Genomic DNA, 235356 nt, shown 5'->3' with positions numbered 1-235356 from the left:
TTTAGATAATGACACCTCTCAGTTTAGCGACTCTTCCTCTGCCTCTCGCGCTCAGACAGCAGGTGATGTTGCATAACAGCCCTCAGCCTCAAATTTACTATTCTGCTTCAAGCACCTGCTGCAGCTTTTGTCACAACATCAGCCGGGTTTTTTCATGATCGATTGGCTTTTGGTTTGGTTCAATAAACTTCATGCAGCGCAGATATAAAACGCCACCGGTTTCAGCACATGACTGTCAGAGGACAGTTCATACACGACGTCTCTCCCTGTCAACAAATAGTGCCATTGTTACTGTAATAAATATAACAACCCTGTCTTTCACTGTTGAAGTGCAACTTCTTTTTGTACTGACATTTAAAGTAATAATTTATGTATTCTTTTAACAAGCACGGTTAGCCAATAATATGCATTCAGGTTATACATTTGATCAGTATGCTTGGGATCGAACCCATGACTTTTGCATTGCTAACACAATGCTCTTTCATGTGATGATGTGAGCTATTGGACCACTTTTGTAGTTCACTTCGGTTTAGGTGCATAACTGTGACAACATGCATGCATCCGATAAAACCATCTAAATGCAGTCTTTTCAGTGGTTGTGCAAGTTTTAAAATATGTATTTTTTATTATAACGACAAAATGTTCCTGCATAATAATGTGTACTGATCAATCATGCAATTAAACCAGAAATGTGCATTATAAAAATGCAAAGATCTTTTATTGGTACTACAGCAAAAAAACAAGTATTTAATGGCCATAGAGAAAATACAGCATGCCCTGGAGGTCTGGTTTGGACTGCAAATTGTTCTCACAACCAAGGGTGAACACCTGTTCATGACAGAGTTTGATGGTAATTATCTCGATTAGCATTCAAGACGATGAAACATGAATAATTAGTGACGTACCAGACGAGGAGTTAAAATAAACCCATATTATGTCTGCTAAATCTGACGCAATATTAGGACATTGTGCAAATAAATAACGTTGAAGCTGTCAAAAAGGCAAACATCCAGCAAAAAAATGTACAGATGCAGTCAGAAAGTGTCAACCAAAGTCCTGTCATCAACGATTCCTATGGGCATAAACAGGTGGGGCAGCATGTCATGCGGCTCATAATAGATCATGGGTTCATTGGGATTCAAGACAGAAAATAAATCCCACACTTCTGTAATGAAGCTCTTGTCGGCTGCATTTCTATTTTAACAAGCTTCATCATTATACCGCAGTGCATGTACAGTATCTCTATGGGCAGAAAGCAAGATCAAGCTTTATACCCTTACAATACAATAAGAGCTGCCACTGTTTACACCTATTACTTTTACTTCTATTTCGTCAACCAAATTGCATGCATGTTTCTAAATAACCGCTTACCGTGTCACAAATGACCCGTAACTTTTGTATGTTCAGTCTGCCTTCAGCTTAGAAAGGAACGTAGTATCTTAATTCATTGATTCACTATAGGTTTGTTTTAGCCTGAAATGCAACAAGAATTGATTTTACTTTAGTTGAAGAGCTTGAATTGTTGATAAGCACTGCTAACTTGTCACTCTCACATGCCCACTGTCGGCCAAACACAATCGATTGAACCTAAGAGTGCTGATGAGCTCAAATGATGTCAACTAGTGATTTTCTTTCAGTTTCACAACACACAATTACTGTATAAGCAAATACGCTTAGGAAGAGGACATCAATTTACTGCTTTAATGCAGTTTGTCGACAATATTACTCTATAAAAACCCTACCTCAAACCCTAAAATCAGAGGGAAATGTTATTTTATGCATTCTGACTTATAAACACAGTTTAAGAATTAAAAATCATCATGCTAAACATACAGGGCTCTATCATACACCTGGCGCAATGACGCAAGCGTCTTTTGCTAGTTTCAAGACGACGCAATGATCATTTTCACATTTAGCGCCACGTTGTTTAAATAGCAAATGCATTTGCGCTCAATTTTGCGCCCATGGGCGTTCTGGTCTGAAAACGAGGTGTGTTCAGGCGCATTGTTGGCGCGTTGTTATTTTGAAGCAAATAAATAGACTACGCAAATTGGCCATCTAAAACCTGGTCTAAAGTCTAAAGTCAATGACGCAATATTGTTTTTGTCATTTAATGTGCGCGTTAGTAATATGAGCCTATAAATGGGACGACAACGCGGGTTTGCTTATCACATACATGAATGCACAGCAGCACACAAACGCATTTAAATATGAAAGATTAAAGGATTAAAATGTAAAAGATTATTATTGAGTCTCTTGGACATAAATGAGGACCAATTATGAGACGTTAAAAGACGCAAAGAGCTGCTTCACCTTTAGCCTGGTAAGTAAATAAATGCTTTAAAACAATGCATCTATTTTTAAATATTTTTTAATGCTACCCCACGGATTTATTGTATATGATAACTTTGTACCTGTGGATAATCGTTTTTAAGTAATGCTTTTCAAAGCACTCACGGCACTGTCCGAGTACTGAACGGCTCTCTGCATTTTTGTAAATTCTTTATCTCTTGTTTGTTACAAAGTATTTTTAGAGTACAAACTTTTTCTTGCATATTTGCAAATTATTTTATGAGATTACAATGATTATGTAGGATATCAATACATTTACAGCAATTAAAAGCTTGCTATTTTTATATCTATGACTGAAAATAACAATTTCAATAAAAATGAAAACAACACATTTTTTTAACATATACTCCGCAAGGGGTGTGAAGTAGCGTTAAACTGTGATTTTTATGGATCCGGTGTTCTGTAGAAGTCTGTTTCCCCTATATTTCTCTTAAGTGTAATGTTTCTTATAACGCTTTCACCAAGTTACATTTTTTTAAAATAAATTAAAAGTTTAAATGGCTTGGCTACTGATATGTGTGCATGTAATGTATATGTATTGTTCTTTATTGGTAAATCAATTACTGAAGTAATGGGGCTAGGCTAAATGCCTAAAAAGGTGGTGTTTTCCTTTAATGTTTAAAAAGAACACAAGGTTGAAGCGATGCATGGGTTGTGTTGTTTATGCCCAGTTCAGATCCGACCATCTGCAAGTCACAGCAGAAATCAAGATTCATACGAGCAGGCAACATTTCCCTTTATTTTAGTTTGGATGAGTCTGACTACTGCAGCTTTATATTTCTGGGACCTGATGTTACCATCTGCTGTGACCACCCACCTTCAGGCTGAATGTGTCCTCAGAGATGCTCATCTGGAAACCACAGCTGAAATAGTATTCATGGTCAATTTACGCCAGTTACTATTCTCTTCCTGACAGCATCTTCACATACGTCTATATTTAAAGGTATTGCGGAGGATTTTCTATTTCCGGGTGGATCATCAACACTATTGGTCCTCCTAGTGGTCAATCAGGAGTGTTGTGCAATTGCATTTTTTAAAAACGTTGAGATGGCGGTTCTTTTCTAAAATTCGAGAAAATCCTCCGCTATAACTTTAAGGTTTTATGTCCACATAACTGCTGTGCTGCTCACTGGATTGTTTTCAAAACTAAAAAAGCATTTGCAATTAACACAGAAATGTATTTTTTATTTTGTTTGCTGGAAAACATGAAAATATGTACACTGTAAAAAAAAATCCGTAGAAATTACAATGTTATTGCAGCTGGGTTGCCGGTAATTTACCGTAGATTTACATTTATGTTATTTACTGGCAAGAAGTTAAATACATTTTTAATATTAACAAGTATTTGTCTTTACAGAGTAAAACTATACAATAACAGCCTCATGCAAAGCATTCTGGGGACCAGAATTCATAATCAACCTTTTTCTGTTTTTTGCTTCAGATTTTGTTTAACATTATGTTTTGCTTGATACTGTTTTTTGAGTTGTGCTCTATAAAGACGAAGACTTGTAAATGTTTCATGTTCATTTAACTTTGAAGAAAATGTTGCCAGTTAAGAACATGATATTGAATCTGCGGTGGATTGCTGGCAACCCAGCTGCAATTTCTACGGAATTTTTTTTACAGTGTAGCTTCTAAATACATTACTAAAATTACAAAAATCTTTAAACAAAATACCAACAATTTACTCTGTTCTCTCTGTTCATCTGTTACATACCCTTAGCTTCTTGCAAACCAGTGAATTTTTGTAATTTGCTTTGCAATTCTCAGATGTCTTCAGTGTTAAAGCACAAGTTCGGTATTTTACACTTAAAGCCCTGTTTTCAGATTGTTTATGATGAAATTTGGACATATGCGGCTGCCCCGAGAATTTTCGGGTGTCTGTGTTTCACCTCCCACCTCTACAATGGGTGTATAGGTGCACTGGAACAATCCTTCCTTAAATGCATTAAACTTTCGTTTACAAAGACGTGAAACTCATCGAGTGGTCAGGGGTGTTCACTGATATGCCCACACAAAAACCGCTGCAAAAGATGCTTTCCAACTGGTGTCTTAGCATTCGTTGTAAACTTGTGAACCTATTTTTCCAAACGCCTCACACCCGTACATTCTTTCGTTGAGAGCTTGAATAATAAACACTCCAGCCCAGGTGGTGGCGATAATCCACCTTTGCCAATTGCAAGAATACAAACAAAGTTCCCGGCACGGAGTAATCATAGATATGTATATAAAGGCTAGATGGCTCGTCCGCGCTGCTGGCCAATTGAGTGCAACGTCCGCATTTTGGCGGCCATCTTACGACAGGGCGCTCGCTCACTCGTAGCATTGAGTTTTAATGATGCAGGTACTTTTAAATGACCATAACTTGCTTAATGTTTTACAGATTTTCAAACGGTTTGGTTTGTTATAAAAGTCTTTCTCTGAGCTACCTTCATGCCTCCGAAGTCATTTCCTCATGAGGCAACGAGTCACTGCCTTGAGTTTTCGGACGCAGCACATATCTCACAGCACATCTAATACAAGTCAATGGAGTTGGACAAAAACTACCATAAAACCTGTTGGAAAGCATCTTTTGCAGTGATTTTTGTATGAGCATATCAGTGAACACCCCTGACCACTCGGTGAGTTTCACGTCTTTGTAAACGAAAGTTTAATGCATTTTAGGAAGGATTGTTCCAGTGCACCATACAGTCATTGTAGAGGTGGGAGGTGAAACACAAACACCCGAAAATTCTCGGGGCAGCCGCATATGTCCAAATTTCAGTCAAAACCGTTCTATTTCATCATAAACAATCTGAAAACAGGGCTTTAAGTGTAAAATACCGAACTTGTCCTTTAAAAGATGAATCTCACCTTCATTCAGTCATTGTTGGAAATTTGCAGAAGATGCAAAGAATGGACCGATCCTTTCTTATTTAGGATCGAAGTTTCTGAAAAACAGTAGACAAAAACTTTAAAACAATTGCTGATCACCAGTTAACATTGTACAGTATTAAAGGGGTCATATTATGAGATATATTTTATGATGTAAAATAAGTATTTGGTGTCCCCAGAGCACATATGTAAAGTTTTAGCTCAAAATACACACAGATCATTTATTATAGCATCATGTTAAAATTGCCACTTTGTAGGGGTGAGCAAAAATGCGCTGTTTTTGGGTGTTTCCTTTTAAATGCAAATGACTGTATGAAATGCAAACACGGATCACCATAATGGTGGTTTGTTGCAATTAAAAAAATATTTTTCTCTCTTTCCCACTGCACTAAATGCCAGTGCCGTGATTGGACAGTTCAGATTAAGAGGCAGTATTATTGTAATTGGCCTTTGCTACCTCACAAAACAAGCAAAATCTGAACTACCTAATTTTTTACATGCTTGCAAAGAATAGCTTACCCAAACTAAGTTACTGGGTTGATCTTTTTCTCGTTTTCTAGGTTGAAAAACAAGGAAAAGTCAGATTTTCACGCTATGACCCCTGTAAAGCAATAGTTCGCCCAAAAATAAGATTTTTGCTTTTGAGTTTCTTTATTTTGTTGAATACAAAATTAGATATTTTGATAAATCATATTAAGCACAGTTGATGGTACCTATTGACTACCATAGTACTTGTTTTTCCTACTATGGAAGTCAGTGGGTATCGTCAGTTGTGTGGTTATCATCATTTATCAAAATATATTTTGGATTCAACAGAATTAAAGCAACACCAAAGAGTTTTTTTTACCTTAAAATAACGTTTCATTTGTTCACCCACTCGAAACTTTCACTTGCACTTTCACATTCGCTTTGCAGCCCTCTATCGGCCAAAACCGCACTAAAGAAGTTTCCAACCGTCCTGTAGTTCGAGTGGAAACTACAAAAACTTGCTTTAAGGCAGACCTACAATCCAGTCAGAGCCAGCTATGCTGCAGTAGGCTAAATTATTTAGGACAGTGGTAATGGACACTTCCGCTTCCAACCTGTAGGGGGAGCAAAGAGAAAAAACTATTTAGTGTTGCTTTAAAGGTGCAGTGTGTAATTTTTAGAAGGATCTCTTGACAGAAATGCTAAATAATACACAAAACTATATTATCAGGGGTGTGAAAAGAGCTTTAATAATAAACCGTTATGTTTTTATTACCTTAGAATGAGACGTTTTTATCTACATACTGAGGGTCCCATTACATAGAAGTCGCCATTTTGTGCCACCATGTTCCTACAGAAGCCCTTAACGGACAAACCTTTTTTAATAAGTTGTCTCCGAAGGTGACATGTTTGTCCGGTGGTGGCTACCGTAGCTTCTCTATGCGTTTCAAAAGCGAGGGGTGAGCAGTGAACTGAGCCATTGGTTGCAATTCGCAACCTCACCACTAGAGGCCGCTAAAATTTACACACTGCAACTTTAAGAAACTCATTCAGCCAGGTTTTGAAAAACTGCAATTTTATGATCCTTTCTATTATTTTTTTAGTTTGCAGATTCACAGAGATTGATCTAAACTTATGAGCTCACACTCTCAAACAAAAAGGTACAAAAGTTGTCACTGGGACAGTACCTTTGATAAAGGTCTTCCTAATATGTACCAGTATGAACCTTTTATTCACAAAAGTTTACTTTTTAATAAGGTAACACCCCAGTGAAAACTTTTGTACCTTCTACTAGCACATTTTCTTTCTGATAGTGCAGCTATATATCAGACATCAATAATCGCAAAAACATTTCCTCAGGTGTTGGTAAACAGCTACACCTTAACCATAAGGAATGTGTACTATTTTTTTTTTCATTTAATGTGTACTTTTATCACTTACACTACAAAATCATGACTCAAAATTATTGTATTTTTAACACTTTGCAGCTCCTGTGGCCTCATGCATGAGAGTAAAGCATCAATAAGAGCATAATAAAATCAGTAGACGATCTAGGTATTTTTTGGCATACAGTTTTATTGAAAATGTAGGATTCAGACGCACACTAGTCAAGCATTACAATTTCGATATCAGAGAATATGTGCGGTGTTCTGGGTCAACAACATTAGTGAAATGAATAACCACAAATCTTGAGTCACAGACATACAACTAAAACAAAACGTAACTGAATATTTAAATCACCTAAAAGAGATTTACAGACACAACACCAAACAATGAAATCCAAAACTTTATATTTTCAGATAAGTATTACAATCTAAATAATTAGAATTGATACTAAAAATACTGAACCCAGTTAAACCTGCATTTACATGGATTACTGTGAATGCTCCTTTCGTGCAAAACAACAGCACATCATCCCACAGAAAATGCATTGGTCACACATCAAACAACAAACCAATTAACACTTCACAGCTGGACAAGACAGTTTGCCTGACAAATAGAGCTTTGGTTGAAAGAAATGAAGAAAGAAACGAGCTTTTCTGGAGGTGCCTGTTTTTTAGATAATCAAAGTGTTCAAGTCAAGCCTGAGGAAAAAGCGGAGTCTGCCGATCAAAACAAAACCCATAGGGACTGTAAAACCCTGCTTGTTTGTAGCAAAGGTTACCAGTAACCACAGAAATACAGTATCCACCTAAATATTTATCACATGCCAGTCTTTTCCTAACACGTACTCAAAACCACTATTTCTTTCTTCAGCCTCCCACTCGGAAAGAACCGACTGTATAAAATATTTGATGTTTTGTGAAATTGAAGGGCTCGGCAGGCTTCTAGAAGACAGGAGACGTCTAATCCACATCCGCGGTAATCACCCAGCACCATGGTCGATTCCCCTGACTTATGACATTTTCTCAAACACAAACACCAGGTATAGGCCTGAAAAAGAAAAACAGAAGACAGACAATGAGACATAGACATATTATTGCTAGTTAGTTATTAGATATTTCAAACTAGACCGTCAATGCAATACAATCTAGTCTGCACATAAAAGAAGTGCATAAGAAAACGACAAGCTTGTGATGTGCTTTCACACCAACAGTTATTTCTGTATAAACCCAGACAAACAGTCTCTTGTTTTCTGTAGCATTAGTGTGCACATTACCCAAGACATCGTATGCTAGGTGCGTCAACTATAACATCATTCTCTTCCCAGAGTCCCGACTGACGCTACAATCCTGAAAAACTCGACATCTGACACAAAGAAAGGCCTTGTTGCTATCTTTGCACTGGTTTGCAGTGTGCTTAAGAAGATGTGAGGACAATTTGATTATATTTATTCATTTTCGAACCTCCCTCCAATGCATCACTTTAATTCTTGCTTCACTGTCTCTTCAGAGAGTACATATTTCTGACATCTAAAACAGACTTCCATCTACTTATTTTTATGCAAATTTTGGGATGAAAACTAAGATGCGAACAAAATGTGCATAAAAACCTCATCATCATCTTGCGTGAGGTGGACACAAAGAAGATTTGAACAAATTCTGAATAATTCACATCTTATATGAAGTTCACTCGCACAAATATGAAGCTCAAGAGCATTTTCTCTGCATGCCCCAAGCAATTTATTACATAAAAAGCATGCCGGTTTCTCAAGCGGCTACAAACATTGCTATTTCGTGCCAGTTTCCCTGAGGAAATTTTGTTATCTTGAGCAAATAGGATGGAAATGCTGCTTTGGTTTTATCATATTTATTGTGTAAATGACATTTGCTGCTTCAATTGAAACGTATGGGCTAATGTTAAGTATCTCCTTTAACCATAAAACAAATAGTAATCTGGAGTTTTATCACAAACTTGATTGTCATGAAATCTAATGTAGGATCAAAAACAGAAATAAATTCAAAATAAGCTTGGTGCTTAGCTCTCACTGTCGTGTCTGGGACTCTACTGATACAAAAGCTGTACCTCACCCACACATGTATTATTAAATATTAAATATAGCTCCAAAAAAGAAAATATGTAAAACAGGTCTAGATTTACTAAAAAAAAATAATCGCCAGTAATCTCTCAGTGTTTAAAGGACAAGTTCGGTATTTTACACTTAAAGCCCTGTTTTCAGATGTTTATGATGAAATAGAACGGTTTTGACTGAAATTTGGACATATGCGGCTGCCCCGAGAATTTTCGGGTGTTTGTTGTTTCACCTCCCACCTCTATAATGGCTTTATAGGTGCACAGGAACAATCCTTCCAAAAATGCATTAAACTTTCGTTTACAAAGACGTGAAACTCACCGAGTGGTCAGGGGTGTTCACTGATATGCTCACACAAAAATCACTGTAAAAGATGCTTTCCAACAGATTTTATTGTAGTTTCGGCCAACTCCATTGAAAGTTTAATGCATTTTAGGAAGGATTGTTCCTGTGCACCCATACACCCACCGTAGAGGCGGGAGGTGAAACAGCAAACACCCGAAAACTCTCGGGGCAGCCGCACACGTCGAAACTTCAGTCAAAACCGTTCTATTTAATCATAAACAATCTGAAAACAGAGCTCCAAGTGCAAAACACCGAACTTGTCCCCTAACGTGGGCAAGACGTGCACAAGAGAGACTTAATTGTTTAAAAAGGACACAAACTTATCAGTTATTTCTTTGAAATTTAACAGTATGCTGAATATTTTCTTTGAATATAAATATTAATTTCAATTATTACCTTATGTAAATATACAATTGTCCATAAGAATTCATTTAATGTCATATTAATACATATAAATTCATTATAATATTAATGTCAGCAATTAAAGTGTATGCTGTATTCTCCATTCTAAAAATCTCATTTTTTCACATTGTGGGGAACGGTGCATAGCGCAAATCTAATTAAAACTTGCTTTGCAGTCATATTGATTTGCTCTCACTGGCTACAATGACTGTTAAATGACTTAGCGGCTCCAATTTAATCTGTATGCTCTCCCGTATTTTGCCAAAGTTTAAATTAAAGGGATAGTTCACCCAAAACTTCATCATTTACTCACTCTTATGTTGTTTCAAACCTGTATGAATTTCTTTTTCTAATGAAAATGAATCAGAAACAACATTGACTTCCATAGTAGGAATAAAGAATACTATGAAAGTCAATGGGGCCTTACAACATGAGAGTGAGTAAATGATGACAAAAAGTTCATTTTTGCATGATCTATCTACTTAAGGGAAATCCCACAAAAACAAACATAACACAACCATTAATAATCTGCATTATTAAATAAGCGTAGACCTTTTGAGCAGGTGATCAAGACTATACTTTTATACATATACTGTTAGTGTGAAACATAAAGACCAGAAAACTGTCAGGTGGTGAATAAGACAACTTAAGTGGAAGTATTGCATCATTTGCAGTTATTTTTCAATCCGGTTTTTGCTGCTTGTCAAAAGAAAGCTAAAACTTTTGAAGATTTAAATTTGGTGTAACAGTAATACCTTAGATTTGGAAAAGTATAAGCTCACTGTTGTTTACTGAGTAAGTTGAGCTGATTTTTGTCCATATTTATGGTACTACAGTGTTATAATAGGTAGATATTATTTGTGACATACACTCACCTAAAGGATTATTAGGAACACCATACTAATACTGTGTTTGACCCCCTTTCACCTGCAGAACTGCCTTAATTCTACGTGGCATTGATTCAACGAGGTGCTGAAAGCATTCTTTAGAAATGTTGGCTCATATTGATAGGATAGCATCTTGCAGTTGATGGAGATTTGTGGGATGCACATCAAAGGCACAAAGCTCCCGTTCCACCACATCCCAAAGATGCTCTATTGGGTTGAGATCTGGTGACTGTGTACAGTGAATTCATTGTCATGTTCAAGAAACCAATTTGAAATGATTCGAGCTTTGTGACATGGTGCATTATCCTGCTGGAAGTAGCCATCAGAGGATGGGTACATGGTGGTCCTAAACGGATGGACATGTTCAGAAACAATGCTCAGGTAGGCTGTGGCATTTAAACGATGCCCAATCGGCCTAAAATGTGCCAAGAAAACATCCCACACACCATTACACCACCACCAGCAGCCAGCACAGTGGTAACAAGGCATGATGGATCCATGTTCTCATTCTGTTTACGCCAAATTCTGACTCTACCATCTGAACAGAAAGCGAGACTCATCAGACCAGGCAACATTTTTCCACTATTCAACTGTCCAATTTTGGTGAGCTCGTGCAAATTGTAGCCTCTTTTTCCTATTTGTAGTGGAGATGAGTGGTATCCGGTGGGATCTTCTGCTGTTGTAGCCCATCCGCCTCAAGGTTGTGTGTGTTGTGGCTTCACAAATGCTTTGCTGCATACCTCGGTTGTAACGAGTGGTTATTTCAGTCAAAGTTGCTCTTCTATCAGCTTGAATCAGTCGGCTCATTCTCCTCTGACCTCTAGCATCAACAAGGCATTTTCGCACACAGGACTGCTGCATACTGGATGTTTTTCACTTTTCACACCATTCTTTGTAAACCTTAGAAATGGTTGTGCGTGAAAATCCCAGCAACTGAGCAGATTGTGAAATACACAGCCATGCTCAAAATTGCTTAAATCACCTTTCTTTCCCATTCTGACATTCAGTTTGGAGTTCAGGAGATTGTCTTGACCAGGACCACATCCCTAAATGCATTGAAGCAACTGCCATGTGATTGGTTGATTAGATAATTGCATTAATGAGAAATTGAACAGGTGTTCCTAATAATCCTTTAGGTGAGTGAAAAAGACAACCCATATAAACTGAAATGCATAATTTTGATACATGGATATTCTGTTGTTAGTATTAGTCAGAATGTTCATTAACTTGACATAATAGATTATCTGGTGCAATCTGGCTAATTATCTGGCTTTTGAGAACTCTACTTTAAATGTCCCTTATGAAAATGAACCATGTTTTTTGTGGTAAAAGTATATTAACCATGTTTTGGTTTATTGATTACTATTAACAAAACCATGATTTTACTATAACCATGGTTTAACTATGGTTTTCAAACCCATGGTTATTTTGTGGTTACCATGGTTTTACTACAGCAACCATGTTTCTTTTTAACTGTATTAAACCAATGGTTAATTTTCTTAATGTTACTGTAATATACATAATAATTTCCCAATAATTATACCATTAAATAACTACAGTGCATGACTGAATGTTTGGAACTATAAAGTTTCGGTTAGTAAGGAGCAAAGTTTAAGTAACCCCCTTAAACTTATTTTAAGTGCCAAAAAAATTACATTTAGATGAAAAGAACCACATGGTTTGCCACAGTAGAGGGGTTCATCCAAATGATAAAATATGTATTTTAAAAAGAGAGTTCCCACAGAGCGGCTGTGGCCTTTTATGGCTTGGGTGTGAGCTGAGATACCTTTCAATACAGACCAGCTCTTTTAAAAATTTAGTAACCCTCACTGCTTTCAATATGTATATGCTCTTTCTTCCTTCAGTTAAACCATAAATAATAATAAAGAAATCATAATTAAAATGGCATCATCACTGCTAATAGATATTATCTCTCACAAAAGTAGTGTTTTGCTTCAAAAGACTTCTTAACACAAGAAATGGCTTACTGTAATAATAAATGTATGTGCTTTTTGGCTTTAACATACTACAAAATACTACATTTTAATATATTTGTTTGTTTGTGACTGAAGAGAGGGATTCAAATACATCTGGGATGGCATAAGGGTAAATAATTGTTTTTTTTTCTTACTTTCTTTTTAACAGCTTCTTGTAACAGTTTCTACCATTGCCGTGTTTGGTACAATAGCTAAGAAAATGAGCTGACGTGGTATTTGAGTAACATAAAGCATCCGTTTGTCACAACGTGAGATTTCAAAAGACACTCATAATAAGACAATCTGATTTAAACAGGAAGTGCACATCACTACATACTTGTAGCCTCCCACTCAGACTTGCTCAAGGTTCCCTGTGGAGAAAAAGAGCTTACTATTAAAACAGCATAATTAAAGGGGAATAAAATGATTTCACTGGATGAAAAATGATGTTTAATGCTCACCAGTGGAAGTCTAACAGCAGGATTTTCAGATAATGTCTTGGCATGGTCATACTCTCCCGGTGAATCGGACGCCAGCCGGCCTCTCTCATCCGGAGGGTATTGCTATGACAACAAGAAGAAAGAAAACTGTTTGATTCTGCTGAAGTAAAGATAAGACGGGGCAGATAAACAGACATCATTATCCACAGATAGATCGGACTCACGGAGGCAGCCCGAGGATGAAATGTGCCGTAACATCCAGTCTAATGAAGCAAATATCTTCACATTGCTACCTGAGAAGCTAAAAGGATTACAAAGGCATTTCTCGAAGTGCCAAAAGGCCTGGAGTACGGCCGTGTGATATTGACAGAAAATGCAATATATGATAGCATGCTAAATAATGTGCTATTCGCTAATCTATACCATATTTCCTTTTCCAAAATCAAAATGAAATTATATAACCAACATATTTTTTATATTCCACCATCAAAACAACTTCTGAAAGTGAACAGCCATGTTTTATTTTTGCATAAAACAAATCAGATATTTCAATAACGTAAACAAACAAACAATAAATAAAATAAATATTACCATCATGCACAGTATCGCACACGCACACATATCCCAACTAACATCCACATGCCTGAAAATATATTATCCCTATCTACCTTAAACTTTGACCATATGTTACTTTTTAAAGTATTAAAATGAAATCTTTAATTTATTACAAACCATTGCGATATGCATATCGCTGTGTGCAAATGCACAATATTTCTACTATTTCGGTATATTGCGCAGCCCTCGCCTGGAGTGTGTAAATTCAATGTTAATGTACTTTTACTGTGTTTGATTGACTAATTACAGAAAGCCAAACTTTACTCTTGAAGCCAAATACATATAGTGCTACATCAACAAATACATAGAAATCTGATTAGCTAGACAACCACTGCCAACTGTAATATTATTAATTTATTAGAGAGGACATATCACGAAAATCTGACTTTTTCCATATTTAAGTGCTATAATTGGGTCCCCGGTGCTTGTACACACCTAGAAAATGTGAAAAAGATCAACCCAGTAGCTCTTTGTTTTGGTAAACCATTCTCTGCAAGCATGTGAAAAAATAGGTCACTGAAATTTGGCTCCTTTTGTGATGTCAGAAGGTGATAATACCGCCCCTTTGCACTTTCTAACCACAGCACTGCTATTTAGTGCAGAGATCAGCTCATTCGCATTTTAAAGGACACACCCAAAACGGCACATTTTTGCTCACACCTACAAAGTGGCATTTTTAACATGCTATATAAATTATCTATATGGTATTTTAAGCTAAAACTTCACATATGTACTCTGGGGACACCAAAGACTTATTTGACATCTTAAATATGTCTTGTAAAATGTCCCCTTTAAGGGGGTGTGCACACCAAAGCTTTTATGCCCGTGGCCGGCGCATGTTTTCAGTTGTTTTCAATGGAAGCTCGACATTTAAAAAAAAAAAAAAGCCAGCAGGTAGTGGTTTTCTTCTGCACTGAAAGCCAGCGCGGTTGAAAGAGATTCAACTTTGGGTTAAAAGCCCCTCTCGTCAATGTCAAGTTCTTACACAGCCGTCCAATCACAGTGGAGAAAGGGTGGGACAAATATCACAACAACCAACCACCTCACCTCTCAAGTATCACACCGACTGAAAAAACAGCTGGCATTCTGTGTCCTCCAGGCTATTTCAGCCACGTTTAAAAGTTTTGGTGTGCACGCCCCCTAAGTGTTAAACATACTTCTACTAAATAATAGGCATATTTGGTAAAATTACAGTCACCAAATCGTTACGGTGTCTACGTGGCGATCCTAATTTCCTAACAAAATCATTTGAGACATATGTAGAAATGTTCAATACAACACCAAGCCCAGTATGTGTCGTAAAAACTGACATTTTATATTAATATTCCCATCTGTAATATTTTCATTTAGTGCAGTGTTTCTCTATCCCCCTATGTCTCCCTTAATAAAACACATGATTCACCTTATCATCCCTCTCCCATGAAAGGCTTGCTTCACTTCATGTGGTACTGCGAGAGTGCGACTTGCCAATTTTACAGATATTTTCAGGGACCAAAGTGCCGTGTGAATGAGGTTATACGGAGAAATCTCAAGCATTTTTGGAGGGAAAGGTTCAAGAGCTGGAATTAGTAAGCACTGATTTAAAGGGACATTCCTCTTTTTTGAAAATATGCTCATTTTCCAGCTCCCCTTGAGTTAAATATTTGATTTTTACCATTTTGGAATGCATTCAGCTGATCTCCGGGTCTGGCGATACCACTTTTATCAAGCTTAGCACAAACCATTGAATCTGATTAGACCATCAGCATCACGCCAAAAAAAATAACCAAAGAGTTTGGACAGTTTTCCCATCTAAAACATGACTCCTCCGTAGCCACATCGTGCACCAAGACCGACAGAAAACCAAAAGCTGCGATTTTCTAGGTGGATATGTCCAGGAACTATACTCTCAAACTGGCGTAATAATCAAGGACTTTGCTGATGTAACATGGCTGTAGGAGGCGTAGTGATATTATGCACTGCCTAAAAATAGTCCCCTGCAATTGAAAGTAACCAAGGGGACTATTTTCGGGCAGTGCTTGGTATCATTGCGCCTCCTGCAGCCATGTTACATCAGCAAAGTTCTGAATGATTACGCCAGAATGAGATTATAGTCTGAGCCATAGCAGCTTAGAAAATCACTTTTAATTTTTTGTCGGTCTTAGTACACGATGTAACTACAGAAGAGTCAAGTTTTAAATAGGAAAAATATCAAAACTCTTTGGTTATTTTTTTGGCGTGATGCTAATGGTCTAATCCGATTCAATGGATTGTGCTAAGCTATGCTAAAAGTGGTACCGCCAGACCCGGAGATCAGCTGAATGGCTTCCAAAACGGTAAAAATTAAACTCTAGTGGAGCTAGAGAATGAGCATATTTTCAAAAAAAGTGGAGTGTCACTTTAAATGTAAAAAAGAAACAAAGCACACAAACCTCTAGTGCCTGCATCCACTGCATGAGAACTTTGTTTTTCTCATCTTTCACTTTCTCCTCAAAGAACTCTTTGAACGTTTTCTTATAAACCAGACGCATGTTGTACTTTTTTGCCATTCTGGATAAAATAAAGAAAAAAGAATGTAAATTTTTTAGCACAAACCAATAACCATAAAAAAATGAATAAATTAACAGAGTGATTATTAGAGGAATACTTCACACAAAAAAGTCTACCATAATTTACTCACCCTCATGCCATACCAGATCTAAAAGACTTCCTTTCCTCAGATGAACACAAATAAAATAATTTGGGCACATGGTCAAATGTACATACACAGGTCCTAAAAAGTTAAAAATATCTATCCGTCATAAATGTCATCATTAAAGGAATCCAGAAGTCTCCAGTGAGTTAATAAATGCATTCTGAAGCAAACTCAGGACTCAACACAAAGGACTGCCCGATGGCCCGGGGCCAGCGTGAGAGAAGCTCAGGCCAGTAAACAGTATCGTCACTGGCCAGAGATTCGCCCCAGTCACAAATAAATTCTCTGCCTGTGGCCATTTTTTTTATGTATTCTTATGCAATGTTACCATCTAGACACATTTTAGGCGTCACAAATGTTAACTTCTCAGCAATGTCGTGAGGTTTCTCCTACCTTATAGGTTGTTGGGGAAACTGTTGCATATGTTGCGTGTTATGTCAGCTGGTACAGCAAAGAGATTTTAAGATGGCGGCAGCGCCCTTTAATTATGAGGCCAAATGAAAACGTAATAATTTAACATCTTGGACGCAGACATTTACTGTATTTTCCGGACTATAAGTCACACTTTTTTCATAGTTTGGCAGGTCCTGCGACTTCTAGTCAGGTGTGACTTGTATGTCAAAATGATTTCATATGAACCAAGAGAAACCACTACCATCTACAGCCGCGAGAGTCCGCTCTATGCTGCTCCTGTATTTATGTAATTCAATGGATTAAGTGATGCGGAATGACTTCAGGACCTTTTTGAACTTGATTTGGCTTGTTATTTTAGCCTGTTTAGCCTCCCAGGTATGTTCTGTTCTTGGGCTTGGATTTTGTGAAATCATTTTTTATATAAACGCGACATATAGTCCAGTGCAACTTATAGACCATTTCAAAAGAAGTAAACAACACTGGTCCAAAAGCACTTCCTGTTTCAGTTTTTTAACACTAGATAAACGTTGGGATAAAATACAACCAACAGAACATATACAACTGAATCAAAAAGTTAAACAAACATCTTACAGATAATGATATATGTGAAATAATAAAAAAAAAACAGTCACAAACTGAAACAGGAAGTGTTTCTGGACCAGTAGTGTTTACATCTTTTGAAATGGTCTATATGTTTTTTCCTCTTCAAAACGCATTTTTGACTGATGCGACTTATACTCCGGAGCAACTTATAGTCCGAAAAATATGGTACTTGGGTAAAACACAACAAACGAAACAATGCAGTGACTGATTTGCAGTCAGTTTTTTATTTTTTAATTATCATTTTAAATATGTGACAATGAAATATTTTTTGGTGGGGCCAGTAAAAAATTTGAAAACCTGAACCATTAATACAAATTCTTTGTGTTGAGCCATGAAACTTTCTCTCTCTTCAGTTTGTATTTCTATTAATAAATTGAGTTTGTGTTCAACTGAAGAAAGTGATGTACATCTGTGATGGCATGAGGCCGGGTAAATTATGAGAGAATCTTAAAGGAATAGTCTACTCATTTTCAATATTAAAATATGTTATTACCTTAACTAAGAATAGTTGATACATCCCTCTATCATTTGTGTGCGTGCACGTAAGCGCTGGAGCGCGCTGCAACGCTTCGATAGCATTTAGCTTAGTCCCATTCATTCAATGGTACCAATCAGAGATAAAGTTAGAAGTGACCAAACACATCAACGTTTTTCCTATTTAAGACGAGTAGTTATACGAGCAAGTTTGGTGATACAAAACAAAACGAATCGCTTCTCCAAGCGGACTTAAAAGAGGAACCACAATCTACGGCGCAATAGCACCTTCGGGAGCACCTCGACTCGGCGCAGTAACACCCTCCCTCTCCCATTATGAGAAGGAGAAGGGGAGCGGACTTTTCAGGCGAGTCGAAGTACTCCCAAAAGTGCTATTACGCCATAAAATATAGTTCCTCTTTTAAATCCGCTTAGAAAAGCGCTACGTTTTATTTTGTACCACCAAACTTGCTCGTATAACTACTCGTCTTAAATAGGAAAAACGTTGATGTGTTTGGTCACTTCTAACTTTATCTCTAAATGGTACAATTGAATGAATGGGGCAAAGCTAAATGCTATCGAAGTGTCGCAGCGCGCTCCAGCACCCACGCGCACGCACACAGACGATAGAGGGATGCACCAACAATTCTTAGTTATGGTAATAACATTTTAATATTGAAAATGAGTAGATTATACCTTTAATTTTAAGGTGAAATATTCCTTTAAACACAGTTGCTGTATTTTCAATCTAATCAAAAAGAGCAGGTTTTAAATGATTTTTAACTATCCCAGAATCAATAATATAAACGTGTTATTCAATTCATCTAACCTATGTCAAAAAATTTTCTAGAGGCAGACAATCACATGAAAGTATGACATCATTAGTATTTCAGAAACTACAGATGTTTAACAGGAGATTTATGAGTCGCCGGTGCCCTCTGTTGGCAAATCATGATATTACCACTGCAACAAAAAAAAAACTAAAATAATAATATGCAATACTTACTCCTCAAACAGGGGAAAATACACCAGAAACTCTGGGACATTTACAACTCCCTCCAGGCTGAAATCATACTGACAGCCGAAAAGAGGATAGTCCCCTTTCTTCTGGAAATTTACAGAGTAAACTTCATTTCCAAAGCTGTTGGAGTCAGACTCCTCCAAGCGCTTCCTGTGGACCAAGACCAAAAATATTAAAATACAAACTGAATGAGAAAACAGCTTAGTAATGAAAGTAAAATGTAAAGTGAAAGTATTTGATGAACGTATAATATGCATTCAGTTAATATCATCATTTCATTTTTGACGAATGTGGTGTTTATCACTTTTTGCATCTCAAATAAAGCACCACGTTTAGTAATACAAAATAACATTTTAATAAACATTTGTGGCCTTCTATTTATGAATTTATGATTATGAATGCTGAAAAAAACATTGTGCCCAATAATACCTCCCAATCAAGACTGTATAATACTTCACAGCTTCTCATATCTTATTGCTTGAATAGACATAAGTATGACAATAAGTGTGTGTGTGCTTCACCAGCTCATATGCATCTGGAGTTGTCCCAATAAAGAATCCTCCAGGTCGCAGTCTGTCACAGGCGTTTCTCAACATGGTGTCAGCCTGCTGTTCGCTCTCAAAGGAGTAATGATACACAAACTGACAGCTGCACACGTCAAACTGCATCTCAGGATCTCGCAACTTCTCAGTCAGCAATGCCTGAAACAGAAAGAAAGAGAGCATGTGACACTGTACTGTCATGCGTTGATGCTCAAAGACTTTATTTTATGCTTCTTCCTTAAAACTGAAAACCCCTAAAGATTTTAACATGAAGATATACGTAGCACAAATGAAACCAGCTTTTAAAAAGTGAAGTGTTTAACTTCCATACACCTGAAAAAAAAATGAACCAGTTAGCTGAAATATCTGAATAGGTTTTCCTGCCAAACTCAAAAAATTTACCCTGCTGCAATCTGCAGTGATAAACTCGGCCGAGTATGTGCGATCATTTGGGTGTCCTCTCCGTCTCATGTCATTATAACGCTGCTGACACTGTTCAATGGACACCGCTGCAATATCTATAACATACAAATAGCAATACAGTCAAGCACTAACAAAACTTATGCAATACCATAAGGATGAGTGAAATGAGCTTTAACACTTTTTTGGCTTAAGTTGTTCTGTAGTTAGAGGAATTGTTCACCCAAATAATGAAAACTCATCCTCATTTTATCCCAGATATACATGACTTCTTTCAACTGGTTTGTATTTGATTTTTGGAGCTTCTACAATTTGAACCCAATATAAATAGTTAACATGATGGCATATTAATATAAATAAAAATGTGTTTAATTAACTAAAGAAACTGAAAGACTCTTGATGTTTCTTGCATATAAGAAAAAAAGTCATAAACATCTGGGATGGCATGAGGGTGAGTAAATTATGAGAGATTTTTCATATTTGTGACCCTGGACCAAAAAAACTGTTATAAGGGTCAATTTTTAAAATTGAGATTTATACATGAGAAATAAATATATGATATAATTTCTAAAATAAAAAATAAGCTTTCCATTGACGCATAGTTTGTCAGGATAGGATATTTGGCCAAGATACAACCATTTAAAAATCTGGAATCTCAGATTTCAAATAAAATCTAAAAGTTGAAAAAATATTTATCAATTTATTACAAAATATTATCCTATCCTGACAAACTATGCGTCAATAGAAAGCTGTTTTCATAAATATTTTATTATAAATTATATTATTTATTTATTTATTATGTATAAATCTCAATTTTGAGATTGACCATTATGACTGGTTTTCAGTGGCGGCTCGTGACTCCTCATCCGAGGGGCGCCAATTCAAAATATGTGTTTGGAGTATCATGTGTATGGTTCCCTTTTCCAAAATATGTGTCCTGCGTGTCGAGAGATCCTGTGTGCATCAAGTGTTTTGTCAAAATAAGTGCCTGCTGCACATGCGTCAAAACCGTTTACGATAAAAGAGACGCTCATGTTCACAAAATACACACTAGACACTTCCTTGATAGTAAACTCTGATTACACATAAGATTATGCGAGTATCTGGCAAACGCGAGCGTCTCTTTTATTATAAACACTTTAGACACGTCTGCAGCAGGCACTTATTTTGGCATGACACGTTATGCACACACGATCTCTCAAAGCACAGAACACATATTTTGAAATTACAAACCACACACATGACGTGCTACATACATGTTGTGACGAACTTCGCATCGTGCGCCCTCAAAAAAAGAAGTCACCAGCCGCCACTGCTGGTTTTGTGGTCCAGAATCACAAATATAATTTACTTACCCTCGTGCCATCCCGTGACAGCTTCCTTTCTTATATGCAAGACACATCAATAGTCTTTCAAGTAGAGGTTTTTAAGTCCCAACTGAAAACATATTTCTTCAGTCTGGCCTTTGAGGCGGAGACAGTTTGATGTGGGGATCTTTTATTATGTGGCTTTTGTGTACACTTGTTTTATGTATTTTTATTTTCAGTTTATGTGTACCATATTTCTGTACCTCTACAGGATTTTAATTTGTGAAGCACTTTGGGCAACATAGTTGCACTTAAATGTGCTATATAAATAAATGAAGTTGAAATTTGGACCCATTCAACGCATTGTTGGCTATTGCTACAAATATACCCGTGCTACTTATGCGCTGTTTTGTGGTCCAGGATCATATTTGTAGAAATGTGACTGATGATGAATATATATATATATATATCAACTTTATATTTCAGGACGTCTGCAATAAATTATGATATGATGAAAGAGTCTAGAGCCCTGCCCTACTGAAAATACAGCCAAGACCAGGTAAAGCACCAGCTAAAACCAGTTTGACCAGGCTGAAAACTTGTCCAGCTTCGCTAAGCTGGTTTGCTGGTCTTCGCTGGACGTAGAAGGTTTAAAGCTGGTCTTTGATTTAATTTCTGAATTTCATTAAAAAAAAAATTCCCTAACTTTGTAGAATTTGGCTGTACGGTCTATAGAGTGTAATGGAAATTTATTCTTTATGCATTTATATTATTTTTGTATTCTTCATTGTATGATTTATGTCAGTCATGACATTTTAATCTGCGTGGGGTGAAGTCTAGGACAGGAAGTCTAGCTCGATAGAGCTCGGGATAGGAAGTATGGCAAGGTGCAAGTGTGGTTTTTGTTTGTATGATGATGTGCTTAAAGAACATATGTATCGTCTGCCTGGATACAAGTAGAGTAAATATAACCACCCAGAAGTGTCTAAACTACACCTAATAAGGAGTTGTTTTGATCGAATAGCATGTGGGGGGGTGGTACAAACTCAATGTCAGTATATAATGAAGGAAGGATTTGAGATTCTTCACTTCTTCACATATCGTTTCACTGTCGTTATGTGTTGAGTCCTTGTACAAGTAAATAAATCATCTCTGACGGACAGATCCTATGTATTAGTATTATTTTTCCACGACAATTTGGCGACGAGGATGGCATCCCAATAACCCGAGGAAAGGGTCAACGGTTTGATCAACTCACCATAGATAGGAGAGGTGACCCAAACCCCCAGCTGAAGGGACGTGGGCGTTGACTCTGATCCAAAGGTGACGGGATCCAGACGAACCAGTGGAGATAATACGGTAAATAATAATAAAATAAAAAATATGTTATCTAGAAAGGGGTCTGAGTGATATTGTAATCACTGGAAAGCTGGACTTTCCTGAACTTACTGGAGGAATTGTACCCGCCTGTAGATAACGAAAAAAAAAAAAAAAGAATTATCTAGAAAGGGGTCTGGGTGAAATTGTAATCACTGGAAAGTGTGTTTTTCCTAAACTTACTGAGGAATTGTACCCGCCTGTAGAGGATACGTAACTCTAGAAAGGGGTCTGTGTGATAGTAATCACTGGAAAACACTTTCCTAAACTTACTGAGAGGAATTGTACCCGCCTGTAGATAATGGAAAACACGGGAAGTAGCGCTCCCCGTCCTAAATGGAACACGGAAAGTGGATTGTCTGTCAGAGATGAAACCGGTTTAATAAGAACTTATGGGAGAGGATGGATAGAAATCATACCTCTGATACAAAAATATGGGGAAATAAGTTTCAGTGTAACTAAAAATAAAGAGCTCAGAGCCAAAATAATACAGAAAGATCATTCTAAGAATAAAGGTAGATTGTTAACAGTAATGGATATGTTCATTAGAGAATCTGAAGAAAGATTGAATAAGCAGTATTTTAAAATAATGCCTTATAGTGATTCTTCTTCTTCTTCCTCCTGTGATGTATGTGACCTGAGTGGACCTGGCAATGTGGGTCGCACTTCCAGTCTCCTGTACACCCAAACCCTCTCCGAAAACAATCAATTACCTCCGAAGCCGGCATCACCCCCATACGATGAACAGCAAAATGGAGCAGTCGGAGGAGCCCCGTGCTACCAACTACACCGATACCCCCTGCCGATCTCTATGTCAACGCTGTGGCTGCACGGGACTCCTACGTGAAAACAACAAGATGGAGAGACCGTGAGTAATTTCCTGGCAAGATTAGAAAAAGACTTTGAGAGACATTCTGGCATAACTGCAAAAATGCCCAATAATGAACCCCACCCGGCGTACAGTATGCACTTACCAATGTACTTCATGAGAAATCTAGATATTGAACTGTCTGAACCTATCAAAGCTACCCTGGACGGGGGGAAAACGGCCACATTGGAGGAAGTGGTGAGACATGCGGAACACCACGAGAAGAGACTTAAACAAGAACGCCTCATAAAGAACAGGAGGCACAAGATATGAATTTCACCATGATGCAATGTACCCTTAACGATCCACAACAACAGGATCGTAACTCCGGTTTTCCAACACTTAACCCGCAGGGGAGAGGTGGCCACAGAGGAAGGGGCAGGGGTAAAGGTAGAGGACGGGGACGAGGGAACGGCCGGTGGAATTAACGCGGATGTTTCAACTGTGATTCAATGGATCGTTGGAAAGATCAATGCCCCGAACTAAAAGTTCAAAAACCTCATGCAGACTGAAATGTGCTAAATAGCGGGGAGGGGGCCGGTGGAGAGGAGACTGAAGTAGGTTCTTTTATGCTCTGTCGCAATGAAGAATGCTTGGCCGGGGTAAGAAGTATTTTTCCTACTTTACTCTGTGATACTAAATAATCTTTTGCAAGAAAACCATTTGAAAGGTTACAATATGTTTTATTGTCTATCTCAGGCAAAAAGATTCTTTTTATTGTAGATTCAGGGGCCCCCACTTCAATATTGCTGATTATATGCCCAAATCTGTACAGATGATAAAAAAAAAAAAAAGAAAATTAAAAATGAAAAATGTTCCCTCAGTGCCACAGGGCATGTTGTTAAAGAAACTTTTTCTTAACCTTTACAATGTATATATGAACATAATCAAACTTCTTTTTTTACCTCTTTTCTAATTAGCAGAACTTGCCCATATAACTTGCTCGGTAGAGACATCATGTGTAAACTGCACATGACGGTATGGTGTGATGAAGTGACTGGGTTGAATGTGACTCTGTGTAAGGAAGTGTGCCTCAGTGTGTTTGTGGGGGAGAGGCCTGAGAGTGATGCTGGTTTGAAAACACACTAATGTACACGCCCATCCTCAGATTTTATGTCACCAGAAGATTTGCACTGCACAGCTCATGTCACCTGGGAAATCGAAGCAGATTACCAAGCGGCGTGGGCACAGCAGTCTGGTGATCAGTTGACCACAAATTGGTTGTACTGGAATGGGGCCTGGGCTGCATTGAGTGTGATGCTTCCTAAATGTGCTTCTATGTTGTATGATGTTGCAAATGCTGGTCCTTACATATCACTGGCCAAAGCTACTGATATGAAAGGGAGTATGTGGGCCCTATAGTAAGTGCATGCACAAATGCCACAAATTGGCATATGTAAAATGATGACATGTCTTATTTTCCATCCTTAGGTGTGCGGAGAACCGCACACCAGAGCTATTCTCTGCGAAAGCGCAGGGAATAGCAGCGCAGCGACAGTTGGCAGCACACATGGGGTGGATCGGTCCACGATGCCACTCCATCTGTGGGCCACAGATAAGTATAATGTGGGTCTCATTAAATCATGTGCGTCCGTAAAGATCACACCAAAGAGTGATTTTCGCCAGTGAAAACCATAAGATCCTCTCAAAAGGAAAAAAAAAAGAAGCAGAGGACTGTATCAAACCTGTTTTTGATTCGTTGTTCGCAAAAGGAATTATTATTCCATGCTCGTAGTAACCAGAAAGTACACCAATATTTCCGGTAAAGAAAATTAGAGGAAAAGTTGAGCCCACTGAGTGGAGATTTGTACAGGATCTACAGGCAGTAAATGCGGCTGTAGAAGCAAGGGCTCCGAACGTGCCCAACCCTTATACCATCCTGTTACAAATACCACTGAACACCGCATTTTACATGACCGTGGACATTTCCAATGTGTTTTATTCAGTGCCAGTACATCTGGACAGCCAGTTTTGGGTTGCGTTTATGTTCGCCAGCCGCAGATTCATGTTCACTCACCTTTGCCGGGGCTATCGTGAGTACTATAATATACCACTAAGCCCTGGCAAAAAGCCCGTCCACCCTAATCCTCCCAGATGGGTTGACTTTGCTACAATATGTTGGTAAAGGTAAAGCTCAGAACACAATCTGTAAAATCAAAAAGTATACCTTACTATGAAAATGCTGTTTACTTATTTTTAATTAAAATGTTGAGTTTGCTTAAAATAGCTACTTGTTGTTTATAAGTTAAAACGTAAAGTTCACACAACTGAACCAATTTAAGTAAAATGACACAAAATATCCAAAATGTTCTATTGAGCATGCGCATTCGAGGGTAATTCCCTTCCTGTTTCTAATTTTTTGATTTCGATGAGCTTTTTCCTGGAGGGCGTGGTACTGTTACAATATGTAGATCATCCTTTCAATTCCATGTTAAAAAAGTGGTTTGGTAAATGGAGTGGGTAGATTTCATCTGTGTTGTTCTTAATAGGTGTAATGATTGCTATTTTGAAGTGGTGTGGATGTTGTTGCATACCATTTATTAAGAGGTCTCATCGAGAAAACAATTGATAAAGGTATGACTAAAATGATGTACCAACGGGTCGAACAGGAGGAAATTGAGAATAAAATTGAGGAGCAAAATGAGGATGATAGTTGTGGGAGGGCTCTGCAAATGAGGAGGTGCTAGTGGAACCTCGCCCCTCACACGACCCTCTACGGCTAAAGCGGGCAGCCTGGGCTGAAGAGGATCTGCATACCTACACAATTTTACACATACACATATACCTGTAGGAATGTAAGTAACTATGTTTAGCTTACTAGTGAGTTGCATAACCTCGTCACAGTGAGATTTCACAAATGCTGATTCATGATACAGAAATGTTTATACTGGTCAGCCGGTAAGCTTTGGTGTTTCGAGGTTTCATTTTATCTTTAAGGATGTTCTTTAGGAAATCTGTGTTTTTGGATGGGAGGTTTGTCACTTGTATTATTGCATTAATAATGTGTTGAAAACCTAAGGCAAGCTTACAAGGGATGAGTAAATTGCTACATTAAAAATGATGTTTTAAAGTGCATTAACAATCTAATAACAACCAAGGTGATCGCTTTTCATGGTAATTATGACTATAAATTAGAGGAAGAGGATCAAATGGGGAAGGATAATTTTGAACTGGTTGAGTTCCTTAAAGTATTACAATCAATGTTTAAACGAAGGGCTTCTGAGAGCAGCGTAAAAGCCTGCAGGGAAGTCTGGATAAAAATGTCATTTGGACATTGGGGTGGAATTGTAATGGAAATTTATTCTTTATGCATTTATATTATTTTTGTATTCTTCATTGTATGATTTATGTCAGTCATGACATTTTAATCTGCGTGGGGTGAAGTCTAGGACAGGAAGTCTAGCTCGATAGAGCTCGGGATAGGAAGTATGGCAAGGTGCAAGTGTGGTTTTTGTTTGTGTGATGATGTGCTTAAAAAACATATGTATCGTCTGCCTGGATACAAGTAGAGTAAATATAACCACCCAGAAGTGTCTAAACTACACCTAATAAGGAGTTGTTTTGATCGAATAGCATGTGGGGGGGTGGTACAAACTCAATGTCAGTATATAATGAAGGAAGGATTTGAGATTCTTCACTTCTTCACATATCGTTTCACTGTCGTTATGTGTTGAGTCCTTGTACAAGTAAATAAATCATCTCTGACGGACAGATCCTATGTATTAGTATTATTTTTCCACGACAAGAGTATACCAGATTTACATTTAACTATAGATTGTTTATGCATATCTATGTATTTGTCACATAAAATTCTTAATTATACGACTCTGGACAAACATGAAAGAAAATTGTGTGGTGGTTACCTGCACAGACCAGTTTGTCAATCCGTCCTTTTTTCCATTTGAGAAGATCTCCTCCTTTCCCACAGCCCAGATCTAACACGGCAACATCTCTCTTCCTCTTCCTCACGTTATCCAAGATCTCAGCTAAGAAGAGCAACATACTGACCTCAAAACAGTTTCTAATTACTTAGCCAATAAATTAGAGTAATGATATTTAAATCACTGAGATTAAAAAGCCACTAACATCGACAAGATCAAATGAGATTTAAAAAGAACACAAGTGCAAACTACTACTAAAGGGATCTAAAGTTTGAATGCAACAACACAACCACATAAAACCAGCTTGTTTGAGGGAGAAGACTAAGAGGTGCAATGTTTCTTACCAATGAGCACACTCTTCAACCAGTTGTTGAAGTTGCGCAAGTGGACAATCCTGCTTTTATTGCGCTCTGCCAGTCCACACTCCTGAAGTTTGTTATAATGTGTGGCCACTTTTTGACTGTGAAGTGATTCCTCCGTGACCTGAAAAGCACACAAAAGTTGAGTTATGCCACACACATCACAACCAACTAAAATTCTTTTACATACACTATACATCTTTTAAATTAAGGCATGCATAATTCTGCAAAAAATGAAATTATACTGCAGAGCTTGAATAGTTAAAAGCTATCATAAAATCCACAGTAGCAAGACAGACATGGTTATTAGATGTATATAACACCTTCTTAATAACCCTGGCTGAGCATTGAGGTCTACCAAGGGTTCTAGGACCCCACTTTGGGAACCCCTGTCCTACAAGACAAGCAGATATTAATTCCTGTAGCTCCACTGGCAGAGCATTGTGTTTGCAATGCAGAGGTTGTGAAGGTTCAATTCCCAGGGGACACACATTTTAAAAAAAATGTCTTCCCTGACTGAACTGTATAAAAGCATCTGCCAAATGCATAAATCTAAAGCTAAGGTATGTGCCTAAAGACATGTTAAGAAATACTCAGAAAATATGTAACTGACATAAGTTAATCATTGAGTATGAGAATTTCTCACCAGCTTCTTTTTGGGAGATTCATCTTCATCATCCTTATCCGCATCTCTTGGTCTCTTCAGAAATGAAGATGAAGTCTGTGCAGTATCTATCCTACACTCGACCTCTGGATCGGTGTATTTACTGTCTGTCTCTAACATTCCTGTCAACAAACAGTGTATTAGTGTATATATGTTTTAGGGAGATCAGATGCATATTATACAAACATCCGAAATGCTAACAGGTTTATACTGACAGTAACATTGTATATTCATTCGTAATGCACTGTGTTGTTTTAAATATTAAAAGATGAACGCAACTTCCATGTCAAGCACGTGTTTCGTGTGTAACGTACAGAAACAGATCGATGCTTTTGCAGTAATGAAACCTTACAAAACATATTTAGATTCTAATAGTGAACAGCGGCATTAAAGTTGACTGCTGAGGACTGAATGAATGTTGCTATATACTCACTTGAGTTTTGCGCCATCATGTATCCAGCACCAACAGTGTTCACGATCGTTCACTGGAGTAATATTGTGTGCAGAGCAGAAGCTTAGCGCCACCTACAGGACTGGCGTGCACAAAACTTTTGTACGCCACGACGAAAATTATTATCCAAAGTTAATTTGTTTGTTTGTTTGTTTGTTTTTTGTATTATTTATTTAAGGAATATTCTAAAAGGCTCATGTAATGTTTGCTAAAATATACGATTATTACACACTCTTTGACTTCCTGTATACATTTCCTGAATAAATACTTTTTAATAATACATCCTATATAATATTAAATAACATTAATTTTCTCCTTTTGAAAGACATTGAAACATTGAGATATTTATACTTCAATAAAGCTGACTTGAAACGAAATGTAGTTTATGTTAATCAACGTATTCACTGTATTTTTATTTTATTTAATCAGTTTCATATTTTAACACTTTTAGGAGCTTTTCGGAGCTGTATTGTAAATAAATCTTAACAAAATGCTGTACATAAATGTACATAAAATCAAGCAATAGAGTGCCGAAGTCCTTGCGATGCATTGTGGGAAATGTAGTTTAAAAGCGTCTCTGCTCCGCGCCTCTCCGCCTCTGGGTCCGGACTTCACTACAATTCCCATCGTCCATTGCGGCTGTGTTCATCATGTGCAATGTCGGTGCTGTCTCACGCTAAATGACAGAAGAGACGTGAAATAAATAAAATGTGGTTTCCGTGGAAAAATGGCATCATCCCCGTTATAGCCATCTATGTATGTAGCCCGATAATCGTTTTACAACAGTATGAGGGAAATTTGGTTTAGTTTAACAGGTCAAATATTAGATATTTGCTAACATTATGCTAGCGAACTTGCACGTTTGATAACTGTAATAAAATACTCATGTTTGTTGAAATAAGTTTATTATCATAACAAGATTTGTTTTTATTTCATGTTGATGTGAGTGTGATGTTATAATGTTGTTTTTTGTATGCTTTCAGCCGTGTAACCACAATCACTATTAAAAGGATAAAGGTAGGGACATTTTCTTATATAAAATGCCTTTTTTTCCCGTCCTTATTATTCTGGTTTTTGTTGACACTTAAATGAGTGCACTCCCCCATGTATACATTTTAAAATATTTTCATGTAATGGATGTAAACTTTTACTGTTTACAAGTAAGCATATGCTTAATGTAACAGTTATTTCATGTTTATGTTATACTTATTAATGTTGAAAACTTGGAATAAAGTTCAGTCTTTGAACTGTTTGTGTTAGCATTTAACATTTGAACACCGGAAAGAAAAGTGCATCCATCGAGCCATTTTAATAGCAAATATATGCACACACAGTCTAACTGTCTGCTGGTTTTTGTGTGGACAGATTGGAAGACAAAGCTTGTGTGAGATGCAGAGATTTCTTTGCATTCGAGTCTTCAGGCAGACTGATGCTCTGCTGCAGATCAGACCTCCATCTTCTTTAAATTGCACTACACAGACACCGGTACCCACAGACCACAGATGGTGGAAACACCTGAGCTCCAGGCCACGATGGCTCAGCACATCTACTGTGTCTTTCTCTCCGTCTCCTCAGAGTAACTCCACCAGAGATCGTCCAGTCAGTGCAGTACCAGGACATGATGAGTCCGACCCGCTGCAGGACCAATCGATGGGCCTCATGCAGAGATTCAAAAGGACCTTTAAACAGTATGGGAAAGTCATGATCCCTGTGCACTTGGTGACGTCCACGGTGTGGTTCGGCACCTTTTATTATGCTGCAATGAAGTAAGTAGTACGTAAGTGATTATTATAATTATTAGGGATGCGACGGTAAATGCCGATATAAGTTACACTAATATTAACTGGAAGATAACTATTCTGAATCGGACAGTCGATATTATTATCACAGCTATTTCATGTACTACAGCATTTGATCAGTAAGTCCTTATTAATCTAAAACCAAGCAAACAACCTTGCAACCAAGGACTGAGTCCTTCATTCGAAAAATACCCATATACAGGAAAGGATGCATATGTGTATCCTTCGCACTTTCAAATCACCCACAATCCTATGCGTGCAGCGTCGAAAGCACACCTTTTCACTGACGTAATAAAAAAGTTATATTTTGGTCTCATCTGACCACATGACTTTCTCCCATGACTCCTCTGGATCATCCAAATGGTCATTGGCAAACTTAAGACGGGCCTGGAAATGTGCTGGTTTAAGCAGGGGAACCTTCCGTCCCATGCATGATTTCAAACCATGACGTCTTAGTGTATTACCAGCAGTAACCTTGGAAACGGGGGTCCCAGCTCTTTTCAGGTCATTGACCAGCTCCTCCCGTGTAGTTCTGAGCTGATTTCTCACCTTTCTTAGGATCATTGAGACCCCACGAGGTGAGATCTTGGAGCACCAGTCTGAGGAAGACTGACAGTCATGTTTAGCTACTTTCATTTTCTAATGATTGCTCAAACAGTGGACCTTTTTTCACCAAGCTGCTTGGCAATTTCCCCGTAGCCCTTTCCAGACTTGTGGAGGTGTGCAATTTTGTCTCTAGTGTATTTGGACAACTCTTTGGTCTTGGCCATGTTAGTAGTTGGATTCATACTGATTGTATGGGGTGGACAGGTGTCTTTATGCAGCTAAACGACCTCAAACAGGTGCATCTAATTTAGGATAATAAATGGAGTGGAGGTGGACATTTTAAAGGCAGACTAACAGGTCTTTGAGAGTCAGAATTCTAGCTGATAAGACAGGTGTTCAAATACTTATTTGCAGCTGTATCATACAAATAAATAGTAAAAAAATCATACATTGTGATTTCTGGATTTTTTTTAGATTTTGTCTCTCACAGTGGACATGCACCTACGATGACAATTTCAGGTCCATCCATGATTTCTAAGTGGGAGAACCCGCAAAATAGCAGGGTGTTCAAACACGTATTTTCCTCACTGTACCTAGATTAGCCTTGTAGTCAAGTCATATTTCCTACTGGTTTATTTCAGTCATAGAGGCGTCATTTATTACCATTACTATTGTAGATTTAACCAAATAAAAAAGGAATGTTGTAGTTGAAGTGCACATGCATTACAAGAGTCAGGTGCTCAGGTGGTAATCTGTTAACAAAGTGCTTGTATATTGGTAGGTGCGTTACAATGACCAAGCAAAAAGTCTATTTATGGCTGGTGGTGAATCGAGGTAAATGGCACGCTGGAATGTTTACTCTGCAATATATCTGGCTGAATGTGGGTCACCACTGTCTAGACGTTTCAGAAATGTGGGAAGTGGTAATGGATGCTCAAAAATGGGCTGTTTCATTCGCCATGACCTCACTTGTCCCAAATGTCTGAGTTATCAGATTATTTGCCTCACCAGATGCCCACAGCTACAGTTTATAGCTAAAATTTAACATGGAATTTGTTCCAGTCATTTCGCTTCCATTGCATTCTTCTTTACACTGTCTGCGAGTCCTAAAATGTCTTGCATTGAATAATTTAATAAGTCGATATGAAAATATTGACAAACACACTGAAATTCTTCATTCTTTCTCATAGAGGAGTGAATCTTGTGCCATTTCTTGAATATGTTGGATTTCCTGATAAGGTTGTTAAACTCTTGGAGAACTCTCAGAGTGGCTATGCACTAACAGCATATGCCATGTACAAGGTATGACTTCATGTACCCACTAATGTGTTTCATTAATTTAAATAATAATAATTAGTAGCACGGTATATACTTATAATACCTTGCGAGTGTTGTGCACTATGTAAGCAAACTTATTTTACATAATTTTCTCCCAATTTTCTGAAGATCGCCACACCTGCAAGGTACACGGTCACTTTAGGAGGAACATCACTGTCTGTGAAGTACCTGAGGAGGCACGGCTACATGTCCACTCCTCCACCTGTAAAGGAATATCTACAGGAAAAAATGGAGGAGACCAAAGGGAGAATCTCTGGAAAAATGGAAGAGACCAAGGATCGTTTATCCGGGAGAATGGAGGAAACGAAAGACAAATTCAGTGAAAAACTTCAAGAAACTAAAGACAAAGTGTCTTTCAGAAAGAAAAAGGAGTAGGTTTATAATGGGTCATGAAGGGAGTTTGTAGGTGTAGATTTATGTGTCTACAGTATGTGAACATGGGCTAAAGCTTTGATCTGATGTCTCCCAATAATGGTATAATAATTCACTTGATGTTATTTGACAAAATAATAGAGTTAAAGGAAAAACACATCAACTCAAAAGCATATGCAAAATCTATACTTATTGTTCACACAGTATGCTAAGCTATTGCAAAATAATAAAGATGTAGTTCATTAATATTAAAATATTATTGCAAGTCAAGAAAATGGTCATATGAAGTATATTTTACAAAAATATGTACATGTTTTGTTTTTTTCTAAAAAGAACTAGAAGTATAGTCCATTGTTATGTGTCCACATGTAAGTTCTGTGTAATACTCCATAATGCTGCCCCAGTCCTTTCTATTAATAATTATACTATTAAGTTAATAAACAGCACAGAGTTGTCATACGTTTAGCTTACGGAAGATGAAATGGAAACACCTACATCCTTTAAATTCCCTATACTGTACACTGAATTTGTGATTTCATGTTTTTATCATTGTGCGAGCTCATTTTAACTTAGTTTTCTTTCTTTACGGTATGTGCACTCTCACACATTGAGTCATATTTTATTTTTTGCAACATAGATTTTTTAATCAGCGAATGTTTCTGCTTGTCAAGCACTTTTTTGGAGACACCTACATCATGATGTGATGACACCTGGCTGTTCATACTTACAATAAAACATTTACACAGCATTCTGTTGTTTTATTTAGGGCAGGCCCCTAGCATTTTTATGGGTCTCTGCTTATGGGTCCCATAACCACCCCCATCATGGACACAGAGTGCGCGTCTACGGCAGATTACTGTATTACTAGTAGTGATGTGTCGGTGGGCTTTGTGCCCAGCTGCACTACTTCCTGATCTTCAGCCAGCTCCTTGTTTCCTGTCTGCCATTATTGGACAAACTGATTAATCCAGGTGTGCCTGACCTCAATAGTCACAACAACATAATCAGACAGACCTGAATTAATCAGTTTGTCCAATAATGGCAGACAGGGAACAAGGAGCTGGCTGAAGTTCAGGAAGTAGTGCAGCTGGGCATAAAACCTATTGACATTATTGTGCTTGACTACATATTATACACTACATAATACTATACATATTATAATTAAAATGCATTTAAACAATATTTGGTTACACTATTTTATGCTCTCCTTGTTACAGTAATTATTAATTTAAGAATGGAGTAATAAGGATTAAAACGTACTTGTGTATGTGGTTGGGGTTAAGGTTTGGTTTAGGGTCAGTTGCACATAATTATACATAATTTACTGTTATTACTATAATCATAACATGTAACAAAGACACGGAAAAATAAAGTGTGGCCTGATATTTGAATAACAATTTGCATGTATGTAATTACAAACACACTCAGCAACAAAGCTGTGCATATAAGATTTATTCGGTAATACTTTACAAGTCTTGTTCATTAACTAATTCATTGGCTAACATTGATATACACTGGTCAACATTTGAAGTGGATCAAAAAGTTAATCAAAGTTGTCCTAAGACAAGAACAGGTATTGTTCAAAATGTTAACACAACTTTTATAAAAGGTTTTGATCCACTTAAAATGTTGACTAGTATAGTTTATCAGCATTGATTAATTCATTATTATTAGTTATTAGTTAATACTAATCAATTTTTCATTGATCGTTTAATTTGTGCAATACCTACTAACACAACCTCAGAGAGGTGCAGCTGTCCCTTTTTCTTGGTGGTTGGGTGTTATGGGAAAAATAATAATAATAATAGTAAACATGGTTGGATGGTTTTTAATAAGTGCTTTAATTTCCCAGTATCTCCCATTGACCCTAATTTGGGGACCCTATTACATTTATACTATACACAGCATTATAGTGTTCCATACAGCAAAACATTGTTTAAATACATTTCAAAATATACAAAAAATGGCCAAAATATATATTTGCTGAAATATATGTTGCAATATGTTAACAAAAATATATTTTCACTAATATATTTGTAGGCAAATTTTAAAGCATTAAAAATATTTAGCCTACTACTTTATTTATTTTACGAACTTGTAAACATAACCAATTTAAAAATATTAAAATTAAATATATTTTCAACTTATAAATATACTTTATAAATCTAACTTGAATTAAGCATATATTTTAAATATATTTTGGCAAAGAATACTTTTTTTGTCATATGGGATGTAAAATTAGTGGTTGGGTGTTATGGAAATAAATATAGTAAACGAGGTTGGATGGTTTTTAATAAGTGCTTTAATTTGTGTCTTTCAAGTTGTTTTCTCTGCAAGGTTAACTAATGGTGATAAGAGTTGAATTTCCCAGAACTGGATGTTTCAAGAATTAGTGTGATTTGTTTTTATGTTTGACCAAAGTTTTTCAGACCTTGTGCAGGAGGTCAGACGACCTTCTTGCAAACATCATCTTATCAAAATACAGGCTGATGGTCGACCTGCTGGGCATTGCTGCCTGACGCACCTCCACCGGTGCCTTTGTGCAGTTGTGCTGCCCCTCTCTGCCTCCTCTGCCAGTTCTTTAATGGCTTTTCGACACCCTGCTCCTGTACATCCCATCTCGTGGAGCAGGCGAACCATTGAAGACCCTATCCCACTTAATACAAGTCTCTGTTAATTTTCACTTCAGCCTCACATGATATTTAAATCTAGTTTTTTTACAACATGAGGCAAACCATTTTGGCTATTAGGGGGAAGGTAAAATAACCTTTTGTATGTGTGTATGTATGCACGCGTGCCGAGATGCTTCTTTAATGCTGTTAATAGAGTGCAGCATATTGTGAATGTCATGTATTTATAAGGTATTAACTTTATTTCTCTGGAGATCAATCATATGTTTGACATTTTAAAGATCCATTTGCTGGGACCCCCTGCAATATAGGACCTGTCAATTACTGACATTGGCCTAGGTCATTTAAGCCAGTTTATATATAGAACCTTGGGGGAAAGAGGAGTGGGCATGCTTTTGAAAGTTTGCTTGGTTTTGTTGACTGAACCAATGGGTTTCTTTATTAAAGTGGAGACAAAATGCCTCAAAGTACCATTTTCTTTTTGTTAGGTTAGTTTTGTTTATCTTTGCACCTTTAAGTATTTGCATTCCACCTCTTCCCTGGGAGCAAATAAACACTTTTTGGAAAGAAATCTCCCATTGACACTAATTTGGGGACCCTACGACATTAATACACAGCATTATATAGTGTCCATATAACTTTTAAATATATTTCAAAATATACAAAAAATTGCCAAAAAATATATATTTTCTGAAATATGTTTACAAAAATGTATTTTTCCACTAATATATTTTTTGACAAATTTTAAAGCATTCAAAATATATCTACTTTCTTTATGTTACGAACCTGTAAACATAACTGTTTTAAAAAGATTAAGATTATATATATTTTTAAACTTATAAATATACTTTAATTGAACTTGAATTTAGCATATATTTTAAATATCATATGGCAAAGAATACTTTTTTTGCCATATGATATGTAAAATTAGAATTGTATTTGCTTGCCCTTGAAATACATTTTAAAATATATATTGATATATGAAGGTTAAAACTAAATATATTTCCAAATTCAAAAATATATTCAATTGAGCATAACATTCTACAAAATACATTTCGCATATATTTAAAATATATTTCTGGCCAGAGAAATGTATTTATGGCCGTATGGGGTATACTACACTGCAGAATAAATAGTCAAATAATGGTCCCTAGCTGTCACTGGGGCATTACCCTTTCGAAGAGTTCATATTAGTACCTCAGATGTACACATTGGTACAAAATGTTTGGCTATACCTAATGGTAGTAAGACCTTTTCAAAAAGTCCCAGCTTGGGACCATTTTGCTTCTGGCAGTGTACAGTAATTCACTATACTACAGTATTTTATAATTTTATAAGTGTAAGAGGAAAAATTTGATAGTCAAACTCTTACAGTGCTTCTTTAATTCCTCTTACATTCCATTTTTTCTGCAATAGATGTGAGATGTGTCTTCATGCTTAAACATATGCCCAAAAATCACTTCAGATGTTTGTTACTGTGTAATATAGTTTGTTTAATATGTTTGAAAATAATGTTTGAAAATAAATATAGTCTATATTTATTTTTAAACATTATTTTCAAACATAAATCATTGCTATACCTAAATGATTTATTTTCTGTTTATATGTGTATAATGTATAGTATTTTTCTATCTTTGTGTATTTTCCTATTTTGTAAGCTTTTCTTTTTAATACTATGGACCAGGATTCTGTGTCCTTAATAAAGATTAATAATAATAATAAAAATAATAATAATGTTTTAAGCTTGGCAGATAGATAGATTAGATAGATAGATACATAGATAGATAGATAGATAGATAATTGATCCCACAAGGGAAATTGAGGAAAAATTATTTGGGTGGTGTACCTTTGTCCCTAAAGAGTGCATATTAGTACCTCAGAGATGGTAGCTCAAGGATACATAAATGATAAGTTAAATAGTAGGACCTTTTTAAAGAGTACCCTTACGATTTATTTACATTTTTCTGTCATTGTGGTATGATGGTATACTGTTATCATATTAGTAGTAATTTTCCTAGAAACTATTTTTCCTGGAAAAAAACTTCATGATACTTTACAGGAGACGTGTGATTTGTTTTTGGTTGAGTTCAATTGAAAGAGAATAACAGGATGACAGAGGCACAAATAAGACTCTACAGTAAGTTTTTCCTCAACTTTAATTGCTCTCTCTGGCCATTAAATGACAGTGAAAGAACAAGCGTGGAATTGTTTCATGATGGACTACAACAGTATCTTTAAGCAATAGTTTTATTCTTTTTTAATATTTATTGTTTTTATCATTTTTAAGATCGTTTTTAGTCACTTTTTCCTGTAAAAGTATTGCAATTAACAGACCTCAAACTGAAAACCGCTGACATCACAATGACTTAAATAGAAGAATAAAAATAAAAAGGCGCAAGGACACCAGCGTTCCTCACTCATGTAACTGTTAAAAAAAATATGCAAAAAAAAAGTTTGTAGTCCACAACAGGTCAAACGGTCCTGTGATGTGATCTCGCTCAAGGCCAGTGACGAACATTGCTGTGGATTTCTGAGTAATCGAAATTCCAGATCCATGGAACAAGATGAACTGACCCACACAATTTATCAGTCATTCACTCGTTTATTCGTTCAAGCACGTACAGTGAACACACAGCGTGTTTCTGGAGAGGAACCTTTCGGTGCCGAGACCGCCATGCCGAGAAAAACAACAAAATGAACATGCAGTAACAATCAGCTATGGGCTGGATTTCCTCGTGTGCATCCCACACACTTGACTGTGTATAAAATGTTATCCAAAATGCATCCCATTGTTGTCAGGTATAAAACCAACACAATACAGCCTCAACCCGAGCGGCTTTCACTCAAGTAAACCTTCTGTGTTTATTTTCGTTAACTACGATACAATTATGTTATGTCAGGTTATTTCTGGCGATCGACTGAGCATGGTTATTATTATTACAAGTCCAAAGAGCTAGCAGTCACAAAATCAAATAAATAAAAACGACAAGCGCTGGCGTTTATAATCCGTTCTCTGGAAGCTACAAAAGCAGCAGCTAGTTATCCTGTATATAACCCAGAATATTCGTGTTTCATCACATAACAGATTTGCATTTACTGTATAGGAAAAAAATAGAAGAAGTATTTTCGTATTTATATGGCCATACTGTAGCATTTCTCTTTGCAAACTTTACTCTGTTTTACAAAAAAGACAAAGCACAATTGAAGGCATTCACAAAACTCGATGCCACCTTGTTAAATTTCTCTTTTTAATATTATCTATACATTATATTACAGTATTAACAATGCTTTCTTGTGGTTGTCTACCCATTGGGTAGGATATGTGCATAATATATTCAAGTTATATACAGCACCGTACAAATAAACAGAGTTCGACTACTGAAAGAAGCACCATAGGAAGTGAGGCACAACAAAGGTGGGGACTTTTGAGTGCAAGTGGGTTTCTATGTCTGCTTAAACATCACCGTCAGGCACCGAATTTGCTCGTGTAAAGAAAAAACATGCTGCCAACGGAAATAATAATAATAATACATTTGGATTCCTAGTGTGAATATGACAGCAGAAAGTTACGATTGTTAACAAACTAAAAAAAAACAAAAAAATTATTATGTCACGGTTTGTAAGCAAATATAAAGGAGAAGCAAACATACAGAAAAAACAAACAGCAGCAGCAGAAATAGCAGCGCGTAGCAGCAGCAGCAGCAGCAGCAGTACAGTACAAACTCAAATGAGTGATGGGAAGCAGAGCCAATGACAAGAGCCCGTTTCAAAGCCAAAGCAGGATGACATTTTCAATAATGTTTGAAACATGTAACGTTCTTGCATTTTAAAGGAGGGTGGTGATAACTTTAATAAATAGCTAGTTGATAAATAAATAGCCTCAGCCCTGATAGGTTTTCTATGGGACTTTTTGGATGAATGAAAATCAGCGTGCCTGAAATGTGTAATGATCAAACCAAAATTGGCGCGTACAGGGTGGACATTCGGAAATGAGCAAAGAATAAATACTGGTGATGGATAAACTAACAAAAAAAAAAAACTGTGTTCCTGTGCCATGGAATAAAATGGCAAAGGAGAATAAGAGATAAAATATGACATCTGTATATGATTGTCAACTAAAGTATATTATGGATAACTGGAAAACTATATGCATGCTTTTTAGATGAAAATGGTAAACATATAGCATGAGATATGACACGCTCATTCAAAAGAGGATGTGCATAAGACTAGAGTTCCCATGATTCCCTTGCACTTGGACCCCATGACAATGCTGAAGTGACGTAAGTTTAAAGTGCTACTCGACAGGATGAAAGCGGCGTATGTGGCGTTACTTCCATCCGCAGATATCCGTGCCAATATCTCTCGCTTGGTCAGTGGAAAATGATCTGGAATTCAAACAGTTTTTAAACCCCCTTTTTTTTTAGATAAGTGCCACGATGCAGTTTCTTCGTAGAGGTTTTAGGCTGGATCAGAGTCTCCGAAAAACGATTTTAACGAAAAACATCGAAATGAAGATTTCCAGGTACCGTCAAAGACAGCATACCTGTGCATATAAAAAATAACTAAGGGTTGCCATATATATATATACTGGTTAAAGAATAAGTGCAACGTAAAAGACGTTTAAGATTTCGTCATGGCACTCGATTTGGGTTTCAGTTGTGCACAGGTCCTGGAAATGCACAAACAAACTGTAAATTTCTCAATCCTATGACCGGTGTGGTCTCTCACGCAAACGATCTGTGCCGACGCGCTTTTCTTAAAATACAGGAAAGCGTACAAAACTGAAGATGGAGGCACGAACATCCATACAAGGCCCCAAAGTTCTAGCAAAAACGAAAGTGTAAAAAAAATAATAAACTTTGTAAGCTTGGTTCCTTAATTTTCTATTTAAATTGTGCAAGGGGAGTGTGCCACCAGTCACGCCACTACCCCTTTGAGATCCAGGAGGCGGTACCGGGCGACATATCGGGTGCCCCGAGTCTTCTAGTCACACGGGCTTGTCACGCCGGCCTTCCTTGACCTTGACGAACGGGGTTGTGCTTGCGCCAGGTTGGGTGGAGCGGCCGGCTGTCCTCTGATTGGAGGGTGGTGCGTTATTGCTGTGCTGGTGCATAAAGGAGGCGGAGCCCGGATACGTCTGACCCATCACCTCGCTGTAGGTGGGTGGCGGTCCCTCCACGTGCGAGTTCGAGGCACTCTTGCCAGAGTTGCTGCTTGGGGGCCGCGGCCCGCCTCCGTGCACGTAAACGTCTATCAGGTCGCTGTCGAAAATGGTCCGGTTGGGGGGCGCGCGCACGGACGCGCGGCTAAGCTCGAGCTGTTGCTCGGGGTCTCTGAGCTGCAGCGTACAGGGGCCCTTGTAGGGCGGCAGCTCCTCTCCATCTGATAGACAGATGGTGGGTGGCAAGTGGATGTCCTGCTGCAGGTACGGGTAGGTGGGCTGGAAGCGGCTGAATCGGTCCCTTTGCATAAATGACGGTGCGTTGAAGCGCTCTCCGCCTCGTGGCCCATACATAACCTCAGTATGAAGAAGATGAAGAGGAAATCTTAAGCCAAATTTTTTTTACATTTTGACTTAATATTAGTTAAACACTGAATACTGTCTTAAAGTACACAATTTGATCTATTTTAACCAGCAAGTATATTTAGCAGTGCGGTTAAGTAACAGGTCATGTCAGTTGACTCAACTAACCTCAGTGGCTCCTTGTTGCGTCACCAAACTATCTGTTGGCCATGCACAGCCATCCTAAAGACAAGATAGAAAGAAGTTTGAGTCAATAAATGAATATCATGCATCTTTAAGTCAGCTGGTAAGTCTCGCCAATGCCGTTTGAAATTTATGAGCTTGTACAACATTATCCCATCATTTTACGACTCGCAGTGAGGTGAAATGGACGCCAGTCTAGACGAGCGAGCGAGTCTCAGCACTCCAAACTACAGGATGTAAATCAGACACGAGGAAGTGTAACACGCAGGCGTGGGTTAACCAGCACTGCCGCAAAGACCCAGAAGTGGGCGCACACGAGTCTCGCGTGAACACGGTCAAAAGTCACACATGTGGCGATCAAGCGACACAACAGGAACTCGACACCCACTCGCCTTCAGACAGTACACAGATGGTGACTCCATAAACAGATACAAACAAATGTAAGGTGGTGGCGCTCACACGTAAGCTTGCGCTCGACAACATCTGGATGGATGCACTTACCGGTTGCATGCCCTCTTCTCTGCGACGTGCCTGGCTGTGGCGTGTGAGGAAGGCCCAGGCCGACAGACGATAGTGGTTTAGCAAACAGATGATCACAACTACCATTACAGTCATCACCACAATTATGATTATTATCTGAACAAACTCCAGTTCAGCTGAAAGACAAGAAAACAGAGAGAAAACCATTATTTTCATTATTAAGACATTGTTAAAGTGAGTTTTTAGAGCATTGTGATCTATATTTTTAGATATGTCTGAGGTTCCTCCTTCAATATAAGTCTATGGGAAACTGTTTTGTTTATTTTTAAAAATCCACCATGTGAAAATGTCACATCACTTGGTAAAGGAATAAAGCTTTATAGTCATATGAATGTGCAAGTAATGTCACAAGATGTTCTTCATTTTTTACCAGGAGGGGGCAGTAAATATGACAAATCTGTAGGTTTTGAGACTGGGTGTGGAGCACTCAGTCAGACTAAAGAAAGCAACATAACAAAACTGTGATTTTCTGTTCTAGATGGCTTCATATTTGCAAATTAAATTAGGAATTTTTCTATTTTCATCAGATATTTAAAGGGACACTCCACTTTTTTTGAAAATATGCTAATTTTCCAGCTCTCCTAGAGTTAAACATTTGATTTTTACCGTTTTGGAATCCATTCAGCCGATCTTGGGGTCTGGCGCTAGCACTTTTAGCATAGCTTAGCATAATCCATTGAATCTGATTAGACCATTAGCATCGCGCAAAAAAATAACCAAAGAGTTTCGATATTTTTCCTATTTAAAACTTGACACTTCTGTAGTTACATCGTGTACTAAGACCGACGAAAAATTTAAAGTTGCAATTTTCTAGACAGATATGGCTAGGACTATACTCTCATTCTGGCGTAATAATCAAGGACTTTGCTGCTGTAACATGGCTGCAGCAGGCGCAATGATATTACACACTCCACGAAAATAGTCCCCTGCTATTGAAAGTAACCAAGGGGACTATTTTTAGGTGCTGCGTAACATCACTACGCCTGCTGCAGCCATTTTACAGCAGCAAAGTCCTTGATTATTACACCAGAATGAGAGTATAGTTCCTAGCCATATCTGCCTAGAAAATCATTACTTTTAATTTTCCGTCGGTCTTAGTACACGATGTAACTACAGAAGAGTCAAGTTTTAAATAGGAAAAATATCGAAACTGGTTAATTTTTTAGCACGATGCTAATGGTCTAATCAGTTTCAATGGATTGTGCTAAGCTATGCTAAAAGTGCCACCGCCAGACCCGGAGATCAGCCGAATGGATTTCCAAACGGCAAAAACCAAACGTTTAACTCCAGGGGAGCCGGAAAATGAGCACACCTTCAAAAGAAGTGGAGTGTCAGTTATAGGGAGGTATGATGTGAGCTGGATTCAAAATCACATTGCCAAGATGAACTATAGACCTCAATTGGTGACAACTTCAACAGGGTAATCACTCTTTTACCCCACACTTGAATAGTTTCATGTCCATCATAGGTAGATCTTTCCCAATCGAATGAAGGAGAGGATTGTTTCCCAATCTAGCCATTCATCTCTTTCTTAAGAGCAGGAAGGTGTGAATGAGCAAGAAGCTTGACTCTTTATTTCCCATTTTGGTTCACTTCTCCGGCAATCTAAAAAAGCCACTGAATAGGTTGCGTTTTATCCAGGCCCTTGTTGCATACACTCTACCCTTCCCAACACGCCATCGCTCAAAGACAGGCCCAAGTCAATAGGCTCTTGTTTCCAAGTCAAATAGAAATGTGCCACACATACATTCAGAGAAATCTCAGGAACGTTCACAATTTCACTCAACACACTAAAGTTTATGAGACAATGGAAAATCTGCTGCTAAGCTGTTAAAGTAAACCCAGCTGTTTTAACACAATCTACACTGCCGTAAAGCGTGTACATTACATCAGCAACACACTGGATTTTAGGACCACAGTCTGGCTCTATATCCTTTAAAGTGTGAATCTACAATAAATGTTATGGTTATGAAGCTAAAGATGTGCAAACCTACACATTTCCAAAATCGTATTTGTGGTGGGTTGTTTAAAATACTTTTATATGACCTTTTTAAAACCAGACCCTATTTATGCCAAATCACGGTCAACTACACTACTACAACAATACAGCAGTAACATTTCTCTTTGCAAAAACAACTGTTTAAAGAAACTAAAGTTCTAATCCAAGTTTACTAAAGGATCAACAAGGTATAAATATAAAATAAATGCACTTTTTTAAAATATCTGCAGAAATTAGGGATTGTTTAGAAATAAAATTGTAGCCTAAATGTGAAAACCAGACCTAAATCCTTCAGTATGTTCAGGCGTTTTTCTAATGTTTTGTTGTATTTGATTATAGTTAAGTACACAGTCATAAGCCTCTTTCACACAGTCATTCCAGTAAATTACCATGAATTTACCAGAATGAATTTACCAGTAAATGTTCACACACGCAGTGACGTTCCGTCTTTTTACCAGTAAAACATCATTCACACATCAGTATCAAAATACTGGTAAATTCGGTGAGAAAGCGGAAGTTACCTGTGGCGCGCAGCGAGCTCAGTGCTGTATTTGTAAACAATCAACGTCGTTCATATCCACGGTCCGTATTTTGTTGTTTTCACGTCTGTGGTAAACGCTGACAGTCGCGAAGTTGCTCGTGACCAAACAACATTGCATTAGGCGACGTCAAATCGAAAATGCGTCTTAAACAACAGTACTGTGTGCACATTAGGCTTCACAGAGGGCGTGTTATGGACGTCGGAAATTTGGCAAGTAGATGGTAAGCTTTAAACAACTTTGGTGAAGAAATGTGGATGTAAAGTTTAGGTGTGCTCACGTGTGTGGAAAAGTCTGTAACCAGTGTGGGGCTAAACGCGTCATCTGTATTAAAACGTTATGATTGGCCCGAAGCTGTCAGCGCGGTCTGACGTCGTCCGTTCTAAATGCCGGTAATCTATATTTTTGTGTTCACACATAGCGCTTACCAGTAAATTACTGGTAATCTTACAACCTCTCTTTCTGGTAAATTGACAGCACTGATTTACCGGAAAGGTTCTGTTCACACATGACCTGTTACCTCCAATTTACCAGTAAATAACCAGTAAAGACTGTATGTGTGAAAGGGACTACAATCTCACATCACATGTTAAATGCAGCAATTCAACTATTATTTCTCTTTTTCCTATTCATAACATTCTCCTATGATTTGCTTAAATTATTTGATTAGATTTCTTATTAATTTGTCAATAATTTGGATAATGTATGTTGTATGTTGCTTAAAAATAAAATTGATCATGTCCAGGTGTTGATTGTATCGCAGACATTTGAAGACATTTCAGTGTTGCAATGGCAATGTTTCGCGTTAGCAACCCGTTGTTTCTTAATATGAGCCATCTCATTCTTGCGAATGTTTCTGACCTTCCCATCATGGCCACTTTCTCACTTACAGAACATACCCAGAATGCAGCTGGGCTGCGTAGTGACATCATTAAAAATGGCACTGTGCCATGGCTCCATTGGAGAGAGTGCTTGCGAGACAAGGCCCCATCTGCTGAGGGCTTGGAGGAAAGGACCAGAGACCAGACGTATCACAGGAGTTAACCCAGCACAGGAGATAAAACGGCTTAAATCTGCCACCCCTAACCGGATTATAGCCTGGACCAGCTCAACTCAGACAACTGGCGGTAGATTGTGGAGGGGAGAGGGGCAAAGAAGTCTCAACCTCGGAGACTCTATGGTTCTGTTTTCAACTAATCTGGAAGCTCCTCATCCAGGACCATCCACAGCAGTTGTAACATGCTGTAACAGTTTCCTGTTAGTGGCCAGGAAAACTAATCTCATCAAGTAGCCTCACCCTGTCCTGCTTCAGAATGGTTCTGACCTACACAATATACTAAACAAGAGAGGCTTGAGTTTATTGTGAACATTAGCCAAGGGTGGACATTCTGCTCAATGAGGCTACGAGTGACAAATGTATTATCCATTTGTTAGGTTTACCTGTCATAATGTCTTAAGTAACATAAAATTCTAACAGGAAGTTCTTTGTTTACTGCATTTTCTGAAAGCGTAAATTTTTTATTGTTGGTGGCCAGAATGGTTGACACCAAGGAATAGAACAGTATGATTCATTACTAACTACTTCTATCCTTTAACTGTAGGTTGGAGCCACTGGTATAGTGGGCAGTGCTCTGACACGTAGCTCCGACACGCTTCCGGTGACTCAAGTTAAAGTTCCGACTCAGGATCTTTTGCCAATCCTGTTCCCCTCTCTACACCATGTGCTTTCCTGTCTCCTTACAATACTATCTGTAAGTTAAATACAAAAATGCTCCTCAAAAATTATATCAAAAAAGTAGAAAATGAGTATTCTGTTTTTGGTTCGTTAGAGTTAAGAAAAAACGAGTCAACCTGACCGCTTAGTCTGGACTTTACAATGTGGTTCATGCCACAGGCTTGGGTGAATCCCCGCTGGTCAATTTTTATCCAGTGTCACAGGAAAGACAGCGAGAGACTTCATCCGGAATAGCTGATTCACTCCTGGGCTTTATCAGTCCTCACTTGGATACAAAGTTGGGCGCCAGACTTAAAACGAATTTATTAGCCTTATTTCATTTTATTGCTTACATAAGTTACATAAACTCATAATCCTTACATAAAATCATATTTATCAAAACCATGTTTAACCTATCTGGGGCTAATCGGAGGACTCAAGTCCTCAAGTCAGACGTGAGGGCATCTCAGTAGATCTGTTAATGTGTTATGAATACCGGCGTAAACCTCAGACAGAGCAGACACAACAAACCGTCGTCAGCCTGTTTGCAATGGGCCAGAAATGTAAACAGACTGCGATAATGTAGCGACAACTGCACAACATCGAGCCTTAGAGCGAAGGAGAGAGGCAGCTGGGCTAATTCGGGTTAGCCTCATGTGGACTTCTTGAGATCAGACAGCTCAATCCTCTTACCGCCATGTATGCTGCTCCATTGTGTCGTTAGCTAAGATATATGTGCCAACACCTGTCACCAAGCCTATAACAGGCTCTTAGCTAAACTGTTCAAACTCCGCAAGTAACCCTCACCACATCTCTAAATTCAAAAAGTCTTTGCTGTGCAGACGCGTTGTAGAAACGGCAGGTCTGTTGTCTTTTGTAGAGGCCATTCTGTTTCTGAGCAAGGAAAGGGAGGAGGCATTACATAAGCCTATCCAAAACTTTTTCCCCTCTTGCTTGCTTGCTTCCCTTTTTTATAACATGCTCAAAAGCTGCAGAGACAACCGAGTCTGGCCACCAGATTTATATTTCATGAAGCCATTTCCTGTTTCCTCTTCTCCGCAGTTTCATAACAGAAGGAAAACAGCTGTGCTCTCACGATCTAGGAAGAAAGAAAAGGAGAGGGTGGAGGAGGTGGGGGAAAGGCTGGAGAATGGGGAGCCATCTGTGCTCCATCTCCAAATGTCTTCCCAGTACAGTACAATTCTCATGGAGTCGGGCACAAGACATGGATACGTCATGCCAGATTCAACAGTAGAGCTCACGGTCACAAGGAAAACTCCTTAGACTGGGCTTTGACTTCATACCAAAGCACACATTACACAACAGATTTCCACAGCAAAGAGCTTTGTGTGTATGTGTGTGGGGTGAATAACTAGTTTCCAAGTGACTTCATCGGCATGGCAAGACAGTGAGGACCAGAGAAAAACAATGAATTTTTTTGCATCCACCCATTGAAACAACATTTGAAAATGAGTATCTCCAATCAGGCTGATCAAAAGCCATTCATGTGGGTCCTCTTTACAGTTGGGTTGTAAGAAGAACCAGAGAAAAATCCAGTGACGGCGGCACAGTTTAATCGAGCACAAGCCGAAATCTAGTTAAGCATCCTTTCACCCACGTCAGACCAAACACCAGACAACAAAGGCATTATGGGAACTTGAGAGGGGAGGCATTGCCCCCCTTCTTTGGTGTTATCTGAGTTGTCCCATCAGAATGCCAGACAAAAGGGATAGGGCCATGCCAGACGCCCATGTGGGCTGGAGACTTGAAAGAAAGACACAATGATAAGGCAGAACAGAATTGTATCTCACTGCTGCAGTAAATGCCCCTTTCTAGAACATTCCCTAGCAACATGCTATGAGTCACTTTATGAGAGGCTGTGGAAGGGGCAAAGAAAGGAAAGCATGCAAAAACACGAATAAAAGAAAAACACATTCACGCATTGTGTAATTGCTCTGTTTTTGGGAAAATGAGGAAAAGACTTGCCACACCGAGTCTCTCACCAACAGCAGCTCTTTCCTGGTGTGACAGACATTTTCCATTCACGCACAAGGTGTATGAAAAAATGCAAGTGCAAGAGAGAGAAAATGTGAGAGACAGAGAGAAGAAAAGAAAAGACAGTCCAATAAACTGACTCTCATGGAACAAATGAGATCAGTGAACAACCCAAAAAAGGACCAACACCATGGACTTGATGCACACCACATTCAATAACACTAAAAAGCTTCATAAAAACGAAGGCTGCCATTGAACCCACAGCTTTTCAAAATGGTAGAGATGGCAGGAAGTGCAGTTCGAGAACTAGGGCGCGTTTAATCGTGCTAGGAGCAGAAGCAATTCATCTGTGCTTCGCTGGCAAAAGCGGCACTGTCACCTAAGCAGGGCGCAAGCCACTGACCTCGCTCTCTAATCTGAGATAAAGTGCTCGTATTAAAAAGAAGCCCCATACGGGCGACAGACACGTCTAGACTCCCCATGCCATAACACCCACTTTTCTTTAATTATTTAAAACCTCCTGGTAAGACTGTAATGGTTAAGCTTTGCCTGGGCCTAGACACCACCTGCTATAGAGTCCCCCTACGTCCACCCCCTACTACCTACAGCTCATCACGTCCCACTGGTGACACCAACTTACCACGAATATTGTCTTACACCCCTCTGCATCCCTCCTCCACCTCTCAATCCAGGCAGATTGAGTCATATCCCCTTGAAACAGGACCCAGCCCAAGGTTTAGTTCTTCATCATGCAGCGTTTGGTACATTATGTTCTCTCAGTAGTTCGGACAGCATAGCATAGCATAACAGCGCAGCTCTCAGGCACTTTGCAACGAGCATGTGTGCTGACACAATATATATCTCGTATGCTTGGTATGCATGCTCAAACATACAAAGATCATTTCATCAAAGCTTTAGATCCATCATAATCCCGTTTTCATCCCCATAATCAATGTTATTTTATAGTCAAGCAGTTTCTCACTGGTGGTCTCTTGTCCACAGGGAGACCCTTGAAGGCATGTGGGGACCTCACAGCGAGGCATGCTGGGATACCACATCTCAAAACAACTCATCTCAACCCATATCCTGAGGGGATGAGGAGAGGAGCATCTCACACGGTTGCCACTGAGCACATCAGAGCTTCACTACTGTTCATCCGCATTATTATTATAACTTACAAACAACCATAAAAACAGACAAAAGCTTGATTCTAAAGTCATGCCTTGCTTTCTAAAGTCTACATAGGCATCTGCATTATGAAATTACATATAACTTGTATTTGTACATTAGTACATTACCCCCTTTTTGTAGGGGCAACTGAATACCATTTCATTTTCTTTTTGTTACACACCGTAAACAAGACCCTATGTTCTTGTTTGCAATGTATGGTTATGCAACTTACTAAGTTTTAGGAAAGAGTTAAGAAAATACACACTTTCAATTACAAATTATTCACACATCCATTGTCAAAGCTACTGGCAAAAAGTGACAAAATCATGCAAAACTAATATGGAAATTGGTTGACATGTTGTGTCTCTCTAGAGAAAAAAAAACAGAGACTCAAATAAGTAATTCAACCAAAGAGCAGGACAACATCAGCCCAAACGATCAATTCTGGATTTAAAAAAATCAAGTCTAGTCACCCCCTTTTCTTAAAGCTCAATTTTCTTCCATTTTGTGCTTCTGCTCTATGATCCAAACAACATGAACGGTTGTTTCAGCGGCTTTTACAACAGACGCAAGTGACGCAGAGCAAATAGCTCTCAAACACGCGTCAACCCGCCAAACCCACCAGACAATCTCTACATTTCCAAAGAGATAATGGAAATTATCACAAAGGGGAAACCATAAAGAAAGAGTGGTTAGTCTTGCTAGCTTTGGCTTAGAAAGAAGAAACATCTAAACATAGTGCTGGGATAACAGAGAACATCATGTCAACATCACTATGATTATGCCTATGATTTCAGCATGAGGCCTCAGTGATTGCAGTACATGTGAGGATAAAGGTATCCTATGAAAACTGACTCACTAAATTGACACACACAAAAAAACTCGCCCTGAGGAACACACAACCTCGTGCATCATCTACACAAATGACACAGTGCCGTACATGTAAGTGGTTAATACATGGAACAAAAAAAGAAAACAAGAACAGAAAAAAGACAGGACAAACCGTGCTAGTGGTTTCAGTACCAACACACACACGCGCACACACACGTAGTACTATAAATATATACAGTAGTGTCCAAAAGTCTTAGGCCACCATGCAACCATTAGATTTGAATTTAAAACTTTGCTAAAATAACAAAGCTGGTGGTGGTGGCCTAATGGTGCATATTCACACCAGACGCGGTAGAGGCAGCAAAAATGCACTATTCGCACGTAGTTGGACGCTTAAACATTTGAGTTTACTCGCTTCATTTGCACGTGAAATTCTAGTCATTCGAGACATTCATGCGGAAATCCGCATCATGGGAGGGGCTTCTGCGACTCCGCTGAGACTCCGCTCACTTCCTGTAATCACGTCACTACTACCGCAAGGTCCTGATTGGTTTTCCGCGCGTTCCGCTCCGCAGGATCGCGTCTTTGCATTGACTTAACATGTAAATCACTCGCGCTTGCCGTCTCTACCACGTCTGGTGTGAACCCTGCATTAGACTTCTGCAGAGTATATTATAAGGTTGAAAATGTATTATTGGGTCGATTACCGGTTTCACGGTTAACCACGATAAAATGTCCTGACAGTTACTATGCACACATGCAACATAGTTTTTTGCACAAGAAGGCATTTAAGGGATAATGTATTGGATTCATTCACAGTAAACTTATTAGATAGATTTTTTTAACCACAGAAATAATTTCAGGGACATGAAATATTACATTGTGATTTTCAAAAATAGAACTTGTTCAAATGTTTTCAGTGTGTGTTTCAGTTCTTTTTGAACATTTCCATCCAATTTTAACATGATAATATTGATAACCATCATAACTTTGGTCACTATAATCATAAATGTAAAAATTTCATACCGTCCCATCCCTAATATTATATAATTGTATTTGGTACTACAGTTGCTCCTGTGAGCATTGTGCATAACATTGCTTTGAAGCATTCACTATATTCACAATATAGTCTTTACATAAAACATGATACATTTTCATGAGCAAGAGATGTTTTTTTAATAGACTGTATCACTTTGAACTGAACTGTGTACATGACATTAGGGTGCATTACTAACATTAGGGCCAGACCATTGCTCTTATGATCGACATATGTACTAAAGGCAAGCTTTACTTATATTTTCAATTGCAGAGTGTTTACTTTGGACACAGCTTATAGATAAATGTAACATCTATTATAAAACAACCAGCACCACATATAATACAGTCTCTTGCAACTGAGGTGTCTGCAATGCAGCAAGCACAAATTTTATTTCTACCTCTAAAAACAGACTTAACACATGCATGTTTCAAACAATTGGTAACTTTATTTACATGCGTAATATCTTCAAACAGACCAGCTGCTGTCTACATACTAATAAAACAATCCTCCCCCATTCTCTCTGTTTGGGGTCAGGTGCAAAAAGGGGCGACCAACATAATCTGGTCTCACTTTGACAGACTTTTAAATCAGGGTCAAGCCACATCCCTCCCCCAATATCAAACACCAGCCACACAACAACAAAGCTTGTTATGAGATAAAATGAAAATGCTAATTTAAGTTCTTAGTTTGTACCAACATCTAAAACAGTTCCTACAGAAGGAGATTTGGTTTTAAAATGAAGGAACATCATGAATAACAAAATGATTTTAATGGACTTTTTAATTTGGCCATTAATTATCCAAACATCTAGTTGTACTTGTTCGCGACTTAAATTAGCAAGAGAGCAAACGTCTCTGGTTTAAACTACAGAGTTGTTAAGTTTGATTCATTACATTAATCAGTTCAAACTGTACTGTTCATTTCAGTAAATTAGTTTAAAACTTTGCATTATGCATCATAATCCAAAAAAGTTTCCTAAAGTTCCTGCATGGCTGTTTATTTACATGCTTAAAAATTTATGTTTTTTCTTTTTAAGAAATTGTACGTTTTCATTTATTTATTACTATGTAATTATGTTGTTATAATGGTGCATATGAATGATTTCAGGGCTCCAGACTAACTTTTTTCACTAGGAGCACAGTGGCCCTCAACTGGAAATTTTAGGGGCGCAACCAGAAAATTTAGGGGCACATACCGTAAATTAACACGCTAACCAAATATTCACATTTCTACTAATTAACACTGTATTACTAATAAATACTTTGATGATAGATGCAGAAAGTACAATGTGCTGTATTTTAAATTCAGTGTCACATCACAAAAAAAAGGTCAAATTTACTGGTCGCACCAGTGCGACTGGATGTAAAATTCAGTGGCACACTCTAAAATTTTGGTGGCAGTCTGGAGCCCAGAATTTTGTTTCTAGGTCTGAGAGGTATATAGAGTATTGGTAATATATCAGTATTTTTTTTCCATTTGGATATGGGATGAGACAATACAGTCTATATCAGTATGGTCTATTATGATCTTCCTCCTTTACAACAGAAGCTCTGCCAGAAATGTAGACTGAGGTCAGACGTAAGCTTTCCAACCAGATCGTATGTTGTGCAGCTGTGTATTTTTCAAACAAGCTGTGTATAGCACGTTCTCTCTCTGCACTTCCTCTTCACTCATTGAACACATGTATTACTGAAATTAAAAGCTGGTTGCACAACAATTCCTTAAAATTGAATACTGATAAAACGTAGGTTATAGTAGTTAGTTCATCACCCATTTTAAAAAGCCCCTTACAAAATGTATTCATTAATTGGGTCATGCTAACTCAAACACGTCATATAAATGTTCTGGGATCGCGCCCATAAAGAGGACCTATGGGCAGTAGATCATTTAAAATCTGGCACTGAAACTTTGGAATTCCCTCCCACTAACCATTTGCACTGTGTATTATCGCTTACGTCTACCAATGTATATTCATGTTTGCTCCGTGTTGATCTGTACTACGTCTGTGGTGTATTCCATATCAGCGAAACTCTAACTTCCGGTTGATTAACCTAAACCCTGCTTACACTAATCATATCAGTTCTAGGGGCACCTGATAGAAGTTAAGGGCTCATTATAGTTGTGTGTACGTCCTACACCGTAGCCGCAATGGTGTAGGATACGTGTCGGTTTTCATATAAACTTTTGAGTTATAGTCCGCGTTGATGTGCAAACACCCATGGGTGATTCTCGTGAAATTAGACTTATGAGGTGTCATGAAACATTTTGATAAAAAAGTCAATGCAAAGTAAGAGTATCAAAATAAGAAACATATAGTTACTATACTATTTTGCGCATGATTTCAAATTATATCATACAAACCAATTTCGTTTTTTTCTCACATTTAAGGGGAACATTTTCATTACCGCAATGTGTCCATGACTGGATTTTGGTTCTTTGACATGGAAATATTTATAATAAAAAAAAATCTTTCAGTGCATGTTATACAATAAACATTTACAGTAAAGAAACATGTGGTATTTGGGGATCATTGGTAAATGTAGAGACAATAATAAGGAATATAAATGTGTCCAAGAAAATTTTTCTCATCCTACGCAACAATTTTCAATCATTGTTTAAGCCCTCCATGAACTAACATTTTCAAAAAGAATTGTTGGAAGGGACATAATTGACTGTGACACTCAAGATGGCTGCCAGGTAAGCAGTTCTTATTTTTTCTCTCCAGATAAAAGTTAAAAATTTTGTCACAGTACCTAGACAAATTTTGTGTTCTCATTACCGAAACATGAGTTTTTTAAATATTTAATGTAATATCATGTTACGGTAATGGACACTGGACACCTTTTAAGTCTGGATATCGTGAAAATCACCCACATGCAGACCGCTGGTAGGCAGTATCCACGCATGTAACCACAGTAGCAACGCGACCGTCAATGAAGAAGCAGCATGGCTAGTTTAACTCACAAACGAAGAAGAAACAGCAACTTGTTGTGTATGTATTGAGAAGACCAGCAGTTATGGAAGTAAATAAACAGCAACTTAGACCTATGACGCTGTTTTTTTACCTGACGGGAGGGGTTCTAGTGGACCAATCACAGCGCTTGCAGTCAGCTTAGAACTGCCGCACTGTTAAAAATTTGTAGAGGTGCACGTAAGGCTACGGATAACCTACGGCATAGCTACGGCGTAGACCTTACGCACGACTATAAATTGGACTTTAGTTCAACCTCCAACTGGTAACCTGGAGTAACTGCACGCACATGGAGAATACATAAAGACATTTTCAATTTCAAACATACTCGGTATGTCACATAACCAGCTTTCTAGAATACCCCCCTGCTCTTTTTGATACCTGACTATGTCCTGATGATATCCTGATGCTATTATGTTTGTTTATCCCCCTTAAGTGTGTTGATCCCCTCGTGCTTTGCTTACGTACAGCGACACTTTATAAATAAACATATTAATATTAAACAGGAAGGAATTTCATTTTCATCATACGCTGTAACAATAAGGTGATTGTGACATGATGCTTTGACTCGCATGCAAACATTTATTCCACTTATACAGGGATATTTATCGTGTATAGTCATTCATCGCAAAACTATAGAGATATGAACTTTGGTCAGTATCGCCCAGCCCTAAATGTTTCAATTTTTGTGACTTACTTTTGTTTCTATTTTTCAATCTGACTTAAAGTATAAAATAATATGCATACATCAATACATACATATATACATATAAACAATTTTAAGATAGTAATGTTAGGCTCCCATGAGTCAAAACAATACTTTTTATTGTGCACTGTGTAATATATACCCCACATATTTAAAATTATTTAAATATTTCTTTGTGTTGACGCTATAAATTACATCGGAGTCCCAGCTGAAAAGCAAGGTTTCTTCTAAGTAAAAAGCCAGAACAAAGAAGATTGTTTTTATATTTAAATCAGGCAGACTGCAGTCCACATGGACAGACACAATGAATAAGAGCGGGGCTAAGGGTTACCGCGACGACTTTCTGACCTTTGAACCCCGAGAGAATAAAGCAGGGGGCAGGAGGGGTGATGTCTGGGAGCAGAACCCAGCGCATACACGCCTGATGAGAGGGGATGGGTGTGAGACGCACAGTCTGATAACATCACGTCTGATCTGACTCTGTTGCGTCTGCTGTCTGCTCGACCGTCTCTCTCGCTCAGAGCACCAATGCACCATTTTGCAACAACAACAAAAACAGCGGAAGGGAGGCCAGACATTGTGTGTTATACAGAAAAATCGTTTACATTCCTGGGTAAAAACTAAACAGTGACACTGCCGTAGATATGTCTGCAATCTGCTGAGACTGTTTTGAAAACCACACGGAGGATTTTTAGACGTCCATGTCTATGTTTTTTTCTCTATAAACTTCATGACAAGCCAGACAACGCTATTGGCATACATTTGTTGTTTTGTTGTGTGACAAATTTTCATGCATCAGCACTGAATTGTAATGTTTGATCATTATTGATCACCGAGTTGTGTGCCGTACTACAAGAAACAACCATTAAAAACAAAACCTGACATTAGACACAAGCCTGGTTCTCTTGTTTCACAAAAGCCAAACACAGACGAGAGACATCCCCATCTGATGGCATAAATACATACATAAGTTTGTCTAGATACGACTTGGCCAGACCCATACAAACACACAACACCCCACCTCCCCGCAGGGCACGCAACCTTCCGACGTGACTACCGATCTCCTCTGAGATGGGTCCCTGGGGATCATTGGCGAATCCCAGAGAGAGGGTGGGGGGCCCAGACACAAAGGAACGGACCATGGCCAATGTCAAGGCTGGCTGACTGCTGCGGGGTGAGGCTCAGCTGCTGATGTCAGAGGGCAAAGCTTATCGCTGGCAGGGGTAAAGGGTGGCACTCCACCCCACAGGCTGCTCCCTTCTTTCTGGCTTCCAAAGACACCCAAGAATACCATGGTGAAACAACCCAACACCACTAAAACAAACCAAGGTTGGGTTCTTGGCTATCCAGTCATTGTTGGGGAGTAAACGTAGCTAAAAGTAGCAATGATATAGTGACAGTACATTAGATGTTTTCAAAACAATTTGGCTTAACAATTACCTTTATTTCAGCAGGTAGCATTTTATGGCAACAAAAGGATACATTACAGTGCCCGGCTAAAGCACTGTAAAATGCTGTTATTTTAATTCATGTTCACATTAAAGAAATGATTAACTGATTTATTTGTCTCCTTAGTAGTTTAGTTTTTAGACAAACGTTTTAGATAAAGTACAAGTATAGTCCCGTTTTACGCATTCACGAGGGTCCACATACAGTGCGCGTGACGCAAATTTCGTCATCAGACTAGTAGCACAGCAGATGCACTGCATTTTCTCGTAAAGCTCATGCGTCAAACGTCGGTGTACACGTACGAGGCAAATATACTAAGCTTAAGGCTGTACGTACGTTCTAGATGTTGCCTTGGGGTTCTAAGCATGCCTCAAAACCGCCGCCATCTTGGAACAGGAGTCTTGTCATAGGAAGTAGCTTAGGTAACGCTGCTATCTCTGCCTGTACTTCGAATTCATGGACGATGCCGGACTTTTGCGCTGCGTATGGATGTTAGGCCTACTAGCACTATGCATTATAGTAAGAAAAATTTGATTTTCATAATATCAAAACTTTTTTTCTGGACTCAATGCTAAATACATGTCTGACTGTTGGAACGAACCAAAACAAAACCTAGAAAATCGCATGCATGACGATTTAGGGTGATTTTATTTCCGTTACACCATTGCCTACAATGACGCTGATGCAGGGCTCTCATGTTTTAAGATGGCGCCTCTATTTGATGCATTCGTTCCAATGAACTGCCGTAGCCATGTGACATCTAGTGTACATATCTATGCAGTGTAGCTAGCTACTTTTTGTTGATAGCTTCTAGTCTTGCTAACTACTTTTTGGTAGCTTCTCTGTAGTTTAAAAACAAGTAGCTTATAACCCAACATCGGCATTCGCAGAGACAGACATTTTAAGTGGACAGATTTCATTAACACAAAGTCATTACCTTGGTGAAGTGGATCTTTGAGACCTTTAATGATTGGACGCAAATGGAATGGTGCATATTAGTGCGTTTCATTTTAGTAGCATTGTAAATGATAAATCTGGTTACCCTTCCGCAGGCTGACCTCCCCCCATGAGTCTTAAAACCCCTTTGACTTTACACCCAGCGCACACACCCCCTATTCGGTGTGGGAGCAGGCCGTACGAAAATTAGCAGGGGGGGTGACAGCTGACCTCCGGCGTGACCTCATCACACTCGCTCGCAGACGTGCACACCAATCCCCCACCCCGTGAGCTCATATATTTGGTGCATTTCATTATTGGAAGGAGCTCGGTTATGGCCGGGGTGGGCCTGTAAAGTCCAACTTTGATTGTCTTGCCCGGGGTTACAGGGGCAGGAGAGTGACCTTGAGGCAACCCTGGAGCAGTGCGTGAGAGGAAGAGTCGAGCAGTGCATGCAAATTGCATTGGATCGAGTGCTAGGACCCAAAGGGCTGTTTGACTGACACCTCTCTAACAAGGCAATTACGGATGCCTCCTATGCGTTCGCGCACTTCACAAAGTGCTCGTCGCACAAACACTTATCCACAACAATGTGAACCAATACCGCATTTCCAGCAATGTCACTTATTCAATAACTGACTGTAATAGTAAATGTACGAAAATAAATGCAAGCCTACGTTATCAGCATTAGTCAGACACAATACTATCTGGTGGTCAAACGGTACTCTTTCTATAGCTACCATAGTTGTCTAGCTTCTCCACACCACTTTATACTATTCGTACATAAAACATAACAAACTGGAAACTGACTGTTCCAACCCCTACAAAAACAAAGAATAAAGATTTTCAAAAATAACATCCTCCCATGCTAAAAACTTTATATACCAAGTTTATAAAGGCGTTATTTGCAATAAATAGTTAACCACACAGACAGGACCTCTGGCCTCCGACAATAAACACTCGACTCCTGTGTCCCGTCTCAGGCCTCACCCTGCAGCCCGTGCCAAGCTTCGGGCCGCCAGTGGAAAATAAAAAAGGTGCCAAATTGATGCAGAGATCAGATATTGACGAGGATGGTGTTTTTGTCCCTCGCGTATTTGTTACATCTGGTGAGCTGAATGCCAGTGTAATATCCTGTTTCCCCATTCTGGTGCTTGACTTTGGCCGCTGCCCCATTGGAAATGGATTACACTAACCCAGTGTGCAGACCGAAGATGCAATAGTCGTCTTCTTGCATGCAGCACAGTAAGCCATGGTGCTGTTCCACACGGCACTCTAATAATAGCCAAGATCTGTTTTTATTTGAAATACCCGTATGCGTTGAAGCCGATAAGATAAGCAAACCTCAGATGTAGAGCGTGTGCCTAAAACACCAGACAGGACGATGGCTAACGTGAGGCTAGATCTGGAAAAGGGGAACAATGGAGGAGACCTAACATGCACACTCATGAAACTGCAAGATAATGTGTCCATTTGAGGTAAGCCAATGCTGATGCTTATACGACGCTGATTATGCTGGTGGGTTTTGGAAGATTTGTGTCCTTTGTGAGTGTCTGCTGTGTCACCGACTCCACCAGTTTCTAATCCTTGCTGGATCACGGGCCCTGAACACAGCCAGCACTGCAGTAAAATGTGAGTGCCAAGTCACTAGGCATTCCACTGTCTGCACGTCCCGTCCTGAACACCACGGAACAGACACAAAAACCCCCAAACTCACACACATCCATCGAAAGCACGTCGACGTCAAATTTCATCCAAAAATCAAAGTAAGACATTATTTTTCTGCTTACTTTGCTTTGCAACAACATAATTTTCATGAGAATTAAATGATATTCAATTACAATAATATTTATAGAGGTAGGTATACTGTCCTATGCTTGTTTTCATTAATTGGTACTTTTTACTGCATTGTAGTAATAATGACAACAATCACTGTTGAAAAAAACTGGAATTTAAATTTACTTCTTACAAAAAATTTTACTAATACTTAAATACAAATCAGTAACACTTTACAGTAAGATTGTATTTGTTAACATTACTAAATGCATTAGCTAACATGAAGTAACAATAAGCAATAACATTTTTCAACATTTAATCTTTGTTAATGTTTGTTAATACCAATACAATTATTCATGTTAGTTAATTGTGCATTAACTAATGTTACAACTTTTGATTTTAAAAATGTATTAGTAAATGCTGACAATAACATGACCGAAGAATAATAAATGTTAGCTAATGCATTTATCACTGTTAACAAATACAACCTTACCAAATATGCTTACCGGTAAGTGACTCAAAATCCCCCCCACTAAAATCAAAATGATCTAATTTGTCTTTTTCTTATACAGAAAAATATGATTTGCTTGTTTTGTATGATTTTGAGCTAAAATGTGACCTGAACATGTTTTCATGAGACTTCTGCATCTACACACAACCCATTTAATATCTATTTCACATTTAACTCTTTTCTCCAGTTCTCATTTATGTAGGATTCACTAGCTACACAACCTAGCATATGCATTACACGTCATACAATACAAAAAGCAATTCAAGTTCATGGGCATAGGAAAAGTTTCTGGGCCAGGACATCAGCATCGACTACCAGGGGCCTTTCAGAAAAGAGGTCGGCTCTTGGTATAAAGGGTTTACTTTAAATAATTCATCCCATTTGGGGCAGAAATAGCCTGGTGCTTATTATGACAGGCCCTTTTGTCCTCTACAGATTCAGACAGCTCCAGGTCTCGGCTGGACTTGAGTAAGACAGTCTGATGTGAGGGAAGGGTTGACTGACTGGCTGCCTGTACTCCAGACTGCAGTAGACCCATTTCCAGCAAGACATAGCTATATAGAGCTTTGAGATCTTCGGTTACAGTTCAGTCTAACAACAATACGTAATCGCAAGCAGGTCCAAAGTAAGGGCGCATTAAGTCTAGTTCTCATGTAACATGACACTAATGTAAAATGTGATCAAATTGTACTTTAACGGTGGGAATGAGTGCATCTGATCAACTATAGAGGTGTGTTTGTCTGGGAATGCAGCAGAAAAGGCAGAGTTGAGGAAAAATGTGCGCAGCCCCCACAACCACCAGCAAAATTCAACTAATGCATAGAGTTGTGTTTCAAAGCCATCATAAACATTCACGCGCATATGTTTAATCAATAAAGGCTTTTAAATACAGCGCGAACGCGGGGGTTTTAACCAAATATATCACATTTTGGAGGAGCAGGACGAATACTTTCATACGCCACAGCTAAATTGGGTGATGTGCGAGGGAAATACTAACAAATAACGGTCAGATATTTTAATAATTCAGCCTAGGAATGTTATAGGCATACATGTAGACGTCTCGTTTGTCATAAAAAGCATAACGACTTCAAAACAGGAATATGATCAAAACGCGTTGGAAATAAAACGAAACGCTTTAATTAATCTATTCGCGGGCACGCGCGAACCAAACGCGACTGTTTCAACGATCAGTTTCATTCGCGCTCGTGCAATACCGCTTCAAATTAGTCGCGAATTCGAAAACGTTTAGGAAAAATCCCATCAAACCCGCCCTACTTACATATATCCATTCCCTGTGGCTGGGATAGGGTGCAGTTGCAGGAGCATGTGTCATTGGAGTTGGCGTTGTTGTTGCTGGAGCTGCTGTCCGGTACCGTGATGTTTCGCATGGAGGCTCGGGAAAGTGACGGGACGGGGGGCAAGAGAGCCGCCGCCGGCTGCGGCCCTCACGCGCACTGACGGACACTTTCACAGCAGCGGCCCGCTGGCAGTGTCGGCCTCTCGGTTCGCGCGCGTTTCATGCCATCGCCCCTCGGTTTTCCGACACGTTTAGCGCTGTTGGACTACGGTAAATACGTTCCCGGCATCTTGACGGTGTTTTCCGCTCGCTTTCATTCAGAAGAATGGCTTTCTGTGACTGTGACGGTCTCAGGCTCACACCCCACCTCCTCCCGCGCCTGCCTCCTCCTCCGAGGGGGGAGCAGATCCAGACAGACAGACAGGAGCTGTGGGAGGGGAGACTGGCGCTGACAATGGCAGTGGTGTGTGCGTGAGAGAGAGAGAGAGAGAGAGAGAAACATGCGCGTGTGCGCGCGGTTAGAATTACACACACACACGCACGCACACACTCATTAGTGCCAGCCACGAGCAATCAAGGCAGGCATTGAAGAGGCTTTAACCTTGGGCTGACCCCACAGTCTAGCAGATATTCAGCAGATGTGTCAGACACCCCCCTTCTTTCCCAAACTGTCTGCGGTCTATAAATATATCCGGGACGGTTTGGTGTGGGGAATGTCCGGCTGAGTGGCCAAAGTGAAGTAAACTCAGTTTGTGCAAACACTGCAGCTACAGTTGACATTTGAGTCAGATTTAAAATGTGTAAGTGTAATAGTTTTATAAATCGAAAAGTCTAATCATGGTCATACAGTAACAATAGTTAATGCATTAGCAAACATGAACTAATTGCGTTGACATTAACTAAGCATTACCTAATATTGCTGACGAACTATATTGCTCATTGTTAGTTCATGTAAGCTAAAGCATTTATTCATGTTAACAAATGCAATTTTATCGTAAAGTGTTACAGGGTCATGCAAATTGGCTTTATTAAGTGATTTTTCTAAACAGTATATTTACTTTTTAGAATTAGAAACATTTTGTTAAATGTTTTCCGAGGTATATTTGTGCTGTCTTTCCCAGAAATACATAACATTTGGTAAAATTCTTCTTAACTAATGCAATAGACATTTTAAGTGTGGTTTGAGTGCATAATGCATCCCATATTTCTAAGAAAGAAATACTACATTTACTTTGCTTCAAAAATAAATTATAATTTAATTTAAAATATAAAGTAAATTTCTCAGATCATACTTCATATTTTTAAGGATGCACAAACATTGTATTAGTTTTTATTTATTATAGAAACATAGTAAATTTACTGTGAATACATACACTGTAAATAATACTTTGCTGCCTTAAAATTTTTTGTTGAATCAACTCGGATTTACAAGTAATTTCAATTTACTATTATTTATCTTGACTAGAGATGAGTTGGTATAACTACATGTGAGTTGTTATAACTAATAAAATTAAGACTTTTCTCAACTATATTTTATAAGTTGTGACAACTCATTTCTGTTGACATGACTTGTAAATCTAAGTTGATTTAACAAAAAATTTTAAGGCAGCAAAGTTTTTTTTTACAGTGTATGTAAAAAAAATCTGGATGGGTTTTGTGATATTTAACCAAAGATCACTGGTTAATGGTCTAACCTAAAACAGTAATATAACCTAGTGTATACTATCTACTAGAATAGACAAAACAAAACAAAATGTTTACGTTTTAAAAATAAAAACAGAAAAAAATCTCAATTCTGTAATGTTTATGATTAATAAATGTATGCACTATTAAACTCTTGCATTTGCGCCCTCCAGTGGCGTCTGGTGTCATGGCACCACTGCATTGCTTTGAATGTGGACATACTAGTGACCTGTGTTTGTGTTCTACTTTCTCCTGTGACCTCTCACTGATGGTGTGATAGTTTAAAGTGTTCCAGACGGAGTTAAAAGCACAGGAGTGAGGACAACGAGACGAAATCCGCAATGAGACTAGTTTTCTCCCACAAGCCGGTCATGATAAGGTCAGAGAGATAAGTTTATACTTTTAAACAGCCTTTGCATTTAAAGAGGACTAAAAGAAAAGGAAATGTACTACAATATGTATAAAACACCATTTCAATTACATATCCACATAAAAATACTGCATTTGTACATCAAACATGTTGCTATAGCTCAGTGGTACACCATTGCAGCACAAAAAGTCATGGGTTCGAACCCATTGATTTAAGTCGTCCAGTTTGATCAAGATGGCCAAAACAATAAACCAGACAGATTTACTGGTCCCAAGATAAGTGTAACAAATTTGCACAGTGTGACAGACCAAACCCAAATGTAAAGTCTGTAAATAGCAAACAGCTCTGTAATAAGTCACATGATTTGAGATATCATTCATGTTAATAAACATAAATGCACCAAAGAAAGAGGTCTAAATCGTTTACCCACCATACAACCAACGGTAATGACATTTGCCTTAGCAAACAACACAAAGTCAGTCAAAGACTAAAATGAAAATGCAAGGAAATCTGAAATAACATGCTACAGATTTTAGAGTTATCGAATATCTAGTATCAAGCCTTCTTAAAACATCTTCTCACACCACAAACTCATTTAATTCTTCTCCAGTGTCTTTTGGAATGAGTCACAGCGTCTGTTCTCAGAAGCGAAACTCCTAACGGCAGAAACGCAGACACATCAGTCTGGCTCTGTTACACCACCTGTGATTGCTCAGGTGCAAGTCTAAATCACACTCCCATCAGCCACCACATCAGCAGAGATCAACATCACCCTGGATACACTGACAGACCAGCACTGCACTGTCTGGACAATAAGACAAGAATAAGAAAATGTAACCAGCTCAGGCAGGACCACAACATGCACATACATTTAGGCTACATCCACATTCATCTGGATACATCTGAAATAATCCTGCAGTTTAAATCAAATCCAGCTCCTATACACCTGCCTGTGATTTTCAAGTGATCCCTCGGCTGGGTCCGAAGTAGCCCCCTATACCCTCATTAACTATTCCCTACATTAGTCCACTAATATAGTTCACTCAAAGGATTACTCGTTAATCCACTCATTATTGCGGTGCATTGTGGAGTTGATTGTGTGCACTCAATGATGTCCACTATGATTTCAAACACCACTAAAAATGGATGTTCCCTCAAATAGTGCACTATTTAAGGGTATGGGGGCTATTTCGTATACAGCCCTTGATTTAGATGGTTGAGTGGAGTTAGGGTAGGGAGCATAGACTGTTAAAAAAAAGAAGGACGTAGTGTCCGTGACGTCTCCCATAGGTTTCTGAAGATTGTTTTTGAAGCTTAAAGTAGGCGGTGCCTGTTGTCGCCATCTTGGCCGCACGTCACCGCGCATTACTCGCAGAAATCCGAAAATTCGTAAAGAGGCGGGACGTGGGTGAAGCTGAGGTCACTAGTTGCTGAAACCATGCCCGCCTAGCTCGACTCTTTCAGCCGATTTTCGGGTCTGGCGCTAGCACTTTTAGCATAGCTTAGCACAATCCATTGAATCTGATTAGACCATTAGCATTGCGCAAAAAAATAACCAAAAGTTGAAAACCAAAAATTTAAAACTTGACTCTTCTGTAGTTTCTTCGTGTACTTAGACCGACGGAAAATTAAAAGCTGCGATTTTCTAGACAGATATGGCTAGGAACTAAACTCTCATTCTGCCGTAATAATCAATTACTTTGCTGCTGTAACATGGCTGCAGCAGGCGTAGTGATATTATGCACTGCCGGAAAATAGTCCCCATGGTTACTTTCAATAGCTATATCTATTGAACTATATCTCAAACAAAAGACATTCATGAACAACAAAAATTAAAAATTGCTGACAAAAATGGACAACGTTTAGCACAATTTCTATGACTATGCATCCTATTTGCAAAGATACAGACTTCACAGTAATCTTCTTTACATTCCTGACGTGTCAAACACATGTAAAACAGCAGATTAGTGTAAATTACAGGACTCACTGCATCATCAAAACACAATGCCGCATATGTCTGAACTTCACAAAAGACCACCTGGATACGCCACATCAATACTGGCAAAACATTCTGTGCTGATGAAACCAAATTTGACTTGCTTGGAAAAAACACACAATGCTGTTTGTGGGTATGGAAACGCTATGGAAAGGCACAGTACAACAACATCAAACGTGGTTCATGGTTGTCATGGTTTAGGGCTGTTTTGTCTCAAGGACAGCTTGCAATCACTGATGAAAAGGTGAATTGTTACGTTTTTCAGAAATATTTGCAGGAGAATGTAAGACAACGTGTCCACCAACTGAAGCTCAGCAGTAGTTCGGTGAGCTTCAGTGAGTAAATAAACAGCAGAATGGCTTCAACAAAAGAAAAATCTGTGTTCCGACTGATACGGTGAATGTGCCTGATGGCCTCAAGAGAGCGTTTCACACCAGACATCTCAAGAATATTGCTGATCTGCAACATTTTTCTACAGAGGAACAGTGGAAAATCTCTGTGGATTGATGTACAGGTCTGATCTACAATTACAGGAAGCATTCGGCAAGAGACAAAGCAGGTCGATTTTGGGAGGTTTTACTGTACATTGTAAAAAATGATTTGGGGCTTAGTAAATTTAACTAAATAAAATGGAGTAAATTCTATAAAAAATTATATTCTTATTTTTTAACCAAATTTTAGTAAAAAAATAACACAAAAAGGTTAGTAATTTTAAATGAACACATTATTTAGTAAATTCAACTAAATTTTCTCATGTAAAATTTGTATGAAGGAAATTAAATTTATAATTTAACTAATTTAATTATTTTGGTAAATATAACTAGGCAGTGGACTTTAAGTAATAGGCTGTATTTACTTAAAAATATAGTGCATCATTTTTGCATCCACTTTTTAAGTAAATTGGAATTTGGAATTTGTAAATGGAAATTAAAGCATTTGCTTAAATTGCTTAACCCTTTAACTGGCGCAGCCCTTTTTGAGTGGGGGGTTGGTGAAAAGGTGATATACACCTTTAAATTAATATAACTCTGGAATTTTTTTGTTTGTTTAGAAGCCTAATTTTGGTTTTAATTTTGGTAATTTTTGGTTTTAAAGAAGACACTTTAACGTTTTTTAGGGAAGTGTCTGGAGGTGAAAATATTATTTTTTAAAAGCAGTTTACATTTATTTGTAATAAATAAAAATGCAATATAGTATAATTTTTAATACATAAAATTGTCAAAAAACAGAGGTTTGTGCTGGTTTGCTTTGAGGTTTGCTGCATACTTATGTCACAAATGAATAAATTACAGTTACTGCATTATTATTACTGCTAAAAGGTTTTGAAATATGAAAACTACATTCTTAGACCTTTCCAACAATATATAGTTTGTCGTGATAGATTAACATTTACATAGAAAATATTGAAATAAACGTAGGTGTCCCGCTCACGGGACAGCACCAATTAACGGGTTAAAATTCCATGTAAAACTTACTTAAAAAATTGCAATTGCTTAAATTGTAAAAAATTCCTTACTTAAAAAGTGGATGCAAAAGTGATGCACTGTATTTTAATTTTTTTTAGTAAATCCAGCATATTATTTTTTTCAGTGTAGTTATGAAGCTGTTTTGAGAAATTTGGCCCCCGAAGTCTAGCGAAACATAACAATCGCAGACAATTTCCGTAAAATTGGCAGAAAGTCTTCTGTGTGAACAGAAATATGTTCTGGGATCGCTCCCATAAAGAGGACCTATAACATTGACGTAACATCCAGGAAAAGCATTCTGTGTGAACAAGACTCCGAAACAATGCCGTAAGGGGCCTGCCGTAGTAAGGACGCCAGTGTCATCGCAACCAGAAGTTATAGTTCAGCTCTTTGACACAGGGATTTAAACTCCGAGATCATTCACCAGCATGACAGAACAGCGCATCACGCACTCCTTGTCCTAAACTGAAATGCACGGTGGAGGTTTCTCAAGAGAGAAATCACGGATAATTAGCAAACGGTGTGGAAAAAATACGTCACGTGTCTTTACAAGATCTTAACGGTTTGTTAAGTTTCTTAACGGTGTGTGAATGCACGCACATTTTCCGAAAAATCATTGGCAGTGTGAAGCAACCAAAAATCAAACGATCTCGGAAAAAACCTGGATGCATTTTCCGTGGATTTTCCGTAATCTCTGTGTAAAAGGGCTAATAATGTTAGAGCCCTAAACTGACGCCCACAAACTGACCACAGTTTATTCAATGACCCAAAAATGTTTAATTTGATTAAATTTGATTTCCACAAAATTGAGGAGTCGTGAACAGTACCCAAACTAAATGTGTATATTCTGATATGTCTTAGAGTTGTCTGTAAAAATATGAATTTTAAACCTTACACAGATTTCCATTAAAACCTATGGTGTTTTCTGTACAAACAGTCAACAGGTGATACTGTTTTTTTGATATTACATGAACAAATGCAACCTTGCCTGTGAAATCCAGGCTAAAGTCTTAAAATCTAATGATGAGATTAGGAGCATAAAGTTGGATTTCAATTATTGATTTCACATTGATTTTAATCTTTGACATTCAATGTTAGATATATCAAGGTTATATTTTCCCAGAATATTCTTTAGATTATGTAGGATGATTTTTTAAACAGTATGACTTTATCTAGATTTTCAGACTTTTGTGGTATAAACTTATCAACAATTAGATAAACCCTTAATGTAGAAAAAACAGCTGTGGTTGGTTACTTTCATGTCAGATGGTGTCTTCTCATCTAAGTGGGTGGTTCTCGGTCAAAATAAGATCCAAGGTCGTTCCATCAAAAGTCTGGCTATGCAAAACTAAGTCAAACAAGTCCCAAAGCAGTTATCTAAAGACAAATAGGAAACAGTTGTGATTAGGTTTGATTAGAGGAGCTTCAGTGTAATCCTCATTAGCCAACTCCCTCTCTCTCTAATAGGACTATGACTAATACTACAATAGACACAAGGTATTGAAGAAAAGCAATTCCAGACAAATTTAAGTTTTGTGTGTGTTTAGCTGAGGATGGGAGATATTGATAGGCTGTAAAGTCATGGGCGGTGAGTGTCCGTGCCCCTGGGAGCTATGCAGTCTCTTACTCCTGCTGTGATGAAGTGTTTACATGAAGGGATCGCCCTGAGGGGCCGGTATTCATTAACCAGACTTACAGACTCAGACTATTGACTTCACGCGCCAGACTGAACCTCTCACGCACACACAGTTACCTTTAGCACACTTTTTAAAACTTCTCGTTGAGCTTATGCTCTTAAACTTATGTTTCTAATACCATTTCAAAAGGAATTAAAATAGAGCGTCTCATTTTGTTCGGTAATGAACATTGCAGGCCAGCTCTAAACTACAGCTCTAGGGAGTCTTTAATACAAGAACATTAAGAATTAAAATTAGATTTTTACATTTTCTGAGTCTATGCAACTATTCAAAATAGAGTCATAAAGTCTACAAACTTTTCTGGTCCCAAAGTATGTCCCAGTTCCCATTTCACGCCCCTTTTATCACCTTCCAGGTGAAAACAATAAGTCTGATAACTTCACAATAAGGTACAAGATTTGAATCACTGTTGATCCATACAGTAGCACAAACAGTGTAATCCTAAAGTATCCTAAAGTAAGGGGGGGTCTAAAGGTATTACATGCATTCTGACTTCTTAACACTGTTAAAGAGTTGAATTCCTCATGCTAAACATAGACAAAGTGTCAAAAAAAAACAGTTGGACGTATAGCAGTTGGAGTATTTCTGTGCCGAATGCACTTCGCCAGGGTTCGTACAAATTTCGGAAAGTTTTTTTTCGAACATGAAAGACACATACGTAACAATTTTGCTTTATTTCTTTTATGGGCAATTTCAGTGCATGAAGTACTGTGGATGTCCTTATATGGGCACTTTAACTGGAATAGTTAGTCTGGTTTGCCGCTTAAACATCTTGAGTTTACTTGCTTCATTTGCCCGTAAAAAGCCGTGCGTAAAATTCTAGATATCGAGACATTCACGTGGAAATTCGCATCATGGGATGGTCTTCCATAGGCTTCTACGACTCCGCTCGCTTCCTGTAATCACGTCACTACTAGAGCAAGCACCTGATTGGTTAACACGGCGTGATTTTCCGGCAAAGTTCAAATTTTTCAACTCGCGTGTTTCAAATTTGATGCCTCTTTCGCACCAGCAATGCTCAATTCGTGCGGATGAGACGGAATTGGGTCTTACGCGCTAAACGCCTCATCCGCGCCGCGAAACCTACAGACGCGCGTCAACGCGTCTTTACATTGACTTAACATTGAAATCACTTGCGCTTGATGCCTCTACAACGGCTGGTCTGAAAGCAGCATTATGTGGATTTTGTCCCAACTGTAAGTGCATGTAATGTAAACGAAACGAACATTTAGTAAATCATAAGTTATTCAGAGATAGTGGGATAATGTTTTGTGTGTTTTGCTTGCTTGTGACTCGCTCCACCCCCGGTACACCTCCAGGAGCTCGGGTTTATTCTGAAAGAATCGGTAAAGCTGATCTGTCTTTTATAAATATGATCAAACTAAAGACTCTTTGGATATATGAAGGATGTAATACTACTCTATAGGTACTTAAAATTAAAGAGCACCTATCTTCCGATTCACAATTTTACATTTCCGTTAGTGTGTAAGTGTGTATTAGTACATGCTAACAATATGGAAAAGATACAAACCCCAAAGTAAAAGATGACGCGAGCTATCGTTTCCAACATAAATCTTTTTTCTTTGACTACAACAAACACATGGATTGTAAGCAACAGTTTACTTCCTGGGCCTGTTGACAAAGACAAGACCGACATTATCATAATTCCTCCCACTTTGGACCCACAGCCTGGAAGTTAACTCCTGTCAGCATTGCATTGTGACCAAATCTTCCAAACATGTTAAGGAGCATCACATTTCCGGCTGACATCAGAAGTATTCATGCCAATCACAACGTACAGATTAGCTGGCCAAACAGGGACACAACGCTTTTCAGATCGATAAGCTTTGTACAAAATCAGAACATTTGAGAAAGGTAGGGATATCTGGATCACCGAAAGTGTACTGTATGTGGTAAATAAAGTTATTGAACCATAAACCACACAAACACATTGTATTATACCAAATACACAAAATAACGTTGTTTTTTTAGAAATAGGTGCCCTTTAACATTAGATTATGTTATGTGAGCTATAAGCATGACTAAAATGATAGTGAGCCCTAGTAAACTTCACTAATTCACCATCTATATCTGGCTAAATATGTGGCACATTTAATTTTGTTTTCCTTTTCTCATGAAAAAAACAGACACAAAATGAGACACAATATGACACAACTTCCTATAAAAGCAAAAGCTAAACAGACAGAGGGAAACCACAGGCCTGAACATATATACATGCTGGATGTATATATACAGCCTATGCAGTTTTGAGAAGGCAGAAAACAGCATCGCATAAACCACACTTTAACAAGTTCTTAGAAGAAAATTCAGTGTTGCGTCTGTGCAATTTCCTCCCGCTTCATGCCTAGTGCAAGACAGTTGCGGTAACATAAAAAAGCATCGCTATCCACCGAGGGAAAACACACACACTTTGGTTTGTCCTTACTGACTTTCTTTCATAGCTTTTAGCAGCCTTTAGAGGCTCTGCCGCATGATTTTGAGTAAACCTCAGCTTAAGCAGCCTGATCTCATGGGAATTCCTACATATGAATTTGTAAGTATATTATTGTTATAATAATTGTTGATATATTAGTTCAATATTTCAGAAAGCTCAGTACAAAAAAACCCAAATAAAAATAATTTTACTGAATTAACAAAAACTGTTTCAAAGTCACAGAACAAGTAAACATTTTTCGGGATGTTTAATACGAATTCGTGGCAGATGTAAGACAACAAAGCATCCTATATTCCACTTTTAAGAAGAAATGTTTTTTTTTTAATTTAGGGACATTCCGGTTTACTTAAGAGAGTGTGATTTTATTCGAAGACAGGCATTTTAAGAAAGCAAATCTACTCACTGGTCCAAAAAGGGTTGCATGTCTTTTCACTATTCTGTCAGGACCACAGGCTCCAGAACATCTCTGAAATGCATGTGCAACATGCAGTTTTTATGCACCAGTTTCTACAATTATACTGTATATCCACCTTATTTTCAATGTACAATGGGAAAGTCAGTCGAGTGTTTGTACATGGAATATACCCAGAAATCTGTGTTTTTAACCTTTTCAGGTGATGGTTTAAAATCTCACTGTCCCTCTGGTGTGAGTTTTTTTAACTGCAATTTTTACTCGACTTTGAGTTTTTATGGCGACACATCAAGCTTCACGCGGTCTGACAGTCAGCCGCATCTTTCTCATTCAACACATTTTAAGTTATTTGAACAAACCATAATAAACATATTAAACTAGAAAAGACTTTCATTAGCTGTAGTGGCTCATCCACTTGATTTACACAAAGGAGCTCAAAGGTGGCGCCCACATTAAGTCAAAAATAAGGTGGAAAGATGGAGCAGACGATTTACTGATCAATGTCACATTTCTTCGAAACAAAATGTAGCACTTATGCGACTTATGCAGTCTGCTATAAACACTTCTGCGTGTTAACAGATCATGCCAATTTTATATAGGCATGACTGCTGCAAGTGCAAACATACAGTATACACTACACTGTAAAATATTTTGCAGCTGTTTGCCAGTAACTTACTGTAGATTTAAATGTACAGTGTAAAAAATTAGCCGTAATTATGCAGCTGGTTGCCAGTAACTTACTGTAAAAGATAAAGCCTGAAAATGTTTCATGTTCATTTAACTTTGAACAAACTATTGCCAGTAAATAACAGAAATGTAAAATCTACAGTAAGTTACTGGCAGCAAGTTGCCAGTAATACCCAGTTATACTGTAATTTTTTACAGAAAGTCTTTACAGTGGTTATTTACTGGCAACAATTTGTTCATAGTTAAATGAACATGAAACATTAACATGTCTTTATCTTTAGGCCGTATAAATAAACAGCCTCATGCAAAGCATTCTGGGAACTCATCAACCTTTTTCTGCTTTTTTCCTTCAGATTTTGGTTCCCAGAATGCTTTGCATGAGGCTGTTATTTTAGTCTGTAAAGATAAAGACTTTTTAAATTTTTTAATTTTAATCTGTAAAGATAAAGACTTGTTAATTTTCATTTAACTTTGAACAAAGAGTTGCCACAAAATAACATTAATTTAAATCTACAGTAAGTTACTGGCAAACAGCTTCCAGCAAGGCTTTGTACCGGTTCACGGAAGGAAAGAATATGTTCCGGAAGAGAATTGTTTATTTAAAATAATGGTAACCGGTTAATGCCGTTATTTTTTTCGTTCTTTGACAAGATTTCTGTGCAATACTCGATGAAGTTCACTTCCAGTCGTTGTTGACTTGTCAGAGAAATGAGAAGCTTCAAGCTTGCCACCAGCAAGTAGCCTTTACTGAAGCCCAAGTCTCTAATGCTCAATAAGAGCTAAATATTGTAGGCTACAAAGTCTCTTAAAATGTTTGTTTTTTAATACTAATTAGTAGTGTAACAGATCGCAGTTGATCCGTGATCCGTACAGATCACGACCAACGGTTCGGCTCGCGTGTGATTCGCGGATTATTACGCAAATTTAAACAGGGTGAAAGTTTATCATTTGCACGTTTTTCAAAGGCTTGCAAATACACTTAACACTTAAGTGATTTTAAACAATTTAACCACAAGAAGGAGCTAAAGTGAGCAATTTTCTATACGCACAGACGCCCATGCATTTGAATGTGTCCGGTCCAACTCCAATCAAACATGATTATCCCTATGCCCTTCAAAGATCAGAACTCTTGATGTATAAACATGAGAGAGAGTTGCGCTGCTGTATCTCATACTGTAGTCCATTAAAATACATTTTGGCGAATAAAGCACTGAAAAACGACGTAATTTTCACTTTATGTGAAGCTACTGTTATGCTGCATCTTCTTCCTGAAGCGCCATTTGGAATTCATCCTCCGTCTGTGTGTGTGCGCATGTTTAAGTGCACTCCACAAATGTAGGCATGTCAGAATTATAGTTATGCCTTTTTTAATGTTTGATGACAAGATAGAGACTTAAGGAAAATTACGTAGACTAATAATTTAAGTTTAGTGTCCTAATGATCAGCCTACTTATTTGTATGTCCCACATCTCTGACATGGAACGTTTTTAACCGGTTCGGGAACTTTATTTTTTGTTCTAACCGGTTCAGGAACGTCAATTTTAGGGTTGAACCGAAAACCGGAAACGTTAAAATATTGTTTCTGTTCGGAACGAACCAATTGGGAAAAAATCTGGTTCAAAGCCCTGGCTGCCAGTAATACTAAATACAGAAAACTGTTAGCCTGGTTAGCCAGACCTACATCAAGATGTAAGGTCTGGCAACTCTTCACACAAACGGCTCAATGCAAGGGGCGGGATATAAGGTTGTCCCTCAAAATGCCTCTGTACGCAATAGGATAGCGCTATGACCAATCAGAGCAACGAAGAAGGTGACGTATGAGTCCCATGCGTTTCCCCACCAGTGGAGCGAATTGGTATATCAAACTTTTACCGTAACCAGTCGGCAAAACTCCAAACAAATCTTTCTTGCTTAAAAAGGACTTCAGTAGGGTTATTTGCTCTTCTCTCAAAGAAAAACATAAGTCTAAGTCCTCCAGAGTCGCGGCCAAAGCCGCTTCATAAGAAAGCTGTTCGCCAGCAGCAGCAGCCATTCTTTGTTTTCAAGTAGGAACCGTCGCAAGCAGCTCTGTCGTCATCATGTTAAGCCCGCCCCACAGACGCTACACACGATGTGATTGGCCTGACCAAATTTTGGTTTTTGGAGCTGTTAAGTGTATTGTGAGTGCCTAGACTAAACCCTGGCAGCAAATATATTTTGCGGCCGCTAGGGTGCGTCTAGATTTCTAGGCTAGAAAACTGTAATATCTACAGAAATTTTTAACAGTGTACATTTTTAAAGCTGAGAACAAATGCGACCTGTTATTTGCGCATTAAATTAGAGACACAACACATCCGAGTGTATATTTTATAGACTGCAATATGAGGTTTCAAAGCGATGTATATATTTGTGTATTTTATTGAGTGCAAATGTCGACTGTCTTGTGCAATTGAGACGCTGCGGTAAGAATGAGTATAAGCTGAAACGTTAAACTACATAAACATAAAATTTCAACAAAGCGAAATAAGGAAATGCAACTATTTGTTTAACATGAAGCCTGTTGAGAATTAAGTTTGAAGACAATGAGATCCCTGATTTGTGGGCGAACAAAGCCTCAAGTAACTCAAGACCACCTTGTCTTTTCATTTATGTGAGCGGTATCTCTGTCTTTCTTCATTACTTGCAGAATGATACATAATACAATACATAAGCAATGACCTCATGCGTCTCACATTTTAACTCAGTTCAGTTTAAATTGATGATAAGTTCAGTTTACAAATAAATCGTGCGGCTTAATATAAAATCAGTGTCATTCGGGCAGAATCTAGCTTTAAAATCAGATATCTGCAGTCTTCCCCCCCTGTTGCTGATGCAGAGCCCCTGTCTGTTTTGGAGATTGCTGCAGAGAGAGAGACCTGAACATATGAATACTCTCTGCGCACAACTGCCAGAGGGAGGGAGCGAGCACAAAAATATTTAAGGGCCGACTCCACTGGACTGACAAACAGCAGATCGACATCTTGAAGGCCAGCGACGGTAACTAAAGCACACTGTTAGCATTTCACAACCTCTTACTGCATTCAGAAAATACAGAGAGTTGTTTTAAAAGCACAAAGACAGCTGATGGTTTTGTGTTTGTCTTAAATCCATCTATGCATTTTTGAATTATTCTTTTGAAAACTGAAAATCCTCTCTTCAGGCAGCACAGGTCAGGATGTCGGTGTTTGTTTGTGCATGGCAGACAGACAGAAACGGCTGAATATAACCACCGTGCTTTTCAATGCGCTCCAATTACATCCCACAGATTTTTTTCTTTTGTGTTTTCACCTCTTAAAGTTCCCTGTGGAAAAATACAGTAAAGACCACAAGATCATACATCTTCAAATTTGTGGACAATCAGCCATAGATGCTTTCCTTTATACTTCCATACTAAGGGGCTGTGCTGTTTTCAATTGTTGCTCTTCAAACACATCCACCAGACAGACATCACTGCAGTAAAATCATTTTTAAGTGCACCTTTTTTATTCCTAAAAACATTATTTTGTGTATTTGGTATAATACAATCTGTTTGCGTGGTTTATGGTTAAAAACACATTATTTTCCACATAACGTACATTTTTGTAGCTTCACATATACTGGATATGATCTCTAAATGATCTCTGAAATCACCTAAACAAACACGCCCCTACCCCAATACAATCTGGACCTTCTTTTGATAGACCGGCCCCACACACAGGGTTCCCACCCCTTAGTTAACTTCAAATTCAAGGACCTTTCAAGGACTTTCCAGGTCCAATAACCCTAAAATTCAAGGACTAATTGTGGGGACACATTTCAAGTGAGATCTAGGTTTTCGAGGGAACTCGCACTGCGGTGACACTTTGGGGACGCCTCCAGGGGTAAGTGCATCTGAATGTGTATTTCAATTTCAACCAATGGTGAGGCTTAACGACAAAGACAGGGTGACGCGGGAGCCAGGAAGTATATCGCTATCTGAAATATTGCCAAAGACGGCGTTACAAGGACTCAGGAAGTATGCCAAAGGAGACGCAACGTCTCGTTCCCTTCTCAGAGAACAACAGTTACATTAGCACTTTTGGGAGTACTTCGACTCGCCTGAAAAGTCCGCTCCCCTTCTCACTCTCATAATGGGAGAGGGAGGGTGTTACTGCGCCGAGTCGAAGTACTCCCATAAGTGCTATTACGCCATAAAATTTAGTTCCTCTTTTAAATCCGCTTAGAAAAGCGCTACGTTTTATTTTGTACCACCAAACTTGCTCGTATAACTACTCGTCTTAAATAGGAAAAACGTTGATGTGTTTGGTCACTTCTAACTTTATCTCTAAATGGTACCATTGAATGAATGGGGCTAAGCTAAATGCTATCGAAGCGTCGCAGTGCGCTCCAGCGCTTACGTGCACGCACACAGATGATAGAGGGATGTATCAACAATTCTTAGTTAAGATAATAACATATTTTAATATTGAAAATGAGTAGACTATTCCTTTAATAGTGATTGAATAAGGTAATGACAAAGATTGAAATTAATGGCTAAAATCAGACTTTGATTTTCATAATCTCTGAATTTAATTTGAGACTTTAGTATGGCTTTTACAGACTGGGTCACATATAAAAATGTTTTTGTCATAATTGTGCTGCGTTTTCTCACACGTTTACACATTTGTATCCATTTATAATTGAACTATGGTTGGATGAGGAATGAATAGTGTAGATACCTATTTATTATATACAGATATAAATATCCACTTCAAGAATAGACAAAATAGTAATAAAATAATTTGCCTGCAAACTTAATTTTTAGCAATTGTTAAAACTAACCCCCTGCCTGTTACAATTAACCCCACCTATGGGGTAAGTTGTACCATTTGCACTTCTGTGATGTTTGGTGTAATTGTCCAAGAATGGTAAGAAATATAAACAAATGTTCAAATGTTCCATTTGTAGCAGAGATGTGTGTGTTGCTTGTGTACAAATATAATAAATCAAACTCAAATATTTTTTGAATGATTGAGCCAAAACCAAAAAGCATTAGGTTGTGCCCCGCTCGCCCCTACTATTATAAACTTTTTTAAAGGTACAGCCCCAATGACACTGGGATACAAATTTCGACAGTGTAATAAAAAATGTAACTATTTATTGAACTATACTGGCTTCTGTTGCCATTCATTGATCAGAGCAAACAGCCACTGTAGTTACAGTGATTTAACCATGGTTGGAGGTTTTTGCATTGTGCAAAGCATGTTGGTAATAATAGCTGTAAATGCATACATGGATGAACCCTCAGTATTTGATCCAGTCACACTTATAAATATAAGTACAATGCTCATTTTATAGCTCAATGGTAGAGCATTGTATTAGCAGCACAAAAAGTGATGTGTTCAAACCCACATACTGATAAAAATGTATAGCTCCACTCCATCTTTTTCTCTCATCTCATGAGCTATGAAGGGAAGTCACTGCAAAGCAGGAGAAGGACCTGGATATGTTAAGATGTTTAAGCAGTTATAAGTATCTAAAGGCTTTTTTCACACACTTTGGCCTACAGGATGTCTTTTGTTAGTCAACGAGGAACTGGTATAACTGTATATCTCATTTTATATATAACATGAGTTTCTAATATAAAGTTCTTCCTGTCATGTAAGCGTGTCTGTGTGTTTACTCAGAATGTCTAGACTAAGAGACTGAGAGCTCTGAGGTAATGAGGGCAACCACTCCTGTTTATTCAGGTCAGATAAAGCAAAGCATGTGAACATTTGTAAGCGTGTGTACAGTACGAGTCCAGATATGAGTGCACATCAGCAGTGAATTCTTCATGATGACCCTATGATTTCATGTCAGGTGTCAAAGGACTCATAACATAAATGATTGTAATGTTCACCTAAAGTTACACGGGAAAAGTTTTTAGTTTAAGGGGACATTAAGATGTAAAACAAATCTTTGGTGTCCCCAGAGTGCATATGTGAAGTTCTAGCTTAAAATATTATATAGATAATTTGTTATGGCATTTTAAAATTGTCACTTTGTGGGTGTGAGCAAAAATGTGTTGTTTATGGGTGTGTCCTTAAATGCAAATGAGCTGATCTCTGCACTAAATGGCAGTGTCGTGGTTGGGTACTGCAGATTAAGAGGCAATATTATCCTCTTCTGACATCACAAGGGGAGCCAAGTTTCAATGACCTATTTTTCACATGCTTGCAGAGAATGATTAACCAAAGTTAATGATGTTTTTCACATTTTCTAGGTTGATAGAAGCACTGGGGACCCAATTCTAGCACTTAAACATGGAAAAAGTCTGGTTTCCATGATATGTCCCCTTTAAACAAAAATTTTACGTTTAAGCATTTAACGGAAGCTTTTATTCAAAGCGACCTACAGTGTTTTAAGTATTTGTGTTCCCTGGGAATTAAACCCACAACCCTTTGAGCTGCTAACGAAATGCTCTACCAGTTGAGCTATAGCAAAACATCCATTTCTAGACTCAGACTGTAAAAATAATAACAGTAAGTGTCATAATAGCAGATTTACATTTAGACAACAGAAGGGTCATACAATCTATACATTTGTGAATTTAAAGGTCCACTGTGTAGATTTTTCGCGACATTTAGAGGTAAGATTGTAAACTGCAAACAACGGCTCAGTCCACGGCTCACTCCTCTCTTTCGAAACGCATGGAGAAGCTACGGTGCTGTCACAAGACAAACACGTCATCGTCTGAAACGACATAGGGACAAAACGGGCTGTTATGCTGCGTTTACACCAGCCGCGGTAGAGGCGGCAAAAAAGCGCTATTCGCGCGTAGCTGGACGCTTGAACATTTGAGTTTACTCTCTTCATTCACGCATGAAAGCCGAGCGTGAAATTCTAGACATTCATGGGAGGGGCTTCTGCGACTCTGCTGAGACTCCGCTCGCTTCCTGTAATCACGTCACTACTACAGCAAGGTCCTGATTGGTTAATGCGGTGCGGAAATCCGCCAAAGTTCAGATTTTTCAACTCGCGCTGAATGCGCAGCGCATTCCGCGCCATTCACGCCGCGCCTACCGCGCGAACCGCGCCGCAGGATGCTTAATCGCGTCTTTGCATTGACTTAACATGTAAATCAACCACGCTTGCCGCCTCTACCGCGGCTGGTGTAAACACAGCATTAGGAGCAGTTTGTCAGTTTAGGACTACTGTAGAAACATGACGGCGACATCCATGTATGTAGATAAAAACGGCTCTTTCTAAGGTAATAAAAACAATACAGTTTATTATGTAAGGTCTTACACCACTGATAATATAGTTGTGTATATTATATTGTATTTCTGCCAAGAGATCCTTCTAAAAGTTACAAAATGTACCTTTAAGTGTATAAACTTATTTTTATTGAACAGCACTTTCTCTTGACGAAGTTTTGCGTTATTCTTTTAATCAACTTTTAAATATATAAATCTAAAACTTGGGTAATCATGACAATGCATACATACAAATGCCAACAGTATGTGACACAGGGCCTATGGTATTAAAGGGATAGTTCACCCAAAAATAAAAATTCTGTCTTCGTTTACTCACCCTTAAGTTGTTTCAAACCTGTATAAATGTCTTTGTTTTGCTGAGTAAAAAAAGGATTATATATGTAATCAAACAGGAGCACCATTGACTTCAATAGTAGGAAAGAAAAATACTATGGAAGTCAATGGTGCTCCAAAAAGTTTTTACTCAAAGTATCTTTCTTTGTGTTAAGCAGAACAAAGAAATTTGGTTTGGAGCAATTTGAGGTTGAGCCCCTTTAAGATTCAATTTAATACAATTTTCATTAAATTGTTTTCAGGGTTTGCTCAAGCAGTTATTTTTCAATTCATGTTTAACATCAATTTAACGCTACCTACTCCCACCTTTTTCTTTATTATCTAATAAAGACCTCTGTGATGTAGAGATCAGCCTATTTAACATGTCTGTGTAATGAGCACATAATAACAAATATTTATTTGTAATGTTTTCAGTATCTCTATTCACTGTGTAAATATGTGTGTGTGTGTGTGTGTGTGTGTGTGTGTGTGTGTGTGTGTGTGTGTGTGTGTGTGTGTGTCTGTGTGTGTGTGTGTGTGTGTGTGTGTGTGTGTGTGTGTGTGTGTGTGTGTGTCATGGGGGTTGGGTGGTGCGAAGACCCCTCTCTCTCATATACAGAGCCCCCCTGACTCACCCAGACACACAGCGTCTAGACCATATTCATGATCCATCTGTCTGAGACAGCGCTACGCTACGGCCGTGACCATTAGAATTGAAATATTTTTGCCTCGTCCACCCTCCCCCCCGTCTCTCGTCTGTACGTCTCTCGTTTTACCTCCTCTGCGCTCTTGTCTTTTTCTCGACGCGAAATCAGCACTCCTGAAAATTCAATCACGGCGCACACAGGTGTCTCTAAAATAGCAGCCAGCCGCAGACGCTTTCATTAACATGCGGCCCAGACTGCTAAATATTTTAAGTGCAGAGCTTGGACTTGTGCCATCATTAAAGAGTGGCCCTTGTTCGGCAGACAGCAGGGGGAAAATAGAAAGAAAATGCATGTTAAATAAAGTACACAAAACCAAGCGTTCCCAACTCGATCTGAGAGAAAGAGAGGGGGAAGTAACAGAAAAGGGAAGGAAACATATAACCCATAAAAGCAGAGTTAAAAATGTTGTCTTGCGGGTAGAAAACTTGAAACTGTGAAAGGCTCTTGTAAGTCATCTTCCACCTTTTCACACGATCAAGCATCTGTTTTGCCTTTTTTACAGAATGGTACTGGGAGTCGAAGCTGGTGTTTGGATGGGGAATCAGATTTGGTCCACATTTCCACTGACTTCAAAATCCAACTAGGATGTAACTGACAACTGCTACATTATTACATTGTGTACTTGCAAACATAGTATACCATGGCTAGAGTTTAAATATGAATTCAATGTTGATTTCAATATCGATAGGAGATATCTATTATGAAAAATGTACTTGTATTTATTACATGCTAACCTACCTTCCTACATCTTCTTTGACCTCAGTAGCAGCAAATGTGACCCTGGTCATATGTCACACAGATATATTTGTAGCAAAGGCCAACAATACATTGTAAGAGTCAAAATTATTGATTTTTTATTCTAAATATCATTAGGATATTAAGTAAAGATCATGTTCCATTTTATACATTTCTTACTACAGTATAAATACATATAGACACAAACTTAGAAAATCCCGCACACTATCTTCTTGCAAAAACTTATTAAAATCTCTTTATTAATAGGGTAATAAAAATTTTAATAACGAGATTTTGATACATTTTGTGTAGGATTTTCTGACTTTGTGTCTATATTTGGACTTCATTGTCTTCTACGCCATTTCCGATTACCTACAGGTGTGCGACATTGACTTGTAACTACTATAAATACATAAAAAAAAAAGATTGATCATTAGTAATATGTGTTGCTAAAGACTTTTTTTGGACAACTTTAAATGTGATTTTCTCAAAAATGTTGATTTTTTTGCACCCTCAGATTCCAAATCCAGATTTTCAAAAAGCTGTATCTCCTATCCTACATCAATAGAATACGTATTAAAGTTTTCAGGTTATCTACATTTTTTTTTAAATGATTTTTTTTGTGAATGTGAAATGTGAATCTCACAGGAGTCATCTTGTGGAAAAGCTGTACAGTTACCAATGTTAAAGGAATATTCCATTTTCTTAAAAGAAAAATCCAGATAATTTACTCACCACAATGTCATCCAAAATGTTGATGTCTTTCTTTGTTCAGTCGAGAAGAAATTATGTTTTTTGAGGAAAACAATGCAGGATTTTTCTCATTTTAATGGACTTTAATAGACACCAACAATTAATACTTAACTCAACACTTAACAGTTTTTTTCAACGGAGTTTCAAAGGACTATAAACAATCCCAAATGAGGCATAAGGGTCTTATCTAGCAAAACGATTATCATTTTTGACAATAAAAATAACAAATATCCACTTTTAAAGCACAACTTCTCGTTTAGATCCGGTCGTGAAGCGCAAGCGTGACCCGACGCAATACGTCATCACGTCAAGAGGTCACAGAGGGCGAATGCGAAACTCCGCCCCAGTGTTTACATGTGTGGTGAAAGAGGACCGTTCCTACGTTGTTGTATGTCAACTAATACTAATTAATGTCTTTGTGTCAGGTTATGGTTTAAAATGGTCCACAAATGTGCGTTTTATATATGTAACACGTGACCTCCCTACGTCACGCATTTACGTTAGGTTGCGCTGGACCGGACCTAGACGAAAAGTTGTGCTTTAAAAGTGGATATTTGTTATTTTTATTGTCAAAAATGACAATCGTTTTGCTAGATAAGACCCTTAAGCATCGTTTGGGATTGTTTATAGACCTTTGAAACTCCGTTGAAAAAAACTGTTAAGTGTTGAGTTAAGTATTAATTGTTGGTGTCTTTTAAAATCCTGCAATGTTTTCCTCAAAAAACATAATTTCTTCTCGACTGAACAAAGAAAGACATCAACATTTTGGATGACATTGTGGTGAGTAAATTATCTAGATTTTTCTTTAAGAAAATGGAATATTCCTTTAATTTGGGATTTTAATCTTTGTTGATCCAGATTGTTGTTTCAAAAAATGTTTTTGGTTTTGTGGCTCCTGTGCAGGTTGTCAATTCAGCAGGAAAGTTTGTTTGCCACTGTTTACAGAGCGGACATGAACGCTCTGATGACGTATGATGCCTGCGTGAACAGGATGCGCAGTGGCATGCAAAACACGTTCACAGAAGAGGAGAAAAAAAATCACATACGTCCATTTATTGCATTCAGTCTGAGTTCAATGATTTGTTGAACATTTTTTGGTCTTACGCCTTTCACAGATGACATATATTTATAAAATAACATTTAAACACTTTAGCATAGTGATTGCTATCAGGATGTGAGGAGAATTTTAACCAGCATAACTAAAAATGTTTCTAGATCATATCAGATTCCTTGCCTTTAAACAAACACACACACATGTACACACAGACTACTAAGAAATGGAGATTTCCCAAAAAATTGTAACCTTCAAAGTTCAACAACACCCTAGGCATTACTGATGCAGACAAAGCCAATTACAGTAAAGAGATGTAGACTATTTCTGAAATCTAATCGGTTGAGTCATGGTCGAAGCCATAGTAAAACAGTTGGTGTATTAATTCTGTATAAATGGCAAATAAAACTTTAATAAAATTCCAGTGTACCGTGGGAGGGTACTGAATTATTTGACCGAAAACTTCATCAAATACAACAACTCAAAAACAAAAAGCTAAACAATGTAATGGAAATTCTTGTGATTCAAAAGATGTAAACTGTTTTTAAGATACAATCAACACAGCAGGTACAATTTGTACAAAAGGCATTTAGACTTTTTCAGGAACGCTAAGGGGTTTTAAACATCAGATTTGACACTATGTGAAATACACATATACAACAGCTTTGCAAAGCATTGGCTGAGAATTTGCATTCAAGTATGTGGTCAAATCGGTGTAACAAACTGTGTCTCTCACAGCTTACTTTACTATACATCAATGGAAACAACAAACTATACCACTTTTAAATAGCGCTGGAAAGTTAGCTGGTGGGTTCGTCTGATGACCCGGTTTGAAAAATGATTCACCAATTCATTTGAATGACTCCTCGAGTTCTGTTCCTGGAACTCTTTAACACATTCAGAATAGCTTTCCCAACACCGATACAATATCAGCAGTCACAGAGGTATGTGTGGTGTTAAGACACTTACACTGGATGGTGTCTGGAGGAGGAGGTACAGCGGCGGGACAGTGTTCCTCATCACTGTTGTCTCCACATTCATTCAGATGATTACAAATCAGCGAGAGAAGTTTCAAACATCTGCCATTGGTGCAGCGGAACTTGCACTCTGTAGTCAGACAGAAAGAGATATGAGTCTTTAAGAGTACATGGATGAGATTGTTATGACAAAGATATCACTGTGATAAGACTTGAGGCGTTACATACCAGACAGATTGGACAATTAATCAGAAGCAGGTGGTTGCAATGCACCACGTGCAGGAAAAATAACAATTACGACTTTGGGTGGAGCGTTTGGATCAACAAATATTTCAAAACCGTGCAAAGAGTTATTCTTAAATTAGGCTCGGCCTCAGACGACACACCCGCTGACTGTTCGCAGACTGTCTCGTGGATATTGCACACGGTGCTAAAAGAGCAAGCTCCAAACTGATTGGCTGGCCTTTGTTTAATATGCTTTTCTGTTTTCTGAATTATGTCTTGGGAGCAAAATCATTTCTATTACCTTCACAATTAATATGGTAACTAATGATTTAGTTTCAAACAAAGAACAATTAGCAAACTCAAATTCAATTTGATTCGATTCACAATGAATTATGAATTCACTTTAACATTTCAATTCAACGATCAAAAGAATCTACTGGCCTTAACTCTTTCCCTGCCACTGACTATTTATCTTGTCAACTAAAAGAAAACATTTGCATGAAAGTGTTCCTGATGAGGTTTATGTTAATTTGTAATACCGTGATTATCCATCCAATTTATTAAAAACTAAAGCAAAAAATTACTTTAATTTACTAATTTTAAACTCTGAATCTGATCTCTAACAAAATTCCTTCACAAAAATGCAAAAAAGTATTTTTTAAGAAAAATACCCATATTTTAAAGTTTACAAATAGAGAAAAAAATATAGAAAGGATGAAACATTTCTTTTCCAGTTTTGTTTGTTTGTTTATTGTTTGTTTGAAAGCAGAGGGTATGTTCTTCTATTTGATATATTTGTATGTTTATATATTTATAGAAGAAAATATTCCTGGAAGGCATTTTGTGAAACTTTTGTGAAAATCACAAAAAATGCTGGTGGCAGGGCCGGGAGTGGGGCCACTTTTCTGCCCGGGTGTTTCAGGCCCAAGACCGGCCAACTTTTTCCATTGTGGAATTCCAAATTTTCCAAATTGGAAAAAAGAAGCAACAGTTCAGCTCTTACTATTGTGTAGCTTTATTTTTAATACCATGGTTCAACAAATAATGTAAAGGTTAAATAATAATTCACTTATTCACTACAAAAAATAATAAGTAATTAAAATAAAATAATAATAAAAAGTAGCCTAATTTTACTGCAAACACAGACAAAGCTTGACTTTTGTTATCAATATTAAACTGCATACTATTTGCAAAATCTATGAATCGCCATGTATTGGGTGATACACAAAAGGCTAATATTTTGATAAAATTTAATATTTTGCTTGTGAATAGGTTGACAACGGTATTACCTGAATAATTACGTTGCTAAGGCTAATCCTTACTAGGCCTATCTCTCTTTACCAAGTCCTTCCAGAAAAACGCGTATGAAAAAATCCTTGATCTTGTGGCATGCTTTCTTAAAAAATGCGATGAAATATGCGGGATATTTTATGCGATGAAATTGCTGGAACTTGCAAAAATTGCGGTAACTTGCAAAAACTGCAGTTTTTCAATGATGTTCACGTCACATAATCACATCACTTCATAGCGTTCCCATGGCAACAGGGGACATGGCTGCGCTTGTTTGAGGTAAATGCAACATTTTTTCAACTTTCTGCTAAGATATATGTGATTTTTGCTAAGAAAATGCAGGGACTATGAAATCATGCAAGCCCCGCATATCTTGCGCACATAAATCTGCAATTTATGCTGAGAAAGTGTGGCGTATTTGAAAAAATGCGTCTCCCGCATAAATATGCGGACTTTGGCTGATTTAAACTATGGGTTAAATCATGCGATCGCATAATTGCGTTTTTCTGGAGGGACTGTTTACCTGTTGCCACTTGTGTTTGTACTCTTGAAAATAAATTGCAATAAGCTTGGCACATTTGACAGCATCCTCCTCAAATGCCTTTCTTTTCTTCAACCTGGCTTTTTCGACTGTCCCAAAAGTGAAGCAGCCCACCGGGAATTCTCCCGGTTCTCCCGATTACCCACCCCGGGCCTGGCTGGCGGGAAACTTTTCAAAAAATGTGACCTGGACCACAAAACCAGTTATAAGCGACATGGGTATATTTGTAGCAATAGCCAAAATACTTTGTATGGGTAATTTTTATGCATATTTAAAGTTCCATGAAGATATTTAGTAAATTCCCCAGCGTAAATATATTAAAAAAGTTAGTCTAAGTAAGTTTCATAAGTAATATGTTTGCTAAGGACTTCATTTGGACAACTTTAAAGGCAATTTTCTCAACATTTCGATTTTTTGCACACTCATACCCCAAATTTTCAAATAGTTCTTGACCAAATATTTTCCTATCCCAACAAACTACCGGTATAAATCAAATAGAAAGCTTATTTATTTAGCATAGATCTCACTTGAAAATTGTTCTTTATAACTGTTTTCGTGGTCCAGCCATTTTGACTATTATTAACAGTGAATGAGGAGAGGAAAGTACAGGGAGAAGAGAGCGGTTTGGGATCGGCAAATGACCACGAGCCGGGAATCGAACTCGGGTCTGCGAAAGTGCGAAAGCACCACATGTCGGAGCACCACACCATCGGCTCCAACAGATTCTTTTGTCTTTAAATGATTAACAAAAACAATCAATTTCCAATAAAATCAAATGCATCGATTTTGTAAAAAACTCATCGATCTGAGAAGCTCTGTCTCCCTGATTGGCCAGCTAATGTGTACATTTTGATTGGCCTGAATACCCCATACGTCAGCTGGAAATGTGACGCTCCTTACCATGTTTGAAAGATTCGCTCACAATGCAATGCTTACAGGAGTTAACTTACAGGCTGTGAGTCCAAAGTGGGAGGAATTATGATAATGTCGGTCTTTACTACATCATCAATCCCAGGAAGTAAACTGTTGCCTACAATCCGTGTGTTTATTGTAGTCCAAGAAAAGAGAAAAGTTGGAGACGATAACTCGCGTCATTATTTACTTTGGGGTATATACCTTTTGCATATCGTTAACATGTACTAATACACACTTACACACCAAGGAAATGTAAAATCGTGAATCGGACCATAGTTGCGCTTTAAATTTAGCCACATTCCTTCAACATCTTGCATAAAAGTAGACCAAGTGATTGGTTGCTTCACATGTTCTTCACATGATGCAAAGTGGCCAATCTACTAAACACATCTTGGTAATCTTCTTTGCTTCCTGCCATTTTTACTGATAGAAACAGTAGAGAGAAAACCGAAAATGCAGGCCAGATATGAACTAGAACTGCCAGCATAAACACAACATCTCAATGTGTCGGAGCATGTCAGCTAACACATTAGACCATAGCTAAGACAAATGAATAATGAATAAAAAGGTACAGCTTGTATGCCACAATCCACGTCTTCTAAAACCAACTAAGGGTGAGCACATGATGACAGAATTTAAATTTTTGGTATTCCTTTAAGACTACATCAACACCACTGTATTAAAATCCAAATGTTCTTGCATTAGAGTCATCCCAGAGACTCTCTCCAAAAATAACAAGAAAAAAAGAGTATTTTATAACATAAAAAATTATTTAGGATGGGAACAAGGCACTTATTCAAAAAGGCTGCTATGACTATAAAAATTCTGAAATGTTTTGACAGTGTTTTTGTATCCTGATGACCAATAACAATCCATCATAAAACATTCACTTTATAACAGGGGGCAGGATTCGGCAGCTCGTGTCAGGCCGTTTGCCGGCCGCTGTCTGGTCTGTGGCGGTTATCGCAGATTTGATCACTAGCAGGGGAAATGAGACACCATGTTTGAGACACCAGTCTCCACACACCAGCCAAACAAACCCGAACACACTCCAACGTCTGGTTGGGGACAAACAACTATCTGTCTGTCCTGAGCAGACAGCCGTGTCATTTAATTCAGATCAGGGAAAACAGGGCACATTCTGAACCATGCAGAAAGAAAAGCCACACAATGTTGCCCTTATCTTTTTGAATTGTAATGTATAAACTCATTTTTACATTTCATAAAGATATTTCGACTGGTGCGTCCCAAGGAAAACGTTCACATAATTTAATATATCATTTATGTCTGTAAAACAAACGGCGGCACAGGAGGTTAAGTGCCAGATTTAACCACTAAAGGTCGCTACCCCAAGTATAAGAGTTGTAGTAATAGTGAGGCTTGTCTTTGCTAACATGATGACCACCACTCTCTCTCTTTCCCCACAGTGGTGAGCTAAGCTGATGTTCTCCGTGTCATCGGCCACCCATGGCACAACCCATGTGACACGTCCGGCTCTGATAAGACTTTAAACCACCCTGCATGTTTGGGTTCTCTTGGGTTTCTCTCAGGGTTCTCGGCTGATATCACCTGCCCTCTGCTCACTTTTAGCAGTCAGAAAAGGCCATCTAAGCAGCTGGGCAACATTATGGGATGGATGGGAATGAGAGTAGCTTCAGTGTCTAAATTTATTCAGTATTTAGAGTCACCAGTAAGATACGGGTGAGTGTGACAGCTGTTCATAACTGTGGTTTGTTAACTTTTGCACCTTAATTTTACCCCAAAGGTCATCATTAACTGGAGATGGTTGAAGTTTATTTTTATTTGACCTTTTTTTGAGTTTGGGTTTGTTTGAATAGATACTGTGTGTTGACTAATGCAGTATGTTTCGTCTTCTCAATTTCTTGCTTAGAATTTTGGTAAATTTTTCTTAAAGGAAAACACCACCGTTTTTCAATATTTTACTATGTTCTTACCTCAACTTAGACAAATTAATACATACCCTCTTTTTTCAATGCATGCACTTAATCTTTGTATAGCATGTTGTGAATGTGTTAGCATTTAGCCTAGCCCCATTCATACCTTAGGATCCAAACAGGGATGAATTTAAAAGCCAACAAACACTGACTGCAAAGTCACAGTATATGTGATATATAAGAACATGCATATGTTGTATTTCAATGTTTCCCAATCCTGGTCCTGCCAGAATGTTTTAGATGTCTCCTCAATTAAAGGTGGGGTGCATGATTTTTGAAAAACACTTTGGAAAAGGGAGTCGGGTCGAGTACCAAAACACACTTGTAGCCAATCACCAGTAAGGGGTATGACATCGTTGCCTGGGATTGCGTATGTGTGGCGGGTCTATCAAAAGAAGGTCCAGATTCTATTGGGGTAGGGGCGTGTTTGGTTAGGTGATTTCAAATATCAACATTGGCTTTCAGAGATCATGCACCCCGCCTTTAACACACCTGATTTAACTCATTAGCTTGTTAGGTAGACATGTTAAACATTATGGAAGGACGCTGATGAGTTGGATCAGGTGTTTTAAATAAGGAGACATCTAAAACTTTCTGGGAGGGGGTACTCGAGGACCAGGATTGGGAAGCCCTGTCGTATTGTTACTTCCCTGTTTAGTTTAGGATACGTTGTGTTGAGATCTGTGGAAATGTCCAAGGCTACGAAATGAGTTTTGTTCTTAATACCTTTAATCTTATTTGGACCTCGTCACCCACACATCGCGCTATCTTTTGTCACTTTCAACACTTCCCTCCCTGTCTTTCCCCTTCAGTCTCTGTCTGTCGCCGCCTCCAGGTCTTGGCTCCTTTATTAAGAAGAGAAAATAAGCCTGCGAAATTTTCAGCGCCAAATTCCCCAGCACGTTGAGGGGGAGCGATGTGTGTCGTGGTGAGAAGAGAATGACCTCCGCCGGCTGAGCTCAGATAATTAAGAGTGTGTGCATCGCAGAACCGAGTCAAGAAGTGCGAGACGGAGCAGCCGTCGCAATATGTTCTCACTTTATTAACATTTCTTAGTAAAATGCAAACCAGACGAGGGCTAGACGTCATACTGAATATAGCCGGTGTGATCCGCTTTATTTAAACTGTGAAAAAAAATTCCCTTGCTGTAACCTTTGAAAACTATTAAGCTAATTTCGTCAAGCCTTCGCATGTGTCAGGTAGGTATGGTTTAAACGGGTCGGCCAGGTTCAAACTTACAAACAATCATGATTTAACCTTGCGGATATCGATTGTTATTCTCTCCCTTGACCTGCTTGTTTCGTAGTGTTATATTCCCCGTCATTCAGCCCACAGTAAACTCCCCTGACCTTTCCAAACCTCCCTACGCAAACCTGTGTGCCGTGGGCTCACAGAATGACGGCAATCGATTTGGAAGCTGTCCACACTCCAAACGCCTCTGCCGTGAAACACCAACACGATTCCCACTCCACGAAGAATATGTGTGTGTGTGTTTAAGTAAAGTGTGTGAGAAAACACAAGCTTCAACACTGAGTAGCTTCGGTCTGTTGCTAGGCGAAATCATGAGCAAATTAAATCATATCGACAGAAAAATCTGTGGTGGTATGAATGTCTTAAATTAAGATTAAATTAATAGAAATTTATATTAAATAAGGAGTGGGCTGACTGAACAATGCCTGAGATATAAACAATCAAATTATAAGATCTTTAAATATATCTGTAGTTATACAACTACTGTCAAAGTACTCACTGGCTATGCTTTATATTTTCATTTCTCTTTTCCAAACATTGCAAAGCAGTAATTTTATAACAAGTTAAAGAATTATCTATAAATTAAAATTTAAAGAGTTTAGATGCAAAACCTTCTAAGTGCATCTGACATGTTTTCTTGTAAATTAGCATTTTGTTCAGGCTCTTATGTTTAGGTTTAGTAATTTCACTTTAATGGCAATGAAAAGCTTTTTATTCAGTAATTAAAATGCCTTTTTTTACTTTTTTTTACAAATGTCACAAATTTGACTGTCTTTCGCTGCAAACCCCTCTAAGTACATGCAAGCTTTTATTGGCAAAAACCTCCACACAAAAAAATCCACTTTTTTGGACAAGACATAGTTAACAATTACAATATTACTAAAGATAAGGGATGTAAATTGGACAGCTCATTGCAATACGACACAATATTGATTAAAGAGGGGGGGGGGGGGGTCAACGGTATTTCATGCATTCTGACTTATTAACACAGTTATAGAGTTGTTTCTTCATGCTAAACATAGGCAAAGTGTCAAAAAAGCATTTGGGTGTGTTACAGAGTATTTTTGTGCCGAATGCACTTCGCCAGGGTTCGTACAAGTTTCGGAAAGTTTTTTTCGATTACAGGTCCAGCTGACGCTTCAGGGGTTTTCTATACGTATCACTTCTTTATATCGGCACTTCCCCTGGAAAACCCCGCCCACCCGTCAATCAGCGGGAGACGCTACAACTTGCAAACATCACATCATGCGACACAGCTTTGTTTAATATCAAAACTCAACAATGGCATGTATGAAGAAATGTGTTTTTGGATGTAAGGAGAAGAAAGCCAGCCTTATGAAAACAATGGATATAGTTTATTGTCCGGGGTAGCTGCAGAGTTTTGCGTGTGTGTTTGATGCGCTGGATTTTCCCAACCGGGACATGAGTTGCATGCGGTAAGTAAGACTTTTGATGGAAATAGGTGCGTGCATATTATATAAATGACACAAACATGTAGTGAATTATAAGTTAAACAGTGTTGTATAGTGTTGCATGACTCGTACTCGCTCCTCCCGTGTTATAACTCCTCCTTCTTCATTTTTTCGTACGTTATCGGAAAGATTCGGTAAACCTAATCTTCTTTTATAAATCTGATTAAACTAAAGACTTTTCAGAGATATAAAGAATGTCATACTACTCTATAGGTACTCCAGATTAATGCTGAAACAGCGTGTGTTACATGAGCTTTAACTCCGACAGTAATGTTTGCCGATACATCAAACCTTTCTTCAATGAAAATACGATTTGATTCAATTAATTATTGATACTTTAATATTATGAGCCTACTTAAGCAGTTACATTTTTAATAACTTAGGAATGCAACCAAAATAACATGAGCTTTTAATTAAACTCTAAAAAAGGCACAATTTCTGTCCTAATTGGGACATTTACAACAACAATATAAGAAAAAATACCCTTTTTTTAAATAAAGAAAAATAAATAATAAGGAAAAAAAGATATAAAATCAAGCTTATGATGGCAACAGTCAAAGTCTTTAGCATTTCAGCTAATGCTGGTTAATGTTTTCTGTCTAATCCATTTTCCAAATGCAAAATATTTCCAAACCCACGATTTTCATCCAATAACAGCCACAACGTCTTCTGCCTCTTTCGCTGTGTTTTCGCTGCTACAACCACTTTGTTGCTGCATTGCATTCACTTGCTGAGACTATCGAAAATGCATGGATGGACGTTACTCCAAGGAACAAGGATGCGGGAGTGTCAAAATAAAGGTAAGTCATATCGATATTTTATGTGGCATCAATGCATCGTATCTTTAGAAATTTAATGCATCGATCAATATGGATGTAATGTAACACCTCTACTAAAGATGCAACTAGAAACAAATAATGAATCAGAATGTATAAATGAAGAAACTGAACCACATCCATGTGGCGGCCAAATTCACATTGTATTCAGGTTCAAGTACACACAAGGGACAGCATTTCGCATTTAGAGGACTTTGCTGAAAAAATCATGTAGCGCATTCTGCCAACAAAGCAGTATTTCTAAAAGTCTGGGATTAAGTGTATTTGAAGCAAAATTATTTGATGAAAGTATAATAATATGAGCAGAGAGAGCATTCGGTTAATATTATTATCTCATATGGTGGTGGCATTTAGCGGCTCTTGCACCAGAGTACTGAAAAAAATGATTCATTCAATGTACTCCATTTTTTTTTAAGGTAAGTGGTTGCAATCAATTTATTTAAGCTACATTTAAACAAAAGTTTTTTGTTTTGTTTTTCTATTTTTTTTATTTTTTGTTTAAATGTAGCTTAAATAAATTGATTGTGACCACTTACCTAAAAAATTGAGTAAATTGAATGAATCATTTTTTTCACTGAGCTCCTCGTCTGGTAATTTTTTACTTTTTAACATTTACTTCAACATTATTATTCCTACTGTACTCAATTCATTCAATCCCATGACTTTTTGTATTGAACACAAGGGAATGTTTTAAAGAACATCCAAGCTGCACTTTTCCATTTGACAAAACAAGTAATAAATAAGGTTGTCAAGTTTAAAAAATGAAAAAGTGGAGCATACATACCAACATGGTAGTCTCTTAAAATAAATGAGCTAAAAAGGGTTTACAGCAATGGCACAGAAGAAACATTTCTGGTTCTCTAAATAACCTTTTTTTTCTTTCTTTCTTTCCTTTTAAACGCCATGTCAGCATATATTCATGCCGAGAATAAAGTGTAATTAAATACAGTAAGACTAGAAAACTTAAATTCTTTCCCATGCGTTTTCATAGTCTTTTAAACATTTTTCCACTACAAAGAATCTATTGATAAACAGATGTTTATGTAACCATACAGCCTGACAAAGAACCTTCAAGGGAAATGTTCTGATTATTTACTCATCCTCATATTGTCCTAAACCTGTACGAGTTTCTTTATTTTGATAAATACAAAATAAGATACTTTTTACAAATGATTGTAAACACACATTGACTTTCATGGTATTTGTTTATCCTACATAGAGGTTTAGAACAACATCAGGTGAGTAAATGATAACAGAGTTTTCATTTCTAGGTGAACTATCTCTTTAAGGAAGCTTGAAAGAAGCTGAATGTTCAGTATTATAATGGATAAGTCATATGGGCTACTTTCATAGTGCTTTTACATGGTGTTCTTGTCCATTTTGGAGTTGTCCAATCAATACATAATCATTGTATGAGGAAGAGCACCTATAATGAGATTCAGATGAAATACTTTTATGTTCCACATAAGAGAGTCAAACTGCTTTGGAACAATAAGAGGGTTCTCACACCTAAGTTAACTTTGAATTCAAGACCTTTCAAGGACTTTCCAGGTCCAATACCCTTAAATTCAAGAACTAAATGTGGCGACACGTTTCAAGTGAGAGCAAGGTTACCTTTTAAGATACATTGTTACAGTTCCCTTTCGAGGGAACTCGCGCTGCATCACTGCAGTGACACTTTGGGGACGCTTTCAGGGGTAAGTGCGTCTGAATGTGTATATCAAATTCAACCAATAATAAGGCTTAACGACAAAGACAGGGTGACATGGAGAACCAGGAAGTATATCGCTATCTGAAATATTGGCAAAGACGGCATTACAGGGACTCAGGAAGTATGGCAAGGAAGACGCAGCGTATCGTTCCCTTCTCAGGGAACAACAGTTACATACGTAACCCAAGACGTTTTCATGTGTCAAACACAACTGTACAAAAAAGCATTTTGGTATGAATCAACATCCGCATACAGAAGATATAAGCATTTAAAGCGAACAGTTTAGCATGTGTGCTTAAAAAGTCTAGAATGTTTATGATATTATCCTACACTACACAGGGAATAATATGAATTTTTTCCAGAAAACTTCTTGCATAAAATAGATTCAAGCACTTTCAATGACCTGTATCTATGTATTTATTTTCAAAAACTTCCCAGGGCCTTGAATTTTTTCCCCCAGATTCACAAACTTTCAAGGATTTCAAGGACCTGTGGGAACCCTGGAGTGGATATGAAACCATTGTAGCGTTTTTATTGTTTATCAGAGTTTGCTAGTTTAGAGCATTTATTTTTATCCTGATTTCTTTGATTGACAGGTTGCTTTGGATCATGGGCCAGCGCTCTTTCCCCTCAGCTGGACGACCGGTCACATGTTTTTGAACAGAATGTTCTGGTTTTTCATTTCTCTCCGTGATGAATAAAAAAGCAGAACATTGTGACCCCATCTCTGCTTGGGGGCCATCCAGTTGTTAAAACAATATCCTCTACCTCAGGTCTCTCAGGAATTTGTGGATGTGTGGGTCCAAATTCCACTCCAAGTTCAAATTCCACATCTGATATTAAAAACCTGGATGTTGGAGTATTTTCAGAGTCAGCATTTGGCTGGTCCTTGCACAAAAGTACAAATTTCACTTCATGAAAATATCTTTTTTATGATAAAACATGTGTTGATAAAGATATAAATGCTGTCAATGGGACAGTATCTTTAAAAAGGTTCTAATATGTAACATTTTGGTACAGATATGTACTTTTCAGGTACATGTATGTACCTCTACAGTGCCAATGTGTATGTTAGACGTACCAATATGCACCTTTTAAGTACAAATGTAGAATCTGGAGGTGGTTCTTCTTCCCTTCAAACAAGTCTAAGCTTAAGATTTCAAGTGTAATGTTTTTCATGTAAGATGATTTGTTACAAAGCTCATCTATCTGAAAAGTATTGTGTCCCCAATTGGCCAGCTTATCAGTTTGTTGTGATTGGGCTGAATACATCTGACGTCAGCCGGAAATGTGACGCTCCTTACCATGTTTGAAAGATTAGCTCACAATGTAGTGCTGACAGGAGTTAATATCGTCTTTACTACCTCATTAATACGAGTCGAATCTGACATAAAAGGTTGGTAAGGTAAGGATACTTAAACATTAAAACCATGTCTGCATTTGTGATCGTAGAAACGACAAACAACAAGCGCTACCTTGCACTGCACAAAACTTGTGTTTAAATCATGGTTTAGTCAGTAGTAAATTCTTTATATATGAAAACATAGACAGGCTGTGAGTCAGAAGTGGAAGGAATTATGATAAGGAATGTCGTGTCCACGTCAACAGCGAGAGGCAACCTTACGCCCTCTCTGAAGAAGCCAATACAAAAGTGACTTAAACTGCAATTCATCAACTGGCCGCTAGAGGCAGGCTCCAAAAGGGAGTCAACTCCCATAGACCTCCATGTTAAAATGCCCAACTTTAAAGTAGAAAATAATATGTTTACAGCCTGGTACAAAAAGTGTTTTTGGTCTATATAGCTAATTTTGCCCTTAATGACTGGTCAACTGTGATCGTGGGTTCACACCAGCCGCGTTTGAGGCGTCAAAATCGCGTCTACCGCGTCTAGTTTGCCGCGTGAAAGCCGCATGTGAAATTCTAGTCATCGAGACATTCATGCGGAAATTCGCATCATGGGAGGGGCTTCTGCGACTCCGCTCGCTTTCTGTAATCACGTCACTACTAAAGCAAGCTCCTGATTGGTTAACGCGGCGCGTTTTTCCGCCAAAGTTAAAATTTTTCAACTTGCGCGTTTGCCGCAGAAACGCTCAATTCGCAACATTCGCTCAAACTAGATGCAAATGAGGCGGCATCGTGTCAACCGCGCAGCACTTAACGCCTCATTCGCGCCGCGAGACCTCCAGACGCGCGCCAACGCGTTTTCACATTGAGTTAAAGGCGGAGTCCACGATGTTTGAAAGCCAATGTTGATATTTGAAATCACCTAAACAAACACGCCCCTACCCCAATAGAATCTGGACCTTCTGTTAATAGACCCGACCCACACATACGCAACCCGGCAAGGATGTCAGTTAGTAGACACGCTCCTTACTGCTATAAGTGTGTTTTGGTAGTCGGCCCGTCTCCTTTTCCAAAGCGTTTTTCAAACATCGTGGACTCCGCCTTTAACATTGAAATCCCTCGCGCTTGAGGGCTCTACCACGGCTGGTCTGAACGCAGCATGAGGGTGGTCAATTTTTTGTAACTCATCCATTTAAATTATATTAAGCCTTAACGTTCTGCATAATAAAGGGCGTGGCCACTTGAGTGGCGAATGCCACTGCTGTCACTAGAATTGAGCTAGGCGGGCGTGGTTTTAGCAACCAGCCACCTGAGCTTCACCCATGTCCCGCATCTTTACCCATTTTCGGTTATCCTCGAGTGATGCGCAGTGAAGCACAGCCAAGATGGCGACGGCAGGCACCGTCTACTTTAAGCTTCAAAAAAGCTCTTCAAAGACCTATGGGTGACGTCACATCCATATTTTTTTAAAGTCTATGGTCAATACATGTGACCGTAGACTGTAAATCCATGTGTTTGTTGTTGTCCAAGAAAAGAGATTTACACGTCATTGTTTACTTTGGGATTTGTACCTTTTGCATAGTGTTAACATGTACTAATACACACTTACACACACCAACGAAAATGTAAAATCGTGAATCGGATAATAGTTGTTCTTTAATATCCCTTAGAAATTAGTTATTATTACCATGTGCAATTGAGTTAAATGGAAAAGGGCAAAACACTTTGATAGCTTTTTGTTTCGCAGGAAAAGTCATATCAGTTTGGGTTGGAAATCGATTAGATTAGACAGAATTAAAAACTGTTAAGCGTCGCCGTCCCGAATACGGGACACCTAAGTTTGCATTAATATTGTTGATGTAAATTTTAATCCATCACTACAAACTATATATCGTTGGAAAGGTCTAGGCCTCCAGAATAGACATTTCAACAGTGTTTTATAAAATAAATTATGTAGGGAGAGTAATTGATTCATTTATGAAGAGAGTGTGCCTCAAAACATTTATTTTCTGCTAAATGTCACTGTCCCACCAGCAGGACGCCTACATTTACTTAAATGTTTGCATATGAATTCTTATCTAATCATGACAAACTGTATATAGCTTGAAAGCTCCAAGAGTGTAGATTTAACTCAATAGGGTGGGGTGACACTTAAAAGGTTAAGACATGGCTGATTTCTGTCACAGAAAAAAGAAAACATTTTACTTTTTTTTAAAGTGAGGAAGAAGCTCATTCAATTTGAATGAGCATTATACTTCTGCCAAAGATGGATTAAACAATACACTATTTGCGGAAAAACATAGTTATGTCTCGTATGACATATCAATACACTGTGCATTACTACACACTATGTACTCTACCATCTAGTGTATGAATTTTAGAAGTGTAGTATAGTTACGGATGGAACACCAATGTTTTTTTATCTGGAAATATAAGCGGAAGTATACGTTTGCCAGATAAAGACAAATAACATCAAACACATAGCACAATGTCTGTCAATATGAAAGTTAATTTTTACATTGCACTTTTGATGGCAGCGTCTGTTCGCCCAACATGACCTCAGCCGCCGTCAGACAGGAACAGAATCGCCTCCGCAGATGAACTTTGCTCACACATAATATAGTAAGTTATGTTTGTGACTACGGCTTGTGGTTATCCTCTCTTCTGCTACATAAGCAAAACTGTGAAGCATTGAGAGTCCATTATCCGGGTACTTGAAGCGCGGCTCTTGTTGAAATTTTTAATGTGAACACACTACTCGTACTCATACTATTTATACTACAAAATGTTGAAGAAATGTATACAATTTGGGACGGTCACGCACCTCACGTGTGATATTAGCCTGGTGGGCCACATGAGTTCCCACCTTACTGTATGAAGAAAAAAACAGCTTTTCTTACTGTAGGCCCATGTAGGGGCTTTTTTCATTAGGTGTAAAACATTTAAACAATAGGCTTTATGCCCAGCTGCACTACTTTCTGAACTTCAGCCAGCTCTTTGTTTCCTGTCTGCCATTATTGGACAAACTGATAAATCCAGGTGTGCCTGACCTCAGTAATCACAACAAAAATAATCAGACCCACCTGGATTAATCAGTAAGAGATTAATAAAAGAGATTCATACCTGTGTTATTATTTGTGGCTGGGTAGTCAGCAGCCTGCATACTGCCCTTGCAGTAATGCCTTTGACTGCAGTTTTAACCAGTCCAGCAGAAATAGCGTGCCTGTGCAACCTCCATTTTTATCCTCTGGTTTCTCCTTCAACCTCCACGGTCCACAAAAGTGCTTGACTTATCTTAAAGACCAGTTTACACACTTACTTTGGTAAAAATGTGTGTTAAACACAAGACCCTATCCTCCGAGCCATGGAAATGCAGCCATGGCCAACGATTAAAACTTTCACTTTAGCGCTTGGAAGTTTACAAGTCGTCTGCTATGATTTTCTTTAATCCCACCGCTCAGGCTTGATATATGAGTGACACTGATGCCCATGGGCACCGTCCTATCCAGTGTGCCAGGGTTACCATCCTTCTTCAGGGGCGCTGGGGTTTCATCTTATGAAAACTGTGGAGAAATAAAAAAGAGAAAGAGAGAAATCTGGTTAACATGATTATATTTGAACAAGTGATCCCCGTTCCCCACGGCTGGCTCATTTCGGAATAGAGCCATATGGAAGGCTACACCGAAGAAACAACCTTCTTTATTTGCTCAGATGCAAAAACGCAGCGGGTTGGCACTTTGAAGTCTGAAGATAAATATAACTGGGGGTGGCGTGTACACCTCTGAAAGTAAAATCAGCTTCACTTCAAACGCTACAGGGAGAATGAGAAGCTCAACAAGAGAAGGCAAATGAAACATTGTTAGCAGAAAGTACAAGTGTGGATAAAAGACAAAGCATATAATCTGGATGGATGCTCTGGAAATAGTGTGTGCCTTTGACTGATCCCATTTATCAATATACCGTTTTGGGACGCAGGCCATTAGATACACAAAAGAATAGAATTACAGTAAAATAACCCATAGCAAAAATGCCACCAAAAGTGACACAAATACCCCAGACATAGGGGAGAAATGTGCCTTGAAATGAGTTACTCAATTCAGTTTTTGTTCTTAAAAGGGGACATTTCCCAAGAATTTTTTAAGATCTAAGAGTACGTATGTGAAGTTCTAGCTCAAAATATCATATGGATAATTTATTAACATGTTAAAATTGACACTTTGTAGGAATAAGCAAAAATCTGCCATTTTGGGTGTGTCCTTTAAAATGCAAATGAGCTGATCTCTGCACTAAATGACAGTGCCGTGTTTGGATAGTGCAGATTAAGGGGCGGTATTATCCCCTTCTGACATTACAAGGGGAGCCAAGTTTTAATGACCTATTTTTTCACATGCTTGCAGAGAATGGTTTACCAAAACGAAGTTACTGGGTTGTTGGTGTTTTTTACAATTTCTAGGTTGATAGAAGCACTGGGGAGCCAATTATAGCACTTAAACATGGAAAAAGTCAGATTTTCATGATATGTCCTCTTTAAATTTTCATCCTATACAATGCGTTCTGTTGTATTCTAGCTTTGGACAATCATGGTGTTATGATGCTTTTGCAGACATTCAGTAGCTGTCAGATATCTTTATTCACTGTCTCAGTGCCAGGTGTTGTTGAATGTGTAGCTAAAATAAAGTGGTGTCAAAATAATACTTTTTGCTCTTAAAGGGGACATATCATGAACATTGAGTTTTTCCACGTTTAAGTGCTATAATTGGGTCCCCAGTGCTTCTATCATCCTAGAAAATGTGAAAATAAATAACCCAGTAACTTAGTTTTGGTAAACCATTCTCTGCAAGCAGGTGAAAAAATTATTGAAATTTGACTCCCCTTATGATGTCAGAAGGGGATCTTATTATAATAATACTGCCCCTTAATCTGCTCGATCCAACCATGGCACTGGCATTAAGTGCAGAGATAGAGAGAGAGACAATACAAAGTGGCAATTTTAACATGTTATAATAAATTATCTATATGGTATATTGAGCTAAAACTTCACATACGTACTCTGGGGACACCAAAGATTTATTTGACATCAGGGTTTCCCGCAGCACATTTCAGTTCAGGCGGCCCGCCTAAGCTTGGAAACCCTACCGCCTTAACTACGTCGTCCAAAAAAAAAGCTGCACAAAAGGCCGTCAAGTGCATCTCGGAAAATAGCGCGTACGCACTTCACACCGCGAGCAGGGATGCGCCCCAACACAGCCGAAATGAGAAAGACGTGATCCGGACAGTCTGGAGGATAATTAGGCAGTTGATAAAACATCTCGGAGAATAGCGCGGACGCGCTTCACACCGTGGGCGTGCACGTGCACCACATGGCCGAAATGAGATAAAGACGTGGTCCGTCATGTCTGGAGGATAGCCAGTTGATAAAACGCGTGACTGTGAAAACTGTAAGTGGACTTATGTTTTGGATTTATTTAAGCCTGTTATTGTATTCGTCTATAGTTCTTGCAAATTTAAAGAAAGTTAGCTGGTGATTTTGTTGTTTGAGCAACCTGCTAGCTAGGTTTCACGTGCCTGTTGATTAGATATAATTGTTGATAGCTCTTGCTCACTTTATTTATGTGCATTATTTACATGCTACAGTAGTTACACTCCTTTAAGATAATGTTATTAATAGTAGGAAATAATCATTTGTGTTATTAACCCTTTAGTTTCACTTCATCACGCAGCTATTTTCGTTAGAGGTATCTGTTAAAACATTTAATTCATTAGTAATCTAGTATGTGTTCATTTTCTGTCATAGTTACTTCAAAAATAAGTTTTATTTGAGTGTTTTAAATAATAATATTTAAATTTTCATCATGACGCATACGCCCCACCCCTTTGATTGCCACACCCTCTGTCCTGCCCACTCGCCAACCCTACCATCTTAACTAACACCTTTTTTGCGGGAAACCCTGGACATCTTAAAAAAGTCTTGTGAAATGTACTCTTTAAAAGTTTTTTGAAGAATTTGGCTATTGGTTAAAGCCATTGAGAACTCTTATGAAGAATTTTTGTAAATAGATTGCATTGTGTTTCATGTGTCTAGAAAAAACACCCCCAGAAAATCAATTGCGTAATCAATTTCACTTAATTAAACATTTCTCACGAAGCCGTACTGTCGATATTTTGAAACTGTAAAGGCCCTTTCACATCGTTCACATCAGCGTACCCCAGTGCATTCCAAAGGGCGATACCTTGTGTAGCACAGCAGGCAGATCAAATAAAGTTCAAACAATGTCAACTTTTGTAGTGGAGCAAATTATTGGATCATTTGCATGATAAATCATTGGGAAGGGGGGGACCAGCACAAAAATATCAAAGAAGAAAGAGTACCTGACCATGCGCAGTCCTAGAAACATAGAGTTGTGTGATATTATTAAAAGCATATTTCATGTATACACTTCCCTAACTAGCATCCTCTGATATTAAACCCCAGCACATGAATAAAATCCAAATCTGTTTTTAAAGGGCACATAGTATGCACATTTTTACAATATGTAATATGAGTCTCAGGTGTGCCTAGAATGTGTCTGTGAAGTTTTAGCTCAAAATACCCCACAGATCATTTGTTATAGCATGTCCAGAATTTGGGTGGGAGCTAAAAAGCACTGTTAAATGCAAATGAGCTACTGCCCTCACTCCCTTACCAACAAACAGTGAGCGCTTTCGGTTAAAAATAGATCTGATTCCTTTGAATACAGTCGGAGACAATAGTATCTTTAGCTAAAATGTGCACAATTAGAAAAGTTTTGAGGTAAAATTAAGCAGTCAGTCAGTGGCTGTGGGCGGAGCTTTATCAGTGTGACATCAGATTAACAAGAGAATAAAAACAGCATGTCTAATAAAACTGCTTTTGTTTTATGGGGATTAAAAAAGAAGTAGAGGGTGTTTTGTATTGTAGGGTGGTTGTGTTCACACACTGCCAACACACATTTATGTCCGAACATATTTTGCATAATATGTGCCCTTTAAATCACATCCAATTTGAACAACAGCTGAATTGATTTATAGAGATAAAGATGTGGGAGGAAGTTTGGAAGGAGTATGAGTGAAGTTTTTCTTTTTGTCCCCAGGACACAGTTTCAGGTTTTTTTTTTTTTTTTTGACTGACAGCTCCGATATCAGCCAGAACGCAAACAGTCAAGATGCTCCCTCGCTTCAATCCTCTTTTTTCTGGAGACGGCTCCTTCTTGTGTCAGCAGTCTATGCTCTGAATATCTGTTTTTGGAGATCGGCCAGCACGCCGCAGCTCGCTGTGACCGACTGAAAATGTAAGATAGAGCCTCAATGCAACAACTGCAGCAGATGAACAATGTAAAAGACTGATCTGCGTTATTTCAGCAGTCTTCTTAAACTTCAAGTGTGTTTACCAATTATCTTTCGTGCCTAGTGCTGTCAAAGTGCTAAATGTAAATGACTGATGTTCTTTTTAATGTGATATGCGGCTTTCACATAGGACACGATTTGCGCTGTGCTGGCCAGACCAAAGTAGGCAGGGTTTTCAATAAGTGAATACAGTGTTTATACTTGGGTTAAATAGTGGATGAGGAATACAGCGACTGATGTTGCCCATCTCTATTTTACGTAACTTTAAGCTGCCTACCTACAACAAGCTACCTGACTTAAAACACACCTAACATGCCAACTTGAATTGCTATGTGTTTCCATGACACAGCTTTCCTTCCGATGTCTCTGTAGGGGCGTAAACTTGTATTATAAAGCTCCGTGAATTTCGAAACACAGTATAAGCTTTTGGTCCATTTTCATTTTGGCGCTTGTTTGGATGCCCCGTTTCTATTGGCCGCACGAGTAATCATCACAGAGCGCAGCACAAAAGTTAAACTATTTTTAACTTTAACCACGCCGTGGGCGCAAGCTGTGCTCACGCTTTGCTCGACGCAACAACAAACCGCCCTTGCGCGGCGCAAGCCATTGAAATGAATGGGTTTCACAGCGCACACCGCGTCCTATGTGAAAGCCGCATTATGCGTTACTGTTTTTCTTATTTGTTGATGTGTTTATGAAGCCAGAGACAAATTTCCACAACGTGGATAATAAAGCAAAGTAAAGAGTACTTTCTTAAACTTTTAAAACTTCTGACAATATCCAGATGCCCTGGATGGCTGCTATTTTATATATATATTTTGAAATGTTCCATGTATGCATTATTTTTCGATAAACACACAACTGACCTGTCAAATGTAAAATAACCACCAGAGCAATGTTTGTGGTATGAAGGAAATAATTGACTCCGGTCCTTTGAGTTATTTATAATTAATTAAAATAATAATGAAAATAACGCTTCACATCGTGCCACATTACCAATAATCCAACGGTCTGTCGTCAATTATTTTGTACATATTCCTATATAGCTAATCTTTGTTTCCTGGTTCAGAGGAAGTCACATTGTGATCTTGGTATAATGTAAACAGATTCCTCCATCCATCGCATTTACAGAATGATGTCACACAAAACCCCGCCATTAATTTTACCCTCCTCTTCCCGTATGCTCCCACAAAATCTTAATTTTTGTGTATTATTAATTCCAACCTTCTCATCATCCTCATATGACTTTGCACTGTTGGTCATTTTTCCACAGCAAACTATATTATTATTATAAATATTAAACAGTATGCCGATATCCGATCAGAATTATATATAGAACCAACATGATTCTGACAAGTGTAAATGTGCTGTGTCCTGATTGGTTGATGATCCAATCTGATTAACTAGATTACAGTGATCACATGTTAATATCAAAAACACAGCCTATGGACGCCCCATGTGAGTCAGTTTATTGCATATTAAACACCGCATTCAAATGAGTAGGCCTACATCTGATCATAGATGAGAAGATCAAGTCTTGCTCTTCAAAACTAAGACATATGAGAATGAGGTTATAAGTAAATGGTTTTTCGTCATGCCCAAATGCTAAACAAAAGGCTGCATGAGACAAGAATCCTGTTGCCCTGCTTTGACATAATACACCAACTAATCCTTGCATTTGCCCGTCAATGGCTGCCTATACCGTACGTTTTTGACACAGTCACGTGGCATCACTCTGAAACAAGAAACACTGGAGGTCATGTTGCTATTTTGACATTGATTAATGAACTAACAACTTCATACCAGATCAAGGCAGTTGGAGGAAACACAAGCACACAAACATATAATGAAGATGAAGGTGAAATCTCCACCAACAGACTAGCAGTGTTCTGATCCACTTCCAGCCATGATGTGCAGCCCCAACATTTATATTATGAGAAAGTTACATTTTGCATGAATTTCTTACCCTAATTGACTTGCAATGTTTCTGGAAGTTTCTAGGACATTTTAGTAGTCTAGACAGTTTAGTATGTCACCGCTAAAAATAATGTACAAGTTAAAGCCAACTCTGTAAGGTTCCATCACTAAGTTTTCCCACGGATGCCCACGTGCTTTATAGAGTCTAGATTGTACGGCTTAAAAACTCAACTTATGATATGCAAAAACTTTCCTATACCTTAAGTCTCAAAAGCTAATAACAACCAATAGAAAACAAAACGATCAGATTAGCTTATATAAAAGCAGTAGCAGTAGCAATGTTAGCTTGGTGGACCAATGAAAGAGTGCTTATGGGTTGTGGCAGTAAATAGCTATATACTGTCTGTAGCTACCACCCAGTATATCCGCAACACCCTAGCGTAATAGTGTAATAATGACCCAGAACAGTTCTCACGAAACACATATAAGCAAAGCATTAACAACCAACAACTCTTTAGCATCATGCATTAAAACATACACTAGAACAGGCAAACAATGAATTGGTAATCATGTTACTGAGAGCCACTGGAAAGATCTGCACAGGGGCGTTAAATACAGGTCAAGTGCCTATAGTCTGAAAGCACTCAAGGGGGCTTGAGGAAGAGACAAGTAGACCAGCTAGACGTCAGTTGTATTAGTCTGTCAATGAAATAACTACTGCCGAGCCGAACAGATCAGTAGCAAAGAAAAGAGCACGGTTTTTTCTATGTTGTGGACCATAATGCATCAGGAAAAAGGGTGGGTTTTTTACAATGAGGTCAGCAAAATAGTGCTGGATGTGTATGCGACTCCTACTGTTTATAAGAACCTGGGGGAGATGTTAACTGTTAGCCATTAGTCAACTTAGATTTGGTTCAGGAGGATTTGCTGTCCTGTCTGAGCTCAGTTTTGTCAAGATTACTGCTGCATTTCATTAAACGTCATTTTAAGTTGCACAAAAATCAAAACTAAAATACTTAAATGAGTCTAACTCCCTACATTACATAAGGAAATCTGTACAACCTAGCACATATACAACCATAAATAATTCTCTGTGTTAATAATGGTACACCTGCAACACAAATGCTATCAGCGCATTGCGTAATTTATCCACCACAATTTGATCTTTGTTTACACCTGCAATCAAACACCTGCAAAGCAAACAGCAGCATTGTCATTTTGCTCTGAAGTGATGGGCAATGGAACGCCTTTATGGTGTCACGAATATCCCACATTTGACTATAAATGGTTGATAAGTAGGCATCCATTTTTATGTTACAGAGGCATGTCAAGATCTCCTCTGAAATAACAGGTGTAGAGACAATTAGGGGAAAATAAAATGTCTCTACAAAGCAGTACCGAGGATAACATGCTGACTAAAATACAGATCTATGTGTAAATGGAGAAACTTATAAGACCAAGTACCGAACCCTGTGGTACTCCAGTGATGAGGGTTCAGGAACAGTATGATATGGAAGACCAAAACAGTCAATGCCAAAAGACAGATCACCTTAATAAAAAAAACACCTGCACCTGCTTCAAAGGACATCACACCCCATACAAATTCTCCTAGACTATCACATAAAACCAACTTCTTTCAATATTTTATGTCATTAAATAAAAAGCTTTTTGGAGCATTACATTAGCAGCCTACCACACACACCCTATCACCACAAACAAGGTGTTGATAGATTGTATTATTAATGGGAATATTAACTGATTATCAGTCTAGTTTAGTTTTTTAAGCTCCACGGACTTAAAAATGAAGAATTATGATGCACTACTACAAGGTCAGTGTGCTGTAAGGCACTTTACTGGTAATAAGGAGCTTTCCAGGATTTAAGGACTTATTTGCCAACAACTGATATTTCGGTTTAACATGCCCCAACTCCCCATAATAGAGTCGACTGAGAATTCCTAACCAGCCAATGGTTGGGTGCTTCAAGAGGGTGCCCTCGGAGGTGTTCGTTTTGCCAATAGTGATGAAGGAAAGTGTCCTAACTAGTGTTGTAGTTCTCGAGACCGGTCTCAGTCTCAAGACCGGTTTCAAGACCACTTTTTAAAGGTCTTGGTCTCATCTTGGAATCGACCGCATTTTTACTCGGCCTCGTCTTGGTCTCAGAAGCGCACACACACAGACAAGAAGTGCCTAATCATATATTCCACATTTTATCATAAGTGTTTTAATGCAGTGACTTGCACTGGTCTTGGTCTTGACTTGGTCTCGGCCTGTCTTGGTCTTGACTTGGTCTTGACCCTTTAAAGTCTTGGTCTTGTCTCGGCCTCGGCCTGTCTTGGTCTTGGTCATGACTTGGTCTCAGTTTAGGGGGTCTTGACTAAAACACTAGTCCTCTTACTTACCAACAAGTAAGAGAAAAGTGACAAATTGCTTGCAAATTAATGGGCAATTGGTTGACCACGAAAAAGGGGGTAAGCCCTCAGACCCACTAGTTAGGCAATGTCAATTTATTTGAATGGGCATTTTCCCACGAACCCACAAAATTTGTGACGCTAATCTTAGATTTGTCTCTGGCCACACCAAAGTTTTTTACGTCGGCGTATTTTTTCAATTGTTTCCAATGAAAGAGCAGGGTTTTTTTAATAAGTCGACAGCTGGCTGTTTTTTTGCATTGAAAGTCAGCGCTCTGTGGTTTTTCCGTGCTCAGTCAGCTCTCACACGACCGTCCAATCACAGTGGAGGAGGGGCAGGACAAATATCACAACGACCAACCGGCGCATCGTACAATGACTGATAAACAAAGCAGAAGTATCACAGCAACTAAAGCGCTCAGCTGAAGAAAGATGGCCATTCGGCTCAAATAAAGCTGTCCGCCGTGTGTTTTCAGCCACGTAAAAAAGCTTTGGTGTGCACGCCCCCTTAGTATAACCTCACAGTCCCAACACGTCATTTCTTATGTAATCTGGCATACTAAACAGCAAGTGTGAATTTTACTTGTATTATATGATTTTCAGACCTTTTTTGAAAGAATTTCTATTGATGCAATCTATTGAGGTTCGCCCTAAACCCAGTTATCCAATCTTAAATAGTGCTCTTAAATGAAGCAGTTACTTGTCATAGGCCTAAATAACAACAACTGTACTTATTTTTGTAAATATCCTGTTTAATACTGATCCTAATGAAAAGCACCACTGTTGCTATGGTTACCTTCTCAGCCAAACACTTTAACAAGTGTCTATTTGATGGTATGTCTTCTGAATAACTTGAAGCCAAACTTACTGTTTACCAAACTGCTGTTAAAAAAGATTTCTTATGTAATATGTTGCCAAAAACCGATTAGGTCCAGTGTTTTGTAGACCACCTTTAAAAAAAAAGATCCCTTCCACCCCCGTCCGGTTGCTGTCAGTATCAAAAACAGTACAGACCTGTTTATAAGAATTTATGTTGTGCAGACAGTAATAGTTTATGTCTCTTTGGTGTAGGTGTGCACATGAAATAATCCAGCAGGACTATCCAATAAATCTTTAATCTTGTGTAAGATCCCAAAACCTATCACCGTTTCCGCATTTGCTCTCCCATGAAGGATTTCCATCTCGCTTCCTTTTCATTCTGTTGTTCTTTATTACAAGAAGCTGTGAATCAGCCCGGATGTGCAAAGCTTGGGTTTCATCCACTCAAAACATTGCTCAAACACAAGCAGATACAAATACACACACCTGCAGATAACGTCCTGCTATTTACAGAGCATCCACCCACACTCTAACCTTCATTTTTCACATTTATTATTTTATTTTTTACCAATTGTCCATCCCAGACTGGGCAGGCACACGTACACACCTGTTGTCTTTAGCCACTACTGATTCATTACAGTCCTGCCATGCACCCAGTGTGACACAAGCTTGTTGCCTTCTCCATTAGATGAGTCACAGCTCAATTAAACCTCCCCAGGCAGACACACACACACATATGAAGCAGACAGAGAGTTCACAACGACAGCCCTGACTGTAGTGGGCTTCAGGCAAACATCTCATCCAGACTTTTGACCATTGTCACAAGTCTGGCCCACTTTGCAGTCCGTTCTGGCCAAGAACCACCCACTCAGATGGGAAGACACTGTCTGACCAATACATAAATCAACTAAGTACAGTTCATTTGTTATTTCATTTAAGGAAAAATACTGAATTACTTCTGTTCAACCAAACTCAGATGTCAAAACAAGCTAAGAATATCAAGTCTGTTTAATTGTCAATTCTGCCACATGTCCAGCACATACAGAGAATTGAGTTACTCTTATGCCTTAGGTGTACAAAGATAACTTTAAACAATACACAGTAAAAATTATAACATTAAACGGGAAAGTTTTAAACTAATTACAAGTGTTTATGCTATTTTTTTAATATACTATTAAAACACATGGCACATTTCAGATACAGTGCCTATAAGTAACAGTGCAAATATATGATACAGAGACTAAATTTACAATTTTAAAAGACAAAGCCAAAGTGCAGTAGATGAAAGGAGAAACAAGCCAGTAAATCATTACAATGTCACAATCAGTGTTGGGGAAAGTTACTTTTAAAAGTAATGCATTACAATATGAAGTTACTCCTAAAAAGTAACTAATTGCGTTACGTAGTTACTTTTCATAGAAAGTAATGCTTACTTTTAGTTACTTTTCTGTTACTTTGTCTTGGCTGAGGTTTGATCTCTTTCAGACCTTGCAGGGGTAATTTATGACTGAAAAGTTCTGCATTCAGAAATTGCTTATTTCATCACAAAAATGTCGAACTCTGGCCTGCCATCTCAGTTTCTGACTCAAACTGTTCCCACACAGGTGCACACCTTACCATGGGTTCACACCTGCTGCGTTTGAGGCGTCAAAATCTAGTTGTAAAAAAACTAGTTTGCCGCTTGAACAGTTTGAGTTTAATCGTTTAATTTGCGAGTGAAAGACGTGCGTGAAATTCTAGTCATCGAAACATTCACACGGAGATTCGCATCATGGGAGGGGCTTCTGCGACTCTGTTCGCTTTCTGTAATCATGTCACTACTAGAGAAAGTTCCTGACTGGTTTACGCGCGATTTTCCGCCAAAGTTAAAATTTTTCAACTTGCGCAATGTGGCGGAATTGTTATCTACCGCGCCCCGCCAAACGCGTCATTCGCGCCGCGAGATCTCCAGACACCCGTCAACGCATCTACACATTGACTTAACATTGAAATCACTCGCGCTTGTCGTCTCTACACCGGCTGGTGTACTGTAAAAAAAGATGAACGTAGTGTCCGTGACATCACTCATAGGTTTCTGAAGATCGTTTTTGAAGCTTAAAGTAGGCGGTGCCTGCCGTCATCATCTTGGCCGCGCGTCACCGCGCATTACTCACGGATATCCGAAAATGGGTGAAGAGGCGGGACGCGGGTGAAGCTGAGGTGTCTGGTTGCTGAAACCACGCCCGCCTAGCTCGACTCTAGTGACGGCAGTGGTTGTTCCGTCACTCACCGTCACTCAAGTAGCCACGCCCTTAATTATGCAGAACTTTAAAGGAATACTCTATCGTTTTGTCATATTAAACTATGTTTTTACCTTAACTTAGAACAGTTGATACATCCCTCTATTATCTTAGTGCGTGCACTTAAGCCCTGTGGTGCGCCGCGACACTTTGGTAGCATTTAGCTTAGCCCAGTTCATTCAATGGTACCAAACAGAGATGAAGTTAGAAATGACCAAACACATCAACGTTTTTCCTATTTAATATGAGTAGTTATACGATCAAATATGGTGGCACAAAATAAAATGTGGCGCTTTTAAAAGCGGGTTAAAAAGGTAACTATAATTTATGGCGGAATAGCACTTTTGGGAGTACTTCGACTCGCCTGAAAAATCCGCTCCCCTTCTCCCTCTCATAATGAACTATTTAAGTAACTTGCATTACTTTTTAAAAAAGTAACTCAAATATTAATGTGTACATTTAAAAAGTAATGCGTTACTTTACTCGTTACTTCAGAACAGTAATATTATTACGTAATGCACGTTACTTGTAATGCGTTACCCCAAACACTGGTCACAATTTTGGATAAATATACACTAACCATTAGGCATTGTAAAAATATTGCATAGGAATTCAAATGTTGCTATACTGAAGTCCAATAATAATGCATTTGTATACAAATCTAACTTCCATAATAACCTAAACAACTTGAGCAGCAATACCTGCAGGAAGCTATAAAGAAAATAATGAAGTATATTTCTGTCTGCCTAAAAATAATAAGTTCTTATTATTTTACATTGAATTCACAATTTTATTCAGCCTGTCAGGTGCCTTTGTTTGTGCTGGTATGTTTTATTTAGCCTTAATTCAAAGAGCTAAAATCAGATCATTCTGCTTTACTTATAAATCTTAAAGTTGTAGAAAAATTGTAATCATATTATATATGTTTGTAAAAAAAATCTAATTTAAAACAAAACAATCATGTTGTTGATAATTGTGCTGAAAATCCAGTAAAACAAAATCCAGCGAAAATTATTTTAATATTATTATTTTAATTTATTTGTTTATATATATATATATATATATATATATATATATATATATATATATATATTAGGGCTGTCAATAGATTAAAAAAATTAATCTAGATTAATCGCATGATTTCATGAGTTAACTGCGATTAATCGCAAATTAATCGCACATTTTTATCCATTCTAAATTTACCCTAATTTAACACTTTTCAGGTTTTTAATATTCTAATCATATATACATATAGATGCTTTATGCAAATGTATGTTAACAACAGCCTGTTTACATTTTAACAGAATCACCAGCCATTGTTTTGTATATGAATTTTCCTTTCAGAAGATTTTTCTTTCTCCATTTTTGTTTGCTGCTGCATCATTTGTGACCTGTGCTGGCAAGTTGAGTCGGAATTAGCACATTTTTAAAAAATAGTTGTTCATATTTTGACATTCTCTATTAAAACATAGAACAATGCATGATTTGTTAACAAAATATGACAGAACTACACGTGTTTGAAGTTGAAAGAGTCAAATTACCACAAACATTTCCACATCAATACATTATATTACCACATCAATACCTTAAAATCACTGGTAAAACTAATAGATTTAGCACACACAAAGCAAAAACATCATCAATGTATGTTCAACTTTTTTTCCTTTTGTTTGATTGACATTGACAGACTGCTTAAAATCTAAGTGATCTAATATAATGTTACATCAGATATTTTTACCCAGCAGTTAACCAAACATTTACTTAAAACATAACAGATGATAGAGCCTACCTGCGTGAATTCTTATCAAAACAGATATTTGTAAAACTGTAATTTTGTGTAGATGTCTATATATCCGGGTCGCGCACGCGCTTCAGATATCAGTCAGTCAGCGTGAGGGGATCGCTTTTGAGTCTTGTCGCTCTTAATAACTCTTTAACATTAATCAGGTACCGAACTTTATCTCTCTTAATGACTCTTTTAAAATCAAGCAAGTCCTGCAGTCTATTTTCTAAGTCATGCATAAAAGCGAAACCAAAATGAATTGAGACGCATCTTTGTATTAGATTAAGCATTAGGAGGACGGTAACGTTACACCTCTCAGACGTATAAATAAAGATCATATCAGATGTCCAACGAGCATTTAGAGCATTGGATTTGGTAGACAATTTGCTTAATGTTCTTATTTCTATGAAAACCTTTTACTCATTTAGAGAGAGTCACATTTGTCTGCGTCTCTGTTCATTCAACTATGGGCTGGACCAAGGGTCAAACAGAAATTGCGCGTTGCGTTAATCTCCGTTAATAAAATTAGTGGCGTTAAAATGAATTTGCGTTAACGCGTTATTAACGCGTTAATTTTGACAGCCCTAATATATATATATATATATATATATTTTTTTTTTTTGTTTTTTTTTTTTTTATTTAAATTTTTTGACTGAAAAAAGTAAAACATAATTTACCAGAGAATAGTTTTATTAACAATATTGAACCATCTGTTTATATTTTTAGTCCAGACACCAGACCACTCTAATGGATGTGCTTTCTGTTTTAGATTAGGGAAATGTGTTATTTATATGAAAAAAACTGCATTATGGATGTGACATTTCTGAAATCTTTGCTTATCTAACTTAAAAGTAATGTAAACATTTAAAAAAAAAATTAAAAAGAGACCTCGGATGGATATATAAGCCACCAAATATTAACATCTGAGATTTCAGTAATGTATGGATAAAAACATTTGGTTAAAACTTGAAAAATGACTTTATCATGGTAAAGTTGACAGTTGCATGGAATTGTTTAGCTGTTGTCTAATATCAATATGTCACAGGTAACTACAAATTTTTTTTTAAGGTCAGTTTGACCTGTTAACAAACAAATAAACATCTTGTTGATTTACTCTTACATTCTTTCTTGTCTATTACTTAAAGAAATATATCAAAAATCTGTATCAGCCCATTTGCTTGTATAAAAATCAGCAGTTGAAAGCGCCATGATCAGTACATCAATCGTACAAAGGTTTAATACTGTTAACCTGGTTAATCCAGTGATTATTTATTTTCTAAGAGTGTTCATTGTATCAACCCGTTACCTAAACCCAATTCTTACCAGGTAGACCTGTGTACCCTGTTTGCAGAAGTTGCATAAATCCAACCAATCGGGGGCTTGAGATTTTGGCACGTACCTGCCATTTTTGTGTGCAATCCATATCAAATGGTATGTACAGAATCATTAGAAATGCACAAATACCAATAAAACAATACAAAACTTTACCACTAAAAGAATGTCACAATAGTGACCAAAAAGCGATAATGAAAGTAAACAACACGATGTGTAAATGTCTAGAACTGTGGTGTCTGAGTGTATATACTATCTGCATTTGTCTTACAACTAAAATATGTGTATCATTGTGTCGTGCTGAGGCTTCTCAGTCTCATTATTGTCTAGGTTTGTGTGTGCCCAGGGGTTTGGGGCTGAATGGTGCCAGTCTGCGAATGTCTCTGTGGTGCCTGCCGCGTCTGCCAGTCTAAAGATTGATTTATCAAGACGCACAGAGTGAGACAACACCCCCTTACGCCATCTCTGTCTCTCTCCTGAAAACACAAAGTGAGACAGCCCACCCCTAAAAACACCCCCGCCACGGTCGTGTTTTCCCCAAAGACAGTCTCACACAGTCTCAGGCGGAGCGGGAGGCCGCTGGGGTGGGGGCTGTCACTGAGCTTTATGGTAGTCGGAGGTAAACAGCACCGTTTTCTCTGTTATTTTGTTTACGACACAATAAAATATGGAAATCAAAAGCGTGGGTGGATGTTCTTCCCCCTCCCTGCGCAAAAACTTCTTTCGCCTGCATCATTATCCGTCTGTGTCTCTCTCGATCGGCTGGCGCGACGGGAGAGCTCACGGGGGGGAAGAAAAGCCAGCAGAACATTTTTAATCTCTGCTGTGTTCGCGACAAGAAAAAGGACAAAAAGCAAGAATGATAAAGCTGGGGATGAGAGGAAAGTGAAGCACTGTGTGAGTTATGACACAGGCTCTTTCCAATAAAAATAGTGTTGTGGGAGTATCACAGTATAATGATGATATCTATCGTAATAATATCTTAGCATTTTGATATATACTTGTAGAATTATTACCAATTAATTTGTCAATTTTATAGTATATAAATTAACTTCATTAATTTCTTCTTGAACCAAAAAATTATAATAATCACAAGCAGCCTCAATTAATTTGCTTTTTAAGGTTTTTTATTTGGGTTATTATTGTCTTTATTGACAGACAGTATATAAGTAGAGAACAGCGATTACATGGTGGAGAGAGGGGAAAAAGATCAGCAAAGCAACTTGAACCAGGAATTGAACCTGGATATGTTGTAGTACACCATTGGTTCCAACAATTTGTTTGCTTTTAAAGGTGCCATAGAATGTAAAACTGTATTTATCTTGGTGAATAAAAAGAGTTCTTTACATGGTAATGACATATCGTGAGACTCAAACACTATTGTTTCCTGCTTCTTATTTAAAGGGATACTGATGACTGTCCGCTTGGTAACTTTCAATAGCTGGGGACTATTTTCGGGCACTGCATAATATCATTACGCCTGCTGCACCCATGGTACGGCAGCAAAGTCCTTGATTATTACGATGGATTGAGAGTATAGTTCCTTTCATGGATCATACGCATTTGTGCGACAAAAATGGTCATTGGATGTATTCTATTAGATGGTTTTCATGGGTTATTCACACATCTGAAACAGACTGGATTCGACTCGCAATCGTTATATCAACACAAAGGTAAGAAGTCCCGTTTATATTTTGCATGTTGTCATCTGGACTTCTATCACAAAATACTATATTTATGATGCTAGAGCATCTGTATCTCAAAACAGAGACCATACACTGATGCTAAACCCGTAGACCTTTTAAACGATGTATAGTAATGTTAATATTATTAATGTTGGTAGACAGTAGGCTATATATATATTGTTAGCAGCGTTAAAAAAAACTGACGTCATCCCGCCCACGAATTAGTCCGCATCAAGAGGTTAAACCTCATGCATGCAAACACCAATGTACGCCCCAACATTAAATTAATTTACAATGTTGTTACAATGCTAAAAACAAAGTTGTGACTTCTGAAGTTATGGGTTAACATGCAAGGTTAATGCTATATGCTAATGCTAGTAACTTGTTAAGGGCTCGTTATAGTTGTTCGTAGGTCCTACGGCGTAGGTTCCGCGTCGGTTTTCATTTATACTTTTGCGTCGTCGTCCGCGTCGACGTGCAAACACGCACACAGACCGCTTGTAGGTAGTATCCACGCATGTAACCACAGTAGCAGGGCGATCATCAAAGAAGAAGCTTGGCAAGTTAACCCACAAACGAAGAAGAAACAGCAACTTGCGATGTATGATTTGAGAAGACCAACAATGATGGAAGTAAATAAACAGTGACTTTTGTTGCAGTTTGAGTTAAATCACTCCTCAACTTGGCCATTCTTTGTTTTCACCGTCACAAACGGAAATACCTATGACGCAGTTTTTTTACCTGATGAGAGGGGTTCTGGTGGACCAATCACAGCGCTTGCGGTCCGCGTAGAACTGACGCACAGTTCAATTTTTTGCGAGGTGCACGTCAGGCTACGCAGAGCTACGCACAGGCTACGGATACGCACGACTATAAATCAGGCTCTTCTATTGACGTTTCAGGTATGTTTTGCAGGGCCATACAAAAAAAACACAAACTTACCACTCAAAAACATATTTCCAATATCCGAACAATTGATTGTTCCTCAAAATCGGTATCATTGTCTGATATAGGCTCAAACATAAGGTCTGTTTGCACACACACAGAGCTAGTGAAATGAGCAGCTCAACATTATTATTCATGACTCTTTCAAATAATGTAATAATAGACCATTTTATAAAATCCTAGAATTGTAATTGGACATAAAAAACAGTTTCTGGATACTTTTTGCACGTAATACAGCCACATACCTTCTATGCAGATATCAGAGAACAATGTAATATATTATTACAATGCATTCTTTGGCACCTTTAATGTATTATGCGTTTAATGTGTTTATTGTAGCAGCTATTAGCAAAGTTCTACTTTAGATATCAGCAGAATTAAAAATTGACCATTGGGGAAAATGAGTGGAGGTGATATCAAATCTAGATACCAATACAATACTATTTTTATTCCTTATTAGTGTACAGAAATATCTTGGATATGCAACAATAATTTTGTCGTTTACCTAATATATACCAAGATATGTGTAAATGTAATTAAGGAGAATATCAATATTTTAAATTACCTAAATTTAAATAAAAAGCCAGCAGAACAATAATTTAAATTAAGAACAGGTGCAAAATGTTAAAGACCATCAAGACAAACCATCCAACATTGCAGACTTTTCCATTGTACGCTGAGGATTCCCAAAGTTTTCCTGTTAATTTGATAAGTTTTTGCTAACACAGCATACAGTATTACTCACATTAGACCACAACAATCCGGAACAATGTCAAAAAATATGGTAAAACCACACTGCTTATTTGTCAGTGTCCTCTGAGGGTGAGAGGCCTGTGGAGGGACACACATCCTAAATCTCTTCCACACCGCAAGTAAGACAAAAGACACAATGTTCCAGACTGTTAAAATATCATGTTTTATGTCTCCAGAAGACTTTAATCTCAAAGCGATGTGAGTGATACGAGTATATCAGGAGCTGAGATGAGAGAATCAGATACTTGCTCTGATAAATGCTGTTTCAGCCTGATACCTTATCAAAGATTATATCCATGCACTTGCGCCTTTTAAAAAAAATTTGAAGCCGACACAAAGCGTCTGGTACAGCCAGACAACACGGTCTTATGTATCTGCAGCAGAAACTTTCACAGCTCATTGGATGGCGTTATTGGCTGGAGGAGTGCAGACGTGGGCTTCATTTCGTCCTTTCTAATTGACCTTCTAATTCTTGCTGACGGGGTTATTCATGAGTTTCTGTCTTAAAGGAATAGTTAACCAATAAATTCTGCCATCTTTCACTAACCCTCATGTTGTTTCATAGCTTTGTTTCCCCACTGCACACAAAAGATGTTTAACATAGTGTTTGATCGGCTCTTTTCTATGCAAAAATCACAGATGGTGACTATTAGCCTGACAAAGTTAATAACATAATGGTTTGTTAATTAAAGGAACAGTATGTAAGAAATTTATATCAATGAATCATAAAATGGCCCTGATATGTCACTAGACATTAAGAAATCATTTTAATTTCAAAGACTTATATCACTGACAACAGTGGTCTGGCCAGGATATTGTCATTTAAAAAGTGCAGTTGCAGCCCCCTCAACTGATGTTTATGTTGTCATTTTGTGTATTGGCCACCAGTTGTGTGATTGCAATACCAGTTTTGGCCACAATCCTACATACTGTTCCTTTAAGTACATAAGATTATGGCCAATATCGTGCCCAGAGACTGTAAAACAAAGATATTATCGCATATTCTCACTTACACGTACAAAACAGACTCTGGGCTGGGACACTCCAATGATATTACACAGCGCCTGATAGCGGTGGACTATTTGCATAATATCATTGCGCCTCCTGCAGCCATGTTACAGCAGCAAAGTCCTTGATTATTATGCCAGAATGAGAGTATAGTTCCTAGCCAATATCTGCCTAGAAAATCACAACTTTTAATTTTCCGTCGGTCTTAGTAGACCATGTAACTACAGAAGAGTCAAGTTTTAAATAGGAAAAATATCAAAACTTATTTTTAGCGCAATGCTAATGGTCTAATAAGATTCAATAGATTATGCTAAGCTATGCTAGAAATGGTACCGCCAGACCCGGAGATCAGCTAAATGGATTCCAAAACAGTAAAAATCAAATGTTTAAATGTTTAGGGGAGCTGGAAAATGAGCATATTTTCAAAAAAAGTGGAGTGTCCTTTTAAGTTTCTGAAGGCATGTGATAGCTTGGTGTGACGAACACAACAAAATGTAAAAACCCTGCTCTGAAATATCATCGCTCGCTCGCACATACGCGCAATACAGACAAATTAATTTTCATTTGTGAGACATGCAAGAACCAGTGCTGTTTGATCTCATTAATGTCAAATCTAAATGTGATGTGTTTTGATGTGCAAAGCTTGAAGAGCTCCGAGCCAGACTGAGATTTGAAAGGTACAGCAGAGAGACAGATATTAAGTGAATAATAACTTAAACTTCATCTGTTCTCACACAAAGCAATCGTGTGCCTTCAAAAGGCATGAAAAAAGTAATATGGACCATATTTAAGATACTTTAATGTCATTCTAAAGGTGGATTGGATATAGAAAATGTAACCACACTATCAAAAAAAATGGTCAAAAATTGTCCGTAGCTGTCATTGGGGCGGTACCCTTTTAAAAAGTACATCATTGCACCCAAAGAGCTCATATTAGTACCTCAGAGGTACATATTGTTGCATATAAATAACTCAAAGGTACATACTAGGGGTGTGACGAGATCTCGTGCGACGAGATCTCGCAAGATTAAATGTGTCTCGCAAGATTGCTTGTGGAGGTGAAATGCTGGCCGTTTCTCAAATAAAAGACTGCATCCTTCAGAGGTCGCATTTTTAAACTGCATTTACTTCATAAAGACTGTCGTCTTAGAGACTATTAACAATTATAAAGTTTACTAATTATTTAGTTCATCGCAAATTGTTGTAATATGCTACGACTTGCAAATGTAATGCTCAGTTAATGATCTGAAATAAACCTTGATGACGTATGCAGCCTGCGTATGCGACCTCCGGAGGATGCAGCTTTCTGTTTAAACCTTTTACAGTGCATGCATTATATTTGTCTTTTACTGCGTTTGCTTTTTTGTTTGGGTTTCCAATAATGTTCGTTTGAGACGCGTCGTGTTTATCTGTTGATCAGTGTCAAAAGTGAAGTCTCAGCAGATTAAACACTAACACGGAGTTTACATGATTTTAATGTCTGCATGTTCTTGCTAAAAAATTACAGTGGTTGTATCATTTCTAGTGTAAAGAAATGGACATATATTAAATATTAATATGGATTTAAACTTTTAAAAATAACATGATTTCAGTTTCTAATTCATTTATTTAATCATTGAGGATTTCTTAAAAATATTGTCTCGTCTCGTTCTCGTGAACCCAATTTCGTGTCTCGTCTCGTCTCGTGGATTAAGTGTCTCGTCACACCCCTAGTACATACAATTAGCAAATGTGTAAAAAACTATACCTAAAAGATACTGCTCTAGTGACAGCTGGGGACCATTTTTGATCACAATTTAGTTACTTGTACATTCTGGTTTATTCTATTAGTTTATATTTCTCTTACTCATAAGGAAGATATAAGGGTTAAAGTCACAATATGTAATATTTGCTGCTAGAGGTCACAAAACAACAACAAAGTATATTTTAAGAAAAAAAACACCACCGTTTTTCAACATTTTGCTATGTTCTTGCCTCGGCTTGGATGAATGGATACATGCCTGTCTATTGTCAATGCGTGCACTTGATCTTTGTGCAGTGCGTTGTGGATGTGTTGGCATTTGGCCTGGCCCCGTTCTACCTTAGGATCCAAACAGGGATGAATTTAGAAGCCACCAAACACTTCCATGTTTTCCCTGTTTAAAGACTGTTACACGAGTAGTTACACGAGGAAGTATGGTGGCACGAAATAAAACGTGGATAAGAAATTAGAACTATATTGTATGGAGGAAGAGCACTTAGTTTTTATTTGAAAGTGTATAACTCTGGCCCTGGGTGCTCCAGCTACCTGCAGAAAGTTTTGTTTGATTCCAGCAATTGTCAGCTTACAGAGGAAAATTTAATTTTTCTCTATCATAATGTATGCAAATTGCAAAAGTTATTTTACTCCAACTGAAGGGAGGAATAATACCCTTTTTGTATACAATTTCTGCCTAAAAACATTTGAAGTGTCCCCATAACCACATACAGAATAAATGCAATATCTTTATATCATTTTAAAGAAAACCCTTTGAAGTTACATAAAAAGCTGCTGTTTGTGACAAATTTTGTTATTTATGTTGTTTTTCATACGATGAAACACCAAATTTTATTTTTTATGTTGTAAACACTGTCTTTGATAGTGAATAACTCTGGTTCTGTGTGTTCTAGCAGACTGCAGACAGTTCTGGTTGTTAGCAGCAGCAGACAGTAAACACCCAAAAAAAGAATGATCTCTTAAGCATGTCTAATTCAAAAGTTATTCTTATTTTACTGAAGGGTGTGAAAATACATTTTTCATATAAATATAAATTTTTTGTTTTGCACATATAATAAATAGTAAGAGATTATTCATGCACACAACCAAAGAAAACGCTGTGAATGGACTCATTTTTTGAGTAGGACCTAAGATAAAAGATGGTGTATCATTTGTGGCTATCTGTACTATCTGAGGCAGTTCACACTCAAGTTTCACATATGTTTATAAAAGACCATTTTTTACCTTATTATTCATTCAACGACTGTTGGATATGTGTTGATAATAGAACAAAAATAACAATGTAGCCTTATTCCTGAGAGTGAGAGCTTTCATTTGATATAAGACTTGCGTGTAAATAACTTTCTTACAGTAAAAGATATGTCAAAGTGATGCATATCTGCAGAAAGTAGAGACTCTAAGCTTTCAAACAGTATCTCATATGTGTTACTGGGGTCCATGACAGACCATTAAAAATTAAAAGAATATTTTATATTGCGTCAAAATAAGAAATTTTGGACCCGGGACAAGGTCCTAGGGTTGAAGAGGTTAATAGGCCACACCCAATGCTTCCCATTGTTTTAAATATTAATTTAGTCCATAAACGATGACAGATTTTTACTTTTTTAGGTGAACTATTTCTAACTTAAAGCAAGCAGAGGTAAATCAATACACACTAAACAACAACAGCAGTACGGATATGAGATAAAATAGGAGTCACGATGAAAAATGAATATGTTGTGTTTATGTCTGGTACATGAAGACGTGAGGTGTCTCTGACCTTCCTACGGCCCCTCAGGTGTCAGCTAAGTGTCCAACTTTGGGGCCTGCGGGAGGACAAAAAAGAGACAGAAAGAGTGCATGGAAAGGACACAAGCACATCAGCGTCTTGCTTGGTACCGGGGGTGCCAGACAATAATGAACAGAGAAGGCGATGTAAAAAAGGAGTGAAAGAGAGGTGTGAGGATGCCAAGCGTCAGGAGAGAGACAGAGAGAGACGCAGTGGTGATAAAACATGATTAAGTCAAGGGGTAGATTCAGAATGTCTGGTATTTTGTGTACTGCATACTGCATGATATATACTGCATGCTGCCTACTTTTTGTAAAGTAGGGAAACAGTATGAAATGAAAAATATGTTTAATTGAGTGATGTTGCGTCAAAACAAACAAGTGATTTTGCATTTAATTTTGCTTGGATAATCACAGAAAGAGTCACAACAAGATTGATTGGTATCACTGCCGGTTTATGTATCATACTGCATTGTGGGATAAAATAGTGTATGCTTTCTAGTTTTATACCTCACATTTTGGCAAATGTAATCAATACACTAACTGCATACATACTTCAAAACTAGACAGTATGATAAGGCTAAGAACACTAGTGTACAGCTTACTGCGTACTACATTGCTATTTTTGTGATACTAGTACTTAAACAGTATGATACACTGCTGTTACGTGATCTCGTTGACTGTTTCTAAATTCAAAGAACGCAAAGAACGGAGTTGCGTTTTCGTGGAGATCAGTCTTGCCAGGTGACCCTGGAAGAACAAACTCAGGTGGTCTTGAGAACAGAGAACGCACTAGTTAGATTTGAGATGTGTGAGATCTTCCTGTTGGTCACCTGACCTTCGCCATTGTTTTGCCGCAAAGGCTTCTGGGGCGTAAAGCGATTTCAGCGCAAGTCTGCACTCGATGCATCCTCAATATCAAGAACGCATCCAGGTGATTCTCGCGAAATTAGACTTATGAGGTGTCATGGAACATTTTGATAAAAAAGTAAAAGTAAAGTCAGAGTATCAAAATAAGAAGCATACAGTTATAAACATCTCTTCACGTACTATTTTGCACATGATTTCAAATGACATCATACAAACCAATTTTGTTTTTTTTTTCACATTTAAGGGGAAATTTTTCATTACCGCAACGTGTCCATGACTGGATTTGGGTTATTTGACATTTATAATAAAAAAATCTAAAAAATAAAAAGCTTCAGTGCATGTTATACTATAAACATTTACAGTAAAGAAACATGTGCTATTTGGTGATCATTGGTAATAATAAAGAATATAAATGTCCAAGAAATTTTTTCTCATCCTCCGCAACAATTTTCAATCATTTTTGAAGCCCTCAATGAACTAACATTTTCAAAAAAAATTTGTTGGAAGGGACATAATTGACTGTGACACTCAAGATGGCTACCAGGTAAAGTTGAAATTTTGTTTATCATAGTACCTAAACAACTTTTTAGTTCTCATTACTGAAACATGAGTTTGTAAATGCATATATTTAATGTAATATCATGTTGCGGTAATGATAATTTTTGATAATCTAAAAAATGTAAATAATTCCATAGGAATTTTTTTTTAAATCCTCTAAAAATAATGGTTATAGTAAGTTCAGACCTTTATCTTATATGTGCAAAAAAAAATATTGGCTTCAAGGGCTTTTTAAACAATTTAGATGCTGGACACGGATTTCGTGAGATTTCGTGAGAATCACCCATCCGCGTATTTCAAGCATCCTCTGTACTTGCGTTGTTGAGAATTGGAATTAAACTTCAAAGGTTAATGGTGACGTAGAGCGAGAACACAAGGACGCAAGATCGCTGAAGAACGCACATTGAGAAACAGCCATTATGTTGCATGCTTTATTCAGAGATTGACAGTGATTTAAGTTAAATATTTATTTCTCACTTTATGACATTTACATCCTACTGCCAACTATTATTTATTTAAAAAAAAAGGTCAAACCAGTGTTCATTAGACCGGTTTGTAAAGATTTGATAAAGATCACCTAGGGAACATCCCGGCATGTCCTAAAGCAGGAGTCTCCAACCTTTTTGTAAGCAAGGGCTACCACAATGGAAAAAACAATCTGGAAGACTACTTTTTGTTTTACTTCATTTTATTTTATTTTACTTGTTGATATGTTTTATCATTGTTTAAAATGTTAACATACTTAATAGAAGACAAGCTAATAAAAAATATGTAATAAATAAATGTTAAAAATGAGGCTATTAATAAAATGTGCTTTGGCGGGCACCTCCAGACTTTTTGCGGGCAACCTGGTGCCCGCAGGCACCATGTTGGAAACCACTGTCCTAAAGTTATGTGTGTGTGTACTGTATGTGTGGAGGTGTGGACAGCAAAACGGCCCTGACATTAATGCCTGGGGGCAGTTTCCATACACTCGGTCAGTAACACACATACTCTCTCTCTCTCTCTCTCCCTGAGCGATGGTGGAAGTGTCAGCTTGCACCCAATCAATGACTTTTACGGTAGTGCTAACAGCGTCTAGACGACGGGGTCATTGACTGCTCTTCAGAAGTTTATGTGTGTGTGTGTGTCTTGGTACAGAGGTCAGACAGAGGGTATGTGCTCTACAGCGGGACAGACGAAGCATTGCATAGACTGTGTATGTGTGTGTGTGTGTGTGTGTGTGTGTGTGTGTGTGTGTGTGTGTGTGTGTGTGTGGGAGATCCTTATCTCGTCCTCACATACCTCAACACACACACAGTCTATTGGTAGACTAAACATTTCACTTCAAAGGCCACGAGTTGAATTAAAACATGCCTGTTCGGTCTGCGGCTCTGATGTATGAGGACACTAGAAAAACGAAACTAAAATATAAACAGCGAGTGTCGTAAAGACCCAAGTTTAGACACGAAGAAGTGTGTGCTTGACAATCAGGGTTGGGCAAAATCCACAATTTAAGCACTGGCTCGCATTCAATTCAAAGAATCGGAATGACAGGAAGTATTTAGTGAACTATTAAAAGAAACTATTAGCACAGTTACTCAAAAGTTTTGGACAAATCCATAAACATTTTGCTATGTAAACAAAAATAAACAATAAAAAGGAGTACTCCACTTGCATAAAAATAAAATCCCGATAATTTACTCACCGCCATGTCATCCAAGTTGTTTATGTCTTTATTTCTTTAGTCGAGAAGAAATTACGTTTTTTGAGGAAAACATTCCAGGTTTTTTCTCAATTTAATAGACTTTATTGGACCCCAACAGTTTACAGTTTCAATGCAGTTTAAAAGGCTCTAAACGACACCAAACGAGGCATAAAGGTCTTATCTAGCGAAACAATGGTCATTTTCAACAAAAATATATATATATATATATAAAAAGCCCTTTTAAACCACAACTTATCATTTTGCACTAGCCGTGTGATGCACCAGCGTTACCTTACGTATTTGCATAAGCACGTTGAAAGGTCACGCGTCACATATGTGAAATGCACATTTGTGGACCATTTTAAACAGTAAACTGACACAAAGACATTTATTAGTATCATTCGACATACAACAACGTTTGAACAGTCCTTTTTCTCTACACTCGTAGTTTCGCATAAATCATGCGTGACTTTCAACGTGCTTACGCAATACGTGAGGTCGCGCTAACGCATCACGGCGCGGCAAGTGCAAGACGAGAAGTTGTGATTTAAAAGTACATCTTTTTTATTTGTCTTGCACAAAATGACAATTGTTTTGCTAGATAAGATCCTTATGCCTCATTTGGGATCCTTTAGGCCCATTTGAAGCTGCATTGAACCTGTAAACTGTTGAGGTCCAATAAAGTCTATTAAATTGAGAGAAATCCTGGAATGTTTTGCACAAAAAAACAAATTTCTTCTCAACTGAACAAAGAAAGACAACAACATTTTGGATGACATGGGGGTGAGAAAATTATCAAAATTTTTATGAAAGTGGAGTAATCCTTTAATTTTGCCATTTAGCACAAAAAAAGAATATATATATATATATATATATATATATATATATATATATATATATATATATATATATATATATATATATATATATATATATATATATATATATAAATGACAAATTTGGGTAAATAGCCCAGCTCACCTGAATCAAATAGAATAATAATAATAATAATAATAATAATAATAATAATAATAATAATAGGTATAAGAAATATGATTAATAATAATAAAATTTATAAATGTAAAATGTATATTGTATTCATATATTTTATAATAATAACTTACTATTTCTATTTATAATATTATAACATTTTTGTCACCGAGCTAGAAGTGCATGTCTTCTAAAAGTAGCGAACCCAGGGCTTGCAAAATCGCTAGCCCGACATCTAGGGGCTATTGTGCCTTGTCGAGCTACCAAAATCTATCTCTGCCCTGCCCGTCAGGCTATCTTAGGGATGGAAAAAATAGTTGAATGCTTTTGCATTCTCTCACAGATTTGGTTCTGTAATTATGTTTTATGCAAAATGTGCATCGTGTATTGAAATTAAGTTTGAATGCACGCTTATTAAAATGCTCGCTTATTAGTTTTACTTTCCATTCGCGATCGCTCAAACTGTAACGGCAACGTGCAGTACTGATTTGTCATTGATGCTCTGGATCTGTTGCGCACAAATTCCTCCAACATCGTCTTGTCATTCATTACTATTCTCACGTAGGAAGTGAAATCTCCCACAGCAAGCTTAAATGTGATATAAATTGCATAAAAGTTACTCGCAAGCTACGTAGAGAAGCACTACTCGCATACAGGGAGTTACTTTTCCGACAACGCGCACACTTGCTCTCTCTTATGTCTTTACTGGACAAATACACACAAAACAATCTCGGCATACATTCTAGTAAAAAACTATTATTTATGTCTTGAAGTAAATGTAATTCAGATTCGTGAAATTATTTCATGTGGCTCCCTGCAGGACTTGCTCTTAAAGCGACAGTAGCCCCTATTTTTCTGATGTAAAAATGATCCAGTTTGTGACTAGAAAAACATTATATGATTCAAACTGTGAGTTTTGTGGCCCATTGAAACCACTATTACATGGTGAGTAGATCCAATGTGGAGAATAGCAAGGAACAGTTGGCTTGCATTTTAATTCAGAATTTTACGCAATAAAAAACAACTACAAGAATAGCAGAGCAAATAGTGTGGTCAGTAGCCCTTGGCTTTGTAATGTTGGCAAAATTTGGCTCGTGGGGAAAACTAATTGAGGAATCCTGTGCTACTGCATGCCCTCAACATCAAGTGGCATTTTCTTATCTATGAATCTGATATTATAGAAATATTTAGTTCAGTAATTGTTTATTGTTCATTGTAATCTGACTATTATTTGTGTTTTGATAGATGTTTTGTCTCAATATTCTACATCAAAAATAATGACTTTTTTATTCAGGCTACTTGCATTCATTTCGGGCTACCAAAAACTGAAGATTGCCTGCCCAAAGGGCCACCAGGGAGCCCTGGAACCCAAAACAGATGTTTATATTAATTTATTTAGGCATAAAAAACCTTCATCTGTACATTTTGACTTTTAAAACTGCAAGGTTCTTTCAGCTGAAGTCTTTGTCAGATCAGGCTGTTGTTGTGTCACATTTTCTTGAAAGCATCTGATTGTATTCACAATGTTCCAGAATGCCGAGCCGCTTTCTAAAGACGCTTTGTGTGTTAACAGATGACAAGACACACACGACACAGCTGTACACACGGTACAATCTGAAGAACGAGGACTTGTACGGTTCTGTTCTGTTCTGTTCTGTACGCTCACACATACACACACAAATCCTGACTGAAACCATGCCAACTGCAGACCGAGTCTGCCACAGCACCAGAAAACATTTATAGCCCAGTTTTCACACAGAAAAAGTGAGGTGTGTGCGTGAGAGAGAGAGACACGCAGGGTGCATAAATGTGCGTTTGCATTTATGCATTACTATTTAAAGATTTTGCAACAATTTTCACCCAGATGCCTCTCAGTAACCGTCTGGCGAACGGTTTAGAGGTCACCCCTCGCTCCGAGGAAAAGTCTTACTTGACTCATTGTGCAGTTTATTGGTGTTTCTTCAACTATTTTTATGTCCCAGAATTTGATATCTATAAAAGTAAAGTCAACTTTTTTGTTTTTGTTATATAAAGGTCACAATAAAACTGAAATGTGTTTTAGTCTAAGGACTAGCCTTAAAGGAAAACACCACTGTTTATCAATATTTTACTATGTTTTTACCTCAACTTAGATGAATTAATACATCCCTATCTTTTTTCAATGCATGCACTTTTAATCTTTGTACAGCGCTTCGTGAATGTGTTAGCATTTAGCCTAACCCCATTCATTCCTATGGCTCCAAACAAAAGTTTTATTTTGTGCCACCATACTTACTTGTGTAACTACTCGTGTAACCGTCTTTAAATAGGGAAAACATTGAAGTGTTTGGTGGCTTCTAAATTCATCCCTGTTTGGATCCTAAGGAATGAATGGGGGTAGGATAAATGCTAACACATTCACGCTTGTACAAAGATTAAGTGCAAGCATTGAATAAAGATAGGTATGTATTAATTTGTCTAAGTTGAGAACATAGTAAAATATTGAAAAAATGTGGTGTTTTCCTTGTCTGTAAAACCAGGGGTTAACATTTAAACGCCTTTATCTGTAGATTTTATTGTTTTATGTTTGCTTGTGCTCTTATAAAAAATTATTACATTTGATTTCTTAAGCATTGACATTCTCTTGCACTACAAACAAAAATGTTTTTATTTTAGTCAAAGTTTAAAGGAACACGCTGACGTTTTGGGACTTTAGCTTATTCACCGTATCCCCCAGAGTTAGATAAGTCCATACATACCTTTTTCACCTCCGTGCGTGCAGGACGTGCTGTCTGTAAGTGCTGTCTGACGCACTCACCACTAGCCTAGCTTAGCACAAAGACTGGAAGTAAATGGCTCCAGCTAGCATACTGCTCCCAATAAGTTACAAAATAATGCCAACATTTTCCGATGTATATGTTGTGATAGTTACAGCGTGTACAAATAACGAGGTCATATGAGACAGCCATCTTTTAACCGTGTACATACTGGGAACTATATTCTCAGAAGGCGAAGCACTGATCCGGCCAAGTAGTTCTTCACTTTCTGAGAAAATAGTTCCCAGTAAGTATACGGTTAAAATATGGCTGTGTCTCATATGACCTTGTTATGTGTACACTGTGTGACTATACAAATCAAAACATATAAACAGGAAAATTTTGGCTTTATTTTGTCACTTATTGGGAGTAGTATGTTAGCTGGAGCCATTTACTTCCAGTCTTTGTGCTAAGCTAGGCTAGCAGTGGGTGCATCAGACAGAGTTACGGCACGCACTGAGATGAAAAGGGTATGTGTGGTCTTGTCCAACTTTGGGGGATATGGCGAATAATCTAAAGTCCCAAAAAGTGGACGTAAAGTTTTAATGTAATTTAAATGTTATTTTAGTAAATGTCCTGGCTCTTCCAAGCTTTAAAATGGTAATAAAACACAATCCATTTTTATGAGTAAATCATAGGCTAATTTTTGCTTTAACTATCCCTTTAAAAGAAAACAGTAAGAGTCTGAAATTGTTTATTTTGTAGTCCACACGGCCAAAAGTGCCATTTGCTTAAGATACACTGTACGACTGCATCCTCAGGGAAGGAATATCGCCTGGGTCACAGGCTAAGCCCCAGGAGGGGATTAAAAAACCACTATTGAGGCCTAAAGCATCTCCATCTGGACCTTGTATTAGAACTTCTTTCCCACAGGCACTAACTTGGGGTTATGTCCATGCAATATGTTCCACAAAAGCTAGCCAGAGCTTGGCAGGAACAGCAGAAGACTGAAAATGCTACAGAAAGACAAAGGCCTTCATTTGTGGTATGAGGCACAATGCTCGTCTGTGCTATAATGATGGATAACCAACAATACTGTAAGCATGTTGTAAGGCCAAGCACTTCAGTACTCATTTAAAGCGTGAATCTGACCACTAAAAATAAGCAACATGGTAAGAGAGACGGTGCTGTTTTGTGTATAGTAACAGCTGAAGTGTGTTGCTAGACAACTCCTTTTGTCAAGACTATATCCTGAATATACAGCAATATAAAAAGTGCCTTCATAAAAAAAGTGTCTTATTGCTTGTATAGAACAGTTTTATATTGTATATAAAAAAAAATATATATATATATTTTTGCTTTTTGGGTTGCACGATATATTCAAATGCCTTGGGGAGGGGAATAATTGCGATTGTTTGCAAACAAAAACGAATGATGTTAAAGGATAATTCTGGTATTTAACACATTGAGTCTCATTTCTGGTTTGTTTTTCGATGAACTACAGTGATGGACACTGAAATTTTGACAATGGGTCGTGTCTTGACTTTTTGACTCGTTTAGAAGCGTCTCTTGACTGTTATGGAAGTCAAGGGCCATTCACAAACATGTCATTAAAACAACACTTAACGTTCATTTTCAAAACTGTACTACTTACCGAGTGGTTTGTGGTGTTTGTTGATGATTTAAAACAAATATATCGGCGCAATGTATGATTTCAATCCGTGTTCTTTGCTATAGTGGAACTATTTTTTCAGATACCTCACAACCGCGTATATACTTCCGCTCTATATTTGAGTCTTACAAAATCTCAAATAAAACCCGACAGAAACGGTATTTCGCTACACTACTTGTTTTTAATCATCAACGAACACCACAAACCACTCGGTAAGTAGCACAGTTTTAAAAATAAAGGTTAAGTGTTGTTTTAATGACATGTTTGTGCATGGCCATTGACTTCCATTCTGAAGCAGTCAAGAGACGCTTCTAAACGAGTCAAAAAGTCAAGACACGACCCATTCTCAAAATTTCAGTGTCCATCACTGTAGTCATCCAAAACAAACCAGAAATGAGACTCAAATACCGGAATTATCCTTTAATACTTTAAAAACTTATGTTTAGTCAAAGTTTTAGGTTGATGCAGATTGCAATGCCAAGACCAAGAAAGTGATGATTTCATTTCCCAGAAATAATGTAAAAATGTATGTTTGTTATATAATTTATAGACCGGAGGAGATAGACGAGAAGTTGTGGATTAAAAGTGCATTTTTTTTTCTTGTCAAAAATGACAATCGTTTCGCTAGATAAGACCCTTAAGCCTCCTTTGGGATTGTTTAGAGTCCTTTGAAACTCTGTTGAAACTGCATTAAAACTGTTACGTGTTGGGGTCCATTAAAGTCCATTAAAATGAGAAAAATCCTGGAATGTTTTCCTCAAAAAAACATAATTTTTTCTCCACTAAACAAAGAAAGACAAACATTTTGGATGACATGGTGGTGAGTAAATTATCTGGATATTTTTTTTTAAGAAAATAGACTAATCCTTTAACAAAAAACATTGTCTGTATTCAAATAAATAAAGTAAAACATTTTTTTTAAAGGTTATGAGTAACGTCTGGTTTATTAAAATATTCTGCGGTCTCTGTTCTTTATAGTTTTGCTTTCCCTCCTCTGCACCATTTGGTCAGATTTGATCACTAAGCAATGAATGTAGTACATTATGTCACTACTACAAAACCCATCCCTCTGTTAACGCTATCTACAGTTCGTATTACACATACACTACTACCGGTTTCTTGTGATAGAAGTTGCAAATAACAGTGATCAGTTTAACATGTTGTTAATGACAATCAAACTAAACACACTGAAGCTAAATATAGAGACTCCGTGTTAAATCAGGACGTCTAGCTGCACTGGCTATTCAAGACCTAATTTTCGGTAACGAAAATATAAGATACATTTGCCATGAATGTACGTTTTTTAACACTGACTGAAAAACAGTTCAATTACACAAAAATCAACACTTAAAAACTTAAATGCTTTAACATTTAAGTGTCCGTCACCTCTTTTATGTATTGTGGTTCATTATCACAACTGCAATGTATTTTAATTATGTACGATGGGACCACTTGCTTGCAACATGTCAGTCCAAGTATTCACATCTGCAATCTTTGCAAGAGTGTCCGCATAACACGTACAAAAACATTAATTGTTAATTGGTACCAAAACAAATTCATGGTTGATGAATCAAAAATCTGCCTTAATACCCTTGACTGTGAGACCTCTCCCCTCCAGGCCAACAAAGTTGGCCAAATACAAGCCGTGGCGAGAGCGCTGGCCAGAGAGCAGTTTGACCAAGCGGTCGGGGAGGGACGTCACGCATTCCCCGCCTGTGTCAGGAAGCTTTCCCGCTATGCTGCAGGAATGCAGGCTTCTCTTGGATCTCTCTCCTCGTGCCAGGAAGGGAAGAGGGGGAGGGAGGCAGAGAGAAAGAGAGACAGGGAGACGTGGGCAGGCTGCAGGCGAGAAGCTGTCTGCCTCTCCACTTATGGGCATGTTAGGTGGCAGCAGCAGAAATGACCATACATGAGTCTGAAGCCAGTGGAAGAAACCGATCACGAAGACTGATTGTGTCAATGCCGTTTTGTGATGCCAGGCTTCAACATCAACCAATCAAACACAATGTATAAGGCGCTTCCCACTAACAGGACACAAAATAGGTCCAGAAAAAGACTTGCTATTTTTTAGCAAATGATCAGTGAGAGGAGGCACTTCATTTTTTGAAAATATTATGCGTCAGTGGTCAAAGTATCACGAGCTGCTTTATTCTCTTACTTTCTTTGTACCAAAAATGTCCATAAACGGTTTTAAACCAGTACGTGTTGAAACTGACATGAGATTCAAAATAAAAAACAAGAATAGGTAACAGGGATGCAACAAGGTTGCAAATTTTTGCCCAAAGAAAGGTATCTTACTGTGGGGTTACTTTGCAGTTGCTCATAAACGTATTATTTTCCATTAATTAAAGAAAATAGTTGAATTGTCATGCAATATCTTGGGTAAACAGGGCTGAAGGTTAAAGGAATAGTCCATTTTCTTAAAAGAAAAATCCAGATAATTTACTCACCACCATGTCATCCAAAATGTTGATGTCTTTCTTTGTTCAGTAGAGAAGAAATTATGTTTTTTGAGGAAAACATTGCAGGATTTTTCTCATTTTAATGGACCCCAACAGAGCCCAACATTTAATACTTAACACTTAACAGTTTTTTTAGCGAAGTTTTAAAGGACTATAAACGATCCCAAACGAGGCATAAGGGTCTTATCTAGCGAAACGATTGTCATTTTTGACAAGAAAAATAAAAAATATCCACTTCTAAAGCACAACTTCTCGTCTAGATCCGGTCATGATGCAATAGCGTGACCCCACGCAATAAGTCATGACGTCAAGAGGTCACAGAGGACGACCGCGAAACTCCGCCCCAGTGTTTACAAGTGTTGAGAAAGAGGACCGTTCCGACGTTGTTGGTTGTCGAATGATATTAATTAATGTCTTTGTGTCAGTTTATTGTTTAGAATGGTCCGCAAATGTGCATTTTATATATGTTACAGGTGACCTCCCTACGTCACTACGCATTTACGTTAGGGCGCGCTGGACCGGACCTAGACGAAAAGTTGTGGTTTAGAAGAGCATATTTTTTATTTTTCTTGTCAAAAATCACAATCGTTTCGCTAGATAAGACCCTTAAGCCTCGTTTGGGATCGTTTATAGGCCTTTGAAACTCTGTTGAAAAAAACTGTTAAGTGTTGAGTATTAAATGTTGGGCTCTATTAAAGTCCATTAAAATGAGAAAAATCCTGGAATGTTTTCCTCAAAAAACATAATTTCTTCTCGACTGAACAAAGAAAGACATCAACATTTTGGATGACATGGTGGTGAGTAAATTATCTGGATTTTTCTTTTAAGAAAATTGAATATTCCTTTAAGCTTTTCGAGTAATCTCTTAGAATCAAGTTCTCGAAGGAAAATCAAGTGGTAACAGGCTTGGACACAAAATAAATGCTAGAAACTAAATATCTTTGGTTAACAAATGAGATAATAGTTAAAGAAATTTGTTACAAATTAAATAATTCATTATATTCAAAAGATCTCAAATAATTATGCCATTCTATATGCTACATGGTGCTATATGATACTTTACTAATAAAGATAAAAGGGTCATGATGTCTGACATGGGACAGATAATTTTAAAGGGGACATATCATGAAAATCTGACTTTTTCCATGTTTAAGTGCTGTAATTGGGTCCCCAATGCTTCTATCAACCTAGAAAATGTGAAAAACCCAGTAACTTAGTTTTGGTAAACCATTCTTTGCAAGCATGTGAAAAAATAGATCATTGAAATTTGGCTCCCCTTGTGATGTCAGAAGGGGATAATACCGCCTTTTTATCTCCACTTTCCAACCACGGCACTGCAATTTAGTGCAGAGATCAACTCATTTGCATTAAAAAGGACACACCCAAAAGGCACATTTTTGCTCACACCTACAAAGTGGCAATTTTAACATGCTATAATGAATGATCTATATGGTATTTTGAGATAAAACTTCACATACCCACTTTGGGGACACCAAAGATTTATTTAACATCTTAAAGGAACACGCCCACATTTTGGGAATTTAGCTTATTCATCGTATCCCCCAGAGTTAGATAAGTCCATACATACCTTTATCATCTCTGTGCGTGCTGTAACTCTGTCTGACGCAGCACCCGCTAGCTTAGCTTAGCACAAAGACTGGAAGTCAATGGCTCCAGCTAGCTGCTCCCAATAAGTGACAAAATAACGCAAACATTTTCCTATTTATGTGTTGTGATTTGTATAATCACACCGTGTAGAAATAACAAGGTGATGTGAGACACAGCGATCTTTTAACAGTATACATACTGGGAACTATATTCTCTGAAGACGAAGGACTGCTACTTGGGCGGAGTGATTTGCACAACTCTGACCGAACTCTCTGCTCCTCACCAGGGGCTTCTTGGGTGCTGTGAGCAAATCACTCCGCCCAAGTAGCAGTGCTTCGTCTTCTGAGAATATAGTTCTCAGTATATATACTGTTAAAATATAGCTGTGTCTCATATGACCTTGTTATTTGTACATGGTGTGACTATACAAATCACAACACATAAATAGTAAAATGTTAGAGTTATTTTGTCACTTATTGGGAGCAGTATGCTAGCTGAAGCCATTTACTTCCAGTCTTTGTGCTAAGCTAAGCTAGCGGGGGCTGCGTCAGACAGAGTTACAGCACGCACGGAGATGAGAAAGGTATCTTGTGAAATGTCCCCTTTAAGAGGAAACTAGCTTCTTTTTATGTATAACATAAACATGTCTAATAACAGTTTCTCTAACATCTCAGGTCAAAAAAAAAAAACTGTTATTAATTCCATATTCTTCTGTAATCAGGACCCCAACCCTTATCTTTGCCAAAGTCATACTTTCAGCATACAGGCCTGATCTCAAGTCAGCTGAGCTGATGAATGCTGGACTGCCACAGCTGGCTGAGTGATGTCTGCATGAATCAGCAATGTCATCTAGACTCATTACACCATGACTATCCAATTACAGATAGCTCGCTTGCTCACCAGACGTACAGCAGTGGGAGTGTTTGTATGTGAATGATTGTGTAAACAACAAAATTGAGCATATAATAATTTCTTACTATGTATGCTCCTGACCTTACTATAAAAGGTTTGCTGCATGTTATTCGCAGACTTTTTCTCATTTGAAATGAAAATAATCCGACATTACCGTTACCCTTAATTTTATTGCCAGCTTTGTTCTAACACACTTTTTTATCTAATGGTTAATCAATTGACAAAATCAAGTCTCACATTGCTTTTTTCCATTAAAGACCACCTGCTTTTTAGAAAAGTAAAATAGATTGATGTGTTTATGTTGCCTTTGAAAGTCCAGCTTATACAGCAGGGTTGAAAATAAGGATAGCCCAATGGTGTGAAAGAGTAGGCTAGTGCGGCACCATCACTAAAGTTTATAATTTGTACTTGTTTTGAGGCCTTGCCACTTTAAATATATTAATGCAAAAAAAGACACAAAAGAAATATGTGCTATCCACACGCTGTTTGAGAGGTTGTGTGTGCGCACATCCAAAAGCGCATGCACGGAAAGCCGCATTTCAAGGCATCAGAAGGCGGCACGCAAATATGCGTGCAAATACTGAGTTCACAATTACTTTCTTGCACTTGAACGGAAATATTTACACATAAGTATCTTAAAGTGCCGCGTTTTCATTTGTAAACTAATCATTTAGTCTTAAAGGGACACTCAGCTGATCTCCAGGTCTGGCGGTACTATTTTTGGCATGGCTTGGCACATTCCGTTGAGTCTGATTGGACCATTAGCATCGCGCTAAAAAATAACCAAAGAGTTTCGATATTTTTCCTATTTGAAACTTGACTCTTCTGTAGTTACATCGTGTACTAAGACCGACAGAAAATTAAAAGTTGCGATTTTCTAGGCAGATATGGAACTACACTCTTATTTTGGCGTGATATTTTTTTGCGCGATGCTAATGGTCTAATCAGATTCAGTGGATAATGCTAAGCTATGTTTAAAGTTGTAGCGCCAGACCCAGAGATGGGCTGAATGGATTCCAAAATGGTAAAAATCAAATGTTTAACTCTAGGGGAGCTTGAAAATATATTTTCAAAAAAGTGAAGAGTCCCTTTAAGTAAATGTGAACAGTTTGGAAACAAAACATGCGTATAATAGATCTGTGCATTTAGTCTAATAGGGACAGCAGACCAGATAAACCTTAAACTAGTGTTAATGTAATCAATCAAACAACAACGGATACTTATAGTGCTTTTTAAAATACACATTGTTTTAAACCAGCTTTAAAGAAACAAAGCAGATTATGTCCACTAATCATTTCAGCCCTACTGTCAATGCTAGTTAAAGAACTTTACAGTATGTTTGGGTTTGTTAAGATATATTAGAATTTGTTCATATTAAATCATTCATTGTGTCAATGCTATTTTTGATGGATTTTTGTAGTGTGTACATTTTTAGCTGCTTTGCCTAGAATTGACCTAAGCCCTACTCAAATTCGGGTTTCCCACACATAAGCTGCACTGTGTAGCCACATTGGATCCCAACCTCCTCAGTTTAGATATGAAGAGTTTCGTTGCAAAACGAGATAAATCCATTTTTAACATTTTTGTCAAAACATGTTTATTATTATGTTATCAAGTTATTATTTGTTTTATGGTGCTACTTAGCTGTATTTTTTAAGTTATGAAGGTTTAAACCAAAACAAACCAACTGCAGTTGAATTGATATTAATTGGAAGGCACAACCAAAAAACGAGATTTCTGAAAAATTAAAAAAACTGAATTATCTCGTTTTGCAACGAAACTCTTTATATACTAATAAAAACGTTTAAATGAATTTGATGGTATTTATTTCAGCTAGATGCTAAGTTACATGCAAAACAATAACAATATGCAAGTTCTGTGGTAACAAGATGGAATTTTATAATGATGTGCTACATACTATAAATGTTTATTATAAGTATGAGAACTGAAACTGAACTGAGGGGCAACAGGAGAATGAATAAATTAATAATTCTACATCAGAAACAAGGCACAACACTTCAGTGGTCACAGTAGAGAGGAGAGCGTTCTTGAATTCAGTTTCTATGAATAAATCTAGCAAGCAAAGTCTTGATATGACATCTAATATTTGATCTTTTTCACTCTGTATTTTGGCTGGGGATTGGCTGAACGGACCGTTGGGTGAACGTCGGATGCATACGGTACACTTAATTGGAAACACTTCAGCAGATTCAAAATCGCTCTCTGATTGGTTGAATTATACAGGATTTCCGGGAGACGTGTGTGTTGCGTTCTTTTGGAAACAACCAAAAGCCTTCTAATTGAGTCATGTTTACATCGGTTCACATCGGTGACATTGGCTTTATCAAGACTGTCTGCCATTATTGGACAAACTGATTAATTCAGGTGTGTCTGATTATTGTTGTTGTGACTACAGAGGTCAGGCACACCTGGAATAATCTGTTTGTCCAATAATGGCAGACAGGAAACAAGGAGCTGGTTGAAGTTCAGGAAGTAGTGCAGCTGGGCATAAAGCCTATTGGCTGGCTCTGCCTAGGTTATTTGCATAAGGCGATCTGACTGGCTGACGCACGCGTTGCCACTTGAAAAGTTAAGAAATGTTCAACTTCTGCCGTGAGCACTGACGCAGCGCGACGGATCCACAATTCAGTTCGGCAACGAATGACGTACCCCATTAAAAGTGAATGGGAAGTGTTAATGCTTACGCCCCGTGTGAATGCACCGTTATTGTGAAGATTTTCATGCCTCTAAACATGAAGCGACACAAAGCGAAACATGATTGGCTGCCCGGAGTATAGTCTGTTTTTTACGTATATGCGAATACACTTGCAAAGTACAGTTTATTTGACTCGAGGTTGTACACATACGTTCATCCCATGCAAACTGCTTACTGTATGTGCGCACTCTTCTTATGACGAAAATTGCATCGTGCGCACTATGCACAGACCCTCGCGTACACATGAAAATTGAACATACTTCGACCTTTACATGTCAGTCATATGGCCTCTAGGGCGGTCCTTGGTCATTTAAAGCAGACATTCAGTATAAGCATTGTCCCTAACTTTTGAATGCCATAACCACACTATTGCTAGCAAGTCAGTATGCAAAAAGTTGCTAATAAGTTGCTTTGGTACATTCTTTGTGGTTGGATCAGCCAATCATTGTTGTCGTCATCATAACGCAATTTTCCACAGCACCAGAGTGATTTGTCACATGACATTTACGCACCAATTGATTGGCTAGAAATATTGATGAGTATTGATGTCTGCAAGAAAACTGCATGCTTCCAGGGAAGCAACTTGAGGTCGAAAATATTGATAGCTCTCCAGACAATTGACGGACATTTGCTTTTGTTGTCTCTCAAAGGAAATAACAATAAATAAATGTTATTAAATCAATGAAATATCATAAAACCGTGCTTCTGGTGCTATTGTGTTCAGCGTAATATTAAATTTATATTACAAATAATGAAGGTTAAAAACTTCATTATGCATCAGAACCTCCGGGCTCGGTCCAAGCCTCGACTAAAGGCTCTAAACCCAGACTCGTCCTCTTACGCTCATTCTTCCTGCCCGATGAATTATTCCTGCAGGAAACTAATCCATCAATAAGCCTTCAAAGCAAAAAGATGCGTTCAACCAGGACTCTGATCAATATTAATGGAGCACACATGAATAAAACTGAGATTCTTCAAAGAAGAACCTGCAGACAGGCCTCTTTTACTTTCACACTATAGCCTTAGATGCTAAAACACGATGAATTTCGAGCCTTAGCCTGAGCTAGAACAGAGAGACTCCCTGGGTGGACTGGGAAGAGTGCCTGAAATGGCTAAAAATAAAGATCCAAAGGAAAGAAGGAAAATAGCAGTCTGTTAGTCCCTAATCATCAGTAGACTCCCTACCTTAGGAACAAGTACATAGATGGCTTGTTGCTAACATGCCTGTTCCCCATGCCTGTTCCACACGAGTGAAGATTTATGTGCAATATGTATTATAATGTAGTGATTATTAATGGAAAGCATGTGTATGAGTCATGAAAAGCACTGCCGGCTGGCTCTGATAGACATACTGAAGACTATAAAAACAAAATTACAGTTTTGTGGCTTTAAGGTAATGTCTGCTGTTAGATATGCAAGTGTACTTTTAACGCACACCATATGCGCATTAAAAATATACAGTCTCTTTGTTTTATCGCTGATTCAGAAGGGAATACAAAGGTTTGTCCAATCGAATGTACACCAATTGAATGATTATCCAATCAAATGCTTTCTAGAATGAGGATGTCCTCTTTTACTACCTGTTACCAGCTAGCAATGACTCTTACTACTTGCTTAAAAGGATAGTTTACCCCATGATTTACTCACCCTCAAACCATCCTCAATGTAAATTATTATCTTATTTCAGATGAACACAATCGGAGTTATACTGGAAAATGTCTTGGCTGTTCCAAGCTTTATAATGGTAGTAAATGGTGCTTCTGATTCGAAGCCCAAAAATGTCCATTCCACACAGCTCCATTCCACACAGGGTTAATAAAGGCCCTCTGAAACCAATCGATGCGATTTTGTAAGAAAAATATTGATATTTGAAACATAAAATATTTAAAATTATTTTGTTACAACATCTCGTACGCTATATTACACGCTGGAAACGCACTCTCTCGTGAACGTGCATCAGTCATACCAAGAAGCTACTTTGTAGTTTATTTTAGTTTGTAAAGTTTTAAATATTGATATTTTTCTTACAAAATCACATTGATTGTCCTCATAAGGCCTTTATTAACCCCCTGGAGCCATTTGGATTACTTCTTTGAAGGGTGGATGGACTTTTTTGGGCTTCAAATCAGAAGCACCATTTACTTTCATTATAAAGCTTGGAACAGCCACAACATTTTCTAATATAACCCCAACTGGGTTTGTCTAAAAAAGATAATCATATACATCGAGGACAGCATGGGGGTAAATCATGGGAAAATTTTAATTTTCCTTTTGAATCTCTTTTCCCACCAAATTTTTTTGAAAAAGTTGCCAGCCAGCACCAGCATATTTTTTATGATTTTCGCAAAAGTTTAATGCCAGGAAATGTTCTTCTTTAAATATATAAACATGCAATATATCAAATAAAAGAACAGACCCTCTGCTTTCAAAAAAAAGTTTCATCCTACCTTCATTAGTTCTCTTTTAATCACCTCTCAAACATTGGTAATTTAAAAAACACATTTTGAGCAAAAAGCTAAGATAATTTCATTGTTGTGAAGGGCTTTTGATAGAGATCAGATCCGAGCGATTCTCAAAACTTACACAGACATAGAGCTGTTTGCCCTAGGGCGACACTTCCAGGTTTTATAAGTTGCGGAAGACCACCACCTGGTGGATAATATTATTATTACAGATTGCCGGAAAGACTTGTCATTGGCAAGGAAGCGTTTTCTCTTAATTAGTTAACTCGTCAATGGCGGGGAAAGAGTTAACCGCATACACTAAACGCAACATATAGTGCTGTACAATGTATTGAATATTTAAATTACTGCAACAGCAGCAATACGCATTTTGCAATATTTTGCATTAACCGAGCAATTCTAACTATTTAGATGTTTATGTACACAGTCAACGTTTTAGCAGAGAGACTGGCACACGAATGCTAACACTTGCGTGTGCTCTGACGTGCGAAAGATGATCAACGATCAGAAAAAATTGAAAATTTGTATGTTCATTTTCAGTCCATGTTGAATTATCATAATGCATATTGTATATCGCAGTATTTAGCAAGTGGTTCCATATTACTTTCGTGCAGCATTACTAAATACTGTACTTTAATAGCAGGTGAAAGAGGAAGGCATTCTAGTTCAGTTTCAGTTTAACACCAGTATGCTAGTGTCACATCGAATGCATGAGTTAGCGGCGCCCAGTTTTCATCTAGTTACTATAAAACTATACACATTATATACATTATGTATATTTAAATACTACAGTATTTGAAAGAATTAAATGGTAGTGTGTTCTTTTAAACTCACACCACAGGTCTGTTGAATGCTGTATTCTGATTGGTTGAGAAATGTTCCATGGGTATGCATTATTTTTCGATAACCGCACACCTAACTTTTCAAATGTCTTGAAAGAGGACCAGAGCAATGTTAACCGTGGTATAAGCGGAATAATTGACTCCGGTCCTTTAAATTATTTGAAAATAATGTTCACCCGCTGTGTAACGGCACATAACCACCTTGGGTGTGCATTATTTTCTTATAATTCAATGGCCTGTCGTCAATTATTCCTTACTTAGCCAAGGTATTGTTAGGCTGTGGCATACTGTAATAAACTTAAACTATATGTTTTCATACACCAACCTCATGTTACAACAGGATATATATATTAACACATAAAATCCTTTCATCATGCAATTTCATAGTGTAAAAAATACGAAGTTAAACAAAATCATTCAAACATAAAAAGCACTGCTTATTTTCAAATTCAGTTATAAAAGTCAGATTTCCATTCTGATAAACTTAGCCATTTACAGTACTATAGTACATACACTACGCATGAATGGGCTCCATAAATATACTGAACGGGTGAGTCACGCTATCAACATATTTGTGGTAGGATTCAAAAGATTGTGTAATACTTGATCCAAATCCAAAAGATTGCATTAGTCAAAGCTGTCACGTTTTATCAACTGTTTTTAATATAAGGTCATTTGTAAAATACTGCGGCATAAAAAACAAAGCCGAGCACCAAAAACTGCAGCACCTTGCGTAAAATTCAACTTCAGATTGGTCAACAAAAAACAAACCTTCAGGGAGCACAACTTCATTTTCATATTCTCCGAGCACTATCTCACTAATAAGAATCATATCTGGGTAGGACATTCTCATCTCGAGCAGCAATTGCCGCAGGACATGATCCAGGGTTTGCTTATGCATAACAGCATGACAGGGGCCAGTACACCACAGGACTAAACAAGAAGAAGAGTTTCCATGATGGGTTTAAAGCAGAGGTGGGATGAAATGGATGTAGAGTGAGAGAGAAAAAGGAGGGAGGAGGTGGTCAGCGATGAGCATTACTTGAAATGGAAATCACAGGCCGTGTTACAACACCTAGTGAGTTCCTATGGAGCATGCTCTGTGCAGCACATACATTATAGGCAGCTTGTAATCCAGATAGAAATTAAACCTCATAAGTGATTTTGAGGTTACAACTCTGTGCATCATAGAAACTGCAAACTACATAGGAAGTGCATGGGAGACTCAACTTAAAACTTAACTTGCACAACTGTGTAATTGCATTCTTTGCATTTATAAGATATCTTATAAACAAGCATAGAAATAGGTTTTAGACATGCATGTTCAATGCGCAGGTGAAGTTGAAGGTCTGCATGTTGCTCAGCCATTCAAAATGGGATAAAAACCAAGAAAGTCATTCTGATTTCCCATCATCGGGTCACATTTAAGGAACTTGTAGGGGTAAATTATACATCTGTGTAAGCTAGAGAGAGAATATGTGTGGTCGTGGTCTCTGATTCACCTCTCTTTCATTCATACTAAGGCTTTAAACTGACCCTTGAGGTTGCTATGTAGGTTCATTATGAAACAAAGGCATGCGAAATGTGCTATATCAAATGGCAAAATAAAACATGCTCATATTATAATGAAAATATTGTATCCAATGATGTAATGCACTGAACCTGACCCTCCATAGTAATATCAAGTAATATCAACAGGGATTTTAAACTGATCATTTTTGACTAATAATTTAACTCAAACATTACATAACTCATTTCCTGGCAAAAGGCAATGCATTTGAAAACAAAATATATGGATTAATATGTAAATAACCTTTTTTTCCATGATAACTGGACACTAATTACAAATAATACAGAAATGTGGCAACATTACACATTACTGTTTTATGCTGTATAGCAGAGGTCTTCAACCTTTTTTAGGCCAAGGACCCCTTAATGGATAGAGAGGAGGAACAGGGACCCCCAGTACACTGAAAAAATTCATTCAATTTACTCAATGTTTTAAGGTAATTGGTCACAATCAATTTATTTAAGCTACATTTAAACAAAAACAATTAGAAAAACAAAACAAAACGTCTTGGTTACGTATGTAACCCTCATTCTCTGAAGGAAGGGAACGGAGACGTCACAACGTGACGTCGTAGTGACTGACTGAAAGGGAACAAAAAACTTTTGTTTAAATGTAGCTTAAATAAATTAATTGCAACCACTTACCTTAAAAAAAATGTAGTAAATTGAATGAATCATTTTTTTCAGTGTAATATATCAAATTAGGACTGGATTACTTACTGTATGATGACGGTTATGTTACCAAGATATTAAAATAATATTTTTGGTAAAAATAATATAAAATAATTTTTGGTATGCATAGTCACATGCTGTTAACATAACATTTAAATTTTACTGAATAGATTTTAAACTTTCCCAAAAATTATTTTGAATTCAAACGGAGGACCCCGTTAATACCACCACGGACACCTAAGTGACCCCGGACCCCCTGTTGAAGATCCATGCTGTATAGTGTTTTTTTTTTTTTTGCTTAAAATAAAAAATATACTTTTAATAGTACTCAGCCAGCCTCAATAATGCAATATTCAATTTCTAACAGCCATATTTAAATTAAATATAAAAAAATATCAGCACAATTCCCACAAAGATTACAAGTAATTAAATTGTGTAGAAAATAAAATACTTTTAGCACACAAACAGCTGTCTATATTTTAAAGTATGTAGTATGTTTACCTTCTTCGCAGCTCCCTGCACATGCGCAGAGAAACTTTTAATTAGACGAGAATGGCAAACCTGAAAAGTTACGCTTTAGCGCATTCTTTAAATTAACATCACTTGAGTTTTGCAATTCGGCGTGCTTCTTAAAACAAATAAAACACCAGTCTTGCACATCGGAAGACTAAAGGTTTGCGCAGGATTCATCAATTCGCAACGGTCCCTTTAAGACCGTGAACGCGCATAGGGTCTTTTCCATTGCGACTGTCTGCAACAACTTCAATGCTTTTTCTTGCAGAAATGTAGCGCATTTACAGTCTCCGACTACTCAAAGACAACACAAAATAAGTTGATATGACAGACATGAATGGCTTACGTTTGTGAATGTGTCGTTGTTGTGGGGACTGAGCCGCAGAGGGACGCGTCTCTCCTCCAGACGAGGCTGTCAAGAGCGTCTAGACTGACTGTCTCACTCTCATGGCCAAAACTCAGCCGAGCACAAACTCCCGTTGCGTTCCAGTCAGTCCAGCCCTCTGAGTCATTTACAACACACTGTAGCGACACCTGCAGGACAGGAGTACATATGACAGCATACAGACTATTCCTGATTAGAAGAGCCTAGTTTTACAGACAGGATTTAAATTAAGCTAGGATTATGAGTTAGTTATGTTATGACTATATTTAAGTAGCTTTTATCATTTGGACTCCATTACTGGTGTGCATCTTGAAACAAAACAATGGCACTGATATATTTTAAGACATGCAAGACAGGCTTCTGCCATTTACCTTTCTAAAAGACTTTCCAAAATGCATTTTCCAAAGCGTCTGACCCATAGCTGGGATTTAACCAGCCTGCTTGTCATTACTGTGTGGTGAGAGTCCTTAACAAAGCAATGCGGACATGGTCACATGAATGACAGGTGTGTAACTGGGTCACAATACTGTACATTCTCTTGATTAACATACTGTCTGCAGTCTGAATACCAAAGCCCTGACCACCGTTACATCTGACCCAGATAAGGGAATATTACAATATAAATATATACCAGTGGCATCCTTCACCCATTTTTAATGCTTTCTGACTATTTTGCCTCATTTTGTGTCATAGGATAAGTCATTAGACATGAAAAAAAAATGGAAAACTATAGAAAGAAAATACCAATAATTTATAAGGAAGTTATCATCTGTTTAAATGAAAATTCTTGTGTTGCTATAAACCTGTATAAATTTCTTTATTTTGATGAACACAAGAGAAGACATTTGGAGAAATGTTTGTAACCAAATCGATCACCAGCCCCATTCACTTCCATTGTATTCTTTATTCTTACTATGGAAGTCAATGGGGCTTATGATATAACAGCACATTAGTTGCACAGTTCTCAGTCATGCTCAGCGGGTTGACTGCTGGAATTGGCCGTGTATCGATGGCGTGGCTGAGCAGCGTGGGCTGATTCAGTCTCATACATTTGCTCGATGAGAGAAGGGGGAGGCAGAAGGTGAGCCAGCCGAGATCCGGCTCTGGGGGAGTCCAAATGAGGGAAAAAATACCTGTAGGTAAAAACGGTGGGTGTGATGCCAAATTAACCAAAGAATAGGCTACACCCACAACACAAACACACAAGCACAAAAGATTATGTGAAAACTGGCAATAAGTTGAAAAAAAATGAATGACATGTACATTATTAAGGAAAACGTTATTGCCACAGCAACTATAACAAGCTATAAATGACCACAAAAAAAACTTTCTCATATAAAAAAAATAAATATATTGTTGTTTACAAGAAATTCATTCATAATGGTGGCCTTCAAGGTGAGGCATTGCAGAGGAACAAACATTTAAGTTCTTAATATAAATTCTTTCTTTTGCCTATGATCTGTGTGGGACTATGATTGTATTTTATTCCAGTGCCATTTCAAAAATATGTACTTGAATATAAAAAATAAAGGGTCTACTCAGACCAACTCATACTTTTACAAGGTCTTTTCATGAATGACGACCATACAATTCAAAAGCGATAAAAAACTCACAAAACACATCAAATCTAAAGAACAAATTTTATTTTACAAACAAGCACACTTGAATTGGCACGTTCTTTTATAAACCATCAAAATGATGAACTTGTGACATCTTAAACTGTTGACACCACAAAAGTTTTTTGTTTTTAAACAAATTTAGATCTTAATTAACCAACTTGAGTTATAGGGCTATATTTGGAGACAAGGGTCTGATCATAACTGTGCGGCATGGCACTCAGTGTCCCTCTAGTGTTCAGAATAGAAAATATATAGCCTAAAACTAAAGTTTACCAAGACATGGCTAACTAATATGGGTAGCTTATAAACCTTAACTGTGTTAATAATGCGTGCTAATAAAACTAAAATATTACCAAGACATGCAGAAGTTTCTAATTTCTTTCTATCTTTAAGTGAAATGCAACATTCACTTTAACACTGATCACATGGGTAGAGGACATTATTTTACATGCACCCAAAAAAATAGTAAATCTGGTTAACTGATCATCAAACGATTTATCTACATAAACATTTTTAATGCAAACCAGATATCCAATAGCCAAGCAGTCAAACTATGAGTTTGAAACTTAATAATATGCACACAGCACATTAATTTAAGTTGAGTGTTTTAAAATAAATAAGTAACACAAAATTATATATCACAACAAATTATGTTAATGTTAAATTAAGACTGAGGTTATCATGTTTAGTGTAACAGTGTTCAATAGTAGAAAACTGAACAGAACACACAACAGTTCCAGCAGTCAACAAACACACACGCTCGCACGCGCAAAACGCACACTTCTGACAGATTAGTAGCTGGATGAGTGTACAGGTGTCACACAGTGCAGGGGGCGGGGTCAATGAGTGCTCTATCCAATCCTGTTCATGCAGCAAGCAGCCAATCAGCACAGTATGCCATTAGCCGGGCATCAGCTGTGCTTTCTTTCTGTTAAAAATAAGATAGATGGTTATGCATAAACCACAACACAGCAAACTTGTTGAAAGAAATGCAAACAGACAGGATCAAATGCTAATATCAATCTATCATTTTGTAACTACAGGGCTATTTATAAAAGTAAAGGGATGACATATGAATGCTGATGCCTTTAGATGTGGCTGAAACAACAAACATTTGATGCATGATCTAATGCTCTTAAAGGGATAGTTCACCTAAAATGATGATAAATGATGGTAAGCACACAGCTGATTGTAACCATTGACTTCCATAGTAAGAAAAACAAATACATTGGAATTCAATGGGTACCGTCAACTGTGTGCTTATCATCATTTATCACAATATCTTCTTCATTATTTATCACAATACTGCCATAATATTTGTTTTCCTACTATGGAAGTATCAGCTGTGTGCTTACCATCAACTACCAAAAACGGGCAACTTTTTAAAACAAAAGGCTGGCAGGGAATGAGTTAATATATGGTAAACAGAGAGGATTAGGAACCACCACATGCGGCTGCAATATAAAGCATGGCACAAGCATTACAAACCTGCCAGCAGAAGCTGCTCCAACAATCATCTGACCCGTTGCAGAGACGCCCACCGCACCGAGAGCTGCTGCGTGTCCAGACGAGCTGTTCACTGGACTCCCATCTCCTCTGAGGATCCCTGTGCACTTCCAGTTGTCCATATAATTAGCTGCAGAGTTATAAAAAACATAAGGAATTAGAAATCAGGATAACTTTTGGAATATAATGCATTTTCATGCATAGCAGAATATTAAGCTGAAAATAATAATAATATGAATAAGCTGAAAATAATCATAAAAAATAATAAAAGTCTGTTGACATTCATAACTGAAAGAATAAAAGATCTAAATAGTCAAAAGTTAAAGAGCTCTCATTTGAATAATTCAACAAGGCGAAAACGAAAACAACCGACCTTTCCAGAGTCGCACGCAGCCGTCATCTCCAGAGGAGGCCAGTAGAGAACTGGTGATGTTCCAGCTCACACGCCACACCTGTGAGTTATGACTGTCGAACTGAGCCATCACCTGCACCTCAAATTTACTGGGACCGGAACTGCTGGTGCTCTCTTTTCTGTCAAACACACGACACAGATCAACAACTCTAATGACTGCTCAAATCTCACCACCGTACTGCCAGGGTGGTTGCTAAAGTGCTCTGAATGAAACTATTCAATACTTTGAGAAAGTGTGGTGTACTGGAGACATATAGGAAAAAGTGCACTACAGATTAGGGGTGTAATGGTTCACACTGTTCACGGTTTGGTTTGTATAATGGTTTTATGGTGATCGTTTCGGTGCCGTTCAGCACTGGCGATGTTCAGAAAATCATTCTACTGCCAAATCAACAGAACACTCTTTTAGTTAGTAACAAACTTATTTTTTGTCACTTACATCTGAGCATTCCCATAAACAAAGTGCACTTCAAGTGCAAAAGTGTGTTTTTTACCAGATGAGCAGATTAAAACACTGCTTTATGTTTTAGGCATGTTTGTAACACAGAGCTTGCAAATTACAATAGAAGTCACCTTCCAGTGCCGTGGATGTCGAAATGTCAGGTTCTGTGCGTTTGTCAGTTCGTTCTCAGTTTTGATGCGAGTTTCATCATACAGTAGGTCTAGCCTACAAGTACATAAGGCGAAGGGGTGCTGTCCAGCGTTTCAAGAGTTTTAAACCACATCCTCTACAGCTGGGGTGTATTCCAAAAAGCAGGTTATGTGACTTACCCAGGTAAGTTTAGGAGTAAGTAAGCAGATAACCTCTGCTTTTGGTTCAAAAAACGGAGGTAACTTTCGGGTTATGCAAGTAGCCATAGCAACTGACTCTCTGAGGATGACCTGCTCCAGAGCAGGTTATGTTCCAGGGTTAGTTTATTTTAGTTAATGACACGAAGCTTCGGATGATGTCTGCGCATGCATGTACTTATGATGAGCGTGCAGCAGGCATGGAAGCACATATTTTGCATAATGTTATAATGTTAGTATTTTTTTTATTACATTTACAGTGGCAATCACAAATATTTATTTCTGTCTTTTTTTTATTTTGTGCCACCATACTTACTCGTGTAACTACTCATGTAACAGTCTTTAAATAGAGAAAATATGGATGTGATGAATGAATGGGAATAGGCTAAATGCGAACACATTCACAACCCGCTGTACAAAGATTAAGTTCACGCATTGAAAAAAGATAGGTATGTATTAATTTGTCTAAGTTGAGGTAAGAACAAAGTACAATATTGAAAAACTGTCATTTTCCTTTAAATTATGAAAATTAAAATGTAAACAATATTAACAATTTTATTCAATAAACATATGCGCCAGAATTGAAAATGAAAAGAAAAAAACTTTATTTTTATTTTAATAATCATGGTGACAATGCATTGTCCCTATCAAATTAAAAAATAAAATGCAATTGATGATTCGACATTTCTTTTTCACTACAACCTCAAGGCAAGACTGCCAATCTTAAATTGAAGAAACGGCAAACACATTTTTTAATGAAGTTTATTTAACTAAGTTCGGGAGGAGCATGGTCATGTGATCCAACCAATCAGTGCAAAAAAGGTGCCTATAAATGGCAGTCCCTCACCTCTGTCCTGTGACAGATTTTTTGCAGCATCCCTCCTCCACCCCATCACCTCACTCTCATCTAGATTCATTTATCACAGTTAAAGAGAGGGGAGTACTCTGGGTTCGAGCTAAAATTCCGAGCTCGGAGCCCTCTCCTCGGACAGCACGCCAAATATGCTTTACCTCATTCCCTATCAATTACATGTTAATGCGAACTCGTGAAATGGCTTTATAAAAATTGCTCACGCAACACCGTAGCAAAATCAAATTAAAATGTAAAGTTACAGTTGTAAATGTTAAGTTTTCACTGTTATTTCATACACAGTTAAAAGTGAAAAGTTTGATCAACTTAAAATCCTTCAAAGGGTAACACTTACAAAATTAAGTTCATTCAACTTGAAATTTGTGAAAGTGAAATTTCAAGTTGAAAAAAAAACATTTTTAAGTATTAGCATTTAAAGTATTTTTTTACTCTTCACAGTGTAGTTTTGATTTTGATTTTTTAAAGCGCATAGCGACAAATCCATGTTTGCATGAACATGAGCTTCACATAAATGTGCACATATTTTGCGTACAGTTTTGTCATTTATTTTTTAAATATTTTATTAATTTTTTTATAACTGATTAGGAATGGGACGATTACCGGTTTCGCGATTAACCACGATAAAATGTCCTGACGGTTAGTATTATAGTTTAAAATTTAATTATCATTACAACCGTGTTTGATTACCGTGATTTTGAAACTCGCGGTAAATCCTGTCCAGCCAGAATCCATTTGACGCAGGCGCACACATGCAACATAGTTTTTGCACAAAGCAGCATTTAAGGGATAATGTATTGTAATGAGAATCAGTTTGATGCAGGCGCACACATGCAACATAGTTTTTTGCACAAGGCGGCATTTTCACTGTAAACTTATTAGACAGATTTTTTTACCACAAAAATTATTTCAGGGACCACGAAATATTAATTTGTGATTTTCAAAAATAAAACTTGTTCAAATGTTTTCAGGGTGTGTATCAGTTCTTTTTGAACATTTCCATCTCATTTTAACAAAACCATGATAATATTGATAACCGTGGTAACTTTGGTCACTATAATCATGATATGAAATTTTTATACCATCCCATCCCTATAACTGACAGAATATTCCTTCTTAATCTTCTTACCTAAGCGGTATGAGTTTGAAAATGCGGACGTCTTTGGTTGCTATTGCCAACACGTGGAAAGATCTCCCAAGGTTAGGGGCAAAGGCGACGTCGTGAACCGGATCAGTAACAGTCATCAACGTCTCAACTTTGGCATATTTCCTGTACAGTAAACATAAACACACGGTAAACTCTTTAGAAAACACTGCAAACCTGCCTGTATAGCTAACCAGAAGAATATGAATTCAAACTATTTTGTGATTCATAAAAACATCATATCATACCTTGTGTTTTCATTATACTCATAAATTTGCACTTTGCCACCGTATGTCATGTTGCTGTCGTCGCTGCCAACGGCTATCATTGGAGGATGAGCTCGAGAACTAAAGGTGAGAACAAACAGCAGACACAGTTCATTTTGTATTCAGGTTAGCTAATAATGAATATCAAAAGCTCACATTTTTATATCATTTTATATACAGTACACACAGCCAAACAGAACAAACTTTGCTGGATTTCCTCAATTGCTTGATCTTCTGGTGTTTTTACGGTACCTCGAGTTCTCTTATGTGAAAACATCAAGAGAATGTGACCTCTTTAAACTATGTAACCTTGTTAAATGTTGTATAACATTTATCACAGCAAATTGATGTTATTGTGTGGGAAAGGGTCTGAGTTGGACCTGGATGGGTTCCAGGAGATGCAGGAACAGGAGAGCTTGCAGGAGATCTCGTGCTGCAGAGACCACTGACTAAGGTTCATCACATCAGGGGCTTCGTAGATGCGAACCACACCGTCTGCAGAGCAGGTGGTCAACATCAGACCCATGTGCTTTGGTGCAAACTTCACATCAGTCACAGATGTCCGACTGTCCACCAGAGTAGTTCTCTTTATCTATATGGATAATCAATAGAGAAACTCTTACACTGCTTCAGCTTCGTAAATAAAAACTCTTTACTAACCAAAAAAATGACAAGCTTCACACAAATGCAAAATATTTTACATACCCAGTGACTTTGACCTCGCTGTTTGTCGTTGGATTCGCCAACTATTTCTTCCCATACGGCCGCGGTGCGATCAAAAGAACAAGACGCCAAAACCTGACCAAACTCTGGGTGTGCCCATGTCACTCTCCACACAGATCCACTATGAGTCTAAAACAGCCAAAAAATACACTTTAATACATCTTGCATCGACATATCTACATATATCAGTGCCATTGTAGTACTGCTTTTTGTAAGGTATGTTTGTAAAAACTACTTAACCCCTTACCTGGCACAGCCCCTTTTGATTGGGGTGGTGAAAAGGTGATGTACACCTTCAAATTAAAATAACTCTGGCATTTTTTGGTCTAATTCTTTAAAACAAGACTTTGTCTGGACGTGAAAATGTGAAATAATGTGTTATAGCAGTTTACATTTACTTTAATAAATAAAAATAAATAATGCAATAAAGTATATATTGTATACATAAAATTATAAAAATGAAAATGTTTCACACCAGAATATAAATGTTTTGAGGCACAATCTTTTCGTAAATGAATCGATTACTCTACCTACATAATTTATTTTATGAAAAACTGTTGAAATATGTATTGTAGACTCTTAGACCTTTCCAATGATGTTTGTCATGATTATAAGAAAGTTTACATGATAATTTTTTAAAGTAAACTCATGTGTCCCACTCATGGTAATGGGTTAAATGTCTTAGGGTTTCTTAGTTTCTTAATGCAGAGTAATGAATATGTGATTTGCATTTTACGCTGAAACAGAAGATCGAATTAATAGCCGTTGTTTAGCCAAGACTCATTTATGTGGTTGAATGTTTTAACAAGTCTTTATATATCTGATCAGAGAAGTGACCAGGTGTAAAATGCCCTATAATGACAGCAGGAATGTTAAAAAAAATTAATTGTTAAATCATGTGAAATAAATTCTGAAAATTGAACTTGTGCAATGGTGAGAAAATTGGAAAAATACTTAGAAAAATAAAATAAAAATTGTTCGGCCAAGTTTTTCATTTTAATCGGCTTCAGACAAGAATTTTCCTTTCCGTGCATCCCTATTTTATTGTCTTTTAAACAAGTTTGCAAAGAAAATGAATGTTATTGTATCTGCAATGTTAGCAATGCATTTTAGTTTGGTGGAGATTTACAAAAGACCAAAACACAAGAAAAACTAAAAAAAATGTACACCTTCCAGCTTGCAGTACAGTGCCACTCTCCATTGTCACCTTTGTCCCAAACCTACATCAGTTTAGAAAAGACAGAAAATGTAATTTATAAAAAAGCTGGGGAAAAAAACAATACAAGCAAAATAGCCACGTTATTTTCTGTTGAGACACCTCGAACATGTAATTTTAGTCTTGGACTAGCCTAAAACCTTGTCTGTGAAACTAGGGTAAAGATTTCTTGCCTTGACACTCTGATCACTGGAGCACGTCGCCATCCTCCGACCATGGAAATCATAAGAAACATCGTGAATGAGATCCTTATGATCCGCTGCAATACTTTTAACGACAAACATTTTCCTGTACAACTCTCTCTTGATATCGTCAAGAATGTACCTCAACTGATAGCGTGATATCGCTGTTCAATACTGAACTCCACCGGTGCAATATTTTCAGACTCAAACTTACTGTTGTCGTTCGCTGCTGGACAAAACTGTTTTCGCGCGTTAATACTGCCATCTGTTGGACCGGCGGACATAACTCATACACAGACCAACATTGGGTGTATCCATAGACTGTAAAAAAATAGGGTGCACCCCAATTTGAAAAGTGATGGAAATGTACTCGTAATTCGGATTTGTTGTTTTTCTTTTTTTATGCGAATTTTTATAAAGATTCGCTTCACGTTAAGATGGAAACGTTCTTTGAAGGATGCAGCGAACTGTGGCAGTTTCTCAGTCTGAATGCTGCAGCCTCCGAGGGTCGCATATGTAGGCTGCATAATCAAGATTGTCTTATTTCAGGAATATTAACAATTATAAAGTATACTGTTCTTAGTTAATCGTAAATTGCTGTAATATGCGTATGACTTGCGAATGTAATGCTCAGTTAACTTAAATAAACCAGGCTTGAAGTATGCAGTCTGCATATGCGACCTTCGAAAGGGCTGCAGCCATCAGGTGGACGGACCCTTGCAAAGCTCTGGCCATTGCAGTGTCCTCCTACCCCAGATCACAATCCAACAACTGAGCATCTATGGAATGTGCTGGACCACAAATTCATAAAGGCCCCACCTCACAACTTGGAGTACTTAAAGGACCCTGCCTATGTCTTGATGCAAGATACAACAGGATGCATTTTATATTTATTTTAATTTTTTGCAGCAGGTTTTAATGTTGTGGCAGATCAGTGTTGTTGAGCTCTAACAGTGTTTTTTTGTGTGTGTGAATATTTTCTCTGTTGTAATTATGTGCTTTTTATGTTTTTTCCTTTCTCTTTTCATATGTGTTAATGTGTATGTTATTTTTGTTAAAACCTTATAAACATTAAGTAAAAAAGAGAATATTTTCTCTATTTGCGCATGCGCAAACCAACTCAGCTGGTCTTTTGCCGCGCATGCGCAAAGCGCTTAGGTTCTCGTCGCAAATGTCAGCGACGCGGACAAACATTGACAGATTCTTTCGGCAGTTCAGAGCGTAAAGATAGGAAATGAGTGATTTCTCTAACTTTAATTTATATTCTGAATAATAGAGGAGCTTAAAGCAAAGGGATTAACGCAGACATGGATCAGGAGTTTGAGGATATGGATTCAGAGAGCCGCTGGCAAAACCTTTATTTAGTAAGTAAAGCTAAGAGCTAGCATGCTAATGAGCCACGCAATATACAGTTAGACATAAAATATGTCGACGTATACCTCAGTCTTTACCTAAACGCTCTCATTTTAGTGTTTTGTGACCCTTTTCCTCCTTTAGTGTTGTTGAACTGCGAGATAATGAAAGTGAAGCTGTGTAACTGATGGTATAACTTACCGGTTGTTTTGTTAAAAGTGTAACTTGTTAACTTACATTAAGTGTCATGAGTAAAACTATGGCTGTCACGCAAGTGCTGCTTTATCTAGATAGCATGCTTGAATATTTAAGCTGTTTGATTATTATGTATATTCATCGTTTGGTTCACTTTAACAAGTTCTGTTGAAGGAAAACGGCTGAATCTTGTACATTAGATAACATACAGGCTGTATCTAAACCTAGTGTGTTGTGTCTAACCAAACAGCAATTATAATGCTATCTAGATTTGTGACAGCAATGTAACACATTGTCTTGGTTTATTAAAATAGCAACAGTCGTGTTTTATTTACTGTAAACGGCGAGATAACTGTTACATTACTATCATCATGTTGCTAAACAATGTCAGCATACAATGTCTGACGTTTCTTATTTACAACTTTACACACATAAACAAGCACTTGACTGGCCTGATCTGTTATCTATTACATTACAAATGCTCTTAACAAATATGGTGAATGCTACAAAACTTAGTTTCAGTTTCAAATCTCCACCTTATACTCTTAATTGTATATTTTAAACTTAGGTTTGAACAGATGTTTTGAATGACTTCTCTTTATTATTGTTTTGTATGTGTTTATTATCTAAAGTGTCCTGTTTTAAAGCAGTACATTTGTGTTTTTTATGTTCATCTGTCTCTAACTAAAAAAACAACAACATATTCCTTACTTGGAAAATTGTTCCAGTAATGTTAATTTACTATTTCTGGAAACCGTTCAGTCACATTCGGCATGGTCAGCTGATTTCTTTAATACGTTTTTCTTCTTTTGCTGACCCGGACATTGGCCTGAAGCTGAAATGAAACTTGATGAAGCCAGTGTGCCAGCATTTTTCATGGTCAATAATTGCAAAATTCATCTGAAGCTCTTTATGTCCTTTCCCCTCAGGAGATACGCAACCAGTCGCACGAGTGTGCTTTCAAAGTAGCCAAGTATCCAGAGAATCGCAACCGCAACAGATACAGAGACGTCAGCCCATGTAAGTTAAACGCAATTTGTATGAGAGTTCATTAAAAATACTCCACATCTTCTACAATGCAACAAAGAAACTTTAAGGGGGCAAATAATATTATGGCCATTTTTAAGATGTAATATAAGTCTCATGTGTGCCAAGAATGTCTGTGAAGTTTCATCTTAAAATACCCCACAGATTATTACAGCATATCCAAAACGCAGGAACAAAAAGGTGCTGTTTTCATGTCTGTACCTTCAAATGGAAATGAGCTACTGCTTTTGGTTAAAAAAATAGGACAATAGTATAGTTTGCCGCATTAATGCTACAACATGCTAACAAATATATTTATTATTATATATTTAATAAATTATAGATTATTATTATTATTATTATTATTATAAAGCTTTTGGGTAAAGTTAACCATTCAGTCAGTGGCTGTGGGTGGAGCTTTGTTTGTTTGACATCACAATAACAAGAGAAAATCCAAACAGCATGTCTAATAAGACTGCTTTGGTTAAATATAGATTAAAAAAGGAGAAGTGGGTGGCTTTTTTTTTCATTTTAGGGTGATTGTGCTCACACACTCCCAACACACATTTATGTCAAAACACCTTGTAAAAGTAGATTTTGCATAATATGGGCCCTTTAATAATACATTTTGTAAGCAATGCTTACTGAGTGTGATCAGTAATACGCATTTTTTGCTTTTACCCCAAACGTTAGTTGACCACAGTCGGGTGAAATTAGAAAATACAGAGAATGACTACATCAATGCCAGCCTGGTGGTAATGGAAGAGGCTCAGAGAAGGTACATTCTTACCCAGGTGAGTAAACAACCCGCATGCCACAGTACTGACCTGATGGTTTGTGCAACGCATGAACCTGAATTGTTAGTCCTGGTTTAATTCCCAGGAAACACACATTGATAAATCAAAGGTATAGTTTAAATCCACTGTAAGTCACTTTGTAGAAAAGAGAAAGCCAAATGCATAAATGTGTGTCTGTCTCGGGTTTCTTCTTTTAATGGTAGTGGATTTTGACTGCATTTTTTCAAGCATCTGAAACATAATCCATTATTTAAGTCTTCATCTTTAATGACACAAGGATGAGTAAATAACTACATTTTATTGTTTACTTTTTTATTAGAGTGATTTTTTACTCTATTTACTGGGGGTGGATTTGCTGTGATGTTACTGTGGGATGATGTAGGCAGACAGGCAGGGGAGGTTTGACTATTAGCAACTAAAATCTGTGGGTAGAGAGTACATGAATGATGCATTTTATAGGTCACCAGCTATTAAGTACCTTGAGTCGGCCTTTTACAGACATTTTGGTTTGTTATTGCTTACCAATGTATAGGTGTGCCAGACATTTTGGCATTCTATAGGTCACTGTAATGAGTGTGCAAGGCGACATATTTTTAAAATCTACCAGCCGTGGGTGTTTAAATGACTAAGTTACAAATCTTCTTCCCTAAAAGTCTATTTTTATACAGCATCTTAAAAATTCAACATTCATGGTGGGCGCTCACAGCAGCTAAAGACCTAAATGTGTGTACAGCTGTAGCAGCGGTGCTTTAAAAAGAGGGTTTAAGAAAATATTTTATATATATCTAGATACTATATCTATAGATTAGTCCTAATCCTAAATCACTGGATTCCATTTCTACTAACCGTCATGCTTTTTGTGTGTGTCACTTTGTTTATAGGGTCCTTTGAGGAACACATGTGGTCATTTTTGGCTGATGATCTGGGAACAGAAGACCAAAGCAGTTATCATGCTCAACAGAGTAATAGAGAAAGGCTCGGTAAGCTTTACTGTAAATAATATGCATCAGTAATTTAGTCTTCCCCACTCAATGTCCATGGTAATGAGAAAGATGGTCCTGAATTAACAGCACAAAGCACACCAGAATCTTAGGATTAATAGATATTTATCAGTCACAATTTTGTATATACATGTATACACAAACAATTGCACAGATGTGGGCAAGAATAATTTTTTTCTTTTTGAGACTGTACTCCTGTATAGCTTAGTGATAGAGCATTGCTTTAACAGCGCAAAAGGACACGCATGCTAATACATTTTTTTTTATACCTAATGAAAGTAAGAATCTGTCATATGCGTAAATGTAAATGAGACATTTAAAACCACACTCAAGCAGAGAATAGTGTGAATATGTGTTTTTTCTCAGGGGTGATGGCATTTAAATGCATCCTTTTTGTATTTGCCCCATAAGGTTTTAAGACCCCTATTTATTTACATTTATATTTAAATTTCGTTACAAACTATCCAAACAAGTGATGATAGAACTTTTTTCCACAGCTAATTTTACATGTACAGTAATTAAATAACTGGATGCATGTACCCAACTCAAGTTACGCAGGATAAAGCTAGAAGTATAGTTCAGTTTTTATGCATGCGCGAGGGTACAGTGTTGCATTTTTGTATGCGTAGGTTGCACATGTGCGTACAGGAGAATGAAGTACATAGCCCAGGAGAGATATTGGATTTTGTCACAATGCGCATGCGTCTGTGTACCTATCTAGGTAAACACTGTAAAAGTGTTTGTTTACTATTATAAACATGTTCCACCAACATTAGACCAATTGAATGTTTTATGTTCCAAAACGCGATAAACGCCAAAATCAGTATTATATCATGTCAGTATTTAAAAGTAAATTCTTAATTTTACGCAAAATACAATATCCGCCGTGTTATTCTGTCATCTTTTCTCCCTTTTTTCCCAAAACGCAATAAACCTCACTCCTACTTTTCTGCAGAATGCAATAAATCCGCTCCACTAATTACAGCGCACCATTCCACATATTGTAAACAAACAATGGCAGCGCGTTTAGTACACAGGATCCTAGTTTTCCTCATCTACTTTGTACTTCGTGAATAACAAGCAAACAAAATAATACTTTGATTGCATTGATGAACCTGTGGTGGTTTTTTGTGATGGGAAAGAAACTTAAGCCATCAAAGATCTAATAATTTACACGAGAGGCACTCAGGAGCCGGTTGCTTGTTCTCCCGACAGCATCAAGCTTCTGTCATGCTAACACATTGACTACAGGGGATCTTATGAAAAACTTTCCATTATTTTACTCAAAGTCAACGAAAATCGAGCAGGACCAAATTTTTTTACATCTGATCGCTGTGAAAAATGCTAAGCGACGACGTCAAGTATAACCGCAGCAATGACAGTGTTCTTAATATCACAAAGTAAGTGTTTTGATTAATGCCATTTATTTTTTTAATCAGTGTGTACAACTGTTCAACTAAATGAATATAAAATGTCAAAGATGAATGCACATTTATACATAGATTGAATAGATTTATAGCATTTTGAAAAAAAAACTGTCATGGATTTATTGCATTTTGTGGAAAAATGTATTCGTTTTTATAATAAATCTTTGAAAATCAAGTTATGGATTTGAATTTTTTATGTTTTTAAAACCTAAAGATGGTATGTGAAAGTTTATAACAGAAAATAGTGGTTTTCATCTTGTCACTTTCTTGGTATAGAAAACACGTTTTTACCAAAATTTGTCAAAATGGATTTATTGCGTTTTGGAACCAAACTCTCCATATATTTACCCTCAGTCATATTAATGTCACAAATAGTCTTTCTGTATGGACTACATAGTACTCTGTTACAGAAATGATCATAAAATCATCAGAAATGATCATCAGACTGTTACAAAACATTAGAGGAGCATCATATGACCATCAATGTCCTGGGACTTGTTTAAGGGCTTTTTTAGTTGAACTTGGCTTATAAAGTCTTACTTGTACTCTGATCTCAATGCAGGCTTTTGAATCTAAATTACATGGCTAGGACATCTTGAAGGTTGTAACAGCACAACTTGTTCTCATAGTCTTGCCATTCTCAAAATTATTTTCATATAAAATGTCTGTGAGAGAGAGGTAAAGGAAATATATATATGACCCTGCCGGTGTAAACATGTGAAAATCTTTAATATTGACTAAATCAAAATCACATATGATTACATATAAGGAATTTGTCTTGGTGTGATGGTGCTTATCAATGACAGTAACAAGTACAATACAATCAAATTTACAGAGAAAAGACTTTCACACTTTGTACATTAGTGCATAATATAAAAAGTGGGCCCAGTGCAAAAGCGCACACAGTTAAGGTTGCATATGTGACAACAATGTGGGGATTTTTGTTGAAAGTGAGATGTCCACATGGTTGGGTAGATGGTCATAATTTTTCATGGGTAGAAGTTGGAAAGGCCACGTCAAAGATTAAAATCAATGAGTCAAATCAAACTTTGATGCTCCTACTAGTCTTATTTTTAGATTATGAGACTTTAGCCTTCTTACATGTCTGTTTTTACACATTGCAGGAAAAGTGTGCACAATACTGGCCAACACAAGATGAGCGCGAGATGTCGTTTCGTGACACCCGCTTTGTGGTAACACTAGTGTCAGAGGACGTCAAATCATATTACACCATCAGATTGCTGGAGCTGCAGAATGGAAATGTAAGATTCTCACATTGACCACTGAAACCCGCTCCCAGAATCCCCCTTCTAAAACGTCATTTGAGTTTTTCTTAGTTTTAAGCATTTTACTTGCAATTATTCAATGTACAGCTAAACTAATATTATTTTTAATCCTGATCTGTTCACTTATTGTTCCTTCCAAATATTATTTTATTTACATAGACAGGGGAGACGAGGGAGATCTACCACTTTCATTATACCACATGGCCAGACTTTGGCGTCCCAGATTCCCCTGCCAGTTTCCTGAACTTCCTGTTTAAGGTGCGAGAGTCTGGATCGCTCGGGATGGACCAAGGTCCGGCAGTGGTCCACTGCAGTGCAGGAATCGGGCGGTCTGGAACGTTCTCTCTGGTCGACACCTGTCTTGTCTTAGTGAGTTGGAACTCTGCTACTTTGAGCTTATAAACCAAATGATTTCGGGTTGTGAAAGATCTAGACCCTACTGTAGGTAGACCAGCAGTCTTCTACTATAAAGTCATGCTGTTGTAAAAGATGCAGTATGCTGAAATATGCAAGGATGGAAACATATGTTGCTCTAAAACCTGTATATACCTTTCAGCCTTCCAGAGGCTTTTGAATTGAGCACTGACAATATGGTTGGTCCCTGTCCTGTTTAGTTCAGAGGACGTGGCATCGATTGTTGCTTCTTTACATGTTAGAAATTTAACCTGCATTTCTGGATGGCAAAGTAAACTGTGTTCAATGACAGTAATTTCTGGAGGTGTTTCCGAAGCCATGCAGTGATTTTCATGACAGAATCATCCCTGTTTTTAATGTAGTGCTACCTGAGGGCCTGGAGATCACAGGCTTTCACCCGTGTCCCTTGAGCAAAGAGGTTTCTCCAGATTTTCTGAATATTTTAATGATATTATCTACTTTAGATTATGAGATATTTAAAGTCTTGGCAATTTTATGTTGAGGAATGCAGTTTTGGGCAGATCGGAAAACGTTGCCCAACTTTACTTCTGAGAGACTCGGCCTTGATAAGATACTCTTTTAATACACAGTCATGTTATTGCCCTGTTGCCAGTTAAAGGAATAGTTCACCCAGAAATGAAAATAATTTCATTAATCACCCACCCTCATGTCGTTCCAAACTTGTAAGACCTCCGTTCATCTTCAGAACACAGTTTAGATTTAGTCCATGTCCAGAAAGGTAATAAAAACATCATCAAAGTAGTCCATTTGACTTCAGTGGGTCAGTTGAAGCATTGAAGGTACATTTTGGTCCAAAAGTGGCAAGAATTGTGACTTTGTTCAGCGTTGTCTTCTCTTCCGCGTCTGTTGTGGGGCGCGGGCGCGAGACTAAAGTCACGCGACTGCAGTGACGCGGCTGACGTGTTATCTGGTGCACCTCAGCTGTTTGTTTTTTTTGTGCACCCGGGCTTCGTTTACAGTCTGAGGAAGACGCACGCTGTAAGTTTGAAAAAAAACTTCGCAAACATGTCTGAGGATAACACATCATCCGAGACTTTAGTCTCGTGCACGCGGTTCACAACAGATGCGGAAAAGAAGACAATGCTGAATAAATCGTCATTTTTGTTACTTTTGGACCAAAATGTATTTTCAGTGCTTCAACACATTCTAACTGACCCACTGATGTCACATGGACTACTTTGATGAGTTTTTATTACCTTTCTGGACATGGACAGTATACCGTACATAGATTTTCAATGAAGGGTCAACAAGCTTTAGGACTAAATATAAAACATCTTAAACTGTGTTCCGAAGATGAACGGAGGTCTTACCAGTTTGGAACGACATGAGAGTCATTAATGACATTATTTTCATTTCATTATTACCAAAACACACTTGTAGCCAATCAGCAGTAAGGGGCGTGTCTACTAACCGACATTGTTGCCTGGGTTGCGTATGTGTGGGGTGAATCTATCAAAAGAAAGTCCAGATTCTATCGGGGTAGGGGTGTGTTTGTTTAGGTGATTTCAAATGTCAACATTGGCTTTCAGAGATCATGCACCCCGCCTTTAACCTACTGTTTCTTTTTTTTGTAATACTTACTTCTCCAGCCTTTTGTCAACCTGCCCCTACATTTTTGAGTCATGTTGCAGCCATTAAATTCTAAATTACCCTTTTTCTTTAAAATGGTATATTTTCTTAGTAAACATTCAATGTTTTACTTTAAATAGAATAGGGGTTTATGAGATTTGCTAATTATTAGCATTTTACATAGTGTCCCAATTTGGGATTGTATAGTAGAATGATTTTATGTCGAAAACAGTAAATCACAAAAATGTTACTTCAAGTGAGATTTCACAAACAAGGTCACATTATATTAATAAGATGTAAATTAACGATCATCTCAGATGTGATTGTGCTTGATGGTGGTTTTACGGATCTGTTTCCACAAGGCCTCAACGTGTTACAAAGACTTGGAGGAGATACATTTTTGTTGATTATTTATTTCAGATGGACAGGAGGAAAGACCCATTGGCGGTAGACATCAAAAAGATTCTGCTGGATATGCGGAAGTACCGGATGGGTCTGATTCAGACTCCCGACCAGCTGCGTTTCTCCTACATGGCTGTGCTGGAAGGAGCCAAATACATTATGGGAGACTCCTCTGTTCAGGTATATATCATCACTGGAATGATGAACGTCACAACCAATCTACAGTCATAGCAACAATCTCCATAAACTGGGCCTTGGTCTAGACGCGCTTTGCGTTTTTGTGGTATGTTGTTTTAATGCAGAAACAGTGGCAAGAGCTGTCCAGAGAGGACCAGGAGCCTCTGTCCGAGTCCCCTCCACCGCCGCAGCCTCCTAAGTGCACGGAGCGCTTTAACGGCAACAAGCTGTCTCGTCTGGAGGATGGTATGGACACAAAAACAGCAAAGAAAACGGGTCTGGAGACCCCCAACAAAGAGCCAGACAAAGATGCTGGAACACAGTATGTAACCAATGTCCAAATACATTGATTAATAATGTTCTTCTCATGCATTCAACAGGGTAATGAATAGAAGGGATACAGCTAAGGCCAAAACTCACTCATGGATTTAGGGTTATGTTTAAGGGTAGGATTTGGATGTAAAACAGCGGTTCTGGCTGGATAGGATATAGCTATGGCCTAAATCCCGTGAAATGTTGGGTATTGGGGGTAGGATTAAGATAAAAACAGCGCTCCTTCTGCAAGATTTTGCCTGTAGCTATATCCCTTCTAGCCACAATCGTTAAACAGGTAGTATTTGCATTTTGGTCGTTTTTGTTGTACGGATTTTAAAAAAATCACTTACAAACTAATATCGGTTATATAGTATTGTAAAGTACTGTATTACACTAATGAGAATTATACGGTACTTACACAAAACCTAACATAAAACCTGAAGTCATAATGACAATTTTGGCTTAATTTTCTTTTTAGAAAATATGCTTAATTGACATACATAATAATAAAAAATAAATAACAATTCTATGCCAGCAATATTATATTTTCTTTAAATACATTTTTGAGTTCAAATGTGACCTGGACATTTTTTTTTAAGTTTATTACAAAACGATTTTGGCATTCACTTGAAAAATCAAACTTCACAAATAGTTGGATTAAACATGAAATAGTTACAGATTAAATTATTTTTTTCAGCAGTTTTTTTTCTTACAGAAAGAGATGCTTGAAACTTCCATTATTTTAGTTAAAGGGGACAGCAGTAGATTTCTCAGCTTTATATTATATTTATATGCGTATTGTTTACTTTATCCAGTGGTCGTAAAAGGCCGAGGGATGAGAAGATGCCCAATTCTACACAGAAGAGTCAGAAACAGACAAAACCCAGGATCAACGACCCCGATAAGAAAAGGAAAAGGTGAAACTTGCTAAAGGAATGTGATTTTAAGTGTGCGCTGCCCTTTACTGACTCATTGAGTCAATACAACATGTCTGTTCATGTATTCATAATGTCATAAGCCCACAAATACATCAATTCACACTGTTCTCATAATATGATCTATTGTCTAATGTGTGTGCTTCAATAGACTGGTAAGTCATGGGTTATTTTCAAACCGGTTTGTCTAGGATACATACCAGCAGAAAGCAGTCTAGACACTGTCCATGTCTACATTATATTATGAGGTTTAACTACTGCATAGTGGGTGAAATTAAACAGATGGTGCTCTGATATCTCACACGTTTAGTCTTTACTGTGATTAGTCTTTATTTGAACTGTTCTGTTTAAAGGGCCCTTCACATTACGATAAAGATACAATGAACGATATCCTTGGGATCACTTTCCGAGTGATTTTTTTCCCCCCACCTGATGAACGATTAACCATTGACAGCCAATCAAATCTATTTGAACTTCAAGTGCATGCGCACTTGAAATGACAGTGGAGAAGCTTATTGCTGAGGTCCATAACATAAAATTACCTCAGGTATCCAGCGCTGATGCATTTGCTGTGAAATTCACTACATAATGCTTTTTTTTCTCCCACACTGACTACGCCAAAAGGTAAGATATTATTACACAAGATTCACTGTTTAGAGTTATGTGAAACACAGCATGTTGAAGACATCTGCTGGCTGCCTGCTGTGTAAATGCACCAAGAACAGCCTATTTGCATGTTTGTGACATGTAAACAATTGCAAAAGTTTTCATTACAAGAAATATACAATATTAGTTAATGCCATTAAAGGCAAGTGATTTGCGCGCGTGAGCAAATTAGCATAAAGTTATCGTTATGATGTGGACGCTAATATATTTATCGTTACCGTGGATTCACACCAGCTGCGTTTGAGGCGTCAAATTCGCGTCTAGTTTGCCGCTTGAACATTTTGAGTTTACTCGCTTCATTCGCACGTGAAATTCTAGTCATCGAGACATGCACGCGGAAGGCCATGAGAGGGGCTTCTGCGAATCCGCTCGCTTCCTGTAATCACGTCACTACTAGAGCAAGCTCCTGATTGGTTAACGCATTACGTTTTTCTGCCAAAGTAAAAAATTTTCAACTTTCACGTTTGCCGCAACAACACTCAATTTGCCTCATTCGCGCCTTGAGACCTCCAGACGCGCATCAACGTGTCTTTACATGGACTTAACATTAAAATCACTCGCCCATGACTCTCTACTGCGGCTGGTCTGAACGCAGCATTATAGTTAACGTTATAGTTATCATTATAATGTGAACGGCCCTTAAAGCTTGGTATACGTTTGTCAGGCAAGTCAAATCAGGCATCATCATTTTTTAATTTAGCCACATGGAACAAAATGTGGTTACTATTGTGGCTTATTGTGTTTAGTTAAAATTGATAGTGCTGGTTAAAAATATCAAGGACATAGTCTTTTATTAAAATGCTATTTTATTAAGGAAGAAAATGTACTCACCCCAATGTCATCCAAGATGTTTATGTCTTTCTTAATTTGTTTAAGGAAAACATTCCAGGATTTTTCTCCATATAGTGGACTTCAATTGAACCCAACAGTTTGAATGCAGCTTCAGAGGGCTCTAACAATCCCAACCGAGGCATAAGGGTCTTATCTAGCCAAAAAAAAAGTACTTTCTAACCTCAATTTCCCATCTTGCACTAGCTCTAGGATGCACGTCTGGGACCTTATGTATTATGTAATCACATCGAAAGGTCACACATGACAAATGTGAAATGCACTTCAAACCATTGGGTTCAATTGAAGTCCACTAAATGGAGAAAATTCTGGAATGTTTTTCTCATAAACTTTTGTTTTCGACTGAAGAAAGATATAAACATCTTGGATGACATGGGAGTGAGTAAATTATCAGGATCTTATCTTAAGAAAGTAGACTAATCCGTTTACGTGCTTCCTTAATAAAATAACATTTTAATAAAAGACTGTCCTGTCCTATACACAGTAACTTGGTTTTTACTATAGGGTTTATTTGAGCAAAAGCTAAACTTCTGTTCCTGTGGCTTAGTTGGTAGCAATCAATGTAGCATAGCAAAACTTGATTTGATTCCAAGGAAATAAACATACTCACAAAAACTATACCAGCAATGCACTCTGGGTTGCTTTTCATCAGGGGGTTTGCCAGATACATAAAATATCCATATCCAACATATCCATTTTATAAGCTTCAATATGCTTCAGATAGTGAATGTATCTGAATTGCGATATGTGTCTGGTTTAGGGTTTAATCCCGAGAAACGGGATTCCCGGGAAATCTTATCAAGACTATTTCCCGATTCCCGGGAAAAGTTATGACGGGAAACGGGAAATTTATATATATATTTTTTTATATAAACGTGCGCTAGATTAGATTTGCAGCTGGCTTTTTCAATGACCCCTAAGCCAGCCTCAGAGGAAATGAAAGACAGTGACTTCATGAGCATTCTAAACAAAGAGTTTTCCCTCTTCGAAGCCACCAAAAGGAGACCACCCCACCTGCAACAGCTGTTTGATGCTCTTAGCACTATTCAGGCTACATCTGTGGAGGCGGAGAGAGCGTTCTCTATTTGCGGCCAATTTGTTACAAAAATACGAAACCACCTGAGTCCATCGACGCTTTCTGCTTTTTAAAAGCACATTTCCAAAAAAATTAAATAAATGAAGGGCAAGGTGAGAAATAAAAATGGTTTGAAATGCAATGCTGATAATGTGAGTGAAACTTTCGCTTGTAATTTGCGGCAGTGTTACTGTTTATGCGTTTGTTTTAGTTTTTAAATTATTATTTCAATTCTGTTTTACCCTAGGCATGGCCCTGTCTTTAATCTTTCCGTGCACATTTACACATTTCTGAGGGTCGTTTGCTTTTATTCAGTTAAAATTGTTTTATGTTTAAAAGAAAAATATACCTGCCCTTATAAAGAAATTGTTGCTTAACTTGTAAGTGACAGTTTTGCGCGAAATTGCCCTATTGCGGCAGTGTTACTGTTTGTGTTTTAGTTTTTTAAATTATTATTTTAATTCAGTTTTAGTCTACATAGGCCTGGCCCTGTCTTTAATTATTGCCTTGCACAGTTGCACATTTCTGTGGGTCGTTTGCTTTTATTTAGTTTAAATTTGTAGGATATGTTTAAAAGAAAAATATATGAAGAGTTTCGTTGCAAAACGAGATAACCACCGTTTTTTATTGTTCAGAAATCACGTTTTTTGGTTGTGCATTCCAATTAATTTCAATGCAACTGGAGTTGGTTTGTTTTGATTTAAACCTTCATAACTTAACAAACACAGCTAAGTAGCACCATAAAACAAAATTCTAACATGATAACATAATATTAAACATGTTTTGACAAAAATGTTAAAAATTGATTTATCTCGTTTTGCAACGAAACTCTTCATATCTGCCCTAATAAAGAAATTGTTGCTTAACTTGTGAGTGACAGTTTTGCGCGAAATTGCCCTATTGCGACAGTGTTACTGTTTGTGTTTATGCTTTTGTTTTAGTTTTGAAATTATCATTTCAATTCAGTTTTAGTCTACATAGGCATGGCCCTGTCTTTAATTATTGCCGTGCACAGTTGCATTTTTCTGTGGGTCGTTTGCTTTCATTCAGTTAAAATTGTTTTATGTTTAAAAGAAAAATATACCTGCCGTAATAAAGAAATTGTTGCTTAACTTGTAAGTGACAGTTTTGCGCGAAATTGCCCTATTGCGGGAGTGTTACTGTTTGTGTTTATGCTTTTGTTTTAGTTTTTAAAAATTATTATTTAAATTCAGTTTTAGTCTACATAGGCATGGCCCTGTCTTTAATTATTGCCGTGCACAGTTGCATTTTTCTGTGGGTCGTTTGCTTTTATTTAGGGTAGTCAAAACTTGTAGCCTATATTTATTTAAAAGAGAAATATACCTGCCCTAATAAAGAAATTGTTGCTTAACTTCGAGTGATTATTCCTCAGTTATTCTAAATTATAGTTTTATAATTTTAAAGATTTTCAGAAGTCACAGACAATCCACCTGGCATTTCTCTACGGCAGGCTGTCACGCACGCAGCTCACTTGATCCGCAATTGATCATTGCAAAAAACGTTGTTGATATGTACATAAACTGTGTTTCTTGCCCTAATAATGATACAAATAATATAAAACATGTTGGGAACGCATATTTGAATGATATTGATACATTACTTGTGCAAAAAAAAAAAACAGCTATTTCCCGGGATTCCCGGGAAATGGGTCGTCTTTTCCCGGGATTTGATTTGATCTAATTTTCGGGAAAAATATTAAACCCTAGTCTGGTTGGGTCAGCATTGTGTTGTAGTGTTGAGGGTTTATCCATTTGTTTTTGAAGAATCAATATTATTTATACCACTCCTCACTGAGCTCTTTCAACCTCATGTAGATAAACTATATAACTTAAAACATGTTGGGTTTATAAATTAATCTGTGCTGATAGTGGCAATTTTGGACGGTATGTATATTTGCTTTTCATTTTTAATCAGCAACATTTCATAAACAGTGAAAGACTTTTTTTTGTTAATGGTAAACTTTTGCTTAATTCTGTGAAGTGAAGGTAAACGGCTTGTAGCATTTTGTGTGTAATTGCGTTTTATGTTATGGTTGCAGTCTGGGCTGTATTTGCTGTACGTGACACAGCGAGTGCTGCCTGTTGGGACATCTTCCCAATAAGGCAGCTGTGGTGAATCTCCAGGATTTTTGTAAAGTTTTCCCCGGCTCCTCCGAATCCTCAGGCTGTACGTGAGAGTCAGACTCTGGGCTCTTTGTGTGCTGTGATGTGCTGCTCTTATAGCCGTGGCTTCGTTTTTATTTGACTTTGTAGTCAAAACCGCGCTTAAGCATGGTGTGATAATGGCTTTTTGTTATTTATTTGATATGTTGGCTGTACTAATTTAAATATAAAGGTAGGTCTGTCAGAGCTCATAGATTGCGTTTAACTTTGCTTTAATGATTCGCTACGATAAATATTGTTGGCTTAAGCTTAAATAAAGATGCTGTTTTAAAGAACTTTAATTTTAGATTGACATGACGGAGATGTTTGGTACCCTTAGCAAAGGCCTCAGTGAAATAAGTTGTTTGAATTTTGAAATATGTTTGTTTTCTCATAACCTGACGGATGACACTTGTGTGTTTCTCAAGGTTGAGGTGTGAATGTGTTTTTGTTTGTTTATTATGTGCTGCCACAGTTGCTGTCTTAATTCTTTTGACCATTCTGAAACGGTCCACACAGAGTGCATGTTTTTAACATAAAAATTCAGTTGCTTTTTGAGTTTTCTGCCCACATAATCGCACTAAAGTTTGCAGTATGTCTTTTTTCACAGTATGCAGCGCATCAGCAGGGTTCTGGAAGTTAAAATCTTAGCGGTTTTCTCCATAAAGTATTTTCATGACCAGCTTTTTTGCTTAAGCAAAGTTTTAACGACCATTAATATTTATTTGTCATTCTCTTTATTAAGATACAAACAGAAAATACAGGAATTATCTACATAAAATATAAAAACAACCCACAATTTTAGAACAAAAGGCTTCTGGTAAATGTCAGTATTTTGTGTGACCTTTTTTGGCACATGAACGTTTTTGAGGAGAAAAATTAAGCTTTCATTTCAGAGAAGCCTACAGGTTCCAGCTATTGCTCAAGTATGAAGGGAGGACACATTAAATACTTGACACTTTAACTTATTATTTTGTTCTGTTTTTGCATACTAGTGTTTGCGAGACACCCCATAGTGAGATCATCCTATCGTCAGCCTGTGAGATCGACAATACACAATAGAATCGAGGGGTGGGGCAATAATAGTTTACTCATTTATTTAATTGTTTATTTTTTTACTCATTTATGACAAACCACTGAATTGGTAGACGAAAAAGATGCTGATTTACCCTAATGGGGGCGTGCACACCAAAGCTTTTACACCGGCATATGTTTTCAATTGTTGGCAGTGGAAGCGCAGCATTTATCAAAAAAAAGCCAGCAACTAGCGTTTTTTTTTTTTGCGCTGATAGCCGGCGCTCTGCGTTTTTTCCACACTGAACGCGTAGAGTTGAAAAATATCCAACTTTGAAGAGCTCAGCTTGTCAATGTCAGTTCTCACACGGCCGTCCAATCACAGTGGAGAAGGGGCCGGATAAACATCAGACATATGTCTGATATTAAATATGCTATAAATTCTGTTTCTCAAGCTTAAATTACGCTATAAACTTTTTAGGTTTTTGTAGCTATTACGCAACACTTACAAGTTGACACGTATTTCACAACGCTCAGTACATAGCACCCAGAGAATCACTAGTGGGTATACCATTTATACCAGAAAGTGTGATTTCTTTCACTGGAGCATCCTTATTAAGCATTGCATTTTCCCCATTAGCAGGACAGGTATGTTTTTTAATCTCGAAAGTCTTTGCTAAGATCAACAGTGGTTACCCACTCCCAGAAAGCATTGCAAATTGCGTAGGTTTACTCATTTGTGACCTTGGAGGACCACAAAGCCAGTCTTAAGTTGCACTGGTATATTTGTAGCAATAGACAACAATACATTGCGTGGGTCAAAATTATCGATTTTTCTTTTATGCCAAAAATCATTAGGATATTATGTAAATTTATACTATGGGTCCGTTGAATGCTTGAAACTGATTGGCTGATGATCATCTGAGGTGTGCAATTATTTTCTGTGAAATGCACGGCAAACGTAGTTCTAGGCACCTCTCTTGACCGCATTACAGTTCCATATCACTTCGCATAGTTAACTGTAATAACGGACTAACAAAAACAACATGACAGACGATTTTCTGAGGCAATAACGCTGTTTAGAGACACACAGAGGTAGCCTCATTCACACAATCTCTCTCACCCGCTCTCTCTCTCTCACTTTTCTTGTGTCTCTGTCGCTCTCTTTCTAATAACTTCATTAATAACAGCATTAGAATGCTATCAATAATCATATCTGAGTAATCAATAAGTCCTAAAATTATAATGTATCAGATTTTTTTCCTTTTGAATTCAAGTATTTTTTCTGGTTGGTTTGGTTAAAGACTATAAACACGGAAGTGAGTACAATCCCAAGTCCTTGGCTGACACATAATGCAACATGCTTATGCTGGATAGGATTATGCAATCGTATGCATTTTACAACACAACAATGTTAAGAATATTTTGAAATGCTTATGGAGAAAATTAACAGGAAAATTACTTCCAGTATCAAGGCTACAGAGGAGATTGTTGGGCTCTTTTGCAACAGCTGTGAATCAGTCTTCTGAATATACTGCATTGCACGCAGTCAGCATCGCAAATCAGTCAGATCGTCACAATCAGATTAACAGAGAAGATTGTTTTAACAGGCCCTGTCTAACATGTTGAAAGATTTAAACCAAGGATTGAGGAGTGGAAAACAATCCTGAATGCCATTCTGTTACATTTAATAGGAGGTTATGCCCTGGCTGCATGGTGGGCCATTAACTACCTATAATTCCTAACAGATTGGCATTCAGAATTAAATGATCATGAATAAATTAAAGGTTTTATTTAAATGAACCGTTCACTAGTATTCACCCTCGTGTTGATCCAAACCCAAAGCTTTTCTTCTGTGGACCACAATGGGAGGTTTTTATTTCACATTTACGAATTATGATTGATCACTAACAATGTTTTCGTGTCCCACAGAAAAAAAATCTTAACAGTTTGGAACTACATGAGTACTCGATGCAATTTTCCTGTTTCTTTACAATAACACAACTGACTTTGTTTTCCTGCGATTTCTCTCAACAGAGCGAAAACAACCAGTGACTCTCAACTTCATGGCAACCTCAGCTAGAGACCTCCATCCCATAATGCCCTCCATCCACCTATGTTTTTATAACCGTTTACAGCATGAACTTGAGGAGAAAAGATCTCCACTCTGCACAACAGCACACACCAGCACTATTACAGTGGATGAAACTCAATATCAAGGAGTGCTTCACCATGGTTTGAACTGGTTTTTATTTGATCTGACCTGTTTTGTGTAATGTTTTTTTATTATTATTCTTTGCTTTTTGTGTTTGGTAGGAAAAAAGCAGCAGGTTCTGAGTAGGCCTATGCATTTCTAATGCTGTTTATACATTGTATTTTTAGACAACTTTTTCAGAGACAAAACGAAATGCTCTATTTTTTATAAGAAAGTACTTGAAATTTCCTATCATATCTGCAGGGCTGTATGCTCCTCCAGTTTGTGAGATTGTTAGACGTCTTACGCTCGAGTGCTCACATTGTGTACATAGTGTACCTTATGAGATGTAAAAAAAATTGTACAAAATCATGAAAAGACATTTGAATAGACACAACAAACAAACCAGCAGTGTCTGATATTAAAGTGTCTTACATTTCTTTATCAAAAAGTAGGATCCATAAATAAAATTGGTATCATTTAGTTTCTTTAACAATGAGTTGCTTTGTCCACTTATTCAGAAGAGCTTAAAAATTCAAATAGTCTTATTTAAAACAGTCTTATGATTAAGTAGGGTCCTACTTTACTATCACTTTCCATTATCTCTTCTTACTGTTAGATCTTTATTTTTTTCTTGCAGATTTCTCAAAGAAATGTCTGTCCAGGTCAAACCCAATAGTTTATTAAAGATATTTACATAGAAGGTATGTGGCTTTAATAAGTGCAAAAATTATGCAGAAATGGTTTTACATATCCATTTACATCCCTAGGATTTTTCCTTATAATGAAATGGTTTATTATTACCTTATTTGGAAGGGTTATGAATAATAATGTTGAGCTTTGCTCTGATTGGCTGTTTCACAGTGAGGTATATGTCAGTAGCTCACATTAGTAAACCTTATGGGGCGGTTTCCCGGACAGGGATTAGACTAGTCCTAGACTTAAACACTTTTAAGAGCTCTCAAACTGAAAACAACTTGCACTTACATATCTTAAAATGCATCAGTGCCCTTTGTTTTACCTCAAAATGCACACAGGTAATGTTTTTAGCAAGGCATGTTTGTTAGAACTAGTTATATTTTCTAATTAAACTAAGGCCTAGTCCTGGATTAAGCTAATCCTGGTCCGGGAAACCATCCCTAAATGTTTGAGCCTGTATAAAACGAAGAGGTAACACTTTACTTGAAGAGGTGTTTATAAGACTGACATGACGTGTGTCATGAACATGAAGGAGATTTTATGCACGTTTATGACAACTGTCATTCGCTCAATTATGTCATCTTTTAATGCAAATATGACATTTGTTTGAGATGTCTTTATGATGACAACTTGACATTACCAAGACAACGTAAGGCATCATAATTTAAGTGCTGAAAATGCTCCGTTCTTACACCTAGACCTTGGAAGATTAAGAAGCATCTGATTGGACGACCTCAATGATCTAGCCTAAGACTACGTTTACACGTGGGTGGCTATTTTGATACATTTCAATCTCTCTGGTATTAAAAATAACTTGTGCACACATGTCAGTTTTCAAAAAAGTGTTTATTGACACGTACCTGTGTATATATGCAGTCAAGAGCATGCCAAACCTCTAGGTGGCGGTGTAACGAGAAGCTCAAGGCCACGTAAGCCAATCAGAATCCCGAAAACGGCAACAAATCACTTCCTGTTCCTCTTTTGAACAAGGTCGCACTTTTGGCGTAGGTGCGAGCTCTGGCGCATACTGTGATGTTGAAATTTTTCCGACATTATATTAACGTTTTTGCAGCGAGGTGACCAAAAACGCTGCATGGCTTAACCCACAATTGTACTGTTTTCCTTTTAATTTTACGTGAATCTGTCTACAAATGCAATAAAATATAATTTTATAAATTTTAAATATTATTATTGGATGATTGATTTTATTTCTCTAACACCTGGTGGAAACTAAAAAAAATATGAAATGAAGAATATTCATGAAGCTTTCATAAAACTATCATATAAGTCTCGAAAAGTGAAGCCTCTGGCTCTTTGATCGCCCCCTGGTGGCTGGCTACAGTACAACTCTGCTTTAAATTAAAAAAATTATTTACACTTCCAATAAATTTTCCTAAAGATGGTTTTGGTCCTTTCAAGTAGTAATTATCACGCTGATATATGTTAAATTGTTCTCTTTTGTGAAAAGTTTCATTTTATCTAGTAATTTAATGCTGTAGAAATGGGGCGTGTCACTATGATTGGCGTGGTTGAATTGTGCACGTGAGCGTTTGGGCAGAAGTTTGATACTGCGGCTCTGGCTTAACGGACGATTCCTTCTGCGCATGCCTTGGCTCCAAACTGATGTTTTTACGCAACATGGCGGCGACCATGGTCGGACATTTTTGGCTTCAATTCATTGCAATGGAGGGAGGCGACGTCGCATAGTCCATCTTTTTTACAGTCTATGGGTGTGACGGATCATAAAACTCATGGTTCAGATCACACTACAGTTTTTGAGGCACGGATCGGATCATTTTTCGGATCAATAAAAAATGGATGCGAAAAATCTAATAAAAAAAATTACAAACATTTATAAAACAAAAAATAGCATTAGGTACAGAAATCAAATAAATAACTACACTGTCTTTATTGTTGTATAAATTAAATATAATTATTATTTTTTAGAGCCACAGAAGTGATTTTCTCTTTGTCTTGGGTTTGTTTGATTAACATTAATGACACAGACTTAAGTAGGTCAATTGATGTTAAAGGAACAGTATGTAGGATTGTGGTCAAAACTGGTACTGCAATCACAAAACTTGTGGCTAAAACTGGTACTGCAATCACACAACTGGTGGCCAATACACAAAATGACAACATAAACATCAGTTGATGGCTGCAACTCCACTTTTTAAATGACAATATCCTGGCCAGACCATTGTTGTCAGTGTTATAAGTATTTGAAATGAAAATGATTTCTTAATGTCTAGTGACATATCATGGCCATTTTATGATTAAATGATATAAATATCTTACATACTGTTCCTTAAATGTCTCTTTAAGAACAAATAGCAGAGAGTGGTTTCTGACTTTAATCTATGCATACTTTAGACATAAACAAATGTTTTCATTAGAAACAGGAATACTGTGGAGATCATTTTGTTTGTATGTGTGTTTCATTTGCAAGCCATTGAAACGCATGCAAATGATAAACTTTCCCTATTTAAATTTGCGTATTAATACGCGAATCGCATGATGCGAGCCTGATGCGAACTGTGGGTCGTGATCCGATCAACTGCGATCCGTCACAGCACTACATTTTAATGACAAATTTGATTTTCACCACTACAGTTGAGGTCAAGAAAAATATTTATGACTCCATTATAAAACTATTTGACAGAGTATTACACTCAATGATATTTTAATGACAAGTTAAATTTGTATCACTGATAAAGAGTGGTCATACACAATTATAATGGCCTCATGACAGCCAATGTCAAAACCCTTGTAATGTTAACCCATAAAGCTAAGTATTTTCTTAATATTGATAATTTATCTGCTATGTCATGTTTATGACAAGTTATGTTGTCTTGGTAATGTCAAGTTGTCGTGATAAGTTATCATAACATAGACATCTCAAACAATGTCATATTTGCCTTAAAAATGACACAATAGAGCGAATGACACTTAATGACAGTATAAAATCTCCTTCATGTTCATGAAACATGTCATGTCATTCTTATGAACACCCCTTTAAGTAAAGTATTGCCAACGAGGATACAGATTTTAAGACCTGTAAAAGAGTAACGTCAATAGTAGAACTTTAGCCTAAATGTTAGCACATAGCTTTAACTAGCATATAGTGCTAACTCAACAGTCATAACTTTTTAAACATATTTTAATGTTTTTTAATGTATTTAATTTAATGTTGGGGCATAAAGCTCAACTAACACATCACAGTTGGTGTTATGTTGAGTTTAATCCGTTTTTCTGCTGTCTTTTGCATGCACGAGGTTTACATAAGGAGGAGTTAACAATCGTGTTTGAGGCTCACAATATGTTATTACCATGTACAGAACTCTTATTATTCATTTGTGCCTAGATAATTACAGTTTTACATTCTATGGCACCTTTAAAATGACCATAAAATGTAAAAATATATTGGTGATTATAATAGTATCACAGCAGCCCATAATGCAAAATACTTGCTTTCTTTGAACCAGTCTTTAAAAACTTTTTTGTGAGATTCAACAATATTTCATGTCTATCATCATGATGGGAAACATCACTGTGGTTTGAATATATACAATAGCCCTTCAACATTTTCACTTTCTCCCTCAAAAACGCAGATTGACACAAAACTGGTCACAGCATGTTTAGAGTAGCGTCACATTACAAGAACTGCGACTCTGCTGGGAAACTCATGTGGCAGAGAGCCAAGCAGGTTTTGTCATCCAGTAGTGGGTGGAGAGAGATGAGAACAGCACGACATTACGGGTAAAAGACAACACGCATTTGACTTGGCAAAAAACAATTTACTTATGTACAAGCAAAATAGGCATTTTGAGTGGGATGGTTGTACATCAGTCCACATTGGTTACTCTGTTTAAAGTGGCCATTTAAAAAACACACACACATCAGAGAGCCTGCACTGATGCTTCAGAAGAGAAGAGGTGGGATACCACAGCCGAACAGCAGACTCCATGAGGGAGGAACCCTCCATTGCACAGAGCCCTGTGTCTGAAAAAAAAAACAATTTTCACTTTTGAAATCCGGTTATCACATTTTTAAGGTAACATGTCATGCAAAAACAAAAGTTAGACCACATTATTGTTATTTCAAAGATTCAAAACCCCCAAAAATGTATTTTTGTCATTTTCTACTCACTGTCATGTTGTTCCAAGCCTGTATATGATATTTGTATTCCCAGATCTATCCATTAAACATTTATGGTGACCATGTCGGTCAAGCCAATTAAAACATTTTAAGGGACAGTATGTAAGAAATTTATATAAATGAATCATAAAATGGTACTGATATGTCACTAGACATTAAGAAATCATTTTCATTTCAAATACTTATATCACTGACAACAGTGTTCTGGACAGGATATTGTCATTTAAAAAGTGGAGTTGCAGCCCTCAACTGATGTTTATGTTGTCATGTTGTGTATTGGCCATTAGCTGTGTGATTGCAGTACCAGTGTTAGCCACAAGTGTTGTTATTGCAGTACCAGTTTAGGCCACAATACTACAAACTGTTCCTTTAAGTAGTAAAACTAATGGATTTGTTTCAAGTATTTGACACAATCAATTTGAGTGGCAACATGTTTCACTTCTTTAATTTTTTACTATTTATGTTTTTCATAAACTTGACACTCACGCGATCACTATGAACCATTAATATATAAAAACAAAGACACCAAGCTCTGTGTTCCATAGAAAAGCACAATAGTTTAGTATGACATGCAGGTGAGTAAATCATGACAGAATGTTCATTTTTCTACAAACTATTCCTTTAATACGCCATTACAGTGATTTTCCTACATAACTAGATTTAATTTGGTGTTTCATCTGTTATTACAATTTAAGGCCGATTTAATGCGTCGGACCTTAGTGGTAGCCTTTATGCCAGGGGTAGGAAACGTCAGTCCTGGAGTGGCGATGTCCTGCAGATTTTAGCTCCAACCTTGATAAAACCTTGCCTACCTGTAGTTTTCGGGTGACTCTTTAGACCTTGATTAGTTGTTCAGGTGTGCTTGATTAGAGCTGGAACTAAACTCTGCAGGACATCGGGACTGCAGGACTGACGTTGCCTACGGCTATGCGTCAGTTTTTATTTATACTTCTTTATCGTTGTTCACGTCAACATGCAATTACAAATGCAGATCGCTAGTAAGCAATGTCCACGGTATCAAGGCAAAAGCCGAAAAAGCTGCAGCTTGTTGTGTACATTTTTGGTAAAGCATCAACAGTGATGGAGGTAAATAGACTGGTACTTTTGTTGCAGCTTGAGTTGTTCAACTATTCAACTTGGTCCATCTTTGTTTTTACCCAAGGGAGGGGTTCTAACAGACTAATCACAGCTCATGCATTCTGGATAGAATTGCCACGGTGTGTTTTTTTTTTTTGGGAGACGTGCTGTACATCCGACGCTGAAGTCAGCCTTTAGGTTAATTAGATAATACGAACCCAGTCTCATGGAGATGCGTATAAATAGTGTGAAAACTCGTGCAATACCAAATTCCAATTTTGCATGCATATGATACGCCAGTCCTTCCTGTTCATTTAACCCTTGTGCATTGTTCCAATTCACTACCCTTTTGTGTTGTTCGTGGCCAAAAATGGCCACTAAATTAAACGGCTGTAAAAAATGTATCAGATGATTTTTTTTTTTTTTTTTTTTGCATAAATCCGTCAATCAACCTCTGATCAAAACTACCAAATGTTTACAAACTCTTTAATTGCCAAATTCATAGGTGATGTCACTGATTTGAGGAGGGTTACAAAATGACAGATTTTAAATATAAAAAGTGATTGTCGACTGGATTTTTTTCACCTTTTTCACAGTCTTGGGCATGCCAAAGATTAGTAAAAACATTGGCTTTGATGCATTTTTTAGTTTTTGTGACGCATCAGATTTTATTTTTTTCTCCCTTATTTATGGTTATACTCCATATAGCTCTATGTACAAGCCAGAATTTAAGCTCTGTTTTTTGCACAGGCCTACTAAAGGGTTAATGATGCCACATGGTGATCAACAGTAAAAATTACAAATTTTACCTCTTTGCAAAAGGAAAAACCACAAAGAATCAAAAATGCATGATAATAAGGTGTCATGGCTCTGCAATCAAAAAAATGTTGTTATAATGGATGTCAATGGGGCAAAAATGGCTAAAATCTAATGCTGCACAAAAACCAGAAATGCATCAAAGCCAATGTTCTCACCAATCCCCGGCATGCCCAAGACTGCGAAAAAGGTTTTGAAAAATCCAGTCCACAATCACTTTTTATACTGAAAATCTGTCATTTTGTGTGTTTTTTTCCCCAAATTAGTGACATTACTTATAAACTTGGCAATTAAAGAGTTAAAATCATGGAATTTTGTAAACATTTGGTAGTTTTAATCAGTAATGAGGGTGATTAACAGATTTATGCAAAAAAAGAAAAAAAATTAATCTGATACATTTTTACAGCAGTTCAATTAAGTGGCCATTTTTGAAAAATTTCAAAGCATTTTTTTTTAAATATGTGTAAATATAAGATTTGTCACCAAAATTCATTCATTTGCTAAAACACAGAGAAAGTTGTGGCCAAATTAAGACAAACAAAATGGCCCCAACAACACATAAGGGTTAATATGGCACATCTTTTCGTGTCGTTTTATGTATTGTTTTCTCATTGTTTTCTATTTTTTTACCACTGTCGCTTGGGTTTGGGTTTAGAACTTTTTGTTACATAAAATGACATCCTAACCCCAATTCTTACCGACCATGGCTTAAAAATAGACAAAAACATATAAGAAAACTATGTATTAAATAACATGCTGAAGCAAATCCCATATCTAACCCCAAACCCAAGCAAAAATGGTCAAAAAACAGAAAAAAATTTGAGAAACCAATAAATAAAAAGACACAAAAAGATGTGCTGTATTAAGTGAACAGGAATGACTGGCCCATCACATATGAACGCAAAATTGGAATTTGGTGTATATATATTGCACCATATATTTTCACACTTTGTGCTATTTATACACATCTACATGAGACTGGTTAGGATAATGCAGTATGTGCCCAGCTCTGAACTCCAGTTTAATCACTTACAGGTTTTTCTAGCAGATGTAGCCAGTCATTGACAGTGTTAATAAGGGTAAAAGCATCAGGAATGTTGTCCCCTTCTGAACAGAAGATCAGCACGACAGCCATAGAGATGTCTTCTGCACAGCTAAAATAAAAGAAATAAACCTCAGTCCAGGAATTTCCCATCAGTCATTCTTAGATTATCAATAAAATGTGCCAATAAAGCGGTTAAAATGTAATGGATATCTGTCTTACGTAGGCTGAAAGAAATTTTCCTAACACAAGTCACATGCAATAAATACAGCAAGGCTTATCTGACTGTTTTTGATCTGCTAGTACAAACCTGACATTTAACCATGCCTATAGAGGGTATGCACATGACGTCACCTTTGGCGAAAATGACTGCGGTTACACCCACTGAGTGGCAAAAAGTCTGAGTGACAGCATTAGCATAGCGTGAAAAATGCGTCTAAAATGGGAAAAGTAGTGTGATCGACTGTACTAACAGATTCAACAAAAATTTGGAGCGGTCTTTTTTCAGACTGCAAAAAACACTCAAAGGAGAAGAAAATCAGTAGCAGTAGCCATATGTCAGGTATGTACAATTCTGGGATAAAAAAGCCTATAAAAATACACAAATGAATACTCTTATTCTGTGTATTTGCAAAGTTTTGTCAGTGAGCCTTCATTAAAAAACATCCATTATGATGAGCCTTGTGTTTTACAAAGGTGGGATGGTTTAATATAGGCAAGACAAAATATGTCAGGAAAAGCAATGTCTGGCCATATGCCAATGTCCACAGACAACTGGTTGTTTGGCAAGTTGTTAGGTCACTGTTAAGGCCAACTAAACTCAATTTAAGCTGATAATAGTTAGTTTTACTGCCGTTTTCGTAGCAGCCGCTATGAAAACCAGCCATTTTGTTGAATGTTTTGCCACTGAAGAGGGCGAGCTCCGGCGTGGAAAAGTGACGTCGTTGCATACCCTCTATTCCCAACAATCTCTAATATATAATGAATGTTAACATTTTTGTTCACTTGCAAAACATACCAATCTGTGTAAAGGGCTTTGGTGATTCCTCCTCCAGGAATATAGAGTCGCTGCTCCGAGTCTGATATGTCGGGGAACACACTTATTCTCTCCATCTCCCTCCAGCCCAGATCCTCTACTCTCTTGCCTTCCACCTTATGAAGAGACGGCGTCAACAGGTACCGCACAGAAGTGCTGTTTAACAATAAGCAAACGTAGTTACACAACACACTTGTGGATAAAAAGCTGATCTAGGCTTTAAAGCTGGGATGTGTCATTCATTACCCAAAAAGTTGTTGGTCATCTCTCTGATAAGCATGACTGCTGGACAGAAGCACAGTTCTGAGGAATCCACAACTCTTCATCCAGGAAACAAGCAACTTTCTGAATGATTTTACCCTTGTCTATGGCAGACAATTGACACTGGTTGTTTATTGTGTTAACAAGTGGCATACTGAAACACAGACTTTATCCCTTAACAAGCAAATCCCTCCAATCACAAACCTGGATGATAGGTGCCCGTATCTGCAGTACAACCAGTTTTAAGTCACTGTGGGAGTATACTGCACAGAAACACATTCGCATCACATCAAATACTTGCATGCACATGAACACGTAACAAAAATAGACTGATATACAAGTTTAAAGGCATACATCTGCGTTAGTACTAAGTTGGGATGCATCTTCAGTAGATGTAGCATAAGGGTTATTGCCAGCCATAGGAATGAGACAGTCGGTGTGGAAGTATCCCACTCTGGGCATGTTCAGTGTTGAGATTATGAGATCCGCTGCGAGCTGCCCCACATTTCCAACAGATACTGCAGGCTATGTACATAAAATATATATATATATATATAATAAAGAAGTAAATGATCAATGTTTGTGAGATCATTGGATGCAGCTACTGTAGCTTGCACACATGCGTAACGTTACTGATGAAGTTACAAAACATACTAACGAAGAAATCGTTTACGTACCATAATCAAAGTAAAGCCTTTGAAAGAAGGAACATCATCCCCCGTTGATATAAACATTTTTTAAATGATCTTTGTCTGCTTTCAATGTAAAAGTAAAGTAATTTCACTTGATCGGTAGTGATTTTTACTTTCAGTTCACGGTACTGAGAAGGGACCTGAATCATGCCTCACAAGGATACCTCAATGCCTGATCAAAAACCTCCAAAACAGATCGCAAACATTGTTTGTGACATAAAAACATGTGTTATCCGTTTTAAACGCAAATAATAAATACAGTATAGTAATATATTTTTTTATTTTCAATAAGCGTGACGGAAATGTATTATTGTTAATTTGCCGCCTGATTAAATTACCATGTCAAAATAAAGGTCCTTCAAACTTTAGGCCTTTAGGGCATTTCCCAATCGGAAGGGATCATCATCCATATGCCCTGTTACCTTCGAAGTTTATAACCCTTTATGTGTAAACTCTAGAGGGAGTTGTGCAATTGTTTCTCGTATTAAAAAACAACAACATTATTATCTCTTTATCTGGGGTGACTGTTTATGTGGCGTGACGTCCCCTTCGCATAGACCTCTTGAAGGGGGCAATTTGCTGTATGGAAAATCCCCTGAATATGTTAAAACAAAGATCTTTAAACTGACAAGACGTGAAAGCCAAAAAGTTATCAATTAAATAAATGAATTCCGCAAATTAATTTAATAAATTAATTCGTGCCGCACCCTTATGAATCATTATATGGTTTCTATGGCAAAACATGCCAGTTCCTAAAAGGAATTAAGTTTACTATTACACTAAAAACAGTTAAAGTTTATAAGAAAACGACAAATAACTGTCACATTAATTTTATTTGCAGTGGACTGCCGAACATTGCGGTTTTCTATTTCACTTTTGACTCTTCTTTCGTTGTCATTATAGTGCTGACTGCTGATGCATTTTCACCCCAAAATGGCAGTCGCAATACATAAACGCCACCTAGTGGCGGTTACCTAAACGCATTATAGTTTCGCCTTCTAGCTAATATTTGACACGATGGCTGCGTCCAAATACCCACACTTGTGAGGTTATGTTGGACAAAACAGATAACATCGACATTAAAAAAGAACAGTGTGCAAATTGATTTTCAATTACTTATAATGCATATACATTTGCACTCGTCTGGGAAACCGCTTACAGGTTAATAAAACTGTTAAGTGTTCCATTTGTGACGATACTACTCTACTAAAATTCATTTTCCTACACGGTTAAGTATAGTGCATAGTATGTCATTTGGGACACAGCCACTGATTTGTGCACAGAACCCAGAATGCTAAAGCTCAGTGATCGCTGATTATATAAATGACCACCAGATGCCGCTACACACATACAGAAATTTGTTAAGATAAATAAATCATTTGTCCTAGTGTTGTAATGAGTTCTCAAAGTTACAGTATGTTTCAAAGTGAGGATCTCTTTAAAAATATAAGATATAACATACTATTAGCACCTATTTAGGCACCTATTTAAATTTAGCACAATATATAGTTTTGAAACGAATGTGGAAAACTAGCTGGGTAGACAGTTTGTATGCGTACACTGCATGCTTGGTTGTTTCCATTTGCAGTGTGTTTGCTTGTGACTTCAATAACCAGACTTCACCTGTGTGCTATCTATAGAGCGTTAGATAATGACCTGACAAGGTAAGAACAGAACGCTTCTGTTCACATTTGTAACACAGCATGTCCTGTAACACCACGTTTAAATGTTGTAAATATAAAAATAATACTCCTATCACATTATATTAGGGAGAGTTTTACTGAACAGATCTGCAGATACGCTGTCCACTTAGACATTCCCATTGGACAGGAAGTGCTTCTGGACCAGTGTTGTTTACATCTCTTGAACTGGTCTATATATACTTTTAAAGGGGACATTTCACAAGATTTTTTTAAAGTGTAAAATAATTCTTTGGTGTCTCCAGAGACGTTTTAACTCAAAATACCCCATAGATAATTTATTATAGCATGTTAAAATTGCCACTTTGTATGTGTGAGCAAAAATGTGCCATGTTTGGGTGTGTCCTTTAAAATGCAAATGAGCTGATCTCTGCACTAAATGGCAGTGTCCTTTTTGGATAGTGCAGATTTAGGGGGGTATTATCCTTCTGAGATCACAAGGGGAGCCAAATTTCAATAACCTATTTTTTCACATGCTTGCAGAGAATGGTTTACTTAACCACGAGATGCAGCTGCAGGAGGCAAAGGGTCTGAAAGGGTCGTTGCACTGTTTATTTTGGTAAGGTAGGTACGCGATATGTTTGTATTGATATGGATTCAGATATTTTACTTTGATGAAACATTGTGTTGCTTGTGAAATTTGTGTTCGTTAACAGATTAGCGTAACCATATAGTTACTACGTCTACACAATCGAAAGTGTGCTTTAACTAATTCTGATGTAAAACAGTTGTTTATGTTGGTTATTTTGGTAATGTTATTCACTTTGTACTGCAAAGTTATCTCACAGGTGAATGAGACATATGTGACCATCTGAACTGTGCATGTTCATGTGTTTTACCAGTAGGTGGACCCTGACTGACACCCTGCTTCCAGGCACCAGAGAACAACCATGTGATCTTAAAAGCCAAGATATTTGACCATACCCAGCATGATCTTTATCACACATTCAAACCAACTGCTTTTGGCCACTGCTTGTCTTTCACACCTGAATTTCTGCACCTTAACCACAAATGAGACAGATGAGAAAAGGAAATGAAATAATGTGTGCTGTCTGGCACGCTAGCATGCACTACACCAACTTTGAATTTAGGATATTGTGCATTGTTTTTTTCTAAATCAATTTTTTTATTTCTTAAACAAAACTCTAACGTACTCTTAAAAGAACCATTTCTTTCTTAACTTTTCATAGTGTAACCTCCTTCTCTACAAAAATCCTTTGGTAAAATAGATACGTTTTTGGATGTTAGAGGCACCATACAGTCAAAAATGGTTCTTCTGTGCCATTGTATAGCACCTTTCTGTGATGTGAACAACAACAACAACAAGAAGTATGCAAAGACCACACCAAATGATTCATGTCATATATATTATGACCATTATGTTCATGATGCACAAATACGTTGCTCAGTTTGATTCTTTATACAATTTCTGTAATTGCGGTTGGCACCAAAATACGGTTGCATTCACACACAGTGTGGTTATTTTACAGGAGGGATTTTATAAGCAAACTCACAACTGTACATTATTGAGACTCACAAACGCATTTAGATAGAAATTCTGCTGTGTGAATGGAACAGCAACTAGTTTTCTGTGACATCACCTGTCACTCTCTGCTGTTTGGTTGCTTTTTGGTTTGTAAAAATGCTTCTGCTACATGAATGTAAAACAAATTATGATCTCCTGTCAGGGTAAACAACAGCATCTATAAATAACAACCACATTCTGAGAGTAGCGTGCAGATGTGTGATATATTAAACTAAAGGAAGTCCTCCCAGTGTTGATGTCACTTTTTTGCTGACACTGCAAGACCCACATGAACTGATGTCTTCAAATGTCTTCACAGGATTAATCCTCCAAAGCCTTGTCTTTAGGACAAAGTGAGCAAAGGGCAAACCTGCACACATACACACACAGTCATAGGCACCATTCTGTAGTTGAAGAGAGAAGCCTAAACAACACCTCACCTCTGACTGAAATAGCAGCTCCTCACGCCCGTGGGGTGTAAGCTTGCGGTTAGGTAACAGATAATCACACAGAGAGCTCGGCCTTCTCATAGAGCTCTCGCTGTCCAGGCAAAAGCTGATTTTATCTGAAGATAAGAGCCGTGGCCCTGCATGGACCGGCTGACAGAGATGCCGGCTCAGAGCCAGCTGGGGGAACATTACAAGATGGACAAAGCCAGTATTTATCCATATATCATCTTATCTAACTGAGAGTCAAATTCCTTAGGAATGTATAAACCGATCTTCAATATCTCATTTAATGCTCCCCAACAGGTTAAATAGGGATCAAATTGAGACTTGTGTGTAGAAATTTTTAAGAAGATGATGACACGAAGAAGATACCAAAGTTTGAGTCAAAAGAATTCTTTGTTATGACCAGAACCACATAATTTCAAAGTCATTTTAAAGATATTTATCTATGCAAAAATCTATGGAACTGCATTTTGCATTGGCTTTTATGTGTTATCATAATACATTCTGTTTAAAATTCCTCTTAATGCATGTCTTAATTTTTCCATTTACTACAAAATTGACTTTGCACAAATAGCTAAGAATTAAAAAAGTCCTTTCCACTGGCATACGAATACCATTAGACTCCATAAGCATCATCAATTATGAAAGAAACATCATGGTGTATTACGTTTCATGCATTGTGCTTGCAAATCAAACCCTGGATATCTGGATAAGATTGCATTACATGCCTTTTGCATATGCACCTGTTTTATTATAATGCACTCATCGCTCTCTGTAACGTGAGTGCATGTGCAGACTTTGCATCTGCAGATGACTGACTCAGCATGCAGCTTTAGAAAAGTGTCTGTACGTTAAGGCTAATGAGGAGAGGCTTTGACTTCATTTTAATCTGCTTAAGTAAAGCATGGCCGCCAATGTGAGGACATCTGTTCAGGTGCTCATTCGCTGGCACACTCTCCCTATCAGGTGCATAACAATGTGATCAAGACAGTGTCTAGAAAGTATGCAGAAGTATCCAGATTGTTGCATAAATATAGTACAAATGTGACAGCTTTGTATTATTTCTATACATATGATTAAATTTTAAGTTTAAGTTTCATTTTTCTGCATTATTAAAAAGTAATCAAGAAGTGACAGGAAGAGTCGACGCTGAGTTCCTGTTGCCAGGGCAACACTGGCTCTCAAACGCTTGTTCGACTCCAGGTGGATGACGTCAAACTCCCGCGAGAGCGAGACGAAATTAGACTTTCTCGAACCGTTCTCGCGGTACTTTGACGTTATCCACCTGTCGTTTCTTGCGGCGCCGCGTGAAGTCGAACAAGCCTATTGGCTTTTCAGACCAATCATGTGATCAGCAGCTTTGACGTCAGCATGAGAAGCAGTGTGCTGGTGCTGCGGGTGAATCGCTCGCACTGAGTCTCGTGGAGTTTCTCTGAGCTGCTGCTTGGTCGCATCAAAGCACAAAGTTCTTGACACCTGCGGCTGCTTCTCATCACCGAGGCCGCTCAACGCCTCTTCCCTTTAGAGCTCCACGGGTTATGGACATTTAAAATTTGACAGCACAGCACCAGAACAACCGCCTGAGGTGAGTACGGTTTCTTTTCTCTAAAAACTGTCACGGGAAAGGTGCTATTACCTGACAGCCTCGCCTGAGAAACAGGAAGATTATATTGAAAAGATACAGAGATTATTAAAACTTGGACGAATGAAAGCAAAATGTTGCGGTACAGCGGAGCAACTGTACTGTAAAAGTGAAGAGGATACGAGAGCACCCGGGTTTAATTCAACTCTCTGGAAGAGTATCTGACATTGTGCCAGAATTGGACCTATAGGTTTGCTTTGGATAAATCCTGGAACAGAAAGTCATAGAAGATTCCTGAGGACAAACCTTTATTTACCTAAAACAATATATTATCCACTATTATGTGCCGTAACGACCGCTTTACGCGCTCAAAACACGAATGCGCTGTGAGAAGAAACGTCATACTGCAACATATTTGCAACCTTTTCTGCATGCAAATGTTTCCAAGTTAAAACAGCTATAGTTTTGACAAATTCACACGGATTTATGTCAAAGAGGAAATAAACCATTTGGTTTAAACCTAACGTCATTAACTTAATTCTTAGTTCTCATTTAAAGGTTGCGTGTACAACACAATATGCAATAGGATATACTCCTGTTTTTACAGTTAATGTTCATGGACGCACTTTCAAAACATTTAACAAAACAGCTCAGGTTGCAGGAAGTCGAGACTTTTTTCCTTGTCGCATTGTTGCAGCATGCATTTAGGTTGTGCCATGACGTAGATGACAGGCTGTTCAGAGACATTAAAAAACTAAGACATCTGTTCAGATTGAGTTTTGGCCCACAATCCGTCTAAAAGGAAACATGTGGGCGCTTGGAAAATTTTGACAGTCTATAGGGATGTGGAAATAGAGAGGCTGTGCATGGTGATAGTGCTTAAAGCCCCAGAGAGAAAGAGTAAGCGAGAGAGAGAGAGAGAGAGAGAGAGATTTAGAATAAGAGAGGGGAGTTTCTGATCTGTGAAAAACTGAAACATCTAAACTTTAGTGACATTTACAGTACAGAAGAGAGAAAGCGGACAACCTCACAGAAAAGGAAACGGGTGAAGCCCAATTGCATGATTTATGTCAAGGTGGGTAATGGGTGACAACTAATCTGCGTGTGGGAAGATAAGCATGACATACTATAATTAATACTATTTAAAATGTTTATAGTTTACTTGTATGTAGTTTCCTGACCTCAAAATAATTGTGTGACTTATTTGTCCTTAAAATAATCACTTGTTGTACTGCTGTACTACTATAAGTGTGCTAAGGTGTAAAAGAAACACTGACTGGTTATAGCAACTAAACTTACATCTTATACATTTATAAACTGTATATAATATATCTCGTATACTGGTGACAAACCTTTTTCATTTTTTTCTAATGCTGTGTCTAAGTGGTCTCTTATTCTAAAACCAAACCAAATATATTTTTTAAGAAAAAGTGAAATATATGGTGGCTTTATGGGAATGAAGTCAATGCGATCCATTAATGTCTTCTCAAAACAGTAAAAGTATAGACTTGGTGGATTGATGGTTGCCAGATCAGTTTTAAAATTTAAGCTATTTCAAACTCTTCATATTCTCACAGTAAAGCTGAAGGAATCGTGTGTACTATAGTTTGACTCACATAGAGAAGCTTCATCGCGTTTTCAGTCGGGCCTTTGATTGTTTTTTAGTTTAGTGAAGTGTGATGCCGACCCAGTGGACTGCAAATGTGTGTGGTGTTCAACTAAATGCCTTTATCTTGTTAGGACTGTATGTATTTTTAATGAGGCTACATTATCTGTTAAGGAAACAATTTATCACTCCAGTGATAAGCCAAAGTAAACACGTTCAGCGGTGGCAGGGCAGAACAGTAATGAGGCTTCAGAGCCACGTTCATTTCACGCCCGAGTCCCTTTACATTCGGTTTGCAATCTGTGAGATAATTTCTTATTTGTTTTGACAGTGTGAAGTGTCACATAACTTCTGCTGGAATTGATGATGATGTCAAACTGGGAGAGTAAACCTCTTCTAAGGCCGTTTCTAAAAATAAGAGCTTAACAAATATTTACACTAAAAGTATGTTCCAGAATTCAGTCGCCGCATGTTTCTCGTGATGGCGGTCGGCGCCTTTCTCAGATTAGGATTGAGGATTGTGTCAGGGTTAGGCAAGGATAGTTAACTAGGAATTAATGCTGATTGTAGATGTCGACGATTATAGTTAAGGCAGCGAATTAAAACTAAAAATTTACCTGCACTGTTGCAGATACATTTTAAGTTTAAACAACTTGAATTAATAAGTAATTTCAACTTTCTTGACTAGTGAGGAGTTTGCATAAATAAAAAAATAACGGGCTTACAACTTTATTTTTATAATTTATAGCAACTAAAGTAAAAATAAGTTGAAATGACTTATTAATTCAAGTTGTTTTAACTTAAATATTTAAGAAAGTCAGGAAAGTTTTTTTAAAAACAACTCTTTGTCAGAATGAAAATAGTTAAGGTAACTTTTTGTGACATTCTGATATTTATAGCTACTTTAAGTAATAACTAGATCTAACATGCAAGTGATTGCATGGGAAGTTTTAGGTTGAGTCAACTTGCAAGTATAATAAACACTGTAATATTACTTACAAATGCAACAAAATTAAGTTTAGTTAACTAATAGTTCTAGTATTACTTTGTTAGTTTAATTTACTTTTCTTGGTACAGGTAACTTTTTTATGGTTTGTTGTTGTTTCCATAAACATTGATTTAGACTTCATATTTCTGTGAGATGAGGGCACGAATTGTTTATTCAATCAATGCGCCCACCCAATTTCGTTTTGGGCAGCTGTAAAGTCTTCTGAACAATGGTAACTACAAAACTCAAAAGAAGAAACAGAAACTTCCAAATCTTGAAGATTAATTAACATTAAAAACTAACAAGTCTTTCTTTTTAGTTACAAACAAAAAAATAGAGTTCAAATTCAAATTATAATATCCAAATGCAGCCCCGTGCAAAGCATGCTGGGAACTACGAGTCCACTGCCTAGTTAGTTATGTTTAATAATAAAATAACGTAGTTTCAACACAAAATTATTACGTTAATTTCCGTCTTACAAATTTAAGTGGATTATATATGATAAAATGAAGTTGAATTTACTCAATAATGTGTTCATTTAGAATTACTCAAATTATTCAAATTATTATGTTATTTTAACTCATATTTTGATAAAAAAATACAATTGTAACTCATTTTATTTAGTTAAATCTACTAAGGCACAGAAACACTTTTTACAGTGTGTTGAATTTCCCCATTTACAGTATAGTTTAAGTGCATCAACATTTACCACTTTATTACATATACTTTATTATGTATATGTTATTTTGAACATCCATTTATAGTGTTTCATTGGGTTTTGAAACAAATTGTGAGAGCAAAGCTGTCAGCGGAGGTCAAACCTGTCATTTATAACTTGGCTCTTTAAATCGTATTACTGTGCAATATAAAAATTGATTTTCTTTGTTTTATATGTTACTATTGTAATCCTGCTGCTGTTCCTTCATCATCTATTCCTATAAGATATTTAGTGCTTACACAACAGTCTATATTTAAATCTTATAGCTTTAGATTAACTCGACAGGCCCTTGAGTTAATCTTACAAGTACAAGAAGACAGTGTGAGTATTTATATGCCTATATAGAGATATATATCAGTACCATAATGTCTTTTAAACCATATTATGGCCACGAAAATTGAAATTGAACATTTATCTCTCTTCAGATATTACATTCACCTTATATCTAAATAACTGTCATTGTCTCTCTGAAATAAGGATAAGCTATTTGAAGGTAGCTTCCTTTCACAATTTATACGTTTCAAAGTTACAAAAACACACTGATAAAACCAATGGTTACAAATAAATGATGTGTTATTTTGATAGACTTGTATGGCACACATGGCAAATGTCGATTGAGGTAAACACTTGGTACCAACTGTGTGGCCACTAAAACCAAAAGTCTTTGCAAAGGTCATGATATATTCGTGGGTCATGGGTTATTTTACGAGTAAATTAAGCAGATATGTATTGATTCTGTAAAGGCGTGCATAAACTAAAAATCCCCACTGATTCATGCAACATTGTATGCATTATACACAAATTAAAATCTTGTCTTTTGATTTTGAAAGTGACGACAGCTTTGCACACGTTCGTTCTGTGACCACATCAGGCCCACTCACAAAGACGAACACAGCATTGACATTTTCCATTGTCATATTTTAGCTTAGCAGTTTGGGTTTTTGGGCCCGTGACATCATGTGGTTTTAAGGGGTGTGGGAAATATCAGGCTTTTACGTGACACACACCTTCCGGTAGTAAAATCCTCATCATTTGTTTGTCCATCCATCTAAGCACGTTCTTAAATGGTATGTAAAAAAATCATACCACATGTTTTTGTTATAGGCCTTAGACACAAATCATAGATTAAGCAAAGAATTTGGTTTAGTCATTTGCTCAGCAAGTCACGCTGGCGAAGTCTGGCGATGCTTTAAGAAGAAATAAAAATAGACTTTAATATCACGTAAGCACACTGATGCTCATCTGGGCAGTGTAAGTTTGAATCTGGCTTGCGACATTCCCTGTTGTTTCCTGAAATTTCTCCAATGTCCACATGAATTAAAAGTGGCTTTTAATTGTAATCGTAAAAGAGGCTTTAATACCGAACTGTAAAATTCAGCTGTATACTAACTTTAATTATTACCTTTTGTATACTGTAGGTCATCCTCGGTCAGCTTTAGTTATGTTTAAATCTTTGGACTAAATGACTTATGGATGTTAGCATGACGCTAATGTTCAGCATTAGTTGTTGTTGTTGGAAACAGATGTATGACTGTTTGGAGAGTATGATATTACCACAGTCACCTGTTCATCCATCATTCTTAGGACATCAGTAATTTGTGTCCACCTGCAACACCACACGGTCAAATCGGTCTGCCGGCCTGATGTTATGTAAGCATGACGTCACCAGGGTGCTTTTGAAGACGCTAAGAGTCTTAGGGTTAATTTGAGACAAAGATCTTTGAGCTGTTGACCCTGGTAATAGAAAGTCCAAGAACATCACTAAACCCACAGGCCAGCAGCTCTGCTTTATAAATACACGATAAGCTCAGGTTTTCAAGAACACGGGTTGTCCTCAGTTGAGATCAGAGGTGATGATATCTAAAACTTTGCACTAGCAATCGCAATATCATGGGACTGGGAATGTATAGTACATGCTAACAGCATTCCGTCAGTATCATTATCTCGTTTTTTGAAGTGGCGTTTAGCGGCTTTTGCATCTGAGCTTTTCATTAATAATACCCCACGTGGCTTACTGTGTACAGGTGTGTGATATTACAGCTTTGCAAAGTATAGTTTATTTGACTCATACGTGTACACCAGTGTTGCCAGATTGGAAATATCCAAGTATCGTACCAGAAACTCAAAATTATGGTATTTGGAAGAATTTTTTTGTACACAAATGTGCATAATACAGCTATTTTATTTAGACAAACAACTTTTGATAGCCTGTAGACTTTCCCAGTGTTACGTTACTAAGGGCATTTTCACATTAGCACTTTTGGTGCGCACCCGGGTTCGATGTCAGAGTTCGGTACATTTGGATGATGTGAACGCTTTCTTCCGATCTCGGGTGCGCACCCGCGAAATGTACTAAAGTCCGCTTAAAAAGGGTGGTCTGGGGTCAGGTTCATGTGAACTCGAGAACAGTACGCTGCTGATGTGAGCGCAATCGTACCAAATCGCGGAAGTGAACCGCTGTTAATTACGTATTATGTGGAATGTCCCCACTAAGATACCAAAACAGAGGTGTGTGTGCGTGCACTTACCTTGACAACAAAATGCATAGAATGCTTGCTTGACTTTTGTTCTTATTTTTTTTAAACCTTTGGTTTTGTTTTCAAAGAAGTAATACAGAAACGCACTTGCGTCTGTCTGCCGCAAATATACTAAAGTCGTTTCGACTACAACGGGCTGTCCGCCGATGTCAATTTTGCGGAGGCATTCAGAAATAATTTCTCTGCTTGCAGTTCGTCAATCACGCTTGTCGTCTTCTCGTTTGCAGCGGTTGCCAAGCAACATGAGTATGCGCCGGCTGCAGCTAGATGATGCAAGCGTACCGCGGTTCGGATGCAAAAATAATATGTGAACACAGTCCATGGGGGGCATGGGGAGGGGGGAGCAATCGAACTCGGGTTCGGACCAGGCAATCGCACCAAATGTGAAACCGCCCTAAGTGTACCTTATTTGGAGAGTCAAAACAATGGGAAAAAGTCATTAAATCATTCGTAACGATGATTGGCCGAGAAGACATAAATTAAGATGAGAGATGTGTCAAGAAGGGAAATTGCAACTGCTGAAATCTCGCCGAATTAACGCTGTTTTTATCCTTATCCTAATCCTACCCCAAGCGTAACCCTAAACCCAACATCTCATGATGTTGTAGCTGTATCCCTTCTAGCCAAAACCAAGAGATGCGTTACATGCATTTGCATTTTCCTCATAATTATGATGTAGACGTTCAACAGATAGATCAATAAGGATAGAAGCCGTATGATGACAACAACCATTTGAAGGGTCACAAGATGTGGAAATTATCATATATTATTGGATTTTTTCATTATTGAAAATGGTGGTACAAATACGATAATCATTGTACATCTGGCAACACTGGTGTACACCATAGACTGTAAAAAAAAGATGGATGTAGTGTCCGTGACGTCACCCATTGGTTTCTGAAGATCGTTTTTGAAGCTTAAAGCTCACGTAACACACGCTGTTTCTGCATTTCTGATGTTAATCTGGAGTGCCTATAGAGTAGTATGACATCCTTTATATCTCAAAAGAGTCTTTAGTTTAATCAGATTTATAAAAGAAAGATTAGCTTTACCGAATCTTTTTGATAACGTACGAAAAAATGAAGAAGAAGGAGTTACTACCGCGGGTGGAGCGAGTACGAGTCATGCAACACTATACAACACTGTTTTAACTTATGATTCACTACATGTTCGTGTCATTTATATAATATGCATGCGCATATTTCAAACATAAGACAGAAGTCTTACTTACCGCGTGCAACTCGTGACCCGGTTGGGAAAATCCAGCGCATCAAACACACACGCAAAACTCCGCTGCTACCCCGGGTAATAAACGATATCCACTGTTTTCATAAGGTTGGATTTTTTCTCCTTACATCCAAAAACACACTTCTTCATTCGTGCCATTGTTGAGTTTTGAAATTAAACAAACAAAGCTGTCGTGTGATGTGAATGTTTATAAGTTCTAGCGTCTCCCGTTGATTGACGGGTGGGCGGGGTTTTGTATGTAATGTAAGGTTTCGAAAATCTGTCAGTGTGCACACACTGTACGCGGACCCTCTCGTACGTGTAAAAAATGACACATTTTTCTCCACTTAGTTTATTGATTGGTTAACTCTTTCCCCGTCATTGACGAGATATCTCGTCAATGAAGAGAAAACGCTTTCCCGCCAATGACAAGTATTTCCGTCTTTCCGCAATACCGCTATTATCCACTAGGTCCGCAACTTTTTAAAACCGGAAGTATTACCCTATGGCAAGCTGCTGCATGTCCGTGTCTGTTTTAAAGTTAGCTCTGAATGGGATCTCTATGAAAAGTCCGTCACAAAAATGGAATTATCTCTGCTTTTTGCTCAAAATTTGGTGTTTTTGCAGAAACCTACCCATATTCAAAAGCTGATTACAAAAGAACTACTGAAGGTAGGATGAAACGGGTTTTTTTTTGTTTGAAAGCAGAGGGTCTGTTCTTTTATTTGGTATATTGTATGTTTATATATTTGAAGAACATTTTCTGGAAGGCATTAAACTTTTGTGAAAATCATGAAAAACGCTGGCTGGCAACTTTAAAAAACGCTGGCGGTGAAAGAGTTAATAAAACATTTCGTTTCTGAGTCCATGGCTGTCTGCGCCATAAAGCCGTGTGTGATAATGATTTGTCCTTTTTTGTTGGTTTTATCAAGCACTTCCATTGCTGGACAATGACACATTGATAGCAAGTTGCATCAAATGCGACTGATGTTTTTTGTGCCTGAATAACGTCAAGATTAGACTGTCTGTTACCATGACAACCCGCTGCGATGTAATACAAATGTCGCATATCCATTAAGTAATTATACTCTGTTTGATATTGACCATTTCATGACATGCACCATCCACAGAGGTGGAATAATAGCTTGCTGGGGATAATTCGCTCTGTTGTTTATGGGCTATAGAGCTTAGAATGGAGGGGATGAAGGGGTCTTAGAGGAGATGCAACATTTCAGCAGGGACTCGGTCTTGCCTCATGCATTGAAACCAAAACAATATGTTTTTACAACAGTGGTTTGGGGAATGGTTTCAGATATTTAACGTAATGGCTTTAAAGATTTCACATTGTACTGCAGTGAAAAGACCTTTAAAAGCTGTCACTGGGGTGGTATCCTTTGTAAAGGTCCTATGTACCATTTAGGTACGTGGACATGTACCTTTACAGCGTAAAACCTTTTTATTGGATACACCAACAGTGCACATTTTGTATGTCTTCCACATCTGACCCCATTATGTCCCATCCTGAAGTCTCTACTAATGAGGTGATAAAGTGGATTTAGGTGTGGTTAAATATGGAGGGGCTGGAAAATGTGTAGAACTAACATGGCATTTAGTCTTTCTTACAGAAACTATTTAAAGCGTAAAGAAAACACTTGAACTGCTCTGAATAACATCCTCCAAACTTTTCAGTTGACATTCATTGGCCTGGTTTTAACTTCAAAGCTTTCTCACCATCTGTGACTGACAGCTTCCGGATAAACATGCACACAGTGGATGTGATAGAGGAAGATTTTGAACTGTTCCTCATTTCTAGCTAAACTTTTTAATCAAAAGGGTTTTTAAAGTAGATGCTATATATAGTGTGAGGTTGATGGTCACATTTGCTACGTGATGAACATTGAAAGGCGAACTGATGAACTGCTTCCTGTTTACAAGAGGAGGTTCAATTTCTCCATCGCTTCATCTCTATGAATGTTATTTTTTCGCCCCCATCGCAGAGGGTTTCTCTGTCCTCGCTCTCATCCCGGTGGACATGGTTGTGTCCAAATGCCTTTTGCTATATAAGAGTATATAGCAAAATTGGATATATGGATATAAAAGCTTGCCTTTTCTATCTTTTTAGATTGAAGTGTCTCTAGGTTTTTGTGTCTGATATATAGTGGACAATCTTAATATGTAAGTTTTGTTACCATGATTTTGTGTTGTGAACATCTGCTAATTGAATAATATCTACATTATATTAAGCATTAATATCTAGTAGGGATGCACCGAATCGAGATTTTTTGGGTTCGGCCGAATACCGAATCCTACTTGCATCCTTATTCCATTAACACTGTAAAACAAATTAATGAAGTCAACAATGTCCACAGCAGTGTATTTTTCATTTTATTTGATTTTAACTGTAAAAAAAGGATAGGCAACATTATGCCAGGATGACAAGAGGAAAAAATATTTTGACAATTACCATAAGCCTATGCATAATGAAAGCGATGCGGTGCGCTAGTTTTTTCCAGGTGCGTCCACAAAATGTGAACCGCCTCTAAGGCTCACCGTAAAAAAAAGCTTATCTCCACCTCAGCACCCGATGTGTGTAATCAACGGTCGCGTGATGTCGACCAGCATAGCGCAAGCCTAGGGTTTGGTTCGGTGGAAAAAAAATCTAAGATTCGGCCGAACCTCGTCAAAAAGCCCAGTATTCGGCCAAATCCGAATCCTGGATTCGGTGCATCCCTAATATCCAGCATTAAATTCTGACCTGAACGTTGACCAGAAGCTTTGTAACATGAATTGAAATGATAAAATTGGTCATTCCTGTGACCTTCACCCCTGTTGCTTTTCTAAAGAATAAACATCATCTTTTAAAAGTAAGTTTTTCTGACAAATGGTACTTTCGCCCCTGCTCTCCCCCATCTTAAAATGACACCATGTATATATATAGTGATATATATATATATATATATATATATATATACACAGTATATATATATATATATCACTATATATATACATGGTGTCATTTTAAGATGGGGGAGAGCAGGGGGGAAAGTACCATTTGTCAGAAAAACTTACTTTTAAAAGATATATATATATAATATGTATATATGTGTATATATATATATATATACGGGTGATTCTCACGAAAACTTGGTTTTAAAAATGTCAAGCATGAAAATGTAAAAATTGCTTAAATTTACTTTTTTTCCCACCAGACATTGAAAAACAAAGTCTGGAGTAAATGGGAACATTAATTTAAAAACTTTTACTTATCATTGAACACTTTTTGTAACATAATTAAAAAAATTAGTCCTAAAAAATCTCATTACCGCAACAGTCAGAAAACATCAACACTGACATATTTTCAAAATGACATGACAAACCTGAAAGAACATAATTTGGAGATTCTGCACATGCATTTAAAATCAAAATATTATGCTTCTAAGCATCTGTTGCGGTAATGATAATCAAAATGTCGTGTAAGCATTCTGACAAGACAATATTTCAAATTAATTGTAAAAAAATGATCGTCTTGAAGTAACTGGTCCATGTGCTTGGTCACTCAAAATCAAACTTTATTAAAATTCTGTATGTGTGCTTAAACTGTTCTCAAAAAGTGTTGCGGAGGATGAGAACATCAGGCATGGACACATCATTTTCCTAATTTTTCTTCATTATTATTATACATGAATATTCAGTAAATATTTTTTCTGTCATCTAAAGTAGTCTAGCAAAACATCCATTTATTTTTTTTCTTAATATTTTTGTGTTAATTTGATTAAATTACAACATAACGCATGTTCAAACACAGCCGGACACATTGCGGTAATGAGAATTTCAGCAGAAAATGAATAAATTCTTATGTTGAAATCACACATTGTACAAGGTAGAACACAGTATTGTGTTAATTCTGATGCTTTTTAATGTTACTATATTACACATTTTAAAGCTAAAATCATTTGTGCCGTGGTGTTTCAATGGTTTCGTGAGAATCACCCATATATAAAATTACAAGTACAGAAAGTTTAAAAATCACTTCATCAAACTGATCCAAGTTCATGTTTGATGGATTGAATCTAATATGAGCTCTAGGATCATTTTTACTGTGGCTGTATGGTACTGCGTGCACACTCAAAGAATGATATTTGCATCAGGAAATGATTGTTGTGCAGCCACACACACACACACACACACACACACACACGTGCGCACACTCACAAACATACTGCAGCAGGTGAAAGCATCACTGTGGTCTACCAGTGGAAAGTTCAGTTGACACATGGGAAAAGTAAGACAAGTTTTAGATATGTGTCAAATACACAGTGTGTTGTGTGTAAGTGATACGTTCACACAGACAGGCTCAAACAAACTGTGTCTTTTTGCATTTGACATTTACATTTATGCATTTTACAAACGTGTCTTCCCTGGGTTTGACCGACGATATTTGCGCTTTCCCAAATGAGTTACAGGAATCCTAATGACTGCTTATATATTGTTAAGCAAATGCTTTTAAAGCTTAGAAGACTCAGACGAGTTCAGATCTATGTTGTAAGTTATGTATCATCTTAGTCCCAACATGAGAAACAGTTACTGGCATACAGTAAAAGCATAGAGTTACAATATTATGGATAGCGTAGATCAGGCAATTTGGAGTTTATAGCAGTGGCGGGCCAGGGTGGCACTGGCCCACTCAGATTGACGGCATGGTCCACCCAGTCAGAAGAGACAAAAAATATTTTGTGGGGAAAGCAGAAGAAATCATGCATAAATGATAATAATTGCTTTAATAATAATCTCTCAAATAGCTATTTTATCAGATATCAGTTTGAATAATCAGCTATGGGTATAGAAGGAAAACTTTACTATCGGTGCATCTCCAGTTAAAATTTGTTTTTTTTTCTGTGATGCATTCTGTTGTTGCTCCTTCACTTAAATGTCTGATCCCCAATTTTAAAGATAAGTATACTTTACAATTGCTAATGGTCTGGTTAGATGTAATATATTTATTTACTGTAAAATACTTTTTTCTCATCTCTAGGTGAAACCCGACCGTCAACATGGGCAAGCAGAACAGCAAGCTCCGTCCCGAGGTGATACAGGACCTGTTGGAGAACACAGACTTCACCGAGCAAGAGATTCAGGAGTGGTACAAAGGTTTCCTGCGGGACTGTCCCAGTGGCGCGCTCACCATGGAGGAATTTAAGAAGATCTATGGCAATTTCTTTCCCTATGGAGATGCGTCAAAGTTTGCGGAACACGTCTTCCGAACCTTCGACGCCAATGGAGATGGAACAATAGACTTCAGAGAGTTCATCATAGCCCTGAGCGTTACGTCACGGGGACGTTTAGACCAAAAGCTGAAGTGGGCTTTCAGCATGTATGATCTGGACGGCAACGGATACATAAGCAAAGCGGAAATGCTAGAGATTGTACAGGTATGTGTGTGTAATTATGAGCTTTAGTGATGATGCTCTGTTGAAATGAAACATTTGAGATGACACTGAGCACTGGTTTAATGTTTTTCGTAAAAGCACAATGCTGAAATTTGGTAGTGAAGTCTGGCTTCGTTGAAGTCTACACTTCATGATCTGCCAATCCAAATCTCACTCGAAAATGTTTTATTTGAGGTTAATTTGAAAGCCACGTAAAATGTTTGCCATTGATTTAAGTGTTTGACATTCTTACTTATTGCATATTTCTGTTTTTCTTGAAAATGTGTCCTTTTTTTGGCACAAATTTGATTCCCATACTGTGTGAAATCTCATTTGTCCTATGTACTTAACATCAATTACGTAATTAATATTATTGACAATTGTTACAATTAGCTGGGGTTTTGCATTTTTGGTTTTTGGTTTGTTGTGTTGCTCTTGGTTATGAAGCACGTCTGACCTGTAATCTTTCATTGTAGGACATTAATGTAGCTTCCTTTGAATTAACAGCTGTTCATTGTAAGCATTTATTACGTGTCTTAAAATTCTGTGTTTGTTTTATGCACATCGTTATCTTTGATGAAACGGTGCGTTCAAGTCCCAAGTCCAAGTGTTTACGACGTCAGGTGCATTCAAGTCACTTTCATCGGTGCAAAAATGAATTAAACAAAAATACAGCAAGGTTCGTTAAAGGGGACATCGGACTTTTCCATGTTTAAGTGCTATAGTTGGGTCCCCAGTGCTTGTATAAACCTAGAAAATGTGTAAAAGATAAACCCAATAACTTAGTTTTGGTAAACCATTCTCTGAAAGCATGTGAAAATATAGGTAATTAAAATTTGGCTCCCCTTGTGATGTCAGAAGGGGATAATACCACCCCTTAATCTGCACTATCCAACCACGACACTGCCATTTAGTGAAGAGATCAGCTCATTTGCATTTAAAAGGACACACCCAAAAAGGGCACATTTTTGCTCACACCTACAAAGTGGCAATTTTAACATGTTTTAATAAATTATCTATATGATATTTTGTGCTAAAACTTGACATATGTTCTCTGGAGACACCAAAGATTGATTTTACATCTTAAAAAAGTCTTGTCAAATGTCCTTACAGAAAAATAAAGAACAAAGAAAAGGTGCATATTATTAAAGGTGCAGTGTGTAAGGATCTCTTGACAGAAATGCAATATAATCTACATAACTATATTATTAGTGGTGTATAAAGAGCTTACATAATGAACTGTATTGTTTTTATTACCTTAGAATGAGCCGTTTTTATCATACATACACCGCGGGTCTCCTTACATGGAAGTCCCCGTCATGTTTCTTCAGTAGCCCTAAGCAGACAAACTATTCTATATATTGCATTTTGTCACTAAGATGTCTCAGACAATGATATGTTTGTCCTGTGGTGGCTACTGTAGCTTCACTATGCATTTCGAAAGGGAGGGGTGAGCTGTGGAATGAGCTGTTGGTTGCAATTCACAGTATCACAGCTAGATGCTGCTAAAAATCTACACACTGGACCTTTAAACAATTACTGGATCGAAAGAACGTTTTAGTTGGTTTACATAGCAAGATTATATTTCTGTAATTTTTGTTTAGTTATAAGACCTTTTGGGAAATCAATAATATTGTATTATGCAAAGTTACGCACTGAACTGCGCTTTATTAAAAATTTATTATTTATGTCTAACATTTTCACTTGGTTAAAGTGCAGTAAGCAGGTATTTTTATTGGTTAGCTGCATCAACTTTCTAAGACTATGCTCACAGTTTAAAAAAGATTTTTGTGCATATCTGATATGAATGATTGACTTGGTTTTCCAGTTGCACTTTTTCGTTTTCCTGAATAGCTGCATTGGTTTCTATAGCAATGACGTTATGTGGAGGTATTTTAAATAGGTGTGCTCGTGTGGCACTGGGCAGACTGATCGGCTTGACATCAAAATACCATGAGAGCAGATATAATTTACTTGTCCATCCATTTACCTCTCTGAGTCACTATGTGACATTAAAATGGGTGCGCAGTGACTGCTTCTGTTCTGCTACTCTGGGTTCTTTTCTAAATGTCAAAACAAAGCAAGTATCTATCACAATTAAGCCATTGGCACCAGCAGACATCAGATGAGCAGACAGATATATATATAGTAAATAGCTTCATTCTATATTGAAAGTAATGATAACGTTTTTTTTTATTTGTGTGTACTATTTCGTCTAAGAGTATGATTTTAATATGCTAATGTTAAACTGTTAAAGTAATTGTTAGAGTAAAAGTTTGCACATTATTTGTTTAATCTGAAGCTAATGTCAGTCTCTGATATTTTTTCCCTCAGGCAATCTATAAAATGGTATCTTCTGTCATGAAGATGCCCGAGGATGAATCAACACCTGAGAAACGCACAGAAAAGATCTTCCGTCAGATGGACACAAATCGTGATGGTGAGTAATAATAACCCCTTACTGTATATGCAAGGCTAGAAATTGAGACGGTTGAGTCCAGTGAGTAATTTCAGGTTGAGTTTCAGCTAAATGCAGAGGATGTCCGGCTTTTATTATCGGGTGATTCTCACTAAATCCAGATTTAGAAGGTGTCCAGCATTTTTTTAAAAGCCCTTGAAGCAAATTATGTTTTTGCACATATAAGATTAAGGTATGAAATTACTATAACCATTATGTTTAGAGGATTTAAAAAATATTTCCTATAGAATTATTTACATTTTTTTAGATCAAAAATTATCATTACCGCAACATGATATTACATTAAATATATGAATTTACATACTCATGTTTCGGTAATGAGAACTAAAACATTTTTAACTTTTATCTGGAGAGAAAAAATAAGAACTGCTTACCTGGTAGCCATCTTGAGTGTCAGAGTAAATTATGTCCCTTCCAACATTTTTTAAAGAGGGCTTAAACAATGATTAAAAATTGTTGTGGAGGATGAGAAATTTTTTCTTTGACACATTTATATTCCTTATTATGTCTCTACATTTACCAATGATCACTAAATACCACATGTTTCTTTACTATAAATGTTTTTAGTATAACATGCACTGAAGCTTTTTATTTTTTTAGATTTTTTAATAATAAATATTTCCATGTCAAAGAACCCAAATCCAGTCATGGACACATTGCGGTAATGAGAAATGTTCCCTTAAATGTGGAAAAAACCACAAAAATTGTTTTGTATGATGTCATTTGAAATCATGTGCAAAATAGTACTTGAAGAGATGCTGTGTGCTTCTTATTTTGATACTCTTACTTTGCATTCATTTTTTTAATCATGACACCTCATAAGTCTAATTTCGCAAGAATCACCCTATCGCCTCTAAATGCTATGCAAATGTTATAAATAAATATAGTGGGCTTTTGTGCAACTATCAAATATGCCCCCATTTAGAGTCCCCCATTGAATCTCTGTCATTTAGAGATTTACAGTAGGCCATGAAAGAAACGTGCATTCCCATTCATTTCAATGCGTTTCACAACCGAGGTGTAACCCCCTTGAAAATTTATAGGGCTCATGGGTACTGAGCATATTTTTAGCCTGAGCCATAAATGCATTGTAAATAATCACTGGTGCATGAATGATGTAATGACTATTCTGATTGGCTGATGGAACCACATTGGAACAACACAGTCTCAAGCCCTTCATCTGATCTGTGTTGTCAAAAGCTGCAAATCGGCAGCAATATAAGTACATTTTAACAGCTCTTTAGTAAATAGATCCTGATAAAGTCTTGCAAAATAATGTGTCATTACTTGCTTTGGTATAGTTACCAGCACAGCACAACTATTTCAAGTATTTCAAGTATTCAAGTATTTTAACTTCAAGTGTTCCCCCTCAGGTAAACTTTCATTGGAGGAGTTTGTAGAGGGCGCAAAGAACGACCCATCTATTGTGCGACTCCTGCAGTGTGATCCCAGCAGTGCCGGCCAGTGAATCAACAGATTTTACCACAGGGATTTATGTAAACACACAACCATCATTTTCCATATCAAACTATAGCAGTGACTAACACAATTTTCAGAGACACTACAAGCATGTGCTCACGTGTCCCGCTGCACTCTGGATCCACACATAGGGCTTTTTTTCAAACAACAGGTAGTGATGTAAGTGACCTCACATCCTGTTGTAGACATTCGGTACTGAAATGTACTCCCTTAAATGTCACAAACGCAGTTAAGGGCTCTAAAGTTAACGGAGGATGAGATGTATTATGTGCTTGTTTAAGCTTTTGAAAGTTTGAGTATTTATATTCAGAACAGAAATCATTTGAGGAGGGGCATTTTTTTTACTTGAAATTTAGTTTTGCAACATTTATTGCATTATGATATGAGAGCAGGACATCTTAGTCCTTGTGACCCTACCCAGCACATGTCTTTTTTTTGTGATTTACTGTTTTTTTATCAAATAATCTTACGTAATGTAAAGAGCATTCTGTGAAAATATAACCTTGATAAATTTAATATTGGCTGAGTAAGGTCATGTCAAAGATTGAAATCAAACTTTGCTGCTCCTAATATCAAATTAGATTATAAGTAGTGCTGGGCAAAGATTAATCGCATACAAAATAAAAGTGATTTTTTTTTGCATAATATATGTGTGTGAATTATTATGTATAATTTAACCACACACACATAAATATATTCATTTCAGAATTTTTATTTATAAGTAATTTGTTTACATTTATATATAATATAGACTATATAAAAATATAAATAAATATATACACACATGAATGTGTGTGTATTTATATATATACATAATAATTACACACAGCACACACTCATGTCTTATGCAAAAAATGACTTTTATTTTGTATGCTATTAATAAAAGCACTAACCTGGGTTTTACGCACAGGGTCACAAATAATAAAGACCCCAAGAAATCTCCTTACCTGGACATTTTTTTAAAAAATTTCCAATAGGGATGCATAATGATTAATCGCGATTGATCTATAGCAGAATGGAAGTTTTTGTTTGCATCATATATTTGTGTGAACTGTGCATAATAATTATGTATATATAAATATGCACACATGCATGTATAATAGTGCTGCACAATTAATCGCATCGCAATCGCAATGTCAGCCTGTGCAATTATATGACAGCAAAATGTTGCAATTATATTAAATAAATCCATGTGTGGACTTGTTAACACCAACTTTCTGATAACAGTTTGATGATTTTCCTTGCTGTTTAAAAAAAGAAAGAAAAACGAACAAAAAAGGCAGTGCATGTGTGGCATGCACGTGTGTGGTGTGCGTCGTCACTTGTGTTTGCGCCGCGTTGAAATACCAGAGCGAAGATGGATGCAGAGGAGGTTGACAGTGATCTGGTAGCTAAAAAAACCTCTACGTCTGTTGTATGGCAGTATTTTGGATTTAGGATTACTGACACTAAGCAGTTGCTACATCACGTGGCAATACGAAAACATTTCTAGTTTTACAAATACACATTTTAGCATTATCACTAAACTGTGTGTGGATTTTCCTTAAAACCCATCAAGTTGACTCATGATACCATTTATTATAATCGCACATCGCAATATTAGCATGAATAACCGCAATGGGATAAATTACACAAATCGTGCAGCCCTAATGTATAATTTTAAGAATTTTTTTATATAGCCTATATTAAGTATTTATATATAATAGAAATTATACATAAATATATTAATGTATATACACATTTCTTAAATGTATACATGCATGTGTGTGCATTTATCTATACAAAGTTATTGTGCACAGTTCACACAAATATATGATGTAAACAAAAGCTTTTGTTTGGCTATCGATTAATCGTGATTATTCGTTATGCATCCCTAATTTCCAACAGGCTTTAGTTTTATTAATACCCTTGCTATTGGAAGACTATATTACTGAACAAAAATGTAGTAATACTTTTTTTTTGATACAATAATATGCTTTGCTAAAAGAAAAAAAACATTTTGACAACTTTTAGTATTGCACTTGCAAGGTGACCTCATTGCTTGCAGACTCATACTAAAAGCCACTAAATTCACATTTCTTGGGGTCTTTAAAGGAACAGTTGGGCTCAGATTTTTATGTGATCTTTTAAAACTTTTTTTAACATTTAATGCTCAATGCATAGGACATCATAGAAACCATAATACTGTTTTTGCTGCTTCAAAAGAGAGCGAACATGAACAAGTGTTAGAGAAAAATGTAGATATTATTTAAGGTTTTATTTGGTGGTTAAGTTGCCACACCACAAAAATGCTTTTTATTATAAAACTGTTGTTATTTTTAAAATATGACATTTCCTTTTGTTGTAAGTAACGCATTTGTACAGTGAAAGTCTATTGTGAGAACAGCAAAGACCACACAATACTATGCACATGCACAATGAATCACTGCAACATTTGCTGTCAGACACACGCCAATAGGATCACTTCTGCTATCTATCACACACTCTCAAAATTAACTTTTGTACCTAAAAAATACACTTTTGTACCTAAAAGGTGTATATTGGTACCTCAAAGGTACACATTGGTGATTTAAAGGTACATACTGGTTCCTCAAAGGTACATATCTGTACCAAAAGGTACCGTCCCAGTGACAACGTTTACCTTTTTTCATTTTTCCAGACCTTGATTCAGTAAATGTGCTGCCCGTACAATCAGTTTTCAATCTAATCGAAGAAGAATGCATTGCAGACACAAATAATGTGAGACTGATTCATGATCTTTAATTTGACTGAATCCTGAAATCCTTAAATTCCAGATTTGAGATGATTTGGATGTTTTTAATCGTTTCAATTGTATATTGTGCTTGTTTAGCAAATACTAAATGTGGGGCTGCACAAACTGAATGTATTTTCTGTATCGGTTTTCAAGATGAATCTGTGAATGCTTTTGTGATGTTGTATTTGGTGCTTTGTAAGTACGTACTGATGTGTTCGATCAGCAGTGACATGTACATTTCTCTCAAGAGCATGCAGTCTGTGACATAAATATAGCGAGACAACAAAGTGCATATGAAAAGATCTCAGAAAAATACATTTCTACACGTCCTCAGGGTTACAGTTCACTTTAGGTCACCGGGAACTGGCTAAAGAGATGACATGCTTCTGTGTAATGCAAATCTAGATTATAAATACACACTCGCTCAGATTCAAACCACATATATCAAACTGACCAGATGAATTAATGCAAAAGCTTTATTCCAAACCAACACAACAATGAAGAATTTCCTTTTTTTTGTTAAATCTCCATCATTAACATAATACAGCATCTGGTATTTTACATTTAAACTGCACAAGACAACATGTGGTCAAGTGCCAAACACAGCTAAATAGAAATGGCATAACAAGCAGTGTTCATAACAGTTTCTTTTGGACTGTTATCTGTCGAATGAAATGTTTGTCATTATTGTTTTGTAGATTTTATATGGTATCTTGTATATTGTGTGAGTGTAGATATTATAAATACAGGCATCTGTTTTGATTTATCATGAATAAAGTCTTATTGAAAAAAAATATGACTCTGTTTAATCTGACTGCATCAAACACAAAGGCTTTCAACTGGCCTCGTATCCACACATTCATGTTTGACTACATTTTTGAGTAATTTAAGAACAATTTCACAATGCATACCTAAAAAAATATATCTATAAAGTTACGCAGTCGTTGAGTGATTGAGAGTAAACCTTCATGACAGTGTCAGTGCATTTTAGTTTTTTATTTTCATGTGTCATGTTTTGAAAAATGATGTCACATCTGGAAGCATGATGTCATTGGGGAACCTTTGGAATATACTGGAACTCTAAAATCAATATTAATGGACAAGTTCGGTATTTTTGGCCTGAGAATTTTCGGGTGTTTGTGTTTCACCTCCCACTTCTACAATGGGTGTATAGGTGCACTGGAACAATGTAAACTTTCGTTTACAAAGACGTGAAACTCACCGAGTGGTCAGGGGTGTTCACTGATATGCTTACACAAAAATCGCTGCAAAAGATGCTTTCCAACAGCTGTTTTAGCATTCCTTGTAAACTTGTGGACCTATTTTTCCAAACGCCTTACACCCGTATATTCTTCCGTTGAGAACTTAAATAATAAACACTCCAGCCCAGTTGGTGGCGATAATCCACTTTTGCCAATTTCCAGAATACAAACAACGTTCCCGTCGCGGAGTAATACTGTACCTCACAGAACATCTAAGACAAGTCAATGGAGTTAGACAAAAACTAAGATAAAACCTGTTGGAATGCGTCTTTTGCAGCGATTTTTGTGTGAGCATATCAGTGAACACCCCTTACCACCCGAAAATTCTCAGGCCAGCATCATATGTCCAAATTTCAGTCAAAACTGTTCTATTTTATCATAAACAATCTGAAAACAAGGCTCTAAGTGTAAAATACCAAACTTGTCCTTTAAAGCCATATTTCAAATAACCAGAATGAATGAATGAACATTTCTATAGATATATATTGCTTATACACTTTTATCTACCACATCTTTTCCTTCCCTTCGCCTCTCTATTAATGTGCTTGGACATAGAGCTCTGTGCACAGCCAGCCTCTTTTGCAATGACCTTTTGTGTCTTGCCCTTCTTGTGCAAGGTGTCAATGGTTGTCTTTTGGACAACTGTCAAGCCAGCAGTCTTCCCCATGATTGTGTAGCCTACAGAACTAGACTGAGAGACCATTTAAAGCCTTTGCATGTGTTTTGAGTTAATTAGCTGATTAAAGTGTGGCACCAGGTGTCTTCAATATTAAACCTTTTCACAATATTCTAATTTTCTGAGAGACTGAATTTGGGATTTCCTTAGTTGTCAGTTATAATCACCAATTAAAAGAGATAAACATTTGAAATATTGAATATATATATTGAAATATATAATATACAAGTTTCACTTTTTGAACGGAATTAGTGAAATAAATCAACTTTTTGATGATATTTTAATTATATGACCACTGTATAAATCTCTAAATTTTGTCCATATATATATATTCATTTAGAGATATATTACAATATGCTAGGAACATTAAATGTGCTGGCTATTAGGATTCAGTGCAGTGTAGAACAGCCTTATTACAAAGACGTATAAACACTTGATAATATATATAAAAAAATGCATTTATTTACAAATTATTCTTTTCCAAAGTGCCCTTTTACATAATTTCTTTTTGGATGACATGGAATATGGAGTACATTATTAACATGGAAAATGCAAATATCTGGGCTGGAAATATGTAGATATGTTCAAACCTCAAAGTGAAATCTTCAACAGCCTTTACTTTGAAAGTCAGGACCTTTAAAAATATATTTCACATTGAAAAGATGAGTGCAATCCATAAACATGGCTGAAATGAATCTCGGCTACAAATCCCCAATGCTTTTAAAATTGTGGTGCTTTACAGTTCAACATTATTCAAATAGATAAAAAACTTGAAATGGCACACGTGGTATTTTCATAAAAATGTACATCAGAAAGATGTCAGACACTCAGAAACTAAATGATATTTACTATGTTAAAAAAAATAATAATATTAATAATAACGTTAAACAAAAAGAAACAAACATTTACAGTATTGGACACTTTCACAGATCAGTAGCTCTACAGGTAACAGTGTAATTCAGCATTACATTCCCAATAGAAAACACTTGCTATATGTATCATATACATCAAAGCAACTTTTGTTTTTATGTGAATATCGCATCTCTCTTACAAATGTCTCTAATAAAATTCCACTCCTGTGACTTTCCTTTGGGATAAATTCTGACTTGAATTTCTGGACACTCTTCAAAACCAAATGAAATGTGCTTCAGTCTGCATTTGTATCCTGTACTGTTGGATGTGTAGCGTTTCCATTCCCAGCAGGATAATCAGCATCAACACCATATTTCCCACCGGACAGATCCAGGATCATTTGAACTCTCAATGAATTATTCATACTGGAATCCATGTTGAGGTCTTTTAGGAATGAGGTATATCAACTTTTAGTGATTTCAAATGAATTGGCAGATCATTTTGAATCAGATGTAGCTGACGGTCGGTCTGTGTGAATTTAACTGCAGTGTTGACGGCTACAGTCAGTCCAAGTAATAAGTCTGTACAGTATATTAAAAATGCATGCGATGATGATCATATTTCCGTTAATGTGATTTTGTATCCATCGCCGTAGTTTTCAATACTCAGGATAAATGTGTCTTCATTAGAGTAATGCTCAATGATATTGTCATCCATGTTCACCAGGATCCTGTATTGGAGAGAGTTAATATGACACATCACTTAATAATGTAGATATCCAGATTCACAAAACATCTTGCTTCTTAAAGGAATATTCCATTTTCTTAAAAGAAAAAAACAGATAATTTACTCGCCACCATGTCATCCAAAATGTTGATGTCTTTCTTTGTTCAGTCGAGAAGAAATTATGTTTTTTGAGAAAAACATTGCAGGATTTTTCTCACTCCAATGGACTTCAATAGAGCCCAACATTTAATACTTAACAGTTTTTTTCAGCAGAGTTTCAAAGGACTATAAACAATCCCAAACGAGGCACAAGGGTCCCATCCAGCAAAACGACTGTCATTTTTGACAAGAAAAACAAAAAATATCCACCCCTAAAGCACAAATTCTCGTCCAGATCCGGTCGTGATGTGTAAGCGTGACCCCACGCAATACGTCATGACGTCAAGAGGCCACAGAAGACGAACGCGAAACTCTGCCCCAGTGTTTACAAGTGCGTTGAAAGAGGACCGTTCCTACGTTGTTGTATGTCAACTGATACTAATTAATGTCTTTGTGTCAGTTTATTGTTTACAATGGTCCGCAAATGTGCGTTTTATATATGTAACACGTGACCTCCCTACGTCACTACGCATTTACGTTAGGTCACGCAGGACCGGATCTAGACGAAAAGTTGTGGTTTAAAAGTACATATTTTGTATTTTTCTTGTCAAAAATGACAATCGTTTTGCTAGATAAGACCCTTATGCCTCGTTTGGGATTGTTTAGAGTCCTTTGAAACTCCGTTGAAAAAAACTGTTAAGTGTTGAGTTAAGTGTTAAGTGTTGGTGTCTATTAAAGTCCATTAAAATGAGAAAAATCCTGCAATGTTTTCCTCAAAAAACATAATTTCTTCTCGACTGAACAAAGAAAGACATCAACATTTTATATGACATGGTGGTGAGTAAATGATCTGGATTTTTCTTTTAAGAAAATGGAATATACCTTTAAATTTTTTTCTTGATTCAAAACAAATTAAATATATGTCGTATCCCCCCAAAAAAATGTCTTAAAAACTTTGTGCCTTGTATCTCACTCCGCACGCCACTTACCCTTTCTTGCTCTTTTTGTAAATCTTGGCCATTCTGTCGATGGGCACACCATATTTCTCTGAAATCTATGAGGATAAAACAAACATCACAACATCACTGTGGATTTGATGGGTAAAGGATAAGTGAACTGAGAATAACAATTAAAAAGAAATTATTGTCAGTTTAGTTTGTAAAAAAAGTAGTTTTTGCTTCAACAATTAATTGTGATTCTTAACTTAAATGTGCAATGCATTATCAAAATGCACATAAATATAATAAATGAAGGAATGTTTTTATCTAAATGTTGATTAGGAGGATTAAAACACACACACCCCAACATTAAATGTGCTTTACATTCAGTATTATTACAGAAATTGTATTCAATTGCATTACACTGATTTTAGTGAACTGACCTGCATTGAGAAAATTCGAAGCCTTTAAAGCCCTAGTAGTATGTTGTCTGCATGAAACTACATTAGATTAGAGTATAGCGCCCTCTATAGGAAAATATACTTACTGCATCCATCAGTCCTTTGAGAGTGGGTGTTCGCAACATAAGAGCATCAAACACCTCATCTGACTCTTTTCTCACATACAGAAGCACTGCAAACACATAAACATTGCTTAATGTCACCACTATAATCCTCCGTGAATACCATAACATTGTGCAGATTTAGAGCATGCCACAGAAAAGTGATATTATACGTTATAGCAGTGCCAGCTCGAGCTTTTCCGAGGAGGCACGAATGCGAAAATCGCCAAAACATCGTTGTGTGTCGATCGTCATGTCAAAATATGTGAATATGTCAAATATGTCAAAAACTAAGTCTAGTTTTTAGACCAAAACTATAAACTGTAAGTAAATTAGTGCTTAAAACAAGCAAAAATATATATATTTTTAATTTTCTTGAAATAAGTTTATTTTTTCATAAACATTATATAAGATTTTTTTTTCTCACCCCATTGGCAGATTTTTTGCTTGTTTTAAGCACAAATTTGCTTACATTTTTTATTTTTTTGTCATTGCAACCTGATCTCACAAATTTCCATGTTTCTCATTCTCCGAAAATACATCTTAAAGCAACACTATGTAGTTTCCATGTAAAAATGACTTACAGCTCCCCCATGTGGTTGAAAAGTGCAACACTGCCTGGTATCAGACACTCTTCTGCAGGCAGCCTGTGTGCTCTACCCTCCACTGCCACTTTCAGAGTGTGCTTGTAGCAGCTAGGAGGCTGCTCAGGTTGCAACAACAGTACAATTTGTCCAGTTAAAAGTTGTTCTATCACTGAAATAATTTAGAGACATTATTTAAAGGTAAAAAAACTACATAGTGTTGCTTTAATTTAAGAAATGTTAGATATTTTTACTGAAAACAAAACAAACATACTAAGTAAGAAAGTCATTTTTTGCAGTGTGCCACTCATAGATGCCCGCGTTAGCTAGATACTCGCTTAACCTCACGTGTAATCAGAGTGTAATAGTGTCTTGCGAAACTTTCATCGTTTCTTTTATCATGAACCCTTTCGACGCGTATGCAGCAGGCACGTATTTTGACATGACATGCGATGCACATAGGTTCCCATGACGCACCAAACACATATTTTGACATGACAAGCCACACACATAATACCGCAAAGACATTTAGTTTTTTTGCCTCGGAAGGGGGCGACCGGTCGCCACTGCGCTATAGTACAAGCTTAAAACATCTGAGTTTAAAGTAAAGTGTGTAGTTTTAATGCCTTTTTAGTAGTGCTGGGCAAAGATTAATCGCGATTAATCGCATACAAAATGAAAGTGATTTTTTGCATAATATATGTGCGTGTACTGTGTCTAATTATTGTGTATATTTAACCACACACACATTCATATATTCATTTCAGAATTGTTTTACTTATATATAATTTTTTTAAATTTATTTTTTAATATAGAATATATAAAAATATAAATAAATATATATAAACATGTAAATGTTTCTTAAATACATACATGAATGTGTGTGTATTTATTTATACATAATAATTACACACAGCACATACTCATACAGTATATTATGCCAAAAATCACTTTTATTTTGTATGCGATTAATCGCGATTAATCTTTGCCCAGCACTACTTTTTAGCATTTTGTTACTGGTTATGATGCAAAAATCACACACTTTCAAGTTTCGAGTGTGTCTATGTGTTGAACTTACCTTTCTTGTGTATTTCTTCTTTAAATTGTTTATGAGGAGGGGGACTGAATTCATCTTCGGATGACCGGAACATTCTCTTCACCAGGACACTTCTATCACAAACACACATACATTTGGGCTGATAAAGGCATTGGAGCAATATGTGATCATTTGAATTTAATTTTGGATTGAACATTTTCATATCAAACTAATAATGTTTTGACAATAAACAAATAATTAAACTATGAAATGAGCCTTTGAATAAATATTTATGAAGATCACTGTGATCTTATAATGCTAAACCATTAAACAAAAACTCACCCCTCTCGGTCAATTTCCTCAGTATTAAAGGCAAATACCTGCAAAGAGATTTATACATTACTGGTAGTAAACAACATATTTTGGTAAGCACACAGCTGATTGTAACCATTGACTTCCATAGTAGGAAAAACAAAAATGATGGAATTAAATGGGTACCGTCAACTGTTTGCTTACTGTCATTTATCAAAATATCTTTTAATCATTTATCACAATACTTCCATAATTTTTGTTTTCCTACTATGGAAGTCTATGGTTACGACAGCTGTGTGTTTACCATAATTTCTCAAAATATCTTCTTTGTGTTCAACAGAATAAAGAAATTCATACAGGTTTAGAACAACATGAGGATGACATCAGAATTTTCATTTTTGGGTGAACTATCCCTTTAATACTCTTCAACATCTGTGTAACATTTAGTCAGACTTCAGTAGATAGATACACAAATGCTTCATGAGGAAGTCTAAATGACCTTTAATGTAGACTTATGAAAGGTCACGTGTTCTCTATTGTGTCTCAGTCTCATTAGGAGCGCAATGAACTGCTAAGGTTACCATGACGGTTCTTTAATGACGTCCTACAACCTTTCCGAGACAATGACTATGAAACCACAACTACTGTAAATGGCAGAGCAACAGAAAGAGCTTGATAAATGTGCTCACTGAATGTGTTTTCAGAGTAAATCATACCTGGCCCGCCCTTTGTAGGTTCCCAAAGTGCACATCGGGTATAAACAGAACCGGCTGGGCGTCCAGATCGCTCATCATTTTAAAGAAGGTGGTGTCACACTTTTTTTGGAGGGTAACTGCTCCAACTCCTCCATCCTTTCCTGATGAGATAATGTCATTAGAGATGGAAGAATGCATATTGGAGAATTAGCTGGAAGTCATAACAGCCATTTTTATAAAAGGGAACACAATTGGTTGATCGTCCACCTCAGAGATCAAATAAAATTGACATAAACAACTTATTTTTACTTAAGATTAGCCATTTCTGCAGCACTGTTTCCAAGGTTTAAAGCATACAATTGTGTCACTTAGCCATGTTTTAGCAATAAGCATTAAACTAAATAAAATAAAATGATACAATTGAAAAAATTAAAAAATAATGTACAATATATGACATAATAGGTCAAACCTAGCCTAAATTTATAGCTATCACTTAACTGGGCATAGAGTCCAAGTCTTGGCGTTAAGAAAACATACAGTATCATCTATAACAAAACAAATTTATTGAACCCCTTTTTCTTACACTACTTTTGTAATGAAATTAAATACCATATTTTCCGGACTATAAGGCGTGTTTTTTTCATAACTTGGCTGGTGCTGCGTCTTATAGTCAGGTGCGCCTTGTAAGTCAGTATGAATTAATTTTGACATATATGAGTCTACAGCCGCGAGAGTCCTGTATTTATGTAATTCAATGGATTCTGTAATGTGGTATGACACGCCTGCAAACTTCACACTAGTTGGCTTGTTTGGTTATTTTAGCCTATTCAACCTTCCAGGTAAGTTCTGTATTCTATAGTTTATCGTTTAAATAACTGATCATATTACTTTAATGTACAGACATCTATTCAGGCTGCTGTTCTGTCTGCTATTATTTAGTTGAATAACTTGCCTTTCCAGATTAAATGTTTGTTCTTCGGCTTGGATTTTGTGAAATAATTTTCTAAATAAATGTGACGTATAGTCCACTGTGACCCTTATATGTTTTTTCTCTTTATGACGCATTTTTAAATGATGCGACTTATACTCCAGAGCAAAATATAGTCCGGAAAATACGGTCGAGTTGTTGTTCATATCATGAAGTTAAAACAACTTGATTTTACAGGTCACTTCAATACTATTGTAAATTTTGACTTGTTATGAGTTGACACAACTTATAAAAACAAGTTGAAATTGTTTAACCTTTAACTCCCACAGGTGGGACGTTTGCATTACATTTTAAAACAATTATTTCTTAGTCTTAACCAGCACTAATCTTGACAAACTGACAACCTCGTTGGAAAGCTCTCAGAGATTGAGGTGATATTTTTGCAAAATAATGAGATAATACAAGTAATCTTCTGAAATTTCACTGGTCAACAGGTGAGCCCAAAGGTGTGTTTAAATATTTATTATTAGATATCCTATAAACCTGAAATAATCTTGACAAACTGTATATGTTGAAAAGCTCTAAGAATGTAGTTTTCGTATTTCTTTTTTCATTAATAATAATGCAGTGACAGTAATTTATTTATTTGTGATTTGAGACTGCAGCAAACCGTTGACACCTAGTGGCCTTTGTTGGTAAAACCACTAAAAGTGTGACAAAACCTCATTGTTTGTGATTTTGACTTGAAATTTAGATCCGAACTAGTTGAGAATTGTGGCTTTATTTTACAGCATTTTGGGAGTATTTTTTAATTATATGGGTTTTAAATATAAAATATATACTTAATATAAAAATATTGAAATATACTTTACTGAATTATTTTATAGTTTAAAATAAACTTAAACTGCTATAACTGTTTTTTAGTTTAATATTACCACTCCAGACACCTTTCTGTAAAAACCTTTGACCACTTCTTTAAAATGAGACCAAGAGTGTGCTTCTAGTTAGGGCTGCATAACAACTAATCGCAACTAATTGTGTGCAGAATACAAGTTTTTGTTTACATCATATATGTCATATGTGTATGAACTTTGTATAATAATTATACACACGCACGCGCACGCACACACACACACTTGTATTCTACAAACTCTATTTATAAATAGAAACACACACACACACGTGCATTTATATATTTAAATTTCCATGTGTATATAAATTTTTATATGTATTTATAATTTATATATATAAATATGAATATTTAATATATACAAAAAAAAATTCTTAAAATTATATATGTGTGTGTATTTATAAATGCATAACTATTATGCACAGTACACACACATACATAAAGTAAACAAAAATGTATTCTGCTAACGATTAGTCACGATTAGTTGTTATGCAGCCCTACTTCTAGTACACATCACCTTTTCACACCACCGCATTCAAAAAAAAAAGGGGGGGGGGGTTTGACAGTTAAAGGGTTAACTTAATTTGTTAATTTAAAGTAACATAAAATATATGTTGATTTGACATAATTTTTTACAGTGTAGTATCTGTATTGTAACCAAATGAAATTAAACAAAAATGTAATAAAACTAAATAAAGTTTGCACAAAAAATCCAATTATGTTACTGTCTGAATATTGCAGAAATATATAACAGTCACATGCAAATGTGCGACACAATTGAATATTCTTTGTTCACCAAAATAAAATCTAAATTTGTAAATTGCAAAACATTTAATACACCAGCTTGTACTATATTTGTAGAATAGAAATGCATTTTATGTATAGTACAAATGTACGCTACGTGAATTATAAAACATATTTTTTAGTGACATCAAACCTTTTGTTTTCTTGCGGTTTTGTTTCCTCTCCTCGTCTCTGATCTTCCTCTCCGCTCCCTGAGACCCGCAAAGACACAGACAGAAATACAGTGAAGAGAAATGAGTAAACATGATCCTTCAGAGTTTATGCATATTAGCATGTGTAAGGGAGGTGTGTCTGGTCAAAGCAACAATACTAAACACAACCGCATGGTGGCAATAGAGAGCTTTAACTCTTGTCAATTTTCTCTGTATTACTATTGCTTTGTAATAATACTAAGAAAAGAGGTCCTATTTACTGCTTCAGAACATAACAGAACATAATAGAAACTGCGAGTCGGTGTTTACCTTATCACAAAAGACCTTGATCTGACAGTAAGCTCTGTGTAGAGGTTTGTTACTGCGGTTATTGTAGCTGTACGTGTCAATCTGGATCATGAGAGGAAGACCCTTCACACCCTTCTGAGAGGAGAAATCTGTACTCAGACAGTTCACCGTGATGAAGATCTAACACAGAAAAACACAACAATTCTCCATCACTGCACATAAACTTAAACTTAAAGAAACAGGTCTTTAACATTCTTTATTATGTATTGTGTATTCATATTTCCTAACAGCTTATTTCAGATTTGACCTACAGAGTCGTGACCGTTAAAAGTGCACCTTGTTTTTCCCCCAGCAGCCACCTACACACGCAAAACAGGTGCTTGCTCTGACACGTCTGCTATATCATTGAGCCACAGGCCATTCTCAGACAGCAAACAGTATAGTTTCGTCACACAAACCAACTCTTCAACTGGTGGGAATTTTAGCTTTATACTAACCGAAGGCTTTGGATTAATCTTAAACATCTCTGCCATTTCAATCCCGAAGCATTTCAATGTCAATGCTTTCAAGTCTTGCTCAATAAATATTTATGTGGTTAGTTATTAACGGTTTCATATAATCAACCATTACCAATGCCAGAGGACAAGTGTGAGGTCAGTGGTGGTGAGACACAATACAACTTAACATCATAAGAAACAAGAAAACTGCACTGAAGCACTTCAACTAAATGTACACAAATAAGGTGTACTCATTTAAAGAACCTTGAAGAACGGTCAACATCTTTTTACTAAAGCTGGAACCAGGCAAGCTTACAAGATGATACCCCGAACCAACATGCAAATAAAACAAATGAACGAAATAAAAATGGGTTCCAGTCGTGTTCTGGTTAGTCGTAGCCAGCAGCAACATATTAAATATCAGGGATGTACTGATACAACCAGTGTTGGGGGTGATGCATTACAAGTAACGTGAATTACGTAATAATATTACTTTTCTGAAGTAACGAGTAAAGTAATGCATTACTTTTTAAATGTACACATTAATATTTGAGTTACTTTTTTAAAAAGTAATGCAAGTTACTTTTTTAGTTTAATTAATTCGATTTGAGTCAGAAACTGAGATGGCAGGCTTTTCAGTTATAAAAACACCTGCAAGGCCTAAAAGAGATCAAGCCTCAGCCTAGAAAAAGTAACGCAAAAGTCACTAAAAAGTAACACAATCATTACTTTCCATGAAAAGTAACTAAGTAACGCAATTAGTTACTTTTTTTGGAAGTAACTTAATATTGTAATACATTACTAACTTTTTTTTTTCGAGGGTGCTTGATGCGAAGTTCGTCATAACATGTATCAAGCCCGTCATGAATGTGGTTCCTTTTTTCAAAATATGTGTTCTGCGCGTCGAGTGAACTTATGTGCATCACGTGTCTTGTCAAAATAAGTGCCTGCTGCAGACGCGTCTAAAGTGTTTATGATAAAAGAGACGCTTGCGTTTGCCAGATACTCGCATAATCTCATGCGTAATCAGAGTTTAATGTTAATGGAGTGTCTTGCGTGTATTTTGTGAATGTGAGCGTCTCTTTTATCATAAGCGTTTTTGACAAAACACGTGAGGCACATGGTTCACATTACGCAACAAACACATATTTTGAAAACACGAGCAAAACATGTGACACTCTGAACACATATTTTGAATTTGCGTCCCTCGGATGAGCAGTCGGAGTCACTGTCCGTAAAATTCAATGCTATCTCATGGCAATTCAGACATATTTTACAAGGTGGCTAATTCGTATTGAAAAGCACCTATTTCATTGCTACAAAACAATGTTATTTTGTGTATTTGGTATAATACAATGTGTTTGCGTGGTTTATGGTTCAAAAAACACATTATTTTGCACATACCGTGCATTTTTGTTGCTCCAGATATCCCTGCTTTCCTCAAACGCTCTGATTTGTTACAAAGCTCATTGATTTGAAAAGCGCTGTGTCCCTGATTGGCTAATCTGTACATTGTGATTGGTCTGAATACCTCTGACGTCAGCCGGAAATGTGACGCTCCTTACCATGTTTGAAAGATTCACTCACAATGCAATGTTGACAGGAGTTAAAGGAATAGTCTACTCATTTTCAATAATAAAATATGTCATTACCTTAACCAAGAGTTGCCGATACATCCATCCATCATCTGTGCGGTGCACGCAAGCGCTGGAGCGCGCTGCGACGCTTCGATAGCATTTAGCTTAGCCCCATTCATTCAATGGTACTTCGACTCGGCGCAGTAACACCCTCCCTCTCCCATTATGAGAGTGAGAAGGGGAGCGGACTTTTCAGGCGAGTCGAAGTACTCCCAAAAGTGCTATTACGCCATAAAATATAGTTCCTCTTTTAAATCCGCTTAGAAAAGCGCTACGTTTTATTTTGTACCACCAAACTTGCTCGTATAACTACTCGTCTTAAATAGGAAAAACGTTGATGTGTTTGGTCACTTCTAACTTTATCTCTAAATGGTACCATTGAATGAATGGGGCTAAGCTAAATGCTATCGAAGCGTCGCAGCAAGCGCTTACGTGCAGGCACACAGATGATAGAGGGATGTATCAACAATTCTTAGTTAAGGTAATAACATATTTTAATATTGAAAATGAGTAGACTATTCCTTTAACGTCGTCTTTACTCCCTGATCAATACGAGTCGAATCTGATCCAGAAAATGCAGATGACCGAGCTGATCGATCAACTTTGCCAGTGCGGCTTAAGCAGGACGTAACAGATTGAAAAGGTAAAGATACTAAAACATAAAATCATGTCTGCATTTGTGATCGTAGAAACGGCGAACAACAAGCGCTACTCTGCATTGCACAAAACTCGCGTTTGAATCATGGTTTAGTCAGTAGTAAATTCTTTAAATATGAAAACATATACTACTCACCGGCTGTGAGTCCGAAGCGGGCAGATTTATGATAATGAGCGTCGTGTCAACGTCAACAGGTCCAGAAAGTAAACTGTTGCCTACGATCCGTGTGTTTGTTGTAGTCCAAGAAAAGTGATTTACGTTGGAGTCGCTTCATCGTTTACTTTGCGATATTTACCTTTTACATATCGTTAACATGTACTAATATAAACTTACACACCAAAGGAAATGTAAAATTGTGAATCGGATAATTTTTTATAATTTGCCTTGAACACCGTGACGTCGGGGTTAGGGATGGGGTTTCGTTATTGTTTTTTATGACAATCATACGTTTTTGCACGATTAACTTTGCACAAATTCTTATGAATTAGCCAACTCATACAAAAAGTACGAATTGTCGTGAGATCAGGCTGGAAAAAGTTTTGTCCGACATTAAGATTATAGGCCGTTATATCGGTGCAGCCTCAACCAATATCAATGCTAAATATCAATAAATGCAACTAAGCACGCACTGTAAACATCCCTTAAGTTTAATCAATTTGAAAAAACTATTTATTTCAACTTTCTTCACTAGTGAGGCGTTGCTATAAAGTGAACATAGTTTCACAGACACATCTACTGCTCTCGTAAAAGAAAACCAAGCCCTTCCACTCCACCAGAACATCATTTCCACCTCACAGATCAATGACTAACGGAGAAACCCAGTTTATGGCTTCCTTCATTCCAGTCTGCCATCATGAAAAGCCCTTTGAAGAGACTAATAAAAGCTGAACACACATCAGTTCACATTATAATATGTTAATCAGATGTAACTGGGAGCATTTTGCACGTTTATTCCTGCACTCAAAAAATAATCGGATCCACTCAAATATCCTTTTTTTTTGTGTGTGGCTACACATTTCTGACGTATTCTATAGTTCACACTAATGCGTTTAACCTGTGCGCTATGAAAAGCAAATGTTTGCTTAGAGAGATCTAGTTGAATGTTTGAACTAATCTTTATTGCATCAGAAGAACCAAACAAGAGCCACAATAGGAGGGCAGGGACTCTGCCTGTGAGGCGGGGAGGATTTGGACTCAGGTTTGTGTGCGTTTGGTCATGTACACACAGACCTGATCCGTATCCTACGGGCGGTAGCGAACACGTGAAACCTGAGATCCTGTACAGAGATCTAAATTAATAGATAGGACTAAGGAAGAGGTACTGGCATATTGTGAATCCCAAACATAACGCCAGCAAAGGGAGAGAGACCAGTATGTGTAAAATACACATATCGGATGTCGTAACACTCCACCCTGTGTCTCAATAACATTTGTGTATTGCACACAATGATGCCAGGGCTGAATAAGAGTCCAAACGTGGATGCAGTCTGAAAACTAAACCCTGGTCAAACTGCACCTGCCATTTCGTCATCCGTTTTGATGAGTACGGTTGGCAGGATGTTCAGAAATCCAAAACAAACACTGGAAAATATATCCCATTGTTCTTACCTTTGCTTCCTCATTCACATCCCAGGTAAAAGACACAGCGTTGTAGGCGATTTCTTCGATATTCCCGATTGTGTTGAAGCTTTCTTTGTAGTCAGCTGTTAAAAAAAAGAAAAAGGTCAGCGATCCATTAGCGCCACATCAAAACTAGCCCAGACCAGCATGCAATTCATCTACAGACCGAGTCTTATTTTATATTATATTTCAAACAATGTATAGTATATAAACCATTTTTGCAAGAGCCGTGTGGAGTGTATGATCTGGGTATGCAAACAAATCGTGTAAGTGTCTTTACTAAATATTCAGTCTGCCAAAGAAAGCAAGCTGGGTATTGTTGAGGCTGATAAACCGAGTGTATATTAAACAGCTCGCTTGCTTCCAATCCACGCTACTAGATAAGGCTTATCTGTTTATGTAAACAAACACTTGCTTTTTAAAGTAGCCGCTTGATAGGCTAATTCACATTTATGAGCACTTAAACAGGTCTGTGATTCAGATGATATGTTACTACTGTTGATTTAAAGGTAATGTTGTTGGAGTCTTCTTGTCTATCAGCTACAGGAGTTAACTTGACTGTCTGTAAAGTTGGTCTACAAGATGCTTAGGTGTTCTTAGTGATTTTTAACTTGTTGTTATGTGTTATTTTGGGTGGTTGCAGGTCATTGCTGAATGGTTGCTATGTGTTGTAACTCAGTGGTTGCTAGGTGTGTAGGTCATTCCTGAGTGGTTGTTAAAGTGCAATGATATTACGCAGGGCCCGAAAATAGTCCCTAGCTATTGAAAGTTAGCAAGGAAACTATTTTTAGGTGCTGCGTAATATCATTGCGCCTGCTGCAGCCATGTTACGGCAGCAAAGTCCTTGATTATTACGCCAGAATGAAAGTATAGTCCTAGCCATATCTGCCTAGAAAATCACAAATTAAAATTTTCCATCGGTCTTCGACACGATGGAACTACAGAAGAGTCATGTTTTAAATAGGAAACGTGTATCGAAACTCTTTGGTCATTTTTTTGTGCAATGCTAATGGTCTAATCAGATTCAATGGATTATGCTAAGCTATGCTAAAAGTGCTAGCGCCAGACCCAGAGATCGACTGAATGGATTCAAAAACAGTAAAAATCAAATGTTTAACTCTAGGGGACCTGGAAAATTGGCATATTTTCAAAAAAAGTGGGGTGTCCCTTTAAGGTAGGTGTAATCATAGATACAGTACTTAATATTAACAAGATGAGTCAATGATATGAATGGGGAAGATCACAACAGTCGGTATGGCCGTTCTTGCCCCGCCTTCCGGTAAAAAGAGCCAATCGTCAACCCTTAAAAAATGAAATTTCTGACCTGGAGGCGTTGCAAATACTTAAAGCGCGACATCAACCAGGTACCTCAGCTCCACCCACATCCCACCTCTTTGCCTATTTACTGTTATCCTATTTCGGCTCCGCCAACTTTGGGCTTCAAAAATGCTCTTCACAAACTCATTGCCGAGTGTTTGCTAGACTTGTAGGTCATTGCTGAGTGGTTGATATTGCCAATAGCATGCCAAACCAACAAATGGGGATATATCCCTAACCGTAAAGCTATGTTGGCCAATCAGAAGCCATTGCAGAGTTTGCCCTCAGCACATCACATGTCAAAACTCAGGTTTCACCAGCTACAGGACAACGCTGCAATCCGAGTATCTAAAAATCTTCATCCTAGCATAAAGTTTGGTTTTAGTGACCTGATACTGCGTTTGCGTGTAAACGAATGGCCACTCTACTAAAAAATCCAGCCTAAGCTGATGAGCTGGTTTTAGCTGGTCTCCCAGCTTGGTTTTAGTTGGTATTGCTGGTGTAACAAGCTGATCTAGCTGTGTTTTGGTCACCTTTTAAGCTAGTCTTAGCTGGTGAGGGTGGAAGACCAGCTGACCCAACAGCTTGACCACCTTTGCCAGGCTGGAAGGACCAGCTTAGACTAGCTACTGCCACCTAAAACCAGCTACCAGCTTATGCTGGTCTTTGCTGGATTTTTCAGTGGGGAATACCCATGTACTTGTGGACAGAGCCTTAGTCGCAACCATGAGACCCAACGCCCTAAACATTAGGGCACAACTGCCCCCAAAAAGGTCATTGCCGAGAGGTTGCTAGGTGTGTAGGCCAATGCTGAGTGGTTACAAGACGTGTGTATGAATTGGGGAGTAGGGTGGCCATTCGTGCCAGTTCGGCCGGACACGTCCCGAACATGTTTTCGGGTTCGTTCTCCGGAAGTCGCGTTGCTTGACCGCATACGTCATCGAGGTTCTCACATTTCAGTTAAAATACATTAGAAAATCAAGATTTATTTCTTTTAAGACATACAATCATTGTAGTTTCATTCTTACCTTGAAATGTAACGGTTGCTTTTCTGAAATTAAACCCGAAATATTAAACCTTGATGATGTGTGCGGTCGACCAGCGTGGCTTCCGGAGAATGAACCCGAAAACATGTTCGAGACGTGTCCGGCGGAAATGGCACAAATGGCCACCCTATTAGGGAGTGACAGCTGGGTTTGTGTAGGTCATGACACTGTCACTGCGTAAGCCAATAGGACTTATTGCTAGCATCACCCCCAGCAAAATTAGTCGTCAGATCAGCTAGAACAATTACACATTTAAGTTTATACTAAGAGCTTGTTCAAATCCCTTACTTTAGTACTAAAGAAAAATCAATAGTAAAAGTGACACTTGCTTTAGCCCAACCTCTTCAGTTACGAAGCACTTTACCATTTAAGTAGCTAATATTACAAGCGTGTTCATTTCCAAGGTAGAATGATTTAAGTATAAACAATATCTGTTTTACTCTGAAGTTAGGAAAGCAGAACCCTTTCCGATGGACCACCATTACGTGGTTTACCAAGACTCGGACACACCCGTTCATGTCCGTTAGCCTGCTCCCCCCTTTAAATAGGCCGATTCAAATCCCAGCTCTAGTGTCATGGCCCCAAGCCTAAGGAACAATCCCACCTCAACTGCTATTCAAATCCTAACCGTGGCAGTGTCAGATTTTAGTCCCTGTCTCCCCTACTTGGCTTCGGCAATATACCATATGTCTGGAGAACCGTCCACCTCACCTGTCCACCCGCTCTGTATTCACACCCATCAGCGTTCATTGCTGTTAAAATGTGTCATCAAAGGTTTTTCTATTTTTTTCATCTATTAGACTCGTTTAAAACAAAGATAGCTCAGATATTCCCTAAGGGTGCTCCCATGTTCTTAAAGTCTCCAGGCCAAAACTTGACAAAAGACATAGCAGAGCGTCTGATTACGAGAGATGAGGGAAGAACATGAAGAGACAGGCACGAGATGATGGTTTACTGAAGGTGTGACAAGGTGTGAATGAGTTGTGAATCATTCGGACGCATGCAGCCCTGCTTCTTATGGACTACAACAATTTAAAGATGGCATGAATTTGCACGTACAGGAGAAACTGGACTAGGTAAAATTTGGGGATTCATAAACTGGAAAATTACTGGGATCTCCCATAACTGTGCTTTAAATAACCATGGGTCTCTTCAAAGAGGCTGTAACTGTAATGAAGTCAATAGTTTTCATTTGACGTCACACACTTAGGGGAATGCCCTGCTGGAGGGCAAGAGATGGCTATCTGCCGTTGTCCACAGAATAAGAAGTAAGTGATTCCTTTCAATAAAATGCACTAACCGTGTTGAGACAATCCATCTACAAAATGCCGTCACAGACGAAAACCCAGAAAAGAGGAATTTGTGATTTTTTTACATAAATGTATGTGCCTTTGTTCCCAGTGAGGGGAAACAATGGCAGCCATCAATATTACACTTGTATTTACAATGACCACTTCATGTAAGGTAATCTCACGTAAACACCATGTAAAATTACAGAAGTGATGTGAAAAGAGTGAAAATGCAATGTTTGCACATCCTTTTGCACCTTTATTACATCACTTGTTGTACTAAGGCTAATAAACTTGTGTTTAGACTGAACTTGAAGGATTAGTCAATTTTCTTTAAAAACCTCACGTAATTGCGTAAGCACGTTGAAAAGTCACGTGTTACATATGTGAAATGCACATTTGCGGATCATTTTAAACAATAAACTGACACAAAGACATTAATTAGTATCATTCCACATACAACAACTTCAGAACAATCCTCTTTCTCCACATTTGTAAACACTGGGATCATAGTTTTGCATACGTCATCCGTGACCTTTTGACATTATTATGACGCATTACGTGAGGTTGCGCTGGTGCGTCACACGGCTGGTGCAAGTTGTGGTTTAAAAGTGCATATTTTTTATTTTTCTTGCCAAAAATGACAATCGTTTTGCTAGATAAGATCCTTATGCCTTGGTTGGGATCGTTTAAAGCGCTTTGAAGCTGCGTTGAAACTGCAATTTTAAACTTTATTGAAACTGTAAACTGTTGAGGTCCAATGAAGTCTATTAAACTGATAAAAATCCTGGAATGTTTTTCTTAAAAAACATAATTTCTTCTCGACTAAACAAAGAAAGACATCAACATTTTGGATGACATGGGGTGAGTAAATTATCTGGATTTTTAAAAAGAAAATGACTAATCCTTTTAGTGGATGGCTTTTAGTACTCACTATTAAGCTAGCATATCAATACTGGTAAAGTTTAAAATATATTTTGTTTGATTCGGTAACAAACGAGCTAGTTATATTTATAAGTCAAAGCTAAAAACAGATTGCATTGATACAAGTTTTTCTATTGCCATCAGTTACACTGTGATGAAGGTGAATTTCGTGGAAGATTCATAAAATATACGGTGTTTTGCATGTAAGAGTTTCCGTGATGAAAGCATTGTTGACTCTGATGAGGACTACACACCGGAGACAATACCGCTACCGCATCCTCGACTCGAGGAAAAGCCACGCGATATTTACTCTCGTTTGATTTCTTCGTTTATTCCTTTTTTTGCCTTGTTGCCTTCGCTGACTGCATATGCAGGTACTGTGAGTTCTGAATGCTCTTTCTCTGCTGTACTTTTGCTCTTCCTAGAGTGCCTCGTGCACGTTCAAATCAATCGGGTGTGCGCATGTGTGGGCAGATCCCGTAGCAACAGGGGTGGTGCCATGGTCGCGAGAGAGAGTGATAGTCGCGCAAGTCGCGCAAGCCCATCATTTGTTTCGTCCCGAATGGAAATAATGAGCTGTGTTTAAAACAGTCGTGAGAGGTCTACAGACACTCAAGATTTATACTCTTTTTTCAGAGTACTTACATTTTACTTATGTATTGGTATATAAAGACAGTTTAAACAAATTTGTAAAAAAGTTTTTTTTAGATAATTCCTGCCTATCCTGCCTTTAATACCACACATCCAATAAAGAAAAGAAACTGGATCTTGAAACCATGAAGTGCGACAATAACAATATAATTATCAGTTTCTCGTCACTATTAGTATTAAAAATGTTTATGATTTGCGTTATCCAGTCTTATTTTAACTTCTTTAATACATTTTTCTTTAAAAAAAACATAAAAGAGTTTGTTTATTTATGTGGATTGTATTATTCTAGTCTACCAAAAACACTTTAACTTACTTTATTAATGCAACACAAATATCAATTTGGGAAAAATCATAATCCCGGTTATTAAACACGATTACGTAATGACTGTAAAAACATTCACACGCAAGTTACAGTTAAAAAGTATTTAAAACTATCCAAATGCATTTTGGTTAATTGTCAAAAACTGTATCCAAATCAATGAGTACAGCTGATGTTCATTTCATCTTCATTTTACTTACTAATTCTACAAGCAATCAAAGAACTATGACTACCTACAAGTACTACAAGAAATACAAATATCAGTTCAGACTCTGTGTGCTTAAACATTAAGTGAAGCCAAGGGGAACCAATCTCCTGAGAGCCCTGAGGGGTCTGCGACTCAAAGCTCCATCAGGCTTCAAACCTGTGGTGGACACATTTGAAGCCAAGCAAATACTTTGTTCAAGAAACAACTTATTAAAGGGCTCTGAGCAGTAACTTAAGTGCATCCTTTTAGAAAATCATTTAAAACATAATGTGAAAGCATTTGCTTCCCTGCACAGTTGTGAAATGTTTTCTCTGTCTGTTCAACTACAGGTTGGTATGGCAGTAGAAATCTGACATATCAATAGCTGGAACTGTCAGTGTATCTTTATTCATTGCCCCCCATCTACATATGAAGAGCTCTTTTCCAAAACGCTATAAACGCCATTTAAAAAAAAAATGAGTTTGTCATGTCATTTGGCTGTGTACTGATTGAACCTATTCACTGCTCCATGAACGTTTCATGCCAAATCACTACATTTCCTTGTGCGATAGCGCCGAAGCCTATTTTTAGCCTAAACGCGATTTATCCTCTCGACCAATCAGAATTTGACGAGCGTTCGACGCAATTCAATGGCGGCGCTCTGAACAGATGTTTGTTTATGTTCATTCATTCATCAAAATGAGGATTAATGTCATGTTAATACATCATCCGGAGAAGGTACCCGTTTGCAAGGCGATCTTCATCAAAGTGTTTGGTATGTAAAACTTTCATTTCAGAACTGGCTCGTTTAATACAGTTTTGTACGTTTCTCCTTCGCGATAAACTTTTTTCCTGTGAAGAAGCCTGCTAACGTAACATGAAAAGTACTGAATAGTTCGATAGGCTGTTGATAGACAGACTGGCGTTTGATACATTGACCATGATAAGCTGCTATTGTAGATTGTGTGTAGTGCAAAAGTACAAAATGTGGCTAGTGAACAATGCAGGGGCATCTGTAAAGTTGTGCTTTTTGGATTGGACATTATGAACGCGTTTTTACATGGTATGCCATTGAGAGCAGATCGATGGGAGCTCGCTGTGTGTGCGTGTGAGGTTACAAACTGTGTGTAGATTAAAAATTAACTTTGAATTTATAATCAACAATATTGTTGTTTGATTTAATAATCATTATTCAACATGTTCAGACTGAGCAAAAAAAAACAATTTTAACAGAATAAATTGAATATTCACAAAATTTGTGGGTCTAGGTAAAAAATGTACTTTTTTTCTGAAAACTTTTGAAATGGATTTATAGCGTTTTGGAAAAGAGCTCTTCATATAGTATTGTAACTTTCATTAATCATTTGCTTTGGCAAACTCGCATAGGTCTGTTTTTTTCTGACCTCAAATGAGACAGGTGTATGAAGACAGAGGTAGCCTTACCAATGTCCAGAACTCTCTGCTTAGCTGTGTGCTGGCGAGAGTGCCAATATTTCCAGTACTTCAGCTGCTCATCGCGATTCTTATCTTCGCTGAACACAACCATGATGACACTCTGACAGAGAAAAATGAACATAATCACAATTAAAAACTACCTTAGCAAACACTGCTATTCCCTCCTGTCATGCAGTTACATTGTCCATTAATTGTATCTTTATATTATATATGTTCCTTTTCAACTCGAAAAGTCAGAATTTCATACTTAAAAAAGTGCCAACAGAACATACACAAGCTTATTGGAATTACATACCTCTGCATACATTTCTGCATAACCTAAAATATGTTATTGTTGGTACATATCGCTGCATCTTTCAGTTGGGGTGTCCACTAGAGGCACTGGAGGTGCTTGTTTTTGCTTTGTTTTGATGCGGGTTCATTCAAGGTTACAAAGGCAAATATTCTTCAGTGAATATATCAAAAAGATTAATCCAAGGCACTCTTCTTCAATGAAAAATTTAAAAAGCCTTTATTAAAGTGGCTACTTCATATTAGAAAGTTAAAAATACATGGGGTATGGAAAACAACCCACACGTAGCGGCACAAAACAGCAAATATTCTTCAGTTCATGCTTTTTTTTTGCTGATAAACGTTTGATGTCATTACTGTCAGGATTGATCGTGTTCGACTATGTGGAACAAAGTGGCATCTTACAAAAGAGACAGCAATAATCAAAATACATCTGTATGTTTAAGTTGGCTGGGTTTTATTAAAGGGGACATATCATGAAAATCTGATTTTTTTCTATGTTTAAGTGCTATAATTGGGTCCCCAGTGCTTCTATCAACATAGAAAAAACAACAACCCAGTAAATTAGTTTTGGTAAACCATTCTCTGCAAGCATGTGAAAGATCAGCTCATTTGCATTTAAAAACACACCCCAAAACAGCTACTTTTTGCTCACACCTTCAAAGTGGCGATTTTAACATGCTAAAATAAACTATCTATATAGTATTTTGAACTAAAACTTCACATACGTACTTCGGAGACACCAAAGATTTATTTAATATCCTAAAACGTCTTGTGAAATGTCCCCTTTAAAATAAAAAGCAGAGAACACCGTAAAGCCCGGAGTATAGTTTGTTTTTTACGTGTCACGAACGTAGACGCGCAGTCAAAAGCATAGTTTTTTACTCATATGTCTACACAGGCGTTCGACGCATGCGCATTGCGCAAAATACAATGCATCTCCTGGGCTATATACTACATTCTCCTGTACACGCATGCGTGCATGGTTACAAAAATCAAAGATAAGCAGGTTTTAAGTTGTGTATGTGCCTGCATTGTATCTTTGTATAAAAATCCTGTGTTTAAAACAAACAAACGCCTGTAGTAGACATTTCATGGAAAGATGCAGTGATATGTACCTTGAGCAATGTATTTTAGGCTATGCAGAAATGTAAACAGAGATTCATATGGCAAGTAAGAATGTGTTGAAAAACAGACATCTGAAGTCAACTTGATGCCACAACTCACAATTTCAGAGGTGGTCTGTGTCATCAGGAAAGAGTGAACGAATCCAGTAAATGATAAACATTGTCTTATAAGCAAATAAAGCGTTGAAGTTAAAACCTGTTTGGCAAAAGATCCTATCTGTTGATAATCATGAATCTCCAGAACAAATACTAACATTGTTTATCCTCTGCATTTTGGTTGCTAAGACACTTCTTCATAGCATTGCTGTTTCAAAACATCTTTATGGTCATAAATCACACATGTGAAGTAGGGATTTCCCATGTTTGACTTTAAATGGAATGCAAAATCCATATATAAAAAAGTATGTCAACAATGCTACTGTGGTATGAAGTCCATAAATCGGTGCTCTTTTGATGCAGGATTTTTTAATTAGTCAAAAAACTCAAAACACCAAGGCACTCGAAAATATAAAGTCCAGAAAAGGATTAGTCCATTTTCTTTAAAAAAACATAATTTACTCACCACCATGTCATCCAAATTGTTGATGTCTTTCTTTGTTCAGTCGAGAAGAAATAATATTTTTTGAGGAATTTTTTCTCATTTTAATGGACTTTAATGGAGCCCAACACTTAACAGTTTTAATGCAGTTTAAAATTGCAGTTTCAAAGGACTCTAAATGATCTCAAACGAGGCATAAGGGTCTTATCTAGTGAAACGATTGTCATGTTTGGCAAGAAAAATAAAAATATGCACTTTTAAACCACAACTTCTCGTCTATCTCTGGTCCTGTGACGCGCCAGCGCGACCTCACGTAATTGACGTAATGACGTAGAAAGGTCACGTGTTACATATATGAAACGAACATTTGCGGACCATTTTGAACAATAAACTGAAACAAAGACATTAATTAGTATCATTCCACATACAACAATGTCGGAACGGTCCTCTTTCTCCACACTTGTAAACACTGGGGCGGAGTTTCGATACGTCATCCGTGACCTCTTGATGTGATGACATTGTGGTTTAAAAGTGCATATTTTTAATTGTTCTTGCCAAACATGACAATCGTTTCACTAGATAAGACCCTTATGCCTCGTTTGAGATCATTTAGAGTCCTTTGAAACTGCAATTTTAAACTGCATTAAAACTGTGTTAAAAGTTGGGGTCCATTAAAGTCCATTAAAATGAGAAAAAATTCCTCAAAAAATATTATGTCTTCTCGACTAAACAAAGAAAGACATCAACATATTGGATGACATGATGGTGAGTAAATTATGTGGAAAAAAATTTTTTTTTTAAGAAAATGGACTAATGTTTTAACATTAAAATCAACTTGAATGCTGTATTAGTTGGATGAGAGATGTATGTCACACTCACCCTCACTTTGCTGATGGGATGACGGAGACGTTTATTGGCACTGGTCTCATTCAGTGTAATGGCGTAAAACTGGCCCTTGTTAAGGTAGGTCATAGGCCCCTCGCCTTGTTTTTGTCGTAATGACCGGGTAGCTTCTAGTGTGTACTGGAAGGTATCTCTGTTGAAGAACAGTTTAGTATGTTATTCAAGTATGTGAGGCATTACATACAAACATAATTTTCGGAAGAAATGGTGAAAGTATTTATCCCAGTTGTCACTAGGGCTGTACCCTTTCAAAAATTGCATCAATTTTGCAGTTCATATTAGTATCTCAAAGGTTGGTACCTTTTAAAAGGGTACTGCCCCAGTTACGTATTTTGACCATTTTTTCGAACAGTTTATACACTTACATATCTGTCTGGTCGTATATGAAGTCATCAGCTCCAAGAGATGATGGGCGATACTTCTGTTTAAAAGTAACAATTCATCAGTCATCCATTTGCTTTATTCAGGAATAGTTTACCAAACCAATAAAAAATCTTTATCATTTACAGATGTGTATTTGTGTCTTAAATTCTCTTAGATGATCAAAAACAGAAATGCAATTTTGATTTATTATTAAAAAATCACAAAAAATGATTTGTTGTCATTTTGTAGCTTGCTTTTCATTGAACTGAACAGCAAAGCTCAATGTGTTGTGATTAGACAAAAATACTGGAATAAAACAATATGGACTAAATGATAATTAAATAATTTCTTGGGTGTACTGTCCCTTTAAATCTACTTGAGGTTCGATGAAATACAAATGTTTACCAGGCATAAATCACTCACTTCATTGCTGTCTTCTTCGTATGTGCTATCTGGACTGCTGCGGTGATCGTCCTTTCCAAATCCACCATGACAGACGGCAGACGTGTCGAACGAGTGGGCCTGCTCGTAGATGACCCGCGATTGTTCTTCCCCCTCGGTTCTGTAGTGAACCCCTGAACCCAAGAGGATAGGGGTGTAAACTTCAGCTTTTACCACCGCAACGGTCCCGCTCTCCCCCTGGCCTGTGATGTACTGTTCCCGTTTACTGTCCTGGTGATCGGTGTTGAGCGACAGATTCACCGGTACTGATTTTAGCACCTGGACGTGGTTATCTACCGTCTCCGGCTCTGTTTGACTGCCGTTTCCTACTGTGGTGTTTCTAAAAATGCAAAGAAACATGAGGTGTGCATGATGGCAATATACTATGCGCCATAAATTGTGTTTAATAGTTTAAATCAGACCTCTTTTCTTGCTCTTCTGAAATTTCAACCACTTTGCCGATAGGTAATACTCTCTTATCTTTGGGCACCTGTAGAGTATTAAACATCGATAAACAACAATTAATATGCATATTATAATAATACTATGATTTTATTTCATATAATGCTTTAATAAATGCATTGCTTCACTATAATAGCTTCAGTTTAGGTTTCTGATCTATTAAAACTACTTTACACAACAATTAAAGTAAGCATTATAGTTTCAATGACTCAATTATGTCATTTAATATTATTTTGTATCTGCTCATTTGGTTAATTACTTTACTAAAATGTTAATGCATAAAAACTGGAGCTTTCATTATTTCACAGTTCACATTGACTCGACCGCTTATATACTATGAAGTCTAAGATTAAGGCAATGTTGTGACCTTGTAGTACTCATAGAGAAGCCCAAGAGCTGCTGCACTGTCCTCATCTCCATTGATGCTCATCATGGCCTTGGTGGCCGCAGTGAGAGGATTCTCCAGGTAAGACCTCCAGGCTTCATCCTCGCTGGTGTAGGCCCGCCGCGGGTTGAAAGACGGCTCATTGGGCACAACTACCACTAGCCTCTTACTGCAACACACACACACAAACCAACATATCAGCACATCAGCAGACAGCAACGTGCACACCGGCATAAGTGATCCAACTGATAAAGCTCCATGTAAAAGCTCTATTTTGCATACTGTTGCAAACAAACCTGCACACTGCACCTTTTGTCTGATGTGCAGTGTATCAATGCCAGAAGATATCAAACCAATACTGACAGCTGATAGGTGAAAGTCACTTGTATTTATAGAGTAGCCACAAAAAGTTTTTGCAAATGTTTTGTTTAACTTATAATAAATTTTAAACTATACAAATAGCATTGTGTTAGTGAACAAAATAACAAAGTTTAATATCACAAAACAAAAATAATTCCAAATGCTACTATTCATTGTTAAAGGGATTGCACCTAAAAATGAAATTTTGGTCATCATTTACTCACTCTCATGTTGTTACCTGTATACATTTCTTTGTTCCGATGAACACGAAGGAAGATATTTTGAGGAATGTTTGTAACCAAACCGTTCATGAGCCCCCTTCACCTCCACAGTAGGAATAAAGAATACTATGGAAATGAATGGGGCACGAACTGTTTGATTATGAACATTCATGTTCATAAGAACAAAGACATCTACAAAGGTTTGTAACAACACCAGAGCAAATGATGACAGAATTTTCATTTTGGGGTGAACTATCCCTTTAATGTGATAAATTACACCTGTGGTTACTTTGCTAGGACACCTATTTTAATCTAAAAGGGAACTAATTTCACAAATGCACCACAATTGCCTTAAAGGGATAGTTCACCCAAAAATGAAAATTCACCCCATTCACTTCCATTATTCTTTGTTCCTACTATGGAAGTCAATGGGGTCCACAAATGGTTTGGTTACAAACATTTCTTAAAATATTTTCCTTTGTGTTCATCCTAACAAAGACATTTATAAAGGTTTGTAACAACATGAAGGTGAGTAAATGATGACAGAATTTTCATTTTTGGGTGAACTTTCCCTTTAAGACCAGCTGCTTAAAACTCAGAAAAGTTAATAAGGGTTTGAGAAAATATCTAGCCTCCTTTCTTTGAAGATGCCAGACGTTGTTCAAAGACTATTTTAACTCACTGTCTATCAATAAATTGTAATAATACAATAAGAATACAATGACCACAAACATCGAATAATACTGAATAAAAGTCTATCGTAACTTTTTTTTGCAGTCTGGTGGTGTAGGGCTTTTATACAGGACTACATTAATAAGATTACTTATCATTTCAAATATAAACTCAGCATTTTAAAGATGATGTTGACAGTAAGCATTTTATACTGTTCTGCTTTTCGCTTGAACAAGTTAAACAATGCAATTTTATTTTTCATACTAGTGCATTCTTGTGTTTATTGTGTAAACCTGCAGAGTAAAAACTGCCAATTTTAAGATCTGGCTTGGGTGCACGTCAGTCAAAAATAAATGTGTGTTTTCACTTTCAGTCGAGTTTTTATATGAAAAGTATTATTCGTTTCGAAAAGTCACTAACAACAAAATGTTAAAGAATAATCTGTAAAATGTTCTTCAGAATTAATCATTGTCTCTACAAAACAACACAAGTCATCCATGAGTAAACGCACGAGGACTGCAAGTAGCCTACACTCCCGTGTTTCGCGGGAAAATGTTATTGTGATTTATTTAAAGGGAAAAGTAGTGAATTCAGATCAAAATGACACACCTTAAGATGAATTATCCTGCTTTGATAGATGACAAGATCAAGATCACAAAAAAGTGTTTCACTCAACTGTTTCACCACAACCAATAAACAGGTTATTATAATGTTAAATTATTATTATTATTATTATTATTATTATTATTAATAAAATTATTCTGCACTGCGTTTACGAAAAACAAAACAAATGTTAAATTTCGGATCCAAACAATCAAAACAACTGATCTCTCCAACAATGTGAATAACATATTCATAAAATTGATGCATTTAATTAATGCATCACATAAACGCTCAAATCATCTAAGATTATCCAGGATTACTAACAAAACAATGGTGAACCACAACAAAAACTTCATCAACCATTATTTTAGCATAAATGTCACACGTAGTGAATAAAACGTCTGTTTTGCAACTTAAAACAATTGTAAATAAAGAAAATGAATATCTGTGTGTTTGTATTCAAGGTGTTTCCTCCGTGAAAAATGGCGTTTTGACCGCAAAAAACTTTCCCTCCATGTTGAGCTTTATCAAATAAAACAACAAAAAAAACACCAAAATCCACGTGTAGCCTATAATATCATACGACCCTAACTTAAATACTGCGAGCATGAAAGTAAAGTTCAAGGAGGATATTCTTTAATGTAAGGAAATGCAGAAGGGGTCGCGCGACGTTCCGACACTCGCGCGCAGGTAATGAAGCTCATGTCGCACGCAGATAATGACTCTTACCTGTCTGCTGTCTCCTGTGACATATTTCTCTTCCTCCGTGATTCTTCCTTGTGAAACTGGACTTTCAAGTCGGTGCAGGTAACAGAAGACAGAGTGAGAGTGAGAGAGATGCCAGAACCCGAGCTACAGGTAAATCTGCTTTTCTCTCCCGGATTATTTCACAAGGTCTGAAGGAGCAGGTAGGAAGCACCTGATGAGATGCGCGGTCCCGTCCTTCCCGAAGATTTATTGTGTTAATTTCAGCATCAAAAAGAAATATTAAACTTTTTAGCTTAACAAAAAATACGCTTTCTGTATTATTATTGTTTGCGTATTGACATATGGGTAAACTTTGATAGGTTTTGTTTTCTGTGTGAAGTATTTGGGTTCAAGTGGGGGCGGGCCAGCGCTCTGATTGGTCGACGTGCGTAAAGGAAGCTCATTGATTGGCTGCCGCTTCTAGAAGACAGGTGAAAAGGCCCACCTCACTTATAGCCATAGGTTTGTAAAAGAAACTAAAGCAGGGAAGAGACTTGTTTTCCTGTGTGCTATGTCAGGAAACAAGTTGTTTGTTATTGACCCTCTTTTTATTTATTTTCCTCTCATTAGAGCATATATCTTGTTGATCCAGAACCAACATGGCTGAACTAACACATCGCAGTTGCAATGAAGGGCTACTTAAATTTGGAGAGTAGGCTTAAAAAA

General features: G+C 37.3%; 8 protein-coding genes across 16 annotated transcripts; 3 read left to right on the top strand and 5 right to left on the bottom strand.

Moving 5' to 3' along the window:
* Window positions 1-7249: 7249 nt before the first annotated feature.
* On the bottom strand, window positions 7250-29006 carry rnmt (RNA (guanine-7-) methyltransferase). The gene is made up of 11 exons (XM_055220099.2): window positions 28869-29006; window positions 28418-28557; window positions 27757-27895; window positions 27395-27517; window positions 19962-20077; window positions 19537-19718; window positions 19003-19167; window positions 16243-16360; window positions 13238-13339; window positions 13114-13147; window positions 7250-8127 (listed from the first exon to the last, which is right to left on the bottom strand). The coding sequence occupies exons 1-11, from the start codon at window positions 28885-28887 to the stop codon at window positions 8090-8092; spliced, it is 1176 nt and encodes a 391-aa protein (XP_055076074.1). The 5' UTR covers window positions 28888-29006; the 3' UTR covers window positions 7250-8089.
* A 501-nt stretch (window positions 29007-29507) lies between these two features.
* On the top strand, window positions 29508-33689 carry fam210aa (family with sequence similarity 210 member Aa). Its single transcript, XM_073858181.1, has 5 exons — window positions 29508-29642; window positions 29870-29903; window positions 30252-30652; window positions 32422-32533; window positions 32678-33689. Exons 3-5 carry the CDS (start codon window positions 30276-30278, stop codon window positions 32942-32944), a joined length of 756 nt encoding a protein of 251 aa, XP_073714282.1. The 5' UTR covers window positions 29508-29642; window positions 29870-29903; window positions 30252-30275; the 3' UTR covers window positions 32945-33689.
* Window positions 33690-38153: 4464 nt separating this feature from the next.
* On the bottom strand, window positions 38154-143410 carry ldlrad4a (low density lipoprotein receptor class A domain containing 4a). Of its 3 annotated transcripts, XM_055219440.2 has the most exons (6): window positions 143257-143410; window positions 97951-98390; window positions 83280-83417; window positions 41780-41934; window positions 41264-41317; window positions 38154-41089 (listed from the first exon to the last, which is right to left on the bottom strand). In XM_055219440.2, the coding sequence occupies exons 2-6, from the start codon at window positions 97988-97990 to the stop codon at window positions 40559-40561; spliced, it is 918 nt and encodes a 305-aa protein (XP_055075415.1). In that variant the 5' UTR covers window positions 97991-98390; window positions 143257-143410; the 3' UTR covers window positions 38154-40558. The 3 variants fall into 3 exon arrangements, with proteins under 3 accessions (XP_055075415.1, XP_055075417.1, XP_055075416.1); XM_055219442.2 differs by lacking the exon at window positions 83280-83417; XM_055219441.2 differs by lacking the exons at window positions 83280-83417; window positions 97951-98390; window positions 143257-143410 and adding an exon at window positions 60734-61183.
* Window positions 143411-144098: 688 nt separating this feature from the next.
* Window positions 144099-152254, bottom strand: seh1l (SEH1-like (S. cerevisiae)). Of its 3 annotated transcripts, none has more exons than XM_055220519.2 (9): window positions 152012-152254; window positions 151792-151842; window positions 150605-150751; window positions 150280-150491; window positions 149882-149980; window positions 149619-149759; window positions 146794-146951; window positions 146403-146550; window positions 144099-144428 (listed from the first exon to the last, which is right to left on the bottom strand). In XM_055220519.2, the coding sequence occupies exons 1-9, from the start codon at window positions 152120-152122 to the stop codon at window positions 144260-144262; spliced, it is 1236 nt and encodes a 411-aa protein (XP_055076494.1). In that variant the 5' UTR covers window positions 152123-152254; the 3' UTR covers window positions 144099-144259. The 3 variants fall into 3 exon arrangements, with proteins under 3 accessions (XP_055076494.1, XP_055076496.1, XP_055076495.1); XM_055220521.2 differs by lacking the exon at window positions 144099-144428 and adding an exon at window positions 144922-145838 and having other exon boundaries at window positions 152012-152252; XM_055220520.2 differs by lacking the exon at window positions 144099-144428 and adding an exon at window positions 144922-145842 and having other exon boundaries at window positions 152012-152251.
* Window positions 152255-153159: 905 nt separating this feature from the next.
* On the top strand, window positions 153160-172785 carry ptpn2b (protein tyrosine phosphatase non-receptor type 2b). Of its 2 annotated transcripts, XR_008648338.2 has the most exons (11): window positions 153160-153384; window positions 154498-154588; window positions 155288-155388; window positions 156273-156371; window positions 158944-159081; window positions 159265-159474; window positions 161530-161691; window positions 161814-162010; window positions 162819-162920; window positions 167588-167715; window positions 170742-172785. XR_008648338.2 is itself a non-coding variant. In XM_055220094.2 (10 exons), the coding sequence occupies exons 1-10, from the start codon at window positions 153328-153330 to the stop codon at window positions 170785-170787; spliced, it is 1203 nt and encodes a 400-aa protein (XP_055076069.1). In that variant the 5' UTR covers window positions 153161-153327; the 3' UTR covers window positions 170788-172785. The 2 variants fall into 2 exon arrangements, 1 of the variants encoding a protein (XP_055076069.1); XM_055220094.2 differs by lacking the exon at window positions 167588-167715 and having other exon boundaries at window positions 153161-153384.
* Window positions 172786-175373: 2588 nt separating this feature from the next.
* psmg2 (proteasome (prosome, macropain) assembly chaperone 2) lies at window positions 175374-180898 on the bottom strand. The gene is made up of 7 exons (XM_073858179.1): window positions 180665-180898; window positions 180336-180512; window positions 180192-180245; window positions 179973-180091; window positions 179709-179882; window positions 178682-178802; window positions 175374-175599 (listed from the first exon to the last, which is right to left on the bottom strand). Exons 1-7 carry the CDS (start codon window positions 180719-180721, stop codon window positions 175519-175521), a joined length of 783 nt encoding a protein of 260 aa, XP_073714280.1. The 5' UTR covers window positions 180722-180898; the 3' UTR covers window positions 175374-175518.
* A 4820-nt stretch (window positions 180899-185718) lies between these two features.
* On the top strand, window positions 185719-205957 carry ncaldb (neurocalcin delta b). Of its 2 annotated transcripts, none has more exons than XM_055220441.2 (4): window positions 185719-185941; window positions 198047-198443; window positions 200775-200880; window positions 202293-205957. In XM_055220441.2, exons 2-4 carry the CDS (start codon window positions 198066-198068, stop codon window positions 202385-202387), a joined length of 579 nt encoding a protein of 192 aa, XP_055076416.1. In that variant the 5' UTR covers window positions 185719-185941; window positions 198047-198065; the 3' UTR covers window positions 202388-205957. The 2 variants fall into 2 exon arrangements, with proteins under 2 accessions (XP_055076416.1, XP_055076417.1); XM_055220442.2 differs by lacking the exon at window positions 185719-185941 and adding an exon at window positions 186863-187013.
* Window positions 205958-207921: 1964 nt separating this feature from the next.
* grhl2b (grainyhead-like transcription factor 2b) lies at window positions 207922-235001 on the bottom strand. Of its 3 annotated transcripts, none has more exons than XM_055220597.2 (16): window positions 234673-235001; window positions 232070-232256; window positions 231663-231730; window positions 231223-231580; window positions 230802-230857; window positions 230413-230569; window positions 227566-227677; window positions 220378-220472; window positions 215999-216157; window positions 215671-215728; window positions 212917-213056; window positions 212231-212268; window positions 211931-212022; window positions 210254-210339; window positions 209758-209822; window positions 207922-208673 (listed from the first exon to the last, which is right to left on the bottom strand). In XM_055220597.2, exons 1-16 carry the CDS (start codon window positions 234693-234695, stop codon window positions 208559-208561), a joined length of 1809 nt encoding a protein of 602 aa, XP_055076572.1. In that variant the 5' UTR covers window positions 234696-235001; the 3' UTR covers window positions 207922-208558. The 3 variants fall into 3 exon arrangements, with proteins under 3 accessions (XP_055076572.1, XP_055076573.1, XP_055076571.1); XM_055220598.2 differs by lacking the exon at window positions 234673-235001 and adding an exon at window positions 233950-234666; XM_055220596.2 differs by lacking the exon at window positions 234673-235001 and having other exon boundaries at window positions 232070-232861.
* Window positions 235002-235356: the final 355 nt, after the last annotated feature.

This window comes from Misgurnus anguillicaudatus, chromosome 20 (assembly GCF_027580225.2).
Source record: "Misgurnus anguillicaudatus chromosome 20, ASM2758022v2, whole genome shotgun sequence".
NCBI classification, from domain to species: domain Eukaryota; kingdom Metazoa; phylum Chordata; class Actinopteri; order Cypriniformes; family Cobitidae; genus Misgurnus; species Misgurnus anguillicaudatus.
Note: the sequence above shows the minus strand (reverse complement) of the source record. Positions and strands in the feature narration are given on the sequence as shown.

Coding starts and splice junctions, on each gene's coding strand:
- rnmt (XM_055220099.2), bottom strand. Junction 27,518..27,756: donor GTTGAAGAGTGTGCTCATTG/GTAAGAAACATT, acceptor TGCTCTTCTTAG/CTGAGATCTTGGATAACGTG. Junction 20,078..27,394: donor TGACAAACTGGTCTGTGCAG/GTAACCACCACA, acceptor TGTATGTTATAG/ATATTGCAGCGGTGTCCATT.
- fam210aa (XM_073858181.1), top strand. CDS start 30,276: ATGCAGAGATTTCTTTGCATTCGAGTCTTCAGGCAGACTGATGCTCTG. Junction 30,653..32,421: donor TTTTATTATGCTGCAATGAA/GTAAGTAGTACG, acceptor TCTTTCTCATAG/AGGAGTGAATCTTGTGCCAT. Junction 32,534..32,677: donor CAGCATATGCCATGTACAAG/GTATGACTTCAT, acceptor AATTTTCTGAAG/ATCGCCACACCTGCAAGGTA.
- ldlrad4a (XM_055219440.2), bottom strand. CDS start 97,990: ATGCAGGCTGCTGACTACCCAGCCACAAATAATAACACAG. Junction 83,418..97,950: donor AGCCACAAATAATAACACAG/GTATGAATCTCT, acceptor GTCTGACTACAG/AGTGCAAGTTCCGCTGCACC. Junction 41,318..41,779: donor GAGAAGAGGGCATGCAACCG/GTAAGTGCATCC, acceptor TCTTGTCTTTAG/GATGGCTGTGCATGGCCAAC.
- seh1l (XM_055220519.2), bottom strand. CDS start 152,122: ATGTTTGTCGTTAAAAGTATTGCAGCGGATCATAAGGATCTCATTCAC. Junction 150,752..151,791: donor ACTGTACTGCAAGCTGGAAG/GTGTACATTTTT, acceptor TGGCTGTTTTAG/ACTCATAGTGGATCTGTGTG. Junction 150,492..150,604: donor AGCGAGGTCAAAGTCACTGG/GTATGTAAAATA, acceptor TTATCCATATAG/ATAAAGAGAACTACTCTGGT.
- ptpn2b (XM_055220094.2), top strand. CDS start 153,328: ATGGATCAGGAGTTTGAGGATATGGATTCAGAGAGCCGCTGGCAAAAC. Junction 153,385..154,497: donor GCTGGCAAAACCTTTATTTA/GTAAGTAAAGCT, acceptor CTTTCCCCTCAG/GAGATACGCAACCAGTCGCA. Junction 156,372..158,943: donor GAGTAATAGAGAAAGGCTCG/GTAAGCTTTACT, acceptor TACACATTGCAG/GAAAAGTGTGCACAATACTG.
- psmg2 (XM_073858179.1), bottom strand. CDS start 180,721: ATGTTTATATCAACGGGGGATGATGTTCCTTCTTTCAAAGGCTTTACT. Junction 180,092..180,191: donor TACGGGCACCTATCATCCAG/GTTTGTGATTGG, acceptor TGTCTGCCATAG/ACAAGGGTAAAATCATTCAG. Junction 175,600..178,681: donor TACATCTGCTAGAAAAACCT/GTAAGTGATTAA, acceptor TTTTTTTTTCAG/ACACAGGGCTCTGTGCAATG.
- ncaldb (XM_055220441.2), top strand. CDS start 198,066: ATGGGCAAGCAGAACAGCAAGCTCCGTCCCGAGGTGATACAGGACCTG. Junction 198,444..200,774: donor AAATGCTAGAGATTGTACAG/GTATGTGTGTGT, acceptor TTTTTCCCTCAG/GCAATCTATAAAATGGTATC. Junction 200,881..202,292: donor GATGGACACAAATCGTGATG/GTGAGTAATAAT, acceptor GTTCCCCCTCAG/GTAAACTTTCATTGGAGGAG.
- grhl2b (XM_055220596.2), bottom strand. CDS start 232,321: ATGCCGGTGTGCACGTTGCTGTCTGCTGATGTGCTGATATGTTGGTTT. Junction 227,678..230,412: donor ATCCCATCAGCAAAGTGAGG/GTGAGTGTGACA, acceptor TTTCTCTGTCAG/AGTGTCATCATGGTTGTGTT. Junction 210,340..211,930: donor AGAAGAAATACACAAGAAAG/GTAAGTTCAACA, acceptor ATGTGTTTGCAG/TGCTTCTGTATGTGAGAAAA.